This window comes from Coregonus clupeaformis, chromosome 25, assembly GCF_020615455.1.
Source record: "Coregonus clupeaformis isolate EN_2021a chromosome 25, ASM2061545v1, whole genome shotgun sequence".
Classification (NCBI taxonomy): domain Eukaryota; kingdom Metazoa; phylum Chordata; class Actinopteri; order Salmoniformes; family Salmonidae; genus Coregonus; species Coregonus clupeaformis.
The window spans coordinates 6,538,355-6,826,712 of NC_059216.1; the positions used below are offsets into that span (position 1 = coordinate 6,538,355).

General features: G+C 43.7%; 11 protein-coding genes and 3 long non-coding RNA genes across 25 annotated transcripts; 7 read left to right on the forward strand and 7 right to left on the reverse strand.

Annotated features, from left to right (window-relative positions):
- Positions 1-9,744: 9,744 nt before the first annotated feature.
- Positions 9,745-26,508, reverse strand: LOC121539322 (proline-rich membrane anchor 1-like). Of its 2 annotated transcripts, none has more exons than XM_041847728.2 (4): positions 26,009-26,508; positions 19,704-19,845; positions 16,292-16,418; positions 9,745-9,891 (listed from the first exon to the last, which is right to left on the reverse strand). In XM_041847728.2, the coding sequence occupies exons 1-4, from the start codon at positions 26,033-26,035 to the stop codon at positions 9,792-9,794; spliced, it is 396 nt and encodes a 131-aa protein (XP_041703662.1). In that variant the 5' UTR covers positions 26,036-26,508; the 3' UTR covers positions 9,745-9,791. The 2 variants fall into 2 exon arrangements, with proteins under 2 accessions (XP_041703662.1, XP_041703661.1); XM_041847727.1 differs by lacking the exon at positions 26,009-26,508 and adding an exon at positions 20,941-21,942.
- Positions 26,509-26,600: 92 nt separating this feature from the next.
- On the forward strand, positions 26,601-28,786 carry LOC121539325. Its single transcript, XR_005995352.1, has 2 exons — positions 26,601-26,983; positions 27,224-28,786. It is a non-coding gene; the product is annotated as an uncharacterized LOC121539325 (long non-coding RNA).
- A 119-nt stretch (positions 28,787-28,905) lies between these two features.
- On the reverse strand, positions 28,906-38,217 carry LOC121539320 (ankyrin repeat and SOCS box protein 2). Of its 4 annotated transcripts, none has more exons than XM_041847725.2 (9): positions 38,134-38,217; positions 33,006-33,231; positions 31,606-31,775; positions 31,253-31,408; positions 30,875-31,120; positions 30,520-30,691; positions 29,840-30,434; positions 29,566-29,719; positions 28,906-29,493 (listed from the first exon to the last, which is right to left on the reverse strand). In XM_041847725.2, exons 2-9 carry the CDS (start codon positions 33,137-33,139, stop codon positions 29,330-29,332), a joined length of 1,791 nt encoding a protein of 596 aa, XP_041703659.1. In that variant the 5' UTR covers positions 33,140-33,231; positions 38,134-38,217; the 3' UTR covers positions 28,906-29,329. The 4 variants fall into 4 exon arrangements, with proteins under 4 accessions (XP_041703659.1, XP_041703656.1, XP_041703657.1 ...); XM_041847722.2 differs by lacking the exon at positions 38,134-38,217 and adding an exon at positions 33,396-33,483; XM_041847723.2 differs by lacking the exons at positions 33,006-33,231; positions 38,134-38,217 and adding an exon at positions 32,102-32,448 and having other exon boundaries at positions 31,606-31,799.
- Positions 36,719-39,068, forward strand: LOC121539324. The gene is made up of 4 exons (XR_005995351.2): positions 36,719-36,929; positions 37,417-37,526; positions 38,129-38,301; positions 38,438-39,068. It is a non-coding gene; the product is annotated as an uncharacterized LOC121539324 (long non-coding RNA).
- A 281-nt stretch (positions 39,069-39,349) lies between these two features.
- Positions 39,350-42,731, forward strand: LOC121539321 (ubiquitin thioesterase OTUB2-like). The gene is made up of 6 exons (XM_041847726.2): positions 39,350-39,675; positions 39,797-39,874; positions 41,249-41,367; positions 41,512-41,596; positions 41,745-41,936; positions 42,244-42,731. The coding sequence occupies exons 1-6, from the start codon at positions 39,673-39,675 to the stop codon at positions 42,448-42,450; spliced, it is 684 nt and encodes a 227-aa protein (XP_041703660.1). The 5' UTR covers positions 39,350-39,672; the 3' UTR covers positions 42,451-42,731.
- LOC121539319 (ATP-dependent RNA helicase DDX24) lies at positions 42,595-47,500 on the reverse strand. Of its 2 annotated transcripts, XM_041847721.2 has the most exons (9): positions 47,388-47,476; positions 46,596-46,842; positions 44,824-46,358; positions 44,516-44,669; positions 43,877-44,389; positions 43,650-43,725; positions 43,372-43,560; positions 43,111-43,240; positions 42,595-42,993 (listed from the first exon to the last, which is right to left on the reverse strand). In XM_041847721.2, the coding sequence occupies exons 2-9, from the start codon at positions 46,637-46,639 to the stop codon at positions 42,758-42,760; spliced, it is 2,877 nt and encodes a 958-aa protein (XP_041703655.2). In that variant the 5' UTR covers positions 46,640-46,842; positions 47,388-47,476; the 3' UTR covers positions 42,595-42,757. The 2 variants fall into 2 exon arrangements, with proteins under 2 accessions (XP_041703655.2, XP_041703653.2); XM_041847719.2 differs by lacking the exon at positions 46,596-46,842 and having other exon boundaries at positions 47,388-47,500.
- Positions 47,501-52,839: 5,339 nt separating this feature from the next.
- LOC121538815 (protein Z-dependent protease inhibitor) lies at positions 52,840-57,905 on the reverse strand. 2 transcript variants are annotated; one of them, XR_006657421.1, is made up of 5 exons: positions 57,807-57,905; positions 54,274-54,897; positions 53,506-53,782; positions 53,244-53,407; positions 52,840-53,119 (listed from the first exon to the last, which is right to left on the reverse strand). XR_006657421.1 is itself a non-coding variant. In XM_041846984.1 (5 exons), the coding sequence occupies exons 2-5, from the start codon at positions 54,866-54,868 to the stop codon at positions 52,922-52,924; spliced, it is 1,218 nt and encodes a 405-aa protein (XP_041702918.1). In that variant the 5' UTR covers positions 54,869-54,897; positions 57,807-57,903; the 3' UTR covers positions 52,840-52,921. The 2 variants fall into 2 exon arrangements, 1 of the variants encoding a protein (XP_041702918.1); XM_041846984.1 differs by having other exon boundaries at positions 53,244-53,391; positions 57,807-57,903.
- A 194-nt stretch (positions 57,906-58,099) lies between these two features.
- LOC121539318 (ataxin-3-like) lies at positions 58,100-67,628 on the reverse strand. 2 transcript variants are annotated; one of them, XM_041847718.2, is made up of 11 exons: positions 67,522-67,628; positions 66,820-66,984; positions 66,686-66,730; positions 61,027-61,112; positions 60,799-60,865; positions 60,615-60,702; positions 60,375-60,510; positions 60,012-60,181; positions 59,656-59,812; positions 59,468-59,523; positions 58,100-59,371 (listed from the first exon to the last, which is right to left on the reverse strand). In XM_041847718.2, exons 1-11 carry the CDS (start codon positions 67,543-67,545, stop codon positions 59,319-59,321), a joined length of 1,047 nt encoding a protein of 348 aa, XP_041703652.1. In that variant the 5' UTR covers positions 67,546-67,628; the 3' UTR covers positions 58,100-59,318. The 2 variants fall into 2 exon arrangements, with proteins under 2 accessions (XP_041703652.1, XP_041703651.1); XM_041847717.2 differs by having other exon boundaries at positions 59,997-60,181.
- Positions 67,629-68,010: 382 nt separating this feature from the next.
- Positions 68,011-93,631, forward strand: ubr1 (ubiquitin protein ligase E3 component n-recognin 1). Its single transcript, XM_041847716.2, has 45 exons — positions 68,011-68,347; positions 69,090-69,349; positions 69,876-69,954; positions 70,086-70,196; positions 74,412-74,539; positions 74,638-74,776; positions 74,944-75,006; positions 75,194-75,425; positions 75,530-75,618; positions 75,733-75,831; positions 75,928-76,085; positions 76,743-76,842; positions 76,956-77,084; positions 77,207-77,387; positions 77,825-77,886; positions 78,043-78,153; positions 78,289-78,354; positions 80,987-81,088; positions 81,180-81,243; positions 81,422-81,546; positions 82,888-82,940; positions 83,062-83,164; positions 84,931-84,979; positions 85,102-85,256; positions 85,352-85,451; positions 85,574-85,677; positions 85,792-85,872; positions 85,963-86,141; positions 88,376-88,578; positions 88,708-88,801; positions 88,929-89,081; positions 89,256-89,356; positions 89,445-89,541; positions 89,731-89,879; positions 89,995-90,050; positions 90,148-90,244; positions 90,371-90,438; positions 90,537-90,772; positions 90,941-91,077; positions 91,172-91,280; positions 91,452-91,508; positions 91,608-91,685; positions 91,799-91,969; positions 92,086-92,187; positions 92,328-93,631. The coding sequence occupies exons 1-45, from the start codon at positions 68,303-68,305 to the stop codon at positions 92,467-92,469; spliced, it is 5,217 nt and encodes a 1,738-aa protein (XP_041703650.2). The 5' UTR covers positions 68,011-68,302; the 3' UTR covers positions 92,470-93,631.
- A 4,883-nt stretch (positions 93,632-98,514) lies between these two features.
- LOC121538814 (photoreceptor outer segment membrane glycoprotein 2-like) lies at positions 98,515-102,377 on the reverse strand. Its single transcript, XM_041846983.1, has 3 exons — positions 102,279-102,377; positions 100,416-100,689; positions 98,515-99,311 (listed from the first exon to the last, which is right to left on the reverse strand). Exons 1-3 carry the CDS (start codon positions 102,353-102,355, stop codon positions 99,063-99,065), a joined length of 600 nt encoding a protein of 199 aa, XP_041702917.1. The 5' UTR covers positions 102,356-102,377; the 3' UTR covers positions 98,515-99,062.
- A 682-nt stretch (positions 102,378-103,059) lies between these two features.
- On the forward strand, positions 103,060-116,179 carry LOC121539315. Of its 4 annotated transcripts, none has more exons than XM_041847713.2 (21): positions 103,060-103,192; positions 103,611-103,690; positions 105,592-105,722; positions 105,945-106,037; positions 106,188-106,331; positions 106,528-106,686; positions 107,160-107,241; positions 107,368-107,557; positions 107,688-107,831; positions 107,945-108,135; positions 108,254-108,389; positions 108,502-108,613; positions 108,706-108,835; positions 108,911-109,091; positions 109,187-109,523; positions 109,645-109,744; positions 109,908-110,026; positions 110,156-110,334; positions 112,056-112,644; positions 113,756-113,859; positions 115,905-116,179. In XM_041847713.2, exons 3-21 carry the CDS (start codon positions 105,632-105,634, stop codon positions 116,028-116,030), a joined length of 3,207 nt encoding a protein of 1,068 aa, XP_041703647.2. In that variant the 5' UTR covers positions 103,060-103,192; positions 103,611-103,690; positions 105,592-105,631; the 3' UTR covers positions 116,031-116,179. The 4 variants fall into 4 exon arrangements, with proteins under 4 accessions (XP_041703647.2, XP_041703646.2, XP_041703648.2 ...); XM_041847712.2 differs by having other exon boundaries at positions 103,624-103,690; XM_041847714.2 differs by having other exon boundaries at positions 103,624-103,690; positions 105,605-105,722.
- A 13,514-nt stretch (positions 116,180-129,693) lies between these two features.
- LOC121539314 (transmembrane protein 179) lies at positions 129,694-134,663 on the forward strand. Its single transcript, XM_041847711.2, has 4 exons — positions 129,694-130,043; positions 131,751-131,888; positions 132,098-132,176; positions 132,317-134,663. The coding sequence occupies exons 1-4, from the start codon at positions 129,742-129,744 to the stop codon at positions 132,497-132,499; spliced, it is 702 nt and encodes a 233-aa protein (XP_041703645.1). The 5' UTR covers positions 129,694-129,741; the 3' UTR covers positions 132,500-134,663.
- Positions 134,664-134,936: 273 nt separating this feature from the next.
- c25h14orf180 (chromosome 25 C14orf180 homolog) lies at positions 134,937-152,059 on the reverse strand. Of its 2 annotated transcripts, XM_041847709.2 has the most exons (9): positions 151,562-152,059; positions 150,566-150,596; positions 145,986-146,072; positions 142,331-142,457; positions 139,675-139,814; positions 138,225-138,406; positions 137,991-138,117; positions 136,119-136,145; positions 134,937-135,680 (listed from the first exon to the last, which is right to left on the reverse strand). In XM_041847709.2, the coding sequence occupies exons 1-9, from the start codon at positions 151,712-151,714 to the stop codon at positions 135,475-135,477; spliced, it is 1,080 nt and encodes a 359-aa protein (XP_041703643.1). In that variant the 5' UTR covers positions 151,715-152,059; the 3' UTR covers positions 134,937-135,474. The 2 variants fall into 2 exon arrangements, with proteins under 2 accessions (XP_041703643.1, XP_041703644.1); XM_041847710.2 differs by lacking the exon at positions 136,119-136,145 and having other exon boundaries at positions 151,562-152,052.
- Positions 152,060-154,952: 2,893 nt separating this feature from the next.
- Positions 154,953-157,159, forward strand: LOC121539312. The gene is made up of 3 exons (XR_005995350.1): positions 154,953-155,034; positions 155,816-155,889; positions 156,163-157,159. It is a non-coding gene; the product is annotated as an uncharacterized LOC121539312 (long non-coding RNA).
- The last annotated feature ends 131,199 nt before the right edge of the window (positions 157,160-288,358 follow it).

The window sequence follows — 288,358 nt, forward strand, 5'->3', positions numbered from 1 at the left end:
CAAACACAGTTACCTCTGGTCTAATGTTGTTTGTCACGATAAAGCATTGTTATGGGATCTAATCACATTACGGAAAGGGCACTTCCCACTGGGCACAGACGTCAATTCAACGACTAATCTACGTTGGTTCAACGTTTCAGATTTCATTGAAATTACGTGGAGACAACGTTGATTCAACCAGTGTGTGCCCAGTGGGTTGTCTGGGAATACCACACCACATGATAGTTGGACTATACATTTTAATCCAAGCTTGGGGTTCTATTCAATCTGTATTGCGGAAGTTAACAGTGCCTCTTAACTGAAGACGATGTGGGCAATGTAACTACAGAAAGTCATACATTTCCAATGGAAGAGAAGCAAAGTGGGCGGGGGATGTTGATATCTAGAACTACCCAGCTTGCTTGTTAGCGTCCACATGAGGGTGAAGCTAGCGTGGCATATTTCATAACTTCTCTACGCCTGCACTTTGTAAAGGGATCCTCTATGAGAGGCGTGTGTCAAATGAGTCACTAGCTTTGCTGTCTAATAAAATCACACCATGTGGCAGAAACACACACACACACACTCACATCAGAAGTCCTCACAAGGATAGTAAAACAAGGAACATTTAGGACATTTGGCTGATCCCCACAAGGAAAAAGGCTATTTTAGGTTTAGGTTTAGGGGTAGAATTAGGGTTAGCGGTTAGGTTTAGGGTTAGGGTTAGGGTTAGGAGTTTGGGGTTTAGGGTTAAGGTTAGAGTTAGGGTTAGGTTAAGAGTTAGGGTTATGGATAAGGGATTAGGGAAAATAGGATTTTGAATGGGAATCAATTGTTTGGTCCCCACAAGGATAGTAGAACATTGTGTGTGTGTCTCAAAGCTGACCTTCACAGTCTAGGGCTGTTTGCTCTGAGGACCCACTCACACCCTCTCTGCCTGAGAGCCCTTAGTCAGAGTTCATTACCCACTGGATGTCCAGCTGCCTGCTCATCAGGTCAGTGCTCCCATATGGTCCTCCGGGAGGAGGCAGGCAAGGGAGAGTGCTGGGTACCTGTGGGATGTTGATTACATAAGCAGCTGCTAATGAGAGAGGTTCTTTAAAAAAAGGCTGCAAGTTCAAACGATCACGAAGGTGGCGTCGGCTGGCAGATGCAGCCCCGGTGCAGGGGGACTTCACTTGATTAAACACAAACACACACACTGACACCCAGAAAGTCACCCGCACATATGTTCAGACAAATACACACACACACACACACTCACACAGACACACACACATATACACACACACACACACTTACTTTACTTAAGGTAGTCCATCGTATCCGATGATGACTTCCACTACTGCTTGTGGGTTCGCTGATGACTGTATAATCTGATGCGGGATGCACACTGTCTGCCACAGACAGAGCACACAAAGGCCTGTCCCGTTGAGGCCGGTGCAGGCATGGTCATATGTCTTCCCTGTCGCTTCGCCAGGCTACGTTCAGTCCTTTTTTCCTCGGCCAACTGCATCGCTTGATAGCAGAGGCCGTGCCAGGTGGAATGGTCCGAAGCAACAGTCTGGAAGAAGACAGGGTTTACACCACATCACATATCTTCAGTGATGTCTTCAATTGGCCCTTTATCCATTTTTTCTGCCCACCTGCAGAGTGACGGCCCAGTTGTAGCTGTCCGTACAGCATCTTTCGCAGTAGGTGATCTTCTGGCATCCGGATGGTATGGCCAAGCCATCTAAACTGGTGGTGTGTGATCTCTGAGTGCGGAACAAAGTCCTGCTAGGTCACTTTCAAAATGCGTTGGAGGCATTTTATGTGAAAGTGTTGACTGTAATAATAATAATAATATGCCATTTAGCAGACGCTTTTATCCAAAGCGACTTACAGTCATGCGTGCATACATTTTTTTGTGTATGGGTGTTCCCGGGGTTCGAACCCACTACCTTGGCGTTACAAGCGCCGTGCTCTACCAGCTGAGCTACAGAGGACTGTAGACTGTCCATGTTTCACATCAATAAAGGAGAGTAGATAAACACACTGCCTGGTAGACTGCAACTTTGGTGTATAGGCGCAGGTTGCTGTTGTTAAAAACCCTCTACCTTAGCCATCCAAAGGAGGATGGGGCCTGTTTGATATCTGGATATCCTGGTCGATGTTGCAGTCTTCCGAGAGGAAGCTTCCAATATATTTAGTGTGGTACAATGGCAAGTGATGAGTCGGAGATAGAGAATGCTGGTGTTTCAGCATTACTAGAGGCCCACAAAGGCCATGAACAGGTCTTGTATCTGTTCACGGCACTTTTCCTGCAGTTGTCGTGCACTGAAGATCATGCCCACCGTGCTTCTGTTCTTTTTGAAGCCGCACTGGGACTCCGGTAGCAAGTCTTCAGTGATGGTATCGATTAGTCTGCAGAGCATGACGCTCGCCAGGACTTTGCCAGCAACTGGGAGGAGGGATATGCCCCTGCTGTTGTCGCAGATTGATTTGTCCCCCATGTTTCTGTATATGGTGACAATGTTTGCATCCCTCCATTGAAGGGGGATGCTCTCTTGTCTCCATATCTCAGAGATGAACAGCTGAACTAATCTGGTACAGAGATAGCCCCCCTGTTTTAGGATCTCAGCAGGGATGGAGTCAGGCCCAGGATTTTTGTTGTTCTTCAGTGACCTGATGGTGGTGCAGACCTCAGAAAAGGTGGGTGGGAGATCAAGGCTCTGGATGGTGAGCAGGATTGGGAGCTCCTCCAGGACTGAGTAGTCAACTGGGTTTGACTGGTTTAAGAGGGCTTCAAAGGGTTCACCCCACCTCTGGACTATCTTAGTTTGGTCCTTTATGAGAGTAGACCTATCTGCACTTCCAACCTGCACCTCTGAGGGGACAGAGAGAGCAACTTCTTGGGCCGTGGGTGGTCTTCAGGGCATCATAAAAGTTGTGCATGTCATTTCAGTACACACAAGATTGAATTTCTTCTGTTTTGGAGATCCCCCACTAATTTAGCAGATATCATAGAGCCCTCTGTGCCTCCCTTCGCTGCTCTTGCCATTGCTTTTTGAGGACCTCAGAAGTGAGGTTGTTGAGTGTGGCTTTTTGTACCTTGTGTATGCTGTCAAGTAGGGTGGAGATGTGCACCACCAGTCAAAAGTTTGGACACACCTACTCATTCAAGGGTACTATTTTTTACATTGTCAACTTTAGGAGACGGTCCTGGCGCTTGCTGGACTTTCTTGGGCGCCCTGACGCCTTCTTCACAACAATTTAACCTCTCTCCTTGAAGTTCTTTCTGATCCGATAAATGGTTGATTTAGGTGCAATCTTACTAGCAGCAATATCCTTGCCTGTGAAGCCCTTTTTGTTCAAAGCAATGATGACAGCGCGTGTTTCCTTGCAGGTAACCATGGTTAACAGAGGAAGAACAATGATTTCAAGCACCACCCTCCTTTTAAAGCTTCCAGTCTGTTATTCTAACTCCATCAGCATGACAGAGTGATCTCCAGCCTTGTCCTCGCCAACACTCTCACCTGTGTTAACGAGAGAATCACTGACATTATGGTAGCTGGTCCTTTTGTGGTAGGGCTGAAATGCAGTGGAAATGTTTTTTGGGGATTAAGTTCATTTTCATGGCAAAGAGGGACTTTGCAATTAATTGCAATTCATCTGATCACGCTTCATGACATTCTGGAGTATATGCAAATTGACATCATCCAAACTGAGGCAGGAGACTTTGTGAAAATTAGTATTTGTGTCATTCTCAAAACTTTTGACGACGACTGTACGTGGAGTTTTTGTCGAACCAGTCCGGATGTTTCTTGCTGCAGTAGCCAATAGAGTGGGCTGCTGACTCATACATAGAGTGATGTGCTTAGGGAGGACAATTTGTTGTCAATCGAACCCTCCGTACTCATGAGAATCTCAATGATCTCTAGTTTTTCTGCTAGAGAGCGACATAGGTTGTTACGTGCCTCTGTTTCCTGAAGTTGAGCACAGTGCAGCCTGTTTTTGGTGGACTTCTTGAGGTGGATGGCTGGGCGAACCTTCATTCTGAGCTTGGTTAAGGTCATCCGATGATCTTTCCAGCACTCCGCTTCTCTCATGGCTCGCGTAATGAGGACATCCCTGATATCAGAGTGCCTGACAATCATGTAGTCTATGAGGTGCCAGTGCTTTGATCGTGGGTGCATCCAGGAGGTTTTGTATTTGTTTTTAATTTGGAACATGGTGTTGGTGATGGTGAGTTCATGTTCAGCACAAAGGCTTAGCAATTTCAATCCGTTCCGTCCTATCACTCCACTCCATATCTCACAATCTCTCCACACTCTTGCTTTGAAGTCACCCAATAACAAGATTTTGTCATTTTTGGGTTCTCTGTGGAGGGTCCTGTCCAGCATCTCATAAAAGTGGTATTTTGCATCATCTTCTGATGGTAGAGTTGGTGCAAAAGCACTGAAGAGATTGGCATGCTGCTCTTCAATGAGGGGAATGCGGAGTGCCATTAGCCTTTTGCTTATGCCAATTGGTGTTTCTGTGAGATTTGGCAGGAGGCAGTTCTTCATGCCCACACCATGCAGATGTTGCCCTTCTGGGGGGTATTCCTTCCAGAAGAAGGTATAGCCCTCTCCTTCCTCCCTGAGCAACCCTTCACCCAGGAGTCTGGTCTCGCTGAGAGCAGTGATGTCGATGTTATATCGCTTCAGCTCTGCTGCGATGAGTGCAGTCCTTCATTCGGGCCTGTCGGCGCCATGGCTCCAGTCCAAGAGATTCCTTATGTTCCATGTTGCAAGTCATAAGGGGATATATTTATTCTTATTTAGTTTTTGACCAATGAAACAGAATGTCCTGATAGGTGCGGTAGTGTATCCAGGAGAGTTAGTGGGCAATGTTTAGGCCACATTTTCTAGGCCTTTCACCAGCCGGGGTGAGCAGTGTGGTTCCTAAAAACAGCTGCTCAGATGTACAGGGGTCTGCCGGCAACAGCTGCCACTCAAATCCCAGCTCCTGACGACCAATAGCCCTACTGTGCAGGGGCCTGGCTAGGAGCTTCCAGATCATTCAGTCCTGCCCCCGTTACCAAGCACCCCATCGCCAGTAGACTTTAATGGCGCAGGAAAACTAGGTGGAACTCACTGAAGAGCAGTAGCGGATACCTGCTCGCTGAAATTATTTAGAGTGACGTGGGGGATGCGCTTGGGTTCCGGTGGCAAGGAGAAAATCCAAGACAACCAGTACCTCCCCACAGCTGCAGGAGGCTGCCAGAGCTTCAGTCTGTCGGAGGACCACCTGTTGCGCGCCACCAGCATGTTGCTTTTCTCTCAGGGTGAGCTCCCCTAGCCTTTGTCTTCCCAGACTTACCCAAAAGGCAGCGGGACAGTGGTTGGCCAATGCCAGGGTGTGTCCACCTAACGTGGGCCTGCGCAGCGCATCTCTGGGGACCACTGCAGCGCCAACATCCCCTGAGTTAGCCTGGGGCCACGGGGATGCCCAGTTAACGTGCAGTGGTCCCCGAGGGGCCTGGCAGGAGTCTTGGTGAAGGAGAGGCTGTGTACTGGCAAGGGAAGGCTTACGCGCAGAGCTGCTTCCCGGTTTACCACTAGGGCTAGCCAGCGTCAGCAAGCTATAAGCGAGAGGGTTGCAAGCTGGTGGGAAGTAGGCATGCACCTTCCCTCTACCTACTGCACTACTGCACTATACGCATCACAACAACCTGTGTGCCACACACACACACACACACACAGTCTTGTACAGCTAACCTTGTGGGGACACACAACTCAGTACCAGTCAAAATCCTATTTTCCCTAACCCCTAACCCTAAACCTAACCCGTACTCTTACCCTTACCCTAACCTTAACCCTAACCCTAACCTTAACCCAAAAACCCTAACCCTAACTCTAACCCTAACCCTTAACGTAATTCTAACCCTAACACTAATTCTAACCTTAACCCTAAACCCCCTAGAAATAGCATTTGACCTTGTGGGGCCTAACAAAGTGTCCCCAGTTGGTCAAATTTTTGTTGCTTTACTATTCTTGTGGGAACTTCTGGTGTGTGTGTTTGGTTTCCTTGTGGGGCCCGGCGAAATGGCGAATTTTCCTTGTGAGGACTTTTGGTCCCCACAAGGATAGTAAAACCAAACACACACACACAGAGAGCAGCAAGGATATGCATGGGCTTTCCCAGATTTTTTACTGCTGGACAGCAAACAGTTCAGCCCTGCAGCTAACAGCCACAAACAAGAGACACACAGAAGCACTCATTGGATGTTTAATAACAAGTATATATTCATATAATCAATAGTGTGTCTTCTGATTGGCCATAATCAGTCAATAGCACACAAACAGCCTAAAATCTTGTAATGATATAAATAATCTAATTTATACCACAGTGGCTATATTACTGTAAAGAAAATATGTACTTTTTTGCTAAACAAATAAGGTGATTCTTTTCCCATTTACCCTAGTGAAATACCTTGTATTTTATCTGGGCAAGCCACACAGAGCTTTTTGAGATAGAGAGGATCCCTGGCCTTCCTGTTCAGGCCTGTCAGATCTTCTTTATTACAGAGCAACTCAGAGTGCCCTGACTGGACAATGCATGAATGTTTAAATTGCCCGGAGTGTCCAATGGCATTATCATCAAGTGGCACATCTAAAGCAGGGAAGGCAGACTACTGTATAGTCTCTCATTCACATTCCTCTGTCTCTGTGGTGCTCTCCCTCCCTCTCTACATGGCTCAGCTTAGACCCTGATGGATTTCTCCCCCTCTGAAGTGGTTGTGCTTCAAATGGTCTCCCCTTTAAAATGTCCTACAGAATGTGCAAGGAGAAAATGCTCAAGAATATTGACCAGTTGATTCCTTTATGACCTAGCTACCAGAGCCCATAGCTTTTTCCAATTCTATTATTATCTATTGAGGAGGGTGTTGTACATATTCCCAGATTGTTGTTCGATTTGGGTTTGTCAGCTGCTCTATTCAGTCACCCATGTGGGTCACAATGGTCAGAGCAGTAGCAGAGCAGAAGTGGTTGACCAGTCCTATGTACATACTGTAGTCTGTATGCACAGAGATTGTCCGTGCCAAGACCTGACATCAAAAGAACCCCAGTGGCCCACAAGTTGTCCTGTTAGCATGATCAAGCCCCAGGGGGATGGCTGTGTTTGATAAAAATTAACAGTGTGAGACAGACTGAGAACACGTCCTGTGCCCAGGGGGAGCCCAGGAGACGACCAGCACAGAACTCTCTGAGACACAGAGAGGAGAGGCACCATGGGTACAGGCTAAAAATAACACCTTTATCATTAACACACACCGGATTTATCAATGTTGTACCAAATGCCATTCAATTAAAACATGATCTCATTTTGTCTCTCCTTTTGTTGCTTATGTGATAAGACTATAGGCCTATCTTTCTGTAGACATATTTACAACTGAAAAAGTCAGCAACTAAATCAACTGAATGTACATTATCGATTTTATGTATCCTTTTGGTATATAATGAATCAATTGTGCAATAACTTTTCATTGCCAAATATACATGAATGGCTTGCACCATAAACATGACAACATTAATTTAATTCTAATTGGTAGCACATTGTTTAATTTTTACTATGTATAAACATATTTTCTGTTACACTGTACATGTAATTACAGTCCAGAAGGCAGATATTTTTTAAATATCAATATTTACATTCATGCATCCATGATCATTTCCCTCATAATGTACAGTATTAGTGACGCATCTTCAGTATCTGGGTACATTATAGGGTATATGGTAATACCTATGCATGCAGGGGTGGACTGGCCATCTGGCATTTCAGGCAAATGCCAGATGGGCTGCTCCATTTTCTGCCCAGTGATTCTTCAACAAAATTATCATTATCTGGCTAATAATGGGGGCCTCAGGGAAGAAAATGGGCTGGTGTGGGGGCCTCGCGGAAAGAAATGGGCTGGTGTGTTAGAAATGCCAGGGCCAATTTCTGGTCCCAGTCCACCCCTGTATGCATGTCACAATGCAAGGTCTGTGTTTACAAAATTCAACAGTAATGGAACATTTCAGAGATACTGCCAGACATCCATATATTGTGCTCTCTCTCTCTCTCTCTCTCACACACACACACACACACACACACACACACACACACATTATATACATATGAACTGCACCTATGCCAAAAAGTAGCTTAATAATTTATTGATGGTTTAAATCAACTGTGTACTGTTTATAGCACAAGGATGTTGAGGATGCCTGTGAGTGTGAGTCACATGTCCCTTTTGAGGCCATCCTCTCTGCAACTTAATATCCGGATTAGCCTCTGTTTAGAATCCTGTCCTCCACCAATCAGCACTTCAGCCCTGGGCTCATGTGCACTGTTTCTATAGTGATGGGTTCTCCCCTTGCTTGAAGGTGGAACAATTAAGACCTCAAAATCACATCACAACATGGCAAAGGGCTTCCCACTGTCCCCCACTGCCTCCCCTGGCTGTCTAACCATTGAGATGTGACAAAACAAAATGTAATACCCTGTTAGTATTGTAGGGGGCATTCACCTGTGATAAGGACTTGAGGGTAATACAGTACAAGCTGCTAAAAGCATGGTCAGAAAACACACATTCACAAACTCAAAACACATATTCACTGAAGTTGCAGGGTAGAGAGAAAGGCATGTCAAACAGCAAGAAATGAACAATTGATACCCAAAACTCATTGCAGAGCAAGCTGATGTGTTTACTGTGTCAGTGTCTGTAGCAAATGAAGTGGGCTTCAGTGGAGGCTGCTGAGGGGAGGATGGATCATAATAACGGCTAGAACGGAGCAACTGGAATGGCATCCAGAAAATGGAAACCATGTGTTTGATGTATTTGATTCCATTCCACTAATTCCGCTTCAGCCGTTACCGTGAGCCCGTCCTCCCCAATGAAGGTGCCACCAACCTCCTGTGGTGGGCTTAAAGCATCAAAACATTACAAATGAATGATATGATTACTAAAGAATTCATAAAAAATAACACATTTCAAATCATTAAATTGACTTAATAAACCAATAATGAAATACATACACAGACAAGAAATACATAAATGAACAAATAAATAAGATAGATAGGTAGATAGAGTTTGTCCTCAGGCTCAGTTCTCAGCTGTGTTGTTGGTATGGAACATAGGAACTGACTTCATCCCCTCGTTTTACTTCCCACTTGGTATGACCTGTATATATTTTATAATTGCATAGTCAGATGAACACTATAAATCCCAAACCACAGCAAGCACCTGCAACTGTGCCAGTGTTGTACAAATTCTGCTTTAAATATGAAAAAGGGTCAGAGGAGCACAGATGAGAGACAGCCCGAGGAGTAAAACCTGCATGCACATTTTCTTCATGATCTGGTCCTCGCAACCTCCTATCCCATTGCCATGCTTCAACGTCTGTTCCTACATTGCAGTTGCCTGTAAGAAGTGTGGAGCTGCATGGATTGGTAGCCTAGCAGTTAACCATCCTCCTGTCAATGACACTTCGTGTTGACAACATGATGTTCAGTCTGGTGAAGTCCTCAATTCACTTTATTACAAGTTCTCTGAATCCACTTCCATGTTTTGTTTTTATCTGCTTTTCACTACTTTCCTTTATCTGGAAGTTTCCTTTCATCCAGGCAACATGTTAAGAGAGAAGAAAAGGCGTTAATGTGTATTAAACAGGTCAACCCCTGTTGTGTGCTAGGTAAGAGGGAATTGTTGCATTTTGGGTAGGGTGGATGGTGTGTGTGTGTGTGTGTGGGGAGGGGGGGTGGTATGGTAATGTCACTTCCTCTTCCTGTCAGTGGACAGTCTACACCACAGTATTGTTGGGACCCATGGCCTTCTTGTTGCGTGCACTCATGGCATACTCCCCACGACTCATCCCGTTCTCCTCTTTCCGTAGTGGTTTCCTGCAAACAAACACAACTTATGTCATGACAGTAGAGGTGTTTTATTTAACTTCAGAAAAAACATAAATCATTCTACTCCTTAAGCCTGTGGCTGTTTACCTACAGAGAGATTGGATTTCATAGGCTGTTGTGGCTGGATGCACTGGTCAGTCATGCTCTCTAATAAGCTGAACATTAAAAAAGTTCACGTTGCTCTCAGAGGCACGAAAGGAACGAGGAGAAGATAAAAATCAAACAGAAGAGATGCTGGATGTCGCAATTAGACACTCCATTGATGGTCGATAACATTTTATTTTACCTCAGAGAAGAGCTTATGTATACATAGAACATAAAATAAATACTAACACGGTAATAGTCTATGTGAGTGAGATTCCCTCTCTTGGTTGTGCTGGTTATGCTGTAATGCTACCCTTTCTGTGAGCCACATTCTGGTGCAAAACAAGCAGACGCACATGATCCTCCGCTGTTATTGGTCTGTGAAAAGCAGTATCCTTCAATGCAAGCCATTTTCATGCATTCCTCAGTGCTTTTGTGGTTATTATATTTGTCCAGTGTACTGTGTCTTCTGTGCCGACCCCTTCAGCTGCTCTCCTCTGCACAGGCTTATATAACCCAGAGACAGATCTGAATACATTTAGTACAGTCATTGTCCCACTCAATACTGTACACTGCCTGCAGTGGCACAGGGGACCCTTACGCTACATCTTAGCTCAGTGTCTCCTTCCCTCTCCTCTTAAAGCCACTGCTGGCCAGTCTGACCTGCCGGACAGTCATTCTCAGTCTAATCCAGACCAAGCCTTTGCTCTGCTATGGGATCTTACTGGGAGGATATTTAAATGCTCGATAAAATATATTGGTCACTCTTAGGCATCATCCACAAATGCAATTTTTACTACTAATGCGATATCTTCTTGCATAAAATGAGTATTTACATCTCCATGGATGATACAAGCCTTAATGTATTGTATGAGTGATAGAAACTGTGTTAATATGTCTCTGAACCCATTCACTTTTTCCAGTACTAAACTTGGAGACACTGAACTTAGAGTCCACTCATTAGTATAACTGAATGGTCACTATGAGTACTCAGTAGCCTCCTTACTAGCTTCCTGTCTGGGGGTGACAGTTGACTTCTTAGGTCTCATGCAAGGATACCCATCACAGGAGACAGTGACAGTGATTCAATGCACTTCCTGTGTTGTGCTATCTATAAATGTAATCTGTAGGAGTGTGTCCTGTAGTGGGCCAGACAGTGGTGGTGGTAGTGATGATGTCTACCCACAGACAGTGGTGGTGGTAGTGGTGATGTCTACCCACAGACAGTGGTGGTGGTAGTGATGATGTCTACCCACAGACAGTGGTGGTGGTAGTGATGATGTCTACCCACAGACAGTGGTGGTGGTAGTGATGATGTCTACCCACAGACAGTGGTGGTGGTAGTGATTATGTCTACCCACAGACAGTGGTGGTGGTAGTGATGATGTCTACCCACAGACAGTGGTGGTGGTAGTGGTGATGTCTACCCACAGACAGTGGTGGTGGTAGTAATGATGTCTACCCACAGACAGTGGTGGTGGTAGTGATGATGTCTACCCACAGACAGTGGTGGTGGTAGTGATGATGGCTACCCATAGACAGTGACATCCCTGCTAATAAACAGATGCTGTGTTCTCCTTCTGGGATCTGGGACAACCTGCCTGGGAGAGGAAACTGCCAGGCCCAAGGGTACCAACACATCCTGCTGGGACATGATTGGCTAGTGCTGGTGTTTGTGTGTATTTGTTTTCCCAAAAACCTTGGTGGTGATGGCTACCCACAGACAGTGGCAGCCCTGCTAATAAACAGATGCTGTGTTCTCCCTCTGAGACCTGGGACAACCTGCCTGGAGAGGAAACTGCTGGGCCCAAGGGTACCATGGAACATTTTATTTTGCAACGTGACCCAAAGGAACTACCCTCCAGTGCATGCATTATAACATTGGCTGAAATAGTACTCACACGTAACTATTCCATGTTTCAAAACAATATATTTATCCAGACAAAGGGTACTGCTATGGGATCCCCTATGGCTCCTAACTATGCTAATTTGTATGTGGGTTACATGGAGAAACAGTCAATTCTCAATCCTCTCAAAAATTGTATTATTTGGAAATGGTACATTGATGATATTTTTTGTTTTATGGAGAGGTGATGCAAAACAGCTCAAGGCGTTCCATGCTTTTCGGAACTCTTGTTCTGAGCACCTGAGATTCCCTACGCAATCTGACACGTCAAATCAGTTTCCTTGATATTTTGATTTTGTGTGAGGATAATGTTCTATACACTGATCTTTACAGGAAACCCACTGATCATAACAGTTTGTTGAGGGCTGATAGCTGTCACCCGCTTCCCTTGAAAAACAGTTTGCCCTACAACCAATTCTATCGAATCAAAATAATTTGCAAAAAACAATCAGATTTCGACAGAAACATGGCTGAGATGCAAAGAAAATTCAAGGAAAGGGGGTACAAAAATGGTCAAATCAATACTGCCGTTGAGAAAATCCAAAACAAATCGAGACATGATCTCTTTCAAGGACAATCTCGTAAAAATAAGCATTCTTGCATTCTTACTACACGCAATTCAAAGTACTCTGAAGAAATGAAGGGAATCGTTCACAAACATTGGCAAATTTTAAGATCTGATGACAGTATAGGTAATGTGTTTTCAGACCCTCCTTTGGTCGTATTCTCGCGGGGCAGAAATCTCAGAGATCAATTGGTAAACTCTGATTTACCATCAAAATACCCCCGCACAACGTCTCCTTGCGCCTCTACCGGATGCAAACTACAAGTGTAATGGCTGCGCTCAATGCAATGGCACTTACAAATGTAGATCCTTCAAACACCCCCGGGGAAACAGATCCCAATCAAAGGTGTTATTACGTGCTCCACTAAGGCAGTTATTTATCTTATAACTTGTCCTTGTGGTAACAATGATGTGGGCAAAACAAAGCACGAACTAAAAGTAAGAATCTCTGAGCATCGTAGCACCATTAGATGCAAAAACTCGACGTACCCAGTTGAGGCCCACTTTTTGGAAGTGAACCACTCTATTTCGTCCCTTCGCTATATCGGCATCGAACACGTCACCCTCCCTAGGAGAGGGGGTGACCTTGACAATGTATTGTTAAAACGAGAGGCCACCTGGATCTTTAATTTAAAGACCCTTACTCCATTCTGGTTCAAAGTAGAGTTTGATCTGAAGCCATTCTTGTGATTATTGTGTTTTTGCTAGCCATTGTAAATCATGTTTGTAGGACTATGTAGCCAAATTGTATCTATGATCCTATGTTATCCATTCATGCTTTTTTATATGTTCTATTTATACCTCTAAAATCAACCAATGAAATCAAGCCACAGCTGGCCATGATTACAGACACCTGTGTGTGTCCTTTCAAACTATATAAACTAGTGACCCAGAGTGTTTGTCATTATACCCTGATGAAGACAGCTTGTCTGTCCAAATGTTGGTTATTCAATTATTGCATCTGAACTCCTAGAGTGTGCAGCTCTCCTTTTCTTTTTCAAGGGCCCAAGGGTGCGAACACATCCTGCTGGGACGATTGGCTAGTGCTGGTGTGTGTGTGTGTGTGTGTGCGCATGTTTGTGTGCATGCATTTAAGGTTTGGAGGTAGCTAGGGGAGTTGGGATACACCAGACTTCCCCACTGAAGTCTCCATGGACCACTGAAAATGTGTTTTAAGCCCCATAACTTTCTCCACTGGCACTGACCTAGTCTCTAGTCAATGATCATCAATATTTTTCCAGCAGGCCACCATTGAGGGCAGGGTGTTTGGGCCTCACAGCGACCTCTACCCAGGCCTTTAATAATAGATGTCGTGCTGTTGACACTTGGCAGGTGGCTACACAACACTTCACAGGTCAAATTAATATTTCATATCAAATCTGTGCAATCCCAGCACACGTCCGTTTGAAGTTTGGGGAAGGGATAATGTTGAGGTTGGGACATGCGTTGAGCTGTTTACATTTACTCTCATACCATATGGACACTAGAGGAACATGCTACTGTTTAAAGACTCATAAAGTGGTTTTCACTTTTCACTGTTTCGGAAGTGGTTGTGGTAATGAAATATCATAAAACCAGAATAGAATATAGACTGTAATAAATTCATTAAAGATACAGTATAGTTAGCTTTCTCATGAAATCTTTAACTGAATGGTTATGCTGGATTTACCCTTAACACAAACTGTCCTGATTTGTCCTCCTTGTTGGACAGAAATCCCAGAGGAGCGAGTAATTGAGAAAAACAGGCACAGTATGTTGTCTTGTTTTGTTGTGGTGTTTAGATTGCCTGCATTGCTGACAGCATGGACTGCAGCATCATGTCTGCGTTTTGGATAGCACAGCACTGTCATGCAGCATCTCCCATGATGCTATGAACTGAATTGAATTGGATGAAATGGGTCCAACCTCTTTGCCTCTGACAGATGACTGGCGGAATAAGATTATGAGACAAAAAAAACAAAAGGCCAAATGTGTGCAGCCCAGCTAAGGGACGGCCGGGGCTTGCAGAGATAGCTCCTCTAGTGTTTGTGCTGCTGGGGCCTTGGCCACACTCCAGCTGATTTTCATTGGGAAAGCCTTGAGCACTGAAGGGCTGGATGGGCTATATATAACTGTTTCTGTTTTTGTCACTGACAAAACCTCTCTCACATTGTTATTGACTAAGACCCAATTACTGCTGTTTCCAAGCTTTGGAAGACAACATTCATCTGTCTCTGTTTCTCTGTCTCTCACTCAGTCAGTCAGAGAGGATACATGACAATTTTCAAATAAATTTTTTCCTCAATCATTTCCTCAGACTGATTTGTTATTGGTTCAGGGCTAATGTGGGCAGTCAGACTGGACCTTAGCGTTTCTCCCTCCTCACTCAGTCACAGGGGATGGAGGCTTGGCGTGGCACAGAGTCTGCAGTCACAGGGGATGGAGGCTTGGCGTGGCACAGAGTCTGCAGTCACAGATCCCACCCCTGTAAGAACTTCAGGACACGACCCGCTTGCATGTATAAAAGATGTAGCCTGTGACTGAATGACTGCGCAAATTAATTCATAAATAATGACTTTGGTTTGGGGCTACAACGGCCCGTATTGCAACAACACTTTCATTCCATCGCTGCATTAAAAAAGGTACCCCTTGGCTACAGACGGGGCTGGTGAATTGCCATAATGAATTCCTGAGCCAACCTCCAATTACTTCCACTGCCTGACTTTGCCTGTTTGTTGTTTGGGAAAATGATAAATATAATCCTACTGAGGAAAGACATATGTAGCATCCACTCTTTATACAGTTTTATGAATAACAATTTAATGCATTCAAATAATGTGCAAAAACGTGTCTACAGCTGTGACTGTATGCATTCTTAGTGCACATTTATATCTTCTTCAGTCACACTGTGCCTGTTAGCGTGTGTGTGTGTGTTTATCATGTGTGTCTGTGTGCACGCACTGTGCACAGTATGTGGGTGTTTAAGTGTCTGAACATGTGTGTCTGAGTGCTTGTATGACACTGTGCTGCCTGAATGTCAGACAGGGAATTAGGTATTGGTTGTGCTGCAGGCTAAAGCCCCACATGGCCTTTCCTCCGATGAGCCAATCCAAACAGGGGGAAACAGTTCACATCATCACTACGGTGACAGGGTCATGGGCTTTCTCCGGTAACCCATCTTGCCTTTACTTTCACATCGATTCAGTTGCTAGTCTAAAAAGTTCTGTACAATTATGCAATTCAAAATCAGCCCACGCCAAGAAATAGAACAGGGAATGTCCAAAGTATTTCAATGTCTAGAACACTGGTGACAGGAACTGCTAACTATAGCACGGGTCTTTCAGATCATTGGGTTATTCCCTGTAAGATTATAGATATAATTTCCATCCAACTTGTTTTGCGGTGAAAGCTGCATTGTGTAACATTATGTATGATATACAGTATTGATGAGTGACAGTGTAAGGACTCTGCTGTAGGTAGATGGGTGGTGCTTTCTAAATGACACCTGTGACCTATTCCATTACCCTGACCTCTGAACTCCCACTGACCCATAAGACAGGCCACTTGTCCTTCTTTAGCGCAATAATAACATGACAATGACATAGCAACAACACCCAGAATAAAATATTTTTCACAGCCACTAATTATTGTTGTAACCTAAGCAATGTTTTAGGTTGTGTTGTAAGCAATGATGAGATATTGAAAGCTTAATAAAAATGCCTAATAATTGAATATGAAAGGAATATACATGTTTTTATGTTTAGATTGATATATTCTGAATGGATGTATGCTATAAGAATGACACCACACAGTCTTTTCCATGCCAATCTTGTTGACATAGCTAACTGACATACCTCTTTATGGCCTTGTAGCAGATGATCATGGCTGAAAGGAGGAAAACAGCTGAGGCACAGCCCACCGTTCCAAGCACTATGATCTCCATCCACCACGGCCTCAACAGCGGCAGAGGGGACTCAACCACTGGGAGTGATGAGGAGAGGGGGATGGATAAAGAGAGAAAAATACAGTTACATTTTCAAACATCATTATTATTCTAACACAGCACTAGCACTTGGCTGCTTATTGAGATTAGGTTATCATGCAAACTGCTTTAGCCTAGATACTGTTTTTGTCCTACAGTATGTATTACATCATAAATGCTTCATAGACAGCCATTCTGTCTTAGGATAGCATGATGAAAGCTCATCATTAATGCAGCCCCACCACAGCCCATGTTGTAATCAACTTGGCAGTGTTCTGATTAAAAATGTATTGATTCTCAACCTTATATTACTATACTATTACACCATAAAGCTCTGGGCCTGATTTGCTTCCTAACTCTGGATAGCAGGGTGGTGCTCACCTGTTCTTCCAGTTCTTAGGTTAAATGTTCAGAGATATCTAACCCTGCTCCATGAATCATTTAAAATGCAGTCAGCCTTTATTACACAAGCACTCTATGTCCAAACTGATTCCACCTACAGGAGCAGCATGTTATGGTCACATTATGTCTGACTGAGGGTTAGGACTATGTACAAGTACAAGGACACACACCAGGGAACTTATATTACACTCAGTGCAGCTTAGCAACGTACAGTATCTGAAGAGTGTACTCCATGCTCTCACCATCTCCCTAGACCTTCCTCTGTTCTCTCTCTCTCTCTCTCTCTCTCTCTACATCTCTCTGCTAACATGTTTTTTCTCTAGCCACGTGCTGTTTTCGCTCTCTCTCCCTTTCTGTCCCTCTTTTGTTTTTATTCCTTCCAACCCTCCCCTTTTTATGAAGGTGAATAGCCTACCATGGAGATAGTTAAAAGCTGTGGCACTGATAATACTGCTCAGTTTGACAGGAGGGAGGTCTTAGGGGTCCCCAGCAATAAGCATGTCTCACTCTGTCTGATGGGGAATCCATTTTATTATATCTAAGTATGAAAACATGAACTGAATATAGCTCCCCAACCCACTGCCAAGAGTGTAATGATGGCTGGGTTTAATAATCTAGGTTTATCATCCAGTAACAGAGAGAAATGCAATAATCACATCCCATGCATTCAGAGTATAGTTTTGTTGTGAATGAGGGGGAGGCATTGACTCCATGGTAACACATAACCCTTAGCAATGCTGTGGAATATTCCAACACTTTAGATTTATCCAGAGCAAATGACAAGGCACATTTCCCCCCAGTACACCACGTCATAAGTCACTATGAATGTAAAATCTCCTCTGAGCCCAACTTCAGTTTTAATCCTGTATTTTGGATTTAATTCAGTCAGGGGTACGGATCTACTTCATTGTGATAAAGCTCTCTCTTTTGAAGGGACTTCTGAGCCATTTCTAGAGCACATACTTTTATTCAACACTGCCAATTTGCCTCATTTGAAACTTTTTGTAGATAGAGTCTCTCTCATTGTCCCACTTTTTCATGCATATTCATTAATTATTTTGGGACCACTCTGAAAACTCCAATCAGCTCCCTTATGCATCTGGCACACACCAAAACAAACAGATTTTACAACAGCAATGATTACAGTTAAATCCTTTAAGTAGTATGCCACTGTTATTTATCCACAAAGCTCTCACTGAGGCCAGTTGAGAAATGTTTTGCCTCTCTCCCAATACATGAACAACATAAATACATGCTTTCTTCCTAACCTACCATAGACTATGATAGAAAAATGCTATTTTCACATTTTACTGAATGAATACTTTTTTGCCGTGGCCAAGAGGTTTTGCTTTGCCATTGTAATAGTTATCTTCTTTTCAAACCACATAATAAATACAGAACGACATGCTTAAATGTACAGTCAGAGAATTCAGAGAATCTCATAGAATCATTCAGGGAATCTTCCATGCAGTGGCCTTGACAGTAGTCACAGAAAGATCTATATCCATAGAAATAGAACATACATACATAAACATACATCCATATTGTGCATCTATGTGTATAACTCTTTAGATTCATAAACAGGGAATTACAATATGGTGAGACGATACACAGCCAACAGACTGTAGACCACATTTACAGAAAAGACCCGGTGGAAGAGTCCTGCATTCATGATGGACATTGTGGACTTATACATCAACAGATGGCAGATAGGTTAGGTAAGTTAGAGACACAGTGGTCAATGACAGCCCTATCGATCTATTCATAGATGCCTCACTTGGTAATTTAGGAGGAAAAAAGGCCCATCTGAATTGACCAGACAGAGGAAATAATTTAATCTGATTGATTGAACCATTTCCATGGCTGTCTGCTGAGCATTTGATGATGAAGTGCTCCTGCAGACTCTCAGTATGAAGTGTTTCGGCTGACTGATTTTCAACAGTCTCAGTTTTAACCTGGGCTGAGTGCACCATCAGCAATTCCTGTCTCATATTTCATAGCTCTGTTCATTACAGTATTCATGACAACATACAAATCATATCAACAGTCATATTGACAAACTATCCTCCTTCCACCATTGCGATGTCATACACTGATTAATATAGTTGATACAACTCATTTGTCAATGACAAGAATGTCCCAGTATCAGATCAGAAACACATCTGATCATTAGTAAAGCACTGAAGTATGGTGAAGGAGACATGGAAACCAGTAAGGCAAGAAACTCAGGAAAAATACAGAAAACTGTGTGGCAACACAGGCACGCGCACACACACACACACACACACACACAGTCAGTCAGTCAGTCAGTCAGTCAGTCAGTCAGTCAGTCAGTCAGTCAGTCAGTCAGTGGTCCCGGCTCGACTTACAAAACGCAGATGGGACTGCCGGGACAGTTCATTAGCCCTCTTATCTGTCTCAAAACATAATTTAATGAACTCATCTGTGTTATAACCAGGGGGTCCTCGAGGGGAAACCCAACCACTGAGCCTGGCAGGCCAGCAGGCAGAGATTTCACAAGCAACTGTGTACTCCCGAAGGTAAAGTCAAGCACAAATTCTCCCTCTGTTCTGCTATCAACATCCTGTCGGCTCTAGTATCACACACTCGTAGTCTTCTCAGAAAAAGCATTTCTCCGTCAACACACACCACTCTCTTCCACTACTCAGAAACCTCATGTTGAAACGATGCAAACACGTCATTCCACTACAGATCGTCTGGTGTAAGGCCAGAATAGCAAGACATTTAAAGTGAAAGGGTTTAGATAGATACAGGCACTGGAAGTGAAACAGTTGTGAGTGAAACAGGTGACTGTGAGACAGGAGAGTGAAACAGCAGAGGCTGGTTGGTGTGGTGTGAGACAGGTGTGAGTTGAACCTTACCTGTGGCCAACAGTAGCCGTGGGGGAGGTGGGGGAGGAGGCGGGGGAGGAAGGGGAGGGTAGCTTCTACACTGGCATGCCAGCTGGCAGTGTTCGCTCACTTTCTCAGCTACAGTCTGTGAGCATGACCTCTGGAGTTCACCCTGAGAGAGAGAGAGAGAGAGAGAGAGAGAGAGAGAGAGAGAGAGAGAGAGAGAGAGAGAGAGAGAGAGAGAGAGAGAGAGAGAGAGAGAGAGAGAGAGAGAGAGAGAGAGAGAGAGAGAGAGAGAGAGAGAGAGAGAGAGAGAGAGAGAGAGAGAGAGAGAGAGAGAGAGAGAGAGAGAGAGAGTTTCACTATTCATTATGCATTCAATAATATTTACTTTCATTATCCACCCCCAAAAGGCATATTTCAGAAAAAGTCATTAAAAATCATTAAAAAGGATTGCGAGATGAGAGCTTAGAATGTTAATATATGCCTACTGTAGCCTACCTACTGTAATTTAATCAGTGCATATAATGTCCTGTACCATTAGTGCTAGTGCATCAGCAAACTAAACCTTCAAGATCCTTTCCCTCTACTATATTGCTTCCCCAGAAGCTGCATTCATAGACATACATGATGGTATCATGTCTATGGCTGCAACCCTCTCCCTCAGAGAAACCACCCACCACCAGTGGGCAGTAGGCTGCCCTGAGGAGTGTGTGTGGGTGGACTTGGAAACTCGAGCAGATCACATTACACATGAACCCTGGCAACATACTGCGCCTGCACAGCCGCTCACTGCTCTCTGTAGGCAGCAACAAGGGCCAGGGGTTAGAATACTCATCCTCAACATCATATTCCAGATGGGAATCTATAGCTCACTATGTACTACTTTCCAGGAGTCTACCGCTATCTGCCTGCCTTCCCGTGTGTGTGTGTGTGTGTGTGTGTTCCAATCACTTAATAGTATACCTCACATGAAAACATTGCATCAACTGACTGGGAACTACAGCTGCTTACCACTCAAAACTTCTCAATAGTTGATGCAATAGTGTGAGGGTGCAAAAAGGCCCCAGGCACCTCAATAAACATTGCATGTGTTTTTAAAAAGTATATATTTGATATAACATAAAAAGGTGACAAGAGCAGTTCCATCAACCAGGATCAAAAGCATGTATTACCAAAAACACAATACAATAGAGCTCCACTTACGTTTGTGTAATAACTCGCCATGCGTAAAATTACAATAGACGCGCACGAACACAATACCTACCTGGCATGAGAGTAAAACCAACGAGAGAATGCAATGACCGAAGAGAAGAGGCCAAAAACTTAAAATAAATGGTATTAGATCTTGGACCAGCATTCCTCCTGAGCTCTTCTCGAAGACACTAGACAGCGTAGCGAGTAAACAAGCACGGTATGCATAGGATTGGACCGTTTGGGAAATTCTCATCCACCCTATCCAAGTCGGCGGCGATATCTGTGACTGGCGTCTCCAGAAATAGTTTATGCCATATTCATTTTGCTCTTGAATTTCCGTTGTCGGTGGCATATGACAGGCAAGGAAAGCAGGTGACCAGGCAATCCCAATATTTAATATATCTAAAGTTATGTATCTGGGTACTCAAACGCAATCCGAATAACGGCGTTATAGGTCGATGTCCAGCGCTGCGAATCCAACCGATGCTCTGCTACTCAGTGTGATGTGAGAGCGGTAGACCGGACATACGCTACCTTACATTCTTGCCTGTCAGCATGCATGCATGCAAATACTCAAGCCATGGAAGTTTAAGCAAATGATGAAAGAATATCCTTAGAATTCTTGTCCAACACAACTCCCCAAAATAGCTGCAGCCCCGTAACACATTTCCTCAACTTATTTACTAAATATTACTGTATTTACAAATATGTGCAACTCTGGAGAGCAGAGCAGGGTTAAACTGATCCATCCCTCTGCCTAAAGACTATAGATTAGGCGGAGAGCCTCACGGTACCATCGCGCATCCAGTGGAAGTGTAACTCGCACTTGACGTCCTCGCGGAGTGCGCTTCCTTTCAGCTCATACTTGACTGCGAGTAGGCTCCGACCTATTCTCGAATACCACGAATAGTAGGAAAAGTTGAGCAGACGAGAGAGGTTTACCGAGACACGTAGGTCGAAATGTCCAGTTTGCAAGAAAATAACGTATATGAATGGTAAGAATAATGTTCACACTGGTCTAGCCCGTTTAGCGGCTAGAAGACGATGAGAGCGGGTAGGAGGGATAAAGCCATCTGAGGAAACCACGCAGAAGACTGGATGGAAGTCAGGATTCAGATGTGGGCACATACTACACACAGTAATAACATATTGTGGAATATTGTATAACCCATATATTTATATACAAAACAATTAGAGTAAAATACAGAAACATGTTGCCTTTACAGTAGTCCAGGCTATATACTGCGGTGTGAAACGTGGACAGTAACAACCATCAAGACTCAAGCTTAGAAAGCAAAATATATTATTTCTTCAAAGTTTGTGTGAGAAAGTATAATAGGCTAAGTTATGTTTATTCCCCATATCTTCCTCTTTGGATGGGGCGCACTAATGTAGGGGCCAATTGCAGACCCTTTAGAGGGAACAGTAGAAGAGGAAAGTTGCATAACAATTTAGACGTGCATGCAGTCGTCTGTAAATAACAGGCACCGTTATCTATTGAGTATAGTCCATGTTTACAGTGTCTCTCTCATGACCTCAGTGGACAAGCCAATGTGGTGCTTTCATAACATGAAGCCTAAGCATCTCTCTCCATATAATTATTCTCTTCCTTTTCCTCCCTGATCAGCACAGAGTGGAGATGGTTTCTGCAGACTAAAGGTAAATTACTTCCTCTAACTAGAAAACTACTCTAAACACTGTGGAGGGGAAGAACTGGCTAGCCTGATTAACTCTTTAAAGGTCCAATGTAGCCGTTTTTATCTCAATATCAAATAATTTCTGGGTAACAATTAACTACTTACTGTGATTGCTTTTGATTGAAATGGTCAAAAAGAAACAAAAATAGCTTCTTAGCAAAGGGCGATTTCTCAAGCAATCATTTTTCTAGCACTGTCTGGGAGTGGTCTGAGTGGGGAGGGGAAAACGAAAAATTAGCCATTATTGGCAGAGAGGTTTGGAACTGTTTTTTCATTGGTCTATTAACTAATTTACAGCATGGTAGTCACCATTGAAGGCCAAAACTCCATCCCACCAAAACTCGTTAAAATTTCAGACAGTCTTTTTAAAACAGGTCTTACACTAAAAGGGCATTAGAATCATTTTCACAATTTCGCAGTATTATTCCAACCTCAGTGTGGAAATATATATAAAACACAGGAAAATCACGTTTTTGTGATTTCCTGTGTTTTATATCATATTGTAAAACACCTGATGAAACTAACACTGTAAAAGTGTGAAAAATGTGATCAGTGTTATTTCCTGATAGTTGCTGGTTGGAAATACAATCTACACAGGACCTTCTAATCAGCAGGTTTGCATGGGTGGGAGTTTTGGCTTCCCATGGTGACATCACCATGCAGTAAATTGGTTAATAGTTCCAAACCTCTCTGCCAATAACAGCAAGTTTTCAGTTTTCCCCTCCCCACTCAGAACACTCCCAGACAGTCCTAGCAAAATTCTTGCTTGAGAAATAGTTTTTTGCTAAAAAACTATTGTTGCCCATTATAATGGAAATCTATTACATTAAGGTACTTAATTATTGCCCAGAAATTATTTCATATAAAAACGGCTGTATTGGGCCTTTGATGATGTCTAATCTATTATCCTCACACCAGCATCCATTCCTGTGCCAACTAAACATTATGGGGAAAAAGACTACTTATGGTAATACAGGAATCTTGACTGTAATTTATGATCCATGAAGATATGACTATTTGCCCAGCACATCAAACTATTGACTTTTCTATTGCAGTGGCAAAGGGGAATTATTTTTGATACATTATTTAATTATTATTTCTAACATCCAATTTCAGGCTCAATATTTCCTTCATGGTATATAAAAACAATCCAATCAAGTCAAAGCACAGTTGTTATATGCCTATATGACAAGCAATCTGCTCATTATAAGGAGGTGGCCAGAGGGGAGGGTTGGCATTTCAAGCTCTACTGACTCGTGCAGTATAAATAACAGAGCTCGCAGCCCTTTCTGTCATGAGCGATAAGTTGGACACAAGACCTGGCATTTAAGAATGCTGTTGGCTTCATGAAATTTAACTGGCATCCAATCCAATTATCCAAGTTATATTTGATTTACTGCAGCAATGCAATGCATTCTGTCTTCTGGGAAACAACACTTTTATTTTTCACACTTTTACGTCTTTTATATAGCCTACAGTATGTAACTGTATTTTGCTACTATTAAGAGGGCATGTCCAGAGAGGATTACATATAAGATGAAGTCTTAAGTGTTGCCATAAACATGTCTTCTCTGGATGGTTACAGTTCTCCTGAGGGAGCCGTTTAGTAGTTTTGCTCCTCTATCCTCTCCTCCAGTCTATCCTATCCCTGTATCGATTAACTGACAAGAAGGAAGCTGTACATAATCCACTTCCTGTCCTGCTGACTCCACTTGATTCCAGCAACCACAGAACACCTGCCATAACACCACATCCACATGCTCCATAGAGACAAACATCACACAGAATTCAGGATAAGACCCTCTTGCAGTCTTTTGCTATTCAGGATAGATTGGTTATCTTTTAACAGTACCATACAATGTAGTCTACAGTGTAGACTATAGAATGAAGTACTCATACCCACTAAAGACTGGTCATCTTGTAAAAGGTCTTTCTTGTAAAATAGATTTTTAATCCCAATGGGATCACCTGTACATAACATAAACTAAGGATACATAAACTGAATAAAATAAAATAAACAGTTTCATGAGTTACTAGGTTTGCTCTTAAGTAATTATAACACTTTCAAAAGAAACGACTAATACTTAAGAGTTCATCAACATAAAAAGATGTTTCCCCAATGTGTTATTGTTTTAAACAAAGCTTTTTTACAGCCTTGACTTGTTTGTCCTCATTACTGTATTCTAGACTGTGTATAGATTTATTGCCATCTAGTGGCAAAGAGATGATAATGTAAGAATAAAATATATTAATACCTGTGCATCAACACATAAAACTTATGGGGTTAAGTGGTTAAAGCCTTGAATACTAAAAACACCATATTAATATGATACAATATGTGTTTGGATATGATATCATGAACATAAATAAGTGAATGCAATGTCAATACTAAAGTCATGAATTACTACACAAGTGTCATAATGTAAAGTGTTACCATAGTCTGTTAGTGATTTTGGGGTGTGGAAGTACCTCAGTCTGGAGTGTGTGACGTGGATGTGCCGTATGCTAATGGGGGTGCTGGTGGAAGTCCCAGAGAGACAGCTGCTGGGTCTAGGAGCAGAGCTGGTTGGGGGTCAGAGGGCAAGGGGGAGTATTGTGCTGTCAACACAGTGACCTATTGGCAACCAAGAACCAGGGAGGTTATAGTGGTTATGATGGTGTGTGTGTGTGTTTAATCTGATCTGTCTACTAACATCTAAAGTTACTAGAGTAATAACAGTGTTATTACACAAGGATAAGAGCAACAGTGTTTTACAGTGATTCAGACTTTGATTTGATTAGTGCTTCCTTTCCAGTTATATGTCTGATGAGGTTCAGAACTTTATTATTCTACAATCTACCCTTGCCTGTGTCCCATAACACATCACATACAATCTGAAAATAGAAACCTTGCCTTCATCTTTTTTTACTCAAACTGGCATGAATACTGGGACACAGTGGGATTTATTGGTGCCACTATACTTCCTCTTTCTCTCTCTTTCTCAGTCACTTCAAAAGCACAGGAGTAGGTCGACAGGGCAGGGGAGGGGTGCACCATTGTTAACTGGCCTTTGAGATGAACAGAAAGGTGAACGAAGAAGAAGAGAGAGGGAAAATAGGGCCGACAACGAGCAGATCAACCCTTCATACCAGGGGCTGGACTAGTCAATATATATGTAATTAAGACATAATGGAGTTTAGGCTACATATTCTCAGAGAAATAACACGTTAGTATATTATTAGTCATAAAACATGATACGCCTATAACATTTAATAGATACAAAGTGCATTTGTTTTAGCATGCAGGTGCATACATAGATACACAGGTGCATTTGACTCTGAGAAGTCAGTAAATATGAATATTATAGTCCTTTACAGGTGCGCTTAAACAACGTCTTGCCGTCAGGGCTGAGCGCAGCGAAGCGGTATCGTGGTTATAGGCATGTGGTGTAGGTTACTTACCAGACAAACGGTTTCCTCACATCTCATGCCACACTGCTGCCAAGAGGAGCTGGTTCAATGGAACGAAAGGTACTATTTTTTCTTCAATAGGGGGATGGAGCTCAATTAGCATTTCACAAGTCCCCTTTTCCTCCTCTATTGCAACCTTCCCCGCGGAGCCTGCTTTCTCCCGGGATTGTCCTGTTTTGGGCGCTTGTTGCCGTTGGCAGGGTGACAGTATTCGAGTGTGCAAACTTGTGCTATTGTCCGCCGGCCAGAAGGAGCTATGGAGACCCACTAATATGACACAGGAAAATGTTTGCTGATGGCAATTCTATGGGCTTTGTCCAACTCTTTCTCCTTCATGACGACTCGATTTAAGTCTCTAAATGTTTGACTACAAATGCAGGAGTGCTATCCAGCTCCTTTCCCTTTGTCCCGCGAGGTTTGAATGAGTAATTCAGCTTTTGTGTCGTTCGATTGAGGGGGGAAATAGAAAGACAAGATTCTTGAGCGCTCAAGCCCCCTTTCCATGGATATGTGCTCTTTAGATCCCCCCAACCAAATCCTACATCTGACATCACTCTGGAAGGGGGGAGTCTAGATCAAAACAGTTGAAAGTAACCAATGTTGTCTCGCAGTGATGAAGCATGTCCATTTCAGCCTCGTCAGAATAATAATGCTATGGGAAATATTTAGAGGTTTGGATAAACTATTGTATGGGTGTTCCATGAGCGCGCGGAAAACCGTGCAGAAATATTGCATCTATTAGCTGCTTTTCTTGGGGGATCTCCATGACAACAATTTGCGATGGCAAAGAATTCAATACTGGGGCGCTTGGAGGCTGATTGGGGAGCATTGTGAGGGGCCTGGGGTCGCTGATTGGTTCAAGGAAAGCACCATAACTACAAGCAGTTTATATTCATTCAACTTGTGGAAGCACTCAGACTGCGTCTGGGATAGAGACAGGAATGGGAATCCTCAACAGGGGACATGGTAAGTTTTATTTGTGGATATGAATGGATAACTTGCAAACGACGTTTTGTTAGGATATGCGCAATTGTGTAGGCTAATTATTGTTTTATTATGCGTAATTGTGTAATTATTGTGGGATTCTTCATGAACAACGAATAATGTAAGTAGGCTATATTGAGTTCTTAATATATTTTGCATTTAGCCTAACAAATTTGTTTGCGCATGCTTCTCAAGTCTTATGACATTCACTTTTTTTCTCAGATTTTTAAGATGAAGAATATCATTTGCATGGACTTTTTCGGTAGTATGGATTAAAAGATTTACACTTTGACATTGTTTAAAATGGCAAGTGCAGACAGTGAGGTGAAAACGTTACTGAACTTTGTAAACTTAGCATCCAGTGACATCAAAGCGGCTCTAGACAAATCAGCCCCTTGCAGGCGCTCTGTGGACCACAGGAAATACCTGCAGAAACAGCTCAAGCGTTTTTCTCAGAAATACTCTCGGATGCCCAGATGCCACACACACAGGACCACGGAGTCTGGCATCGCCAAAGCCCTGGTGGACAAGTCTAGCGCGTATTCTTTGGAGACAATTCACCAGAGCATGACGCCCATCAATGAAAAAGGGGGTTCGGATGCGCAAGACGAGGAGAACGTAAGGACGGGTCAGAACCCAACTGCAGACAGTGATAACACTAAGCAAGATCAGGTACCCATGAGGAAACGTCAACTCCCTGCATCGTTTTGGGAGGAACCCCGGTTAGTCCAAACCAACACAGAACCTTCACAGCATGGATGGAAAAAGAGCCAAGGTGTGACAGGAATCAACAGGGTTGAAAAAAGAAAAAAAACTCACCAGGAACCAAAACCGACCATGTTTCACTCCAATCGACTTGGCTCTGTCGAAAAAGAACCGCTCAAACTGGATGTGGCCACTCACAACGTCAGTGTATGCGGTTGCTGTCCGTTTCAGTACCATGGACACCACGTATTCCAGAGTCACATAGTCGTTCCCCACTCAGCTGTGGGACTCTGGGGAAAAGCCCCAGTGGCTGAAACTGAAACGCATGACATGGCACACGGACATAAGAACCATACGCATGTCGTGGTCAAACCCATACCGACTAAACCCACGGTCCCCTCATCGATTTTCAGCGTGTTTGGCTTCATTTAAACACAATTATGCACGTGTAAATATAATTTAAATAAGCAATTCTTCATTTCAATAAGCAATAACGAAGATGTAAATATGAATTAGTTTACTTTGCAATGCCATAAGTTTTTATTTAAAACTTGGCATTTCTCTTTTTTTTTTTAAGAGTAGTCAGTCATAAGCACTTAAGTAGTCTTTCAGACCAAATAGGCCACCTCTGCTTGGAACACCTGCACCTTTAGCCTACCTACCACCTGGCTTCCATAACATTCATGATAAAATCATAGCACCAAACAAAACTTGAAAATTTTAGACTATACTTCAACATATTTCTTTTTTTAAATCGAAGTAAACGTGTTGATATATGAATGGAGAGTGACATTCGAGGTTGTCCATTCTTTGATTCGTTGTGATCAGCTATGCTGAGGGAGAGGTCTGCGTGTGTGTTGATCACCTCATGGTGTTCGTGTAGGCTATATATTTCTTAAATACACTGATTTTAAAACTAATTTATCGAAATGACTTGTAGTTCACTGGTATTTTTCCAAAAAGTAAACAGACTGACAGTGACGTTTCCCCCCCAGAATTTCTTGATATTTTCTGTTTGTAAATAATACTTGTGAAATGGAGAATTTACATTTATTTTTAAATAAACTGCAGATGTTTCGATTTTTTTCTTTGGTTCCAGCACCTTTTCCAATACAGGATCATACATTTTGGCACTGACATTTACAGTAGAGTACAACAACAACTGGACTATTATATAGGCATACACTCATTGCACAAGGTCTGTTGAAAACACACTTTAAAAACACATTACATAATTAGTGCTGAATACACAAGTACATTCTATAAACCATCACATTGATTGTCTGCATTTGTTTGACTGGGCCTAAACATCTGAATGACACAGGTATTTTAAAAGGTTACCTTGAGTTTCATTTGAGCTCAGTTTCGCTGCACTTCTTCAGAGATTATCAACTACTGTGGCTTTAGGCTATCTGTTGTCATTTGTCAGCCAATCCACTCAGAACTGCAGCTCACTTCCACGGTATGTGCACACAACACACACATGCTATGTGCAAACAACACACATTTTCCCATTACACACATTTTACCCAATCAAGACATAATTACTAACCCATAAATACAGCCAAAACTCCTGTAAACAGGTAATATACTATAAGGCACAACACAGGACACTGATAAGCCTTATTTGCCATCAGGGCAGAAGTCATCAAAGCTGTGTCTGGTCAGGCTGAGGTACTGCAGCAGTCTGTCTGGGAGGGGTAGGTTATCCAGAGACCTGAGTCTGGACATACCCACCTGCTCACGGATCCTTACCCTACATAGGTGCATCAGTGGACGGGATGACACTGAGGAAACAACAGGGGACACTGTGTTAGATTGTCTCACCTGTGTGTGTGTATGTGTCTAGATGTACTCACATGACTTGGCCTTGATGCTGGGCCATTCCTTCCGGCCGCCCAGGATCTCGGTGAGTCTGGCACACAGTTGAACATTACCAACGTAGTCCAGCAGCAAGTCTACGATGGGCCCTTCCCAGTTACACATGGATGGTGATGAGATCAACTCACAAAACTAAGGGATATTAGGATGAACAGAAAGAAAAGATAATGAGCATCATGCCTTGTTTAAAAAATGTCTATCAAGTTCCCATAATAATTGTGATCACTGCAATATGAGCCTACTTTGCCTTACCTGTACTTTGCTGACAGCAGGTTCTGTGCAGGTTAGAAGAGACATGTCATTGGTGCATTTGTTGATGTCAATGCCTATGCTGCCCATGCTGTCCTGTGCTGGGTGTGGGCAGCAACCATAAGCACATCTGAAGCAGGCTTGGGCATCACAGCCCTTATCCAAAAGGCACTTGAGAAGTGGTAGGTTATTCATACAGAGTACAATAGCACCAGGGAAGGTGGTAGGACAGGATGGGATGCTGGTGTTAACATCGGCCCCATGCTCCAGCAGTAGAGAGACAGTCCTGGTACAACCGTGTCTTACAGCTGCTAGTAGAGGGTTGACTGGGTCCAGGCTCAGATTAGCACCAGCTTTCAGTAACATTTCTGCTGACTTCCTGCTCCCATTGGCAATGGCAAAGTAAAGTGGCGTGGTGCGGTGATCCGAATACTGCATGGAGCGATTGTGGGATAGTGTGGCATTGACGTCGGCTCCTGTCTTGAGCAGTATGGCTGTGACCATGTCCCTGTTGTGCTCTGCAGCCAGGTGGAGGGGGCTGATCCCACTGTGGCGAACTCTGGCCCGACTGGTGACCGGGACAAGCAGGGACACAATCCTGGAACAAGTGGACATTAGTACTGTACATAAGAGTAATACAACAGACAGACACGACAGGATAAATATAGTGCACTCTAACTTACTCATGGTGTCCATACTGAGCAGCAATGTGTAGAGGTAAGAGTCCTGTCTTGGTGGGTTTGTTGGCGTCTGTGTTGTGAGATAGTAGTAGCTCCACTATCTCCCTGTGGCCATCTTTACTGGCCTCATACAGGGCTGTAGCACCGTCACACGTCTGCATGTTGACGTCAGCACCTGGGGAAAAGAACACAACATCAGACACATCGCAAAGAACTGACTGAACACATCACTTAATTACTTTAAGATGCCATTGTCTGCGTGAATAAGGTGATAATTAACAGCCATATAGCAGGGATGCATTATGTGGCCATACATGTCATCTCAGACTCTTACAGAACTACACATAGTGAACCCTACCTTTCCTAATGAGGTACCGCAGGGCCTCTACACGTCCTTGCTGGACTGCTACTATTAGCGGTGTGATGCTGTAGGTATTAGGAGGGTTAATGGTGGCTCCTGCCCTAACCAGCATCTCACAGATCTCCATGTTGTCCCTGCACACTGCCTCATGGAGGGCTGTCCAGCCCCGGTTACACCTCTGGTTCACTGTGGCCCCGAATAACAGGATGAGGCTCACCATTTCCACGTTCTCCCGCTCACACGCTGGAAGGCATCAGAGGACATTGGGTTAGCCTGGCAGAAGACACCATGCTTCACCATAGGCCTACATCTATCTAAAAACAGAGGTACTATTATCTTCCACTCTCATGCTATAGCCTATTTGGAGAGATGTACCTTTGTTTAGGGGTGTCTCTTTGTTCTTGCTGCTGATGTCAGGGTCTGCCCCTGCCTGTAGAAGGCACTGCACACAGGACAAGTGCTGACCGGAAACTGACAGGAGAAGAGCAGTCTGTTCCTGGAGGGTGCGCTTGTCAACTGACCCTGGTTGGGCTGGAGAAGAAATATATGCATAGGCTACAATACACAAATGTAAACACACAATGCTTAAACATCATCCACAGCTTTCATAATATATAACAGTATGGTGTCTTCTTTCCACCATTTCATGATCCTCCAGTCTATTTCATTCAACCCCAATAATAAAGGCAAGGCTTTCCATTGACAGAAATTATGCTTCCAAAATGTACCTTTCATCAGTGCCTTTATGCATTCAGCTTGGCCATAATATGCAGCCTCATGCAAAGGTATCCATCCTTCTTTGTTCTCTTTCATCAGGCTGAGTGGTGCAGCCACTGACAGCTCTTTCACAGCTTGAGCATCTCCTCTCTGGATGGCAAACACTATTGGCTCTACATCCCTACAACAGAGGGAAGGCAAATGACTTGAAGAGACAAAACAGAATGTTGGTTAATAGATGCAGGTTTATGATACCAAGTTCTCTCATAAATCTAGTTTTTAATGTTTTTAAATAAAGAGTACAATCCCCGTGGACTAAATGAGTGTGGTCTGTTTCAGTGTATAAAAAAGACAACTAGGAAATATGTCTCTCTTATATCATCAATGATAATATATTTTGATTTACAAGGACACTACATTATGGCCCTTATATCTAACCACTGGCAACTAAAATAAAATCACTGATAGGCCGATTGCCCAGCGCTTCACAAGTAGCAAAATACTCACTCCGCTGACTCTGACGTAATGTCGTTCTGCCGTCGCCGCTCAGCACATCGTTTCTCATCGCTGGATAATTTACCTAAAGACGTATTGCCCTTGTTCCCACCATAACGAAATTGCGACAGATACTCAGAATAACTAAATCTCGTCATTCTTTTAGCGGCTCCACACGCGTAGTAGAGAACACATGGGGCAGAGCAGCGGTCGAGCAATGACAACAGCGGGGGGAGGATAGCCAGTGCTCAGCTGTGCTTTCAGAGATTATTTTAGGACTGCAATGACATGTGTGTGTGGGGGGTGGTGGCTACTATACCATATATGTCAAGGCACTCCAGCATAAGCCGCCCAAAGATAAAAGCAAATTGCATCAGGATACCTTGGGCATCTGTTCTCCACCCCATTCGTTTTTATTATGGCATTTGCTAACTGAACTGGCAGGTGTTTTTATATTATGATACATTTAAAATAGGTGTTATGTTAATGCTACTGGAATTGTCAATAACTTCAGAATGTAAAAAAATTGCAATGTTATTATAACAAAATTATAAACCCAACCCCATTTGGTGAAGAAGTCAAATTGTGGCTTCTTTACCTTATGCTTTTGTGCAAAAATGCTGACAGCATGGAAATCTTAACAATATGAGCATAAGTGCCTATTGTCTAAGCCTTGAACACTGCATCTTCAGAATACAACATAATGCCCTTCAGAGAGTTTGATGCCTACGGCTGCTGTATAACCCACCATATAGTGACAGGGGTTCAGAATTTAACTTCCTTTATCTTTGATGTAACTACGTGAAATAACATGTACCTGATCCTGCAGATTGTTACACATCTGATATAGTATAATGCACTCAATTATTTTGAACAAGAGAGTGATTATAAAGACATTTACATTTTCTGGGCTCACCTCAAAGAGTTGACGGATGAGTGGATTGTAGTGGGGTGAGTCCGAGAGTTAGAGGTATCTGTGTTATCAATATTTTGTCTTTGGCATAGTGTTCTGGACAGGCTGGCTGGGATGGTCCCATCGGTGGTCACCATGTTGCCCTCAACAACTAGGTTATGCAACACTTCCCTGTTGTCCTCATAGCCCAGTGATGAGCCTGTTGGTCCTGGAGTTGCAACAAAGGGACCTGGAAGGTAGTTAACAGCATGAATGAATTAATCATAAAACAAAATATTCCACTCAGTCTCAGTCATCAAACATAGAAGTGAAAATGTCCCTTTAAAATCCTGCAGTCACAAAATAAGATGGGAGAGACAGAGTGCACAACAAACTTAAGCAGCATCAACATACAGTAATACGTTTTCCGCATGTGGAGTAACCTCAGGGCCAGGCACTCCTGTGTTGATGTGAGAGAAAACAGCTATCTGTGCTGCCAGACTACAGAGAGCAAGCAGCCCCAGCAGTGGTGATGCCTTTTAAGGACATGTTTAGCTTTGTTTTGTCCTACTTGATTCTGCTGCACTAAAATCCTCTCTCTGGCTTGAAGGCTTGCATGGTTAAGGCAGAGGTTATGAAGGAGTATTACAATCACCCATACAACAGCTTGAATTACAGTCCCTGGTGATATACACAAACTTTTGTGACATAAGAGAATCACTCAATATTAAGAAAATAAACAGTCACCATCAAGAAATAACAAGATTAACTCTGCCAAAATGAAATGCAACATTTTATTAGACATTTTCCAAATCTATTTATGGGGAAGTAAAAAGCCTTCTCCAGTATATAAAAAAAAATGATATAGGCTAAAACATATTTACAGATTAACATGAGTATTATGCAGTGAATGTTGAATTTTTCCATCTATGTCATTCCCAAAGCTCTCTCTGACAGTCTCAGTATAACATTTCTACTCACCTCGGTTTCCAGAGCACCCCAAAGCATATTTCCAAGATCTGTTATTATTAGACAATAACACTGGTTGAGGCTGTGTTCATTTGGATTGATTGCTATTTTCTGTCCAACTTTACAATCAAGTAAATGTGTCTTGTTCTGTTTAAGATCCAATGTCATACCATTACCACTAGGCCTACAGTGGGGGGAAAAAAGTATTTAGTCAGCCACCAATTGTGCAAGTTCTCCCACTTAAAAAGATGAGAGGCCTGTAATTTTCATCATAGGTACACGTCAACTATGACAGACAAAATGAGATTTTCTTTTCCAGAAAATCACATTGTAGGATTTTTAATGAATTTATTTGCAAATTATGGTGGAAAATAAGTATTTGGTAAATAACAAAGGTTTCTCAATACTTTGTTATATACCCTTTGTTGGCAATGACACAGGTCAAACGTTTTCTGTAAGTCTTCACAAGGTTTTCACACACTGTTGCTGGTATTTTGGCCCATTCCTCCATGCAGATCTCCTCTAGAGCAGTGATGTTTTGGGGCTGTCGCTGGGCAACACGGACTTTCAACTCCCCTCCAAAGATTTTCTATGGGGTTGAGATCTGGAGACTGGCTAGGCCACTCCAGGACCTTGAAATGCTTCTTACGAAGCCACTCCTTCGTTGCCCGGGCGGTGTGTTTGGGATCATTGTCATGCTGAAAGACCCAGCCACGTTTCATCTTCAATGCCCTTGCTGATGGAAGGAGGTTTTCACTCAAAATCTCACGAAACATGGCCCCATTCATTCTTTCCTTTACACGGATCAGTCGTCCTGGTCCCTTTGCAGAAAAACAGCCCCAAAGCATGATGTTTCCACCCCCATGCTTCACAGTAGGTATGGTGTTCTTTGGATGCAACTCAGCATTCTTTGTCCTCCAAACACGACGAGTTGAGTTTTTACCAAAAAGTTCTATTTTGGTTTCATCTGACCATATGACATTCTCCCAATCCTCTTCTGGATCATCCAAATGCACTCTAGCAAACTTCAGACGGGCCTGGACATGTACTGGCTTAAGCAGGGGGACACGTCTGGCACTGCAGGATTTGAGTCCCTGGCAGCGTAGTGTGTTACTGATGGTAGGCTTTGTTACTTTGGTCCCAGCTCTCTGCAGGTCATTCACTAGGTCCCCCCGTGTGGTTCTGGGATTTTTGCTCACTGTTCTTGTGATCATTTTGACCCCATGGTTACGGCAGAGGGAGATTATCAGTGGTCTTGTATGTCTTCCATTTCCTAATAATTGCTCCCACAGTTGATTTCTTCAAACCAAGCTGCTTACCTATTGCATATTCAGTCTTCCCAGCCTGGTGCAGGTCTACAATTTTGTTTCTGGTGTCCTTTGACAGCTCTTTGGTCTTGGCCATAGTGGAGTTTGGAGTGTGACTGTTTGAGGTTGTGGACAGGTGTCTTTTATACTGATTACAAGTTCAAACAGGTGCCATTAATACAGGTAACGAGTGGAGGACAGAGGAGCCTCTTAAAGAAGAAGTTACAGGGCTGTGAGAGCCAGAAATCTTGCTTGTTTGTAGGTGACCAAATACTTATTTTCCACCATCATTTGCAAATAAATTCATTAAAAATCCTACAATGTGATTTTCTGGAGAAAAAAATCTCAATTTGTCTGTCATAGTTGACGTGTACCTATGATGAAAATGACAGGCCTCTCTCATCTTTTTAAGTGGGAGAACTTGCACAATTGGTGGCTGACTAAATACTTTTCCCCCCCACTGTACTTGAATGAAATACACTACCGGTCAAAAGTTTTAGAACACCTACTCATTCAAGGGTTTTTCTTTATTTTTACTATTTTCTACATTGTAGAATAATAGTGAAGACATCAAAACTATGAAATAACACATATGGAATCATGTAGTAACCAACAAAAGTGTTAAACAAATCAAAATATATTTTATATTTGAGATTCTTCAAATAGCCACCCTTTGCCTTGATGACAGCTTTGCACACTCTTGGCATTCTCTCAGCCACCTTCACTTGGAATGCTTTTCCAAAAGTCTTGAAGGAGTTCCCACATATGCTGAGCACTTGTTGGCTGCTTTTCCTTCACTCTGCCATCTGACTCATCCCAAACCATCTCAATTTGGTTGAGGTCGGGGGATTGTGGAGGCTAGGTCATCTGATGCAGCACTCCATCACTCTCCTTCTTGGTAATGAGTAGGTGTTCTAAAACGTTTGACCGGTAGTGTATGTCTCATTTTTTGGTGTCAAATGAACTAGACCCATGCCTACTGTAAGTCGCTCTGGATAAGAGCATCTGCTAAATGACTAAAAAAATAAAAATAAATACTGTATCTGGAAAATAATCTGAAGTCAAAACAGGATCAAGAAAAATGCTAGTGCCGATCAAGTTGGTTGCATACCTAACAATTATTGACCATGCATGCAGACATCTATATCTTCAAAATGAAATTTACAATAATTGTTCTATTTAAATTGAGACATAGTTCATGTGTTTGCAATATCAGTCAACAACCTATCAAGGCAAACTATGCTTTTTATGGAGTACGGCAGGTAGCTTAGTGGTTAAGCAGGTAGCTTAGTGGTTAAGAGCGTTGTGCCAGTAACCGAAAGGTCGCTGGTTCTAATCCCCGAGCCGACTAGGTAAAAAATCTGTCGATGTGCCCTTGAGCAAGGCATTTAACCCTAATTGCTCATGTAAGTCGCTCTGGATAAGAGCGTCTGCTAAATGACCAAAAAAAAAAAAAAAAAAGAGTACCTTTCACTTTATTTCCATCCCTGAAATAGAACGCCTCTCCGCAGTTGCTATGACAACGGAGAAACGATCCACTTGCATTCCCTCTTGCCTCCCCTCTGGTTCCTGGGAAACATGTAACACTTTTTCAGTAGTACACCCAATCCGGAAAGCCCTTTGTCGCTCACTTGTTCGTGTGCACGGAACCATTCTTTCAGGAACACAACGGGTGAGTTCGTAAATTCGCTCTGGCTATCTACTCCGATTTCAGAGCACTCTCGTCTGAGTGTGCCAGAGCGCATTATAACTTATGAATTTACGAACGCTCAACACTCGTTGAATATGGCTGGTGTTAGTAAACGTCGGCAAAAAAACAGTTGCAACGACTTCAAATATGGAGAATTTTCGTTTTATAAATACAGTTTGACCCACTGCATGGAAGAGTGGGTCAAAATTCTCCACAGCGACGTGAGACTGATTAACAACTACAGGAAGCATTTGGTTGGAGTCATTTCAGCTAAAGGTGGCACAACCAGTTATGCAAAAGAAGTAGAGAAAATTAGAAAGGGGGCAAATACTTTTTCACAGCACTGTACATTTGATGTGCATCATTTTTATGTCCAGTTATGGTGAAATGCAGCGGGATCCTCATCCTACTCATAAAAGTTTGAAAATATTAATTACACAGCTAATTTAACTACTAATTTCCCATTTAGGCCACTAGCAGAGTCCTGGAGACAGGAGTGAACACATTACAGAGGACCCTTGTCTTGAAGAAGCAGGTGGAAGTGGATTGTCAGCTGGCACAGAAACAGCAGGAATTCAGGTGAAATTATACAGATACTGTATAGGTTTAAAATAGAACCTACGGGGCCTCCTGAGTGGTGCAGCGGTCTAAGGCACTGCATCGCAGTGCTAGAGGCGTCATTACAGACCCGGGTTCGATCCCAGGCTGTGTCGCGAGCGGGAGACCCATGAGGCGGTGCACAATTTGTCCAGGTTAGGGGAGGGTTCCAATTGGTAGTTACAGTCTTGTCCCGTCGCTGCAACTACCCTATGGACTTGGGAGAGGCGAAGGTCGAGAGCCATGCGTCCTCCGAAACACGACCCGGCAAGCCGCACTGCTTCTTGACACACTGCTCGCTTAACCCGGAAGCCAGCCGCACCAATGTGTTGGAGGAAACACCGTACAGCTGGCGACCTGAAGTAAGCGTGCATGCGCCCGGCTGCCACAAGGAGTTGCTAGAGCGCGATGGGAGAAGGACATCCCAGCCGGCCAAACCTTCCCCTAACCCGGACGACGCTCGGCCAATTGTGCGCCGAACCCGGATCTGTAGTGAAGCCTCTAGCACTGCGATGCAATGCCTTAGACCGCTGCACCACTCGGCAGGCCACACAATACAATAAGTATGTTCGCTTTGAATGTAGATCACCTGGAGTATGGGGTAGACTCCCTGGTGATGCCCATCATACGGCGTCATGAGACCCTGTCCCTCACCCATCAGGATCCGGTGGAGCGCCTGGGCCAGCTGGTGGAGGAGCTGGAGCAGGGCCAGCGCAGCCTGGACAGTCTGAAGCAGGAGCACAACACAAACAAGCTGGTCAGACATACAAATACATGCTTAGAAATGCATGTACATTGTGCTCTATATGTGCTAATGATAAATAATTTCATTTCGGTTAATGAATTGTGTGGGGCCAGGTTAGACTGTGTTATCTTCTTTCCCTCTGAGGCAGATGACGAACAGGGAGCTGTCTGAACTGCATAACCAGTGGGATAGAGCCAAGGAGAAAAACAAACAGACTAAGATTAACCTGATGATGCACCAAGGCCAGTCCCGAGACTCCAGAATACATTCTGGAGAGGGCAGACATAGAGAAGAGAGCAACACAACTGATAGACAAGTGCCACAGAGAACATAGGATCACTGAAAAACATTAACAGTAAAACACAACTAAAGAGCACCAGCAAGACCAGTGGGAAGAGTGGACTGTATAGTTGAGCAATGCTGAATAGGCCTTTTACGAGTTTGTGGAGAAACATTTACACACATGAATACAACCATGCAGATGTATTGTACACACACATGGTAAAGGGAGTGAGTGCAATATAAGTTACTTTTAACTTTTCTTTAAGGTTGTTGTAATAGTGTTATAATATTATAGTGTGGTGATAAGTTGCTGAAGGAAATTGTTGTGGTTGTACCATGCAGTTGTACATGCATTTCTCATATAGCCTAATCAAAGATTGATGATAAAAAATTGATAGGATGAATTCAAATGTTCATTAGTTTGCTTTATTCATTTAAAAATATTACAAATGTTCATCTGACAAAATGTATTTGAACTGACCTCTTTGAAATGAATAAAAACAAATAAATATGATGAAATTGTGGTTCTGTGAAATTAAGACTACTGAATGGACTACATATGGTCGTTGTAATCAACACAAATGTAAAAATACTACACTGTAGTACACAGACAAATCTAGGCCTGTGCACTCATGGATACAATGAATGTACTGTCCCTTTAAACACAAAGCACGTGGCAGTTCTAAATATCCGGTTGTTGTTAATGTTGCTCGAAGATGTATTTATTATTTTTATATATATTTTAAAAGCAAAGTACAAGGGAGTAAGTAATACTCCAGTCTAGTAGGTGGCGGTAATGCAACATTTATTGGATGCCAACCGCCGTTAACCCTCATCGAAGAAGAATGTTGCTCGAAAATGAAAGAATTCTAGAATGTCTCTCGATGTTACTCATCATTCCACTGTTACTTTGTTGCGTACAACAGTCGTGTTCTGTCTTACCACGCGCTTAGCCCGCGAGACAGGATGACAAACGTGAAAACATTTAAATCGGTTTCTACTTAGCTAGCTACCTATCCATGTTTATCTTTGTAGCATGCTAACCTAGCCTCATCAAGGTTGAAAGAAAATAATTCGACTATTCTTTGAGACGCCTCAAGTATGGTAATGTTATCTTTAAGCAACAACAAAAAGATGTAAACGTAGGAATTAACAAAGCATGTTTTACTATTGTCATGCAACCATTTATTTTAGACTTAATTTAGCCAATGACTTTTCTTCACAGACGGACGCAGGCCAGTTTGTTTCAAGTAGAGAAGAAATATCTACATATCTGCTGGAGGTGGAAGATGCAAAGTATCGGGTAATAATGCCTATTTATATAGCTTTTGAAAAAGGCTCACAAGAGCATGTGAATTCAGGTTTGGCCTAAATTAGGCTATTAAAACATACATAAAGCTTACATGTCTGTTGTGGGATCTCTGACATCTTTGGATAGATATTCCTTGGGTATCTTAAAACAGATTGAACTATATTGAAGAAAAATATAAAACGTAACATGTAACCAGATTTTACTGAGTTACAGTTCATATAAGGAAATCAGTCAATTGAAATACATTAATTAGAACCCTAATCTATGGATTTCACAACTGGGAGTACAGACACGCATCTGTTGGTCACAGATACCTTAAAAAAAAGAAAGGTAGGGGCATGGATCAGAAAAGCAGTCATATCTGGTGTGACCACCATTTGCCTCATGCAGCGCGTTGATCAGGCTGTTGATTGTGGCCTGTGGAATGTTGTCCCACTCTTCAATGGCTGTGCAAAGTTGCTAGATATTGTCAGGAACTGGAGCACGCTGTCGTACACGTCAATCCAGAGCATCCCAAACATGCTCAGTGCGTGACGTGTGGTGAGTATGCAGGCCATGGAAGAACTGGACATTTTCAGCTTCCAGGAATTGTGTACAGATCCTTCCGACATGGGGCAGTGCATTATCATTCTGAAACATGAGGTGATGGTGGCGGATGAATGGCACAACAAGGGGCCTCAAGATCTCGTCCACGGTATCTCTGTGCATTCAAATAGCCATAGATAAAATGCAATTGTGTTCGTTGTCCGTAGCTTATGCCTGCCCATAACATAACCCCACCGCCACCATGGGGCACTCTGTTCACAACGTTGACATCAGCAAACTGCTCGCCCACACGACGCCATACACATGGTCTGCATTCTCTGGCAACAGATCTGTTGGACATTCCTGCAGTCAGCATGCCAATTGCACGCTCCCTCAAAACTTGAGAAATCTGTGGCATTGTGTTGTGTGACAAAACTTCACATTTTAGAGTGGCCTTTTATTGTCCCCAGCACAAGGTGCACCTGTGTAATGATCATGCTGTTTAATCAGCTTCTTGATATGCCACACCTGTCAGGTGGATGTATTATCTTGGTAAAGGAGAAATGCTCACTAACAGGGATGTAAACAAATTTGTGCACAACATTTGAGAGAAAAGCTTTTTGTGCATATGGAACATTTCTGGGATCAACACTTTACATGTTGCGTTTATATTTTTGTTCAGTGTAAATTACACTGTAAAAGGAAACTGTAAAGTAGTGTTAACAAATTACATAATGGACTAACTAGTTAATCAAATCAAATACATATTAAATGTAAGACAGGCTAGTGAAATTAAAGTACTTGAATTTGTCAAATTCACCGACATCTCTTGTTTTGAAGGAGATTTGCAGCCAGTATAAGTCCATGAGAAAAATCAGGGGAGATGGCAATTGCTTTTACAGAGCCCTTTGCTTTGGACACCTGGAATCATTGTTACAAAATGATAGAGCTTTGCAAAGGTAAATTCCTTCCTAGTATTCCTATATTTTGCCATGTGTAATGTGCATTCATAGAATGTTTTGGATTCCAAGAATGTGCCTTTACCTGTGTGGCTTTGCCACTTCAAAATAATGGAGGAAGATGTATAATTTTCTCTATCTCAGATTCAAAGAAACAGTGAAACAAAGTGGCAGAGAGTTATTGACTGCAGGCTTTGATGAGAGCTCTTTCAAAGACTTGCTCGACATGGTAAGTCTATATTTAACTACCTTTGTACTATTTTTTGTTAAATCGAATAATGCACCTTCTTCACAATAAAGATGACAAGTCACATTTTCTTTAACCGTCACACATGTAATTGAAGCCTGTTTTAATTAGCGGACAATTCATCTTTTAGTTTGTAGGTGTTTTGGAACAATGTGAAGCTGATGACCAGGGTGACGCGTTGCTCCAGCTCTTTAATGAGCAAACTACCTCTGACAGTATGGTGCAATACCTCAGGCTGCTCACCTCAGCCTACCTGCAAAACCATGCCGACTTCTTCAGCCACTTTGTGGAGGCACCCAGTCTCAAGGTTTACTGCACTCGGGTCAGTATGAGTTGCCCATAAGACCATATTGCGGTCAACTTCTGTTTTATTAATGTGCTATGGAAGTGTGCCGGGTGCTGCTGATACTGTTCTCCAAAGACAATCAGACCTCGTCAAGGAGTCTCTCACCACTCAAAACTAATGTCTGAAAGTGTTGTGCTGCTTTCTAGTGGTGGTGCAATAAATTGAAAAGAATTGGGGTGTTTTAGGGATAAATTTTTTTGTAGCTGTACTTTGATCAACCCATCAAAACAATTCTGTTTCTGCTTGGGTATATACTTACAATGTCCATTCTTGACTTATCCAGGAAGTGGAAACCATGGCGATGGAGTGTGACCACGTAGATATCCTGGCTCTGTCGGAGGCCTTAGGAGTTAGCATCCACATTGCTTCCGTGGAGGGAGGAGATGGACAGCGACTGGCCCACCACACGATCCCAGAGGGAGCGGAGCCCTCCCTACACCTCCTATACAAAACAGCCCACTATGACATTCTCTACCCACATTGCCATTGAGGGGCCTGATCAAGGCCTCCACTTATCTCAGGTTTACCGGTAGTTATGTGTTCAAATAAATGTACATTGTGATTAAGAAGTTTCTCAAACAAATGTTTGTCGCATTGTTTTGTAATATACAGTGAACGCATATGCGGTAGACTCCGCTAGACTTTCTTTAATGTCAAAAAAAAGTATTTATTCAAAAACACAAGACTGATATCTTTTAAAATCATTTGTGAAAATGTTACAATAATTGCACTGTATTTCCATTTATATAAATTCAATCTCAGACATTCTCATTGAGACTACACTCATTTCTAACATACTACTGCTGCTGCTTCTTTTGTTTCTGTCTTTTCTTCTGATTGGAGACACTGGTCAAGGCCGTTTCCAAACCATGTAGGGGCATGTTGGGCAGGGAGAGCTTACCCATCTGTGTGGGGTACTTGGTCTTCATCACATTCTTGAATACAGGCTGAGAAATCAGGTGTTTCAGGTGCTTCTTCATGCCCTTCACCATCTTCTGCTGCTGCCTGTCGTCATCCTCATCCTTCCTCCCCCCTAAAATAAACAAATGTCAGTTTACTCTGATCTATTTATGCAAGTCCCTCTTATTTCTGGGTTTCTCATGAGGCAACCTCCCACTCCTAGATAACTAATTTAATGATGTAGTCTTACCAAGCAAAACATCATCATCCAGGTCCACCTCCAGAGCTTCTGCTGCTTGCTTAAACCAAGAGTTGTGCTGCTTCTCTCTGCTGTTGTGGAACTCAATCTTCTCTATCTTCCTGGCCATGTTGACTCGCTCCTGTCAAGGCAGATACAAAACAACATTTTACCATATTTCATTTTCATGAAAGATAAGTACATCTGTGCAGCTCCTAGCTCAGATCGACCATCGTGATCAAATACAGGTGCCTGGCCTTGCTAGGTGCCTACCTTGATGGCAGCCATGCACTTGCTCTGTATGGGGAACATGGGGACCTCCTCGTCCTTTCCCAGAGCTCTGTAGATTTTCTTGAAGTTCATCATGTCATCTGGCCCAACCAGGAGCAAACTGAGACCCTCTTTGGTGGCTCGTGCAGTCCTACCACTGCGGTGGACATAAGTCTCTGACGTTCTGGGAACCTGAGACACACAAGAAAGTTATTAATTTGAGGAATAACTGTTAGAGACAAAGAATGACAGGAAGCCACAAAAGGTGTCAAAAGGCATACCTGGTAATGAATGACATGTTGAACATTTGGAATATCAAGGCCTCTTGCCGCCACGTCAGTTGTCAGGAGCACACAGCTGTAAAGATCAATGTTTATCGTAGTCAACATAGTTTATGGTACAGACAAAAAGTTGCTGATCCACTCAAGGCTAATCCAATGCATACCTCAAAACAGATATGGATAATAACTAGCCTGCAGCATATACATGTCCTTCTTCTATGACTCACCTCTCCCTCTCAGCGAACCTCTCAAGGTTCTTTAGGCGCTGCTTCTGGTGCATGTTGGCATGCAGTGGCAGTGGAGTACGGTCCAGGATGACCAGCAGAGAGTTAAGCCGCTTGATGCAGTCAATACTGTTGGCAAACACCATAGTCCGGCCTGGATACTGGAGCAGGAAGTAGTACAGGAAGAAATCCTTCTCTTCCTTTTCACAGTGTATCCGTGTCTCAGTCAGGGTCTCGACTGTAGCCTCCTTCCGGGTCAGATCAATTACTTTAGGTTTGGACCTGATCCCCACTTTCTCCATAAGGACCTCCAGCTTGCTCCGCTGGTCCACCTTCTTGCCCTTCTTCTGCAAGACGCGGGTGGGCAAGCTGTGGGCCATGGTCAGAGTGGCGGAAAACACAAATGTCTGCCTCTTTGGGTTAAACTGGACAGTGTTCAGCATCTCCAGCAGACTTTCCAGCTCAGCAAAATGGCCTCTTTCCACCATGCGGTCTGCTTCGTCAATGACTAGGCACCTATGGGAAAAAAAATTGTTTTACTGATTTACAATCATGAAGCAAAAATTAAACTTTTCAGGCCAGATATGGACAAACACCTGCATTGAACATGCATTATACCAAATTAAACCCACTACTGATTACCTGAGCTGCCTTAGGTTCACCAGATGTGGATGCCTCTCTTTGATCATCTCCCACAGGCGTCCTGGAGTGGCAATGACAATCTCAGGTCTGCGTTTCAGCATCCTGATCTGTTTCTGCTGAGCCATTCCACCCACCACAATCGCTGTTTTTATACCTGCACACAGGGAAACAAATCTATTAAATCTATTCATTTAAATAGCTTTGTGAAATCCCATTCAAATCCGATTCTTGAAAACCCACATCTACATCACAAAAAGGGTAATCAATAAATAAGAACAATCAGTGGCTTCAATGCCTTTAGCACTCACCAGTAAACTTGGCCACAGCATCAATGTGATGTTTCACTTGTACAGCCAGCTCCCTGGTCGGGCAGAGAACCAATCCTAACAATGGCTGTTTCTCACTGACTTTCAGAGTCTCTTCTGCTGAGTTGTCAAAGTCAAACTCCATATTCTCAATGACTTTGACGCACCCAATCTTTTCAGAGTCACTCTCATCCTCATGATATATTTCTTCATCCTCCTTAATTATTTCTTTGTCCTCCTCATCAGCAGCAGCATCTTTGTCTTCCTCTGCCACATCTTCAGTACCCTGCTCTTGTGGATCTCCCTGCTCTCTGGTTTCCTCAGTGCAGGCCTCAGACTTAGCAGGGGTCTCTGGAGCTGCCTCAGCGACCTCTGTGCTGGTGTCCATGGAAATACTTTTCTCAGTGTCTACAGATTCCTCCACCGTCAGCAGGTACAGGCTTTCCACCTGTGTTCCTGGCTCAGTCTGGCCATCTGTCGCCCCCTCACTTTCATCTGCTCTCTTCTTCCACTCCAGGATATGATGGATCATGGGGATGCCGAAAGACAGTGTCTTACCACTACCCGTCTCGGCGGCCCCAACAATGTCCATATGGTCTCTGATAGCAGGTGGCAATGCCAGAGCTTGAATGGCCGTGGGTGATCCGAATCCTAGACTGCTCAGTGCCTTCAACACTTGGTCAGGGACAAACAGATCCTTCCACGCTGTCACATCTGAGTTTTGGTCAGAACCAGAGCGTGCCGCATTGGTCCAATTCTTTGCTTTCTTTTTGGAGAGTTTAGCCACTTTGCATTGAGGGGGTAACTCTGTCTGTTGCTCCTGCTCGGTCTGTTGCTCATGTTCTATCTGGGACTCTGGGACTTTTTGCTTTTCTACCTCTCTTTTCTTTTTCCTCTTTTTGCCATCAGTCTTCGTATTGTTTGATTGTGGCTGAGCATCCTCTGGACACATTACAGCATTTTGTGACACAGTTTCTTCAGGGGCTTCTTCCTCCTTAACCACAACCTTTTCTTCCTCCTTGACAACTTTCTCTGAACCATTTCCAAGGTTTTGGACCTCGTTACTCACCTCCTCACTTTTCACTTCACTGTCCGCAGAGATGTCATCCTGTGTGGTTGGGTCATTTTGTTGGGCTGTTTTCTTTTTATTATTCTTCCTCTTCTTTTTAGCTGCTTTTTCAGATGTTTCATTTTTGTCGCTACCTCCCTCACATACCTCTTCCTGTTTCCCTCCATCCTTATCTCCCTCACTTGCTTTTCTTTTCTTAGCTTTTTTCTTCTCTTTTCTTTCTTCTCGCTTCTTTTTGTCTTTTTCTGCTTTATCTTTAGCTTTAGTTTCTTCCTTGGCAGAATCTATCAGTCGGTAGTCTGTCAGCTCCTCAAAACAGACCAGTCCCCCCATACCCTCTTCAGAGAAGAGACTGGGGTCCAGCTCTACTGCTTTCCAGCTGCCCTTCACATGGATCCCCCGTTTGGCTGACTTTGGACGGGTGAAAGAGCGTACATTTTTAATCTGACTCCTGTTGGACTTCATTTTCCTATGAATAGATAAGAACAGTTCCACTGTTGACATGATGAAGACTACATTCATGATAAACAGTAGAATTTAAAAAATGGTGGTGTATTCCAATTAGATATTTTGATCTTAGTACAGTACTTGGAGCAGGCTAGATTGTTACAAAAAGTGTCTATACATTTCAGTCATTTAGCACACTCCATTCCCGGGAGTTACAAGTTTGCCTATGCAAAACGTCACCAGAGATTTTTTTACTAACCTGGTATTGGCAATACTATCTTCGTTCTCGATTCGTCCAAACATGTATCTTCTAAAATGTCTGTGTCCAGTTGCAGGTGGTCCGTTTTAATTTAGAAAATGTTCCTTTAAAATAAAGAATTGTTTTGCTCCATGTAGTAATCCAACAATGTGTATGCCGCCATCTTGTCTATTTCAAATATTCTCTCATTGATTGAGACAGGTGGGTCCACCACAAAGGGCCGCATGTCATGATGAAACTCACCTGTCTAGATAAATGAGAGAAGATTTGAAATAGATAAGATGGCGGCGTACACATTGTTGGATTACTTCACGGAGCAAAACATTTATTTTATTTTAATAACTGAACATTTTCTAAATTTAAATGCACCACCTGCAACTAGACAGACATTTTAGATACTATATTCATTCTCGATTTGGCCAAACATGTATCACCAATACCAGGTTAGTTAAAATCTCTGGCGACGTTTTGAATAGGCAAATCATCTAGTTATGATTTTTTTAAACGCATGAATTGGTACGTACTCTATTTGATGAAAACAAATTGAATAAAATGGAACTATTCATTATCTAAACGCTGACAGGTGTAATCTAACTAGCAAGAATGACAGATAAGAAAAACACATCAGCATGGTAACGTTAGCTAGCTACTAATTTACAGTAGCTATGTTAGCTACTGTATAGCTGTCCACATGACACTTTTCTCGCAGCCAGCACCACAAATTAATACATATTCAATACAGTGCCATGAAATATAGCGGCATAAAAAAATGTACAAATAAATATAAACTACCTTTGACTGCTTACAGGACTTTCATCTGATAAATCACACGACTTGACTGGACTCATGCATGACACGAGGACGCAGCCATTGCAGTTGTGATCGCGTTCTTCTTCGGTGTGGTTTTTTCGGCGGTTGGCAACCAAAGTTATTGGTGCATTACCGCCACCTACTGTGCTGAATGGCGTGTGGACCAGAGACAGGGAGGACCTAAATCCTACCTGCAAGCCCCGTTCCTCTAAGAAAACAAAACAAAATATTGGATACTGTATCTGTTGATGTTCTACTCAATAAACTCTTTACACTCAAATCCTGTATACCATTTTCTCTCAAACATATTCTCAATCACTCTCTCCCTCTCATACTGCCCACACTGTATCAACAAATTGTTTCCTCTTTCTATTTACTGGCAATAATCACTCCTGTTGGATGATTCCTATCAGATGTACATTATGATGAAACATGGTGACGCCCCAAAATTGCCTACCCTGGAAGCGTGTGTTTCAGACATAAGGAAGAGGATGGCCGCAAATGTTTTACTTTTAAACTCTGACAAAACAGAGATGCTAGTTCTAGGTCCCAAGAAACAAAGAGATCTTCTATTTAATCTGACAATTAATCTTGATGGTTGTACAGTCGTCTCAAATGAAACTGTGAAGGACCTCGGCGTTACTCTGGACCCTGATCTCTCTTTTGACGAACATATCAAGAATATTTCAAGGGCAGCTTTTTTCCATTATCGTAACATTGCAAAAATTATAAAACGTTTCTCCAAAAATTATGCAGAAAAGCTGATCCATGCTTTTGTCACTTGTAGATTAGACTACTGCAATGCTGTACTCTCCGGCTACCTGGATAAAGCACTAAATAAACTTCAGTTAGTGCTAAATACGGCTGCTAGAATCTTGACTAGAACCCCAAAATGCGATCATTTTACTCCAGTGCTAGCCTCTCTACACTGGCTTCCTGTTAAGGCTAGAGCTGATTTTAAGGTTTTACTGCTAACCTACAAAGCATTACATGGACTTGCTCCTACTTATCTCTCCGATTTGGTCCTGCCATACATACCTTCACATATACGGTCACAAGACGCAGGCCTCCTTATTGTCCAGCAAACAGCTGGAGGAAGGGCTTCTCCTATAGAGATCAATTTGTATAGACTGGTCTGCCTATCCATGTGAGAGACGCAGACTCGGTCTCGACCTTTAAGTCTTTACTGAAGACTCATCTCTTCAGTAGGTCCTATGATTGTGTGTAGTCTGGCCCAGGGGTTCGAAGGTGAACGGCAAGGCACTGGAGTGACGAACCACCCTTGCTGTCTCTGGCTGGCTCCCCTCTCTCCACTGGGATTCTCTGCCTCTGACCCTATTAGTTGGACTGAGTCACTGGCTTACTAGTGCTCTTCCATGCCGTCCCTAGGAGGGGTGAGTCACGCCATGACAGGCTTTTGTCGCTATACTCGACTTGAGTGGGTTGAGTCACTGAAGTGTTCTTCCTGTTCGGTTTTGCGCCCCCTCGGGCTCATGCGGTGGAGGAGATCTTCGTGGGCTACACTCAGCCTTGTCTCAGGGTAGTAAGTTGGTGGTCTGTTGATATCCCTTTAGTGGTGTGGGAGCTGTGCTTTGACAAAGTGGGTGGGGTTATATCCTGCCTGGTTGGCCCTGTCTGGGGGTATCGTCAGACAGGGCCACAGTGTCCCCCGACCCCCCTGTCTCAGCTCCAGTATCTATGCTGCAATAGTTTAGGGTCGGTCTGTCCTATCTGGTGACATTTTCCGGTCTTGTCTTGTGTCCTGTGTGAACGTAAGTATGCTCCCTCTAATTCTCCCATCTCTCTCTCTCCATCTCTCCCCTCCCAGAGGACCTGAGTCCTAGGACCATGCCTCAGGACTACCTGGCCTGATGACTCCTGGATGTCCCCATCCCCAGTCCACCAGGTCGTGCTACTGCTGTTTTGCCTGTGTCTATGGAACCCTGACCTGTTCACCAGACATGCTACCTTGTCGTGCTGCTGCTCCAGTTTCAACTGTTCTCTCTGCGGCTATGGAACCCTGTCCTGTTCACCGGACGTGCTACCTAGTCCCGGACCTGCTGTTTTCAACCCCCTCTCTCCCTCTCTCTCTCTCTCTCTACCGCACCTGCTGTCTCGACCTCTGAACACTCAGCTATGAAAAACCAACTGACATTTACTCCTGAGGTGCTGACCTGTTGCACCCTCTACAACCACTGTGATTATTATTTTACCCTGCTGGTCATCTATGAACGTTTGAACATTTAAACATTTAAGTCATTTAGCAGACGCTCTTATCCAGAGCGACTTACAAATTGGTGCATTCAACTTAGGATAGCCAGTGGGATAACCACCCTTAAAAAAAAAAATTAATGGGGGGTGGGGAGAGAAGGATTACTGTTATACTATTCCAGGTATTCCTTAAAGAGGTAGAGTTTCAAGTGTCTCTGGAAGGTGGTCAGTGACTCCGCTGTCCTGGCGTCGTGGGGGAGCTTGTTCCACCATTGGGGTGCCAGAGCAGCGAATAGCTTTGACTGGGCTGAGCGGGAACTGTGCTTCCGTAGAGGTAGGGGGGCTAGCAGGCCAGAGGTGGATGAACGTAGTGCCCTCGTTTGGGTGTAGGGTCTGATCAGAGCCTGAAGGTAAGGAGGTGCCATTCCCCTCACAGCTCCGTAGGCAAGCACCATGGTTTTGTAGTAGATGCGAGCTTCAACTGGAAGCCAGTGGAGTGTGCAGAGGAGCAGTGTGACATGAGAGAACTTGGGAAGGTTGAACACCAGACGGGCTGCGGCGTTCTGGATAAGTTGTAGGGGTTTAATGGCACAGGCAGGGAGCCCAGCCAACAGCAAGTTGCAGTAATCCAGACGGGAGATGACAAGTGCCTGGATTAGGACCTGTGCCGCTTTCTGTGTAAGGTAGGGTCGTACTCTACGAATGTTGTAGAGCATGAACCTGCAGGATCGGGTCACCGCTTTGATGTTAGCGGAGAACGACAGGGTGTTGTCCAGGGTCACGCCAAGGTTCTTTGCACTCTGGGAGGAGGACACAATGGAGTTGTCAACCGTGATGGCGAGATCATGGAGCGGGCAGTCCTTACCCGGGAGGAAGAGCAGCTCCGTCTTGCCGAGGTTCAGCTTGAGGTGGTGATCCGTCATCCACACTGATATGTCTGCCAGACATGCAGAGATGCGATTCGCCACCTGGTTATCAGAAGAAAGAAAATTAATTGTGTGTCATCTGCGTAGCAATGATAGGAGAGACCATGTGAGGATATGACAGAGCCAAGTGACTTGGTGTATAGAGAGAATAGGAGAGGGCCTAGAACTGAGCCCTGGGGGACACCAGTGGTGAGAGCGCGTGGTGCGGAGACCGATTCTCGCCACGCCACCTGGTAGGAGCGACCTGTCAGGTAGGACGCAATCCAAGAGTGAGCAGCGCCGGAGATGTCCAACTCGGAGAGGGTGGAGAGGAGGATCTGATGGTTCACAGTATCAAAGGCAGCAGATAGGTCTAGAAGGATAAGAGCAGAGGAGAGAGAGTTAGCTTTAGCAGTGCGTAGAGCCTCCGTGACACAGAGAAGAGCAGTCTCAGTTGAATGACCAGTCTTGAAACCTGACTGGTTTGGATCAAAAAGGTCATTCTGAGAGAGATAACAGGAGAGTTGGCTAGAGACGGCACGCTCAAGAGTTTTGGAGAGAAAAGAAAGAAGGGATACTGGTCTGTAGTTGTTGACATCTTGAAGAACGATCTGGCCTTAATGGCCATGTACTCTTATAATCTCCACCCGGCACAGGAAAGGACTGGCCACCCCTTAGAGCCTGGTTCCTCTCTAGGTTACTTCCTTCGTTCCTGCTTTTTCTATGGAGTTTTTCCTAGCCACCGTGCTTCTATATCTGCATTGCTTGCTGTTTGGGGTTTTAGGCTGGGTTTCTGTAAAAGCACTTTGTGACATCTGCTGATGTCACATTTGATTGATTGATTGATTGAGATGTAATGACTTATTCAGCCGGCTGTGTCCCACCCTAAGTCTAGTAAAGGCATCCTCCTCTCTTCTGTCTTGTGCTGTCTTCCTCCCATCACTGACTTTTCTCTGTATTTGGAAGAGCAACCTTGACTCAGGGGTAGACGTAACATAGTAAAAGTAAATCCGGGACACTCTAATCAGGTGGTCCTCTGTAGCTCAATTGGTAGAGCATGGCGCTTGTAATGCCAGGGTAGTGGGTTCGATCCCTGGGACCTCCCATACGTAAAAATGTATGCACACATGACTGTAAGTCGCTTTGGATAAAAGCGTCTGCTAAATGGCATATTATTTATTATATATTATAATCAGTATGATATGTTACGTTTCGTATAGTATGTATTAGTTTGTGGATGTCCATCATCCATTTTGTATGAAATTGTACGAATTGCAATTGGTACAATATGTTACAAATTTGCTAAACATATGGTATGGTACGTATTCCAATTTGTTGTTGCTAACATTAGCTAATGGCTAATGCTAACGTTAGCTAGGTGGCTAACGTTAGCTGAGGTTAAGGGTTAAGGTTAGGAGATAGGTTAAAGGGTTAAGGTTAGCGTTAGGGGAAGGGTTAGCTAACAAGTAGTAAGTAGTTGCAAAGTTGCTAATTAGCTAAATTGCTAAAGTTGTCCGTGATTAGATTCGAACACGCAACCTTTAGGTTGCTAGACGTTCACGTTAGGTAACCTTCTATCTTATGTAACCATACCAAACATAACATATCATACTAATTTGAGTGTCTCGGATGTACGTTTACTATGTTACGTCTAGTTTATGAGACCAGGCAGGGAAGAGATGCCTGCCCTTAATGTCTCTATTCCACTGCTCCTGCCATCTCTGCACCACCACTGTCCATATCAGGCCTTTTGCCTCTGCCTTGCTCATTGAAAATTCAACGTCCACCTCCTCTGCTAAGAGGCTGTTTAGCCAGCACATCAGCTGCCTCGTTCCCCTCCACCCCCACATGGGCTGGGACCCAAGTACATCTCATCTGTATACCCATCTGTCTCACCCAGCCATGGGTTTGTAGTACCTCATACAGCAGGTCTTGTCTGCTACATGAGCTAAAGGACTGCAGACTCATCAATACTGCACGAGTCAGAGCAAATAACTACTCTGTCCAGCTTGATTTCCTCCACCGACTGCAAGGCCAACAGTACAGCCAGCCATCAGCTCTGCCGTGTATACAGCCAGGTAGTCTGTAATACATTTCCTGCCACGTTATTAGTAACCACCAGGGTCATATACAGTCATTGTTAACCACTCAGCTTGAGCAGAGATTCTTGCTGGAATGTGAGTTTGAGTTATGGAATGTTGGTCATATTTGCTTAATTTTAGGATAATATGTGATTCATGCCTTTAATCCAAGGACTCAGGATTGAAATGTTACTGTTACTGTTAGTCTGTATCAGGAAGATCACCAAACCAGTTGAATGAATATCTGTTCACCTTTAATACATACAAATGAAACATATTACATGTAACACCTCTCCACGCACCAAATGCACTGTATTCATTAGACTCCGTTTTTGGTGGGGTCAATCACTCGGCCCATGAACAACAAGCTGTTAGTGACCTCATGGTAGATAAAAAAGAAGAAGGGTCGGTTGACGATGAAGGAAGAGGGTAAGGCGTATCCAATAATGCCGCTGTCTGTGGCAGCGGCTGCAGTGGTGCCTCTCTCATCCACCTCGATCACTGCCTTGTGCAACACCTGTAACCACATTATTATTGCAATAATGTTATTTGTTATTGTGAGTAATACAATTGCAAATTTCTCAATTGATACAGATGGAAATTGGTTAAGGCAATTTTGGTCTGTTAATCCAAGAACTGACCTCTGACACCTTCAGGCCTGGGTCTTTGCTCAATTTAGTGAGGTTAGCGGTGTCATGGAAGATTCTGGATATACCCAAATCTGGTAGGATTTTGTGCATGGCGTAGGATTGCTCCATCTTGAACTTGGGCAGTTGAACTTCTAGTTTCCTTTAAAAAAAAGGAACTTTCATACATAGAAGAACTGGTATTCAATACAAAACACCTCTTAGAAAACCTATGGAATTTTGCAGTGTTTCGTCACAAAATATACTTTCTATTTACCTTTCTTTCAGGTTTTTAATCCATCTGAGGAATCTCTCAGCTGTGATTTCGTCATCTATTGTGGTATAATCCAGGCCTTTGTTGGGTAGCAGGATAAGCATTGAAACACCATTTCGGTATGGCAGCTTCAGCACCTTGGCATTCAGGGGAAAGTCTTCCATTGTGTAGAACTTATCCTCCATTCTTAACATCATAGGCACCTGGACAATGTTGTAGTTGTCAATATAGAAGCGTTGAATTTCTGTGTGATTGGGGTTGAAGGGCATCTGCCATTCACCTAAGTTCCAAATATGACAAAGCATATTTATTGGAAAGCAAAACCCACTGGGCACAGACGTCAGTTCAATGTCTAGTTTTGATTTACATTTGGTTGAGTTGTCAACTAACGTGAATTCAATGTGAAATCAACAAAAAAATTCACCATGCCAATAGATTTAAGTTTTAAAAAAGGGCCTTTTTCGAAATCCAATCAGTGTTCCACGTTGATTCACCGTCATCACATTGCTTTTTATTTTTTATTACATGGAAACAACATTGATTCAACCAGTTTTTGCCCAGTGGGAAGTGTTATTGTTGCATTTTAGGCAATGTAATTTAACTTTGAAAGTGAAATGTATTAAAACACAACATCTTGAAATAAGATATACTGATGGGACGCAATTATGGTAGACACAAGTGAAAACTAAACGTAAACAAGTCAAATGTAAAAAAAAATAAGTTATACAGTGGAACTGCTCAAATCAGAGAATGCATGACATAGCTGCTCACCCTGAAAGAAAATGGTGTTGATGAGGATAAGTTGGGTAAGTGGATCCAAGTCAGAGACCATCTCCTTGACTTTGTTATCAGTCTTTCTCATTATGTAATCATTGATCATGCCAACGCTAGCTTTTGTATTTGCAAAGTCCACATTTTTTATATCAGCGTTGAAGAATTTCTTGATCTGGTCAAGGTAGTCACTCTCTACCTCACACTTTAGGCAAACAAAGAAGGCAGTGCTCTGGTCCAGTTTCAATGATTCATCTTGTGTGATGTTCCCTTGGAGGTGTTGGAAGAGCTCTGGAATTATGTCTGGCTGGTTGTCCCGATCTAGGTAGGCCAGGTTGAGCCCCTTCAGTATCTGGTCTCGTGTGGGACCCTGTGCTGCCATGGAGAGGGTAGCAAAAGCTGTGGATATGCTCAGGGGTGAGAAAAATATGTTATTATCATGGTAACCAGCAATCTTCCTGTAGAGATTCATGGCAAAGTCCATGTTCTTGAAGGTCAGGTCTGTGATGTTGGGGCTCTGCTCTTGAGTTTGGTAGACAGGGGTGAGGGTGCAGACATGGGTCAGGAGGAAAAGGAGTCCCACCTTCATCATCATAGTTCTTTGGTGAGTTATGCGATCCCAACCTGCAATAGTATTTACAGTGAGGTCCAAAAGTATTAGGACTGTGACATTTTTTTTTGCTCTGTACTCCAGCACATTGAAATGATATGAATGAACCATTTAGAAATTACAGCACTTTTTGTACATTGTCCCCCCATTTTAGGGAACCAAACGTATTTGAACAATGTGTATTAAAGTAATCAAAGATGTAGTATTTGGTCTCATATTCCTAGCGCACAATGACATCATCAAGATTTTGACTCTACAAACTTGTTGGATGCATTTGCAGTTTGTTTTGGTTGTGTTTCAGATTATTTTGTGCCCAATAGAAATGAATGGTAAATAGGGGCGAGTGGGGTAAGTTGAGCCTTGTTTAACATTCAGCATCACCCCATTAAGGGAAATATAGCATATATATATATATATATATAGTATTCTTTATAACAAATATATTTACATATATTTCAGGATGTTTTGTATCCCTTGAAATAATCAGAATTCATGTAAACATGTATTTGATCCCCTGCTGATTTTGTATGTTTGCCCACTGACAAATTAATTATCAGTCTATAATTTTAATGGTAGGTTTATTTGAACAGTGAGAGACAGAATAACAACAACAAAAATCCAGAAAAACGCATGTCAAAAATGTTATAAATTGATTTGCATTTTAATGAGGGAAATAAGTATTTGACCCCTCTGCAAAACATGCCTTAGTACTTGGTGGCAAAACCCTTGTTGGCAATCACAGAGGTCAGACGTTTCTTGTAGTTGGCCACCAGGTTTGCACACATCTCAGGTCTCATCTGACCACAACACTTTCACCCAGTTCTCCTCTGAATCATTCAGATGTTCATTGGCAAACTTCAGACGGGCCTGTATATGTGCGTTCTTGAGCAGGGGGACCTTGCGGGCGCTGCAGGATTTCAGTCCTTCACGGCGTAGTGTGTTACCAATTGCTTTCTTGGTGACTATGGTCCCAGCTGCCTTGAGATCATTGACAAGATCCTCCCGTGTAGTTCTGGGCTGATTCCTCACCGTTCTCATGATCATTGCAACTCCACGAGGTGAGATCTTGCATGGAGCCCCAGGCTGAGGGAGACTGACAGTTATTTTGTGTTTCTCCCATTTTCGAATAATCACGCCAACTATTGTCACCTTCTCACCAAGCTGCTTGGCGATGGTCTTGTAGCCCATTCCAGCCTTGTGTAGGTCTACAATCTTGTCCCTGACATCCTTGGAGAGCTCTTTGGTCTTGGCCATGGTGGAGAGTTTGGAATCTGATTGATTGATTGCTTCTGTGGACAGGTGTCTTTTATACAGGTAACAAACTGAGATTAGGAGCACTCCCTTTATGAGCGTGCTCCTAATCTCAGCTCGTCACCTGTATAAAAGACACCTGGATTTCTGGATTTTGTTGTTGTTATTCTGTCTCTCACTATTCAAATAAACCTACCATTAAAATTATAGACTGATCATTTCTTTGTCAATGGGCAAACGTACAAAATCAGCAGGGGATCAAATACTTTTTTCCCCTCACTGTATTAGCCCACAGCTTCAAGGATGCACTTTCATGCTAGGTTTAGGACCTCATATTGAAGCTTATAGAGACCCCAACTGATGTATAGAACAATCTTAAAATGATCTACTTTGGTTTAGATACCAGCATCATGAAATGTATTTGAATTACCTAACTTTTTACCTAACTTGCTTTCTTCCACAGACTCCATAAAATGACCTCTTCCTAAATATTTGGGCAAATTATTAATTTTGTGTATGGTGTCCTAGAAACAAGGGTGGCTCGAATGTATTGTCATTTTGGAGTCACTTTCATTGTAAATAAGAATAGAATATGTTTATAAACACTTCTACTTTAATGTGGATGCTACCGTGATTACAGATAATCATGAATGAATCGTGAATAACGTTGAGTGACAGAAGCCCTACTGATAATGGTGAGAGGTTAGCATGTCTTGGGGATAGGATCTTTGTGCCTCTGTAACTTTCTCACTCATCATTATTCACAATTATTTCAGGATTAAGTGTTCAGAAACATATTATATTCTTATTTACAATAGAATTGACTCTAAAATGACATATTATTTACCATTAATTTCCATTGGGCACAAAATAATCTGAAACACAACCAAAACACACTGCAAATGCATCCAACAAGTTTGTAGTCACAAACTTGATGTAGTCATTGCGTGCTAGGAATATGGAACCAAATACTAAACCTTTGACTACTTTAATACACAATTTGTCCAAATACTTTTGGTTCCCTAAAATGGGGGGACTATGTACAAAAAGTGCTGTAATTTCTAAACGGTACACCCAATATGGATGAAAATACCCTCAAATTAAAGCTGACAGTCTGCACTTTAACCTCATAGTCTTAAATGCTGGAGTACAGAGCCAAAACAACAACAAATGTGTCACTGTTCAAATACTTTTGGACTTTACAGTATGTCATGTTTACAAGTCTTCTGGACAAATGGCAAGAGATTGGTTATGTGATCAATGACTTAAATCAATGCATTGTATCAGAGCGCATACAAAAAGTACACAGACAGAAAAATGAAAAACTTCAATTTAGTAATTTCAGAACGATTGTCAGCTAATTTGGTTAGCTATTTGGGGGACTTCAACATCACAACTCCAAATAAGTAAGATTATCACATGTCAACAATGAAAGCAACACTGTATATCTTACATAATACTGTATATACATATATTATTTGTTACTTTTATTTCATATTGTATTTTTTTGTGATTTCTTTTGGTATTCTTTCTTAAAACTGCATTGTTGGTTAAGGGCTTGTAAGTAAGCATTTCACTGTAAGGTCTACACCGGTTGTATTCGGCGCATGTGACAAATAAAAATGTGATTTATTCTTACAAATAGTTGCATACTTCTCAAAAACAGACCTACCTTTCAGCTTGGGTATCAGCAAGGTATTTTGTCAAAACCTTCCATCTACTATTTGGGGATACAAAGTGCAAGTGTGCCTTTAGGGTTAACTATTAACCATGGGTTAGGTTTACTCAAACTGGTAAAGTCTTATTTTAGTTTATTTCCAAATGAAAGTAAATTTGGTACTGACAATTCATGTACCCACTTTGAAAGGTGGAAATTATTAAACTTAAACAATTTAGGATAAGGATTTAATTAAACAATTCAGCCATGGTTATAGATCAATGAAGCAAGATTCCTGAAGACTTCAGTTGGAGCAAATATCATTTTATTCCTGGAAAGAAACGTTTTAGATACAGCAAATGAAAGAGAATGATGTAATAAAATTGTGTTGTGGAGTATAAGAAACAGATTGTTTAGTGCCTATTGAAGAATGTCAAGAAGTGAAAATGATGCAATCATTAAAAAACCTAAAAGCATTGTGGCACCGCAACTCTAGTTCAAATTGTTCTCGAATAAAAAAAGAACAATTTCAAGAAAAAGGGAATGAAATCAGGGAATTACCAGAGAAGTCAACTTGAGCACAGCTCAAACTCTACATGGGATGTAGAGGGATTTGGTGCATCCAAACCGGAAAATTCCATGTAAATACGATAATTGTAAACACCCTTGATCATTTTATCACTGTATTAAAAGTGTTTGTCTATACTACTTCAAAAAGACCAAATACAATTTAAAAAAAATGTATGACTAAGGAATTTAGAACCAGGGTGGTGGTTAATTAAGTCGCTAGGGCAAGTCGGATCAGGCCTGTAAAATGCTGGTTTATTAATATGTTTATTTTGATGATGCAGTAATACAGCAAAAAATGAATTCACCTCACTACTAAATATAAATCTATTATTTTATGATTTTTTTTTTTTGGGGGGGAATGGTGACCTCTTACAAGACCCAAGTGAAAGAAGGCAAGAGACTATCATGGTCTCTATCAAACCTCTACCTCTATTGAACTAGTGGTTCCATGTAGCACTCCCATACTGAAGGCTAGAGGATTATCCTATGTAATTCTTGATTTCCTCTCTGGTAACACACCTCACCATTTTGCCCATCCAACCCCTCACACCACCAAACACACCTCGGCACGGTAGGCTCCATTAAGACCCCTCCCAGTGGAAAACAACAAGCGTAGGAATAAAAAACAAACCACAAAAATTAGAAATAGAAGGCGCTGTGGTAGAAAAGCCATCACAGACTTGGAATAACTGCATTTTAATTATTTATCGTCCCTCTTCCCGGCCTCAGCGTCACTTCTGTGTTAGAGTAGACTAGCACCTTTTCTTTATTGTTTGTTGTTATTCTCTTCTCTACAACCTGTCAGTGAACTAGCCAAGGGAGGCGTGTCAGCCTTCTGGCCGGCTATACCTTCGCTTATGGGAAGGGTTAGAGGAGGGGGTGAGGCTGCCCCATGATGGGGGTACCAGTCGAGGCAGGTAGTAGTCAACGTAGGCTTTTGCTGGAGCGCCCTCCACCTCACTGGCTGCATTTGGCTTGTGCATCCTCCTCTTTGCCACTCTTCCCAGATCCTGGAAAAGGTGAGGGAAGGGAGAATGCTCTTTGAATCTCAACCTATTATTATTCAGCAATGCAAGTATTACTGTATGAGCTAATTTCCCCCTTACCTGTGCTTTCTGTTGGTTGCTGAGGTGAAGTGGGCTGAGCCAGCTGTTGGGACTGTCTGTATGGTAAACAGTGGATCTACAGGTTAGCGTTGTCTAGTCTGGTTATTTTTTTGTAACCACACAAACACACAGCCATGCACGCATGAACACGCACAGAAGAAGAATATTCCAGATGGTGCAGCGCTTACCTGTCAAAGTAGGCTTGTCTCCTCCTTCGCAGTTCCTCAGCTGAGAGTTTCTCACTCGGAGGTGCTCCTCCTGTAGTACTCCCTGGTGCCTGGCCGGACGATGTCGTTTTAGCAACAAGTCCCCCTTTTGGCTTTGACGTATTGCTCATTACTGCCCCTAGGCAGAGACAGACAAATTACTAATTTTAGTGTTAGTTTGGGGATACTTTTATCACATTGCCATACATGGTGCAAATTGCATAATGAATATGTTAGCAGTCTGTTTATATACACAGGTCTAAACCAGGATATGTATCATAAAGCGGTTGTGTGTGATGTGTGATTTTATTACTGTTGCTTACCCAATAAAGCCTTACCCTGCATGCTGAGCTGTATGGCCCTGCGAAGGTCAGCCTCTTCATCCTCCACCTCCATGCCCTGTCTACTCAGGGCCAGGGCCTTCCTCAGCTCCTCCTCATCCTCATCCACCACCCCCTCTACCACACCAGGGCCTGTCTCCAGCACACTACCCTGCCCTGATGATCTGCTGCTCAGAGTGAAAAGCATTGTCAGTGTCACAAAGGGATTCATCATAGGGGTTAATTCTCTCCCCTTACCAACTACAAATAACTCTAGAGGTTTAAGTTCAAGATGATACATGAATCTGACAGTATGAGGGAATGGTGGTAATTTGTGGTTTGGCGAAACCTACTCTCTCTCTGTAGGCATCTTCCTCTTACCCCATGCCACTACTCGACTGAGCCTCGTCCTCTCCAATCAGCTTGGGTCTCTGTTGCTGCTGCACCTTCATGATCCCCAGAATCTGCTCTGCGTCACACTCCGGGAGATTTCCTCGGATCACAAATATGGAATACCCTGCAAGAAGACAGGCCTTTGACCAACTAGCTAACTCTGAGAAATCAACAGCACAAAAAGGTAAACAATCAAATAAAAGAATCACATATGTCAGGTTGTTTTACCTTCTTGTTGTAACTGTGCAAGGAAGAGGGCTAGGTATGTGTCTGATATCAGCTCTGGTCCAGTCAACAATGAATTCAAATTAAACCACTGCATTGACAAATAGGGTTAAATCAGCAGGCTATATCAACTGGGCCAAAATGTCTGAAGGGAAATCATTATAAATAGTAAAATCTCAACTTATACCTGTTGCCCAAGTTTTCGTATTGTAAACCAGTGCTCCTTGTAGTTGCATATGAATGCCTTTTCATTTCTGAAACAGGAGAGGACATTATTTCAAATTTTAAGGGATGTGCCAAGAAGATATAGATAGACCATATGAAAAATTTGTGAAAAGTGAAATTTCAAGGTAGAAAACAAAACAACATCATACACAGATTATGAAGATTTGTATCACATCCACATGGTTCTTACATTGGGTTTATCATAAGGCTCTGGTACTCCCGGCTGTTGAAGAGGATCAGCTCCAAACCCCACACTGATAATGCATTGCTGATAACCTAATGGAGACATCACAGAATAGAGTTGTCAGTGTTATGAGGTAATCTTGACATATTGTAAACTGTTTTTTTAACAGTTCATTTTTTATTTTCCATCCCTCACTACCCCAATTACTATGACACACCCCTCACAATGTTCATTGGGAGGAGGTCAGAGACCCGGCAGTGTGGTGCCAGGATAACAACCTCTCCCTCAACGTGAGCAAGACCAAGGAGCTGATCGTGGATTACAGGAAAAGGAAGGCCAAACACGCCCCCATTCACATTGACAGGGATGTAGTGGAGCAGGTTGAGCGTTTCAAGTTCCTTGGTTTCCACATCACCAACAAACTACCATGGTCCAAACACACCAAGAAAGTCGTGAAGAGGGCATGACAACACCTTTTCCCCCTCAGGAGACTGAAAAGATTTGGCATTGGTCCCCAGATCCTCAAAAAGTTTTACAGCTGCACCATCAAGAGCATTCTGACCGGTGTCATCACTGACTGGTATGGCAACTGCTCGGCATCTGAGCGTAAGGCACTACAGAGGGTAGTGCGTATGGCCCGGTACATCACTGGGGCCAAGCTTCCTGCCATCCAGGACCTATATACTAGGCGGTGTCAGAGGAAGGGCCAAAAACTAGTCAAAGACTCCAGTCACCTAAGTCATAGTCTGTTCTCTCTGTTATCGCACGGCAAGCGGTACCGGAGCGCCAAGTCTAGGTCCAAAAGGCTCCTTAACAGCTTCTACCCCCAAGCCATAAGACTGCTGAACAATTAATCAAATGGCCACCTGGACTATTTACATTGCACTGTTTTTACACTGCTGCTACACGCTGTTTATTATGTATGCATAGTCACTTTACCCCTACCTACATGTACAAACTACCTCGTCTAACCCGTACCCCCACACATTGACTTGGTACCGGTACCCCCAGTATATAGCCTCATTATTGTTATTTTATTGTGTTACTTTTAATTTTTTACTTTAGTTTATTTAGTAAATATTTTCTTAACTCCATTTCTTGAACTGCATTGTTGGTTAAGGGCTTGTAAGTAAGCATTTCACGGTAAGATATACCCCTATTGTATTTGGCGCATGTGACAAATAAGATTTGATTTGTTGCACTAATTGCACTAACCTGGTTCAAGCATTCATTATGTAACCCTGAAGAAGGCACTGCGTGCCGAAACGTTGGTTAGATTTACCCATTAAATTGTTGGGAGCATATTTAGAGTGCGATTTTTATATATATACACACACACGAAGGTCAGTCAATACGGACATTTTCAAGAACTTTTGAAGTTTCTTCAAGTGCAGTCGCAAAAAACATCAAGCGCTATGATGAAACTGGCTCTCATGAGGACCGTCACAGGAATGGAAGACCCAGAGTTACCTCTGCTGTAGAGGATAAGTTCATTAGAGTTACCAGCCTCAGAAATTGCTTCACAGAGTTCAAGTAACAGACACATCTCAACATCAACTGTTCAGAGGAGACTGTGTGAATCAGGCCTTCATGGTCGAATTGCTGCAAAGAAACCACTACTTAAGGACACCAATAAGAAGAAGAGACTTGCTTGCGCCAAGAAACACGAGCAATGGACATTAGACCAGTGGAAATGTGTCCTTTGGTCTGGAGTCCAAATTGGAGATTTTTGGTTCCAACTGCTGTGTCTTTGTGAGACGCGGTGTGGGTGAACGGATGATCTCTGCATGTGTATTTCCCACTGTAAAGCATGGAGGAGGTGGTATTATGGTGTGGGGGTGCTTTGCTGGTGACACTGTCTGTGATTTATTTAGAATTCAAGGCACACTTAACCAGCATGGCTACCACAGCATTCTGCAGCGATACGCCATCCCATCTGGTTTGGGCTTAGTGGGACTATAATTTGTTTCAACAGGACAGTGACCCAACACACCTCCAGGCTGTGTAAGGACTATTTTACCAAGAAGGAGAGTGATGGAGTGCTGCATCAGATGACCTGGCCTCCACAACCAAATTGAGATAGTTTGGGATGAGTCAGACCGCAGAGTGAAGGAAAAGCAGCCAACAAGTGCTCAGCATATGTGGGAACTCCTTCAAGACTTTTGGAAAAGCATTCCAGGTGAAGCTGGTTGAGAGAATGCCAAGAGTGTGCAAAGCTGTAATCAAGGAGAAGGTTGGCTATTTGAAGAATCTCAAATATAAAATGTATTTTGATTTGTTTAACACTTTTTTGGTTACTATGTGTTATTTCATAGTTTTGATGTCTTCACTACTATTCTACAATGTAGAAAATAGTAAAAGTAAAGAAAAACCCTTGAATGAGTAGGCGTTCTAAAACTTGACCGGTAGTGTGTGCGTGTATATACACACACACACAGTGTTATCATGAGGATCACAATACATTATTTCATTTATTTCACCTTATAATGCATGACAGTTCGCCATCTGAACCAAGATGGCGTAGCAGTGCGGTCGTGTACTCTGTGTGTGTCCGTGTAAATAGCCTGTTTTTCGTACATATTTCCCTATCACACTTTTCATCCTTCTACTAAATATACTTTCCTGCAACCCGCCTCACTCAATGTGGAACGGATTCTATTATTTACTTACCTTTTATCTAGAATCTCCAGTTGAAACTAGCTAGCCAGCTAACTAGCTACTTGCTATTAGCCACCGTTAGCGGTTTTCACCCAGAACATCGGATTTTCTGCCGTTATAACTGAATCACTGGACAATAACACTGGATCGCAACTAGCTAGCTGCCAACGAATGGATGTTGCTGTTGGCTAATCACCACTGCCCCCGAAGCAAGCATCAGTTAGCCTTGAGCTAGCCTCGAGCCAGGCTCATATCCCGGCTATCTACCTCTCTGTCTACCGGACGGGAGTAGCCAGCTAACTAGCTACTTGCTATTAGCCACCGTTAGCGGTTTTTCACCATTGTCCGTGGCCTGCACTACCTACCAGCCAGCTCTAGCCTGGACTATTATCGGCCAGTCTGCACTGTCTGCACAGCGCATTATCGACCCAGAACATATCCGTTTTTCTGTCGGAATCACTGAATCAGTGGACCTTTAACACCGGATCATCGCAACTAGCTAGCTGCAACCAAATGGATGTTGTTGTTGGCTAATCAGCCTTGAGCTAGCCTCGAGTCAGGCCCATCTACCTCTCTGTCAATCGGACGAGACCTCCTAGAGTCGACACGGAGCCCCGCCGATCCATCACGACTGGTCTGCTGACGTAATCGTCTGTGGTTTCAACAGGCTTCCTGTTGCGATGACCACGAAGATCCATCTGCTAGCCCCGGCCCGCTAGCACACGCAAACAACAGCCGTGCTTCCTGCTAGCCTGTGCTGTAGCACCAATTCGAACTGCTCTCGGACTCACATATTGCTGTTCACTGGACCCTATGATCACTCAGCTGCACAGCTGATGCCTGCTGGACTGTTCCTTTACACAGTACCCTGTCCTGTTTATCTGTTTAGCCTCAACCCAAACTTTCATCGCCATTACCAGTTGTTGTCTTAGCGCTCTCGAATAACACCTGTGATTGCTTTATGCCTCTCTCCCATGTCAATATGCCTTGCCTATTGCTGTTCCAGTTAGTTCTTATTATACAATTTCACTGTAGAGCCCCAAGTCCCTCTCAAACTGCCTCAAATAGTTCCTTTGTTCCACCCCCCATACACACGGAGACCGGCTCAATCGGTGCCTCCAGTGATGCTCTCTCTTTCATTGTTACCCAACGCTTAGGTTTACCTCCACTGTACTCATATCCTTCCATATCCTTGTCTGCACATAATGCCCTGAATCTATTCTACAACACCCGGAAATCTGCCCCCTTTATTCTCTGTACCCAACGCACTAGAAGACCAGTTCTTAAAGCCTTTAGCCATATCCTTATTCTAGTCCTCCTCTGTTCCTCTGGTGATGTAGAGGTTAACCCAGGCCCTGCAGCCCCCAGTATCACTCCTACTCCCCAGGAGCTATCATTTGTTGACTTCTGTAACCGTAAAAGCATTGTTTTTTGCATGTTAATATCAGAAGTCTACTTCCTAAGTTTGAGTTATTCACTGCGTTAGCACACTCCGCCAACCCTGATGTTCTTGCAGTGTCTGAATCCTGGCTTAGGAAGGCCACCAAAAATTCAGACATTTCCATCCCCAACTACAACATTTTCCATCTAGATAGAACTGCCAAAGGGGGTGGAGTTGCAATCTACTGTAGAGCTCTATCATACTATCCAGGTCTGTGCCCAAACAGTTTGAGCTCCTACTTCTAAAAATTAAACTTTCCAGAAATAAGTCTCTCACTGTTGCCGCTTGCTACAGACCCCCCTCAGCCCCCAGCTGTGCCCTGGACACCATATGTGAATTGTTGCCCCCCATCTATCCTCAGAGTTCGTACTGCTTGGTGACCTAAACTGGGATATGCTTAACACCCCGACCATCCTACAATCCAAACTAGATGCCCTCAATCTCACACAAATTGTCAAGGAACCTACCAGGTACAACCCTAAATCCGTAAACATGGGCACCCTTATAGATATCATCCTGACTAACTTACCCTCTAAATACACCTCTGCTGTCTTCAACCAGGATCTCAGTGATCACTGCCTTATTGCCTGCGTCCGTAACGGGTCCGCGGTCAAACGACCACCCCTCATCACTGTCAAACGCTCCCTAAAACACTTTAGCGAGCAGGCCTTCCTAATTGACCTGGCCCAGGTATCCTGGATGGATATCGATCTCATTCCGTCAGTAGAGGATGCCTGGTTGTTCTTTAAAAGTGCTTTCCTCTCAATCTTAAATAAGCATGCCCCATTCAAATTATTCAGAACTAAGAACAGATATAGCCCCTGGTTCTCCTCAGACATGACTGCCCTTGACCAGCACAAAAACATCCTGTGGTGTACTGCATTAGCATCGAATAACCCCCGCGATATGCAACTTTTCAGGGAAGTTAGGAACCAATATACACAAGCAAAGGCTAGCTTTTTCAAACAGAAATGTGCATCCTGTAGCACTAACTCCAAAAAGTTTTGGGACACTAAAGTCCATGGAGAATAAGAGCACCTCCTCCCAGCTGCCCACTGCACTGAGGCAAGGAAACACTATCACCACCGATAAATCTACAATAATCGAGAATTTCAACAAGCATTTTGCTACGGCTGGCCATGCTTTCCACCTGGCTACCACTACCCCGGTCACCAGCTCTGCACCCTCCGCTGCAACTTGCCCATGCCCCCCCATACCTCATCCCTATATTGTTATTTATTTTGGTCATTTGCACCCCAGTATCTCTATTTGCACATAATCTCTTGCACATCTATCATTCCAGTGTTACTACTAATTGTAATTATTTTGCACTATGGCCTATTTATTGCCTTACCTCCATAACTTGCTACATTTGAACACACTGTATATATATTTTCTGTTGTATTTTTGACTTTGTTTTGTTTTACCCCATATGTAACTCTGTGTTGTTGTTTTTATCGCACTGCTTTGCTTTATCTTGGCCAGGTCGCAGTTGTAAATGAGAACTTGTTCTCAACTGGCTTACCTGGTTAAATAAAGGTGAAATTAAAATAAATTGTTACTCACTTGTATAGAAAAGAAACCACTATCATCCATGTTACCAGATGGTTGCTGCAAATACATACAAATAAAGAGCATTAACATTCTAACAGCTACTAATAAACAACTACTGTATAACAAACCCCAGACCCTTCCCATACCTGTAAAAAGGTTCTGTACTCCTCACTCCCCATACCACCCTCCGCCATCCTCATCCTTTCCTCTTCATCCAGTTGATGGGCGATAGACGATAGGTCCACGGGTGTGAAATACTCGCCTTGCAGAAGGTTGTTAAGGCAATGCTGAGCACATAGGGAGCCCTCTTGCTGTAAATGAGAATGAATGAATAAATCAAACTTGTACCACAGACTGATAGAACATGTGTCAACAGCAGCTACTGTAACTAGATAGGTAACCTAGTTTATTAACTAACTAGGTAACTTAGCTAGTTTATTAACTAGCTAGCCAGCTAATTTACAGAAGTTACGCCAGTGAAACGACGCAAACTATAGCTAGCTAGCTATAAATAGGCCATGTAACTAGCTAGCTAATTCACACACTTATAGCAGTTCAAAGCACTGAGGGCGCATTTTGTAATTAGCTAACTTACATTTAACGTTATCAAGTTACCTAGCCAGCTCTAGTAAAAGTTGAGACAAGTTGGAAACTGGGACAAAAAGATAACTCAGCTAACTAGCTAGCTAGCTATAATTTATAAAGCTGGCTAGCAAGAAGGCAAATCCCTCAAGATACTTGAGCTGTAAATTAGTGCAATTTAGCTAGCTAGCAAACATAGTTATTTTAAAACGGTCGGAATGCACATAAGGTGAACTTAATAATCGAAAGAAAACAGCCAAGCTTACTTTCTCATGAAAGATGGACTCCATGTTTAATTGTCCTGCTAAACGTCATACTCTGACCAAAGAATGTGCTCTGACCTTCGACCCTGCTGGGTTCAGGACGAAACAACCAATCAACTCGCAGTATTCGTTTGTTATTGTTGACACTTGTCAAATTAGCTAGCTGGCTAGAGTTTTGCAATACAGATAGCTATGAAGTAACAATAATATAAACGTCTTAGTGTAAAATCAGATTCATGAATACTATCTGTGTATTATATCTAGTTAGCATTTATTTTCATTGCAAAGTTTAAGAGCCGATGGGTTGTCACTAAGTTAGTTACCACAGACACAAAGTCAAAATGGCTAAAGATATAGTAACATTTCATGAAAGCAAAAAATGTGTTTTTTGGTCTTAATTTAAGGTTAAGGTTAAGTTTAAAATCTGATTTTAAGAAGACAATTGTTTTTAAATAGGCGGGGTTTAGCCATAATTATGACTTTGTGGCTGTGGTAAGTAGTGACGACAGCGGCGAGGTGGTCATGGCTAGAAGGAATACAGCGTTTGTCAAATTAACGTCAAACGTTGAAAGGTTTTGCATTTTAGCTAACCCTAACCCGCTACGTTAATTTTCCTAACCTGCAGCGTAAGTTCTCCTAACCTGCTACGAAAAGTCAAATTGGACGTTAATTTCACAAAAGCTGGATCCCTTCTAGCCATGACTAGGCGAGGTCGAGGACAGTCGCAAAAATAACTCCAGAACGTCTCACTCCCTGGCATCAACAGTTTTACGGCAAATGGAATATGGCGGAAGGTGAAAAATCGTTAAACGGGCTGGAGCTCAGTAAGGTATGCTTTAAATGTAATTTGTATAGATTGCACGCGTATTTTCTTATCTTGATCTAACTTATATTTTACTGTTGATATGGTTTTACACGATATTTGAGTTCCCGTTTTACTTGGTGGACGCTCTTCTACGCACCCCTAGCCAGTTTGCTAACCTGCTAGCAACATTTACTAGCTACTGTAGCTAGCTAATGTTGCAAGAATACTATTTTGGTGGGCATCACATTATCTAGCTAGCTAGCTAGTTAGTTAAGATATATCTGGTAATTGAATTATACTGTGTTCACACAGCTAGGATGTTCTTGGTGCTAGTTAGTTAGCTAGCTACGTTGTCACACAGCAACGGATAATCTTGGTTGTCAGGATCTGTGACTTTAACGTTAGCTTAGCAAACGTTAATTAGCTAACGTTTTAGCTCGCTAGTTATCTATTTGACAAGCTGTATCCCTTCAAGCCCTGACCATCTCGCCGCTGTCGTCACTAGTTACCACAGCCACAAAGTCATAATTATGGCTTAACCCTGCCTATTTAAAAAAAGTGTTTGTTTTAATTTGAGCTTGCTAGGGTAAATGCTTTTAGTCAGAACACTATAAAAAACATATTCTGATCATTTAAGAAGAAAGCGGTTCAAGACCTCCTTTTGATGTACTATCATCTATATATATATTATGCTGCCTCATGTAGAGAGTCTTGTGTGGTGTGTATTTAACCCGGATGTTGCTCTTCTCCCTCCCATGTCTTGCAGAGATGGTGGGATGCTGCGGACTGCGGGGCAGAGATGCTCCGCTTCGTGGTGGAGCAGGTGCCACAGATCTACTGCCTGGAGGTGGAGTCCAACTCTCAGGAGGAGGAGGAGGTGGTGCAGAGCCGTCTCCTCCAGCCACTGGAGTGTTTCCTGTTCGGGGAGGACCCTCAGGCCGGCCTGGAGAAGCTCCAGCAGGGCAGTGCCGCCTCACAGCTCTGTGGACGTGTCTTCAAGGAGGGGGAGACTGTCTACTCCTGCAGGTCAGAACCAGCTTACTGATTGTCATGCATTAATGCTAATTAAGACACCTGCTAATCAGACAGAGGTTTCATAACTCCTGAACCAACTCAGTCAGTAGTTGTAAGGCGATGGAATGTCAAGAAACAGAAATATGAAGAATCTGTTGACCGAATGAATGTACTGTAAGGCGATGACCTTTTTAGCAACCCGATTAGATATAAGCTCTGAAGGTGATTATTCTTATTTTTTTCCTTCTCTTAACTCGACTAATAATGTGGTTCAAAGATCTATGTAAATACATCAAAATAGTTATTTAGGCTTGATTTGCCAAAACTGCAGTTTTAGAATTAGCTAATAGGCCTACCTTTTGGTCACCTCACACACTACAACACTACAGTACTTAGCCTAACTGGCTGTAATGAATAATTAAGTGAACTCTGTATCAGGTTTTAGTGTGTGACTGTGCATGTGTGCATGTTTTCAAGCCAACTGTAGAGATGAGTGTGATCAAATTACGACTCTAACCTCCTGTGGGCCTGATTGCAGGGACTGTGCGATAGATCCCACATGCGTACTGTGCATGGACTGCTTCCAGGACAGTGTGCACAAGGGCCATCGTTATAAAGTAGGTTCCCATTTAAAACGTATGTTGTTTTGGAAGGGTTTAGTGTTAATATAAGTGTTGATAACATCTCATGAAATCTCTCCTGCTGTCCCTGTCCATTACTGATCCTCGATGTTGTGTGATTCTTATAGATGCACGCTTCATCAGGAGGGGGGTTCTGTGACTGTGGGGATCTGGAGGCCTGGAAGACTGGGCCCTGCTGCTCCAAACATGACCCAGGGGCTGCCACTGCCATGGAAACGGTGCGTTTCATAACAGCCGGAAGAGGGGGCGGGGGGTTCACATTTTATTTTCTTTTCCCATTCTGTGTTGATGACGTCAGTGTGCTCCTTTTCCTGTCTTGAGTTGGAGAATGCGCTTTTGGCCTTCAACAAGAAAGTGTCTGGGAAAATTACACTTGGGCAGCCTGCATCACAAAACGAATTAGAGCTGGAATGACAGAGACAGAGGGTGGGTGGTTGCAGCGAGGCCTTATGGAAAATAAGGGCAGGAGATAAAGGCTGGCTAGTGACGTTCTTTTTAATTTGGTCCAATTATGTTATGTTATATCATCCATCAACAATGTTTCCATATCAACGTGGAATGGTTTTTGCTGATAACCTTGATAAGAAACAATTATGAATAGGCCTAAATGGAGGGGCATTCAAGTCATTGAACAGTGTGGTGAACAGTCATGCAACAAAAGTGGTTGAGTACTGATTACTTAGGACCTGCAGTCTTGAATGCAGCCCAGCCCAGGTGTGGGCCTTCCTCTGATAATATCAAGTTCAGGAGTGGTGAGCAAACACATAAGGCCCATGTGTTTCATTGCCTCTTTCCATAAACAGCAGGTGCCTCTATTGAAGGCTGGCCGCTGCCCTGTAGGCTGCTTTTTAGTGACTCATCACATGACAACACCGTCTGGGTTTCAAACAAGAAAGCTTTAAGGCCTAATGTCTAGTGATAGATTCTATCCCCTGTTTTGACATGGTAGTATGACATGGTGTCTAGAATGGATAAACAGACCCACTGACTGTAGCTCTGCCTATGTGTTATTTTGCCTATGTGTTGAATATCTAACGTTTGTGTTCTTTTTGATAGTCTGTACACTGCTTATTGTGGTCTTACAGTACATTCAGAAAGTATTCAGACCCCTTTACTTTTTCCACAATTTGTTATGTTACAGCCTTATTCTAAAAGTGGATTAAATCGTTTTTTCCCTTCATCAATCTACACAAAATACTCCATAATAACAAAGCAAATGTATATAAAAAAAAAAATCTATAAACACTACCGGTCAAAAGTTTTAGAACAAGCTGGTTGAGAGAATGCCAAGAGTGTGCAAAGTTGTAATCAAGGCAAAGGGTGGCTATTTGAAGAATATAAACTATATATTTTGATTTGTTTAACACTTTTTTTTGGTTACTACATGATTCCATATGTGTTATTTCATAGTTGTGATGTCTTCACTATTATTCTACAATGTAGAAAATAGTAAAAATATAGAAAAACCCTTGAATGAGTAGGTGTTCTAAAACTTTTGACAGGTAGTGTATATTTAAATATGACATTTACATAAGTATTCAGACCCTTTACTCAGTACTTTGTTGAAGCACCTTTGCCAGTGATTACAGCCTTGAGTCTTCTTGGGTGTCAGGGTAGAGAACATCACTTCTAAAATGAGATCATATGAATTATTACATACTGTGCTAACTGAATACAAAACCAAATGAAACAAATATACATTGTTATACATATGATAATAGATAGGATTATTACACCTACATATGAACAAGCATTCATTTTTAACTTGATCATCAAAATATATTGTGCTATAAGCGCAGCACTTATAAATTAATTAATTAATTACATTCGTTCCGATTTCCTATTTGACCATTGAGTTATTAAATAACCTAAAGTGAATTATTTATTCAGGCAGCCATAGACTGCAGATGGAATAGGAAGGAATAGCCTTGAAAACATGTAACACGTAGCCTACCGTCGGATTACGGATAGTCCTGAATGAATCGTGAATAATGATGAGAGAAAGTTACAGAAGCACAAATGTCATACCGCCAAGACATGCTAACCTCTCACCATCACAAAACATATTATATTCTTATTTACAATAAAAGTGACTCGAATGACACTATATTATTTACCATTGATTTATATTGGGCACAAAATAATCTGGAACACTACCAAAACAAACACCAAATGCATCCAACAAGTTTGTAGAGTCACAAGCTTGATGTAATCATTGCGTGCTAGGATTATGGAACTAAAAATAAATCTTGGTCGACCGAAAGTCGTCTGTTCTTTCGACCAATCGATTAGTCAACATTTTTAAACGTGTCTTTTTCCATATATAGATACACCCTATGTGTTTTAATAAAATCAACTATTTGCATTGAGCTTGTCTGATGCTTTAAGCTTACGGTTTGATGAAATAATACAAATGCCTCGAGGGCACCAGAGATCTAGATAACCAGAAGAATAAAACCTTCACCTGACCCAACTATTCTCCTCCCGCTCCTGCTGACTTTTGCAGATTCTGCCATTACTCTCCTGAAGTTTCCGGTAATAGGCTACACGAGGAGTCGGCAACCTTTCTCATGTTGAATGCCAATTTATCTTACCATTTCTACGGATCTGCGTGCCAGTTATGGTTTTCATATGCACATTTTCGTGAAACCGTTTAATTTATTTTAAAATAACGTCTTCATATCTCAAAATCATTGTCATGTGGTTAATCCAAATTCTATCCAAATCTAAATGAAAATGATAACTTTAAAAAGTAACTTCCATTGCCAACTACGTAAAAATAGCCTATATATAAAATATTCTGGGTCCTCAGAGTTTCCTGCGCCAATGAGCTCGGGACAGACACAGCTGTAGGCTATTTGCTCAATGGATAAGATGCAGTGCTTGACTTGGGCAGGAGCTCACTGAAGCTGCGTAGTGGCTGAGCCACTCAAGGACATTCAGAGACTTGTCCCGAAGCCAGTCCCTGACCAAGGCCCTTCTCCCCTGGTTGCTCAGTTTGGCCGGCTCTAGGAAGAGTCTTGGTGGTTCCAAACTTCTTCCATTTAAGAATGATGGAGCCCATTGTGTTCTTGGGGACCTTCAATGCTGCAGAAGTGTTTTGGTACCCTTCCCCAGATCTGTGCCTTGACACAATCCTGTCTCGGAGCTCTACGGACAATTCCTTCGACCTCATGGCTTGGTTTTTGCTCTGACATGCACTGTCAACTGTGGGACCTTTTATATAGACAGGTGTGTGCCTTTCCAAATCATGTCCAATCAATTGAATTTACCACAGGTGGACTCCAATCAAGTTGTAGAAACATCTCAAGGATGATCAATGAAAACAGGATGCACCTGAGCTCAATTCGAGTCTCATAGGAAAGGGTCTGAATACTTATAAGCTATTTCTGTGTTTTATTTTTAATACATTGCAAAAATTTATAAAAACCTGTTTTCGCTTTGTCATTATGAGGTATTGTGTGTAAATTCATTTAATCCATTGTAGAATAAGGCTGTAACGCAACAAAATGTGGAGAAAGTCAAGGGGTCTGAATACTTTCCGAATGCACTGTATATGGCGACATTTGCACGCAGGCCAGGTAGCCTATAGGCCTACTTCTATGCGTGCGCGTCCTTACTCAACATTGCTCGAAACAAAAGACAATTACTAAATTGACAAAACTCATAAATGGAATTAAATAAACCAAAACGTGTTTCTCACAAGTGTAGCTTAGTTTGTGCACTCTACAGTATGAAAAATAAAAAATGTATGCACTCACTAACTGTAAGTCGCTCTGGATAAGAGCGTCTGCTAAATGACTAAAATGTAAAAATGTACAAACAATGTGTCCACTCCGACAATGATAACGGAAGACTGGAATAATATTGAATGCATTAACAGAAATTACTGTAACCAAAGTAACAAACTTTGTAGATTAGAAATGATAGGAATTAACGGTAAATGTGCTACTGGTAATATATGTAAAGGGGAATTGATATACACTAACAATCAAACGCAAACAATTCACACAATGAAGTTATGAAACAATGAATGTGCACAAATTGGTGGGGGAGACCAATTTTGTTGTTTTTCTATTTAAAACTGATTTTGAGAGTGAAAATAATGAAATCTGAAACCTGGAGAAAAGTCGGGAAAGAATAACAGATTTTATAGGGTCGTACATGTGCAAGACGTAATTGTGTGTATCAGATGGCACCATACCATAGGTCGGCAGCTAGCCTAGCAGTTAAGAGCGTTGGGCCGGTAACCGAAAGGATGCTGGTTTGAATCCCAGAGCCGACTAGGTGAAAAATCTGTCTGTTCCCTTGAGCAAGGCACTTAACCCTAATTTCTCCTGTAAGTCACTCTGGTTAAGAGCATCTCCTAAATGACTCAAATGTAAATGTACAAAATTCGTGTGACTGATAATGCATACTTTTTGTCTCTGTAGGATGAGTGTGTGTTAGAGCCTGGTTTACGTGAGCGTGCCCAGAAGCTCTTCCAGGTTCTCCTGCGCTACGCTACAGATCTGCTGGTGTGGGAGGAGAGCTATGAGCTAGCAGCAGAACTGCAGCCCAGGTACTAGCCTACTTCTATTGATAACCATAGCACTAAACGTATCCACACTACACCAGTAGTTTTAAATCCAGAATGACATTCAATGTGATTTCTCATAGGGTGAAGGAGGACACATACTACTGTGTACTGTACAACGATGAGCACCACTCATATGATCACGTGATCTACACCCTTCAGCGCTCTGTTCAGTGTGACCACAGTGAGGCACATACTCACACAGCCCTCATTGACAAAGAGGTACTGTCTGCAGTCATTCTCCGGCATTCTTCATTACTTTCATTTAAAGCATCTAGATTTGTCAATAAAGGGAAAAAACTGAAAACAAATGTATTCTGCTGCAACGTTGAACTCTGGTTGTTGTTATAGCTTTGCACTTGAAATTGATCATTCTGTTTTGAATGCAGGGTCGCCGGGCAGTGAAGCGAGGGAAGCTCCGGTCTTGCCAACAAGCCAAGGACCTCATCAGGGTAAATTATAGCCTTTTATAAAACTACAATATGCAAATGTTGCCATAGAACTTAATCACCTCCAGTGTTTTGAGTCAGACCTCTTACCCCTGCTAAACGCTGTGTTGTGTTGTAGTCCCACTTTGGACTACATCTCCCTGCAGCCTCTGACCTCTAACCCCTGCAGTATTCTGTGTTGTGCTTTTAGTCCCACTCAGAACACATCTCCCTGCAGCCCCTGCGTGTGGAGATCCTCCACTCAGCGGTCATGGCCCACCAGAGCTTCGCCATGCGACTGGGCACCTGGTTTCCGCAGATCATCGGCTACTCAGTGGGCTTCAGGCAGGTGTTCTGCCAGGTGGCTCTGGAGCCCAGCTCAGAGGGGGACCAGCCCAGCCTCATCAGCCGACTCATGCTGCACGACGCCAGGCTGTACAAAGGCAAGTAGACCTGGGAGTATGGATCAATCTTTCTCTACTTTAAGATGCACCGCTGTTTTGCCTCCAGTCCATCACATTCAAGCCCATTCTCTTCTTTCCACCAGGAGCCCGTAAGATCATCCATGAGTTGATCTTCTGTAGCCTGCTGATGGAGACAGAGTACAAGAGGCTCTTTGCCATTGAGTTCACCAAGGTATGTCAAGTCAGTAGTACACTGATATGTTTAAAATAAATGCAACCTTTACATTACATTTATGTGGCTAACATATGCTGTACGTCCCACCCTTCTGCCGTCACTGTCTTTCAGCATTACAAACAACTGCAGAAAGACTACATCCTTGATGACCATGAGAGGAGCATATCCATCACAGCTCTATCTGTGCAGATCTTCACCGTACCCACTCTGGTGAGAGCTATGGCGATTTATGTAATGTGAAGATTTAAAAAATAAAATCTGCCAGGCTTAGCTCACATACCACTGTATCCTTCTCCCTCTGTTCAGGCCAGGCAGCTGATTGAGGAAGGGAATGTGATCAAGGTGATCGTTGACACCGTCATGGAGCTGCTCTGGGAGCACCTGGATCCCAACCATCGCTTCCACTTCCAGGGATACAACTCAGACAAGTTCTTCCGGATCCAGGTGATCTTCCACGACCTCAGGTGGGTGTGACATACTACTCAGCTTAATCTCTGACCAGTGGCGTAAGGTACTTAAGTAATAAATACTTGAATGTTTTTTGGGGTATCTGTACTTTACTTTACTATTTATTTTTTTGACAACTTTTACTTTTACTTCACTACATTCCTAAAGAAAATGATGTACTTGTTACATTTTGAATGCTTTAGCAGGACAGGAAAATTGTCTAATTCACACACTTATCAAGAGAACATCCCTGGTCATCCCTACTGCCTCTTATCTGGCGGACTCACTAAACACATGCTTCGTTTGTAAATTATGTCTGAGTGTTGGAGCGTGCCCCTGGCTATCCGTACATTTAAAAAAAACAAGATAATTATGCCTTTGGTTTGCTTTATATAAGGAATTTAAAATTATTTTTACTTTTAATTCTTAAGTATATTTTAGCAATTACATTTACTTTTGATACTTAAGTATATTTAAAACAAAATACTTTTAGACTTTTACTCAAGTAGTATTTTACTGGGTGACTTTCACTTTTACTTGAGTCGTTTTCTATTACTTTTACTCAAGTATGAAAATTGGGAACTTTTTCCACCGCTGTCTCTGACATTAGGAATATGTATCTTGCTATAGCTGCCTGATGCTTATCTGTAATATGAATGTGTTCTACTCCACAGGTACATTCTGATCAGCAAGCCCTCGGTGTGGACTGAGGAGCTGAGGACCCAGTTCCTGGAGGGGTTCAGGGTCTTCCTGGGGCTCCTCAACTGCATGCAGGTACACTCAGTCGCTTTACACTCTGGGCTAACTGTCCGGCATTAGGGATTTTGAAATTACTTGCAGTCTTTGCCTCCATCATGAAATACATCAGATGGTTGTTCTCTTGGTAGGGTATGGAGGAGGTGAAGCGGCAGTTTGGTCAGCACATCGAGGTGGAGCCTGAATGGGAGGCTGGGTTTTCTATCCAGAGACAGCTACGACACATCCTCGTCATGTTCCAGGAATGGTGTTCCTCTGATGTAAGTCCTTACGCGATGGTTTTAAAAATCCCCAAATCCCTCATAATCTCTGATAAATGAATGGCTGAATATTTTTAAGAGTGTATGTTCCTGTGTACTTGACCGGTATCTCTGCCCCCCAGGAGACTGTTCTCCTCCTGTCCTTCAAGGAGTGCCACAGGGCGCTGATGCGCTGCAATAACCAACCCTTTCAAAGCGAGGCCACAGACTACTACATGTGTAAACACATCCTCCATGTCAGCCCCTACAAGGTGTCCCAGGAGCCTGTCAGCATACACCTGCCCATCTCCAGAGCGCTCGCTGGTGAGAAGAACCATACTCTCCATCTGTCTGCCCCTATGGGCCTTGGGGAATTGCTCTATGTGTTGGGACAGTAGTTGGGGTTGTGGAAATGAAGATGACACAGCATACCTATTGGTTATTAGGGCCAGGACGAGACCACTATCGCAATTTTTTCTGCATGGCAAAAATGAAAACACAAAGCAGACTCTCTTTAAAAACCTGTTGTATGAAAAATATTGTGTGCTATAGCTTGGAGAAAAAATAAATAAATGTGACTCTTGATGACAACATAATGATGTTTGTTTCCAACATTAGGGCTGCTTTCCTAAAGAGGTTATCGCGATACTGGTATCATCCCAGCCCTATTGGTTATGCTGTCATTCCACCTTCACTCTTGTGTTCTTTGGTGCATCTTGAGATTTGCGGAACCTCTAATACCTGTTCCTTATGATCCCCAGGCCTGTATGTACAGCTGTGTTGTACAGGGGCAGTCAAACGCCTCCATGAATTTGTGGATCCAGTAAGTATCTGTGACAAGTTTTCATGTGTTTTTATCTGTCGTAAGTCTGTAAGAATCAGCTTTGTATCATCAGTCAGCCTGCCAGCTTGTTGTGCACTGCAGACAATCTTCTTCCCACTGCTGTTGCTAAAAGACAGAGCCGTTTATGTGTTACAGGAGAGCTGTGACTTCACCTGGTTTGCGGAGCACCCTCTGCGCTGTGTGGTGCTGGCTGCCCAAGTCTCAGCTGAGATGTGGCGCAGGAACGGGCTCTCGCTCGTCAGCCAGGTGAGAGGTGGGATGTGATAGCTTGGATGGACTGATGGTGTCAACTGTTGCTAAAACCTGAACTTTTCACGGATTGATTTCACATTTTGTGATTGCTTTAATGTGTTTCAAAGTATGATTATTTGTCATTTCCAGGTGTATTATTATCACGATGTAAAATGCAGGGATGAGATGTTTGACAAGGATGTCATCATGCTACAGGTTAGTGTTTAACAGCAGCAACATTGTTCTGCACTCACCTCCTTTTTATTCTATGGCAGGGGTGTCAAACTCATTTTAGCTCAGGGGCCACACGAAGGAAAATCTATTCCCAAGTGGGCCGGACCGGAAAAATCATGGTATATATATAACTTAAAAACAACAACTTCAGATGATTTTCTTTGTTTTAATACGATCAACATACAACATAAAGCTGGAGCCTGAGGACAGTGTGTCCAAAATAGTACAAGCACAACATCACTATTAATCATAAAACACGTCAAGTTTATTTGAAAATTCTAAAGAAAAAGAACACACAAACACACAATGCCTCAGTGATTAACAGAACTGTTTCACAGATCACAGAACTATATCTGGGTGTCATTTCTCAGGCAGAAATGTAGATAAAAATAATGAAATCCTGTTCCCCAAACAAGTGCAAGAACCACAGAGTCAAGAATAGGTTAAATATACAAATAAAATAAAATCAATTAAAAACAATAGCACATCAACATAAAAACATATAAACATAAAGCTGGAGCCTGAGGACAGTGTCCAAAAGCACAACATCACTATTAATCATAAAACACCTCAAGTTATTTGAAAGTTCTGAGGACAAAGAACACACAAACACACAATGCCTCAGTGATTCACAGAAGTATATCACAGATCACAGAACTATATCAGGGTGTCATTTCTCAGGCAGAAATGTAGATAAAAATAATGAAATCCTGTTCCCCAAACAAGTGCAAGAACCACAGAGTCAAGAATAGGTTAAATATACAAATAAAATAAAATCAATTAAAAACAATAGCACATCAACATAAAAACATATAAACATAAATCTGAAAGCGTTGCTCAAACTCCCGTAACAGTCCCGTTATTTTATCTTTGAACCGCTTCATGTCTGCCACATGTTGGGTCGCGCACACATTTTTCAGACCGGGGAAGTGAGCTGCATCACCACTGGCAAGTTGCGTCTCCCACAATGACAGCTTCAACTTGAAAGAACGTATGCTGTCATAATACTGCGTGACAACTTTGTTGCGCCCTTGCAGCTGTTTGTTCAAGTTATTCAGGTGCTTTGTAACATCCACCATAAATGCAAGGTCCTGCATCCATTCTGCGGAATGAAATTCTAACACTGGTTTGCCCTTTTCTTCCATGAACTGTTCAATTTCTTCTCGTAAATCAAAGAAACGCCTCAGCACAGCACCTCGGCTTAACCATCTTACCTCAGTGTGGTATGGCAGGCCATAGATGTGGTCTTTCTCTCTGAGAAGGCTGTCAAACTGACGGTGATTCAGGCTTCTGGATCGTATGAAATTAACAGTTTGGATGACCACCTTCATGACGTTATCCATCTTTAATGACTTGCAACACAAAGCCTCCTGGTGCAAAATACAGTGAAAAGTCAAAAATCACGTCCTCCATTTGCAGATTGCACTTTCTCTCTGAACTTTGTCACAACGCCTGCTTTTTTCCCGATCATTGAGGGCGCACCATCTGTAGCCAGGCTGACAGCGCGGGACCAGTCCACTCCGACCCTGTCCAGCGCGCCGACGAGTGCGGTAAAAATATCAGCTGCTGTCGTTGTATCTGTCATCGGCACCAACTCCACGAACTCCTCGGTGACGGTCAATGTGTCATCAACTCCGCGGATGAAAATGGCCAGTTGTGCAACATCTGTAATGTCCGTGCTTTCATCAATTGCAACCGAAAACGCAATAAATGACTTTACTTTTTGCTTCAACTGGCTGTCCAAATCCACTGAAAGATCGGAAATCCTGTCTGCAACTGTGTTTCTTGTCAGGCTGATATTTGCAAAAGCCTGCCGCTTTTCAGGGCACACAATCTCCGCTGCCTTCATCATGCATGTTTTTACAAATTCACCCTCACTAAATGGTTTTGAAGCCACTGCGATTTCATTAGCAATGAGGTAGCTAGCTTTCACTGCAGCGTCACTGATGTCTCGGCTGTGAGTAAACACAGACTGCTGTTTCTTCAGACCCGCCAACAGTTCATTCACCTTCTCTCATCTCCGCTGTCCTTGAAAGTTGTCATATTTGTCGGCATGAAGACTCACATAGTGGCGACGAAGGTTATATTCTTTCAGCACTGCAACATGCTCTGAACACACCAAACATACAGCTTTCCCATTCAATTCCGTGAATAAATAGGATGACCATTTTTCTTGGAACACTCTGCACTCTGCGTCCACTTTTCTCTTTTTTTGACAGAGACATATTGGGGCAATGAGGGTGCCAAAGCACATAATGTTAAAAGTAGAAGCCGTAATAAATATCGCGGGCAAAACAAAGTAGCTCATTGGCTGCACGTGCTTGACCTACTTGCTCTGCCCCGGTATAAACAGTTTGCTTGCTTAACACAATTGCTATTGCGCCATCCAGTGGACGCAATTGGAACAGCAGTTTATTTTATTAGAAAAATTGCAGCGCATTTTTATACTTGACAAATATATATATATTTTTTTTTCAAAATCATCTCGCGGGCCGGATTAAACCCGTTTGCGGGCCTGATCCGGCCCGCGGGCCGGGCGTTTGACACCCCTGTTCTATGGAGTCTCCTGACTACCACTACATAATTGGAAGTCTCCTCTCAAAACTTTGTACAGATTGCTGCTTCCAAAATGGACCCCAACCACTTCATCATGCTGATCTTGCAGAGATTTGAGCTCTTTGATGTGTTCAATGGAAGTCTCTCAAGCAAAGACCAAGTAAGAGCGACTAATGACTATTGGTTCAAATAAATAAGTATTACATTTTGGCAAAATGGTCAATTAATAAAATACCAATCCTCCTGTGCAGGAACTGCTGAAACAGTGGAACCGGTTAACAGAAGAGATGCTCTACCTCCTCATCATCATTGTTGGTACGTCCCTAAGCTGTTTTCTAAATAACATATCTACTAAAGTAAATGTCTGGCGAAATCCTAATGTGTAGTTAGTAAGTTGACTGTATAGTGACATCTTGTTGGCTAGATGATATAGCAGTTATTGTTTATGTTGAGGGGTGTCTCATTCTGTATGTCATGCCCCATGTGTCCCCAGGGGAGCGGTATGTCCCAGGGATCAGTCAGGTGACCAAAGAGGATGTGACGATGAGGGAGGTGATCCACCTGCTGTGCATCCAGCCCATGGCTCACAGCAGCCTGGTCAAGGGCCTGCCAGAGAACGTGAGAACGTGGACCTATACTACACTTTTAAAGGCCCACACAGACTACGATTTTAGCCGTCTTATACCAGGATTTTGCCGTCCCAGACGGAATGTCCATGTCACAAGCAAATTCTTAGGTCGTAAACGATTGTTAGACATCTTGGCCGGTTCTGTGTGACACGGTCTAGGTCTGCCGATTTTAAGTACCACTACGTGTGGCGTAGGCTCCGACAAAGTTCTGGCAATGTCAGAAATGTTTAGCTTTTATTGTGTATTGTGGCTGCTGTTGCGAGCCTTTCTCGGTGACTGACCAATAGGAACACGGCTTACACTGAGTATGCACAGAATAATACGATTGAATAGTCAGATTAATGTAATAGCTCAATTTAAACGTTTACATGCTTTGCAAGAAGAACGATTTCCCAAATAATATTTTACATGACACATGAAATCAAGCTATTTGATGGAATTTTGATAAATGCGCTAAATCGGCAATCAAAATAAACTTTCTTCCACAGCGACCATGTTATTTTTGGGAAGCATAGTTTTGAGTTCGGACATGCAATATTTGCATGTGAACTATTTCTAAGATGCGTACTTTCAGTTTTTCTGAACTCACTTCACTCGCGCATAAGAGGTTCCCACTAGATAATACAGCTTTGAGGTCTTAATTTAAGGTTAGGGTTAGACATAATGTTAGCAGTGTGATTAAGGTTAGGATTAGGATTAAAATCAGATTTTAAGAAGATATCTTGTATAGGCAGGGTTTATGACTTTGTGGCGGTGTTAACTAGTGGCGACCACAATAAGAGGAAGGCTAGCGCTGCTGGTGCTGGCACATGCACAGATCAAATACACCACTGCAGTTGATGTAACCTACGTCGGCTGACGTAACCTCGCAAACCAATCGCTGAATGTGACGACTACACTGAAGCAAATGGTACAATCTGGCCAGTTTGATATCAAGATTTTAATTTGGTAACATCGAACAGTGTTACATGTAATAATCCTGAGACAAAAGAAGAAACGCGCACACTGCTCTTGCTAGTATCATTGCTCTTTATTAAGCTTTATGTATCGGCCTGAAGGCCTTCGTCAGAGCTCTTATAAAGCTTAATAAAGATCAGTGATACTACCAAGAGCAGTGTGCAGGTTTCTTCTTTTTTTTCATGTTATTCAATTGTTACCATGCAACAAAGATAGCTCAGATGTGCGAGTGCCTTTTTGCATTTTGAATCACATGTTATAATCCTAAAAGACTGAATTCAACGTACAGTGTGAGAAGGCCTTAAAGCACTAATACTGGTACCACTTCTTCATCCCCTTTTATACTGCAACAATGTACTGTCTTTGTTTGTAGGAGAGCCATGAAACTGGCCTGGAAACTGTCATCCCAAAAGTTGCCACCTTCAAGTAAGTGTAACACTTAAGGTCATCTTGACCATAATGATACAAATCAAAATAATAAATAACGTCTTCAGCAGAGACTAACGTTTGAGGAGCTTTTTCACTGACCCTTTATTCTCCTATTTAGGAAGCCAGGTGTTTCTGGACACGGCTTGTATGAAGTGAAAAAGGAGTGCCTGCCGGAATTCAATCCCTTCTTCTTTCACTATTCTAAATCTCAGCATAGCAAGGTACAGTGCCTTGCAAAAGTATTCATCCCCCTTGGCGTTTTTCCTATTTTGTTGCTTTACAACCTGTAATTTAAATGGATTTTTATTTGGATTTAATGTAATGGACATACACAAAATAGTCGAAATTGGTGAAATGAAATGGAAAAAAAAAAAGTGTAAAAAAAAAGTATACAAAATAAATAACGGAAAAGTGGTGCGTGCATATGTATTCACCCCCTTTGCTATGAAGCCCCTAAATAAGATCTGGTGCAACCAATTACCTTCAGAAGTCACATAATTAGTTAAATAAAGTCCACTTGTGTGCAATCTAAGTGTCACATGATCTGTCACATGATCTCAGTATATTTACACCTGTTCTGAAAGGCCCCAGAGTCTGCAACACCATTAAGCAAGGGGCACCACCAAGCAAGCAGCACTGCGAAGATCAAGGAGCTCTCCAAACAGGTCAGGGACAAAGTTGTGGAGAAGTACAGATCAGGGTTGGGTTATAAAAAAATATCAGAAACTTTGAACATCCCACGGAGCACCATTAAATCCATAATTTAAAAAAATTGAAAGAATATGGCACCACAACAAACCTGCCAAGAGAGGGCTGCCCACCAAAACTCACGTACCAGGCAAAGTTGGCATTAATCAGAGAGGCAACAAAGAGACCAACAATAACCCTGAAGGAGCTGCAAAGCTCCACAGCGGAGATTGGAGTATCTGTCCATAGGACCACTTTAAGCCGTACACTCCACAGAGCTGGGCTTTACAGAAGAGTGGCCAGAAAAAAGCCATTGCTTAAAGAAAAAAATAAGCAAACACGTTTAGTGTTCGCCAAAAGGCATGTGGGAGACTCCCCAAACATATGGAAGAAGGTACTCTGTTCAGATGAGACTAAAATTGAGCTTTTTGGCCATCAAGGAAAACGCTATGTCTGGCGCAAACCCAACACCTCTCATCACCCCGAGAACACCATCCCCACAGTGAAGCATGGTGGTGGCAGCATCATGCTGTGGGGATGTTTTTCATCAGCAGGGACTGGGAAACTGGTCAGAATTGAAGGAATGATGGATGGTGCTAAATACAGGGTAATTGTTGAGGGAAACCTGTCTTCCAGAGATTTGAGACTGGGACGGAGGTTCACCTTCCAGCAGGACAATGACCCTAAGCATACTGCTAAAGCAACACTTGAGTGGTTTAAGGGGAAACATTTAAATGTATTGGAATGGCCTAGTCAAAGCCCAGACATCAATCCAATTGAGAATCTGTGGTATGAATTAAAGATTGCTGTACACCAGCGGAAACCATCTAGCTTGAAAGAGCTGGAGCAGTTTTGCCTTGAAGAATGGGCAAAAATCCCAGTGGCTAGATATGCCAAGCTTATAGAGACACCCCAATTGACTTGCAGCTGTAATTGCAGCAAAAGGTGGCTCTACAAAGTATTGACTTTGGGTGGGTGAATAGTTATGCACGGTCAAGTTTTCTGTTTTTTTGTCTTATTTCTTTTTTGTTTCACAAGAGAAAATATTTTGGATCTTCAAAGTGGTAAGCATGTTGTGTAAATCAAATGATACAAACCCCCCAAAAATCAATTTTTATTCCAGGTTGTAAGGAAACAAAATAGGAAAAATGCCCAGGGGGGTGAATACTTTCGCAAGTCACTGTATATGTTGGTACAGAGGCTACATGCATATTATATATTTTTTTCCAAAGCCGTTTTTCCCTTGGCTGCTGCCATTTGCTAATGTGTAATCTTGTGACCCCTGCACTCTGTGCTCCAGGCGGAAGATGCTCAGAAGAAGAGAAGAACTCAGGAGGGTTGTGACAAAGGTGAGATGGAACTTATCGTCATACTTACATAGAAAGGAACACAGTGTTATTATGAGCCAATCCCTGTAGGTAATTCACTATTTGCTTATGATTCATCACTGTCTGTCTCTGTCCATGCCCAGCCCTGCGTCCCCCTGTCCCCCCTCCCTTTTGCCCAGCTTTCTCCAGCATAGTGGGTCTGCTGTGCTGTGACATCCTCATCCACATCCTCAGACGAGTCCTGCAGAGAGCTGTGGAGGACCGGGCCACCTACTGGACAGAGGCCATGATCCAGAGGGTACCTTTCGCATTTATTTCTATCCCACTCGCTCTCTCTTTCTCTTTCCTTTTTATATGAACCATATAAACTGTAACTGTGTGTGCCCCCCACAGGCCCTGCACCTTATAGGCCAGGGTCTGTTGGAGGAGAAGACCCAGTTGGGAGCCAGCACTGTGGAGCAGGTCACCTTTGACTTCAGCCTCAAGGCTCGCAGTGAGTGTACTAGAGATACTACTTTTTGTCTTTAAATGTTTGTCTCTTGGATTATTCTTGGTTTAGGGTACACTTCATATACATTTGTTCTTGAGACATTTTCTGTTTCTCTACTCTCTCAGAGATCGGCTCAGAGCATGGCAAATCTGTGTTCCACCTCCTGTCCAAGATGACGGCTCTTCCTTCCCTGGAAGCCCAGAAGGATATGATTAAGTGGACACTGCAGGTGGGTTAACTTCATTGTCCTGTTAAGAGATTTGATCATCTCGTTTCAACTGAGATTTTAGACAGTTTACAGTACAGCTTTTTGTTTAAATGATCATATTTCTCTTTCTGGTAGATGTTTGAGATGGTGAAGTGCCTTAGGGAGAAATCCAGTCCAGCAGCCTCTATGAGCGTGGAGCAGACCAAGCCAGAGGAGGTAAAAACAGAACATGGGTCATTTTTACACCTTTTTGTCATGTAACATTTCTGCAGTGAAGAATCCTCACCTTCTGTCTGATTTACTCAGATCATCCCTGACAAAGACAAAGCCGAGCGGAAGAGGAAGGCAGAGGCAGCCAAGCTCCATCGCCAGAAGATCATGGCCCAGATGTCGGCCATGCAGAAGAACTTCATTGAGTCACACAAGATGCTGTATGACAACATGCCAGAGAGTTCCCAGGGGGAACCTGTGGCCTCCAGAGAGAGGTGAGGAGGGGGTAGGGAGAGCTGTTGGCCATGAGGGAGACTACAGAGTGTTGCCCTTCCTTTAAAGACATGCTCCGGAACTTTGGCGTCTACTAAGTATTTTTTAAACCTCTCGCTTTGGGCTGGATATGTCAATGTGTAGTTCATACATGCATAATCTATGAGCAGAATTACCGTCTTACCTCAATTAGCCATGAAACCCCTAGTTTGTAAGCTACAGTTTTTCTGAAAGCTGTGCTGTGCCATTTTCCCTACATTTTCTCCCATGTGGGCCAGCCCCCTAGCAATTTGAGTTTTAGCCAATGACCTTCAGCCCCTCGCCATTTGAGTGACTGCTAGCAAGATGCATAAGCAGCAGAGAGAAAGGGCAATGACATGGTGCACATATCTGCACATATATGACGTAGTACACCATTTTTGGTTCGTGAGCGCTACTTTCAGAACTACTGGCTGAAAAGTATACAAAAGTACTGGAAAATCTATTTAATAATATACTCTAGCTTGCCTAGTAGTATCTCAAGTTTACTGCAGGAAGGAGAGTGAATTCAAATTTGAATTGGGTTGATTCCTTGAGTGAAGGTTAGTGATTAGGAGGATATCTACAGTTGAAGTCGGAAGTTTACATACACTTAGGTTGGAGTCATTAAAACTTGTTTTTCAACCACTCCACACATTTCTTGTTAACAAACTATAGTTTTGGCAAGTCGGTTAGGACATCTACTTTGTGCATGACACAAGTAATTTCCAAACGCCTGAAGGTACCACGTTCATCTGTACAAACAATAGTACGCAAGTATAAACACCATGGGACCACGCAGCCGTCATACCGCTCAGGAAGGAGACGCGTTCTGTCTCCTAGAGATGAACGTACTTTGGTGCGAAAAGTGCAAATCAATCCCAGAACAACAGCCAAGGACCTTGTGAAGATGCTGGAGGAAACAGGTACAAAACTATCTATATCCACAGTAAAACGAGTCCTATATCGACATAACCTGAAAGGCCACTCAGCAAGGAAGAAGCCACTGCTCCAAAACCACCATAAAAAAGCCAGACTACGGTTTGCAACTGCACATGGGGACAAAGATCATACTTTTTGGAGAAATGTCCTCTGGTCTGATGAAACAAAAATAGAACTGTTTGGCCATAATGACCATTGTTATATTTGGAGGAAAAAGGGGGATGCTTGCAAGCCGAAGAACACCATCCCAACCGTGAAGCACGGCGGTGGCAGCATCATGCTGTGGGGGTGCTTTGCTGCAGGAGGGACTGGTGCACTTCACAAAATAGATTGCATCATGAGGAAGGAAAATGATGTGGATATATTGAAGTAACATCTCAAGACATCAGTCAGGAAGTTAAATCTTGGTCGCAAATGGGTCTTCCAAATGGACAATGACCCCAAGCATACTTCCAAAGTTGGCTTAAGGACAACAAAGTCAAGGTATTGGAGTGGCCATCACAAAGACCTGACCTCAATCCTATAGAAAATGTGTGGGCAGAACTGAAAAAGCGTGTGCGAGCAAGGAGGCCTAAAAACCTGACTCAGTTACACCAGCTCTGTCTGGAGGAATGGGCCAAAATTCACATTTACATTACATTTACATTTTAGTCATTTAGCAGAAGCTCTTATCCAGAGCGACTTACAGTTAGTGAATACATATTTTTTTTATACTGGCCCCCCGTGGGAATCGAACCCACAACCCTGGCGTTGCAAACGCCATGCTCTATCAACTGAGCTACATCCCTGCCGGCCATTCCCTCCCCTACCCTGGACAACGCTGGGCCAATTGTGCGCCGCCCATGAGTCTCCCGGTCGCGGCCGGCTGCGACAGAGCCTGGATTCGAACCAGGATCTCTAGTGGCACTGCGATGCAGTGCCTTAGACCACTGCGCCACTCAGGAGTTCACCCAACTTATTGTGGGAAGCTTGTGGAAGGCTACCTGAAACGTTTGACCCAAGTTAAACAATTTGAAGGCAATGCTACCAAATACTAATTGAGTGTATGTAAACTTCCCAGTGGGTCAGAAGTATTTGGTAGGATTCTGACATTTCACATTCTTAAAATAAAGTGTTGATCCTAACTGACCTAAGACAGGGAATTTTTACTAGGATTAAATGTCAGTTATTGTGAAAAACTGAGTTTAAATATATTTTGCTAAGGTGTATGTAAACTTCCGACTTCAACTGTATAACTGATAAGTGTGTTGTCATGTTTCTTCCTCCTATCCTGTAGCTGTGCCATGGAGCTGGGAGAGTTGTGCGTGGCTGTGGGGCCTCAACGGGGCTCCACCCCGGCTGAGCGGGAGGTGCTGACCTGCATCCTATGTCAGGAGGAGCAGGAGGTCCAGGCCCGCTCCCCAGCCATGGTGCTGACCGCCTGTGTCCAGAGGTCCACCGTGCTTACACAGTGCCGGGGGAAGACTCTGGCCAACAAGGGTTAGTGCCCTTTTCACACTCTCCTCCTTTTGATGTCCTGTGGTACACAATACTCTCTGACCACTGTCATCTCTTTTTGCATTACTGTTGAAATGATTAAAGATGTTAATGTGTTGTTCTGTGTGACAGAGACCTTGTACCCCCTCTTCATGCCACCTGACCTGGCTGTGGGGACTCACACTGGCAGCTGTGGCCACGTCATGCACGCCATCTGCTGGCAGAAGTGAGTCACTGCAGTAACGTGTCTATCAATGAATCATAGGGATGATGATTCCAACATACTATCTTGGGCCTGAAGACCTAAAGAAAGATTATACCTACATCTCTGTTTTTTTGTCTGTGTGTTCTAGGTACTTTGAGGCAGTCCAGAACACCACTCGGAACCGGCTCCATGCTGAGCTCATCATTGACCTGGAGAACGGGGAGTACATGTGCCCGCTCTGCAAGTCCCTGTGCAACACTGTGGTTCCTCTCATCCCCTTGGAACCACTCACACTCAACTAGTATGTCTTCCTTTTAGCCATGCTGTTTCGCCATGCCGTACTTTATTGCCACTTCCTAAATGACTAACTGAGTTTAGATATGTTTTTGGAGTATCCATAAAACTAAATTTGATTTATGGCCAAATAGTGAACATATCAGTTTTAACCGGCCTGTCCCTTATGTCCTGTCTGCAGTGAGAATGCAGAGCTGGTGGGACAGCTCCTCACCCTCCCTCGCTGGATCCAGATCCTCTCTGCCAGGATCAAAGGACTCCGGTCTGTCACTCAGGGACCAGGTAAAGACAGCTGTGTGATCTCACAGTCATTTTAGTGGAGCGAGCCCAGTGCTGTTGCAGGTGTGACTCCATTGTGTTTGTGGTCCAGAAAGCAGCAGTCAGACTAGCAGTGATGGAGACACTGCCCTCTGTGGGGAAGGCCAGCCAGACTTCCGCTCCATCCTCAGCTTTGGAGTGAAAGAGCCGTGAGTCACACACACACAACCATCAGCTCTCAATGGCTTATTCAAATGTTTCTGTAGCGCACGACACACACTAACATCATTTCCATGTTATTGACAGTGTACTATATTATGTATCCACTCACCACATGCTCTGTAATGTAATAAGTACTTGAGATATTCTAAAGATGTCCCCCTGTTGATCTTCCTCAGGAGGAAGTACTCTGACAGCATAGCAGAGATGCTGGTGGTGTGTGCCACCACGGTGCACAGGGTGGGGCTGCAGACGGCCCCTAACGAGCTGTGTCCCGGCGTGCCCGTCATGTCCTGGAACACCTGTGCCTTCACCATCCAGGCCATTGGTCAGTCCCACGTCTTTCTTCTTTACTCTTTCTATCTGTTTCTTTTTCAATCCTTTTTCTAGCTGAACTAATTGTGCCACTACTCAGGATGTTTTTTGTTTTTGTTTTCCTACAGAGAACTTGCTGCAGGAAGAGGATAAGACACTGTTTGGCTCTTTACAAAACAGACAGGTAGGTCAGATATATTACAGAGGAGGGACTGTGTTTGACCGGTTTTCACCTATTCCCTCGGGGGGGTTTATCACAGTAACTCTGCTTTCCTTTTCAGCTTGCGGGCCTGAAGGCTGTGGTTCAGTTTTCTGCAACCCAACGCCTCAAGAGCTCCCAGGCTGTCATTCAGAAGCATTTCACAGACATGTTAGGAGGTACGTGTTCAAACACCACCCAGCACACAATATCCATCCACCTTACATTGTCATCTCATTTTGTGTGATTTGGTATTTTATGTAATAGTTAATTTGGTTGCCTCCTCTGGCTCTCTCTCCCTACAGCCTTGTTACCCACCATGAGTTCAGAGAGCACACCTTCTATTCTAGAAGTAGACTTCTTCCACCTTCTGGTAAGTCACCAATGAAGGAAATTAATGTTCTGTTGGCTGCATACAGTAGGTCTTCCACACGCTCTGGGTATAACCAACCTTTCTCTGTGTGTTGTCAGGTGGGGCTGGTGCTTGCCATTCCAGCGCTCTACCAGGAGGAGGCGGTGGACCTGCAGCCCTCTGCTGTCAGCTCTGCCTACAACCACCTCCACATCCTCCATCTTGTCACCATGGCCCACGTGGTGCAGGTCCTCCTCTCCTCCACAGATTACACAGCAGTGTCTGGGGGAGAGGAGGGAGAGGAGGCGAGGGCAGCAGCAGAGCTCTATGCCACTGTGTCACAATGTACCGGCGGGTAAGAAGGAATGCTGCCTGCCTTTTCTCTGTATTTTTTTATGTAATATACTGTATGTGTGTGAATTGTGCATTGGGTCGTTTTTGGACATTTTCCATTCATGTTCATCCAGTCAAAGGTCCATTGTTTTCCAAAGCAGATTATGTGACTGTGTGTTTTATTGTCCAGGCTGAGGTCAGACGTGTCTGGGTGCTCAGTGGCAGACAGAGTGAGGAGAGGGGTCACGCCCTTCCTGCGCTGCGCTGCCCTCTTCTTCAATTGCCTTACAGGGGTGCCCCCTCCAGAGGAGCTCGCCAGTACTACAGGTAGGTATCTCAGGCTCAGACTATTGTGGTGTATAAGGGGATTGAATGGGTTAGGGTTTCACTGACTGAACCATTCATGCTGTTTCGGCTGCAGTTACCTCTCAAGGCCAGGTGGAGGCGCTGTGCAGTTATCTGGCATTGCCCTCCAATGTGTTCCAGCTCTTCCAGGAGCACCGTGGGACTGTCTCTCCCTTAATACAGAGGTAATATCAATAACCTGTTAGTCACAGCCAAAATACATTGAAATGAATAGAACATTTATACATCTTTAACTGATGTTCTTATTATCAGATTTGTGATGGTAGCTATGTTTCTAAGGTAATTGTTTGATGTAATGTAAGAAATATTTTTTACTGATGGCCTCTGTCTCTCAGATGGTGTGGGCACCCAGCTGTAACCAATGCACTAAAAGGGGAAATGCAGACAATCAGGTAAGCTCAAATTCACTTTGTAACTGAATGAAATATTTAAGATTTGTTTTCCTTTCTGCCCTATGAATAACTGAATCTTTGATAAAATGATTATTGCAGTTATCCCAGGAAAAGGAATCGGTTAATTGAGCTTCCTGAGGATTACAGCGCGCTCCTCAATCAAGCCAGTCACTTTCAGTAAGTAGGCACCACTTTCTTACTTGGATTCTCATAAACGTTGGTTAAATTATGGGAGAACTGTTGAGTTCCAGTGGAGACAGTCCTCTTTCTCTCTCTGCCCTCCTGTGCAGTTGTCCTAACTCCACAGATGATGAAAGGAAGCACCCCACCCTGTGCCTCTTCTGTGGGACCATCTTGTGCTCCCAGAGCACCTGCTGTCATAGCCAGCTTGACGGGGAGGAGGTGGGCGCCTGCACCGCACACGCTGCCACCTGTGGGGCTGGAGTGGGCATGTTCCTCAGGTGGGTCGGGGACAAGGGTTCCTTGTAGGGACAGGGTGGGCATGTGGTTAAATATGTTCAAATGTTCTATAAAGCTTATGCTGATTGCTTTGTTTCCCCCTCCCCCCACTGATTAGGATAAGAGAGTGTGAGATGGTCCTGATGGCCAGTAAGACACGAGGAAGCACTTACCCAGCCCCTTATCTTGATGACTACGGAGAGACTGACCCACAGCTGGGGTAAGCTGGCCACATCTCCTCTCTTTTGAAACATTCATTACATGTATCTCTGATGTCGTTCTGTAGAAGAATAGCATATTCTAAAGCAATGTTATGTGAGACCTGTGTCACTGACGGACTGTATGTGAATGTGAGATTAGGAGGGGGAACCCCCTGCACCTGTGCCCTGAGCGGTACCGGAAGCTCCACCAGCTGTGGCAGCAGCACTGTATCCTGGAGGAGATCGCCCGCAGCCTGGAGGTGGTCAACGTCATGTTTGCTTTCGAATGGCAGATGCTGTGAGCCCAAGACCAGGTTATGTGTGCTGCTGGGTAGGGCCAAGGTCTGGAGGCCACAGCCAGGGGGCACAGCCCACACACACACACACACACACACTCTCACACACACGCCCACCTACATATGTCCTGGTTGGGAGCGGTACGCCCCTGTGCAGCCATTCCTCCCCAGGATCCCAAAGGGAGTGCAGATAGGACAGAGAGCGATGAGGAGGTGGTGGTTGGAAACTGAAGTCGCCTTGTTTGAATTTGTCTGCTGTGAGAGGGCTATGAGTAATGCTAGGAATAACGTCTCCCTTCTCCATAGAGAAGCTTATTAAAGGAAAATACATCTATCAAACACCCCAATATCTTTATGCCATCAGCTTGTGTATATAAAATCTCTCTCAAGTGGTGCTGTGAATTATCTGCCATCTCCTTTTGTTTTAAGACTTTATAGAGATGATAAAACATGGGTTTTAGCGAGTCTTGCAGTGTGGGAGTTGAGTTTACTCTTTTGCAAATGGCTTTGGGATCATGTTTCCTGTTCTATATTATTTGCTTTCTGTCACAGTAGACTGTTTGCATGGCACCTAGCCCATGTTACTGACCATCACCCTTCTTTAATTATATAAATAGATGGGTCTTTCCACGAATAGAGTACATTTTGGGTAGTGTAACTTGATAAAACATTTTTACTTTCACCTAATTTTAACATTGACATAAAGAACATGTTCAACTTAATAAAAAAAAAAACATGTTTTCCCATCTCAAGGAGTTAAATAAAAAAAGGACTACAGTAAGTGCCAATAAAGTGCCATCAGAGTAACAGGGTTGAGGTTTTCATCTTAAATCAGCCATAAATCCCCTTGTGACAGGGGGAATGGAAGCTTGTTGTGTGCAACATGGAGGGGCACAAAAAATGTTGAGCTGTTAAAGTATTTCAAGCCTATCTATCTACGGATAACAGGTTTGACGTGGTATGCTCAAAGGGCTCAGTTTTCCACCACGAAACACCAGAAAATGGCCAAAAAGAGTAGAACCAGCTCACCTGGTTTTACACTATAATTTGACTATTCAATGTTTATTTCGGGGAAAAAATTTAAGGAATTACTTCACCATATTAAAACGAGAGTTCTGTTCACTCACCGGGGTTGACCTTAAAATGAGGGACGTGATTAATCACTTATCACATTAAATAAATAATAATCTTCAGAAATGACTTTGTCAAAGCAAAAACATAACTATGGCTTTACAATGATGGTGAGAACCTGGAGACATTTTGTGGTTAAGTGGGTTAAAACCTTCCTAGAAGTCGGAAAAACATGAAGAGGGACATGTCAAAACTGTGACTTCTGGCACTTTAGCAAGTCTTTATTCATATAAAAACCGGATTTATTGAATTTTCTATGTGGTCTATATTAAATGGCACATTTAATATAACATGCTTTTAAAATTCAATATTGGTGCACAGTTTGTTTAAATATTAAAGGGACGCAAAAGGCACTCTATTCGTGGAACGACCTAGATAATGTACAGTGCCTTCAGAAAGTATTCATACCCCTTGACTTATTCCACATTTGGTTGTGTTACGGCCTGAATTCAAAATGGATTAAATTGTTTTTTCTCACCCATCTACACACAATACCCCATAATGACAAAGTTAAAACATGTTTAAAAATTTTTTGTTCATTTATTGTAAATGTAATACAGAAATGTATAATTTACATAAGTATTCACGCCCCTGAGTCAATACATGTTAGAATCACCTTTGGCAGCAATTACAGCTTTGAGTCTTTCTGGTTAAGTCTCTAAGAGCTTTGCACACCTGGATTGTAGAATATTTTCACATTCTTTTTAAAAGTCTTCAAGTTCTGTCAAGTTGTTTGTTGATCATTGCTAAACAGCCATTTTCAAGTCTTGCCATAGATTTTCAAGCAGATTAAAGTCAAAACTTGTAACCAAGCTACTCAGGAACATTCAGTGTCGTCTTGGTAAGCAACTCCAGTGTATATTTGGCCTTGTTTTAGGTTATTGTCCTGCTGAAAGGTGAATTAATCTCCTAGTGTCTGGTGAAAAGCAGACAACCAGGTTTTCCTCTAGGTTTTCCAATTTGTTTGCAGTATTACTTTAGTGCCTTGTCGCAAACAGGATGCATGTTTTGGAATACTTTTTTTCTGTACAGGCTTCCTTCTTTTCACTCTGTCAATTAGGTTAGTATTGTGGAGTAACTACAATGTTGTTGATCCATCCTTAGTTTTCTCCTATCACAGCCATTAAACTCGTAACTGTTTGAAAGTCACCATTGGCCTCCGGCAATTGAGTTAGGAAGGACGCCTGTATCTTTGTAGTGACGGGGTGTATTGATACACCATCCAAAGTGTAATGAATAACTTCACCATGCTCACAGTGATATATCTGCTTTTTTTTTTACCCATCTACCAATAGGTGCCCTTCTTTGCGAGGCATTGGAAAACCTCCCTGGTCTTTGTGGTTGAATCTGTGTCTGAAATTCACTGCTCGAGTGAGGGGACCTTACAGATAATTGTATGTGTGGGGTACAGAGATGAGGTAGCAATAAAAATAAAACAAGCCAAACACTATTATTGCACACAGAGTGAATCCATGCAAATGATTGTGACTTAAGCAAATTTTTACTCCTGAACTTATTTAGGCTTGCCATAACAAAGGGGTTGAATACTTATTGACTCAAGACATTTCAGCTTTTCATTTTTAATGAAAGAACAATTCTAATAACATAATTCCACTTTGACATTAAGGGGTATTGTATGTAGGCCAGTGACAAAAAAAATCTACATTTAGTCCATTTTAAATTTCAGGCTGTAATAATATAATAAGCCATTTAGCAGACGCTTTTATCCAAAGCGACTTACATTCATGTGTGCATACATTTTTACTTATGGGTGGTCCCGGGGATCGAACCCACTACCCTGGCATTACAAGCGCCATGCTCTTCCAATTGAGCTACAGAGGACCACAAAATGTAGAAAAAGTCAAGGGGTGTGAATACTTTATGAAGGCACTGTATGAATAGATATACAAGCAATTACTATACTTGTCAAATGCAAAAGTATATGAAGAGAAACTTTTACTGTACAAACATTGCTGCTTGTAATCTGAATGAATTAGATGGCAATTAAATGTTAATCTAAAAGCACTTTTGAAATAAAATGACTTAAGTTTCCAATATATGTACATGTAAAAGAGTCGGTCTTCTGTAAGTCTTCACTGAAATTCCCTATTTTGCCAACCTGATACTCATTAAATGCTTCTTTTGTCGTAACTCCTTCAAATAATTGTGTATGGGAACATTGTCAACTGTTTTAGAAATTATTATTTTTGCTGTGAAAATGACATTCAAATAGATCATATTGTAGCTAACGAGGACAAAAAGGTTCATACCAGCAACACGAAATATATTCTGTACACATGACTAATCTAACAAGTAAATAATAGCACATCACTACTACATTAGTGTATTTAAGACTACAATTATGTACATTTTATGGGGGAGTAGCTACATGAAAAATAATAATCGCTATAAAAATACACTTGATATTACATCAGACTTTTCAGGAAAATGAAGTTTTGTGCATATACTGTATGGGTTTTGTTTTTCCTCGTTTGCGTTGCTTGACAGTGCTGTATGATAACCAGGCTGTCTGAATAAATACATTTATCTAGACAATGAGTTTTTGTGCCCTCTGTGTCTGACTGGGAATAACAACACAAATGTCATATTTGTCTGAAAGGAGAGTAAATAAAAAAAATATATGTAAAGAAGAAAAGATACTGTATGACTTGAAAGTATTTCTCATCACCCTCATCGCATCATATGTCAGTTCATTGACTTGCACATTGACATCAAATCCCATTTCCTTATTATTCAGTGCCCTTAGCAGCTCATATTTCCTACAATAATTACCATAATTTATATTACGCACTATACTACTTAGCTTTAATAACTACTACTTCCTGGCAGCACTCGAGGCTGTTGTAAGGATTTATTCTGCAAGAATAATACTGTTGATTGTTGCTTAGCAGCACCTGTGTTGAATAATAAATCAGACTTGCTAATATTAATTTCCCTGTTTAATTCCACGGCGAATCAAGGCTGACAGAGAACCTACATAGTTTTGTTTATAGTCTGAAATAAGAGCATATCGTGTTGATTTGTAGTATCTGTAGTCCTCAGTAGTTTAAACAGGGCCTTAAGTAGTCTCTCTATCCTTTGTCTGCTGTGTCTGGCCATAATAGGATGTGTCATCAAATTGATTGGATGCGAGATTTCATTAGGACACAGATTAGGGGTAATTCGAGGCAGTGGGGGTCCTTGCAATTCTGCTATTGTTTAGAAATCTCAATCTTGGTCGTCACACACTTAGCTTTATGCATACAGACTTGCTGCAGAGGATTAGGGTAGCAGGTAGCCTAGTGGTTAAGAGCACTGGGCCAGTAACCGAAAGGTTACTGGTTTAATGAGCCGACTAGGTGAAAAATCTATGTGTCATTGAGCAAGGCACTGAACACCAATTGCTCTACAGTACAAAAATAGCAACAGTGATACTTATTTTAAGTGCCATCACTTGTCTGTGCTTGGTCTTCACTTTTCTCCTACAGAATGTGTCTTACTAGGCGTAAACATTCTGACAGAGAAACAATATTCTACTGAACAAACCCAACGAGCGACTATCAGCAAAACCTTGGAAATTGTCTAAGCTCCTAAATGATTTAGCATTTACAAGCTTCTGACTCTTTCCCTTAGGATCTTCATCTGTATGTTTTGTCTATCCCACAACCCTCTCTAACTCACATGCATCCTTCCACTATATGTAAGATTTCTTTAAGTAAGACACATACTCAGTTGCATTGGTCTATAGCTTCAGCAAAACTAGAGAGAATATTTATAAAAGCCTAAATAGGTATGTTATTAAGACCGCACACACTTAATTGGCATTACTGTGGGAAAAGGTCTGGACCAATGCCATTACATTCGGCTAATTTCGATTAGCTCAGAACGAAAGTCTTGTGTAATTGGTCAGCTGCTCGATTAAGTTCTGGGTAAATACATGTATAGCCGCGGGAAGTAGGGGTGATAATAATAAAAAAAGGAAAAATGTATTTCCCTCAAAAGTAGTGCACTGGGCCTGTATTAGCGGACCGATATAGCCGTCTGTAGCGCATGCCAAACATGTTTTTTTACTCACCCTACTTGTAGCGAAATGCCAATGCCATCCTCTCTTTCATGTTGACGAAACATCTATGACTCTTTCATACAGTAGTCTACACGCTTTTAGTTTTTGTTGTGCTAGGCTACCTGGCTAAAATGCTTGCTCGCTAGCCTAACTTCCTTTCACGGTCAACAATGAGGCAGCTAGTTAACATTAGCCTACTACATCTAGCTACATATTGCACTTCCATCCTCTCAGGCAAGGGGCACAATGTATGAATTTATGGTTGGATCAGAATCGCCATTACAATAACTGGCCAGTACGGAGAATTAAGTAAAATCACTAGCCCAAATCCCTATCTCCATCCATGGCTAATTTAGGAAAGGGACAATTTTAGCTAGCTAGCTAGCCACCAGAGGACTACACACAATGAGATGCAACAATTCACGTTTCTTTCTGTCAATAATGTTTGGCTTTTGATGTGATGTGAAGCCAAATCCAAACTGGCTTCCCTTGACACATTTTTTGGTGCACCACATGACCGTTCACAGTTGAGCTCACTCAGTTTAGCTCATCGCTGATTGGCTATTATTTTATCCAAAAAATTATCAATGGAGGCCAAATGCTCGCTGGCTTCCCTTGCATTCAATGCTACGGGCGGCAACAATGTCATACTCCTTATGACCAGACAGCATCAGATAGATGGGCTACACATACAGAGACAGAGGGGCGCTGTTTCGCTCTCTCTAATGCGTTCTTCGGTGAGATACATTCAGCCTCTTACGAATTGAAGGAAAATGATGAAACACAGAGAGACGAAAGATACATTATTATTATTTTATTTTTTATTTTTTTGTTAAATGTTTTTGGGAAGCCTGGCTTTCCTTGGCATCCATGAATATACCCCACTGTTAAGGGGTGAGTAAAGGTAAAGGCGGCATAAGCACAGTTTGGCTTTCACTCTTAAATTAATTTGTTGATATGAGTATATGAAAAGAGGTAACAAGGCATTACATCATGGCATAGAATCAATGGCACATGGATTTTGTTTGTATGTTCTTGCTAAACAATCTCTACTATACATTTCCATGTTATCTATTACGATATTCTGTTCTGTACCAATCTGCTATTGGATGTCTCCTTTTGCAAACACATTTGCAGACTGTCATATCACCAAATCCCTCTTACAATGGCAATGTTCCCTCTTACCAACATTGCTTGGTTTGCAAAGTAGTGTTAGCAAGTCATATGCCGCCACAATGTTTCTTTCAGGCAAGCTTTTATGTCGCTTTTATTGCTCGTGGCACTTCCTGTCCTTTGGACAAACTGACTGTTGATGTGTATTGCATGGTCCTTCACCTTTTTATGACCCTGTGGAGTGGACTCTTCAACGTAAGTGTTAGAGCAGGGGTCAACTGGCCACAGGTATCTACTTTGGGGGCACATTGTCTGGTCCATAGTGGGCTGCGGAGGGGACATCGATGTTGGGATCGCCATTGTTGGCTGTGTCAATCTGGTTGCACTTTCCCAGGCTCTTTATGATATTGAAGTTGGAACGGGCTGTCTCCAGAAAGCTGTTTTCCAGAAGCCAGCCGTCTGACTCTGAGTCTGGGTCCCCCTGTCTCAGCACGTTCTCCAGGGATGTCTGCAGGTAACGCACCCCCGTCAGCACCGTCAGCTACAACACGAAACAAACATTACTGAGGTAATCCCTACACCATGTAATATACTGTACATAAATATAACTTTTGTTTATCATGTATAGTGGACCAGAGTAAAATATGTGGGTCCAAATGTAGCTGCAGGTTTGGGATGTGTATTTTGGGACAGTTCCATGTGAACCAGTAGACGACAAGGGGTGTGCCACACACAAAACTGAGCATGGATAACCCAGAGATAATGTCACAACAGAGATTTAGTGTGGGATTAGGTAGCATGCAAAGTGAATGAACAATACTACTAATCAAACTGAAGAGAAAGGGCATGGGAGATGGACCAGAAGCCCAGATAACTTCCCTGCAAAGAGGTGTCATAAGCAGAATACTGCAATGTTGATTAAGTTCTTTATAATTAGTGGTTTGCTGAGTCTAAATAAACCCACTTGGCAAAAAACTGGTTGAATCAACGTTGTTTCCATGTCATTTCAACCCAAAAAATTCTATGTGATAGGATTTGCAAAAAATCATCAATGTAAGGGAATTTGGTATTTTTTTCATCCAACTTTTAACCTAAATCCAATGACAGGGTGACATTTTTGGTTGATTTCACGTTGAATTTACATTAGTCGACAACTCAACCAAATGTAAATCAAAACTAGACGTTGAGTGTTAGTTACTATTTTATTTTGTATTATTAAGTTTTAAACTGCATCGTTAGGAAAGGTTCGTAAGCAAGCATTTTACTGTAAAGTCTACACCAGTTGTGTTTGGCGCATATGATAAATAAAATGTGATTTGATTTTGACTTGTGTATGTCAGCTACGAGTCTCTTGCAGATACGATATACTTCTATGGAAACCACATCACAGTTTATAAGGACACCGCTGTGCTCACTTCAAACAGCCAGATGATGAGGACGGTAAGGCCGATGGACTGCATGATGTAGGTGTAGTACTCAAGCAGGGCCAGGTGGCAACCCTTCCTCAACAGGTTAAGCTCCTCTGTCTGGTATTCGTAGTTGAAGTGGGTTGAGCTGTTGGTGATTTGGTGCTGGATGGGGCCCAGGGCTGGGCTCTCTGTCTGACGTGTCATGTAAGGTATCAAGAGGCCTACTCTTTACTTACTCCACCACCTCCCTGCGATATCTGGAACCAGTCTCTGAAGCCTGCGGTATCTGGAACCAGTCTCTGAAGCCGGCGATATCTGGAACCAGTCTCTGAAGCCTGCGGTATCTGGAACCAGTCTCTGAAGCCGGCGGTATCTGGAACCAGTCTCTGAAGCCGGCGGTATCTGGAACCAGTCTCTGAAGCCAGCGATATCTGGAACCAGTCTCTGAAGCTGGCGTTGCCGCAGCACTGGAACTGGATCTGCAGCAGGTCCACGGTGTGCTTCAGGAAGCTTTTAAACAAATAAAAAAATGACCAGATATTGCACACCTCTGCTGAACCATCAACACATAAGTGTGCATTACCACAATAATTTGCAAAGCATTTATTTAGAAGAAATATAATAAAATAAACTACAAATATAATAGACTATACTTTTCTTTATTTTTATGGAAGACCATAGACCAAAGCATCTGATGTCTCAATCATTTTGTTTACCACCTCAGAGCTTTCACATAACAGTGTGGTTCCCCATGCCGCTTTATCAATACGGAGTTCAAAAAGAGAAACCCCATGCTTCACCTGTCTGTCCTGAACACAGCCACAGGTCATCCCTACAGACTGGGAATATCAGGAGAGAGCACCATACAGAAGGACCTACATTTGAAGTCGGAAGTTTGCATACAGATGAAGTCAGAAGTTTACACTTAGGTTGGAGTCATTAAAACTCGTTTTTCAACCACTCCACAAATGTCTTGTTAACAAACTATAGTTTGGGCAAGTTGGTTTGGACATCTACTTTGTGCATGACACAAGTAATATTTCCAACAATTGTTTACAGACAGATTATTTCACTTATAATTCACTGTATCACAATTCCAGTGGGTCAGAAGTTTACATACACTAAGTTGACTGTGCCTTTAAACAGCTTGGAAAATTCCAGAAAATGATGTAATGGCTTTAGAAGCTTCTGATAGGCTAATTGACATAATTTGAGTCAATTGAAGGTGTACCTGTGGATGTATTTCAAGGAATACCTTCAAACGCAGTGCCTCTTTGCTTGACATCATGGGACAATCAAAAGAAATCAGCCAAGACCACAGAAAAAACAATTGTAGACCTCCACAAGTCTGGCTCATCCTTGGGAGCAATTTCCAAACGCCTGAAGGTACCACGTTCATCTATACAAACAATAGTACGCATGTATAAACACCATGGGACCACGCAGCCGTCACACTGCTCAGGAAGGAGACGTGTTCTGTCTCCTAGAAATGCAAATCAATCCCAGAAGGGACCTTGTGAAGATGCTGGAGGAAACAGGTACAAAAGTATCTATATCCACAGTATAACGAGTCCTATATCGACATAACCTGAAAGGCTGCTCAGCAAGGAAGAAGCCAATGCTCCAAAACCGCCATAAAAAAGCCAGACTACGGTTTGCAACTGCACATGGGGACAAAGATCGTACGTTTTGGAGAAATGTCCTCCGGTCTGATGGAACAAAAATGGAACTGTTTGCCCATAATGACCATCGTTATGTTTGGAGGAAAAAGGGGATTGATTGCAAGCCGAAGAACACCATCCCAACCGTGAAGCACGGGGGTAGCAGCATCATGCTGTGGGGGTGCTTTGCTGCAGGAGGGTCTGGTGCACTTCACAAAATAGATGGCATCATGAGGAAGGAAAATGATGTGGATATATTGAAGTAACATCTCAAGACATCAGTCAGGAAGTTAAAGCTTGGTCGCAAAGTCACAAAGTAGATGTCCTAACCGACTTGCCAAAACTATAGTTTGTTAACAAGAAATTTGTGGAGTGGTTGAAAAACAAATTTTAATGACTCCAACCTAAGTATATGTAAACTTCCGACTTCAACTATACCTTATTTCTGCAGCATTCGTGTTGTCTGTCTGATCTGGCTCCCATCCCTGTTTGTTTTTCTCTTCAGTGACAGACATCTTAAGGCTTGGCCTGGAGATAGTTTAGCCGTAGTGAATCAGGTGGAACAGACAGACACCCGCCGGTGGCAGCATCAGGGTGAGTCCGCTGGCCAAGCCCCCTGACCCTCCTAATAATCCCCTCTAATCACTAATCTGCCCTGTAGGATTTGGATGTACCTTCTGCCACCTGCGCAAATCTGACTGCAGCACCACAAAGAGTTATAATGGTCATGTGTGTGTTTGTGTGTGTGTTTGTATGTTTGTGTCCAGTGAGCCCTTCTCTGATTCTGTAAATTTAGAAGTCAATAGGCAATACATCAAGTAAGGCAATACATCAAGACTAAATCCGTTTTGTGATGAGGACAATATTATGCTCATAAGCAAATACTGAAAATGTGTGAGATTGTTTGATAATGTTTCAGAGCGTTTGATAATGTCCTTTAATGTGATCAAATTAACAAAGTTTGTGCTTCCCTCCAGTGCTTTGATGACACTATGCATATAAATGGCCCAAGAAATAGTCAACACTGAGGATTGAAAGCTCCAAATACCTTAATACAGTCTCGATTATCCTCATGGTGTTATTGTATTTGAAACAAACAACTTTCACCTACTACCCCTCCCTCCCTCCCTCCCTCCCTCCCTCCACTCACTCTTTCCTATTCCCGAGCTCTTTTTTTCTCTCTCCGTCTCTCACGCACACATCCATACACATCCACACAGTCAATCAGCCAATGACTACTGGATTACCATGTCCCAAAGGAGCTTGTGTAAGAGGAGAGTTCCACTGTGGACACACACTTGCCCAGTCAGCACATCCACAGCGATCCCAGGAGCACCGGACCAACGTGGCAGGTAAATTCTGGAGTTCACAGTTTAGTCAATCATGGTTCTTCGGTAAAATGGCTATCACTTGTAGTATACTCTAATACTGTGATTCGATCTGATCGTGAATATCATGGATAGCAGGCCTCTAGGCTTTACGGCACTGTAAGTTCATTACATTCTTAAAGCCATATACATAACATTGGTCTTCAATTCTGTAAAGGATGTTATATTCTATGCAGTATTGTACTTTATCTAAAAACCAATTATCCTCTCTGATGCCTGTGGTTTGTGGTTCCAGTGTTAATACAGCAACATGACTTAATGTTAATTTATTTAATGCATTTCCTTTGGAATGGGATTATAACTAACTATGGATATGAGGGATTATGTTCAGTAATGGCCTATTGAAAAAGAGATGTGTAGCCACTGTGTGAATGAATTACAGTTGCTCCCAACAGAGAAGAATCCCCTGACTGCATAATACTGTCTGCTTGACTTCACCCCCAGAACATTGAACAGAAGCTGGTAATTGCATTTGTACATAAAGTTTTTTATCCAGAACTTTAATTTGACCAGATTTTGAGGGATTTGAGAACATGTTCTCTTTTACAACAATGACTTACAGTACAGTCGGAAAGTATTCAGACCCCTTTAATTTTTCCACATTTTGTTACGTTACAGCCTTATTCTAAAATTGATAGTTTTTTCTTATTTTCATCAATCTACACACAATACCCCATAATGACAAAGCGAAAACAGGTTTTAAGAATTTTTGGCAAATTTATAAAAAATATAAAACAGAAATACCTTTATTTACATAAGTATTCAGACCTTATGCTATGAGACTTGAAATTGAGCTCAGGTGCATCCTGTTTCCATTGATCATCCTTGAGATGTTTCTACAACTTGATTGGAGTCCACCTGTGGTAAATTTAATTGATTGAACATGATTTGGAAAGGCACACACCTGTCTATATAAGGTCCCACAGTTGACAGTGCATGTCAGAGCAAAAACCAAGCCATGAGGTTGAAGAAATTGTCCGTAGAGATCCGAGACAGGATTGTGTCGAGGCACAGATCTGGGGAAGGGTACCAAAACATTTCTGCAGCATTGAAGATCCCCAAGAACATAGTGGCCTCCATCATTCTTAAATGGAAGAAGTTTGGAACCACCAAGACTCTTCCTAGAGCTGGCCGCCCCGCCAAACTGAGCAATCGGGGGAGAAGGGCCTTGGTCAGGGAGGTGACCAAGAACCCGATGGTCACTCTGACAAAGCTCCAGAGTTCCTCTGTAGAGATGGGAGAACCTTCCAGAAGGACAACCATCTCTGCAGCACTCCACCAATCAGGGATTTATGGTAGTGGCCAGACAGAAGCCACTCCTCAGTAAAAGGCACATGACAGCGCGCTTGGAATTTGCTAAAAGGCACCTAAAGGACTCTGACTATGAGAAACAAGATTCTCTGGTCTGATGAAACCAAGATTGAACTCTTTGGCCTGAATGCCAAGCGTCACGTCTGGAGGAAACCTGGCACCATCCCTATGGTGAAGCATGGTGGTGACAGCATCATGCTGTGGGGATGTTTTCCAGCGGCAGGGACTGGGAGACTAGTCAGGATCGAGGGGAAGATGAACGGAGCAAAGTACAGAGCGATCCTTGATGAAAATCTGCTCCAGAGCGCTCAGGACCTCAGATTGGGGTGAAGGTTCACCTTCCAATAAGACAACAACCCTAACCACACAGCCAATACAACGCATGAGTGGCTTCGGGACAAGTCTTTGAATGTCCTTGAGTGGCCCAGACAGAGCCCGGACTTGAACCCGATCGAACATCTCTGGAGAGACCTGAAAATAGCTGTGCAGTGACGCTCCCCATACAACCTGACAGAGCTTGAGAGGATCTGCAGAGAAGAATGGGAGAAACTCCCCAAATACAGGTGTGCCATGCTTGTAGCATCATAAATAATAATAATAATAATAATAATAAAATGCCATTTAGCAGACGCTTTTATCCAAAGCAACTTACAGTCATGTGTGCATGCATTTTTACGTATGGGTGGTCCCAGGGATCGAACCCACTACCCTGGCGTTTCAAGCGCCATGCTCTACCAATTGAGCTACAGAGGACCACAATCATACCCAAGAAGATTCAAGGCTGTAATCGCTGCCAATGGTGCTTCAACAAAGTACTGAGTAAAGGGTCTGAATACTTATGTTAATGTTATATTTAAGTTTTTTATAAATTTGCAAAAATGTCTAAAAACCTGTTTTTGCTTTGTCATTATGGGGTATTGTGTGTAGCTTGATGAGGGGGAAAAAACAATTTAGTCCATTTTAGAATAAGGCTGTAACGTCACAGAATATGGAAAAAGTCAAGGGGTCTGAATACTTTCCGAATGCACTGTATGTGTTTGGTACATTCACAGTTAACATCCTCAGGGTGTGAGAGGCCTCAACAGCAGGACTATGATGGACACAGAGGACCAGTGGACACATGCCTTGGCTAGCAACAACGTGAGGGCCATCCTCCGCTGGCTACGCAGCCTCTCAGCTGAAGGTCAGATCACTGGCTGGCAATATAAAACCACATGCAGCATACAGTACTTACAGCCACTTACTGTGTCTAAGAATGGTTGGCTACTTTAACATACTGTAATGCTTCGATGATTATGATATGGGATCATCATTAGTAACATTTCATCTCAGTTCATGCTGCTTTTGATTATGACCCATTATGTAATTACATGAATTTGTCTCATTCCATTCATCTGTCTCTCAGTGGGAAATGCTGATGTGGAGGACAGCCTCGCTACTTTCAGCTGCTGGGTCCAGAGGATGGCTGTAGTTTCAAAGAAGGAGTTACTCACCCTTTGTAAGCAGATATGCACCACAGCACCAGCTATCCCAAACAGAGCCAAAGGCTATCGATCCCAGCTCTTTCCACGGCTTTATTACATAGGTCTTCTCCTGTCCCCTCTCTCTGGGTCCCCCTCTCCTCTCCCGTCCCCTCCCCTGTCTCAAGGCTTCAGCCGTTGCCAGGGCCTGTGGATGTTCCTGGACCACAGCTGCTTTACCAGGGTGCACCTGCTCTTGCAGCGGCTGAGGAACCTGCTGACCCTGGCCCAGTGGGGGAGGAGGCAGAGCGGCCTGACACACTTCTGGCATGGTACAGTACTATTCCAACCCTGGCCCCCCTCTCACAAGGATCAGATTGTTGTATGAATGATATCAACTGGCTAGTTTGTTTAATACAATGACCTTATCTAGATGCCTAGTGCTAGCATTTGGTATGGTTGTAACAATATAGGTGAAAACATTGTAGTTTCTATCAAGAGAGCTGTCTCTCCTCTGTGTGTATGTAGGTTTGGGGATCCCGTGTGTGGTCTGCAGGGCCGGGTGTGGGTCCTCAGTTGTGAGGCAGGACTGCTGGAATCGGGAACACAGAGCTCTGAAGCAACACATCTGGCTGGGTCGGCTTGTACAGTGGTGGGGCACCACCGGACTCCTGCCCAAGTACCCTGGTAAGGATGCATACGTTAACATTATAGAAGGACAAACAGTCAAACTGTACAAACCGTTCACACTTTGCATCACAGAGTTGTTATTACTGTTTAACTATTCTTATAAGTACAGTGTAACAAGTGTTGTATGTTGTAGTATTATTGTAGTGTTAGGGTTGAGGTTAGGGTTAGTCTAGTACAGGGTTCCCCAACTGGCGGCCTGGAAATCAGCTCTAAGAAATCTGTTCCCAAGTATTTCCATGCATAATAGAAGCGTGATCGTATACAAATGTAAGCAAGGTTTTAAATGGTTTGCTTTAATCAAACATTCTATCTGTTTTGGCTTCTCGTGGTCAATTTGTAGTCTACAAATTATTCGTAATTTTGTTCTAGCCACCATCCGCTCCAGAAAAAATCGGCCCGCGTCTGAATCTAGTTGATGATCCCTGGTCTAGTATTTATAAGCACACTGACTCTTCCTCTCCTCCTCGCAGAGGCTCAAGAAATGAAGCGGATCTCTCAGATGTGGAGAGAGATGGATCAGAACCACCGCAGGGCTTCCCTCCACACTCCTGGGTAACTCTTAAATCACTGATAGGCAGTCTCTCTTGCTCTCTTTCTGTCTTCCTCCTTTACTCCCTAATCATTATTTGTTTAATCTATTCTCCACATCTTCTTTCTCCTTTCTCTTTATTTGATTAGATGGGAGGAGGAGGGAAGGGAAAGGTGGAATTCACTGATCCAGGGTATGGTGGCTCAGATGGACAAACAACATGGGCCCATATGGACTTCTGAGGACTGCACAGACCAGGGCTACCCGCCCCCTAACCTGCAGGCTCTGCTGAAACTGGTGCTGGTGCCTCGCATAGACAACATGTCTGTTCAGGCCATTGTATCCGACCATGGAGAATCCATTAAGTGTCCTCAAAGATATGACTGTGTTAATATGACTGTCATGTGAACTGAACTGAATATACAGTATTCTTGATATGTACACTACACTTAACACAGCCTGTGCACAGCTCATGTACTTCATCCTGGACATGGCAAACTTCCTGCAGTGCAAAGATAACCTCCTGCAGTCTTTTTGCCACGCCTTCATCATCCCTCCCAGCTTCTCCCAGCAGATCCGGGCCTTCTGGCTCCTCGACCATGGACACTTATCGGTACCTTTGATCTCACAGTAACGTTTAGTCTATCGATGTCTATGTTTTCCTGGATTTAGCAGGGTTCAACAGAGCCAACAGATTGTCCTATGGCTGTCATTGCCTCTGTATAGGGCTCCATGGAGCTGCTGCTGAGCCCCAGGTCTGAACCACCCTGGTTCTCCTGGCAGCACCGCTGCATCATCCACAGCCTGCTGAGGAGAAAGCAGCTCCGCTTGGCGCTGAAGTACGTCTACTGGACCAGACTAGCCACAGACACCCCCCAAGACCTCAAAGTCTGTGTGGACGTACTCCTACAGAACAGGTACGGTCAGGTACACAAGCATGTGCTATACCAAATGGACTACTGTATACCATATATACTCTCTCTCTCTGTATAGCTCACGGTTTTCATATTAAATCTTGTTTTCTCTGCCCCTAAGCCATGTCTCAGACGCCTGGGCCCTCCTGAAGAAAGGACACACAGGAAGTAATGACATGGTCAGATACTTCCTCCATGGATGTGAGAGGCTTGGCCTATGTATGGCGGCTTTAGACTGCATGGAAGCAGTATGGAAGGTGAACCCCTTTGTAACACTATCATAAAATATATCTAAATACTTAGGCATATACATGCAGTTTGTTTATGTCAGTATTCACATTTTCTATTGAAAAATGGTACCTTTATTAGGATGTGGGCCATTGTACTAATCAGTCGGAAGAGGCTGAGAGTCAGTGTGGAGTAGAGGGGCTTCCTCAGCGTAAGAGGACCACAGGGATCTCTATGGCAGTGAAAGAGCCAGGTTGGATCACTGATTGTGACTGATACTAATTTGAGAAATATCATCATCACTATCAAGTATTCTGAAAGTCAGTGAAATGTTGTGAATTGCAGGGGGTCCCATTCATCCGTTCTCTGCCCTGCTGTATCAGTCTCAGAACATCAACACTCTCTCTTCAGAGGATTTGATCAGACTCCTCAGGGAATATATGATTGAACTGAGACAACCCCAGCCAACAGTGAGGTACATTATTCAATACAAAATACCCAATGTCAGTGTGTGTTTGGTATAATCTGTTTTTTCTTGTCCCTGGCCCAGCGAGGTGGTGACATGGCCAGGGGAGTACCAAGAGAGGAGAGGGAGCTGTCAGAACCTGAGTCTGACCATCCAGGACCTTAGGCACCTCCTCCCTAGCCCCTCCCCAGCGGGTATGATGACTGACAGGCTGGGAGAGCAGGGAGACACCGAGCCACCTGATGACCTGCCTCTTATAGCTGAGGTACTTTACTACTGTGGCTTTGTCTGAGAGTGAGTGTGCTGAGGAATAATACTTTGGCAATGAGTAAAATAATGAATTTCGTTGTATCATTGCAGGAGAAACCCTGGACCCCGGCACACCTCTCCTCTCAATCCCTGTCCAAGGAGAGCTCTGAATCTATGTTCTCTTTTACATCTGCCCCCACGCTGCACCGTCTGAGACGGGGCATCCCATATGTGTATGGGAGCACAGTGATGCTGCAGCGAATCTCATCCCTGCTCAGAGGACAGTGCCAGAACAGGCAGGGTGACAGCCCTTCCCCCCCAGCAGACATACTCCTCCCAGACTGCCCTGACCGGACTCTGACACTAGAGGGTGCCACAGACCCTGTCTCCTTCAACAGCCTTAGTAAAGACAGCATGGAGGTGGAGGAGCTGGCGTTCTCCACTGAGTGTGAGTTCAGATGCACAGGCTAGAGCTGTTTTATAGTCAACATTTAAGTTGTCGGCTCCTTTTGAAATAATGTTCTTGAGTGTTAACCCAACAGAAATCCATGTTCTGGTCATCTGTTTAGGGGGAGTGGAGGAGATCATGACCTGTGATACACCAGGAGACGACGTCTTCATTGTGGAAGAGGAGGCCGTTCCTCCTGTAGATGTAACATTAGACAGAAGGTGACCCCTCTCAAACCTTACATTTACACAATGGCTATGTTTACTTTATCATTTCATTAACAGACTGATGATTCCATAATTCCACTCTTTTCTGTGGCCAGCATTGTGTTATGCAGAACAATAAATAAAGGACATGTTCTTTATGTGATTATTTGTTTGTCAGGCATAGTCTGAGCAGACTGAACCTCCATCCTCAGTTCTACAGTAATGAGGACAACCAATCAGTGCCCTCTGTATCTGAGATCCAAGTGGAGAGTCATAACTTCCTGACACCTGACTATGGTGTGTTTCAACTGTTAATACAATCTCAGTGTTGTGGCTGTGTTTTCACTATATCTACTGTATGATTTGACTGAGAGATTATTAAATAATTTTCCCTTTAACTAAGTACTTTTGTTCATGTTAATCCAGAGAAAACTGACTACTACAAGGAGGTTACTGACAAAATCATGCATGTACCAAGTGTGATTGACGTGTGGAGCATCATGCCTGGAGGGGACAAATCCGAGAACATCCTCCCCCAGACCTCCACATTCTCTGGGGCTGCTGCTGCCTCATCTCTCTGCTTCCTGGAGCTGGAGCCCTTACAGGTGACAGACCTCTCTACTGTCCAATTACATACAGTTGAAGTCGGAAGTTTGCATACACCTTAGCCAAATACATTTAAACTCAGTTTTTCACAATTCCTGACATTTAATCCAATAAAAATTCCCTGTCTTAGGTCAGTTAGGATCAACACTTTATTTTAAGAATGTGAAATGTCAGAAAAATAGTAGAGAGAATTATTTATTTCAACTTTTATTCTTTCATCACATTCCCAGTGGGTCAGAAGTTTACATACACTCAATTAGTATTTGGTAGCATTGCCTTTGAATTGTTTAACTTGGGTCAAACGTTTCGGGTAGCCTTCCACAAACTTCCCACAATAAGTTGCGTGAATTTTGGCCCATTCCTCCTGACAGAGCTGGTGTAACTGAGTCAGGTTTGAAGGCCTCCTTGCTCGCACACGCTTTTTCAGTTCTGCCCACAAATTTTCAATAGGATTGAGGTCAGTGCTTTGTGATGGCCACTCCAATACCTTGACTTTGTTGTCCTTAAGCCATTTTGCCACCACTTTGGAAGTATGTTTGGGGTCATTGTCCATTTGGAAGACCCATTTGCGACCAAGCTTTAACATCCTGACTGATGTCTTGAGATGTTGCTTCAATATATCCACATAATTTTCCTTCCTCATGATGCCATCTATTTTGTGAAGTGCACCAGTCCCTCCTGCAGCAAAGCACCCCCACAGCATGATGCTGCCACCCCTGTGCTTCACGGTTGGGATTGTGTTCTACGGCATGCAAGCGTCCCCCCTTTTCCTCCAAACACAACGATGGTCATTATGGCCAAACAGTTCTATTTTTGTTTCAACAGACCAGAAGACATCTCTCCAAATAGTACAATCTTTGTCCCCATGTGCAGTTGCAAACCATAGTCTGGCTTTTTTATGGCGGTTTTGGAGCAGTGGCTTCTTCCTTGCAGGTTATGTCGATATAGGACTCGTTTTATTGTGGATATAGATACTTTTGTACATCTTCACAAGGTCATTTGCTGTTGTTGTGGGATTGATTTGCACATTTCGCACCAAAGTACGTTCATCTCTAGGAGACAGAACACGTCTCCTTCCTGAGCGGTATGACAGCTGCGTGGTCCCATGGTGTTTATACTTGCGTACTATTGTTTGTACAGATGAATGTGGTACCTTCAGGCATTTGGAAATTGCTCCCAAGGATGAACCAGACTTGTGGAGGTCTACAATTTATTTTCTGAGGTCTTGGCTGATTTCTTTTGATTTTCCCATGATGTCAAGCAAAGAGGCACTGAGTTTTAAGGTAGGCCTTGAAATACATCCACAGGTACACCTCCAATTGACTCAAATTATGTCAATTAGCTTATCAGAAGCTTCTAAAGCCATGACATCATTTTCTGGAATTTTCCAAGCTGTTTAAAGGCACAGTGAACTTAGTGTATGTAAACTTCTGACCCTTCTAGAATTGTGATACAGTGAATTATAAGTGAAATAATCTGTCTGTAAACAATTGTTGGAAAAATTACTTGTGTCATGCACAAAGTAGATGTCCAAACCGACTTGCCAAAACTATAGTTTGTTAACAAGAAATTTGTGGAGTGGTTGAAAAACGAGTTTTAATGACTCGAATCTAAGTGTATGTAAACTTCCGACTTCAACTGTACATACTGTACATACTATGCTGACAACCTACAGTATTCGTCAACTCAACTGGGTTTCTGTATGTCTGTGTTTGTTCAGAGGGCGTTCGACCCTCCACTGCTTGAGGAGGCAGTGGAATGTTTCCGCCGGGACTCCCAGGATGCAGTGGACCAACCGGAGATCCTGACCTCCTGTGCCCTCACTGAGACCACCCAGGATCTGCTCTCTGAGCTCCACCAGACCTTCTGCTTCCTGGAGGAGCTGGGAGATGCAGGGCCCAGTGGCCCAGAGACAGAGAGAGGCTCTACCCTGGAGGGGGAGCAAGACAGTGGGGCTTCCGGGAGGTACATCAGGCCCTTCTCTCTCCAGGACTCCTCCCTGCTCATCCCCCTGCGGAGGTCCATACGCTCCAGACAGCTGAAGGTTCCTGGAGTGTCTCTGTCCCCTAGGACTAGCCCCAGCCGCACACCCCAGCTCAGCCCCTCCTCAGCCCCAGAGACATCCAGGGACAGGTTACCTGGAGGGGGGAAGGCCTCGCACAAGGAGGACGCAGCATGCTTCAGAAGCACCCCAGAGGTTAGGCTAGGCCACTGTAAGCTGGGCAGCTGGTGGAAACAAGCCCTGGAGACCCGGAGGGCATCCACTGGCCTACTGCCTGCCATAGAGCAGGTGTCCACCATCTCACGAGGTAGTGTGTTTGTGTGTGTTTTTGTACTGTATGTTTATATGCAAATCAATCGTTTTGTGTGCTTGATAGTGCCGCATTCTGCAGACTCCCCATGTGATATGCACAATTTTATCTTACTTGTTGATGATATTAAAATGGATAGAAATGACAAGCTACTCTATCTTGCATTTAGAAACCCATTTAGTGTCACAGCTACCAAAGTTGGAAATTCTGCACCGATTTGCCCGTATATTAATATTATTACTTGATATACATGCAGATAGTGTGTGTTTGTCTGTATTGAAGATTAGAAATGCCTCTAGTATCATCTTCCTTTGTCATTGTGACGGGGAACGTTGAGAGAGCCCTTTCTTTGGAACATTACATTGATGGAGCATTAGAAACAGCAGCAGCAGCAGTGTTGTTTGTCACGTCTGGCTGGAGACTGTAGTGTGTGCCTCTGTTGAGTGTGAATGTGTGTGTGTGGGGCCATAGTTGGCCTGTTGCGGTCACTCAGTGGGGAGTCTATATCCAGAGTGGGACCCAGGTACTGCTGGGAGAGGGGTGATGAAGGATGAAGTACAGAGAGGAGGGGGTGTACTGTAGTGTCAGACCAGGACTCTCTCAACCTTGCTACAGTTACTCATCCGTGGCCCCCACCTCCTGCTCTCCGTGGTAGGGGCCTTCCACTGATGTTACCCAAAGCAGATGGAGCTCTGCTGGGCCTTGCTGATCACCGCTGGACCTGGGGAACTCATAGCCCCACACACCACACTAATGCCCTGCCTCATCGCTGGGACCAGGGCTTAGGAGACCAACACACAGCAGGGGCCAAATGTGACATTTAATTAAAGCTCAGTTTGTTAAATTAAATCAATAGTTTCAGAAAGCAGGTGACCCTGATATCTGCTACAGTTATAATGTTTTGCTTCTCAGGAAGTTATGTGCGTTTGTTAGCCTGCCAGCGAGGATGTGGCAGAGAGTGTTTAAGTGGCTGGCCATATTGGCATAGGAGGTCTCTGTGAGGTTATAATGTACAGCATGACAGTTGTAGCTACTGTGCTGTACACCTCTGAGTGATCTAATTTGAATCATTTCCTGTCCTCCCTGTCCCCTCTCTCTTCATCCACAGAAAAGAGGGCCTCTCTCGTCCCAGGTCAACCCTACTCCCACAGTGTGGTCAACTTCCTGGAGTCTCCAGCCAAGCAGAGAGCAGACAAGAGGGAGGTCAAACAGGTACAGGTCATTTCTCTCTCTGTGGTCCCTGGCCTTACATGGAGGCTGTCAGTATAGGGGGAAATATGCCATGGTTGGCCAATGGGGGGGAAATATGCTACGGTTGGCCAATGGGGGGCAGTGTTGTCCCAGCTTGGAAGTTTTTATTTTGGTCTCTGATTTGAATGATCTCATACCAACCTCCCATGAGCCAGCCCATCCCAGCCCAGCAGGTACACTCTCCCCTCCTTTCCCTTCCCCCTGTCACAACCTACACATCTTTCCTCACCAGACTCAGTAATGTCATCTAATAACATGGTGAAATCATATTCAGGCTTTGATAATACATGTTAAATACTTTTTTGTTACATTTAATTGGAATAATTAAAAAAAAAAATCTGAAGTCAACCTCACTACTTTGATGCTACATGCACGCTATAGGTACTACATTCACTTTGTGTTTCTCTGACAAAAGTTGTAGACTGCTTTCTTGGCTCCTTCTAATCTCTCTTGCCACGAGGGCGGCAGGTAGCTTAGTGGGTAAGAGCGTTGTGCCAGTAACCGAAAGGTCGCTGGTTCTAATCCCCGAGCCGACTAGGTGAAAAGTCTGTCGATGTGCCCTTAAGCAAGGCACTTAACCCTAAATGCTCCTGTAAGTCGCTCTGGATAAGAGCGTCTGCTAAATGACTGAAATGTAAATGTAAATGTTTACACCTGCCGCTTACATGGGTCATTCGTCCTGATCTTGCCAGTTTACACTTATAAGATCTGATCAAAATCAGTTCACAATGCCTCTTTTAATCATCTACACCCGTCTAAAAATGTGGGCACAATCAGAATGAGGACAAGATCAGGACAAAGGGTGTATGTTAAAACAAGGTATAAAAGTGGCTTTTGTCTAATGCATTGACGGATCTCACAGTTGGTGTGTTTGACCCCATGACATCATGATGTCAGCAGTGGATGTACAGCATGTGTACTGTAATGTTGCTGCACTGATACGATTAGGCAGTTGTTCAATTGAGATGTAATTGTTTAATTGGGATGTAATTATCTTATTGTTTGGTTGGAGTCAAGGGAACCACATGGAGCCTGGCAGGTGAAATGTAATTACACAAAGTTAATTCATGATGACGTAGTTGATAATTATACCTTTGGGATGCTGACTGGTGTATGGACCGTTTGTGTGAATGGTTGATGTTTTTTGGCGTATTGAATGCTGATATTGCACAATTCTAAATTAGTACCCATCATAAAAGATACTGATTTTATTCCAATACATTAACTTGTTAAAACACTGCTTAGATTGATGTTATAAAGATAAGATTACCTGGATGATTTATTCCATGTTTTATTCAATTTTCCCACTTTGTATGGCCACCACAAATCTGTATTCCAGTCTGGTATGGTGATCAGATTATCCATCTAGGCCTGGCTCCACCTGTTGGCAGACAAAGAGAACAAAGGGGATGGGATTTGATAAATTGGCAGATTGGGAGATATTGATGACAAATGTGTGAAGATAAAAGTCATACTAAGCAGCATATTATCGAACCATCTCCAATTAAAACACAGCAGCAGCTATGGTAATCAGAGTGCAGGATATTAGGTTGACAATTATACATTTTTACTGTTAATGTCTCGTGTGACCTCATGATCAGATTGGTTATGGTGAAGCAAGGTTATGATGTTCATGAAAGGGATGCTCATCAAACAATGTGCATGACACTGGTACTGCTGACAGATGTAAAGACATTACTGGAAGGTTTTAGCTTGTTGGTCAACTTGTGTGGATCCTACTGAAAATCTTTGTATGGAGAGAGGCAGGCTGAATGAAGATAGCTCATTGGGTTGTGGTGACACATGGAGGAGATTCACATGAAGATGAATGGCCTCTATTAGGAACATTTCATCAGTGCCTGGGCCCTGTGGTTTCAGTCTCCCTCAACCCCCGGGGAACGATAAATGACCACAGGATATTTCATCACCCCCTCCATTTCCCAACTCAGGATATGAGGGCCTAATTGTGTCTGTTTTCTGGTGTTCTGTTGTCCCATGTGTTCCAGGCAGAGAAAGAGGAGCTGCTGGGTCGGAGGGGCTCTGGGAAGTTGCCCCACCAGCGGGCGGAGCAGGGCGTGGTGAGCCATAGGGGAGCCAGAGTGAAGAAGGGCAAACGGGTGAAGAGGGCATGAGGACATCATGTTACACATCTATACTTTAGTTCTGTGTGTGAGATCTAAATTGACCAAATCCTGTATAGTCCTACTGTTGTGCTACACTTCAAACCACTGTAAATCTACTCAGGTGCAGACTGTTATTAAATGTTTTTTACTTGGCAGATACAAATAAATATTTCTCACAGAAATGATTCGTTGATTTGTCACAGTAATGGCTTCACAGTATGCATGGACAGATCATCCAAAAGGTGTGGTTGCATCTAAACACATGACATTTCTTTTTTATCTAAAAAAAGATTCCATTCTGAGCACAGTGGTGATCGTCACCATGGCTGTCATGGATGACCTTTGGTCCAGTGACCTTACTACACCACATCACCTCTCCTGTCACCTCTCATCTGAGCTCTCCATCTGACTGGTCAGATTTGTTGTGACAGGTCCTGATTCCTTTGGCGACCTCTCCCCTCCAACAGGCTGCTGGAATGTTCTCAGGACACATCCTCCTCCTTATACAATTATACTACACACACACACACACCAGAAACGGCTCATCAATATTAATCTCTCAGTAATTATTGATAAGGGTTAAATTATTTAATACTTCACGAACCCAGTCGAAATTAAGAATAGTGGATTCTGTGTCATTTACGTATAGTCTCAATGATCTGAATAGATGCAAGGTCGTTTGGATTTACTAAGGATAAAGATAAAATCTGGACTAACTCATTCTAAAAGCACCATATGATGTCCTTGGATATCTGTTGGATATCTATCTGTCAGTTTTCCCCCTTTTTAAAAAGGATTTGCCTTGCTGCTATTCCAACTCATGAAAAATGGATGACCTCCCATGCTAGCTGCTGTTGCCCATATCTCCTCACATTTGCACAGTGCCCTGGGATTGCATTTAGGTTAGCATCCTTCCCCCTCTCTCGATTTGGGAGGTGGAGGGGGTTGAATAACTTAAAACACATTTCAGCTTGACACGCTTCTGCCTGGGGTCTCCCTTGGGTCTCCCGTCCACGAGCCGGGCCCACACACACACTGCATTATTACGAAATATGTGTGTGTCACCTTCTGGAGTTGTTAGGTGTCCCAGCATGACCTCACCAGGTGTGACAACACCTCTGATACCCAGTTGGTGCATGGTCTTGGAGGCACAGGGCCAGCCGGTGTTTTGGATGCTTTAGTTTACACCTCAGCAATCATGACTAGGATTGGCTGCACAGTTGAATGTTTTTCGAATCCAAAGAACCTTTCATACAGTATAATATCTTCATCCCCAACTTACAGTGCAGTATAGTAATTCATGATTTGAGCACAAATAAAGATCTTCCAAATGGAAATATTCAAAGGACAAAAACCTGTCTTGAAATAATGATGCTCAAAAACCTATCAGGACACGCGGTCTGGAAAATAAATAATTGTTCGGACCACACACATCCAATAACTCATACTAATTTGAATACTGATAACAATCGTGGAAACCTGGGCTCTGCACTGCAACAAAATGACACATAAATCATGTGCAGAGCAGACGAGGTTAAAAAGCCCAACCAAACATGATGGATACAAATTGCTGCCTGATGTTTGTAAATCATTCTTATAAATAATTGTCTGTGTGCGAATGGAGGCACGCTCTGGAAAATGCAAGGTGATTAATACTTGCTATTGAAAAACTCTCCATGTGAGTACCCTTTCTGACCCCTATAATGTACTTTTTATTGCTATTTCATCTATTTCTTCATCTTCAAAACGAGCGTCCTTAACCTTCCCAAGTGTAGACTCATATAGGCCACAGTAAGCCCCATCTTTGTAGGGGGTTGATATAGAATATTCCACCGATTTAGCACAATAAAACAAAATACCTTCACATGCAGATATAATGGCAGCTACTTTCCATAATATGGAAATTATTTGCAACTTATTTTCAAAACACTATATCCACCAATTTTGGTGTTTTTTCATCAAAAATTATTTCTTATGGGTACCTTCATGTGTGTGTAAAATGTTACTGTTCACAGATTTTTTTTATTCATCGATTTTATATGTGTATGAAAATGAGATTGTTTTACAAAACGCTATATATCCATCCATATATCCTGTATATTTGACTGTGAAATGTAGTTGTCTCACCTAGCTATCTTAAGATGAATGCACTTACTGTAAGTTGCTCTGGATAAGAGCATCTGCTAAATGACTAAAATGTCAAACGTAAATGTTTTACATACAGATCTCACATTACTGTATTGAATTACTTTAAAAAATATTTTTTTAATATTCATGTCACAAATATATTATTTGTACATTTCTTAATTAAAAATGTAGTTATTTGTTACATTTGACTGTGTGAAACCTAGCAGGACTACTTATTTCTCTGAGTGAGGCGGATATATAGCATTTAGCAAAAAACATGATTATTTTTCAAATACATGTCTGTCATTGAACAACCCCATGCCATGGTTAGATAGTGAAAAAAACAGCAAACAATAAAAGCTAATTTACCAACATTTCTGGAATGAAACTCTCCATATGTCATCTGCATTCAAGGGCTTGAAATCATCATCAACAGTAGCCTAGGTAGAGTGGGAAGTAAACAGTGCAGTTTCATGGGCATCCTACCTGATGTTAAGTGGAGTACCATAAAGGGAAAGGGAAGGCAGTGGTTAGGGCCAGAGAGGAGGCAGATCATCAGGTACACTCCTAGAAAAAATTGTGCTATCTAGAACCTAAAACGGTTCTTCAGCTGTCCCCATAGGAGAACCCTTTGAATAACCCTTTTTGGTTCCATGTAAAACTCTTGCCACAGAGGGTTCTATATGGAACCCAAAAGAGTTTTACCTGGAACCAAAAAGGGTTTTACCTGGAACCAAAAAGGGTTCTCCTATGGGGACAGCTGAAGAACCCTTTTGGAACCCTTTTATCTAAGACTGTACCATGCCCACTGGAGGGCAGTGTCTGGGCAGGGACATGGAGCTGGGTTGGTGGCTGACAAGGAGATGAGGACGGAGATTAGGATGGAGCGGAGGGGAGGGAGCAGTACCTGGGTTTCGCTGGGCTGGCTGTGGGTTTACTGTTTACCAGATGGCTTCACTGTTTTATGACCAATGAGTCAGACAGTTACCTGCGCCTCCTTGAGAGCTGTCACCATGTATCAGGAAACTATTGTGTGTGTGTGTTATTAGAGGTACAGTCATTTAGGAAACCATGCATGCCACATGAATGCAAATGGTAGGTATGATTTTGAATTTTCGTAGGCTACTTCAGTCCAATGGAAAACAATGGTATTATTAAAGCGATAATTATCAAGTGAATTCACATTGATGATTGGGTCCTTCCACCAAACCGGTACGATTTGGACTTTGACATTTTTAGATTTATTTACCTTAATAAAGAAAAACAATCTGAACACCCCACGACATGAACTACATATTTAACCTCCAAGAAAACATATTCTCCCATCTCAGGCATCAAAGCCCTATTATTATTGCCCATTGTCTTCTGATATGGACACCATTTGTCTTCAACCCCGTTATGGACACTATGGAGATTGTCTGAATATGATTATAAAAGATACTTGTAATAAAATCAACATTTCCCTATTAATCATATGTCCCTCAAACTAATTCAATAATTGCTAATATTAAATGTGTAAAAATCGCACACTTTTCTAGTACAGCATGAAATGGACACTGTGTGTCAGCGGCCTCATCATTTTTGATCAAAAAGATGGTTTCGCTTCAGAATTTGAACAAAGATCCATATTCTCATGATTGCTCTAAATATTTCAGACTGAGCTCAACAAACATAAAATTCATATTTCATAACTTTCCCCCCCATAATTCACAAAATTGTCATGTAACAGGTTTGAGACTAGGGTAACGGGGTTGAAGATGGTAACGGGGTTGAAGAGACATAGGGCTTCCATATAAATTGGTTTTGTTTACTCAAATTCACTCCAAGATTTTCTATAAACATTGTATTTCATAGATATAACCATGTAATGAGGACAATAGACATCAAGTTGAATTAGAGTTTTATTAACCCAACTGCAGTTAAAGAAAAAATATATATACATAGCAGACATGAATAACATTGAAGAGAGCTGGGCCTGCCTGTAGAAACACCACAGGCTGGGTTCCCACTGGGTACACTTCCTATTGGCATTCTGAGGTTTTAGGGTATGTTGTGTGTGTGTGTGTGCATGTGTGTGAGGACATGGAGACACTCAGGAACACCATGGAGCAGGTCTCACAGGTATGTAGATACTTTTTGTGGTGTGTGTGTGTTTGTTTGTGTGTGTGTGTGTGTGTACATGGAGACTCTCAGGGGCACCATGGAGCAGGTCTCACAGGTAGGTAGATACTTTTGGTGTGTGCTTGTGTGTGTGTGTGCCTCTTACTTCATGGCATTCATCTTGAAAGTCTGGCCCACACCTCTTTCAACATATCTACGTGGCGAGATGTCAAGACTGTGGTGGTGGAATGATTTCAAGGACATCCTCAAACAGGTACCAGTGGATGTCATCACGAGCAGGCCAGAAGAATCTGTTTGATCCAACGCAATCCACTTTAATTCGAAATGCGTTTCATCTGTGTTAAGGATGATGCCTGGATATAGGTCTTCGTTGAATCTGAGCCTACACCACTGCTCAAGCAGCCCTGGACTTCCCCAATGATATTATTGACCATAACCTGTTATTGAAAAAACGTACACTACTGTTCAAAAGTTTGGGTCACTTAGAAATGTCCTTGTTTTCGAAAGAAAAGCAATTTTTTTGTCCATTGAAATAACATAAAATGGATCAGAAATACAGTGTAGACATTGTTAATGTTGTAAATGGCTATTGTAGCTGGAAACGGCTGATTTTTAATGGAATATCTACATAGGCGTACAGAGGCCCATTATCAGCAACCATCAGTCCTGTGTTCCAATGGCACGTTGTGTTTTCTAATCCAAGTTTATCATTTTAAAAGGCTAATTGATCATTAGAAAACCCTTTTGCAATTATGTTAGCACAGCTGAAAACTGTTGTGCTGATTAAAGAAGCAATAAAACTGGCCTTCTTGAGACAAGTTGAGTATCTGGAGCATCAGCAATTGTGGGTTCGATTACAGGCTCAAAATGGCCAGAAACAAATAACTTTCTTCTGAAAGTCATCAGTCTATTCTTGCTCTGAGAAATGAAGGCTATTCCATGCGAGAAATTGCCAAGAAACTGAAGATCTCGTACAACGCTGTGTACTACTCCCTTCACAGAACAGCGCAAACTGGCCCTAACCAGAATAGAAAGAGGAGTGGGAGGCCCCGGTGCACAACTGAGCAAGAGGACAAATACATTATAGTGTCTAGTTTGAGAAACAGGCGCCTCAAAGGTCCTCAACTGGCAGCTTCATTAAATAGTACCCGCAAAACATCTCAACGTCAACAGTGAAGAGGCGACTCCGGGATGCTGACCTTCTAGGCAGAGTTGCAAAGAAAAAGCCATATCTCAGACTGGCCAATAAAAAGAAAAGATTAAGATGGGCAGTCTGAGATATGGCTTTTTCTTTGCAATATAGATTTAAAAGAATGTGATAAATTGCCTGTCTGCACCATGTTGTTCAGAAGACTTGTATGATATCACTTCCAGTTGATGATGTCACATAAGGATAAGTTCACAATTTTTATGGGAGGGGTACAATATGTACAATATGCTCCTCAATCAGCATATTGTACATGGATCATGTCACGCCCTGACTCTGGGGACTGGTATTTGTTGAGTCAGGGTGTGTATTTTCTGTGTGGTTATGTTCTAGGTTGTATTTTCTAGGTTTAGATCTAGATCGTCTAGATCTATGTTGGCCGGTTTGGTTCCCAATCAGAGGCAGCTTTCGCTCGTTGTCTTTGATTGGGGACCATACTTAGGTAGCCTATTGGCACTTATGGGTTGTGGGATCTTGTTCTGTGTGAGGTATGTTGTTGTGTCTACAATGGACTTCACGTTTCGTTTCGTTTATTGTTTTGTCGTGGTGTTTATTCAGTATAAATAAACATGTATGCATATCACGCTGCGCCTTGGTCCGTCCCGTCTGTAAGCGAACGTGACAGAAGATCCCACCAAACGAAGACCAAGCAGCGTGTTCAAGAGCAAACGCTGGGAATTCAACAGGAGGTTACATTAGTAGATGTCCTCCTCGGTTGGGGGAGAATTACGGAGGAGGAGGCCGTCCGTTACCGGAAGGCGATGAAGGAGGATGCCCAGGTAGGAGAGGAGAAACGGCGCCAACAGTGCCGACAACGGAGACCTGAGAGGGAACCCCAAGAAAACAATTTTTGGGGGGGGCACACGGTGTGGACGACGAGGCAGCAGGAGGCCGCGACAGGGCGGATCTGCAGGTTAGGAGAGGAGGCCACCATGTTATGGGGGCTATTGGTTCAGAGGGAGCAGGAGTTATTCGGTCAGAGGGAGGCGCTACAGGAGGCTATAAGGGAGAAGGAAAGTGTAGAGGCACGGCGAGAGGAGCTGGTTAGGCAGCAGAAGGAGCGGGGGTTAATAAAGGAACCCAGACCCGCTCCTCGCACCAAGCAAGTGGTGCGTGTTCCCAGTACGGCCCGACCCGTTCCTTCCCCTCGCACCAAGCCAGTGGTGCGCGTCGCCAGCCCGGCCCGGCCTGTTCCTGCCCCTCGCACCAAGCAAGTGGTGCGTGTTCCCAGTACGGCCCGACCCGTTCCTTCCCCTCGCACCAAGCCAGTGGTGCGCGTCGCCAGCCCGGCCCGGCCTGTTCCTGCCCCTCGCACCAAGCCAGTGGTGCGCGTCGCCAGCCCGGCCTGGCCTGTTCCCTGCCCTCGCACCAAGCCAGTGGTGCGCGTCGCCAGCCCGGCCCGGCCTGTTCCTGCTCCTCGCACCAAGCCAGTGGTGCGCGTCGCCAGCCTGGTCCGGCCTGTTCCTGCCCCTCGCACCAAGCCAGTGGTGCGTGTCGCCAGCCCGGCCCGGCCTGTTCCTGCCCCTCGCACCAAGCCAGTGGTGCGCGTCGCCAGCCCGGCCCGGCCTGTTCCTTCCCTCGCACCAAGCCTGTGGTGCGCGTCGCCAGCCCGGTCCGGCCTGTTCCTGCCCCTCGCACCAAGCTAGTGGTGCGCGTTGCCAGCCCGGCCTGTTCCTGCCCCTCGCACCAAGCCAGTGGTGCGCGTCGCCAGCCCGGTCCGGCCTGTTCCTGCCCCTCGCACCAAGCTAGTGGTGCGGGTTGCCAGCAACGCCTGTTCCTGCCCCTCGCACCAAGCCAGTGGTGCGCGTCGCCAGCCCGGTCCGGCCTGTTCCTGCCCCTCGCACCAGGCCAGTGGTGCGCGTCGCCAGTCCGGTACGGCCCGTCCCTGCTCCCCGCACCGAGCCAGTGGTGCGCGTCGCCAGCCCGGTCCAGCCTGTTCCTGCCCCTCGCACCAAGCCAGTGGTGCGCGTCGCCAGCCCGGCCCGGCCTGATCCTGCTCCCCGCACCAGGCCAGTGGTGCGCGTCGCCAGTCCGGTACGGCCCGTTCCTGCTCCCTGCACCAAGCCAGTGGTGCGCGTTGCTAGCCCGGTCCGGCCCGTTCCTGCTCCCCGCACCAAGCCAGTGGTGCGTGTGTCCAGTCCGCACGGCCCGTGCATGTTCCACCGGTGCCTGGATACGGCAACCGGTCAGCTGCTCCACTCCGGAGCCAGAGCAGTCCGCTCCACCGGTGCCCAGTTCAGCTCCGGTCAGCTGCTCCACTCCGGAGCCAGAGCAATCCGCTTCACCGGGGTCCAGTCCAGCTCCGGTCAGCGGCTCCACTCCGGAGCCAGAGCAGTCCGCTCCACCGCTGCCTGATCCAGCTCCGGTCAGCTGCTCCACTCCGGAGCCAGAGTAGTCCGCTCCACCGGTGCCCGGTCCAGCTCCGGTCAGCGGCTCCAGTCCAGACCCAGACGTCAGCCCCTCTCCAGGTTCGGGGTCTCCTACACCAGGGTCCAGACAGGGCTTGGTACTTCGTGGGAGGAAGGAGAGGGGGAAGCAGCGCGCCGAGGTCCAGACCAGACCAGGGGCGCAACAGGGAGGCGGCGAGTAAGAGGTCGTCACGCCCTGAGCCGGATCCGCCTCCGAGGCAGAATGCCCACCCGGCCCCTACCCTGTTATGGTTATGATGTGCGGTCGGAGTCCGCACCTTTGGGGGGGTACTGTCACGCCCTGACTCTGGGGACTGGTATTTGTTGAGTCAGGGTGTGTATTTTCTGTGTGGTTATGTTCTAGGTTGTATTTTCTAGGTTTAGATCTAGATCGTCTAGATCTATGTTGGCCGGTTTGGTTCCCAATCAGAGGCAGCTTTCGCTCGTTGTCTTTGATTGGGGACCATACTTAGGTAGCCTATTGGCACTTATGGGTTGTGGGATCTTGTTCTGTGTGAGGTATGTTGTTGTGTCTACCTTGGACTTCACGTTTCGTTTCGTTTATTGTTTTGTCGTGGTGTTTATTCAGTATAAATAAACATGTATGCATATCACGCTGCGCCTTGGTCCGTCCCGTCTGTAAGCGAACGTGACAGAATATCAAACTTTTCTATGTATTTATGATTAATATTCAATTTTGTCAATAACAGCTTCTATACATCATGGCAACATGCTGGACTGAAAATATTTTAAACATGTCTATAGATTATATGGGGGTGATGCTGTTGCCTATCAGATTTCATATATTATGTAAAGGTTCTCAATTAGGAAGATGGTGCTGTTCAGAAGGACATGTTCCTGACTGTTCATGTTCACAGGACTCTCCAAATCTTATATTGAACGAGCACCACCGATGAAGGAAGGGGAGGAAAACAGACAGCTTCTCTCTACCACACCTTCACCAAGTCATCCAATGTTTGCTACATGAACAATTGTTGCATCTTCTAAAATAAATACAGAATCCATTTTGTTTCTAATATTTTTTATGCTAGATGGAGTCATTTAGCAGGTCTATAATGTATTGTTTTGGAATGTTTATGAAATATATATACAGTCACAAGTCACTTGGACATATTTATGTAGCCTTTTTAAATGTTTGCTAAAATTATGTATTGTTACTTTGTAGATTCTGAAACATTAATTTTGGGCTAGACTATGATCTGTAAATGTCTACTACCCTTTTTAAAAAGTTGTTGAGTGAAATTACCAGTCAGTATCTGGTGTGACCACCATTTGCCTCATGCAGCGTAACACATCTCCTTTGCATAGAGTTGATCAGACTGTTGATTGTGGCCTGTGGAATGTTGTCCCACTCCTCTTCAATGGCTGTGATAAGTTGCTGGATATTGGCGGGAACTGGAACACGCTGTCGTACACTTCGACCCAGAGCATCCCAAACATGCTCCTATGGTGTCTGTTGAGTATGCAGGCCATGGAAGAACTGGAACATTTTCAGCTTCCAGGAATTGTGTACAGATCCTTGTGACATGGGGCCGTGCATTATCATGCTGAAACATGAGGTGATGGCGGCAGATGAATGGCTTGACAATGGGCCTCAAGATCTCATCAAGGTATCTCTGTGCATTCAAATTGCCATCGATAAAATGCAATTGTGTTCGTTATTAAAATGACTAGTGTTCCATTATTAAAGTGACCAATGATTCCATGTCTATGTATATGGGGCAGCAGCCTCTAAGGTGCAGGGTTGAGTAACCGGGTGGTAGCTGGCTAGTGATGGCTATTTAACAGTCTGATGGCCTTGAGATAGAAGCTGTATTTCAGTCTCTCGGTCCCAGCTTTGAAGCACCTGTACTGACCTCACCTTCTGGATGGTAGCGGGGTGAACAGGCCGTGGCTCGGGTGGTTGATATCCTTGATGATCTTTTTGGCCTTCCTGTGACATCGGGTACTGTAGGTGTCCTGGAGGGCAGGCAGTGTGCCCCCGGTGATGCGTTGGGCAGACCGCACCACCCTCTGGAGAGCTCTGTGGTTGCGGGCGGTTCAGTTGCCGTACCAGGCAGTGATACAGCCCGACAGGATGCTCTCAATTGTGCATCTGTAAAAGTTTGTGAAGGTCTTAGGGGCCAAGCCGAATTTCTTCAGCCTCCTGAGGTTGAAGAGGTGCTGTTGCGCCTTCTTCACCACACTGTCTGTGTGGGTGGACCATTTCAGATTGTCAGTGATGTGTACACAGAGGAACTTGAAGCTATTCACCTGCTCCACTGCGGTCCCGTCGATGTGGATAGGGGCGTGTTCCCTCTGCTGTTTCCTGAAGTCCACGATCAGCTCCTTCGTTTTGTTGACATTGTGGGAGAGGTTATTTTCCTGGCACCACTCCACCAGGGCCCTCACCTCCTCCCTGTAGGCTGTCTTGTCATTGTTGGTAATCAGGGCTACTACTGTTGTGTCGTCTGCAAACTTGATGATTGAGTTGGAGGCGTGCGTGGCCACGCAATCATGGGTGAACCGGGAGTACAGGAGGGTGATGAGCATGCACCCTTGTGGGGCCCCTGTGTTGAAGATCAGCGAAGTGGAGGTGTTTCCTACCTTCACCACCTGGGGGTGGCCCGTCAGGAAGTCCAGGACCCAGTTGCACAGGGCGGGGTTCAGACCTAGGGCCCCGAGTTTAATGATGAGGTTGGAGGATACTATGGTGTTGAAGGCTGAGCTATAATCAATGAACAGCATTCTTACGTAGGTATTCCTCTTGTCCAGATGGGCTAGGGCAGTGTGCAGTGGGATGGCGATTGTATCGTCTGTGGATCTATTGGGGCGGTCTGCATATTGAAGTGGGTCTAGGGTGTCAGGTAAGGTAGAGGTGATATGATCCTTAACTAGCCTCTCAAAGCACTTCATAATGACAGATCTGAGTGTTACGGGGCGATAGTCATTTAGTTCAGTTACCTTTGCTTTCTTGGGTAAAGGAACAATGTTGGACATCTTGAAGCAAGTGGGGACAGCAGACTGGGATAGGGAGAGATTGAATATGTCCGTAGTAAACACTCCAGCCAGCTGGTTTGTGCATGCTCTGAAGACGTGGCTAGGTCTGATGCCGTCTGGGCCAGCAGCCTTGCAAGGGTTAACACACTTAAACGTCTTACTCACTTTGGCCCCGGAGAACGAGAGCCCACAGTCCTTGGGAGCAGGCCGCGTCGGTGGCACTGTGTTATCCTCAAAGCGGGCGAAGAAGGTGTTTAGCTTGTCCGGGCGCAAGATGTCGGTGTCCGCAAGACTTGAGACATCTGTGGCATTGTGTTGTGTGACAAAACTGCCCATTTTAGAGTGGCCTTTTATTGTCCCCAGCACAAGGTAAACCTGTGTAAGGATTATTCTGTTTAATCAGCTTCTTGATATGCGGAGAAATGCTCGCTAATAAGGATGTAAACAAATGTGTGTGCAAAATCTGAGAGAAATAAGCGTTTTGTGCGTATGGAACATTTCTAGGATATTTTATTTCAGCTCATAAAACATGGGACCAACACTTTATATGTTACATTTATATTTTTGTTCAGTGTAGATACAGTTGCAGTCTGAAGTTTACATACACTTAGGTTGGAGTCATTAAAACTCGTTTTTCAACCACTCCACATTTCTTGTTAACAAACTATAGTTTTGGCAAGTAGGTTAGTACATTATTATTACATCTACTTTGTGCATGACACAATTAATTTTTCCAACAATTGTTTAAAGACAGATTATTTCACTTAGAATTCACTGTATCACAATTCCATTGGGTCAGAAGTTTACATACACTAAGTTCACTGTGCCTTTAAACAGCTTGGAAAATTCCAGAAAATGATGTCATGGCTTTAGAAGCTTCTGATAGGCTAATTGTCATCATTTGAGTCAATTGGAGGTGTACCTGTGGATGTATTTCGAGGCCTATCTTCAAACTCAGTGCCTCTTTGCTTGACATCATGGGAAAATCAAAAGAAATCAGCCAAGACCTCAGAAAAATAATTGTAGACCTCCACAAGTCTGGTTCATCCTTGGGAGCAATTTCCAAACGCCTGAAGGTACCACGTTAATCTGTACAAACAATAGTATGCAAGTATAAACACCATGGGACCACGCAGCTGTCATACCGCTCAGGAAGCAGACGCATTCTGTCTCCTAGAGATGAACATCCTTTGGTGCGAAAAGTGCAAATCAATCCCAGAATAACAGCAAAGGACCTTGTGAAGATGCTGTAGGAAACAGGTACAAAAGTATCTACATCCACAGTAAAACGAGTCCTATATCGACATAACCTGAAAGGCCGCTCAGCAAGGAAGAAAGCCACTGCTCCAAAACCGCCATAAATAAGCAAGACTATGATTTGCAACTGTACATGGGGACCACATTTTTTTGTCTGATGAAACAAAAATAGAACTGTTTGGCCATAATGACCATATGTTTGGAGGAAAAAGGGGGAACTTGCAAGCCGAAGAACACCATCCCAACCGTAAAGCACGGGGGTGGCAGCATCATGCTTTGCTGCAGGAGGGTCTGGTGCATTTCACAAAATAGATGGCATCATGAGGAAGGAAAATGATGTGGATATATTGAAGTAACATCTCAAGACATCAGTCAGGAAGTTAAAGCTTGGTCGCAAATGGGTCTTCCAAATGGACAATGACCCCAAGCATACTTCCAAAGTTGTGGCAAAATGGCTTAAGGACAACAAAGTCAAGGTATTGGCGTGGCCATCACAAAGCCCTGACCTCAATCCTATAGAAAATTACACCTTAGCAAACAATCATTTTGTAAACTAATGTTAGCTTCAACTAACATGACAAGTACATAGACCTTCTCTGTGAAACAAAGATAGATCCAGTCTATGATATTAGCCAAAAGATATTAGCCAGAAGGCTCTGATGCTAGCTAGCTGCAGTCAAGTCTATGGAAGAGGCTAGCTAGCATCAGCTTTGTAGTGGTTATATTATGTTGAATCACTGGTTTTCAAATGTTCTTACATTTTTCGCACAACTGCATTGCTGTAGCTTTTAAATTATGAGAATGTAATTTAGTAATTTTAACGAATTTGATCAAAATTTAAGGAGATCTCCTCCCTGTTGGCAATGCCCACGAAACTGCTCCTGGATAAAGAGAGTTTGGAACGTTCGAGCATGGAATGTGCATTGAGGGTATTGGTTGGTGTAATGTGGTAGACTGAGGTACCCAACAATATTTTGTGATTTTAATCAATAATCCATCATTTATTTGGAAAAAATACATTCTTAGCAGAAGAGCACATGTAGATGTTTATATCAATGGCAAAATGTATGCATTATATGTCAATTTTAATAGTCATATCCGCAATACAAATTCAGTGAAGGACATGACAAAATGCTTGGTGTCAGTTGTAAACTAGCTATTTTCTGACATTAAAGATGAAATTAATGTAATGTTTACAGCGTACATTTACAGCGTAGCTCAGTTGGTAGAGCATGGCGCTTGCAACGCCAGGGTTGTGGGTTCGTTTCCCAAGGGGGCCAGAATGAAAATGTATGCACTCACTAACTGTAAGTCGCTCTGGATAAGAGCGTCTGCTAAATGACTAAAATGTAAATGTACATTTCAATATATATGAAATTGGATTTTGGTGACCCAATACTAAATATACTTAAAAAGGTCAGAGGGACTCAAATCGTACCGGTTTCATGGAATGACCCGATTAGTAGGCTATTAGATCATTTAGGCTAATTGAGACTGCTGCCTGCTCCAGCGTGAATGGTGCTGATGCTGCGCCCACGCTCAAGTGTCTACTGCGCAGTCGCGGATGCAACGGACGCAGTGAGAGAAAAGAAATGGGAAAATGGCCCTCGATAATTTAATCTTCGCGCAATGCATCCTCTATTTTTTGGCGTTTGTGTTTGGCTTTATTGCCGTAGTGCCTCTCTCCGAAAACACGGAGGATTTTCATGGAAAATGCTTGCTTTTCACGCGTGGTATGTGGCAGAATGAGAACATCACGGTCTCAAAGCAGCGCTTCATCGTTGAGGAGTGGGGACCGGAGTCTTCCTGCAGTTTCATCACTTTTGTCGGGATAGCATCGCTCATCCTATCCGCAGTGCAGGCATGGAGACTGCTGTTCTTTCTTTGCAAAGGCCACGACGAGTGAGTGTCCTAATCATTTGTGGTTGTTCTGCCTTACTTTGCATGTTTTCTGCGTGTTTATTCTATCTTAATTATTTTTAAAGAGAGAAAAAGAGATTGGGTGTGTTTCAAGCAGCCCGTCCACTCCCACGCCCAAATTATCAGTGATGCTGCTTGAATAAATACAGGAAAAACAAAATCCGCTAGCCATTAATTTAATAGATTTATCTGAGTCTATTCTACAGCTCTAGGCCCCACAGAATAAGAAAAATTATGTTTTTGCTATTGCACAATTTGCCCATCACCGTGCGTAGCTCCATAATCAATATGTTTAATCAGGAAATGCAATTTTCTGCCTTTTCAACAGAGTTGCAATCACAGAAACTGCATTTATGGATTAGGCTACTGCAATCTTTATAATAACATTGTCACGATCGTCGTGAACAGAGGACCAATGCGCAGCGTTGAATGCAAACATATTTATTAAATCTGAAGGATAACACGAACAAAAACAACAAAACGATAACGTGACGTCCTTAGCTCAAACAAAACCTACTAGTAACACGGAACAAGATCCCACAAACACTGAGGGAAAACAGACTGTTTAAATATGGTTCCCAATCAGAGACAACCAGCAACAGCTGACACTCGTTGCCTCTGATTGGGAACCACTCTGGCCAACATAGAAATACAAGACCTAGAATGTAAAACAAAGAACACAACACATAGACTCTACACACCCTGGCTCAACATAAAAGAGTCCCTAGAGCCAGGGCGTGACAAACATGTTTTACTACTGTGCAATGCAGACGTTTTCATTGGTCTGTCATTGTTTCATTCTGACATTGGGTGGATTGGTTATTCTACCCATCCACTTAAAAAACGTAGGCCTATCTAAAACTAAGAATTAATGAATTATTGTGATACAGCTACACCACAAATCTCTTTCTATTGGTCATATCATCCATTAAAAAACGCAACATAGCCACAATAAAACTAAAACCCATCACTCATGCATTTGACAAGATGGTTGGATTAAGTAAAAAAAAAAAACACCACAATCTCCACAGACATCTTCTAATCAAATCCAATTTAACACTAAGGAAACGTGACAAGGATGGTATTAAAGAAATCACATTTTTCACCCTGTCTTACACTGAGTATACAAAACATTAGGAACACCTTCCTAATGAGTTGCACCCTGTTTTGCCCTCAGAACAGCCTCAATTCGTCGGGCATGGACTCTACAAGGTGTCAAGCATTGCACAGGGATGCTGGCCCATGTTGACTCCAATGCTTCCCACAGTTGTGTCAAGTTGGCTGGATGTCCTTTGGGTGGTGGATCATTCTTGATACACACGGGAAACTGTTGAGCGTGAAAAACCCAGCAGCATTGCAATTCTTGACACACTCAAACCGGTGCGCCTGGCACCTACTACTATACCCTGTTCAAAGGCACTTAAATATTTTGTCTTGCCCATTCACCCTCTGAATGGCACACATACACAATCCATGTCTCAATTGTCTCAAGGCTTAAAAATCCTTCTTTAACCTGTCTCCTCCCCTTCATCTACACTGATTGAAGTGGATTTAACATGTGATATCAATAAGGGATCATAGCTTTCACTTGGATTCACCTGGTCAGTCTATGTCATGGTCAGTCTAATGTTTTGCACACTCAGTGTATATTCTCTGTCTCGCTGTCTCTCACTCTCTCTTTGAGTGTAGTTCCCTGTTCAATGCCTTCCTGAATCTGGTGATCAGCTCCCTGGTGGTGTTCACAGTGTTCCTCTCCAGCACCATTGTCAGTGTGGGCTTCAACCTGTGGTGTGATGCCATCACAGAGGGAGGGAGCATGTCCAGCAGGTGAGACTTAAAACACCCTCTGTCCCTCACACTGTCTTACATGTCTCACAAGCTCTTCGATTGTCTGTGGCAAGATTTAGAAATACTATTGAGTTCCGACCATATACCTATGATCATGTGGCTAATCATGTCCCCTAACCTCAGTGACCAAAGTAACATTATGAGCAGATCTTCTCCTAAGCTCACCTTACTCTTTACTTGTATTTCAGCTGTGAGGACCTGCAGGACACTGATCTGGAGTTAGGCCTGGACAACTCCTCGTTCTATGACCAGTTTGCCATTGCCCAGGTAAGGGTCAGACGAATGTGTAGAGTCATACACTGTGTTGATACTTGAGACTGTACCAGAGTCTTCTGTCCAAATTTGACCCAGCTCTGGTTGAACCCTGTGGCTATATTATATCTGTTAAACCTGTCTCCTACCTGCAGTTTGGTCTGTGGTCAGCGTGGCTGACGTGGCTGGGTATCACGATCATGGCCTTCCTCAAGGTCTACCACAACTACCGCCAGGAGGACCTTCTGGACAGTCTGATCCACGAGAAGGAGCTGCTGCTGGGACGTTCGTCCCGCCGGGGTTCTAATGTCAACCAGATGAATTGTGGCATGGTCTAACACCCAGTGGACACGTGCACATCACTGACACATATCCTCCTATCCTACCCTAACTGCCATCATAGATAGGCCCAGCCCCTGACGACCTATAAACAATCAACTGAAATTCCATTAACTGTGATTAGAGTGCATTGTTATGCCATGCTTGCATATACTCCTCCTTAGATATATGCTGCCTGATTTACCAGTTGAAAAATGCTGCTGTTGACAGCAAAGCGCTGTAGGGTAAAGAGTTTCCGGCTGTATTGTGGAGCTGATTCAATCCACTTGTCCACTTGCTATATTTATATTTGTTAATGAGTTACTGCTGAAATGTCTTTCCCTTCAAGGCACACACTGGAGCGTAAATGAGCTCAGAGAATCAAGGCCATTTAATGAGGATAGAGATGGTACATTGAGACTTTTTTACATCACTCCCTATTTAGCTGCACATAGATGATGACTCACATAGGGTGGTTAAAGGACGGTGAAAATCTTTTTTATTTAATTTTTTACTGTGTGCATGTAGACGGTGTGAGCAGGATGTAGTTGTAGTTGTTGATGTTGGGCAATATCTTTTTTGTAACAATCCAATACATTCAGATTGTGCAGGCTTTCAGTAATGTGTGACTTCCTTGACTACATGCAGCAACAGAGTATGATGTGTGCTTTTGCTGTGTATTATAGAGTATCTACTATTACCAAACAGTATTTTGTAAAAATTAAAACTGTACTATGTAAGAGACATGTATGGTCAATGAACTTTCCCTAAATTGACTGGGACAGAACTCAGGATGAAATGCCAGAGTCACATAACTAAATAAATCAGTCTACCTGATCATCTTGAAAATCCTAAAAGTTCAGGCGGGCCTTTTTTACTTTACATGTCATGAGGCACAGGGTCCATCTTCCTCAAACCTCTCGCCCCAAAAAAACATTGACAGTGGGTGAACAAATAGTCAAATAGACGGGATGACCTATTATCCAAGGCCAGTTCTGTGCTGTTGTGTGTGAGGAAATGTAGTCCGCAGTGTGGAAAGAAGGATCATCACTTTTTTGCACACACACACTACTCACCACTCACCATCCTCACTGACTTTGGTATGCAATGACAGTTTTATTTAAAATAATTCAAATAAATAACAAAACCATAGAAACTATGAAATCCTTCTAAAAGGCACTTCTTTCAAAGTGACCACATACATATTGTCAGCAGTGAAATGCAGCTACTAACCAAAATGTGCAGAAACAGGCCATGTTGACTTGCTGGGTATTTGTATTGCTAATGACAGTAGTTCCGTTTGATTGTGCAAAGGGAACCTTCAGTCTCAGTAGCTCCTCCATTCAGACTTTGGTTGCATCGTATTGCTCAGATTTTTCCAACACCAACTCTTTCTTATAGTTGTGTTCCCTGAAACCTGTTATACTGTATAAAGAATATGTATTAATGGAAACAATGTCTTGTGTTTTATTGCTCGGATTGAGAGGTATATGATAAGCATCACATTGTCCTTTAAAGCTCGACCCATTTATAGAAGAGACTTTAATTTCTATATTTGAATGGTTCCAATTACTGAAGGTCCCACAGTGAAGATTCAATTAGTGTCATAATGTTGCTGCATCTTACCACAGACCATTGGACCGTAAATGTAATGTAGATTCCTTTCTTTACTTTGCATCATTAACATTTGCTCTAATTTGAAGTACTTTTCAATTCCCAAATAATCCTAAACTTTAAAACCATTTGACATCAAGATTAAAACCTGAATATCGGCGCAATCAAAAAATAGAAATGTAACAAAAGCCCTTACAAAATGTATTCTAAAGAAAATAAAAGTACTTGATATTTGAGTAGATGTAGATACGCAGTATGGAAGAATAAATAACATTTAGAGGATAGAGGATATTACTTGAGGCATTTTAGCATTTACCAAGAGGTACACTGTCAATATCATAAGCACTCATTGAATTTGAGTACATTCCCAGGAAAGAGACTATTCATATTATTGTGTTGAAGGTTTTCTCATCTTTGTCCAACTGGGAACCCAACATTGATCTGACCTAAAAATGGTCAGACTACAGCAGGGTTTTCCAAACTCGGTCATCGGGATCCCAAGGGGTGCACATTTTGGTTTTTGCCCAAGCGCTACACAGCTGATTCAAATAATCAACTAATCATCAAGCTTTGATCATTTGAATAATCTGTGTAGTGTTAGGGCAAAAACCAAAACGTGCACCCCTTGGGGTCCCGAGGACTGAGATTGGGAAATGCTGGACTGCAGTATTTATGCTGTAAAAGAAAGATGGTGTTGTCAATTTGCTAGTTCAACCTGGCACTGTGAAGTGAAGCAGTCCCGTGCCTGTTTCAGCAATCCTTTTCAAAAGGTGGTCACATTGTGCTGGACTCAATCCATAATCCTTATCTTAGACGGTAAGGGTGTTTTGTGCCAACTCAAAGCAGTTTTTCACACTTTATACATTCAATTATGTGCAATAACAAGGCGTAATATTGTGATAGTCCTTAGTATACGGTATATACACATTCATATCTGTAGTTAGCTTTTAAGTACACAAATGACGTAGTATTGTAATTAAATAAATACAATTAATTTGGCATTCCATGAAACATACAGTCACAATAGATTGTGTCAAGAATGGAAAATGTAAATTATTGTAGCGATTAAGTGATCATAACCAGTGAGCGTCGACATTGCTGATGTGCAAAACGTCTTATCAACAAAACGAACATGGCAGCAAACCCACCACCTAAGTACATACAGTATGCAGGCATGGAGGCTAAATATCTCTGGGATTACACATTTCTCCATATATGGGTGTGAGCATAGCAGTAGGGGTGCACATCTCAACACCATAGATAGATAGTCAGTGTGTATGACTGAGGTGCTCGTGGACCAGGCAAGGTAGGGCACCTCAAGGGACATGTAATGAAGAGAGTGAATGCAGTCCTCCACGTCTCCCCCTCTGGTGGGTCCCAGTCACTGCATGGTTATCCAGATCCAGCAGCCCCACAGCAGCTGTTTTATGTGTATCAGGTAGACAGCCAGCAAGGCCTCCAGCTCCTCACAAACACGCTGTGGGCGCCGGCGCTCTGTGCAGAACATGGCCACGCCCAGCAGTGACATCAGCAGGAACAGGCAGGTGAACAGGGCCAGGTGGGGGCGGGGCGGTGATGTGTCATAGGCTGTGAACCAAAAGAGACCAACAACAAACTGTTGAATGATTTATGATTTGTAAAGGCTCATCCAGTCTGCACGTTCAGGAGGGAGGGGCATGTCGTCTTCCTGATGCCAAAATGACCTTTCTCCACCCCATTGTAGCTAAAGGCCTGATTTTCAGTTTTTTGGTTGTCTCTTTATTACCAGTATAAAAAGTGCCATACACCAGATACTGAACTGGAATATGCAATATCAAAAGTGGGTACAATTGAGGGAGGAATACCCATGCATCACAGTGCAATATTAAAATGTCTATGATTGCATATTCTCATATTAAGCACCACACAACAGTCTTCCCTACACAGATTTAGTATAACAAGTCACTAATGACCAGTCAATGAGGGTGACACTTGCTCCATGCTCTTAGTGAGTTAATAATTGGGACCACTGTCAGACAGACTTACCAACTAAACGGTCATAGTATGGAATGTCTGCGAAACCGATAGACAAGAAGCAAGTAAATAAATAAATAAAAGGCTGCCTCATTTGCATGCATAATTAATCATGAAGTGTAAATAGCTTGCTCATGTTTGTTATTTTTGTAAATTCAGCGTTACATTAAATACTACAGTATCCTCAAGGGACAGTGTTTCACGATCTAATCACAGGATTCAACTGTATCTTGTTCATTTTCTTTTACAGCTAAGCCATAACAACGCAGATCCCTTTGTGAGGTTCAATAGTAGTGCCCCATAGAGAATTAGGAGAACAGTAGATTTAGCAGTATATCTCACCAATGTATTACTAAGCATTGTTTTATACATTTTGATATAGTGAGTGTTTATTTCTCTAAAACCCAGTGGAATAGAGCTGAGTCAGTCCAATGATACAGTTGAAGTCGGAAGTTTACATACACCTCAGCTACAGTTAAACTCAGTTTTTCACAATTCCTGACATTTAATCCTAGTAAAAATTCCCTGTCTTAGGTCAGTTAGGATCACCACTTTATTTTAAGAATCTGAAATGTCAGAATAATAGTAGAGAGAATTATTTATTTCAGCTTTTATTTATTTCATCACATTCCCAGTGGGTCAGAAGTTTACATTCACTCAATTAGTATTTGGTAGCATTGCCTTTAAATTGTTTAACTTGTGTCAAGCCTTCCACAAGCTTCCCACAATAAGTTGGGTGAATTTTGGCCCATTCCTCCTGACAGAGCTGGTGTAACTGATTCAGGTTTGTAGGCCTCCTTGCTCGCACACGCTTTTTCAGTTCTGCTCCTAAATGTTCTATATGATTGAGGTCAGGGCTTTGTGATGGCCACTCCAATACCTTGACTTTGTTGTCCTTAAGCCATTTTGCCACAACTTTGGAAGTATGCTTGGGGTCATTGTCCATATGGCGGTTTTGGAGTAGTGGCTTCTTCCTTGCTGAGCGTCCTTTCAGGTTATGTCGATATAGGACTCGTTTTACTGTGGATATAGATACTTTTGTACCTGTTTCCTCCAGCATCTTCACAAGGTCCTTTCCTGTTGTTCTGGGATTTATTTGCACTTTTCGCACCAAAGTACGTTCATCTCTAGGAGACAGAACGCGTCTCCTTCCTGAGCAGTATGACGGCTGCGTGGTCCCATGGTGTTTATACTTGCATACTATTGTTTGTACAGATTAACGTGGTACCTTCAGGCGTTTGGAAATTGCTCCCAAGGATGAACCAGACTTGTGGAGGTCTATATGATGTCAAGCAAAGAGGCACTGAGTTTGAAGGTAGGCCTTGAAATACATCCACAGGTACACTTCCAATTGACTCAAATGATGTCAATTAGCCTATCAGAAGCTTCTAAAGCCATGACATCATTTTCTGGAATTTTCCAAGCTGTTTAAAGTCACAGTCAACTTAGTGTATGTAAATTCATTTTCTGACCCACTGGAATTGGGATACAGTGAATTATAAGTGAAATAATCTGTCTGTAAACAATTGTTGGAAAAATTACTTGTGTCATGCACAAAGTAGATGTCCTAACCAACTTGCCAAAACTATAGTTTGTTAACAAGAAATTTGTGGAGTGGTTGAAAAATTAGTTTTAATGACTCCAACCTAAGTGTATGTAGACTTCCGACTTCAACTGTTAATGTGTTTCCGCAGACCAGGGCCTTCCAGTGCAGTAGAGAGGAGTGAGAGTGACTGGGTAGAGGTGAGAATGCACCAGAGGGCAACACGTCATCTCTCCTCGGATCGTTACATGCACTGAATGGGCTCAAACTTTTAAAGTTCGGAAAGATCTAGTCCTCATGGCCTCCATATGTTTGATCTCTTATCCTGATGTCTCTCTCACCATGCACAGTGGTTTCAGGCTCCCTGAACCGGACCCGCCGCTCGCCTTTCCGTCTATGGCTGGGCTCTGAGTCTGATCCTGAGCCAGACCTCTTCAGTATGGACATGGGGATTTTAGCGTTAGTGACCTGAGGAGAGGGTGAGATATCTTTAGAAGTGAGGACACAATGGACATCAGTTTTGAGGACATTTCAGTCATTAAAAAAAAGTATTCTTCTTGAAAATAGAGTGTCACCTTGGGTTTTGGTGTGTCCTCCAGTGGGCGGGGGTCTTTCCTGTGCCGGACCTCGGAGCGTTTATCCCGGTGGGAATGGGAATGGGAGTGGGAATGGGGAAGACCGTTGTTGAGTGTGTCTCTGAAGGACTCGGCAGCAGCAAACCTCTTGGAAAGCGCTGACACACACTGGCCCAGGGAGTCTAAGGGGTTAACCATGAGTAAACATTAGTCTCTGACTACCGATGGAACCTGGATCCAAGGTACCAGTAAACATGCAGACAGCTACTGTGTAGATAGAGCTGAAGATTAAAGTTCAAAATACAAAAACAAACATTTCTGTGAAAAACATCAGTGTTGGCTCCATCATGGCCATTTACTATATGCACAGTTACAGTGCAATGGGTACTTACAACACACACATTTCCAGATCACAAAAGCACTGCACTGGCTTTGTATTATGATAGATGTGCAATAGACTGAATATGCAACATGTAGACTGTCCAACTATCAATAAATGTTGTGCAGCACACACCCACAATGACAACTCTATGACAGCCATTTTAGGTCACAAAGAAATCATGCTTTGCATACAAAAGAAAGTTGAGGTTACACAGAGAGCAAACAGAAACACATTAATTAAATGTGTACCCTGACAGTGACCTGGCTTACATTGCAAGGACAAACTGTGTCCATGCTTCAGCTGTTTTCTGTACTTATTGACATTCATTTTACCAAGGATATGGCCAAGAAGGTCAACTGGCATGAATAGGAACGTACAATGTGAACCGTTGTCTTCGCACCCCAGGTCCTACACATATCCTGCTCTACTGAGCACCCCTGTCTGTGAGCGCTGACTCAACAACTGATCTCAACATCTAGGGCACATTTTACCCTGTGCCTTCTTCAGCAGACCTCTCTACCCTAAAAACGGCAACTTTGGAAAACAATAGAAAATGCATCTTCCTTTTCACACAAGTGACGCATGAGCACACCAATACAGTGGCCTCAAACTGTCAATTTCACAAGAAGTATTTTCTGTTCAGCTCTATATAAAACTCCTCTAAGTGTGTGTGTTTCTTAATTTAACATTTCCTTGAGCAGACATCATACAGTAGGAGGGCTAACTGGAATTCTGTAAGCCACTTACAGTGCAATGTGTGCGCTGAAGCAAAGCAGTTAAGTTGTTATTGGGCTTAACAGCTGTTTTCCGGTTTGTCATGCCACAAGATAGTGCTTTATGTCAACCTGGTGACAAGGTCTACACTAAATTCCCTCTCAGGGTCCAGTTTAACTACAAGCTGTCAACTATAAACTCTCCACGGCCTGTGCTCGCCTGTCACACTGAGAAGAACATGCTGACACACTAAGCCATGGTGGAACACTCAGGACTATTGAGTTAACCTACTGTAAGTATTCATCTATGTTTATTTCAGCATGACAATGGCCTTTAAAGTGTTATGGGTTTTACCTGAGTATTCTGTCTTGCCGATCTCTGCGTAGACGGTGGCCAGCAGCTCCAGACTCCTGTCTGTGATGGGGTGGTTGTTGCCAAAGGCCCTCTGATGGATCTTAGTGGCTTTCCCACTGTACTCTAAAGCGAGATGAGGTCTAAAATAAAGGACAGGAACACAAGATAATTAACATTTTATGGATTATTACTCCCACTGGGCACAGACGTCATTTCAATGTCTAGTTTTGATTTACATTTGGTTGAGATTTCAACTATCGTGAATTCAATGTGAAATCATCAAAACATTTCACCATGTCATTGGATTTAGGTTAAAGGGGGGCGAAAAAAATATGAAATTCCCTTATGTTGATGACTTTTTGCAAATCAAATCCGTTTTCCATGTTGATTCAACGTCATCAGATTGAATTTTGTTGTTGAAATGACGTGGAAACAACATTGATGCAACAAGTTTTTTCCCAGTGGGCTGTGTCAATAGTTCACAGTCCTTCCTGTTACAAGCAGCCCATGAGACATTTTATGTGACCACTAACGGTTGATAAATAAACTAAAACCAACAATAGAAATTCCAGACAAACAACCAACACCAATTAAAACAACAACCTCCATCCATAGAAAGCAACCTCAAACAAACATGTACTTTAGGGACATATAAAATACATTTTATTATCCATTTTGCCATGGCCCCCACAGGTTGGTTTACTGTGCACCCTTCCACAGCTATTCCGCTCTGGCACGGAGCTAGGTGGGCATAGCATGGCACGACAGATTCCGGCCCTTACGTGTGCCCATAGATGTAGAGCAAGCCCTGTGTAGTGTGGCAGATGTCACGATCGCTGTTCTAAAACCATGGTTCCCTTCCATTAGTAATGGCCAGGTGTCTGTTTGCACTGTTTTAGAATGTAATTTGAGGACATCTGATCGCCAAAGTACAGCGAAGCCCTTCAACGGCCGAAGTACTTCCTGCCACAGCGCTGAAAGATTCAGGAAGCACGATAACGTCCTGTCCAGGAGAGAAGACGGGGGCTGGCATTGACTTAGCACTGACTACTAAAGACAGTTATATGAGTCAAAAGAAAGTTCCTGTCCATCTCTTCCAGTTATCTCTTGGTAGTCCTCATTACTCCGTCAGTGTCCAAGGTTAATGTTAATCTCATAGACTTTTCATAAACACCTACAAAAATGACTATGACCCAGTAAGATGGAGAGGCTGACATCCTCCCAATTCCAAACTGCCCCCAAGCTCCAGTGATGTAGTAGGATGAGTTCACCTAAATGTTTTATTTTCATAGTCTTCTAAAACCCTGTAAATAAAATATTGCACCCAAACAAGTCCATTGGATTGGGAAGCCTCTAATGGGTGGATGAATTTGGGGCATTTTGTACATTTCATGTTTCTTTCAAACATTAGGGCTAAAAGCATAATACTAGAGAAACCCTAAACTAAAAGTATAGTACAAGAATGAGAGATCAAACAGCAGAAACCAAGAAAGCAGATGTTTCCGGTTTTCAGGGATACAGTATTTTCAACCTAACTTCCGTTTCCCCTGCAAAATGGATGTGGGGACTCCACTCAGCCGTCTTTTTATACCTGCTAGGTTAGGTTACCGAATGTGAACACATTCGGGGCCATCTGATTGGTCCAGAAACCGATTGTTTAGGCCAGAGCCAGAACACGGTAAAGCGGTGGTTTGAAAATGTGTCATTGGCTTTGATACTCTGATTGGTTAGAGACGATCTAATCGCTGATGACTTTGTTTTGAACAACACTCCTCGTGCCCCTCATCACCACAAACGACTTCAATGACGGCAGTCTCAGACTAAAATATGTAGCGAACGACAGAGCAGTGGAATAATTCAGCGTGAGTTGTCAGGATACCTGTTCCCCCCTTCCACCCTCTCAAGCAAATCAGGCTAAATACTCTAATCTTCCAACCAATGACAAGAGGGGCAAATACATGTGGATGTTCCTGTCTTTGTGGCCTAGGATCAAGGACATTGGATCAATGTGTTCTGGTAACACTTGAAACTCCCATTACGGATGGTGTCCCTTTTCTCCACCTACACAGGTAAATTCAACTCAGCGGTTTTTGCATGAGGGCCACAGATGCAAACACTACATTTTCACCCTGACTCCATATTTTCAAAGCACTATAAGCATATATAACCCGTCTTCCCCTAACAATCGGGGGAAACAATTTCAGAAATGTCCAATTTAAACTACAGAATGCAAACAATTCCTCAGTGAGATAGCCTCATGCCTGATTAATAATATCACTGTTTTTCATCTTGTAAAGATATTATACACTCATACATCCTTTCAAAAGCAATAACTGGGGAACAGAGCTAGCCAAAATATCAAAGTACAGCATCTAATAAATATAACTACAGCATTTTGGAGCCTTTAACAGCAAACAACAACACCTACAGTATCAGTCTATATATTATGCTATCTATATCAGGCATAATTCTCTTATCTACTTTCTCATCCCATCCTTACTTGAAACCCAGAAATTACCAACACAAGTTCAGAAAGGTCAGCAGAACAGAAACAGCAAAGACGTCTCATTTAATGAGAGGAAGACCAACAGTACTAAACAGCACTGCCCTTATTGAAAGAGAGGACATTTGCGTTATTCTTGTTAACTCTACGTACCTTTTACTCACGATGCAAAGTTGGGCCAGTCGCTCGAAATGCTGTGCCTGGTAGGTCTGATCCGATAGCTCCTCTGGGGATGCCCATCCTGTCCCAGACGAGCCCAGCAAAGCCTCCTCATGGGGGCCTGTTACACACACACAGGGCGTGTAATCAGCCGCCCGCTAATGTCTGTCTCTATCCTTCTCTCTCACGCTCTATCCTTCTCTCGCTCTTTATATCCCTTGAACCCCCTCTGTCTCTCTACACAGCAAGCAAACAGAATCAGAAAAAGGCTGGCGATGTGGTCTCTGGCAGGGCTGGCAGTGTGGAGATGAGAGTGGAGTCTGAACAGCAGGGTACAGTGGAGCCAACAGGATAGTGAGCAGGAGACGTCAGATAGAGAGCAGAGGGAAGAGGGAAGGGAGAGGATACTGTGAGTGCAAACAGCACACGCACCACACCCACAAGAGCAGTGGCACAGCTAGCTGTTCACACAGACACAAACACCTGAGCTGACCCTGGTGGGAGTGGAGATTAGCGTCCATAAAAGCTTTTCCAGCCTAATGTTGGAGAGAGGTAAACAGAAAAGTAAAGTAGTTCAGAAATGGCAATAAGGGGACAGACACTTTGAACAGGATGTGGGAAAAGAATAGAAAGCATAGAAAACAGGGTAGGTCCAATATCTGTCAGGTAATCAAAATGAGATCTTGTGGAAACGGGACGAGCTTTGAACAGGAGATTGAAGAGAGAGAAAAGGCTGGTGGAGTGATTGTGATGCCAGCATTGCCCCAGGAGAGAGAAGCAGAGCAGCTGGCACAGTGCTGAATCAGGGGCCTCAGTATTCAATGGCGCCACACAACTCCTTATGAGATAATGCCTAGCATGGCCATTTGTCTTCCTTGTCCATCCCATAACTCTTGCTACCTCCTGCCCATGCGACACTGAGCTGCTGCTGAATCAGTAGCCTCCAAACAGACAGAGAGAGAGAAAGAGAGAGAGAGAGACAGAGATGAAGGCAGATGTCTGGAGAGGAGAGGCAGCAGGTGATAGATGACTGGCCTCTGCGGAGAACAAATCAAATCAAATCAAATGTCTCAGAGCTGCACCATGTTTACAGCAAATAAAGATGGACCTAGGTTAAACAAATCACATGGTCCCTGTTGGGTTGTAAGGGATACACCAGGCTCTCTGGCTGAGGTTTGTTTCTCTATTGTACAGTCGTGGTCAAAAGTTTTGAGAATGTTAATATTAATTTTCACAAAGTCTGCTGGCTCAGTTTTTATTATGGCAATTTGCATATCCTCCAGAATGTTATGAAGAGTGATCAGATTATTGCAAAGTCCCTCTTTTCCATGAAAATGAACTTAATCCCCAAAAGACATTTCCACTGCATTTCAGCCCTGCCACTAAACGACCAGCTGACATCATGTCAGTGATTCTCTCATTAACACAGGTGAGAGTGTTGACGAGGACAAGGCTGGAGATCACTCTGTCATGCTGATTGAGTTAGAATAACAGACTGGAAGCTTTAAAAGGAGGGTGGTGCTTGAAATCATTGTTTTTCCTCTGTTAACCATGGTTACCAGCAAGGAAACACGTGCCGTCATCATTGCTTTGCACCAAAAGGGCTTCACAGGCAAGGATATTGCTGCTAGTAAGAGTGCACCTAAATCAACCATTTATCGGAACATCAAGAACTTCAAGGAGAGAGGTTCAATTGTTGTGAAGAAGGATTCAGGGCGCTCAAGAAAGTCCAGCAAGCGCCAAGACCGTCTCCTAAAGTTGATTCAGCTGCGGGATCGGGGCACCACCAGTGCAGAGCTTGCTCAGGAATGGCAGCAGGCAGGTGTGAGTGCATCTGCACGCACAGTGAGGTGAAGACTTTTGGAGGATGGCCTGGTGTCAAGAAGGTCAGTGAGGAAGCCACTTCTCTCCAGGAAAAACATCAGGGACAGACTGACATTCTAAAGGTACAGGGATTGGACTGCTGAGGACTGGGGTAAAGTCATTTTCTGTGATGAATCCCCTTTCCGATTGTTTGGGGCATCAGGAAAAAAGCTTGTCCGGAGAAGACAAGGTGAGTGCTACCATCAGTCCTGTGTCATGCCAACAGAAAAGCATCCTGAGACCATTCATGTGTGGGGTTGCTTCTCAGCCAAGGGAGTGGGCTCACTCACAATTTTGCCTAAGAACACAGCCATGAATAAAGAATGGTACCAACACATCCTCCGAGAGCAACTTCTCCCAACCATCCAAGAACAGTTTGGTGACGAACAATGCCTTTTCCAGCATGATGGAGCACCTTGCCATTAGGCAAAAGTGATAACTAAGTGGCTCGGGGAACAAAACATTGAAATTTGGGTCCATGGCCAGGAAACTCCCCAGACCCTAATTTTTTTTGGACATTTTACTCATCCAGAGCGACGTACAGTTAGTGAGTGCTTACATTTTTATTTTTTTCATACTGGCCCCCTATGGGAATCGAACCCACAACCCTGGCGTTGCAAGCGCCATACTCTACCAACTGAGCTACACGGGACCACTTAATCGCATTGAGAATTTGTGGTCAATCCTCAAGAGGCAGGTGGACAGACAAAACCCCACAAATTCTGACAAACTCCAAGCATTGATTTTGCAAGAATGGGCTGCCATCAGTCAGGATGTGGCCCAGAAGTTAATTGACAGCATGCCAGGGCGGATTGCAGAGGTCTTGAAAAAGAAGGGTCGACACTGCAAATATTGACTCTTTGCATAAACTTAATGTAATTGTCAATAAAAGCCTTTGACACTTATGGAATGCTTGTAATTATACTTCAGTATACCATAGTAACATCTGACAAAAATATCTAAAAACACTGAAGCAGCAAACTTTGTGAAGACCAATACTTGTGTCATTCTCAAAACTTTTGACCACGACTGTACAGAATCGCACATTGCACTGGTATCATTTCAGATTGGTATATTGCAATAACAAAGGTCCTACAAATACACTGCATACCATATTGTATACCACAATTGGTAGCTTACAGCAATGGCATTTCATTAGTGCACCCCCTAATCACCCAGTTAGAGTGCTAAGTGTAGTTCATAACACAGTTTTGGGAGGAGAGCTTTAAGCTTCAGATGACACGCCTATTCCACAACAGGAACTACCATATATGGGCTTGTTCTTCTGCATTGGAACGCAGCCTTAGAGCAGGAACTCCATATATGGACTCAGACTTCCATATTGGAATGAGGAACTCCATACATTGGTAACGACATTCATATTGGAATGCGGCCCTGTAGCAGGAACTCCATATATGTGCCCAGACACCCATAATGGAAGGCTGCAGTGCAGCAAGATACTCCATATATGGACATAGAGCAGTAACCATGCCAATTTGCTCACCTGCATCCAATCTTCATTAGCCACAAGCCCGCCTCACTCACCTGAATCAAATTGCTTCATCAACCACCCTCATAGTATTTCAGCGGCATCCTTCGTCACTCCTTGTACTTCTGCACAATGGTCCATGACTGGGGGCTGGTGTGCTGGCCCAGCTCTACGACTACCGTCCATGCCTAAACTCTACCAACTATTACGCCTTCTGATATGTTTGTTAGATGGCGAGAAGCTGAACTTGTGGATGCATCCTTAATGCCCCCTTTTTATAGATGCAAATGTACTTGCCTGTGCTCCCCTGAACAGCAGTGAGCTCGATCAGAGCAACCTCGTAGAACATCTTCTCAGCCTGAATGAACTGCAGGGCCTTGCTGTCTGTTTATATAGGTGAAGGATCAGGCTCAGTTGTCACAGGGATTAAGTCAGTTGTAGCAGTCAGAAACATTGTTCTTGCCAGGCTCAACTGCAATGTGTTGTTTTTTTATAGCTCCTGAACGTGACCTCCGCAATTAACAGGCTCATAACCAACATTCTAAACAGACAGCTCAAATCATAGTCTCTGTGAAGGCCTGGACTATAATAATCTGGGCATTCCAGTGCAGTCTTTTGTTTGTAAATGTTGATGTGCCAGAGTTATTTTGGGTACCTGATTCCGTAATGGACAGATCAAAATTTACTGGGGGGAGGGGCTGTTCCAACTCAAGGTGTCCACCGACAGGTTTCTGTGCCAATGCACTACACAACCAATAAACAAAGCATACCGACTTCGGGCACTTCAATATCATGGTTTGCGTTTTCAACACCACAATAAATAGACATCCCTCCCTACCTTGTAGGTTTACCCAGTATCGAAGGCTTGGCTTGACAATCTCCGAATGTTGAACTTTTTGGTGTTTTGTAACAGATGTCGCTTTCCATTCATCAATTGGCCACTGCACAGTTTGTATTAATTTATTGATTGATTTTTTTTGTCCGTTTAAAAAAAACATTTATACACAAATATTTTTTTAAGTGACCGGGATTGCACAATAAAGTCAGGGACATACAGTATCATAGGCCTGCACTAGCTAAAGCTTAATAATAGCCACACCAAACCTTCACAGCCATTGTTTATAGTGAAAATACGAGCAGAAGAGCGAATGTAAACCAGGGGGAAAATGCACTACCCTCCCCTGGGCCCAATAAAAACACACTACCCTCCCCAAAGCAACAAATAAAAAGTTTGACAACCCATTAAATTTAGATCTGTCCCTAAGACACTAAATATGTGTCCCTAAAAATAGACTCAGGAGCCGAGTTGGTTCACTTTGTCAAAGTCATTCTTCATACTGAAATAAATGCATCCTTTTGTATGTTGACACCGTTAACACTTTACAGGTGAATTTAAAGAGCATTGCTTGACAAGGAAAATGTGCTTAAAATAAACACTGACATACAGCCTGGCGTAAATGGCCTTCTCAAAAGTAGGAACTCTCTGTAGCATGTGAGACCAGACTTTGCTTAGTTCTATTTCTGAATGCTTGTGTGTGACCGATTGATTGCCGTTAAAGTAGCACAGTTTGAAAGCTTTACAAAAGTATGTATTATATACAGTGAATAAAGGCTATGCCCGTTATTTCCATGCTTCCCGTTCTTAAGTTCCGTTTTTGTGTCTTTTACTTTTGGTTTTATACACCAGCTTCAAACAGCTGAAAATACAATATTTTTGTTTATGGAAATGATCATTCACAGCGGTTTAGATGGTACAATGATTCTCTACACTATACTTGCTTGTTTTGTCACATAAACTGAAATTAGGCGAACCATTCGAATTTTAGCAACCAGGAAATGGCGGAGCGATTTCTGCATAGTGCATCTTTAAATGACAGTAGCCTATAAACCCTGTCATAACTGTCCATGTGAAAGGAAAGAGGCTACCTTTTATGACTAGTAAAATACACGAGAAGCACATTAACACACACTCCTAATAGACTACACTAGCCAGAAGGAAACACAGTGTATGCAGTGCCATGCATACTTTATGACTCCAGTAGACATCCATTTTTTTATTTTATTTTATTTACTATGGTTCTCTTCTAAGCATCCTGCATATCCTGCAATGTGCCTCATTCCTATTTGTTGACAGTATATAATAGCCAGCTGAGGTAGAGATATTGGGCTACTGACATACAGTTGTGGGTTAACTCCAGGGTTGACTGTTCAAATCAAATCACATTTTATTTGTCACATGTGCCAAATACAATGGGTGTAGACTTAACCGAGTAAAAAAAAATTATAATAAAAAGAAAAATAGTAATGCGGAATAAAATACATAAGAATGGAGCTATATACAGGGAGTACCGGTACCAGTATTGATGGCCATTACAGACACAACACTTTTCACATGCCAATAAGATGGCTGGAGAGGCGTTCACAACTGATACATTCGGATATTCTGGCATATAAACAGTACCCACTCGATCCATCAAAATGCTTTTTCATGAAAAAACTGTCAATACCACTTAATGCCTCAAAAATGTTTTTACAAAATCATCCCAAAGAGAAATGTCTAATGTGTTTTGAAATCTGGAGATCATTCCACTATGATCAGAGGCCCATTAAGTCCATATCACTACCATAGAAAGCCCCATGCTGCCTGCCAACAGTGAGGTGAGTATGACGAGGACCATCTGGGATAGAAGGTTACTTCACAGGCAGACCACAGAGGTCAAAGCACTACATCTGCTGGTCTGGGGTATTTATAACCTGGCAGGACAACAACAACAATGCAGCGAACCCACACTGAGAAGGTACTAAGTCTTCCACCCTCAGTTGGTGATTGAACCATGTTCCAACAAGTTCCATTAAAGCAGACAGAGACCCCCTTTCAACAGCAGGGTGAACTCAGTTTAGAGCACATGCAGCACACGTGATGTGGAGAATGTCAAGGTTGAGATGACCTTCTAAAGGAAGCGCTCTGAAGCATATGTGGTTTGTGACACTATTCTCATGCAGTCAGCACTATACCACAAAACAGACTATAAATGTTTTTGATTGTGTTGATTAATGTCTATACAAACATCAAACTGTAACAGAAAACATGTTGAGACTGATAGTTCAGTTTGATTGGCTTATTTACTGCTCTAATTTACATTTTAGTCATTTAGCAGACGCTATTATCCAGAGCGACTTACAGTTAGTGAGTGCATACATTTTTCATACTGCCCCCCCCGTGGGAATCGAACCCACAACCCTGGCGTTGCAAGCGCCATGCTCTACCAACTGAGCTACAGGAGGCCCAATTTGAGCGACAAATTGAATGGATAGATTAATACACTTTCCATGAAAGAAATGTCAATAAACAAATGCGAGCCAAGAGGCCAGAGGTCACTTCTGAATTCTGGCAGCTCTGAGAAGAATTCCAGCAACTGGGAGTTATTATTATGGCATTTGATGCTGAGAGTTGATGCTTTTTAGTCTGTGCGTGTGAAACTATGAGTTCCCATCAGAGTCAGTTAGATTAGGCTGACTCTTCACCTCCCTCACTCCCCAGGGAACCTTCCCAAATACAACCCAGAGAGCACTTTAATAGCCTGTTCAACTCTGGCTCTGCCCAGTAACATAAATATCCTGTTTTAACCTGTCCTCAGGGACCACCCACTGGGCACAGATGTCAGTTCAACGTCTAGTTTTGACTTACATTTGGTAACTCATGTGAAGTAAATGTGAAATCAACAAAATAATTCACCATGTCATTGGATTTAGGTTAAAAGTTAGGTGAAAGAAATACAACATTCCCTTACATTGATGACTTTTTTCATATCCAATCAGTTTTCTACGTTGATTCAACGTCATCACATTGAATTTTTCGGTTGAAATGACGTGGAAACAATGTTGATTTTGCCCAATGGGCAGTGACTTTAACTGGGACAATCAGACTCTGTCATGTATCCCATTGTTCTGGCCTAATCTCTGTGTTGACAAAAATACATGTCTGGATCATACAACTGTATGAGTTCCACGTAACAAGTTCCATGATAAAAACTCAAATTACTTTGTGAATAGTTTAAAACTATCTACTTCAAATCCTTATGGTGGTAATGACCTGTGCCTATAAAGCTTATATGTTACTATTAACATGACATGACACCATTCTTCCATAATTATTCATGATGCTATGTGTCTGTTTCATGTCCAAAGACTTAATTAACCCTCTCATGACCGATGAGCCTCTTAACTAAATGACTTCTGAGAAGATGAGGAGACTATGGATATCTATTGATGAAGTGAGCCCAGTAAATCAACCTATATTGGGAGATGGGTTGTGAAGAGCTGGGTCTTGCTGAGGCAGATAACTTGAGCTGGCGTGAAAAGTGTTTCAATGTCTCAGTAACAGAGAAGAGTGCAATGGGAAGAGGTTATATATCCTGCAACACTACACCCCTCTTATCTGAGCCCTATACTGCTCTGGCCTGTAGTGGATAATGGTGGTGGTGGTGGTGACACACACAGCCACTGCAGAATACAGGTTCATTAGCTTTCTCATACTCTGTGTTATGGGGAGATAAGCACTTACAAATCCTCTTAAGATAAAGGCTTGAGCCCCATTCAAAACCTTGAGCATTTTGGGACAAAGCTGTGATTATATTCTGTCCCATGGACACAAATTCCCTCTTTCTACAGAGCTTTCTCTGTACAGCCAAATTACATTTTGTACTGGAATTCACCATGCCCGCAGGCCACTGCCACCAAAAAAGGAAACAATCTTTGCCACCCTAGCATAGTCACAGGTTTCATGCAAAGATAGTACTAATAGTTCTCTGGAAGTGGGGTCAGATAAGGGATAGGGGTTTGGTCTCACAAGGCCTCTGTTTGTGTGTAAAGGATACAATTATTTTCGGAGATGAAGAGTTCAGCTATCTGTAATCACAAAGGAGAACACATATTAGGATTGTGTGATATGAATATGCTACAAAATGAATTGACTGTCTGCATTCTACTCATATTACCATGTATGATCATTCACATTCCACTATTCTCGTATAAGCTACTGTATTGTGGAGGGGAATGAACAACTCCACCCTCTCTCTCTCTCTCTCTCTCTCTCTCTCTTTCTCGCCGTTGGTCTGTTCAACATCATGCCACATTCCTGGGATATTGGGTAAGGGGCTATGTTTGTACATTTAAGACATTTTCCGTAGGTCACTTGATACATATTGTTATCCAGGGGCCTTAGGTATGTAATCTGGTCCAACAAAACATGATCAAAACAACAATATTCTGTCCTGGGAGACAGGCATGCACATGAAATGACTCCCAGTAATCTGAGGCTATTTGCATCCATCAGATACAGTAGAGTTTCTGGTAATAGGCTACTGACATACTGTATTATGTTATGCACTATACATGGACCACTTCCACCACTCATATTGAGGTACAGTAGCTAACATATTCACAGGTTTGCAATATGGCATATTACTGAGACAGACAGACTCCCTCTCATCACCATGCAACATGCACTGTCAACAGGAAACATGCTGATCCTGTGCTGTGAGTGGCAACATGATGTTTGACATTGGTATTGGTGATGGCAAGGTTGTATTGGTATGTGTAGTGTGTGGCTTGTGTGTGTATATTATATGCTAATGTATGAGTAACAGGCATACACAGTGTCAGTACTGTAGGTATGGTATCAGTATTGTGGTGAATGGGTTTTGTGTCTGTGCTCATGTTTATGTACACCACAACTGTGTGCATGTGCCTGTAGAATGGACATGTGTGTGTGCAAACATATGTCTATAGTATGCGTGTGCATGTTTGTTCCTGCATGTATACATATGGGTGTGAGAGTGAGTGATCGTCTGGCCATCAGGTCGTTGGCTCACCTGGTGCAGGCAGTTGGGCAGCGAGGTGAAGCTCTGCACGTGCCTCAACCCCAGCAGAGAGCTGAGGAAGCAGTGGAGGGCGGCCTGGTACTCCCCCTGCTGCTGGAGCTGCTGTCCCAGCTGAAACAGGCCCTCCCTTCCCCCGTTCAGCATCCCCAGTCCCAGCCAGAGGCAGCACTGCCTCCCATCGGAGCTCCGCTAGCCAGGGACAAACGCTCCACTCCACCCCACTCCACTACAGCCCCAGAGCAGAGAGGGAAAAAATCTAAACAACCCAGGGATAAAAACACAGCAGAGATATAGTTTAGAAGAGCCAGACTACAGAACGACTTCCTCTCTGTCTCGTCTATCCACAGTAACTCAAGGGCAGGTGGCGAGCTGAGGCAGGCTGAGAGAGGCTCAGTGGCTGAGAGAAGACAGATCAACTCCCCTCCCTCTCCTCCCACGCTGCATCAGGAAAGGAGGAGAGGAAGCCAGAGGGGATTTGTTCACTCACTGGCAGAGCCCTGGTCCAATCACTGCTCTACTCACGTACAGTAGTCCAGCCCCCGTGTGTGAGCAGTCACAGCATGTAGGAAACGGAACTGTCGACTGAGCACTGTGGCTCTCTCACTGAGCAGTCTGGCTCTCTCACTGTGGTTGGCTCTCCTTATGAAACCAAACTGCAGAGCTTTATGCTTCTGCAAGGTTTCACTACTGTAAATGCAGCACATGTTTAATGTATTAGATTTGTGCATTTGATTTAATTTCAGGATACACTCTGACCTAATTTGTCTAGTGCACTGGTACAGCAATTTTTCCCTTACATAGATATAAACAAGTGCTTGACTAAAAATGCAGTGTCTACATGTTTCCCTGTGAGTAACATAAGCACATGGAACCCATTATGGTCTCCATACACTTTAGTAATGCGTGACAAACAGTAAGTGTAAACACAGAGTCATTAGTAACACCCACTGTATGTGTAGACAGAGAGTACTCCACTGTCCAAACAAGGACAACTAATATTTATTTATCCACCGGCCCGGCTGCCTCAGATGTTTGCTCTTCCTTCAACATTAAACCAAGGACAATCTGTGCCCAGGGAGAGGGTGTGATATTGATTTTGTTAGTCACTCTCACTCAGATATGATATTTACATGGCATAAGTCAGGGCAAAATGTGTAGAAATGCAGGAAATTAGCTTTAAAACTGCAAAACTGTCTATCCACCAGAGGAGGCTGGTGGGGGGAGCTATAGGAGGATGGGCTCATTGTTATGGCTGGAATGGAATAAAAGTCAAACAAGTGGTTTCCATATGTTGATGTGTTTGATACTGTTCCATTTATTCAATTCCAGCCATTACAATGAGCATATCCTCCTATAACTCCTCCCACCAGCCTCCTCTGCTCTCCACCCTATGACAAAATTAGTAAAATTGCATGAAATGTGTTATAAAATTGCACACAAAAATGAGCACGGGTGGAGAGAGTTGAGAGTTGAGATAAAAAATATTGAGGGCGCAGAGGATCATGTTGAGGAGCTAAAAGAAAGTGTAAAGCGCGCCGTTTTTTTTTGTTGCGTTCCAAGAGTGGAATTGAGCGCAATAAATTAAGTGTCGAGCTCAGCATCTCCCTGCTCACAGCATACAGTGGGGAAAAAAAGTATTTAGTCAGCCACCAATTGTGCAAGTTCTCCCACTTAAAAAGATGAGAGAGGCCTGTAATTTTCATCATAGGTACACGTCAACTATGACAGACAAAATGAGATTTTTTTTCCCCAGAAATCCACATTGTAGGATTTTTTATGAATTTATTTGCAAATTATGGTGGAAAATAAGTATTTGGTCAATAACAAAAGTTTCTCAATACTTTGTTATATACCCTTTGTTGGCAATGACACAGGTCAAACGTTTTCTGTAAGTCTTCACAAGGTTTTCACACACTGTTGCTGGTATTTTGGCCCATTCCTCCATGCAGATCTCCTCTAGAGCAGTGATGTTTTGGGGGCTGTCGCTGGGCAACACGGACTTTCAACTCCCTCCAAAGATTTTCTATGGTGTTGTGATCTGGAGACTGGCTAGGCCACTCCAGGACCTTGAAATGCTTCTTACGAAGCCACTCCTTCGTTGCCCGGGCGGTGTGTTTGGGATCATTGTCATGCTGAAAGACCCAGCCACGTTTCATCTTCAATGCCCTTGCTGATGGAAGGAGGTTTTCACTCAAAATCTCACGATACATGGCCCCATTCATTCTTTCCTTTACACGGATCAGTCGTCCTGGTCCATTTGCAGAAAAACAGCCCCAAAGCATGATGTTTCCACCCCCATGCTTCACAGTAGGTATGGTGTTCTTTGGATGCAACTCAGCATTCTTTGTCCTCCAAACACGACGAGTTGAGTTTTTACCAAAAAGTTATATTTTGGTTTCATCTGACCATATGACATTCTCCCAATCCTCTTCTGGATCATCCAAATGCACTCTAGCAAACTTCAGACGGGCCTGGACATGTACTGGCTTAAGCAGGGGGACACGTCTGGCACTGCAAGATTTGAGTCCCTGGCGGCGTAGTGTGTTACTGATGGTAGGCTTTGTTATTTTGGTCCCAGCTCTCTGCAGGTCATTCACTAGGTCCCCCCATGTGGTTCTGGGATATTTGCTCACCGTTCTTGTGATCATTTTGACCCCACGGGGTGAGATCTTGCGTGGAGCCCCAGATCGAGGGAGATTATCAGTGGTCTTGTATGTCTTCCATTTCCTAATAATTGTTCCCACAGTTGATTTCTTCAAACCAAGCTGCTTACCTATTGCAGATTCAGTCTTCCCAGCCTGGTGCAGGTCTACAATTTTCTTTCTGGTGTCCTTTGACAGCTCTTTGGTCTTGGCCATAGTGGAGTTTGGAGTGTGACTGTTTGAGGTTGTGGACAGGTGTCTTTTATACTGATAACAAGTTCAAACAGGTGCCATTAATACAGGTAACGAGTGGAGGACAGAGGAGCCTCTTAAAGAAGAAGTTACAGGTCTGTGAGAGCCAGAAATCTTGCTTGTTTGTAGGTGACCAAATACTTATTTTCCACCATAATTTGCAAATAAATTCATTAAAAATCCTACAATGTGATTTTCTGGATTTTTTTCCCTCAATTTGTCTGTCATAGTTGACGTGTACCTATGATGAAAATTACAGGCCTCTCTCATCTTTTTAAGTGGGAGAACATGCACAATTGGTGGCTGACTAAATACTTTTTTCCCCACTGTACTTGCCTGCGCTCTCTCGAAATGCACTTGTGTGGTCGCAAATCTACAATAACGTGTTACTCAAATATGATTGCCAGCCCTATTGACCAATCACAGCACTGAGTTTTGTTACAATGCCAGTGATTGGTTAGCTAGCTAAATGAAAGGTGGGACCAACGTGATGTTTACATCCCAGGTAGCTAGCTAACCAGTAGCCACATTGCAACATGGAGGACTTCACACAGCACACACTTATTTTTGGTAAGAAAGCTAGCTAGCTAATTCATCCTAATGCTATTTCAACGTGTTTTTGATTATCTCATTTATGTAAAGATTTGCCAGTGGATATCTGTAATGGTAGACTCAATAATTCCAGCTAAAAATATTTTTCGGATGTGATGTCATTCCTTCGGATTTCATCTCACTCATTTATCTAACGTCGCCCATATAGCAACTAATGTCACACATTGTATGCATCTTAGCTACCGGACTGGCTTGCTATTAGGCAGCTCTAGATGCGAGGGGAAAACAAATATTTATATTATCTATAAAGATGATAAAAAGGCCATTAGGTAGTTAACGTTAGCTAGTTTAAACGCAATAGGATCATGGTCAGGCTGTCTGGTCTGGTATTGTCTTTGTTTCACTGCAGCTTAAGCCTGTTGGATGAGCCTAGCTAAATTGAAACTGCTTGGGAAGAGCTAACTTCCACCATTACCTGAGTTCATCAATGTAGCTAGCTAGTTATTTTAGAAAATAAAAACTATATATTTGCTAACTATATTTTAATGACCTGCTACTGACTATAGAACACTCTTTGCCAAACGAGTTTGTTACTGTTTATTGATGAATTGGTAACTGAAAAAGTAGCAAAGAGGCTGTTTTGGTACAATTTGGCTAATAAAGAATAGGCTTGTATATGTACACATTAATTATTATTTATTATTTATTTATTTATTTTTATTAATGATTCATTAGTTAGCTAAGTTACTGACTGAGTAGGTACATTGTTATTCATGTTTTTGTTGTTATTGCATTCCAGGTGGAGAGGGAGTAAGATTACTACAAAGGAGCATGCTGACAGACCAGGAAGAAAGCTGTTGTTGCACGGCAGAGGTATTACAGTCAATGCTTATGAACTGAATATTGTGTGTGAATTGCCCATTTATATCATTGGGTTGGATTGTTCAGCAACATGAACAGTAAATGCTAACAGGGCTTTGGTGATGAAAGGTATGTCATGGAGGTGACTATGTATCTATTAAAAGCTGCCCCCATACGTTGCATTATATGCCCAGAACCCAATTCACCTGGTACGGGTTTCACCCAGACAAATATAAGGTGCGTACCTCTTTTGCCCCTTGTAACTCTTCCTCCTGTTGATCACAGGAGTAATTAATTGACACGTCACTGATTGGGACCTGGGAGTTGCTTGCACCTGTTCTTTATTTAAAGTCAATGCCAGAAGCAGCACGCCATCGACGTGAGCTGGGAGCAGCGAGGCTGCAGAGCCGGAGCTGAGGTGACTGAGGAGAACGTGTGCTGTTGCTGGAGCAGACCGGGACCAGTGTTGAAACTGAGCAAGAAGGCCTTTCTGGGAATTGGGAGGGTGAACGCTTCACCCTTCCCAAAAGCTAAGTACTGCTCCATATTCCATTTCCAACATTTCACCTGCTAGCACTTCCTGCCAACATTCTCTACTGCTTTGTGTGCTACACACAGCCAGTACAGTAGTGCGCCTACTGTGAACCAGAGAGGAGGTATTTTGGGATACTGGAAGGGTGAAGCACAATTCGGGGCGAATTCCTTTCGATCGCACTCGACAAGTCATTATCGATTATAGTGACTTTTCTTCCTGAACACTCACTGCTCACATCTGAACTATTTGAGTCACTAGTGTCCCCCCAACGACAATAGAAAACCTTAACTTTCGTGACTAGATAACATTACTTGAGCCACTATCCCCTGCCTCCATTTAGTTTGGTTTAAATTACTGTATCAAGCCTTTTTGATTTCCCATTTAAGTTTGTTTAAATCTATTTACTATTTCCCCATGACCTTTATACTCCTTTCATTAGTTCTATTGTGGCTTATTGTAATTTTGTTTAATAATTTTTGGAGAGTTATTGTGGAGTTTTATTGTAATTGGCCCTACAGCATTTCAGCACAATCTGCTGACAGAATCTTTCTTTCACTCAGTACAACACAACCCAGGAGAGGACTGCTGCGAACACTGGCTTGGATCCCTCAGCGAGCCTGCAGTGGTGTGACCATGGAACAGTCCTCAAAGACTTTTTAAAATAGGACTTTTCCCATTTGATCTTTTTGGACTTGTCCACTTGGGACTTTTAGCTATTGTTAAATAAATAATGTATTTCAATGGCCATTGAAAGCCTTGAACGTTCCTTCCTCAGGGAACGGCTTGCTGACAACAGGGTGGCATGATTTATTTTTATGTGCTGCTCTAGAGTTCAATTGCCCAGCAGACTCACCTGGGGACAGGGGGAAAGATATTTGTTTTTTAGAGGGAGGAGAGAGCATTATTTATACGTTTTGAAGTGAGTACAGTAAATCCAACCAGTGATCCTGATTAATAATATAATAATAATATGCCATTTAGCAGACGCTTTTATCCAAAGCGACTTGCAGGCATACATTTTTGTGTATGGGTGGTCCCAGGGATCGAACCCACTACCCTGGCGTTACAAGCGCCGTGCTCTACCAGCTGAGCTACAGAGGACCATTATATGCTATATCACACAGATACACGGACAGCAATAGTGAAGGTGCCATAAGTATACTATTACGAGCGGAGCCTACTTCTCTGTGCTCTGGAGAGATCGCAGGTAGTTGTTCAGAAGGCTCTGGAGGTCCTTGGCATATTCTGTCTCTGTAGCGCCTGGAGAGGGATGGATAGAAGTACTGAGTGTGCTTGAAAGAGCAAGAGTTAACATCTAACAAGTATATTGTTGATTATTGCGGACTAAGGGGGCCTTCAAATCAGACATGGATGTGTAAAAGACGCAGCAACTCAATGAGGAGTGTGTTGGGGAGGCCCTAGCATTGTGTTGCGCTGTCTGTCAGAAAAGTTGCAAAGATGCATCCATTAACTTAAAGCAGTGTTTCTCCTCACCACACTGCTGCGTTGGACATGCATTTTGATTTGAAGGCAAACTTACTAAGTGCTTCAAGTTGTATTTTAATGTCAAACGTCCCCTCTTACTGGGCGAGTTTGTTTTGCATGGCCCGGTGCCCTGCAGGGGTGGAGATTTCACTTAAGGACCAATGGAATGGTCTAAAATGTACAAACTCCACCCACCCGGGGCACTGGGCCATGTTAAATGAACTGGCCCACTCTCTGACCCCTAAGCCCTCACCTGTGACCTCCCTTTGGCCCAGGGCCTCCGGTCTAACCCTCTAATCACAGTCTCTCTGACAGGAAGTTAATCCAGTAGGCAGGTTTATGGTGCATAAGGCTTCTCCACTCCTCATATGAGTGGAGTATTAGTTCTTCAAATAGGATCGGTAGGGAGCACCTTTAGGAGTAGGACCTATAACTGAAAGGTGGCTGCTTCGAATCCCGGGCCAGGTGCTGGAAAAAAGGAGGGAATTGATCTGGCAACTGAAGGGCTGCTGGGTTCACATCCTAAAGATAATTCCCTACTGTCAGGCCCTTGAGCAAGGCCATTAACAGCACAACATGCTCTCCATCCAGGGGCGCTGCACTGCAGCTTGACCCTGTGCTTGCCTTAACTGTGAGTGATGTGTGCCGTCATGACTTACTGACACTGAAATGGGGTGCTCCATGTTCCTGCTGGTAGCAGGCCTTAACCTGTATGTGGGGAAATGACCTGCCTTGGCGTATGGTTACATCTATCTCCACCAGGCTCCTTGAAAGTCAGATGACAAACCATAATGGATTAGCAAAATATAATTGTACCTGTATTTAGACAATTGTAGTCAAGACAGCCACATTTTTTTAAACAGGAGTGTACAGGTTTTTGTTCTAGCACTCTACAAACACTTCACTCAACTAATTGTGGTCTAAGTTTAAGACCATGATTAGTTTAATGAGATGTTTGCGCTAGGCAGGAATAAAAGCGTACACACAGTTCTGTCCCCTGGGACTAGGATTGCGAAAATCCCCAGATTTTCCAGAAATCCTGGTTGGAGGATCCAGATTTCCTGCTTATTCCCTCATGATTCTGTAAATATTCCAACCAGGTTTTCTGGAAAACCAGGGAATTTTGAGAAAGGCACCAGGTTTTTGCAGCTACCTGGGACAGAAATCACCCACGTCTGATGAGATGACAATTCTGCATGATAGACAACGTGTGGATCTACAGGTAATTGCCAAAATAAAAACACCAACATAAAGTGTCTTAGTAGGGTCACCACAAGCCAGAACAGCTTCAATGATGCATAGATTCTACAAGTGTCTTAACTCTATTGGAGGGATGCGACACCATTATTCCACGTGAAATTCCATCCGTTTGTGTTGATGGTGGTGGAAAATGTCTCAGGCGCCACTCCAGAATCTCCCATAAGTGTTCAATTGGTTGATCTGGTGATAGACGGACATGGCATATGGTTTACATCGTTTTCATGCTCATCAAACCGTTCAGGCACTCGTGCCCTGTGGATGGGGGCATTGTCATCCTATGGGGGCATAGCCATGGTAGCCAAAATAATGTCCTGCCCAGCATTTTTATACATGACCCTAAGCATGCTGGGATGTTAATTGCTTCATTAACTCAGGAACCACTCCGGTGTAGAAGCTCATGCTTTCAATATACTTTGTTTCCCTCATTTACCCATGTGTTTCCATTATTTTGGCAGTTACCTGTATTTGTATCTAACATATTGCACCTTCCTGAATAAACTCCATAATAAACCTCAATACACCCCCCTCATAAAAAAAGGGTGGTTGGCCCACTGGCTATCCTAAGTTGAATGCACCAATTTGTAAGTCGCTCTGGATAAGAGTGTCTGCTAAATGACTTAAATGTAAATGTAAAACAAGGACATTTTCCTGGTGCTCGGGAGGTCCCTAAAGTTTTACATCTGTTTGGGTGTGATGTGCTTAAGTCTTTAAAATATAACTAGCAAATATATAGTTTATTTTTTTTAGAAACCTATCATTAGCTACATTGATGAACTCAGCTGATAGCTAGCTAGATAACTAATTCGTACTATCTCTTCCCCCGGAGTTTCAACCTAGCTAGCTGCCTAATGGCCTTTTTATCATCTTTATAGATAATATAAAAATATTAATTTCCCCCTCACATCTAGAGCTGGCTAATATAGCAAGCCAGTTGATACTACAGTAGCAATCATGAATGCAATGTGTGAAAGTAGCTATATGGGCGACATTAGCTAGATAATTGAGTGATGGCACTATAACAAAAAGCAGTGCTATGATTGGTCAATAAGGCTGCAAATCATATTTGAGTAACATGTCAAGCGCACAGAGTTCATATCGCGCAAGCACAGGTTAATTTCGAGAGAGCGCAGGCAAGTATACCATGAGCAGGGAGATGCTGTCACGATTTAAACTGAATATGAACCCAAATGCAGACAACTACACCGAGCCAGAGAAGGTTTAACAGGTTTATTTCAAAGTTAAATTGTCCAGGTTTCCAAAAATACGGGAAGAGCAAGTCCAGGTCTACAGGGAGGGTAACAGATCCAGGGTTCTGAGCAGGAGTGGTACCGTAACGTCCTAGTGTCCGTGGTGAGTCCAAAAATGAGGTCCAGTAGTGGAAAGCAGGATGGTGGTGGCAGGAGTGAAGCGGAGGCAGGAGTCAGGTTCCAATAATCTGTGGCACAGGAGAAATATAAATAGAACAGGCCAAAAACACAGAGCGAAAACAAGCAGGTTGAGTCAGCAGCGAGACTAACATGGTCGTCTTGACTATGATCTGACGATGAGTGGCAAGTTTGACCGGGTCTTTAAGGCTGAGGTGATTATGGTGAATGAGCTGCAGCTGGAACCCTGACTCCCGCACACCAGACTTCACTCCTGCAATTAAGAACATACAGAGGGGAGGGGGAGAGCAGAGAGAGAGAGCTACCTAGCAGCAGTAGGCCTAACAGTACCCCCCCCTCTACGGACGCCACCCGGCGGCCGACAGGGTTTATCAGGATGTAACCGATGAAAATCACGGACCAGAGCAGGATCCACAATGAAGCTCCTGGGAACCCAGGAACGTTCCTCAGGACCATAACCCTCCCAATTCACCAGGTACTGGAAACCACGACCCCGGCGGCGAACATCCAGAAGTCGCCGGACAGTGTAGACAGGACCCCCACCCACGACCCTGGGCGGAGGAGGGGGACGAGAGGGCGGGCACAGAGGGCTAACAGACACAGGCTTAATTTGGGACACATGAAAAGTGGAATGAACCCGTAGGGAGGCAGGAAGCTGTAGTTTAACCGCGCAGGGGTTAACAATAGACAGTATTTTAAACGGTCCTATAAAACGCGGCGCCATCTTCTTAGATTCCACTTTTAATGGAAGATCACGTGACTTAAGCCATACCTCTTGACCAGGAGAGTAACCGGGAGCCTGGGACCGGTGACGGTTGGCTTGCCTCTGCATGTACGACGAAGCTCGGGACAGAGCTACCCTGGCCTTCCTCCAGACCTTGAAGCAGCGGCGCATGTGGGACTGCACCGAGGGTACCGCCAGTTCCCTCTCTTGAAAAGGGAACAGGGGAGGTTGATAACCAAGAGCACACAGAAAGGGAGACAAACCAGAGGAAGCGTTAGTCAAGGTGTTATGAGCATATTCCACCCAGGGGAGCATGGAGCTCCATGACCCAGGGTTAGACCCTGTGACACAGCAGAGAGCGGTCTCCATCTCCTGGTTCGCTCTCTCGGCTTGCCCGTTGGTCTGGGGGTGATATCCAGAGGACAGGCTGGATGTGATGCCCAAAGCTTTACAGAAAGCTTTCCATACCTGGGAGACAAACTGGGGACCCCTGTCAGAGACAATATCAGTGGGTAGACCATGAGAGCGGAACACATATTAAACCAAAATATCATCAGTTTCTCTGGCAGTAGGCAGTTTAGGTAGGGCCAAAAAATGAGCAAACTTAGAAAAACGATCAATTACAGTAAGAATGACAGTCTTTCCAGACGAGGGGGGAAGTCCAGTGACAAAATCCAATGCAATGTGGGACCAGGGCGGCTGGGTATTGGGTAGAGGTCGTAGATGACCAGCGCTGGCCTGGGTGGAGTTCTTACTTCGTGCACATACCGTACAAGCAGCAATGAAGGCTCGAGTGTCCGCCTCCATCCTGGGCCACCAGAACTTCCGTCGCAAAAAGTCAAGGATCCAAGTAATAATAATAATAATAATAATAATAATAATAAGCCATTTAGCAGACACTTTTATCCAAAGCGACTTACAGTCATGCGTGCATACACATTTTGTGTATGGGTGGTCCCGGGGATCGAACCCACTACCTTGGCGTTACAAGCGCCGTGCTCTACCAGCTGAGCTACAGAGGACCACAAAGGGTGACAGGTAAGGGGATACGAGTGAGCCCACTGAAGTACCTGGGAGCGAACAGACTCAGGGACAAACAACCGGTTAGGAGGACCGCTCCTAGGGTCAGCTTGTAGATGTTGAGCCTGTCTAACAATTCCTTCGATGTCACATGTAATGGCAGCAATACTGCAGGTAGGAGGCAAGATGGTTTCAGGGTTACTACCAGTATCAACAGCAGAATGAACACGAGACAGGGCGTCAGGCTTGACGTTGCGTGACCCAGGACGGTAAGACAGGGAAAAATTGAATCTACCAAAAAATAGTGCCCACCTGGCTTGACGGGGATTGAGCTGCTTCGCTGACTGGATGTATGCAAGATTTTTATGATCCGTCCAAACGATGAAGGGTTGTTCCGCCCCTCCAACCAATGCCGCCACTCCTCGAGAGCCAGCTTAACGGCGAGCAGTTCACGTATTGCCAACATCATAATTCCTCTCTGCCTGAGAAAGTTTTCGTGAAAGAAAAGCACAGGGATGCAGTTTGTTATCTTCAGGTGAACGTTGTGACAACACCGCACCTACCCCAGTGTCGGATGCGTCCACCTCCACGACAAACTGGCGGTCGGGGTCAGGCTGCATCAGAATGGGAGCCGAGGCAAAGCGATGTTTCAGCTCTTTGAACGCTGATTCGGCCCCTTCATTCCAAGCGAACGGTAGTGAGATGGAGGTGAGAGCGGTGAGTGGCGCAGCAATGCGGCTGTAGTCTTTGATGAACCTCCTGTAGAAGTTCGCAAAACCCCAGGAATCATTGAAGTTGTTTGCGGGTGGAGGGGGGCTGGCCAGTCCGTGACAGCAGAGATCTTAGCTGGGTCCATCCGCAACTCCCCCTGAGCTATTATGTAACCCAAAAAGAGGTTTCAGACACATGAAATTCACATTTCTCCATCTTCACAAATAGTTTGTTTTCCAACAACCTTTGCAACACCTGGCGCACATGCAGTTCATGTTCCTGGGAGGACTTTGAGTAAATCAGGAGATCATCCAGATAGACAAAAACAAAACGATTCAACATGTCCCGAAGGACATCATTCACTAGTGCCTGAAAAACAGCAGGGGCATTAGACAAACCAAAAGGCATAACCAGATACTCAAAATGTCCCAAGGGTGTGTTGAAGGAAGTCTTCCATTCATCGCCTTTACGAATACGCACCAGGTGATACGCATTTCGTAGATCCAGTTTCGTAAAGATAGTTGCACCATGAAGGAGCGGAAAAGCATAATTAATTAAAGGCAGAGAATATTTGTTCTTAATGGTGATGTTGTTAAGTCCACGGAAATCAATACAGGGTCTGAGGGTCTTATCCTTTTTCCCAACAAAAAAGAATCGCGCTCCTACAGGTGACGAGGAAGGACGAATAATACCTGCCGCCAAGGAGTCCCGAATGTAGTTCTCCATAGCCTCCGTCTCCAGGCGGGAGAGATTGTACAGGCGACTGTTAGGGAGAGGGGCTCCTGGCTGGAGGTCAATGGCGCAGTCGTATGGCCGGTGAGGAGGAAGAGAAGTAGCTCTGTGTTTGCAGAAAACGGATGCCAGGTCATGATACACGTCAGGGACAGCAGAGAGATCCATGGACTCCAGTGGAGGTTGAGGAACAGTGTTGGCAGGGGTCTGAGCAGAACACAAACAGTTAACATGACAAAATGTGCTCCATGAAACAATTCTACCTGTCACCCAATCAATGTGTGGATTGTGTCTTATGAGCCAGGCGATACCAAGGACCAGGGGGGTCTGTGGGCAGTCAATTCTGTGAAATTGAATGTTCTCCTGATGATTACCCGACACTCTGAGACAAACAGGGACAGTCTGATGAGTAATACGGGTCAACAATTGTCCATTTAGACCCTTAGCCTGCAGCGGACGGTCCATAGGAACAGTCTCTAAATCCATTTGTTGAGCCAACTCTCGATCTAAAAAGCTTTCATCGGCACCAGAGTCAACCAGCGCACTAACAGGGAAATTCTGGGACTGCCACTGGAGGGATGCCTGGAGCAGAATGCGGGGAGAAGAGGAAGAATCCGCTGCTCGGCTCACCAAAACTTCTCCCATTAATGATGAGCCGGCCCTTTTCCCGGACGAACTGGGCAGGAAGGAACGAAATGACCAGCTTCTCCACAATACAGGCAGACACGAGCCTGAATTCGACGTGCACGCTCCTCTGAGGACAACCGTGCACGACCCACCTCCATGGCTTCGGGTTCAGTGCTCCTAGTATTGACTCGGGAAGACTCGGCCTTCTCCGTAGGGAAGAGGCGGGGAGGAGTTGGTTGACGACAGACAGGTTGCTTGGAACTAACACTCCTCTCACGGCGGCGCTCCCGAATCCGATTATCCAACCTGATGGTGAGTGAAATAAGATTATCCAGCGTAGGCGATTCATCATATGACACCAATTCATCTTTCAAAGTCTCAGACAAAGCATTAATGAACACTCCTTGTAATGCCTCGTCATTCCAACCACTCACTGCCGCTAAAGTCCGAAACTCCACTGCCATCTCCACACTGCGAGACCCCTGCCGAAGAGAAAAGAACCGTTTAGCAGTCTCCTTGTCCCGTACGGGGTGGTCGAAAACCTTCCTCATCTCAGTGGTGAAGGCAACGTAAGAGTTGCAAACGTCCGACTGACTCTCCCAGACCGCTGATCCCCAAGAACGAGCGGAACCGCTAGTAGAGTTGATAAGGTAGGCAATACGGGATCTTTCTGAGGCGTAGGTGAGTGGCTGTTGTTCAAACACTAACGAGCATTGAGTCAAAAAATCACCACAGGTTCCCATGTTCCCGTCATAGCGCTCTGGAGCAGGAACAAAAGGCTCTCTGATCTGGGCTGGAGGAGCAGGAAAAACAGGCGGAGCGGGAGAAGGAGCAGTTTGTATGCCATGAACGAGGGGTGCAGTATTAACTTGGGTAGTAAGGGCAGAGACTTGATTGGTGAGTAATTGAACCTGATTAAGCAGCATCTGACTGTTCTCAGAAATAGTCTTAAACAAAGTATCATGTTGGCCAAGTAAAATGCCCTGATTGGCTATGGCAGTCTGAATTTGAGTGAACTCTGGGGTGGTATCTGAGCTACTGTCTGCTGGGTTCATGTTTGGTCAGATCATACTGTCACGATTTAAACTGAATATTAACCCAAATGCAGACAACTACACCGAGCCAGAGAAGGTTTAACAGGTTTATTTCAAAGTTAAATTGTCCAGGTTTCCAAAAATAGGGGAAGAGCAAGTCCAGGTCTACAGGGAGGGTAACAGATCCAGGGTTCTGAGCAGGAGTGGTACCGTAACGTCCTAGTGTCCGTGGTGAGTCCAAATGTGATGTCCAGTAGTGGAAAGCAGGATGGTGGTGGCAGGAGTGAAGCGGAGGCAGGTTCCAATAATCTGTGGCACAGGAGAAATATAAATAGAACAGGCCAAAAACACAAAGAACGAAAACAAGCAGGTTGAGTCAGCAGCGAGACTAACATGGTCGTCTTGACTATGATCTGACGATGAGTGGCAAGTTTGACCGGGTCTTTAAGGCTGAGGTGATTATGGTGAATGAGCTGCAGCTGGAACCCTGACTCCCGCACACCAGACTTCACTCCTGCAATTAAGAACAGACAGAGGGGAGGGGGAGAGCAGAGAGAGAGAGCTACCTAGCAGCAGTAGGCCTAACAGATGCTGAGCTCGACACTTAATTTCTTGCTCTCAATTCCACTTTCTGGGCACGCAACATTTTTCTCTGAACTCTCAACTATCTCTCAGCTCCTCAACATGATCCTCCGCATTCTCAACATTCCATCTGCTTCTTTGAATTATGAGACGGAATGACGCCATATATCATCTTCACTGAGTTAAGTAGATTAACTGCACAAATCAGTTGACTCCATGTGTGGGTATAGATGTCAGTGCGCAGACCTGCGAGCCACTGCGACCCCTCATGATGAGTTCAGATTTCTTGTGGCCCCAACTCCCATCAAAATTGCTCATCCCTGATCTAGTTGAATATGAATGGGTCCTGACATCCAGACCTGGCCTGTCCTCTTCTATGACTGCAGAGCCACGGTGGCTTGGGAACCGAATTAATGGGGAAACACAAACCAAATGGCCAGTCAGTCTCCATTTACCTCAGATCCATCTTGCTGCACAGGATGGGATTTTAATGGCTGTGAATGGATCAGAGAGCATTAAAGCTGCATGGGCAGGTCAGACTGAGGGAGGGAGCGCCACGCGGGACGATTCAGTAAGCTGGCAGAGCAGGAGCCTCTGATGTGATGGAGATGGAGAGCAGCTCTCGGACTCTCAATGTTGAGGCCATTGTGTCCAAATTCAAACAGAACAGGGTTAATCTGCTAATTAGAGTCCAACCAAACTGAAAAGACACCTGCCTGATCTGATGAGTCCTTGGATGTTCCTCTCTCTATGAAAAATGTATGCACTCACTAACTGTAAGTTGCTCTGGATAAGAGCGTCTGCTAAATGACTAAAATGTTTTTGTTTTTTATGTAACAACAGGCTGAAAGCCATGCCATGGGAAACCCAACCAGCATTACATGCTTTCGGCTACCATTAACATTCCATGTATCAGAACAACAAGACCCTACTGTATTTATCCCACAGAAAAGGTTCAAAGTAATTCTAGGTGACTACATGCCATTGTCATCTGATAAGGTTACAGCAGGATGCTATCATAGCAAAAGAGAAAGCTGCAAGCCTAAATAATTAATTGTATTATTGCAACCTCATTTATACTGTAATTCTAGTCACGTTTTGAGAGGTTGGGTTGGCAATATCGCTCTTGATGGAAATGGCTACGGCTCCATTTTACAATAAAGGCGCCAGATGCCTTTTCCAATGTCCCTAGGGTGACCACTCCTTGTTGACTGCATGGGCTTATAATGAAGAGAGAAAAAAGAAAGCCTTTACATTAACACATCTGTGTGGTCTCATACTATTTAGTTAATATTTCTTATGCAGTATAACAGTCATTTTAAATACAATGCTTTAGATTTGTAAGTCTTGCAGTGTCCCAGACCCTATTTTGTACGTATGGTGCAACTTGTTTTGATGACCGTATTAAGGTGTTGATACCTTTATACAACATCTAGTATGAGGGTCTTTAAAGGTGTTGATCTGAATACAACCTCTAGTATGAGGGTCTTTAATTGATGTTCAACTGTTCAATGGCCCTACAATGGGAATCTACCTGTAAATGGAATATTGACTGTCTGTCTTGCAAGGTTCCTGGACAAATACATCAGTGTGATCAGTAGACACTGTCCAATGCTTCCCACAGTTGTGTCAAGTTGGCTGGATGTTCTTTGGGTGGTGGACCAGTCGTGTCTATACTTAACACTTACATGCGACTTCTATCAGAATATGAAGATCGCATTGAAAAGATGGGTCTAGACGCACAAAAGTCGCTATGTGGTCTGATTGTGTTCAGATCCGGCTGACCACTTCAGGATACACACGGGAAACTGCTGAGCATGAAAAACCCAGCAGCGTTGCAGTTCTTGACACAGTCAAACTGGTGCACCTGGCATCTACAACCATACCCCGTTCAAAGGCACTTCAATCTTTTGTCTTGCCCATTCACCCTCTGAATAGCACACATACACAATCCATATCTCAATTGTCTCTAGGCTTAAACATCCTTCTTTAACCTGTCTCCTCCCTTCATCTACACTGATTTGAAGTGGATTTAACAAGTGACATCAATAACGGATCATAGCTTTCACCTGGATTCACCTGGTCAGTCTATGTCATGGAAAGAGAAGTTCCTAATGTTTTGTACACTCATTTCTCAGATGCAACCTTACGAAAAGTTTCTGCACAGTATCGGAGGGCAAGGTGTTGAGCCTTTATGAATTCAGTCCTCAGTGATCAGTGTGTGTAGTGTTAGCTATATAGTGCAATAAGTACTGACTTAAACACTAGTAATAGTAAAATAAAATGTATGCACACATGACTGTAAGTCGCTTTGGATAAAAGCGTCTGCTAAATGGCTTATTATTATTATTATTATTAATCCAAGCGAACATTTGCCATCTGTGGACCCAGGGTCTGATCAATCCTGAGGATATAAACCAAAGCTAATTCATACAGAACAACATTTGTTGGAGAATTCCAATTTGTATAGTCCAGTGAGTTCAGAGAAGGAATCTGCTCCTCTAGTGTCCTTGTGTTGTTGGACATCACTGCGCATGTCCCTACATCAGCACATACTGTTCATATTTACTGCACCATACAGATATACACTACAGTATGCAGTCCTCTCTCAACCAATGGTTTTGTGCTGTGGAAAATGTTACATTCAGCAAATGACAGTGGATATGTCCCAAGTTACAATATGTCAAGTTAACTGACATGAAGAGGATGTATAAGATACACTCAACCCTGCCTAGAGATGATCTAGAATGTACTTTTCCTGTTGCCTCCTCTACTTTCCCCATTGATCAAAGACATGAGGAGGTACAAGGAAAGAGGATGCTATTAAATCATGAAGAATAATATTTGCTCTAATTCCATCAAGAAATGCAGAGGTAGACATTCCTGTCTCCCCTACTGTGGTGCAGCAGCCTTACAAGCCCTGGGCTGGGCAGCAGAAGAATTCCCTTCAGGATTCAAGCTGGGGGAGTTTTATAGGCTTGGCCCGGACATCCCCTTCCTATTGAAGGGGTTTTTATGACCTCTATGTAATCAGCAGTAAATGCTGCCACCATCTGTCTCTTTTTACTTAATTATCTAACCCAATGACTTTTACTGACAAACACTGGCCTGGTAAGTACTGTAAAACAAATCCCAGCTATGTCTATGACACATTCATAAATCATCCATTCACTTTTTGGTCAATTTTGAGAGCCAGTCAGCTTTTCTAGTAAACCCCGTCCTTGGGCACAGTGGAGCAAGCCCTTTACTATTGTTCTTCATAGATCATGTTCAGTTTTGGCTTCAGGCTAATTGTTCCTTTCACACTCATTTCATTTGTCTCATTATAATGGCTAGTACACATCCGAGGTCTGCCCCAATGTCTCTGTAAATGTTCACATTGAGTACAACAAAATTATTGTGTTTCTAATGATGATCATTGTCATTACACTGCAAATACCAATCCCATTAATTTGCTAGGCATTGAAGTGAGCGTTTAATATTTTGCTCCACTCTAGTGCCCCCCAGTGGATTATTGAGGAACATCTTCCAGCTTCAGTGGGACTCAATCGTCTACCACACATAACCGACCCTCTAGTACCTACACACAGAGGCAGTGTTTAGAGCAACTGCAAATGTGTCCTACTTTTGGAGATTTCATAATGGTTATTTCCATGTTGTAGAATAATATCTGCTCCTCTCAGCTCTTTATTTCTAATGACAAGCCATGTACACAGCCAGGAGAATGGTGCAGACTGGCATTAGAAGAGCGTACTGCGTGGGCTTAATGTTGCTGTGTGGAGAGCTAATTGGGAGACAATATGAAGTGTTCTGGGATGCCATTTCCCTCCCACTGTGGAATTAATCAGTCTCACACAATTACATAATACACTAGTGAAAGCCTATCTGATCTGCTTGCTGGGTGCTTCTGACAGCATCAGGCTCGGGGCAATTAACTGTACTTCTCCTCTCTCCCACTCATTCTCTGATGCTTCCCCTCAGTGGTATCTATTAGCCTCTCCTCTCTGCCAATCATATCCTGCTCTCTATTCTCCGACCCTCAGCTGTGTTGTGACAGCAGCTCCTATTGGCCTGCTATGAAAGCCTGGTAGGGAACAGTGGACAAAGACTGCCACAGGTGTTCTTCAGCCTGTTGGGACCGATGGTGAATCACGTCAGAATCATCATCCCCACAGGGTTAGAGATCTGATTGATCATATTGCACACAGCATCATTAACAGCAAGCACCTGTGCCTTTTGTTTGCCATTTGTCCTGCGGCGCTTCACACACACTAATTCATGACCATGATTATGTGAGCTCTTCGACTCAAGTGGAGAAAATGATGTGAGAACCAGGGGGAAATGTAATCCTTTTATGGTAGAATCGCACCATTCCAGTGCCAGCTAAGCTGTATGTACAACACAACTTAACTAAGGGATAAATGCATCTCAGTATAGTCCCATGACATGCAAACCAATCAATTATACCTTGTAGAATAAGGCAATACAGAATGGGGCAACCATGCTCCACGTAAGATTAACCAAAGATGGACATATTTTATCTGTCATTATGCTCATCTTTGACTGGACCTCTTAGCTCATGTATTAGCCATTAGCTGAGAGTGGGTTAATGGCTCTCTCTCACGGGTCCACCTCATATCTGAGACTGGGTGGGCTCATGTTGACTTTAGAACTTTCTATCTAAAGGAGGGGAGTGAAGGTCGTCACCTGATGGCATTTGTGGTGTGACAGGCCACTGCTTTTCCCTCTGGGAGATGAGCAAAATGGACCACACTCCACCAGCCAATCACAGCCAAGCACTAACAAGACACCTGCAGGTTCTGGATGTCTTCATCCTTTGATGGTCCTCCTCCCTCCCTCCCTCATTCCCCCTCTCTCTGCGTCATGGTGCAGGTGTGGGCCACCCGGCCATCCCATTCAAGCTGGTGGATTTGGCCTATTTCTCTCAGTTAGTGTGACCGAGTGGAAAAATAATGACTCTGGGAGTCTTTCATTGGGAAAGCGAAGGCCCCTGGTTTGTGCAATGTGAGCTGATCAGGGCTAAATAGAATGGATGCAGTCAGCAGAGCTTGCCAGGACTGACAGGTGTCCACCCCTGGGAACGTACCAGGGAGAATCTCAATCACAACTCAAATCAAATAGCCATCGAATCCCAACACTGTGGCCTCATCAACTCCAATTCATCTCACAGAAAGCGGCACAGGTCCTAATCCAGGCACTTGTCATCTCCCGTCTGGATTACTGCAACTCGCTGTTGGCTGGGCTCCCTGCCTGTGCCATTAAACCCCTTCAACTTATCCAGAACGCTGCAGCCCGTCTGGTGTTCAACCTTCCCAAGTTCTCTCATGTCACCCCGCTCCTCCGCACACTCCACTGGCTTCCAGTTGAGGCTTGCATCTACTACAAGACCATGGTGCTTGCCTACAGAGCTGTGAGGGGAATGGCACCTCCTTACCTCCAGGCTCTGATCAGACCCTACACCCAACCGAGGGCACTACGTTCATCCACCACTGGCCTGCTAGCTCCCCTACCTCTACGGAAGCACAGTTCCCGCTCAGCCCAGTCAAAGCTATTCGCTGCTCTGGCACCCCAATGGTGGAACAAGCTCCCCCACGACGCCAGGACAGCGGAGTCACTGACCACCTTCCGGAGACACTTGAAACCCTACCTCTTTAAGGAATACCTGGAATAGTACACTGCTCAAAAAAATAAAGGGAACACTTAAACAACACATCCTAGATCTGAATGAATGAAATAATCTTATTAAATACTTTTTTCTTTACATAGTTGAATGTGCTGACAACAAAATCACACAAAAGTTATCAATGGAAATCAAATTTATCAACCCATGGAGGTCTGGATTTGGAGTCACCCTCAAAATTAAAGTGGTAAACCACACTACAGGCTGATCCAACTTTTATGTAATGTCCTTAAAACAAGTCAAAATTAGGCTCAATAGTGTGTGTGCCTCCACGTGCCTGTATGACCTCCCTACAATGCCTGGGCATGCTCCTGATGAGGTGGCGGATGGTCTCGTGAGGGATCTCCTCCCAGACCTGGACTAAAGCATCCGCCAACTCCTGGACAGTCTGTGGTGCAACGTGGCGTTGGTGGATGGAGTGAGACATGATGTCCCAGATGTGCTCAATTGGATTCAGGTCTGGGGAATGGGCGGACCAGTCCATAGCATCAATGCCTTCCTCTTGCAGGAACTGCTGACACACTCCAGCCACATGAGGTCTAGCATTGTCTTGCATTAGGAGGAACCCAGGGCCAACCGCACCAGCATATGGTCTCACAAGGGGTCTGAGGATCTCATCTCGGTACCTAATGGCAGTCAGGCTACCTCTGGCGAGCACATGGAGGGCTGTGCGGCCCCCAAAGAAATGCCACCCCACACCATGACTGACCCACCGCCAAACCGGGTCATGCTGGAGGATGTTGCAGGCAGCAGAACGTTCTCCACAGCGTCTCCAGACTCTCACGTCTGTCACGTGCTCAGTGTGAACCTGCTTTCATCTGTGAAGAGCACAGGGCGCCAGTGGCGAATTTGCCAATCTTGGTGTTCTCTGGCAAATGCCAAACGTCCTGCACGGTGTTGGGCTGTAAGCACAACCCCCCACCTGTGGACGTCGGGCCCTCATACCACCCTCATGGAGTCTGTTTCTGACCGTTTGAGCAGACACATGCACATTTGTGGCCTGCTGGAGGTCATTTTGCAGGGCTCTGGCAGTGCTCCTCCTGCTCCTTCTTGCACAAAGGCGGAGGTAGCGGTCCTGCTGCTGGGTTGTTGCCCTCCTACGGCCTCCTCCACGTCTCCTGATGTACTGGCCTGTCTCCTGGTAGCGCCTCCATGCTCTGGACACTACGCTGACAGACACAGCAAACCTTCTTGCCACAGCTCGCATTGATGTGCCATCCTGGATGAGCTGCACTACCTGAGCCACTTGTGTGGGTTGTAGACTCCGTCTCATGCTACCACTAGAGTGAAAGCACCGCCAGCATTCAAAAGTGACCAAAACATCAGCCAGGAAGCATAGGAACTGAGAAGTGGTCTGTGGTCACCACCTGCAGAACCACTTCTTTATTGGGGGTGTCTTGCTAATTGCCTATAATTTCCACCTGTTGTCTATTCCATTTGCACAACAGCATGTGAAATGTATTGTCAATCAGTGTTGCTTCCTAGGTGGACAGTTTGATTTCACAGAAGTGTGATTGACTTGGAGTTACATTGTGTTGTTTAAGTGTTCCCTTTATTTTTTTGAGCAGTGTATAAAGTAATCCTTCTTCCCTCACCCCCCATAAAAAAAAATACAATAAAATTGGGGGTTGTCCCACTGGCTATCATAAGTTGAATGCACCAATTTGTAAGTCGCTCTGGATAAGAGCGTCTGCTAAATGATGTAAATGTAAAATCTCCCCTCAATGAGTCTAAACTGTGGTACAGAACCTGTGTGATACCTTGAACGCCAAACATTTGGTCCAATGTCAACATCCTGTGCCAGGGGTACAATGTTGGATATAACAGTCTCTGTTTTTGCTCATCAGAGTAGTCTGCAGAACACCTGCTCTTTCCATGACATAGACCAGGTGAATCCAGGTGAAAGCTATGTCCCTTATTGATGTCACCTGTTAAATCCACTTCAATCAGTGTAGATGAAGGGGAGGAGACAGGTTAAAGGAAGGATTTCTAAGCCTTGAAACAATTGAGACATGGATTGCAGTGGAGGCTGGTATGAGGAGCTATAGGAGGACGGGCTCATTGTAATGGCTGGAATGGAATTAATGGAACGATATCAAACACATCAAATATATGGGAACCACATGTTTGACTCCGTTCCATTTATTTAATTACAACCATTACAATGAGCCCATCCTCCTACAGCTCCTTCCACCAGCCTCCTCTGATGGATTGTGTATGTGTGCCATTCAGAGCGTGAATGGCCAAGACAAAATATTTAAGTGCCTTTGAACGGTGTATGGTAGTAGGTGCCAGGCGCACCGGTTTGAGTGTGTCAAGAACTGCAACGCTGCTGGGTTTTTCCCGCTCAACAGTTTCCCGTGTGTATCAAGAATGGTCCACCACCCAAAGGACATCCAGACAACTTGACTTGGAAGCATTGGAGTCAACATGGGCCAGCATCCCTGTGGAACACTTTCGAAACCTTGTAGAGTACATGCCCAGACGAATTGAGGCTGTTCTGAGGGCAAAAGGGGATACAACTCAATATTAGGAAGGTGTTACTAATGTTTTGTACACTCAGTGTATATCTCTTAACTGCAACCATTCTCCCACGGAAGTACTGCATTTTAATTTGTCAAACTGATTATCTCAAACCCTCTTTTCCACCTATGTGCATATTGTTTGTTAAATGACTTAATAAGGAGTTGTCAAATAAAAAAATATGTTTAGGATTAATCTGTTTCGACAGCTTTTATGCATATTAGAGGATTTCGATTGCAGTGGGAATTACGCCTCAGAGCAATCGCTCTCAAATACATGGCTCTGTTTAACGAGATAATCCCTGTGCTCCAGCACAGAGATGTGCTAATTCAATATATCTGTAATCTAAAACGTAGGCTGCACAATTCTCTGTTAAATCAACCAAAATATCTTGTCCTCATTATTATTTTCCACATTGCACTGAATCCATGAAATGTGTGAATACACAGAGCACATTATCTACTTCACTTTACTGCTGCTAATTTACTTAAAGCTGTTTTCATATATTTCAAATCCCTTTAGTGTTTGTTGTAAGATATTGGTAGCTGACTTTAACTGAACTAAAGAGTGATACTGTTAATTTCAGCTGAGAGTTAAAATCAGGTGGTAACAATAGCACTCATACAGTTGGTCAGCCAGAGTCACTGTGACTGTACTTGACACATAGATAACAGACAATGCTTGGTGCACTGCTGATTGGGCAGTACTGTTGCAGATACTACATTACTCACATCACTATATGTATAAGTGGCCTAATATACTGGCTATGACATTGAGGAAGGTACACCTCCTCTTCATTGGGGCAAGTCAAACATAAACTTCTCATAAGAGCTCCTGTAGCCTGAGCCCAAACAGGTACAGCCACCCTGCCAGATACAGAGAAGAAGACACGTGATAGAAAGGTTAAGTGTTGCCTCACCTCCAGCTCAGTGAACCATAGACATGACCGTGACCCTGCATTGCTGTTGCATCAGGAGCTATATGGTCAGCGTTACGGTCAATCAACCACTGATACAGGATTTACAGAGAAACACGCCTGGCTTTATGGTAACTCAATAAAGAGGAGATTATCGAAGGCTAGTGGCTACCCGAGACCCCACGCAGTAAATGTTTATGTGTTACTCATCCTCTAAGCTCTCCTCTTTCCCCAAATCCCTCTTTCTCCAAATCCATCATAACAAGTTTTGATCCTCCTCCTCAACCCTGGGATGAGGGGCAGTTAAATTCAATCAGCTAGAACATTTGGTCAGTTTCTTTTTTAATGCAACTGTAACCTACTTAACACTCCATGAAACTTGCTGCTATTCTATATGTGAGTGGTTTAGAGAGTAAGCGATATTGGCTCATCGTTCGATAGAGCTGTGAGGATTCTGCTGAGGACATTTCCATTAACAACCACACATAATATGTTTATTGATCCCGTTTGCTTGGGCCTTTAATTTCTCCCTTCTAACATGGGTTCTTACAGGCTTGGAGGCATGGGGGGAAGGGGTTATAGAGTGCCCATACTGTGGATGTATTGGGGCAGTAAGTTGTGCTGACAGAGCATGGGATGGTGGCAGATCTGAACAGCAACATGACATCTCACAGGGAATAAAAAAGACAATACTTTGGGTCATTACTTTGTGATAATACAGCATGTTGTACAGCATCATCATAAAGAAGAGGGCTATACAGTTGAAGTGTTATAAAATAGGCTAATACTCCTATTGCTCTGCTGTACATTCTCTATCTGTTGTAGATGGATGCATGGATATAAAGACCTTCACTGTTGTACCCGTCCAGTCATTGAGCTTGCATGCGATGAGTCCATTGCATCAACCAGATTACATTAAAAATCGATCATCATGAACCCAGACATGAATGAATCCAAGAACAATGCAAGAGCAGCTTCCACATTTCCTGTGACTGTGGTCATTCAGCTGGTCTGGTGTTAACAGACAGGCAGCTAATGTCTGTTAATTGATGGAAAATCTGATCAAAATTGTGAAATTGTGTATGACCAGGTCTGCTAATGAACTCTAATCAGATTAGCATGGCCCTGGTGAAACAGACGTCTCAAACCTAGGATATGGTTTGTGAAAGGCTCCTATCTGTGCAGCAAGTGGCCTAGCTCCAGAAAGGGGGGTTGGTTGCATTAGCACAGGGGGAACAGAGATGTCCAGGAAACCCATGCAGCCAAGGTTCTGGTCCAATAAAGCTCAGTCTCTCTGTCTCTAGACCAGAGAGACCATGGACCATGGACAAGGTCATCCAGCACCAGAGGACCAGGATGTTTAACTCTGTCCACCAGGTCAGTAGATCTTCCAACTGAGACATACTTGAGGCTATGTCAAAGAGCAGGTTAGCGTTTTCTTTCATGAACTTGTTCTGGAGGCAGCTCTGCAGAGTGGTCCCTAGCTGGCACAGTCACAAAGTCATACAATCTGATTCTAACCTGAACCTTAACCCTAACCTTAACCACACTGTTAACTCTAATGCCTAACCCTAACCTTAAATGAATGTTTTTATGCATTTTTACAATATTTTACTTTGCAGCTGGCCCATCTAGCAGAAATCGCTCAGTTCAGCCCTGAAGGACAAGACTCATCCTAATAAATGTCAACCTGTTGTCAAAGATGCAGTTAGTTAGGAAAACATCTGAGTGTTAATGCATTTTCACTTGGCAAATAGACAATAGAGCAAGTCCTATCCCATTGCTGTACCATTTGACTGCACATTTGGCAGTTAATGATCTTTCCTTCAGTACCTGCTGACTGCAGGGCAGACCTTTGATTACACAGTAATAATTACAATGGTCACCAGAGGGTGGGTGCTGCTGCTGCTGGTGGCTCCATGGACGGGTTATTTACGAAGGTGTCAAACTCTGGACAATTTCATCATGGGAAATAAACAACCAGGGTCACGTCCTTCACTGGTGAAATATGTCATGTTGTCTGTGAGCCACCAAGTTAGTAAAACACTCGGACAGAAAGACATAAAAATCAAGCAGGAGCTGCAGAGTAAACAACTTGATTTAACTTGGAGCTTGGATGCTAAAGTTCTGACCAATAATTATGCATGTTTTCCTTCCAAATTAGTATCTTTTAAGATAAAATCCCAAATAAATGTCAAGATTTAATCTTACATAATTTAAGAAGGTTATATAAATAAAACAAAAATGTTTGAAGGATTTTCATTAAATGCTCTTGTGAGCTACAAAATGGACTGTGGTGAGGCCTGGTTTGGATTTAAAATAGGAGCTATTGAAATCAGCTCATAGATTCAAAACCAGTCCATTTGATATAAACACAATGCTGCATTTGTCACTGTGTACTCATGGGCTCAAGTAGAGTTGGAACCTATTTAATAGTGCTGAGCGATTAACTGAAATTACAGTTTTTAAACAACTAATTTAACAACATTGGTTCAAGTATTTGAATTCTATTTCGTTCAGTTTCTCTAGAAAGCCTGAACTGTGCGATGTAGTAGGGAGTTGTAGTTTCCAACAGCCCAATATTCGACATAGTTTAACGCAGACAACATGGTAATTAACTACAATGACCATAATCCATTGCACCTACATGTCCGGTCTGTGTTTCTTTTACGCCTGCTATGTAAAAGAGACAGAAGAATGCAAGATGGAGAGGGGATGGTGAGGGATAGAGAGCAGTTACTTCGCGAGGTATCTCTACCTGAAAATACAAGATCTAAGTGATTGATGGTATTCAGCAGTCATAAAAGGATGCCTTATTTACTTTGAAGAACTAGAAATAGTGATTTTGTCAGACAGCATAGGCAGCAGCTCTAAAGAGATGCGATGACTTGTAATTAAATAATAAAGTCATCAAATAAAACAAATGTAATATACACAACAACTGAAATATTTTGTTAAAGTAAAGTAATGTGAATAAATTATGATTCATAAGTGATAAGCAGTAATGGGCAGTCACTACCATCATGGGACTTTTATTAATTGTTTTATTCAGTGTTGTTGCAGCATTCAACCCACACAATGCATAGTGCATTTAATGTCGAAACTGACCTCAAAAAGCACTAATCGCTCAGCACTACTATTTACACTCACATTCCCAGCAGCTATTCTGTGGATGGGACTCCACTCTGCCACATCAGATTCACACACATGATTGGCTAAATGACTAAATGTAAATGTAATTAATTCATGATCAATCACAGCATTTAGATGCTGCTTTGAAAAACAGATTCCTCTCCCCTGTACTTGCTGATGCAGGGTTTGATGAATGAATCAGGAGACAGATTAAAGTAAAATTTGAGCGTAATAGTTTGCCTGTGAAATGAATCACACCAGGTTATTCAACAGAATGAATGGCATGATCGGCATTGGCGATTTATGGGATGTCCTCTCGTTCAGTGCTACTAATTTAGCTGTGTCTGAGTCCCAACCACCTCTTCCCAAACACACACCCACCTTTTTAAAAATTGTGTTTTAACTGTTATCATCTGGCATAGCCGCCCGTAAAGCATGTCCACGGAGGACGCGGCGTGGGGGCCAGGAGCTCTCCTGGGAAATCTAGGAGTTTATTTGGCGGGAAACAGGTGGTGTAAACAAATGGAAGCCCAGGCTGGATTTACTGCTTCCTGATCCATACATCTCTCTGGTCGAACAATCCCCCACTCCCAGCCATGGCTCATGCTGACAGGACACACACCACACTGGGAATCAGAGAGACTATCCTGGAGGATCACCACCACCTCTGCTGGGATTGCTCTATTTGTGATGGAGAATGGAGATATAATATGGCTTCCAATTGGCTCATTCATCCCCTCTCCTCTCCCCTGTAACTATTCCCCAGGTCGTTGCTGTAAATGAGAATGTGTTCTCAGTCAAATTACCTGGTAAAATAATATTTTAAAAAATGGTTACACTAACTGTATTTTTATTTACACAATCTGCAATATCGTCATTATGTCCACTACAGTGCTTTGGTCCTCTGTCTCTCAGTTGGTAGAGCATGGCGCTTGCAACGCTAGGATAGTGGGTTCGATTCCCAGGACCACCCATACGTAAAATATGTATGCACACGTGATTGTAAATCGCTTTGGATAAAAGTGTCTGCTAAATGGCATATATTATTATAATGATATCTGATGAATGTGCAATAATCAGAAACAGTATAAAGGCAATAGATCACATATGTAATACAATAACAGGCCAAAAGACAAACAAGGATTGTACAGTCTCTCTGTGGTTAAATCCCGTATCCCCCCATCTCTCGGCTCATCTGTTGTTGTTTTGGGAACGAGAGATGTTTGATTACCGTCCCACAAGGCTGTTCCTCCATACCTCGTCCTCTTCTGGGAGGACCACTACACCCCCGAAGCGGTTTAAAAACACACAGAGATTTATTGATCTACGCTTTTATTTCCTACACCTCCCATCTGGATCTACTAAGATGTGGACTCTCTACCACAGGACTCTTGGTATCATGTCACAATCTGAGATATAGTTCAGCTTGGGGAGCCAGTCCCAACCCTTCCCCAAAGACCCAACAAGGAAGTCCTATCCAATGGGGTGGCTGTGGTTTTCGCCGGTCCAGTAATGAATAATGAAACACAATTATGTCATTATGAAAAAACATTGGACAACATCTACATAAGGTTTTAGCAAAAAGTCAGCCTCATGGCTTTCTCAGCCTGATATAAACCTAAAGGGAAAACGTGCAAAGCTTAAAATATTTTTTTTAAAGCAGCAGTAGACTTAAATCCATGGCTTCAAATAAAACAAAATATATCCACTACCTCTATTTTCCCCCATATTGTGCATTAGTATGCCACCACTCAAGCGTTCATTTTTATATTACAGATTCCTTTGACTATAAAGCTGGGCTATTGCTTTAATTCCCCAGTTGGAAGCATTTATTTTACTGTGTGCTAATAAAAGCCCAAATTCATCTGCAAACGGTTGACAGTTTCCCCTCCAGGAGAAATGTGCTCAGCATATTGTAAAAATCCATGACAATTATCCTGCAATATTAGTTTTATCACTGGCGGATGTATCCCAACAATATGCTGCTTTCTGTTCCATTTTCATCGCTCCAGTGCTGTAAGGTAAGGGGGGAAATACAACCAAGAAGCAATCACACAAAACAAACATCCAGCATTAGCGTGTGCACTCTGAGCTTTCCACTCACACCACCTCAAGCATATCTAACTCCTCTCAGTGTGTTGTCTTGAATTTACCATTCAAAGTCAATTCAATGGAATCTTCAATAGTGTCAATGGCCCTTTTTTGCTTGATGATACCCAACTCTACAGTGGCCAGTTATAGGGCCACACAGCCAGGTCCCCACAACCATCTCTACTACAGTATGGATTTACACTAGGACTGTAGAAAGGTCCTTTTCCTGTTTTTTAAGTGACAGACAGTTTGGACAACCATTAATCTTTCCAAACACAGTGATCCCGTTTAGGGTGTATATCTGTAGATTGGATTGGAGTGACATTTACTCTGGAGAATGCTGCTTGATTCATTCTTTACCAAGGACTCCTTCAATGGCATTATGGACTTAACTAAACCCAAGCATTCATCGTCCCAGCTACTACTACCACTACCACACAGCTCCACACATGGATTGGATAGATGTCGCTTGAATAATTCTTTGTGAAGGGGAATAGACCATCACAGGCGCGAAAGCACCCTCTATAGCACCATGGACATCACTAAACCATTGATCCTTCCTCTCCAGTGCTCTGCTTCTTCACAGTAGATTGATTGGGATGAGAGGACTCGGTGCACAATGCTCAGGCTATCTCGCTTGATTGATTCTTTGTCAGAAGAGCCTAGACCATCACAGGAAGACCCCTCTCCATTCCAAGACAACATGGAGTTGACTAAACCCAAGCATCCATCTTCCCAAGCCACTTCACATTCATTGCGCCAAACCAACCATTTGGGGTTTGGATGGATCTGGCTTGATTAACTCCTTGTCAGAAGGGACTGGTGCATCAGATGGGATAAACCCTTCATAATGTTACTAGGGAATGAAATAAGAGTCCCTCTCTAATCCTCCTGGTCCATTCTATTCTATGGAGGTCCTCTATATAGTTACACAGATTACTGTATGAAGTCATAACTCACAACCAGACATTGGTACTCTGGGCCCGTCCATATATTAAGTACTCCATATTGGGGCCCTAGCTGTGTGTAATCCTGAATCAGATGGGTGTATCTCTGATATTACCACCCTCACATTCCCCCTAACTCTCATTGAACCCCAGAGTCAATCTGATTCAGAAGGCAATTATTTGTGTTTGGCATGATGGGGGTCTCTGACTGTATGCCTGTGAGAGGAACATTTGAGGGGAGCAGTGCTTGTGTCAGTTTATTCTGTGAGAAACAATCTCTCTCTGATTTGATAGCCATTAACCGTCCCTTTTTATACTCTGATGTCACTCTGTAAATACAATCATGAAGGGATGTGTGTTCAGTGCTGCATATGCAGGGCTGCTCTCCGGCTGACTGAAACAGGCCCACAGTACAGTGCTGTTCAGTAAGGCATTAGGTTTGCCATAATTGCATCCGTTCTCTGAGGTCACTTGAGGCCACTGAATATTAGGTTAGATGTGTATTACGGGTAAAACCTAATATAGTGAACCATTAATGCAAGTCCCAGACAAGATGACGTAGATGCTAAGCTATAGGACTGTTTTGCTAGCACAGACTGGAATATGTTCTGGGACTCATCCGATGGCATTGAGAAGTATACCACATCAGTCACCGGCTTCAACACTGAAGCATGCATGAGAGCACCAGCTGTTCCGGACGACTGTGTGATCACGCTCGCCGTAGCCGACGTGAGTAAGACCTTTAAACAGGTCAACATTCACAAGGCCGCAGGGCCAGACGGATTACCAGGACGTGTACTCCGAGCATGCGCTGACCAACTGGCAAGTGTCTTCACTGACATTTTCAACCTGTCCCTGGCCGAGTCTGTAATACCTACATGTTTCAAGCAGACCACCATAGTCCCTGTGCCCAAGAACACCAAAGTAACCTGCCTAAATGACTACCAACCCGTAGCACTCACGTCTGTAGCCATGAAGTGCTTTTTTTTTTGAAAGGCTGGTCATGGCTCACATCAACACCATCATCCCAGAAACCCTAGACCCACTCCAATTTGCATACTGCCCCAACAGATCCACTGATGACGCAATCTCTATTGCACTCAACACTGCCCTTTCCCACCTGGACAAAAGGAACACCTACGTGAGAATGCTGTTCATTGACTTCAGCTCAGCGTTCAACCCCATAGTGCCCTCAAAGCTCATCACTAAGCTAAGGATCCTGGGACTAAACACCTCCCTCTGCAACTGGATCCTGGACTTCCTGACAGGCCCCCCCCCAGGTGGTAAGGGTAGGCAACAACACATCTGCCATGCTGATCCTCAACACGGGGGCCCCTCAGGGGTGCGGGCTCAGTCCCCTCCTGTACTCACTGTTCATTGCCAAGCACGAATCCAACACCATCATTAAGTTTGCCGACGACACAACGGTGATAGGCCTGATCACCGACAACGATGAGACAGCCTATAGGGAGGAGGTCAGAGACCTGGCCGTGTGGTGCCAGGACAACAACCTCTCCCTCAAAGTGATCAAGACAAAGGAGATGATTGTGGACTACAGGAAAAGGAGGGCCGAGCATGCCCCCATTCCCATCGACGGGGCTGTAGTGGAGCAGGGTGAGAGCTTCAAGTTCCTTGGTGTCCACATCACCAACAAACTATCATGGTCCAAACACACCAAGACAGTCGTGAAGAGGGCACGACAACGCCTATTCCCCCTCAGGAGACTGAAAAGATTTGGCATTGGTCCCCAGATCCTCAAAAACAGCTGCACCATCGAGAGCATCCTGACTGGTTTCATCATCGCCTGGTATGGCAACTGCTCGGCCTCCAACCACAAGGCGCTACAGAGGGTAGTGCGTACGGCCCAGTACATCACTGGGGCCAAGCTTCCTGCCATCCAGGACCTCTATACCAGGCAGTGTCAGTGGAAGGCCCTAAAAATTGCCAAAGACTCCAGCCACCCTAGTCATAGACTGTTCTCTCTGCTACCGCACGGCAAGTGGTACCGGAGCACCAAGTCTAGGTCCAAAAGGCTTCTGAACAGCTTCTACCCCCAAGCCATAAGACTGCTGAACAGCTAATGAAATGGCTACCCGAACTATTTACATTGACCCCCCCGTCCCCCCCCCCGTCCCCTTTTTACGCTGCTGCTACTCGCTGTTTATTATCTATTATCTATGCATAGTCACTTTACCCCTATCTACATGTACATATTACCTCAATTACCTCGACTAACATGTACCCCCGCACATTGACTGTATATAGCCTCGTTATTGTTATTTTATTGTTGCTCTTTAATTTTTTACTTTCGTTTTTTTAGAAAATATCATTTTTCTTAGCTCTTATTTTTCTTAAAACTGCATTGTTGGTTAAGGGCTTGTAAGTTAGCATTTCACGATAAGGTTTACACCTGTTGTATTCGGCGCATGTGACAAATAAAATGTGATTTTAGTGGCTGTGCTGCTCTGGTAGTATAGCAGTGCAGTAGCTGTACAGTATTGTGTCAGTTGCAGAGTTTGCGATAGACACCACAGTGGTGGAGTAATGGGGCAGTGCTAAAGGCTCACGGCAGATGTAATGATATGGAGGAAAGGTGTCATTTTCTGGGAGTCCCCAGAGTATCAAACCCCCTGGATGGGAATTGCCATGTCGGAAATGCAGATGATGGCATCCACAGACACAGCTGTAAGGCTAAATAATATTTTACAATCTACATGCAATACATCTGACTATCTGACTCCATTTAATATTATAGTTAAACAATGTGCAAGTATTTTGAGTTTAGCTGACTAAGATCAAGAAATGGTAATGCAAGTATTTAATTAACATTGTAGGATGAACGAGTTCCATAATACAAGGCAAAACCATAAGTTACAGGGCATTACTGGCATTAACAAAGCATTAGCAATCTCGGTTACAAGACAAACATGAGCAAATCTGGCCTACTCAGGCCAAGAGCCAAGCAGCCCTCATGAGAAACATTTGAATACGGATAACAATATGGATAACAGAACAAGAGAGAAAATAATGACTTTTTCATTCCCTTTATATCCATCCGAACGTGTGACTTTTTCCAAACCAAAACAGACCACCACTGACCAATCAAACGATACCAAGTTACAGTAACCTCAAACTAAGCCAACCTCCACACTGGACCACGGTTAGAGCTTTGGGCAAGTAACCGAAAGGTTGCTAGTTCAAATCCCTGCACCGACAAGGTGAAAAATCTGTCGATGTGACCTTGAGCAAGGCACTTACCCCTAATTGCTCCAGGGTCACCACTGACAATGGCAGACCCTAGCCATGACCCCACTCTTAGGGGGAGTTGGGATATGCAAAAAACGTGTGTAATACACACTTGTACATCTTTGAAATAGGACAAATATAACCACCCACCAAATGATTATTATTACTACTACACAGGATGTGAGCACAACACCCCATCTTCCCAAAGGTGTGAGGGAGATGGGAACAATGCAGATAAGGGAAAATTCCTGAGAAAGACAATAACATATTGCATACAGTAGTTAAGAGTTCACTCTGAACCAATACAAATGACCACAGAGATCATACATCCATATAATGTAGAAAGTATCAGAGATCTCATTTTAGTCATTTAGCAGACGCTCTTATCCAGAGCGACTTACATAACTATTTTTATTTTTTCATATTTTTTTTTTTTATACCCCCCGTGGGAAACGAACCCACAACCCTGGCGTTGCAAACGCCATGCTCTACGAACTGAGCTACATCCCCTGCCGGCCATTTCCTCCCCTACCCTAGAAGACGCTGGGCCAATTGTGCGCCGCCCCATGGGTCTCCCAGTTGCGGCCGGCTGCGACAGAGCCTGGATTCGAACCACGATCTCTAGTGGCACAGCTAGCACTGCGATGCAGTGCCTTAGACCACTGCGCCACTCGGGGACAAGCTTTAGATAGATACCAAACATGGATGTGGTAGTATTACTCTAACACATGTTTCATTCTGTATAAGACACATTTCAGCCCCTCAAAGGGGGAAGGGCGGACTGGCCCTTGATCAGGGCAACAGCCTCAGGTGACAGAGATTACAGAAGTTGAGGCGAGTTCCTTACTAATTAGTGACCTTAATTCATCAATGAAGTACAAGGGTGGTGTGAAAACCCGCAAACACTCGGCCCTCCGTGGAATGAGTTTGACACATGCGCCCTGGGAGAAGGTTTGAGTTCAGGAGAGTAGTCTCCTTGAGGATCTGCATAACGTTTTACTGTACTGATATTTCTGTTCTCATTCATTGACTAGACCTGAAGAGGGCAGACGAGACTTCATTTGAACACGGTCACAGTCAGAGGGCTCCGGAACAAATCTATATTGCAGGCTGTAATATATACAGAGCAGTGATGAATCATTTGGTTAATGATCTGGGAAAAAAAGTGTATACATTTGGAGTTTATTTACAGCAGTACTGATTTCATTTACTGGAACATTCCTAAGAAATGATCATCAACTATTATGCATATGTCAACACTGTATTGTTTTCTAACACACAATCTTGAAAATGGAAGATTCTTTATTGTGTTAACAGCCAACATTGTACATTTCTATACTTGAACTATTGAACTACAAAAGCCTGCTATTTTACATGTCCACCTGACATGTGCAGGGCTTTGGCAGAAGCCCTCTTACCAGATCCATTCGTTACACCAATAAAACAATGACAATAGCATGATAAGCATGCCCAGCAGGCAACAGCAATCAGTGAGAATAGGAGTGTATTTCTCCATGACATGGGCTATAAAAAGCATCCATCCACAGTTGTGTATGTATTCAGACAAAAGACTCTGCAGGAGGCCAGAGAATGGAGAACAGAGAGAACACCAGTCTTATCTTGATGCTGCTGCCGCCTCTGCTTCACATGGCCCAGGCTTTTACTACATCTGGAGGTCCTCTTCCTTTAGTTTACAGCTAATGTATACCCTCCCATTGTTTCCTATCCAGCACAGTTTATGTCTGCTATTGGTATTGTTTATTGTGGCGTCAATGTGGAAATGGGAAGGCTGACTGCTTTATTTGAGCAGACACTACAGTCTGACCAAATGTGATCTAAAGATATTAATATCAATGTGATTATGCACTGTAATGAATACTCGGACAGAGTGGTAAGATCCAATCGCAGAATTGCGATGCTTTATTAGAGTACAGACAAGGGAATAGCTTAATCGTAGTCGGGCGGGCTGTGGTCAAAACCGGGCCAGGCAGAGACAGGCAGAGGTACCAAGGGAGCGGGCTTAGTCGTAGTCGAGGTCACAGACACAGGATCAGAGGACGGTAATCACTGGGGTAGACAAGCAGAGGATTAAGCAATACGGGGAGTCGAACAACAAGGCACAGGTCGGATACACGGGTAATCAAAAACAACAAACTCTCTCTCTCTCTCTCTCTCTCGGAACAAAACGCTTAGCAAGTCACAATGGAACAATACCTCGCACCGACTGAGCTTCTGAGCACACCTTATATCCTACACTAATTACTGACAGGTGTGCTCAGAACTCAGGTGAACCAGATCGAGTCTGATGACTCCCCCTCTCTGTAGATCGGGGAAGTGTCAGACTCTGTCTAGACCCAGCCAACCCCCGATCCCTTACAGTATCCCCCTCCCCAGGGCCGGCTCCTGACGGCCTTCTACCTCTACCGGGTGGTCTTCCTCTGGGTCGGGGTCCTGGATGATCTGGGTGTTCAGCGTGGAAGGTGGCCTTGAGAGCGGGGTCCAGTATGTCCTTAGCAGGGATCCAGGACCGTTCCTCAGGTCCATATCCCTCTCAGTCCACGAGATATTCGATGCCCCCTCGTCTCCGTCTTGACTCCAGTATCTCGTGGACTGTATAGGTGGTGTCCTGTTCATCCTCCAAAGGTGGTGTAGTAGGTTGTTGAGCAATTGGGGGTACATCGGGCTATAGTGGACAGCTTTCAACAGGGAGACGTGGAACGTAGGGGTTTATCCTGTAGTGTCGAGGGAGTAACAGACGGTAGGTGACAGGGTTAATACGTCTCAGTACCTTGAAAGGCCCGATGTACCTGGGTTGGAGCTTCTTGCAGCTCCGTCGGAACCGCAGGTCTCGGGTAGACAGCCACACTCGTTGCCGGGTTGATAAGTGGGAGTAGGTCTCCGGCATCGGTCGGCGTAGGTCTTTTGCTGTTGTGAGGCCTGACTGAGATGTTGATGGGCCGTCTCCCAGACCTGCGCACTCCGACGGAACCACTCGTCCACCGCCGGTACCATCCCGGGTGCGGTATCCCATGGGAACAGGGGTGGTTGATACCCTAGAACACACTGGAAGGGCGTTAGACGTAGGGAGGTGTGAATGAGTGAGTTCTGAGCATACTCTACCCAAGGAAGGAATCGGCTCCACTCTTGCGGCTGCCGCGAACATTGTTGCCGTAGATACTTCCCAATTTCCTGGTTGAGCCGTTCTGTCTGCCCATTGGCCTGGGGATGATATCCGGAGGTGAGGCTCACCGAGATGCCCAAGCGTTCGCAGAAGGCCTTCCATACCCGGGATACGAACTGGGGTCCCCGGTCGGAAACAATATCCTCCGAACACCAAACTGCCGGAACACCTGGTTAAACATAGTCTCAGCCATCTGAGTGGCGTTAGGTAAACGGGTCATGGGTACTAACCGGCACATCTTGGAGAATCGATCGATGACCACGAGAATTACAGTATGGCCCTCTGATTCTGGTAGATCGGTAACAAAGTCCATAGCAATGTGCGACCAGGGTCGTTGAGGAGTTGGCAATGGCATCAGCTTACCCTCCGGTAGTGCTCGAGGCGCCTTGGACTGCGCACATACTGGGCAGGATAATACGTAGTCTCTGACGTCATCTGTGAGGGAATCCCACCAGTATTTTCGACTGATGAGTCGTGTAGTTCGAGTGATTCCGGGATGACCAGATCCTAGCGACGTGTGGCACCATTCCATCAGTTGAGGTCGAAGCGGAGCTGGTACAAACACCTTCGACACCGGGGTTTCTGGAGGGGCTGGTTCCGCTTGGAGGCTCTCCTGAATAGTGTCATCGATAGCCCACCTCACAGGACCAGCACGGCAACTCATGGGGAGGATAGGTTCTGGTTCCACTGGTCTTTCCGCGCGCTCGAACCGTCGGGAAAGCGCGTCCGCCTTACAATTCTTGGACCCGGGAATATAAGAGACAGTGAATTGGAAACGGTTGAAGAATAAAGACCACCTTGCCTGTCGGGAGTTCAGTCGTTTAGCACTGTGAAGATACTCCAGATTGCGGTGGTCCGTGAACACTTGGAACGGATGATCTGCTCCTCCAGCCAATGTCTCCACTCCTCCAGTGCTAACTTCACCGCCAGTAATTCACGATTTCCCACGTCGTAGTTCTGCTCGGCCGGATTCAGCTTCTTAGAAAAAAAAGCACAGGGTCGTGATTTGGGCGGCTCACCTTGGCGCTGGGATAGCACGGCTCCAACTCCAACCTCCGAGGCGTCCACCTCCACGATAAACGGCAAGGTAGGATCCGGCTGACATAAAATGGGAGCGGTGGTAAAGCGTTGTTTCAATGTCTCAAAAGCCCGCCCTGCCCCCTCCGTCCATTTCAGACCACGACCCTTGTAGCTGGTCATCGCCGACAGGGGAGCTGCGGTTGTGCTGAAATTACGCACGAACCGTCTATAGTAATTGGCAAACCCTAAGAATCTCTGGAGCTCTTTCACCGTCTGGGGTTGAGGCCAGTCTCGTACAGCTTGCACCTTGGATTCATCCAGTTTTACCCCGTCGGGAGTGAGTATGGCCCCAAGGAAGGAAATCGTAGTGACATGGAATTCACTCTTTTCGGCCTTCACGAACAGAGAGTGTTGTCGGAGTCGGTCCAGAACCTGTCGTACATGGGACACATGTTCACTCAGAGAGTTAGAGTAGATTAGGATGTCATCAATGTACACTATAACAAAGCGATCAATCAAGTCCCTGAAAATGTCATTCATGAATGCCTGGAACACAGAGGGCGCATTAGTAAGTCCCATAGGGCATGACACAATATTCATAATGTCCTCGATGGGTGATGAAGGCGGTCTTCCATTCATCCCCTTCTCTAATGCGCACCAGATTGTACGCACTCCTGAGGTCCAGTTTACTGTAGATGGAGGCCTGCCCCACCTGCTCGAGGGCTGCTGGAATCAAAGGAAGAGGGTAACGATTTTTAATGGTAATATCGTTCAAACCTCGATAGTCTATACAAGGACGCAGTCCGCCATCCTTTTTCTTAACAAAGAAAAAACTGAATGCGGCGGGAGACGTAGATGGGCGAATGGCCCCTTGCTGTAGTGCCTCATCAATATACTTGCTCATAGATTCTCGTTCCGGCTGTGACAAAGGGTAGATTCTTCCGCGAGGAGGTGTAGCCCCGGATAGCAGATCAATTGCACAGTCCCAGGCCCGATGCGGTGGTAACACGGTAGCCCTCTCCTTGGAGAACACCTGCGCGTAATCTTGGTACTCTGTAGGAACAACAGTAGACACCGCACCCTGCGCATCCTCCACAGTAGACGTTTTGCAAGGTAACTTGAGGCACTCTGCCCTACATACCTCACTCCAAGCCGTGATATCGCCAGATCTCCAGGAGATGACCGGATCATGGGTAACGAGCCAGGGGTGGCCGAGGACTAGCGGCTCCCGTGGAGCGGAGATGACGAACAGAATGATGTTCTCATGGTGCAGGGAGCCCACTTGTAACTTTATTTCCTCGGTACGGTGCGTAATGAACCCAGTGCCCATGGGCTCACCGTCTAGCGCGTTGACTCGCAGGGGAGGTTGAATTGGGATAAGTTGAACTCCCAATTCCTCAGCGAGACCCACATCCATAAAACTGGCAGCCGCCCCGGAATCAATAAGACCTTCCAATCTGCGCACTCTCTCTCCAACAGATAAGGTAACTGGCACATACATTTGTCTAGATGTGATGTTGAAAACGTGAGTCTCACTCACCGGTTTGGCAGTTCCGAGGCGATATTCTGGGGTACGGTTTGGTCGTACCGGACATTGCCGAATGAAATGACCCGACTGACCACAATACAGGCATAGTCCGTCTTGCCGACGTTGTTGTCTCACCGAACCCTGTAGGGGTGACCGTCCCAGTTGCATAGGTTCCTCCTCAGATTCTCTCCTCCGCTCTGACGATTGCGTAGGACCAGTGACCGAGGGCTCCCGGACTGTGGATACCTTGTGTTGCACTATCAGATTATCAATAGAGATGGCGATGTTGATAAACTCATGTAGCGCAGTGATATCTCCCCGACAAGCCAACTCAGTCTGTACTTCTTTGCGCAGCCCTCTTCGGAAAACGGTGAGCAAAGCAGTCTCGCTCCATCCGCTACCGGCTGCTATAGTACGGAACTCTAAAGCGTAGTCGGCTACTGTGCGACGGCCCTGCTGAAGTTCGCATAGTTGGTCTCCCACGCTACGCCCAGATACTGGGTGGTCGAACACCTCCTGGAACAGTCTCTTAAACTGAACTTCCGCATTCAACTCGGGGACCTCAGCTGCCCAAAGCGCAGTAGCCCAATCCAGGGCTCTACCCGTTAGCAGAGAAATCATGAAATCCACCCTGCTACGGTCATCGGAAAACATATTACGATTATACGACATATACAGGGACGTCTGGAGTAGAAACCCCTGACATTTGCCAGGTTCCTCGTCGTACCTTGTCGGTAGAGAAATCGGAGGTGCATGACGAGGACTGACCGTGCTCGGGGTGGTGCCTTCAGCCGCACCAGCGTTGAGTAGCTGCAGGAGTTCATCCATCCGTTTCTCCTGTATCTCCCATCGCCTCTGTAATTCCGCTGGCTCCATGGTAATGGCGAGGTATTCTGTAATGAATACTCGGACAGAGTGGTAAGATCCAATCGCAGAATTGCGATGCTTTATTAGAGTACAGACAAGGGAATAGCTTAATCGTAGTCGGGCGGGCTGTGGTCAAAACCGGGCCAGGCAGAGACAGGCAGAGGTACCAAGGGAGCGGGCTTAGTCGTAGTCGAGGTCACAGACACAGGATCAGAGGACGGTAATCACTGGGGTAGACAAGCAGAGGATTAAGCAATACGGGGAGTCGAACAACAAGGCACAGGTCGGATACACGGGTAATCAAAAACAACAAACTCTCTCTCTCTCTCTCTCTCTCTCTCTCTCTCTCTCTCTCTCTCTCTCTCTCTCTCTCTCTCTCTCTCTCTCTCTCTCTCTCTCTCTCTCTCTCTCTCTCTCTCGGAACAAAACGCTTAGCAAGTCACAATGGAACAATACCGCGCACCGACTGAGCTTCTGAGCACACCTTATATCCTACACTAATTACTGACAGGTGTGCTCAGAACTCAGGTGAACCAGATCGAGTCTGATGACTCCCCCTCTCTGTAGATCGGGGAAGTGTCAGACTCTGTCTAGACCCAGCCAACCCCCGATCCCTTACACATACTATGAACTTTCTCCAGAATACAGTTGGATAAAATGTACAAAGAGTATCCACATTGTCAGAGTTACTGTTTGAAATTAGTAGTAAATTTGTGGTTACATATCACAGAGAAATCAATAATTCCATGAAACTATTTGTAAAAGAGTGACCTATAAGTGATCCTGAGACAGGACGAAGGAGGGGAATAATGAACTTGAAGCTGCTGCTAGGCATACAGTCCAGTCTGATTATGATGGCAATGCACAATATAATATAGCAAGTTAATATTTCCAGATATCTGACTGGGTCTGTCATTAGGAACATGTTGAAACCGGCAAAACACAAATGTCCCTCTCTAACATAGAGAGCTCTTAATCGTACCACTTAACTTATGAAATGGGCCCTTCATGGAAAATGGGGCTATCATAGAGAACAATATTATGTGTTTTCAGAAGTGGTAATAAAAGAGAAATAAACAAAATTCCCTCCTTAATCACATTTATGTAACATGAAACCAGCGCTAAAGTGTTGTGGGATAGATGGATGTCACCATGGCATCGTTTGGCTGTATGAAGAGAGCGTGTTCACCTGATGCCATAGCTTCTACTGTAATAGCCCATAAACCCTAATGCAATCATTTCTCTTGGTACAGTAATGTCTCTGGGAAGGTATGGGATGACCCTCATATGATGATACATCTATTTTGCCTCCTCTCCTCTCTGGTGATGGTTAGATCTGTTTGTCTCAGATGGAATAATGACAAGAGACACTGGTTATACCTCTCCCTGAAAATGAATCAGGGAAAAAGATAACAGTCAGACAACCTGTACAGTCAATAATTCATTTTAACAGCCAGAGACTTCACCACTGAACAAATGAAGGTGGGCTGCATGTGAAGAGAGGAATCTCATTATAGTGAGGGAGGGCACTGCTTGGTGGTAAGAGAGTTGGGTTGGGGATCTACAGTGTGTGTGTGTGTGTGTGTGTGTGTGTTTGTGTGTTTGTGTGTTGAAGGGGAGGAGGGTTGTAAATACCCTGCTAGTGAATACTTCAGATAAATAAAAGAGAGAAGAGGGAGTATTTTACCAAGCCAACTATGCGCTGATTCCATGAAATCTGCTTCCTTCCTCTCTGAGGGGACTCTGGCCTTTTATTCATGGAGGCCCTCTGACTTTTTGGAGCTCTGCTTAGCATTGATGCAGTGACATAATCGGTGAGTAAGTCTAGCATCAGCATTTCGCAGCAGACGTTTTTTTCTGTCTCCTGGGCCGGTGACCTAATCACTGGAGCTAGCAATGAGAGCACTAATCCATCAAAGTTACACGAGCAATCCCCCATGCCCACCACCTTCAGCTAGGGCAGGCTTCCACACACAACCACCAGGCTCCACACTAATCCAACAGCCTCCACACACACCAACCAGTCTCCACACACACCCAACAGCCGCGTCGCCACGATTCCCAAAGCAATCACATTCGCTTAGCAGGCAGGCACACAGGAACACAGACGCAGAGTCGCCAGAGAGATACGAGAGCTAAAGTTAGGGTAGAGTCAGGGTCTGAAGGCTCAAGAAAAAACAGTAGGCCTACTGCACTTGGCTTGTGTTGTTACAGTACCCTGAGAGAGGGTGGCCAATCCAGAGGAGATCCATTCCTCTCAGACAGACAGACAGACAGGGATGAAGTTACAGTGTCCTTTTCCTTAATCTGATCACTGTGTCTGCTGTGTGGGGTCCTGCAGGCCGGGGTAATATCATTACCGTCTCCCATGTAGAGGAGTTGCCGCCCGCGGGGCCGGGCCCAATGCCCCACACACCTGGTCTCTCACAACATGCCCGTGCACGCACACACACACACATACACACACACACACACACACACACACACACACACAGCAATCTAATCAGGTGATATGCAAGCCATTGATTTCCAGCTTTTCTTCTGTATGGTTTTGAATAGGATTTCTATTGATGCCATCAGGCCGACTGGGCCGTGGAGAAAGGAGAGAAGACAGGCTGGAGAGATTGAGACAAGGTGAGGCAGAACTGCGTGACGGAGCAGATTCTCCATGTCTCGCCATCCTCATCCCTATATGCCCCAGGGCTCCAACAACACCAGGAATGGTCATTGAGGAGTGTTGAAATTCAACCATATTATGGAAGTTAACCACCCAAAACATAGAAAACATTTGCCCATTGTCTCCTTAATTGAAGAACAAATAAATCCATTTATACATATTTTTTCAATCTTTCCTACTAACAGACTTGCTGGCCACTCCTACCCTCCAGTCATCACTTTCTCCGACCTCCACATCCCAGAAGTGTGTCCCTTTAGTGAACCCCTCTGAACCCAGGATGACACAATATGTATCAAACCTCTCTGGGTTGTCTGGGAGACTCTGTCCTTCATCTTCAAGTCTTAGGCTGGTGAGATCTTCAGATAGATAGAGACTGGGATGTGCAGTGTTTGGGTCTAGAACCACAGGTGTGTTTCACTGCCTTCTGCATCTCCCAGACCTGGAAACTGAGGTTGGCCAGGTGTTTGGCCAAGTTGATCAGCGCTCCTGCGCCCAGCAGTGGGTCCTCAGGCACACTCTGCGTTCTCTCCATTGTAGTTTTGTAGCTCTGCAGGAACGACACATCATCATCCGCTGCCAGTTTCTCCTCCACAGCCCTAATTGTGTTTGACAGAGATGACATCATCTCATCCACTCTCTCCTTCATCCTTTTATTCTTCTCCTCCTCTTCCTCCTTCAGCGCAGCTAGCCTCTCCACCTCCTCCTCCCTCAGGAAACAGTGTAGCTTCTCAAACTCCTCCTTTATCTGCCTTTCTGCTCTCTGGGTCTGCACCCTGATGTGAGCAGCCATTTTGTCACAGGTGAGCTCAGCTTTGCTAAAGGCAGCCATTTTCTCCTGCAGGGCCTCCAGTTGGGGTCTGAGCCATCTAAATATGCGGCATCTAAATGTATGCATATTCGTCTCCGTATTGATGATACATCACTGCCTCTTGTGCCTTATTGCTTAAATAGGATCGGGTCAGAAGCATGGTGTCATAAAGCGCATCTCTCGTTCCATGTGCACAAGGCAATGTGTGCACACATAGGCCTAAGGCATCTTCGACAGGAGGCATGGATGTTTGTCCTATCAATTGAATATATAATTTATTGAATAGTATACACTTACCCTACAATAGGCCTAGTCTACACACATTGTATTCACATTTCAAAATATACTGCATGTTCGAACCATGGACAATTGGACATTGCCTAAACGTTATAATAAGGTTAGCCTACCATCTCTGTTAATATGGCCTGTTAGTGACTTTGCCACGTGAAAGGTAAACAAACGAACAGGCAAATAGCCTAGGCTACAAGCGGATTCAGAACACAGGACAGCGATCAGAATTCTGGGCGATTTGACAGTTAGGTCCAACAGATGAAAGTGGAAGATGCAATTTTTAAAACAAAATGATAAAGGAAAAACAACAAGCAGTCTATTGTAATAACTTTATGTTTCTAAACTGACTTCCTACAGTCATTGACACCTTTCATTCAATGGGCATCGCATACAGGCCTAATGAGCCCAACATTTTCACAGAAGCTGCATGGACAAAATTAATGACCAATACAAAGAAAAAACGGGAATGTCTGTTGACTGTTTTACTGCTTGTGATATTTAATACAACTTTAAAAAAATAATAATTGTAATTTAGCAGACGCCTTTATCCAGAGCGACATACAGTAGTGAGTGCATACATGTTAATACTTTTTTTCATTGGTTATATGGTATGGACTACCCACTGGGCACACACTGGTTGAATCAACGTTGTTTGAACCAATGTGGAATAGATGTTGAATTAAGGTCTGTGCTCAGTGGGTAGGCTACTATGTGCCTCTGCTGGCAAAATCAATGCCATAACCAATTGCGTTACAGCTAAGACCGGCTTCTGGTGATTCTTAAATATCACCAGTAGCGCTGCTTGAAATTGGCACATTGGCGCACCTTTTTAAGGACACACCTCAAATATTTCCACCCCTCCCACCTCAGCGCAAGCAAGCTGATATAAGATCGGTCAATTGCCAACCCTGGTGCCCGGGATGAAAAATAGAAGAGCGCTGGCTTTTACAAGTCGAAATTGCCAAAGAGCGTGCGTTTGATACTAACGCCGCCTTAACGCCAGCTGAAAATAGAGCCAGAAGAGTGGTATTCTTGACATTCATAACGTTTTTTATACAACTGTTTGGATTAGCAGAAACTGCCTAATACAGTGACTGCATCCTGCGTTCTGTCTCCTGTTCCCAGCTCATTAATGCCCAGTCACTATCCCAGGCTGTGTGGTCTGATGTGGTCTGATGTGGTGTGAATGGCAGCCAGGCAGATAGCAGGAATAAGGGAACAGAGGAAGGTTAATGGAAAGGCAGCACGGCTGATGATCTAAGGCCCAAACAGGGAAGACTGCTGCTGCAACACTCCTCCAAAGGAAGGCTTAATGACTGACATTAAAAACAGTCCTGCTCCAAATTAACCCCTCTCACCCCAGTCCCCTCCCTCTGCAGGCTCCCAAAACTCCTAATTTATGATAATCATGATTGCAATGGTTATTAGTCAGTGGGGCCACTGTTCTGGTGTGTTTGGTGTGGGCAACAACCCTTGTATGTCCCTAAAATATGAAAATACATCCGTCAGACTTGAAGACTCCACATGAGACGTACTGTATGTTCATACCATGGAATAATTCCTTTATTCAATTCTAGGATACATTTTCATGACATTCATTAGTCATGGAATGCATGTAGGTCATGCTGAAAGGTTCCTCTGGGATGGTTTTAGACAGAACGTCTTGTTTACTTAATGTTTGTGAATGTAAGCAGCCAATCAGAGAGATAAGGAATGGTTCCATCAGCAATACAACCACACACATCTGACTCACTTTTAGTTCTTTCCCATGTGGGTTTAGAAACAACAGTATTTACAGATCCTTTGTGATCCTTTGACTTTGGTTTTCCCCATTGATTATGTGAAGGAGAGAGGATGTTGAGGAGGTGGGAGTAATGTCGCTGCTCAGCCTCCAAGGGACCATGAATCGTCTCCTGCTCATTTTATAATGCAAATCTCATTATCAAGATTTAATGGCCTTCGAGGTTCTCAGCAGCAATAAACTAACCCTTAAATTGAAATTACATGACGATTAAACTATAAATCACAGACATGATTTTCAAAATGATAAAGCTGGCCACTTGTTGAACTGCGAACCCATCCCGTTAGGGATAACGCCTAAGATAAAAGTCAGGAATATCAAATCCATATTCAACTGGGATTTTTATTTTGGGATATTTGTCAAAACATTGTATAAACAACTACAAAAGTCTTATTATTGGCCTAATTCAAGAGCTGCCAGTGTAGTTCTACAGCAGAGGAGATAGAAGGGAGAAACTAGAGAAGATATGCTGAGGCAGTGATTTGTGTGGCCCTGACAACAGTCTAATTTATAGGTCACCAGGGAGTGTTAGACTTCCACGCCCAGTAGACCATGGCTTCATATTTCCATTAGAAATCCTCAGATCCCATCCAGATCCCATACCAGGTATACATTTCAGACACATCCATCTGGCCTGGTCCACTGAGGCCTGCTGAAACTCCAGGAGGCAGGGCAGACCCCCGTCTCTGCCTCAGACCACAGGGGCTGGTGGTGGAGGGAAACCAAAGAGGGCTCCATCTACCCTCCCTGTCCCAAAAGCAGGGGATGTACCTGCTGGCACAGGCTCTAGTTCCCCTCAGATAATTAAAAGTGAGTTATAAATCAGTGTGTAAGCAGTAATCACACAAGCCCCTGTCAACTCCCCCCCAATGACCGTAATTCTCCAGGAAAACAAAGTCCCCGCCCTAACAAAGACCCTGCAACTTCATCTGATCTGAGGATGGATATGTGTTTCATGAGAAGCACCTCTCCACTCCCATGTTGAAATAATACAGCTCTAATATCCTGAGTCTCGGTTTAATGTTTAAATCGATTTCAACGGCTAGAGAAGCGGTGAGAGGCTAGTGATGACATCATACTTGTTCCTTTTCAGCAAACCTTTTGTGCTGCACTGCTCTGGTTTCACATACAATCAGTGATTTATTCCTTACATTTGACCTGGGTAAACAATGTACTGCCTATGTTTATATTAAACAAATACCTAATTTAGTGGAAGCTTTTGATCAAGCAGAAAAAGGTTGCATAAAAGTCCATAAGATTAATGGAATAAAAGCTGAGCACCACCACCTAGCCTAACAAGCAGCATGTTGGGAGGATGGGGTGGGGGTTTCAGGTGGGGGAGGAGGTGATGCAACACATCAATGACTGTATTGATTTGCGAAAAATAATATTTGCGAAAAGTGTGAGACGTGAAAATAACTTATTGATCTGCTTAGAAAACATGATTATTAAAATAGGGACAGAGAGGGAATTGACAAGCTGGATAATGGCTCTGAAATGGCCCATGTGAACAAATAGGGCACTGAGAAAAGGTTATGTTAATGCACTATAGGAAACCCATCAGCAGTAACGCACAATACAGAAGCCATTTTTACCAAACCATACCTTGCTGTGTCTTCATTGACTTGTATAGAGCTTTGTCATTGCCACTTGTTCAGACACACTCCTACACGCTTAGAAAAAAGGGTTTCAAAAGGGTTCTTCGGCTGTCCCCATAGGATAACCCTTTTTGGTTCCAGGTAGAACCCTTTTTGGTTCCAGGTAGAATCCTTTTGAGTTCCATCAAACCCCCCTATGGAAAGGGTTCTACATGGAACCCAAAAGAGTTCTACCTGGAACCAAAAGGGTTCTTCAAAAGGGTTCTCCTATGGGGACAGCTGAAGAACCCTTTTAGTTTCTAGATAGCACCTTTTTTTCTAAGAGTGTACTCCTCTCTCATTGATCAAGGCTAAATCCTTCTCTGATGGCAGAAGGCCCAAAGACATAATTTCAGACCATATCATCATACAAGAACCACTGAGTAAGTTACCTTTTATATACTCCCTGATTCAATCCTACCCTGAGCACTCCTGTTGCTCAGGCAGAGTCAAGGACAATGACCCTAAAGATGGGGATGCTGCTTGCCTTTGGCACTGGAAGGTTAGCTATAAAACACAAAGGATCAGAACTCATCCAGGCTTATCTGGAAGAGGTGATTCCCTCATCTGTGCTGCTGTATAGAGGAGAGGAGATTAGAGAGAGCCCAGTAGTGCAATTAGGGTTTAAATGAGGGATATAGCCAGATTATAAATGATATCTGGAGAGTGCAGTGGCTAAGTTAATGGAAATCAAGAGGATCCCCATTAACTACAAAACACATTTCTTATCATTCAGCAAACAATTACCATTAATAAGAAACACTTTTCCTAATTCACAAGATGTTGTGATCCTGCAATGTTATTCAATTGTATGAGTTACAAAATGCCAGAGGGACAACTACTAAATCAGGTAGGCAAACAAAAGTGAGTGGTGGCAGAAGAAATGCTGTGTTGGCCAATGCACGTGAAAATATCAAGCATCAAAGACCAGACAGCAACACAGCCAAGGCAGATTGGACCTGGTTTAAGGTGTTAAACAACACAGTTTACTTAACCATTTACTTATCCACCTGAATCACAGGTCATTACTGAGATTACCTGCTAATCAGTACACAAAGGGCCTGTGGATCCTCTGTTCTTCACACCTGTGTGTGTGTGTGTGTGTGTGTGTGTGTGTGTGTGTGTGTGTGTGTGTGTGTGTGTGTGTGTGTGAGTACGTGTGTGCGTGTGTGTGTCAGTGAAAAGCCCCCCTGTAATCAACAAGGTTGTAAGATGTGTGTTTAAATCACTTTGCCCTCTGTTCTTAGGTAAACATCCATGAGAATGACAAAGACGGCTATTGTTTTATAGTCAGTGTTTTCTCGGCCCAGATTCTAAACAATAATGACTTTTTAATGTGGACTTGTGATTACATTGTCATGGTGAAATATGGGGGCCCTTGACTGCTTAGGAAATGAAGGGGCCAACATGAATTACTACAACAGCATAGATTACACCAGTGAGCCAGGTGAGGCAATCTTCATAAATTCTAATCTAATCTTAACAGACCTGGCAGACTCAACCAGTAGCAGGAGACACTCCGGATGTTGCAGGCGGTTACAGGAGCTGTCAAGACAGTGGTTGTAACATGCTGAGAATCGCTTTATCTGACTGATCGAAAACAGATGATGATGCCTTTTCATGACGGTTAAAGGAGAGAGAGAAAGTTGAGGAAGTGTGTGAATGTTGAGTGGGTATCTAATTTAAAACAAATTGTTTGTACTTCGCCAGGACAGGTGTCCAGTTTTCTTTATTCCCTCACGTCGGCATGACACTGAGGCGTCAGTGAGGTCACAAATCAGAGCGGAGCCTCCCAGCGTGGTGCAGAGAGGAGAGGAGAGGAGAGGAGAGGAGAGGAGAGGAGAGGAGAGGAGAGGAGAGGAGAGGAGAGGAGAGGAGAGGTGAGGAGTGGAGAGGAGAGGTGGTGTATGTCACAGACCTGTCAGGGGGTCATACAATCCTAGTTTATTATCTGCCATGGACCACAAGTGATCACAGTTTGATGGTTCAAATCCTGGTCTCCTCACAGGACATTTGTTATTCGTGTCACAAAGCTGTCACCCAGGATTCAGGGCCTGTGGGAGGCTAAAACCATGATAGCACACATCCTATTAGCAGCATGTTGATCTCCTCACAGTTCCTATCAGAGCTTCTATACCAGCAATACTCTCCACCTCCCAGTACAAATATGTGCCAAAGCCTCATTTAACATGAGAAGAATATATTAGAGAGAGCATACTGTGGGTGTGCTTCTGTAGGTTCCATTCTGATTACCCAAAGCACATCTCTAGTATGAGGGAAATTCTAAGCTCACATACTGTACAAATCACACCGGTTATGGTTGGCTGCTGCTGCTAATCGAATATGAAAATCTAAATGTGCATCTTTTCCCCAAGAAGATATATACATTATACATTAACCTTTGCACAGCTGATACATCATACATTAACCTTTGCACAGCTGACAAGTCATTACGTATGCTTGTTAAGTTAGACGGATGCATCGGAGGTTGGAGGTGGATTCACCACAAGTAAATTTCTGCCTCAACCTTTCCACCTCGCAATAATAAGAAAATTATCTTTTTCCTTAAAAAGGTATTTTTCAGAGCGTCTCACTTGGGACTGGACACATAAGAAGCGTGAAATATTGGGGGATTTTTGAGTAGCGTCATCAGTGGCCCACAGTCTGAGTAAGGTCAGTATTTTGGCGCCCTCTCACCCCAGGACAGTGACACGGTAGAAGGTCAAAGCCCCTGGGCGTCCCCTCCTGCTGTGTCGTGCTGGCTGAGGAATTAAATCCCTGCTGAAACCCTGCACCAACCAACCACCCAGCTTTCATGCTCCGACGCGTCCATTGCTCTGTCCAAGCAAACAAATACATTAACACAGATGGGTCCTGCTCTACACACAGAGAAATCATACAGCAAAAGAGATTAAAGAAGGGTGAAATACAGCTGTGTGTGTGTGTGTGTGTGTGTGTGTGTGTGTACACAACAATGTGTGAGAGTGTATTTAAATGAGCATACTACATGCAAAGAAATCATAGACAAAGAAAAACTGAAACTTCCTAGGATCATGCAAATCAGAAAACGTGATCATAATCCTTTCTGTCCATTTGGGAGTGAATCAGAAGGAAACATTTTCTGATTAGAGCTCGAGTAGAAATGCATCCCTGTTGAATCCCAAATCTCATGAGCAACAATTATCTATCATATCCTCTGTCTGATTGAAAGTGCCCCTCTCATTAAAAAACAATGGGAGATATCATTTTTCTAATTAATTATCTCATAGACGGGTGAAGTGTAATATGGCCTCCAAACAGCTTATGAAAAGGACTTTATCACAGACGGTTCGTACAGTAATAAGGTTTATGCTGATCTCACCGGTGCCTCCTCTGTGAATTGATACTGGGGGATAAAGCTTGGTTATTACAGTGGTAATGTATCTGGGAAGAAGGGAATGTTTCACAAGTATATTGGTAATTTGAAGAGTGTTATTGGGCTAGAGATAACATCCAGTCTGGCTTGAGGAAACCAAATGAAAAAGTAAATGTGAGTCTTTGATTTCATCCTAATGCTTTCTTCGTTCCTTGAGAATGTTACTCATCATAGAGCAGAGCACATTATTGAAACTGAACTCATATTTCATCCTCAGTTGAGACAGAAAAATCACCTGTCACTTTGAGTCAGTGGAAGGTAATGCCAAAATGGCCAACAGCGAGGGGGGCAACATTAGGATATAGACCAAACAGACCAACCAAAAGAAGAGGATAAAATAAAGCTATTCTCCTAGCAAAAAGAAACCTCTACCACCATGGTCTTACTGGTATTGGAATCTATCTCTCCTTCTCTGTGATACCTGTCAATCAGTCAGTCCACACAATGGATTAATGAGGGGTCAATGGCTGCTTCCTCTCCATCTTATTCTAATCTCTTATCTATTATTGACCTGATGCTGTGTGTTTGTTTGTGTGTGTGTGTGTGTGTGTGTGTGTGTGTGTGTGTGTGTGCATGCATGCATGCATGTGTGTGTCTACACTACCAGTCAAAAGCTTTAGAACACCTACTCATTCAAGGGTTTTTCTTAGTTTTTTACTATTTTCTACATTGTATAATAATAGTGAAGACATCAAAACTATGAAATAACACATATGGAATCATGTAGTTACCAAAAAAGTGTTAAACAAATCAAAATATATTTTATATTTGAGATTCTTCAAATAGCCACCCTTTGCCTTGATGACAGCTTTGGACACTCTTGGCATTCTCTCAACCAGCTTCACCTGGAATGCTTTTCCAACAGTCTTGAAGGAGTTCCCACATATGCTGAGCACTTGTTGGCTGCCTTTCCTTTACTCTGCGGTCCAACTCATCCCAAACCATCTCAATTTGGTTGAGGTCGGGGGATTGTGGAGGCCAGGTCATCTGATGCAGCACTCCATCACTCTCCTTCTTGGTAAAATAGCCCTTACACAGCCTGGAGGTGTGTTGGGTCATTGTCCTGTTGAAAAACAAATGATAGTCCCACTAAGCCCAAACCAGATGGGATGGCGTATCGCTGCAGAATGCTGTGGTAGCCATGCTGGTTAAGTGTGCCTTGAATTCTAAATAAATCACAGACAGTGTCACCAGCAAAGCACCCCCACACCATAACACCTCCTCCTCCATGCTTTACGGTGGGAAATACACATGCGAACCACAAATCTCCAATTTGGACAAAAGACACATTTCCACAATTGACAGGGGCTTGTGTTTCTTGGCCCAAGCAAGTCTCTTCTTCTTATTGGTGTCCTTTAGTAGTGGTTTCTTTACAGCAATTCGACCATGAAGGCCTGATTCACACAGTCTCCTCTGAACAGTTGATGTTGAGATGTGTCTGTTACTTGAACTCTGTGAAGGATTTATTTGGGCTGCAATTTCTGAGGCTGGTAACTCTAATGAACTTATCCTCTGCAGCAGAGGTAACTCTGGGTCTTCCATTCCTGTGGCGGTCCTCATGAGAGCCAGTTTCATCATAGTGCTTGATGTTTTTTTGAAGAAACTTTAAAAGTTATTGAAATGTTCCAGATTGACTGACCTTCATGTCTTCAAGGAATGATGGACTGTTGTTTCTCTTTGCTTATTTGAGCTGTTCTTGCCATAATATGGACTTGGTCTTTTACCAAATAGGGCTATCTTCTGTATACCCCCTACCTTGTCACAACACAACTGATTGGCTCAAACGCATTAAGAAGGAAAGAAATTCCACAAATTAACTTTTAAGAATGCACACCTGTTAATTGAAATGCATTCCAGGTGACTACCTCATGAAGCTGGTTGAGCGAATGCCAGGAGTGTGCAAAGCTGTCATCAAGGCAAAGGGTGGCTATTTGAAGAATCTCAAATCTCAAATATATTTTGATTTGTTTAACACTTGTTTGGTTACTACATGATTCCATATGTGTAATTTCATTGTTTTGATGTCTTCACTATTATTCTACAATGTAGAACATCGTAAAAATAAAGAAAAACCCTTGAATGAGTAGGTGTTCTAAAACTTTTGACCGGTAGTGTACATCAGGAACTAGATGATGTCATCCTTTCCAGCTGCACAACCTGCTGCATCTTGGGAGCAGACACACGTGTTGTCTTCTCTTTCCGGGACAGTGCCCTAATGTGGAGTGTAAGGACCATCCTTTTGTCACTTGGCCCAGGTTCTGCTAATCTACTGGTAATGGCTCATTGGCCTGAATATTCCAGCATACAGTAGGTGTTCCAGTGTCAACGCACATCACATGCACCAATAGTGATGAGTGCTCTGTGTGTGTGTGTGTGTGTGTGTGTGTGTGTATTTCTGCTTGTATCTACAGTGGGTGGGGGCAGGGGGGCTAAAACACATCTGAAATCCCCTATCAGGGCAGATGGAGGCTGTATTAAAAATGCAGGGCAGAGTAGTAAGATGTCTCTGTTACCGTGTATAATGCCTCCCTCGAATACCATACACAAACACCAGCACTCAGACAGGAGTGGTTTCTCTGTAACTGAATTGCATTTAGAATTATTGACTGACCCAAACTACTATGAAAGGTTAATGCTTTACCCTTGACACAAACACTTACATCATGTTTATGTTCTCTGTATGGATACTGAGGGCAGTGTACATCACTACATAGATGTAGCTAAAAGTCGTAGCTTATGACCCCATCTCTACAAAGCCACTTATACCACAGCATTGTTCAATACTGGTTTCTGATTGGCTGGAAGGGCATTCTAGAATGCACATTAAAACCAGATAACAGGTGTGGTGTCGAGAAAATATTGCTAATTATGCTGTGAAAACAAGGAAATCCGCTGACGCTGTACTTTGATTATAAAGGTTTATTTATATCAAAGGGTTACAGCTTCAATTTACAGATATCTGCAGACATCTGGAGAATAACCGCCCAATCTCAAATATGATTATTCTGTCCTCCTTTGTTTTAACCAAGTATTTATATCCTATGCCCTATGTAACATAATATGGGTGTTTTCCTACCGACCAATCCCAGGAGGCCACCTAACAGACTTCCTCGGCTTTAGGGTGCCCCTATAGAACTACTCCCCAGATGCTCCCTTTAAGCTTAGTCAACATCCTCTAAAACCATTTGAAACCAATAGCAAAGTCATAAATTCCTCAGATACCACACAGGACAGTTGAAAAAGATATCGGGACAGTTGGAAAATATATTGGGACACCTTGCAATCATGACGAAATATGCAGACCGTACTTGCTACAAAGTTACAGAAAGCTAAACCAACAACCACACAAACTGAAATTGTATACATTGTAAACGCAGGTCCAACGAAGAAAAAACATAGCTAGCTAGATTGATTTGTTTTTGCAGAGACATATTTTTTGGGAGCATCTGATGACCTAACATGGTGAGTGATTAATTAATTTATCCTGTCCCCTCCGCCGCTAAAGCTGCCAAATCCTCCCACATGTTTTTTTAGTTTGACTAGCTGTTTTCAGCAATGGATATGTTTGAATTCGGTTGTCATGTTGGCAGGTTTGCTAGCAACAAACTATTTAGCTAGCTTCTAGCCTACACTCTTAGAAAAAGGGTTCCAAAAGGGTTCTTCAGCTGTTCCCATAGGATAACCTTTTTTGGTTCCAGGTAGAACCACTTTTGGTTCCAGGTAGAACTGTTTTGGGTTCCATTTAGAACCCTCTGTGGAAAGGGTTCTACATTGAACTCAATAGGGTTCTACCTGGGACCAAAAGGGGTTCTACCTGGAACCAAAAAAGGTTATCCTATGGGAACAGCTGAACAACCCTTTTGGAACCCTTTTTCTAAGAGTGTAGGCTAGATGCTAGCTAAATAGTTTGTTGCTAGTAAACCTGCCAACATGACAACCGAATTCGAATTCAAAAAGCCGAAGAACCCTTTTAGGTTCTAGATACCACCTTTTTTTCTAAGAGTGTACTGTTTGATATGCAATGCGATCTCTTCTTAATTAACAGAAGTGTTGAAAAGTGTCCTGACAAGAAGGCAAACTTTTCTAGCTATGCCAGGCAAAATTGGGCATTATCAGCTCATTGTTATGGATGTATCCAAATGAATGTCAATGCAGAGGTAGTGACTGTGTTAGCCATAGCTAGCTGGCTAGCAAGCAAGCAAGGGATAGGAACGTTGCCAGCGAGCATGTCAACGGAACATAAAGAACTAACGACTGGGTCGCGTCCATAAATATCGAACTAATCGAATGAACGTCTGGGTCGCGTCTCTAGCAACCAAAAGATGGGAAAGTATGAATTTGCTTATAAAAATGAAAATAGCAGCGAAAATGTTTTATTTCTACCAGTAAATGTGTGATAGTATTGTTTTCTTTGGCAACTGTGGTATAAGTGGGATAAACAGCTTAAACAAACGCAACGGAATAAACTTTGCTGTTATTCTGGCTGCAGAGGTAGTGACTGTGTAGCCGTAGCTAGTTGGCTAGCTAGCAGCAAGCAAGGGATAAGAATGTTGCCTCTGAGCATGGCAACGGAACATAAAGAACGAATGATTGGGCCGCGTCTGTAAATATCAAACTAATCGAACGAATGACTGGGTCGCGCCTCTAGCAACCAAATGATGAGAAAGTATGAGTTTGCTTATAAAAATGAAAATAGCATCGAAAAATAAGTATTTCTACCGGTAAATGTGTGCTTTCATATTGTTTTTTTCTTTGGCAACTGTGGTATAAGCGGTATAAATGTCTCCATTCTGTACATTTCCTTTGGAAAAATTAACTCTGCCTTGTCCTGCTGCGTCGTCCATTATTTCCAATGTGATGTACAGAACATTGACGTTTATTTCCTTACATATAACAGTCCCAGAAAATGGAAAAATGCTGCTTTCATCAGCCTTACATGAAAATCTCACAACGAGGAAAGGGGAAAAGTAACAGTAGTGTATCTGCCAATACCATCCCTGGCGGGTTTTGTGCGGTATAAAGATCGTAAGTTCCCTGAAAGGCACCTTGTCTCTCTCTGTGCCACTGGGCCCTCCGTGCTGGCATGGCACTTTCTGGCCCTGCCATTCAGGAGCAGTGACAAGGACAGAGAGAGCAGAGCTGTTCTGTAGCAGCGCCTGGCTGCCTCAGCCTGATAAAGACACATAATTACACCCAGTCATTTATCTCTGCCTGGCGACAAACCCCATCTCCACCTGATGACATTAGCCACATTCAGTGACCAAACTCCCCCCTACACCCAGACTTCCTAGTTCAATTTCAGATAACATTGTCTCCCACATTCCATTCAGCAGTTTCCTTAAAAGTGTTTTTATCATCTCTGACTGAACCTGCACAAATTCAGACTGATGATAATGACCTAGTATCATCAGTGGGATGACAGATAGCTCAGGGGAACGCAGCAGAGATCAAGAGGAGAATTATGTTGTCTACTCGGTGAGTGACATCATTTCCTCCCTGCGGCCGCCCCATCACCACCAACACTGGTGTGCTCTCACTCCTTGTGTCATCTTTCATTTATGCCTGGCCTGCTGGTTTGGGAGAGACAACGAAACAAAAGAGGACAAAGATTTGGAACAAAACCCAGCAAAGGCATGCTGCAATGTAACTTGTCAGTGAGGTAGTTTTAGGCATGATGTTGGACTCCACAGTATAAATTACAGAACCTGTTTAGTGAAACGGGTCCCTCCTTAGTTCAAATGGCCGCCTGCTGTCAGTTGGCAGTGTAACACTAATGAGAGCCCATCATAAGTCAACTCTGAATAATTGAGCGAGGCTAATTCAGTATTGATCCAGTCCTGGAGTGGAGGAAGTAGCATGGACAGGTCTTTACACACCACCAAATCAAATCAAAGTTTATTGGTCGATTACACAGATTTGCAGGAGTTATAGCAGGTGCAGCGAAATGCTTATGTTACTAGCTCCAACAGTGCAGTAGAATGTCTCGCAAATACAAGACAAATACACAATGAATCCAAAATCTAAAAAAGAAATGACAGAACAAGTCCAATTAACAATCCAGAGTAGATATATTAGAGTGATCATGAACAGAGCAAGAACAGATGCGGTAATAATGTCACAGCTTGAACTATTCCCAATTATGCCTCTACTTCTGCTATGAACCATGAACAATCAGATTCCCTTCAATTCCCCAAATGTCCAGTGGCATTTCACTCCCCAGGGACATTATAGGGTTCTTCAGGGGAGTCATTGAGGAGAGCCAGGATATATGCCTTGCCATGCAGGCCTCTGTTGCTCTCTAAATGTCATGGAAGTAGATGGAAAAACTGTAAACCTGCAGAGACACAGCTAATTCTCCTAGCTGTGTAAATCAGTCTGAGAGGTTGTTATATTGCAGGGATGCTCAGCTGCTGCAGTCCTTGAGAGCAGCAGTCTCTGCTACTGCTTTCCATGGTTACATTTCAATCAGCAGTGGATTTAAGCCTCGCCTCGGAAGTGAGGTGTCTCTCTGGCCAATCACTTCACTTTCAGTAGTTACTGAAACACTGAAGAGTTATAAAATCAACAGTAGTTGTACAACCCTGCAATAGAGATCCACATAAAATAACTGCTTTGTGTAGTTTCAGTATGGAACTGCATGACAATCTATCTTAAACCTCCATTAGTATTCATAGATCTTTAAAGAACCTATCATACCGCAGGAGTCAGGCATTTGAGGGATAGATTTTTCTCCTCCAAACATCTAGGTAAAGCTCATATCTAATAAACTTGCCATGCTCAAGATTCAGAAAGGGATGTTGGTAGTAGAGATATGTTATAGAAATGACAGGTACTCAGATCAAATTTAACAAACACATACAAATGTGTCAGACTGCCTGACTCTCATCTTACTGGTCTGGTATGGTACTGTATGTGTATAGATCAATGGCAATCGTCACAGTTTCTCTAGAGTTGATTTACATGTGATATGTTTTGACACTGTTAGAGATGTACAGTGGGTTCATAGGATGTCAACCAAACAAGCATAAAATGAGAAGCAATGACAGCATACCCAGTGGATCTGGATCTGGGAAACTCACAGCTTAGTTTGTGTTAGACTTTTTGAAGTTGAGCTCTCTTAATCAGTTGAACCAGGGGGCACCACCAGCTGAGAGGAACAGGATGTTAGTCTGATACCATGAATTATGCAACAAAGATGGCCTCATGCTTCTCACTTCAATCACCGGAATTTACACAAGGATCAGCACAGTTTATGCACCTCGAGACTCTGTGTGTGTTTTTGTGTGTGTACTTGCGTAAGTGCATAAGTGTGTTTGCGTGCGTCTAAACACAGCTATTTGTTGCCATCTCAATTATGCATGGCTGTGGATTAGGTGTTTATATTCTTCATTAACCAACACACACATACAATTCCCAGTTGGATATTAGCATTCTTTGTTAATTCAACAGAACTGCACATTTCTAGATCTTGCCACAACACTGAGTGAATTTCAACCAAGCCACAAGTCATTGTTAAAGAATATTCATATCCTGCTCCCAAAGGCAACTGGCAGAGTGCAGCAGAGGGGCTGGGTTGTTATACAGTTGTAAAGAGACACAGAGCAGCTGTAAATGGTGGCAGTTCACCTGCGGGGTACAAAGTTGGAAGATATAACAGGCACTGCAGGGAAACCATGGGGAGGCTCTCCTCATTCTCATTCTACTGCTGACAGTACTGTATATCACTACAATTGGCCCCTTCTTTAACTCACGTTTAAACCCTCCAAACTTATACTGCAGTAACCCACACACGCACACACTCACTCGCAGGCATGTACGCAATCACACACACACACTCACACACATACGCACGCACACCCACAAGCACACACGTCTTAGCTGCAGCACTGACTAACAGGTACAGTACTGTAGGCTACAGTAGTGGATGAATGAGAGTGGGAAAACAGAATCTGCTATCTAAATGTAGATAATAGAGTTGGATAATATTGCTGTATTTGGTAGATAATTGAAGGTAGAGGTGATAGTAGTGCTAGATTAACTGAAGGTAGAGGTGATAGTAGTGCTAGATTAACTGAAGGTAGAGGTGATAGTAGTGCTAGATTAACTGAAGGTAGAGGTGATAGTAGTGCTAGATTAACTGAAGGTAGAGGTGATAGTAGTGCTAGATTAATTGAAGGTAGAGGTGATAGTAGTGCTAGATTAATTGAAGGTAGAGGTGATAGTAGTGCTAGATTAATTGAAGGTAGAGTTGTATAGTAGTGCTAGATTAATTGAAGGTAGAGTTGTATAGTAGTGCTAGATTAACTGAAGGTAGAGGTGATAGTAGTGCTAGATTAACTGAAGGTAGAGGTGATAGTAGTGCTAGATTAACTGAAGGTAGAGGTGATAGTAGTGCTAGATTAACTGAAGGTAGAGGTGATAGTAGTGCTAGATTAATTGAAGGTAGAGGTGATAGTAGTGCTAGATTAATTGAAGGTAGAGGTGATAGTAGTGCTAGATTAATTGAAGGTAGAGTTGTATAGTAGTGCTAGATTAATTGAAGGTAGAGTTGTATAGTAGTGCTAGATTAATTGAAGGTAGAGTTGTATAGTAGTGCTAGATTAATTGAAGGTAGAGTTGTATAGTAGTGCTAGATTAACTGAAGGTAGAGGTGATAGTAGTGCTAGATTAACTGAAGGTAGAGGTGATAGTAGTGCTAGATTAACTGAAGGTAGAGGTGATAGTAGTGCTAGATTAATTGAAGGTAGAGGTGATAGTAGTGCTAGATTAACTGAAGGTAGAGGTGATAGTAGTGCTAGATTAACTGAGGGTAGAGATTTGCCCACTTCTATATCTAATACAGGACTAGTAAAGGCACATTGCACTACTTTTGTGGAAAAAATTCAACTAAACCCTTTTGCAAGTATGTTAGCACAGCTGAAAACTGTTGTGCTGATTAAAGAAGCAGTTTTCAGCTGTGCTAACATACTTGCAAAAGGGTTTTCTAATGATCAATTAGCCTTTTAAAATGATAAACTTGGATTAGCAAACACAACGTGCCATTGGAACACAGAACTGATGGTTGCTGATAATGGGCCTCTGTACGCCTATGTAGATATTCCATAAAAAATCAGCCGTTTCCAGCTACAATAGCCATTTACAACATTAACAATGTCTACACTGTATTTCTGATCAATTTGATGTTATTTTAATGGTCAAAAAATTTGCTTTTCTTTCGAAAACAATTACATTTTTAAGTGACCCCAAACTTTTGAACGGTAGTGTATATGGATATGAAGTGATTATTATGATGATTATGGACCCATTAAAACATCATAATATATATTTAAGGAGCTTTTCAGGTTAATGTTTCCCCATCGTGGTAAAACTTTACACTGATAAAGGTTTTCACACGGGGAAGAGAAGTGTAACACGGGCTAATTAGTTTGTCCGTGGGAAAATGAAAAGTGATCTGAGGGCTTCAACAATAGGGCTGGCACTCTCAATGAGCTCCTTTCATCGTAAAGTAACACTGGCCTTCTCTGGCCTTCTCTTACGGCCTAATTGATATTTCATTTGAACATTTCTATTTATTATTTTAATGGCTGTTCATTCCACAGTGCTCGGCAGAGTCGTTAGGAGTCAGGACTAACCAGAGGTTCCTACTGGGTTTATAAATTATATAGCTGAGCTAATGTGCTTCAGTTGTGCTGTGCTCTATTAAAGAGTGGGGATTTATGCTTTTACCCTTTAGTTACACGTTTACTGGAACAAGCACTCATTAAAAACAGAGATGTTCACCATACAGTAGACGCAGATCCCCTAATCTCTACTCTAATACACAGAATCACAGTACAAACTCACAAGGATGCACACACAGGTACAGTATTCATGTCCTCCAAGGGATTTATCTGTGAGGTCCCCATCTCCTCAGTCAGAATAAAAGCCTGGTCAATTACACCCCAACCTGCCTCACTGGCTTTGTGCAACGCAGCAGAAGGACTGGAGTAGAGCTATTCTCATACACACATGTCTCTTTCCCACTATCTTCTCTCTCCCCCTTTCCCCTTTCTCTCCCCCTTTCTCCATCTCTTATGTCAAAAAGATGGTGATCCATAGCCAGCCTTGCCTCATCACTGTCCCATTAGCTGTGGCGGTGTATCCCGTCCCTCATTAGGATGGAGATGGAGGGGTTCTGATGGCGCCGACGAGCAATCGCTGCGCGGGCCAAACATGACACCGGCCCCAGCTGCAAACGGACCATAATTTCCTCTTTACAGCCTGATGAATGCTAATAGTCGGACCAGAGCTTGTACACTGGCAGTCGTGGTGGTACTGGTGGGTGTAGGTATGTAGCGAAGGAAATCTGTAAGACTTGTTAATATATTTATCCTGCCAACGAGCATCCTCTTCCTCCTCCCCCTGCACCTGTCCCGAGCCCTGGTCCACATAACCATTTGTCACACACCTCTTTTCTTTCATTCTCTCTCTTGCTCACTCTCTCATTCTCTCAACCGACACACAGGAGCTGCTTAATGACTCTGCAACCGTTTGGAGAGAATGGGGGCGTCACAGGCTCATCGAGATGGTTGAGCTCATTCACTGATGGCTATGGATGGCTAATGCCTGTCCCTCTTTGTTGGGTCTCTGTGTACTGTAACTGAATCAAAACCGTTCTCGCTAAATCAACACATCGGAAATGCCATTCTCAATACCTGAGCACCACTACTGTAAGAATCAACTCAATAGCTATGTTCCCATTAACTTGCCAGTGATTTTTTTGTCGACATTTAGAAAGTTCGCATAGAAAATAGATGCGACAAGTGCCTGCTAGGTTTAAAAAATTTTTTTCCGCAAACCTAGTGTCGAATAAAAATGTAGTGATTGAAGTGTTTGTTTCCATTACCCATTTAGGCAAATTGCGCATGAATAAATTGTTAACAGGCTGTATGCCCTTACACCTATCTGTTTCAGGTCATGAGTATGTAGCCCGCGAAAGCCAGTATGGTTAGAATGCAATAGTTTACTAATATCTGCCATATTCTAATCATTCTCATGTGCACTATCGGCTGCCTAGGCTAGTCCGTGCCATGATGAAACTTGCATCTGAAATAACTGGATGGTGAAACTTGCCAGCCAACTAGAAAAACAAGGCGAAACAATTCAGGCATTCTTGGAAGTCAGGACAATCCTTGTCCTGCAAAGAAACATTGTTTTTATAGTTGAACAATGTATTTTGCAAGCAGTAGGCATTTAGAATTGAATGTTGAGTGGAGCTTAGTTAGTTAAGCTAGGTGATGACATCAAGTTCCCCGTGTACCTTTAAAAGTATTCGGCAATCATCATTGATTAAAAAACACAGTTTCCATCATCATTTGTCGCAATAAAGAAAGTTAGACTAAAAAAAAATGTTGTCGAACATTATAATTGTTTTCCTATATCTGCAGTTTCCATTACATATGCCCCAAATATGTTTTTGTCACATTGCTTTTGTCGAATAATGGAAACCTGCTTAGTGTCTTCATATTCATTTTCTATGATGTATGGAGGGTTGTCGGGTGTACAATGGCATCATCCTGAAAAAACTAGATAATTTATCTTACATACATCACACAATAACAAACTCAGTGTTGGAAAAAATAATGTCATCATGGCTGGATCATGCAGAAGAGTAGGGAGAGGACAGTCCTATAATGACATTATGCATATAGGAGTGCATGGTGTTGTGCTTTTACATGAAGAGTTATGACTGTATAGGGAGGGGCTGCAGAAGAACATTATGGGGAGCACAGCACTGACTAGGCAAGGCAGAGTGGATTTGCTCTGATCAAAGGGATAGGACTTTGATGAATGCTGTTCATTAGGCACACTACAGTGGGTTTACTAGAAAGAACTTAGGGACAAAGAGACAGGGAGGGAGAGAGAGAGAGAGAGAGAGAGAGAGAGAGAGAGAGAGAGAGAGAGAGAGAGAGAGAGGGGGGGGAGGGAGGGAGGGAGTGCAATGGAGGGAGACAGAGCGTGAACAACATTTTCCTCCTACAACCCCACACTAAAAAACAGCATACGAGGATGGAAGGGTCAGATACCAATACAATACAACACATTGCATCAGCTTTGAGCATTTTTCCATTATTGACCACATCACATGGAAATATGAGGTCATTATGATCACCTTAATTTTCTCTGAATGGTGCAACACATAACCAGTACCTTTCACTTCCCACAGCCACCACTGAGGGGAGACAACCCTCTGGTATGAAAACCCTCAGCCTGTTCATGACCGTCTCAGACTGCGTCCTCCTCTTCTCTGGCTATATGGCCTGTAGCCGTTTTGAGTGTTAATCTTAAATAAACTGGTAGTTTGTCAATGCGAGAAAGTAGAGCGTCTTAATCTGGGGGCATGAATCATGTGTGGTCATTAAACACAATCACTTGGTGGGCATACACAGCAGCCCTGCCTGGTCTCGCAGCCTGGCTGACTGATGGATGGCCACCTGCATGAGGCTGACAGACACAGAGTGGGAAATGACAGATGAATTTACCCTCCCCTCATTAATATCACAGCCTGGATTAGAAGGGTCAACTACCAATGCCGTTCCTTTATGTGAGAGCCTCTGCACATTCCCCCCTCAGGAGTCTACACACGCATACAGTGTATTCAACATGTTGTACGCATATGGCATGGGAAACTAACTCTCCATGCTTTATTGCTATGACTTAACAGAGTCCAAAAGCATATTTTCTGTGATTGTAAGGAATGCCAAACAACAATCTGTTTCCTGTGTCTGCGGCAGAAGTGTGCGAATTGATCTGGTATGCCGGCCGCCTACACCTTTGCTGAGGAATAAGGTATGTGGAAGGAGAACCAGATGTCAGCAGCAGTTTTCTGAAATACCTACGATTACATTTCAGAGATTCAGAGAATCGGCTCTGGTTTATAAAGCGGAGATATTACAGTCCACACAAATGGAGAATCTACAGTTGAGGGTGTTTTTCCTTATCATTCATACAGCAGGCCTCTCACAGAATAGCAATTAGTCTGAGGGCTTTAATGTGATGAGGAACTTTCTGTTAAAGAACATATAACCACTCTGTTGACTGGCTCTGACGGAACTCTATGTTCAATAAGCAGACAAAGCATTCTGCATACATATCTACTGTATATGATTGTGAGGGGAAATGGTTTTGTTTGTGAGAGACATGATAGACATGTATGAGATGTGAACATAGTCGCTTCACTAAACCAAGGCTGGTGCTAACTTTTGAGGCAGCAGAGATGCTGAGAAGACTCTAGTTGTATCAGTGAGGAGCGTAGACAAGATTTTGTCTTTCCCTGGGTTTTGTTAATGAACGTCAGAGGAACGCTATGAAAGCAGAGCGACAGGCAATTGATGTTCCCAGGATTGATAATAAATGAAATATTAATTAGGTGATAATGAGTCATTAGCCAATTTCAGATGAGCTTGAAGCTCCAGATGAATTGACATCGTACCCCGTGTCACATTTCATTGCATGTCTTCAAGACATGGCATTAGTGTCTTGAGACATGTCTTGAAGACATACATAAAATCACAAGACACAGCACTATTTTACATTAGTGTCTTGAGACATGTCTTGAAGACACAAGTAAAATGTCTCAAGACATGGCATTGAGTGTCTCAAGACATGTCTTCAAAATGTGTCTTAAGAAGTCTTGAAACATCTCAATTGCATGTCTCAAGACATCTCAAGACGTCTCAAGACAAAGGTGATGGCTGGGTATGATGAAGCAAAGGTCATAGGGAAGGCTATGTGTAATGTTAGGAAGACTTGTTCTCAAGAGCAAGCTTAGCATCAAAGCAATGCAAAGTAGAGTTGAATTGGGCATACTCATAACACACATAATGTGACATTGAAATATGAAGACCTTATTCCAGTTGGCTGTATAGTTTGATAAACATGGATTCCAAGGCTTCAACAACACTACATGTTGATATGCAAGTCTTTAAAGGGGCAATCTGCAGTTCAAACAATAGCAAAGCGGGTACCATACCACTGTTTCGGTAAACAGCTGAGGGATGGGGCTGGAGAAATGTAACCACTCTCAAATTCATAGACAGAGCTTCATAGACCATCCATGATATCACAATTATAGTTTTAACCATGTTTGTATTTTTGGGGGCTATACAGCAGTGGTATTCAAAGTCAGATGGAATTGCAGTGAGGTCGCAAAATGTACAGTACAGATTATTTTATGGGACAATATATATATATTTTTAAAGATAATTTGGAGAAAAAAATTTGATTGAGTAAATTTATTTATTGATTCTCTTAATTTTGATAAGAGAGATGAACATGTAATGAATTTAAGGTTATTTGTTGATGTGAAAATCAACATTTACCGATTTTTAAGGTTGTGTCATTAGATTTGGGGTGGGGTGTGTTCGCCAGAAGTTCTGGAAAAAAATGTGTCCCCAGAAAGTCTGGTGAAATAAATGGGGTCCCAGCTGAAAATGTTTGAATACCACTGCTATACAGTGTTTGTTTACAATTACATTGTTTACAAACAAAGGAGTAAAACAAGCTTATATTTTGAGTTCTGATGGGGTTAGACATTTGAACTAAGCTCATGAGGTATTTATAACTTATGTTATTCAAGATTCAATGGCTATGTCATGATAGTCCAAAAATGTATGTAGCAATCCCAGGTTACCCTTTTCAACCATGCTTTTCAAAGTATGCTGCTTTGTGTTGAGGCAGACTACAGGTATTCCCCTTTCAACACATTCTCATCCTTTTAAACATGAAAGACACACAACACGCCTGCCCTGCTCTCACTGGACGTAGATGCCCTGAGAGAGAACTGAGACAGCACAGGGAGTAAGAAAGAGAGACATAAAGAGCCAAAGTCAAAATCCCCCTGTATGGCCCCCTGGGATGAGGCCAGTCTTAGAGGTGCTGTGATTTACACCATAAAGGCTTCCCTGTTCCTTTGACTATAACTCAGTATACTTCTCTATTCTTCTTTATACACGCAATTAAGGGATGCTCTCATTTCTCCCTTTCTTCTTAAGGGGCATCTCTTGAGTGAACTCCAGATAGAGTGGTTTTGAAACCTGCTCAAGTGATTTGAGAGATGGAAGGGGATCGTATAGGGGGGAATAATCACATCGAGATGAGGAAGACAGAGAGAGAAAAATTGTCTCTTTTGAACATCCTCACCCAGTTTAGATCCTCTCTAATAATCAGAATTCCACTTCTACTGGCAGATAGAAGGAAAAGCTTGATGGTGATTGAGACTATTCATTCTTTGACTGGTGCTTCTCAAAAGAGTGGGCTGAGGTCTCTAGAATGTCATAGATTCAACATGCCGTGCTATTCAACAGCACTCTCCAGTGTCTCACAATGAATTGCATAATTTTGGTCAAACAATAAAATGACTGACATGACCTTCCTGTCTCATCACACCTGCATACTCCCTTAACTTTCCTTCTTTTCTTTTTCATGAAAAACAAATATTGATATCATGCAGTAGTGCCTACTACAGTAAGCCAAGTGCCCGACTCATGCCCTCTACCATGTTAATGCACACCAATAAACTGGGTAGTTTGGGTCCTGGATGCTGATTGGCTGAAAGCCGTGGTATATCAGACAATAATACCACAGGTTACTGTTCTAATTGTATTGGTAAACAGTTTATAATAGCAATAAGGCACCTCTGGGATTTGTGGTATATGGCCCTTAGCCGTGGTACTGTGCCTTCGAAAAATATTCAGACCCCTTGACTTTTTCCACATTCACATTAGGTTACAGCCTTATTCTAAAATTGATTACATTGTTTTTTTTCGTCATCAATCTAGACACAATACCCCATAATGACAAAGCAAAAACTGTTTTTTTATACATTTTTGCTAATAATAATAAAAAAAGAAGGAAATATCACATTTACATAAGTATTCAGACCCTTTACTCAGTACTTTGTTGAAGCACCTTTGGCAGCGATTACAGCCTTGAGTCTTCTTGGGTATGACGCTAGCTACAAGCTTGGCACACCTGTATTTGGGGAGTTTCTCCCATTCTTCTCTGCAGATCCTCTCAAGCTCTGTCAGGTTGGATGGGGAGCGTTGCTGCACAGCTATTTTCAGGTCTCTCCAGAGATGTTCGATGTATAAAAAAAACAAAAAACAGAAATACCTTATTTACATTTGCAAACATTTCTCAAAACCTCTTTTCGCTTTGTCATTATGGGGTATTGTGTGTAGATTGCTAAGGACTTTTATTTATTTAATCCATTTTAGAATAAGTAATAATTATTACTAATAAATAATAAGGCTGTAACGTAACAAAATGTGGAAAAAGTCAAGGGGTCTGAATACTTTCCGAAGGCACTGTACCACGGCTAAGGGCTGTATCCTGAGTGGCGCAGTGGTCTAAGGCACTGCATCGCAGTGCTAACTGTGCCACTAGAGATCCTGGTTCGAATCCAGGCTCTGTCGCAGCCGGCTGCGACCGGGAGACTCATGGGCGGCGCACAATTGGCCCAGCGTCGTCCAGGGTAGGGGAGGGAATGGCCGGCAGGGATGTAGCTCAGTTGATAGAGCATGGCGTTTGCAACGCCAGGGTTGTGGGTTCGATTCCCACGGGGGGCCAGTATAAAAAAAACAAGAAAAAAAAGGAAAAAAAAAACATAATAATAAAAGGATTCACTAACTGTAAGTCGCTCTGGATAAGAGCGTCTGCTAAATGACTAAAATGTAATGTAAATGTATCCAGGCACTCCGCATTGCGCCATGCATAAGAACAGCCCTTAGCCGTGGTATATTGGCCATATACCACACCTCCTTGGGCCTTATTGATTAATTATAAAATGGGTTGTTTGGATCCTGGATGCTGATTGGTTGATAGCAGGGAGTTATTCACCACAATCCCCGGGTAATGCCTGTTAACAGTTCCATTTGAATTTTCAGGCAATTTATAAACTTAATCTCCCCTGGAAAAAAAGTGTTTAGACATTATTTCCCCATGCTACCAGGCTAGCATTTGGTTTGCAACAGTTGAGGTTTGTCTAAACCTTGCTGCCTGTCTCTCCGACCTGTGCAACAATGTTGCAGGGTTTCTTTGCAATCTCCACTGTGCCATAGAGAGAATGAACTTGATGAGACTGACAGCTTCTCTGAGCCAGGTGAATTATTTTATCAGGATCATTATAATGGATATATCAAAAGAAATGGCAATAGAAACAAAGGTAAAACAAACACAAATGCACATAGTTTGTTTAATTTCAGCTGCTTGTTATGATTGTGAGTTAGCTTTAGTTGGCTAGCTATCAAAGGAGAAGTAGCTAGCCTGCATGGCAACCTTTTTTGATTAGAACGTTTGGAATGGAGGACCAGCTCGTTTGGCTAGCAACTTCAGAATCTCAGAACTAACAACTGGCTTTTGCCCGGACAATATTGTCTGGTGGAAGGATGAAATAAAACAAATGTACTCATTCATCTTTAAAAAAATATGTTGGTAACCATTTTATAAAAACAATAAGGCCCTCGAACCAGGGAATTATCGTGAATAACACCGCTCCACGTTGGGCCTTAGAACTGCCCTTAGTCGGGAGTTATTCACACAATAACCCCATGAGTTGTCATGCCTGATTGCTTAATTGAATGCTCTCTCAGACTAGCACTGAAAAACCTATTTGAATTTCCCTCTACAAAGGCAGGCTACCTTGATTTACACCTCCTGTACCCAAACTAGTGTCAGCTGGCTCTGCTACTGTAGAAAGCCTTTGCCTCTTGTTGGACAGCTTAGGAAGCTGCTGTCTTTCTTCTGTGTGTCTTAGCCACGGCACACACAGTGAACACACAGTGATCACGCGCCAGTTTAATTAAGAGAACAATATGGGGAGACTGGCGTCCTGGCAGGGCAGGGGGAGGGCTGTTGGTGAGGACACGGTCGGGGCGGAGGTGGCCTGCTGTGTTGGGTCTACGCCGGGCCTGCTGCTCCTGGCTGATATCTCCAAAACAGAACCCAGGGAACTGGGTCTGCAGCACCAACATCACCAGGACCTCAGCACACACTATGGTACACACTGAGAACCTTGTGTGAAGCGGAGATCACCCCTGCTCGACTACAGAGCCCTGAGTGACAGTTCTGCGACAATGACAAACCCATTGGACATTTTACTGTTTGAATCCGAAACTGAATCTAGCATACATTCTTGACGACATTGTGTGTAGTGTAGGCATTTTGCAGCAGACACAGTGATCTTCAAACAGACTAAGGTGACATATAAAACCTGTTATTCAGGCATTCTTGTTCATCCTGTCTAGAACTATAGCTAAGACTTCCAGACATATCATCGCATTAAGATTATAGTGTGTCACATCTTGAGATATGTATCCAGGATGAAGGAGTATTGCAGTTTGACAACGACACAAGACAGTAGCAATCTACTGTAACCGATAGAGAGCAGAAGACATTCCCGTTCAGTTCTCCCTCTAAATCTCTGTTGTATAGCTCCGTGAGCTGAGCTGCAGTATTGTGTCTCCGTTCATTCATTGGGCTGTAATCCCATATTGAGGAGTAATCCACAGGCTGAGCAGTCATATTGAGCGTTGCTCGATTACCCAGCCAAGCCTATCAGAGGAGGTTTGAGAGCTTTAGCTCTGCTCTATATGGTCTGCCTACAGGGTCAGAAAGGGGTGAGTAGAAGACTCAGGCATTCATGATGTTCAGACGAGGCACAATGTCACAATCCACAGGGTGACAGAAGGGTGAGGATGAATCTGTGGGGAATTCTGATTAGCTGCCAGTTGTTGTTCACTCAGCAGAATAAAACAGCAGGGGCCACACACAGTACTGTAGATGCAGGACTGTACACTACACACACACACACACACACACACATGCATGTACGCATGTACAGACACAGACACGCACACACACAGGCACCCCCACATTTTGGTGCATAAGGCAGACTGATTGACTTGTTCTGCATGCATCATTCATAATTCTGGCTGTCAGAGAAATATATATTCTACTGTGGAAATTCCACACATCAGCACTCCATGGTAATTTCCTGCCATGCTCAGGGCATGCTACAGTAGGATGGCAGCAGGCTAAATTGCAGTGGGGACCATTACCTCAGAAAGGTGCCTGGCTGGCTCTCAGACAGGGGCTATTAGCACTGGAGTGTGCCCAATGATACGGAGACCCCCAGGGAACCCAGGGAGAGAGAGAGGTTGGAATGATGACAGCCACCACTCTCCATCTACGTGCGCTTCTGCTCAACTGAGCCGGGAAATGTAAGACACTGAATACAGTGACACGTTTGCATTTCCATCGATATTCCTAATTTGAACATTAGGTTTCATGGGTAATATCTGAGACCTATCTGGGATTTTGCTATAATTTAAGAACCAGAGTAGTTACATGAGCACAAACAATATCCAACCTGAACAGAATATATCATATATAAACAGGTTTGGTCATGCATACATATTACCATGAATAAAATTACCAGTTGAATGCCTTTTAAATTTGGTTTATCAGCGCAGGCTGTTTTACCCATTCAAATTCATTGACAATGATTACCCTTAAAGGCCCAATGCAGCTGTTTTTATATCCATATCAAATTATTTCTGGGTAACAATGAAGTACCTTACTGTAATAGATTTCCATTAAAATGGCAAAAATTACTTTTTAGCAAAAAACAATTTCTCAAGCAATAATTTTGCTAGGACTGTCTGGGAGGGGGGGAACTGAAAGCTAGCTGTTATTGACAGATTGGTTTGGAACTCTCTTTATTATTGGTCAATTAACCAATTTACCGCATGGTGATATCACCATGGAAAGCCGAAACTCCCGCCCATGCAAACCTGTGTAGACTGGGCCTTTAAAAAAAGATAGTTCCAAGAGAATAAAAAAAAAGAATGTAAATATGACAAAAAAGAAAGAAACCTGTTGAGGTCACAGCCCGTTAGGAAAATTAGTTTCCCAAAACTTCAGGAACTTTGGGGGGGAAAACCTGTGGTGCAATGTGACATTTGTGCTGGTCCCCAGCTGCACCGGTACAGATGCACCACATTCACCCTGCGTTATCTCCATCAACCAGCCCAGCACTGCAACAAACAACCTGTAATCCTCTTAACTTAATATACAACACCACGCAGACACAACAGAACTCACATTAACACTAACAATAGTCAGTTAGTCAAATACCCTCATACATTATCATATTCATTTTTTTATTTTTTTAAACACACTAGCATTGTCTTTCCATCCGTTTCCCAAGACAGATGCAAAGGAAATGAAATCCTGGGCTTTTGGGAATATTCAGGGATGCAGTGGTGTCGTACGCACATGTTTGGTGTGGATTTGGGAACACAATGTCATATTGTGGGTCAGTGTTCCTCTCCATTTCTCACACACACACACTCATGAGACACAGGGGTGTGTGGTGTGTGTGTGTGGGGGGGCACTGATGACCTTGACTGTCTCGTGGCTGTCGGCTGCTGTCACCAGGCTGGCGCCGACTTTGATTAGAAGTAATTAATGCTCTCACATTTGGTGGTACTCCCATCTCCCCCTTTCTCTATCATCCTTCTCTCATTCTACCTCTCCTTCTTGTCTTCTACCTCAATGCTTATTCTCTCTTTCTCCTTCTCACCTCTTTCATCTCTCTGTCTTTCCATCTCTCCTTTCCTAACCAAGTGGTATATCATTGATTATCTGACGTGTCCACTTCTCTACGTTGAAGGTACTCTCCATCCCTTCCCTAGTTTAACTTCACCCCATTTTCCCAGCCATTTGTCTGTCAGGGTTGATACGGGCGCGTCTCTGTCATTGTCACCTTCAGTTTTACCTCCTTTTGATCTGGTTTCCATGCTAAGCTGCGCCGTTTGAGTGCGCTGGAGATGAAACGGCTGTTTTCTTGGAACCTGAGCAAAGGAAGTCCCCCAGCAGTGATCCCTAACCAGCCCGGGCTCTCCCAGGAATCACACATCACATGCTCTGGAAACAACACAGGAAGAGAGAAAAATAAACAGTTGGCGAGAAAAGGGCTCTCTTCAATTACCAACGACAGATGTGCACAGGGGGAGACAGACAGAGACACGCAGGGAGGGAGATGGAGGTGTGGGAGTTCTAGCATGATTATATTTCAAGAACATCTCAGAGTTGGGGACAAGAGGATAAAACTCATTACCTACTGTAACACTTAATAGCCTAATGTATCATAATTTATGTATACGTAATTGATTTATGAACTGTATATGTATGTACATAAAAAATGAGTTGGTTTATGACTATACTCATGCAGTGACCTCTATCCTTACACATACCCACCCTCTCTCCCTCCATCCATGTGTGGACCAGTAAAAAAATAAAAAAAGATAAAAAGATGTATGCACTCACTAACTGTTAGTCGCTCTGGATAAGAGCGTCTGCTAAATGACGTAAATGTAAAAATCCCTCCCTCCCTCCCTCCCTCCCTCCCTCCCCTACGAAGCCAGCCTGCCTGCCTGATACCGCTGGGCCCAGAACACTGGCCTGGCTCTGGGTTAGGTTACCCAGACTGAACCATGATGACCAGCCAGTACTCACTGTCCTGTTCCCAGCCAGGGCCACCAGGGGCTGCCAAGCCACCTGCCCCCTCCCTCCTCTAGTTTCCCTGGCCAAGGACAGAGAGCAGCTGCTTGCCAGGGAGAGGGCCATGTCCAGCCATTATCACTCCGAGCATGGGGCAGTGCAGCAGGGCAGGGCAGGGCGGGGGATCATTCAGGCTACTCTCTGCACAACACTTTTATTTCTGGACCCACATTACACCATCTCCTCTCCCCATCTCTCTGCCCATCTTAAACCACACAGAGAACAACGTCACACAAAGGGATGTCACCTCTTTGTCTGATTCTGAGGTGATGTCATATTTATATTTTTAAGTATATTTTTATTTATCTGGAAATATATCCTATGGGATGTATACTGTCAAATATGTGTCTGTGCATGGGTGAATGTGCAGTATGTGTTGGGTATGTGTGCATGTTGGTGCCTGTTGTTTGAAAATGCATTTATCACCCTTTTTTCAGTAGTGACAATCTGTAATCCGACCAGCTTGCCTTGAAAATGATACATCTTTTCCATATCTGATACAGACATGGCTTGGTGCAGACGGTAATATGGGAGAGTGTGTGAATTTGAAGAAAGGGATATGGTGTGTGTTTTGTGGTGTATGTGTATGTGTAAACTAGTCTAGGGGGATGGGGCTTGTGTGTATTTGTGTCTGTATGTAAAATTGAGGTGGCAGGGGGTCTGGGGGAAGTACGTGTGTGTGTGTGTGTGTGTGTGTGTGTGTGTGTGTGTGTGTGTGTGTGTCGTATCTGGGGAGTAGAGGATGAACACAGATAAATATTCAACAGAGATGCACACAGGTGAAAGGCCAATAACGCATGACTGCATGAATAAACATTGTCTCCTGTCCTGCTACAATTATGCCCAGCAAGCAAGTGGTCTATCTAAGTGATTCAGGCCCCAAACGCTCTCAGCTCAGCGCCACTGGACCAAACTGCAAATTGGGTTTCCACCAAGGTCATAACCAGGGATGGCTCCATCACCCCCACTTGTATGCTCTTTTGTAGTTGTGTTTTCATCCATTACTAGAACGCGTATGTGTGTCAGTCCCTGCCTGTATGCATCAGTGTGTTTGCATGTGTGTGTGGGGAGGTGGGGGGTGTGATGTGTTTTTCTAGCCCAACACAGAAGCAGTGAACTCTGCCACAGTGCGCCAGCCACAAGGCAGCCAGCAGGATAACAGGTCCTGCTCTGGGTTTCTGTACAATACCCCAGGCCCAGTGTGGCTCTTCAGCCCTTGAAGAGGCTTGCTGGGGCTGATATTCACACATCTGTCGGGCCCCTGGGGGACCAGAGAGCCTAGTGGAGAGGCCAGGACTACTGGTCATTCCCTTCAGCAGGACACAGCTCCCCTATTAACCCTCTTTCAACACTACAACCTCTGTCCAACAACCATGTGCTCTTCCACCCCAAAACAGTTTCAATTCTGAGTTAGAGTGGAGATTGAATGATCCAAATTTCACAATAATTCTAAAAGTGCTAACCGACTTGACTAAAATAAGATATGTGATTGCAATTCCATGCACAACAATCCAGCCCATTTTTTATTCTTTGATATACAGTACCAGTCAAAAGCTTGGACACACGTACTCAGTCAAGGGTTTTTCTTTATTTTTACAATTTTTTACATTGTAGAATAATAGTGAAGACATCAAAACTATGAAATAACACATATGGAATCGTGTAGTAACCAAAAAAGTGTTAAACAAACCAAAATATATTGTATATTCTTCAAAGTAGCCACCCTTTGCCTTGATGACAGCTTTGCACACTCTTGGCATTCCCTCAACCAGCTTCACCTGGAATGCTTTTCCAACAGTCTTGAAGGAGTTCCCACATATGCGGAGCACTTGTTGGCTGCTTTTCTTTCACTCTGTGGTCCGACTCATCCCAAACCATCTCAATTGGGTTGAGGTCTGGTGATTGTGGAGGCCAGGTCATCTGATGCAGCACTCCATCACTCTCCTTCTTGGTCATGCTTTTCTGCAAAGGGGACAGGACGCCTGCACCGTATTGAGGGGAGGATGGATGGGGCCATGTATCGCGAGATCTTGGCCAACAACCTCCTTCCCTCAGTAAGAGCATTGAAGATGGGTCGTGGCTGGATCTTTCAGCATGACAACGACCCGAAACACACAGCCAGGGCAACTAAGGCGTGGCTCCGTAAGAAGCATCTCAAGGTCCTGGAGTGGCCTATCCAGTCTCCAGACCTGAACCCAATAGAAAATCTTTGGAGGGAGCTGAAAGTCCGTATTGCCCAGCGACAGCCCCGAAACCTGAAGGATCTGGAGAAGATCTGTATGGAGGAGTGGGCCAAAATCCTTGCTGCAGTGTGTGCTAACCTGGTCAAGACCTACAGGAAACATATTATCTCTGTAATTGCAAACAAAGGTTTCTGTACCAAATATTAAGTTCTGCTTTTCTGATGTATCAAATACTTATGTCATGCAATAAAATGCAAATTAATTACTTAAAAATCATACAGACACTGGATTTTTGTTTTAGATTCCGTCTCTCACAGTTGAAGTGTACCTATGATAAAAATTACAGACCTCTACATGCTTTGTAAGTAAGTGTCACGCCCTGGCTCGGGGGACTCTTAAATGTTGAGCCAGGGTGTGGAATTTCTGTTACATTTTCTATGTTTTCGTTCTAGATCGTTTAGATCTATGTTGGCCAGGGTGGTTCCCAATCAGAGGCAGCTGTAGCTCGTTGTCTCTGATTGGGGTCCATACTTAGGCAGCCTGTTTTCACTAGTTTAGTGTGGGATCTTGTTCCGTAGGGTTTTGTGTATAACCTAGGACTTCACGTATCGTTTGGTTTATTGTTTTGGTTCGTGTCTGTACACAAATAAAGTATGTATGCTTATCACGCTGCGCCTTGGTCCGCTTCATCTGTCGACGATCTTGACAGTAGGAAAACCTGCAAAATCGGCAGTGTATCAAATACTTGTTCTCCCCACTGTATAACTATGTGCAAGTGAGTCCTATACAATCCCACAATTTATGCATACTCTCAACACTGTATAAATTATACATATTTCAGTATTGTAATCATAATGATTGTGCTTCACAATAGTGACCACTCCATGTCTATTTCTGATATTGTCATGTGTGTTTCAGAGAGTCCTTGAGCTAGAGGTGGCTGCAGTGGAGCACCAGTTCATCTTCATTGATGAGGTTGGATTCAACCTCACAAAAAGACGAAAGAGGGGAAGGAATATCATCGGCCAGCGTGCCATTGTTCAAGTCCCTGGCTAGCGCGGAGGGAACATCACAATGTGTGCAGCGATTACCCACCACGGCGTCATCCATCACCATGCTACCCTTGGCCCCTACAACAGCGCCCATCTGATCACATTCCTGGACATCCTACACAACACACTCATTCCACCAGATCAGGTAGATGGCCCAGAGCAGCTCAGGTACGTTGTCATTTGGGACAACGCAAGTTTCCACAGGGCTGCTCTGGTTCGTAACTGGTTCACTGCCCACCCACGCTTTTTAGTTGTTTATCTCCCTCCATATTCTCCATTCCTCAATCCTATTGAGGAATTTTTTTCTGCCTGGAGATGGAAAGTGTATGACCGAAATCCACAAACGCGTATACCTCTTCTCCAAGCTATGGAAGACGCATGTGGAGATATAGCAGCTGATGCTTTTCATGGCTGGAATCGCCATGCTAGGCGATATTTCCCCCGCTGCTTGGCCAGGGAAAACATTGCTTGTGATGTGGATGAGGTGCTGTTGGCAGACCGCAACAGAAGAGAGGATGCATTTTTTATTTTTTTACTGTAATTGTATACATTAAATTCTTCTGTTTTGTATGTAGACCACTGTATGTGCAACTTTGTGTTGGTTGGGAATGGGATGTACACTGTGTACATTGTTTTTGTGGGAAAAATGAAATATATTTGTTACCGTGTATTTGTGTGTTCTGAGTATAAAAACAATATTCTCAAATATTTTACAACACACTTATGTATGTACTGTCTGTAGTAATGGCAACACTGAACCAAAAAAATGCCTAAGTCATTATGATGAATGGAGAATAAGTGTTTTCCATTCATCATAGTGTTTTACATTGAGCACATCAGTGTTCAACTGGTTCTTATAAATGTATATTCATATGATGGTTTGTGTGTGTCATTTGAAAACAAAATACCATTTTGATAAGAAATAACATTGTTTTGAATGTAAAGTTTCATTTTGCTGGAGAATTGAGGGGTTTTGCCCATTGTGTGTGTGTTTTTTGATTTGTGTGTAGAGTTCTGAGAATATGAGGCATGCTTTCAGAAAATGTGTGTAAACAATCGAGAAAAACTGTATTATTGGTGTCCTTTAGTAGTGGTTTCTTTGCAGCAATTCATCCATGAAGGCCTGATTCCCGCAGTCTGAGGCTGGTAACTCTAATGAACTTATCCTCTGCAGCAGAGGTAACTCTGGGTCTTCCTTTCCTGTGGCTGTCCTCATGAGAGCCAGTTTAATCATAGCTCTTGATGGTTTTTGCGACTGCACTTGAAGAAACTTTAAAAGTTCTTGAAATTTTCCAGATTGACTGACCTTCATGTCTAAAATTAATGATGGACTGTCGTTTCTCTAAGCTTATTTGAGCTGTTCTTGCCACAGTATGGACTTGGTCTTTTACCAAATAGGGCTATATTCTGTATACCACCCCTACCTTGTCACAACACAACTGATTGGCTCAAACGCATTAAGAAGGAAAGAAATTCCACAAATTAACTTTTAACAAGGCACACCTGTTAATTGAAATGCATTGCATGAAGCTGGTTGAGAGAATGACAAGAGTGTGCAAAGCTGTCATCAAGGCAAAGGGTGGCTACTTTGAAGAATCTCAAATGTCAAATATATTTTGATTTGTTTAACACTTTTTTGGTTACTACATGATTCCATATCTGTTATTTCATAGTTTTGATGTCTTCACTATTATTCTACAATGTAGAAAATGGTAAAAATAAAGAAAAACCCTGGTATGAGTAGGTGTGTCCAAACTTTTGACTGGTACTGTACACTCAAATTGGAGTGAATCATTTGTTGTTCTTTCCCAAATATAAAATAATCAACACAGTAGCTTATGCAAGCAAAACAATTAGATAGAATTCAAATAGCATAATTGTAATCATAAGACAAATGAGAGCTGAAAGGAGTAATCTTGAGACGGTTCCAACAAACACTCAAATGAGCATAGCAAAGAGCTTCAATTTGCTTACCCATGTTGCCACTGATTTCACACCCCATTTAAATGGAATCAATAAATCTGGAAAATGTGAAACTAATCAAGGCTGTTAAATTATGCAGGAAGGTGTGCTGTGTGTCTGACAGGCCCATCCCCTGGAAGAAAGGAGGGGGAGGAGGGGGGAGATTTTAATTCCCTATCCGTGATTTATATGATGATATAAAATGGAGGACAAAAGACCAAGCATGGTCGACTGGCTGCTCCATGTTAGCCCCACATGTAAAGCACTGATGGTCCCCTAGGGAAGGGTTTCCCAAACTTGGTCCAGGGGCCCCTCCTGGGTGCACATTTTGGTTTCTGTCCTAGCACTACACAACTGATTCAAATAACCATCTCATCATCAAGCTTTGATTTTTTTGAATCAGCTGTGTAGTGCTAGGGCAAAACATGCACCCAGGGACGGCCAGGACCAAGTTTGGGAAACCCTGCCCTATGGAGACACAGATAAAAACACAGCTCGGATCAGAATACAAAATTATTCATGTGATTTTCAGCATGTGGGAGACATGAAATAGATAGAAGCCTGAGTTTATTTACTCTCACCACTAGCTCATGGGCTGCAGGAGCCGACCCCTCTGTACTAGCAGGTGAATTTCTGTGGCATTTTACGGTGAACCCATAACCTGGATGGCTGCTCACTCAGATTCATGATCTGACTCTTCAATGCTTTATTTCCGTAAATGTTTGGCATCTATGTACAAGTTGGGGATTTGTTGGGTCATCTGACTGGGGTTATAGTTGTCTTCACAACTGTTGAGTTGAGGCACCAGTGCCACCAACATGCATTAAATGAGCATTCATATTCTTGGAGGAAACCGAGAGGGGTCCTTCTATTTTGAAAGGCTAATGTGTACCTTTGGATGTACACATCCTACTGACCACAGCACAATGCATGCTACTATCCAAACTAGGATGAATACACGCAATCACGCACACACACAATTGCAGCATGGGTCTTATCCAACAAGAGAACACTCCCCCCTGGAGAGTCCAATTCCAATCCCTAGAATAGGATTCTGCTCAGGGAGTATAAGTATGAAAATCCTAACCAGAGAGTCCACTAAATGATCCCTTATTTCTGTCCACAATTATAGAAATCATACACTTACAGTAAGGGAAAAAAGTATTTGATCCCCTGCTGATTTTGTACGTTTGCCCACTGACAAAGACATGATCAGTCTCTAATTTTAATGGTAGGTTTATTTGAACAGTGAGAGACAGAATAACAACAAAAACATCCAGAAAAACGCATGTCAAAAATGTTATAAATTGATTAGCATTTTAATGAGGGAAATAAGTATTTGACCCGTCTGCAAAACATGACTTAGTACTTGGTGGCAAAACCCTTGTTGGCAATCACAGAGGTCAGACGTTTCTTGTAGTTTGCCAACAGGTTTGCACACATCTCAGGAGGGATTTTGTTCCACTCCTCTTTGCAGATCTTCTCCAACTCATTAAGGTTTCGAGGCTGACGTTTGGCATCTCAAACCTTCAGCTCCCTCCACAGATTTTCTATGGGATTAAGGTCTGGAGACTGGCTAGGCCACTCCAGGACCTTAATGTGCTTCTTCTTGAGCCACTCCTTTGTTGCCTTGGCCGTGTGTTTTGGGTCATTGTCATGCTGGAATACCCATCCACGACCCATTTTCAATGCCCTGGCTGAGGGAAGAAGGTTCTCACCCAAGATTTGACGGTACATGGCCCCGTCCATCTTCCCTTTGATGTGGTGAAGTTGTCCTGTCCCCTTAGCAGAAAAACACCCCCAAAGCATAATGTTTCCACCTCCATGTTTGACGGTGGGGATGGTGTATTTGGGGTCATAGGCAGCATTCCTCCTCCTCCAAACACGGCGAGTTGAGTTGATGCCAAAGAGCTCGATTTTGGTCTCATCTGACCACAACACTTTCACCCAGTTCTCCTCTGAATCAATCAGATGTTAATTGGCAAACTTCAGACGGCCCTGTATATGTGCTTTTCTTGAGCAGGGGGACCTTGCGGGCGCTTCAGTCCTTCACGGCGTAGTGTGTTACCAATTGTTTTCTTGGTGACTATGGTCCCATCTGCCTTGAGATCATTGACAAGATCCTCCCGTGTAGTTCTGGGCTGATTCCTCACCGTTCTCATGATCATTGCAACTCCACAAGGTGAGATCTTGCATGGAGCCCCAGGCCGAGGGAGATTTACAGTTATTTTGTGTTTCTTCCATTTGCGAATAATCGTACCAACTGTTGTCACCTTCTCATCAAGCTGCTTGGCGATGGTCTTGTAGCCCATTCCAGCCTTGTGTAGGTCTACAATCTTGTCCCTGACATCCTTGGAGAGCTCTTTGGTCTTGGCCATGGTGGAGAGTTTGGAATCTGATTGATTGATTGCTTCTGTGGACAGGTGTCTTTTATACAGGTAACAAGCTGAGATTAGGAGCACTCCCTTTAAGAGTGTGCTCCTAATCTCAGCTCATTACCTGTATAAAAGACACCTGGGAGCCAGAAATCTTTCTGATTGAGAGGGGGTCAAATACTTATTTCCCTCATTAAAATGCAAATCAATTTATAAAATTTTTGTCATGCATTTTTCTGGATTTCTTTGTTGTTATTCTGTCTCTCAATGTTCAAATAAACCTACCATTCAAATTATAGACTGATCATTTCTTTGTCAGTGGGCAAACGTACAAAATCAGCAGGGGATCAAATACTTTTTTCCCTCACTGTATACTAGTGGAGGTGTACAGAAATAGCCAGTTGGATTGTTTAACACCCATGTATGAAAGCCTATCAAGGAATTCCTAGGTGTTGATTGAGTGCAATGTAATATATCATGAAAGTATTCATGTAAAATAGTTTACACTGTATGCAGTGCCATCTGTTTAGCTTAGCCTATGTCCCACAGTGTTGTCATGGCCTGTGTTCGTCTTTGCTCAGTAACTGTGTAGGCCCGCCCAATTGATGTGCTGTCTGTCACCTGGGGCTGCATGGCAAATAACCCAGGAACACGAGGACAAAATTCAAGGGCCTATCAGCCCTTCCCTCGTCAAGAGGACAACATCTCTCTCTCCAATTCAAAGGGGCTTTATTAGCATGGTAAACATACACAGAGTGTGCAAAACTTTAACAACATCTGCTCTTTCCATGACAAAGACTGACCAGGTGAATCCAGGTGAAAGCTATGATCCTTTATTGATGTCACTTGTTAAATCTACTTAAATCAGTGTATATGCAGGGGAGAAGACAGGTTAAAGAAGAAGAAAAAATTAAGGAAAAAAATTGTGCTTTTACCCTTTTTTTGTGATATCCAATCGGTAGTTACAGTCTTGTCCCATCGCTGCAACTGCCCTACGGACTCGGGAGAGGCGTCCTCCGAAACCCGACCCTGTCAAGCCGCACTGCTTCTTGACACACTGCTCGCTTAACCCGGATGCCAGCCGCACCAATGTGTCAGAGGAAACACAGTCCAACTGGTGACCGAAGTCAGCTTACAGGCGCCCGGGCCGCCACAAGGAGTTGAAAGAGTGCAATGGGACAAGGACATCCCGGCAGCCCAAACCCTCACCTAACCCGGAGGACGCTGGGCCAATTGTGCGCCGCCTCATGGGTCTCCCGGTCACGGCCGGCTGTGACACAGTCTGGGATCGAACCCGGGGCTGTAGTGACACCACAAGCACTGCGATGCACAACATTTGAGAGAAATAATATTTTTGTGCGTATGGACAAATTCTGGGATCTTTTATTTCAGCTCATGAAACATGGGTTCAACACTTTACATGTTGCCTATATATTTTTGTTCATTATAGTTAACATTTATTTAACAATCACGTGAAAACGCAGTTGTTAATGGTTTTAGGGAGCTGTGGGTCTCCTTGCCCCCCAGCAGGCAAATTGAATGCTCTACACATTATTGTGAAATTTTATTGAAAACGACCTATAGTTGGAATCCATGAAGTGTTATGCAAATTTATGCTGATCATTTTTGAAATACACTACATGACCAAAAGTGTGTGGACACCTGCTCGTCGAACATCTAATTCCAAAATCATGGGAATGAATATGGAGTTGGTCCCCCTTTGCTGCTATAACAGCCTCCACTCTTCTGGGAAGGCTTTCCACTAGATGTTGGAACATTGCTTCCATTCAGCCAGAAGAGCATTAGTGAGGTCGGGCACGGCCTGGCTCACAGTCAGCGTTTCAATTCATCCCAAAGGTGTTCAATAGGGTTGAGATCAGGGCTCTGTGCAGGCCAGTCAAGTTCTTCCACACTGATCTCAACAAACAATTTCTGTGTGGACCTCGCTTTGTGCACGGGGGCATTGTCATGCTGAAACAGGAAAGGTTCTTCCCCAAACGGTTGCCACAAAGTTGGAAGCACAGAATCATCTAGAATGTCATTGTATGCAGTAGCGTTAATATTTCCCTTCACTAAGGGGCCTAGCCCGAACCATGAACAACAGCCCCCGACCATTATTCCTCCTACACCAAACTTTACAGTTGGCACTATGCATTCGGGCAGGTAGTGTTCTCCTGTTATCCGCCAAACCCAGATTCATCCGTCGGACTGCCAGATGGTAAAGCATGATTCATCACTCCAGAGAAGGCATTTCCACTGCTCCAGAGTCCAATGGCGGCGAGCTTTACACCACTCCAGCCGACGCTTGGCATTGCACATGGTGATCTTAGCCTTGTATATGGCTGCTCGGCCATGGAAACCATCTCCTGAAGCTCCCGACGAACAGTTATTGTGCTGATGTTGCTTCCAGAGGCAGTTTGGAACTCGGTAGGGAGTGTTGCAACCGAGGACAGACAGGTTTTACACGCTACGCGCTTCAGCACTCGGCGGTCCCATTCTGTGAGCTTGTGTGGCCTACCACTTTGCGGCTGAGCCGTTGTTGCTCCTAGACGTTTCCACTTCACAATAACAGCACTTAAAGTTGACCAGGGCACCTCTAGCAGTAGAGACATTTGACGAACTGACTTGTTGGAAAGGTGGCATCCTATGACACTGCCCATGTTGAGCTCTTCAGTAAGACCATTCTACTGCCCATGTTTGTCCATGGAGATTGCATGGCTGTGTGCTCAATTTTATACACCTGTCAGCAAATGGTGTGGCTGAAATAGCCTAATCTACTCATTTGAAGGGGTGTCCACATACTTTTGTATATATAGTGTAGTTTATAAAAGTGTTAGAGAATTTGAAGTTATGATAGCCTGAACGTTTTAAAGTTAGTCTTGTAGCTTAATTGGCCAAGGAGCAGGACCATTTTGAATAGCAACCACTGTATTCCTATTGTTCTCATTCAAACCCATGTTAATTCATGCACATTTTAAATGATTATATTTCTAAATGTATGCATAGTATCAAAAAGCCTTTGACAAGCAATCTAAGTTGGGCCAATATTTAACATTCTACAACTGTCCACTGGCTGTCTGACAAGCACCAAGTTGGCTACTCACTTCATGTGTGGGTGCTGGGTGTTGGTCTGAGCTAATGCCAATCTGCTCTGAACAAATGGTGTAAACTACTGTACTGATGCAGTTAAGATCACCATGTAGACTGATGCCGCTCACTCCTGGAGCCCAGGACACGCTGGTTACTGGTGCTTCCACACGCCAAATATCATTTTGATCAAATACAGACAAACAGAGCAAAGGAATAGAGACAGAAAAAAGCAAAGCGAGAGATAATGAGATGGAGAGAAAGACGCTGCTTACATTGCTGTGATGGACCGTATGGATTTTTCTAACGCCATATCCCCAGGCAGGTTTAATAAAACTCATAACAAACTACTGTGGTTTGAGGGCAATGGGATTTTTCCTCATGTCTGTATTTATGACTTTCTCTGACCATGGAGAAGAAGCACAGTGTGATGGAATCTGTTAGATAGAAATCGTGACATTTTTTGTTTGTGTGATATTTGTGTAGAAGTAGAACAGACGAGAGCATTGATTTACTTGATATTCTCAAGTTTCTCTGCATTTCAGTGGCCTGGGAGGAAAACAGCATCTTGAATTAGACAAGATAAGATGCTTTTGCGTTCCTTACCAACAAGAGCTGAATCTGAGAAAGAATATACTAACTCTGGCTGAAAAGTTTTATGTCCAACATTTTTACTCCTGAACGTATTTAGGCTTGCCATAACAATGCAGTTGAATACTTATTGACTCAACATTTCAGCTTTTCAAATGTAATTAATTTGTAAATATTTAAACAACAAAAAAATCAACTTTGACATTATGGGGTACCGTGTATAGGCCAGTGACACAAAATCTCAATTTAAACCATTTTAAATTCAGGCTGTAACATAACAAAATGCGGAAAAAGTCAAGAGTTGTGAATACTTTCTGAAGGCACTGTATATTTACATCAATGGATAGGTAGACACTTCAGCTTTCTCCTCATATGTACGTACAGTTGAAGTCGGAAGTTTACATACACCTTAGCCAAATACATTTAAACACAGTTTTTCACAATTCCTGACATTTAATCCTAGTAAGAATTCCCTGTCTTAGGTCAGTTAGGATCTCGCTTTTTTATTTTAAGAATGTGAAATGTCAGAATAATAGTAGAGAGAATGATTTATTTGAGCTTTTATTTCTTTTATCACATTCCCAGTGGGTCAGACGTTTACATACACTCAATTCGTATTTGGTAGCATTGCATTTAAATTGTTTAACTTGGGTCAAACGTTTCGGGTAGCCTTTCACAAGCTTCCCACAATAGGTTGGGTGAATTTTGGCCCATTCCTCCTGACAGAGCTGGTGTAACTGAGTCAGGTCTGTAGGCCTCCTTGCTCGCACACGCTTTTTCAGTTCTGCCCACATATTTTCTATAGGATTGAGGTCAGGGCTTTGTGATGGCCACGCCAATACCTTGACTTTGTTGTCCTTAAGCCATTTTGCCACAACTTTGGAAGTATGCTTGGGGTCATTGTCCATTTGGAAGACCCATTTGCGACCAAGCTTTAACTTCCTGACTGATCTCTTGATGTTGCTTCAATATATCCACATAATTTTCCTTCCTCATGATGCCATCCATTTTGTGAAGTGCACCAGTCCCTCCTGCAGCAAAGCACCCCAACAGCCTGATGCTGCCACCCCCGTTGGTATGGTGTTCTTCGGCTTGCAATCAACCCCCTTTTTCCTCCAAACATAACGATGGTCAATATGGCCAAACAGTTCTATTTTTGTTTCATCAGACCAGAGGACATTTCTCCAAAAAGTATGATATTTGTCCCCATGTGCAGTTGCAAACCATAGTCTGGCTTTTTTATGGCGGTTTTGGAGCAGTGGCTTCTTCCTTGCTGAGCGGCCTTTCAGGTTATGTCGATATAGGACTCGTTTTACTGTGGATATAGATACTTTTGTACCTGTTTCCTCCAGCATCTTCACAAGGTCCTTTGCTGTTGATCTGGGATTGATTTGCACTTTTCGCACCAAAGTACGTTCATCTCTAGGAGACAGAACACGTCTCCTTCCTGAGCGGTATGATGGCTGCATGGTTCCATGGTGTTTATACTTGCGTACTATTGTTTGTACAGATGAACGTGGTACCTTCAGGCATTTGGAAATTGCTCCCAAGGATGACCCAGACTTGTGGGGGTCTACAATTTGTTTTCTGAGGTCTTGGCTGATTTCTTTTGATTTCCCCATGATGTCAAGCAAAAAGGCACTGAGTTTGAAGGTAGGCCTTGAAATACATCCACAGGTACACCTCCAATTGACTCAAATGGTGTCAATTAGCCTATCAGAAGCTCCTAAAGCCAGAACATCATTTTCTGGAATTTTCCAAGCTGTTTAAAGGCACAGTCAATTTAGTGTATGTAAACTTCTGACCCACTGGAATTGTGATACAGTGAATTATAAGTGAAATAATCTGTCTGTAAACAATTGTTGGAAAAATTACTTGTGTCATGCACAAAGTAGATGTCCTAAACAACTTGCCAAAACTATAGTTTGTTAACAAGAAATTTGTGGAGTGGTTGAAAAACGAGTTTTAATGACTCCAACCTAAGTGTATGTAAACTTCCGACTTCAACTGTATATCATTCCTGTAAGATGAACAATTAAGGTATGGCACGTTGCACAAGCCCTGCACTTTGAAAATGTCTGTGTTCCAATGGGAATGTGTGCATGTTTAGAGCGCCACCATTAGGTAAAAGAACAAAACAAAACAAAAATTACAATGAATTCCTTTGGAACTGTAATTGGTGACATATTTTATCTAAAACCTAGACCTTCAAAACTCTTATTTCCCAAAATGGGAAAAAGAAGAAAAATAAAAATAAATTTACATTTCAGTTTCTTTTGGTCTGCTGTATCTCAGGCTCTGTAGTAGTCATATTGTTTTTTACACTTGTATCTGAATCCACAAGTCTTACCTTTCTAGCAGTACTAAGCATGTTTGTAGGACATACAGTTTTGAAACTGAAATGTACTGTATGAGGGTAGTATACAATATTATGCGTCGTTTAGAAAATGCCACCAGAGGGGGTCAGTGTTTAACAGGTTTTAAGTAAATACCTGCAGTCAACTTGTACAATACATTAGGAGATAAAGCAGATTACGTTCTTCATTTCACCTGTCACATTATTTTTCATTATGAAGCTTACCGGTAGTCCCCAGACACATGGTGTTTGTTTACAAGCACACAACAATGAGAGACAGGAGCCTTGTGAGTCACTCACTGTTGTGCTGCACGTGCCAGGTGATCTAGTTACAGTATGGAATTCACAACTAAATGTTTGCCAGCTAGATATCTTATAACTATTAAGTTAACTGTCTAAAATGTGCTAAATGCTCTGCAGTTGTGCATGTGGTTTGTTAATTTAGTAGCTAGTTGTGGTTAGCTTCTTGCAAAATCAAGCTTATCTTTATTAACAGCAGATAATCACCCTCTGGTTCGAGCCTTGCTGTCTAATATTTGTTTTGTGCGTGCAGCAAACTGTGAGTAGCATGTTTTAGTTACTTGATAACTCTATGAGCTGGAATGTATGTCCTGCAAATAGTTTACATCAGAGACTGTATAAAATGATCGCAATGCGCTTGTTAGCATTTAGCGAGCATTCGCTCGGTGGGGTTTGAAAATAGCGCCTCTGTTCACTGCCAATATTACTGAATATCCCGGGATAGCACAAGGTCGGTATGAAGGTATGCCAATCTGGATACCGCCCAAGCATATGTAACACACTGTTACATATGCACACACGCACACATAACGTACACACACACATACACACATGTACACACACACGCAGACACACACATCCTTGGTCTAGTGGGAGAGAAAAGTTATAGCTCAATTAGGTGCCAAATGGCTTTCTGGGGGCTAGTATTTAATCTCCAATGCAGCAGGAAGCAAAGTAGATAGAGGCAATACATTCTGAATGTAAGGGGAGACATAAACCCCCTATTACAATGATTTTATAGCCTTTAAAACATACAGGCTTGATCAAGTCTGGCGATGTGGGCTTAAGATACCTTGATAACCTGCATTCTGCAAGTAGGTCATGTCCTCTGCCAAGGTAATCATTTGGTATGAGCGCAAAATTGCACTTTCATCGACATGCAAGACTATGCAACTGATTAGGAATGTAACAACCGACTAAGGACTAAATCAGTGGTCAAGGAAAGTCACAACATCCTCTCGTTGCTCTTTATCACTGACGAAGCACTGGTTTTCTATAGCTACTGGAAGCAGTCACACTCCTAAAACACTGCTGCAGAGTCTGCAGTCAGAGCACTACACACACTGTAGAGAAAGATTAGGGAGACGTTATCAGAGCCATTATTTCATCGCCTTCTCCTGTATGCATGCATCCAAGTCCATTGGCATTGTGTATAATTGACAGTTGCATCTGAATATTGAGTGTGCAGCACTGTGTCAATTACCTCTTTTAGCAGGGAGGAATATTCAAAATGCAAACACTTAGAGCATAATCAAACAAATCACTCTAGGTAAAATGAGGACCGCTGGACCAAGCTTCGGTGACAGTGGCCAATATATTTTGCATTGCTGTCAAGTAGTGCTTGACCCAGACCGAACCTTGTCTTTGACCGCTTAAATTCAGTGCAGTCAGTTTGGTGAGATTAGGTTATAGACATTATGACTGATACATTAAATACAGTTTAATCGGTCATAATGAGAAACAGTTATGACCTCAAAGCTAACCTTGTTCAGCGCAAACAGAACAAATGCATTACAAGGGAATCCTAACTTTACAAGTGCTGGCTGCTAGCTACTGTATATGCACTGTTAGCTTTTATCCTACCACACTATAACACACATAATCTGGCACACATTCCAGTCCCTTCACATGACGGATCATGAGACTGTTTGATTAAAACATCTTCACTTAACTTATTTATACAGATCACTGTGTTTTTTAATGCTATCAAACAATTGATGCTAGTTGCTTTGCATCTGTCAGGTTAATAAGTTCTCTTTACGATTCAGGATGGATATTTCTCCTTGCATTAGACATCAAAGAAACAACCTTAAACTTTTTAAAATAGTTTTTATTGTTTTTTTAACAATACAAAACATACACATACAAAAGACAAGATACAGACGCACATAAACATCAACGACATCACACCTGCCCAGACACATCTGTTCTCACCCCTATCTCCAGTTCCTGCACTACTCTCCGCCACATGTCCTCAAATTGCACCATTTTGTTCCTCTCCATCGCCCACACTCTTTCAATATTTAGATAATGAAGCATATGATTTTTCCATTGTCTTAACGATGGAGGATTGGTTGATTTCCAGTTTTTACGTTTTGAACAAACAACATTTCTGAAACACCCCTTAGATGTGTCTATTGCAAATCAAATGTTGATGTTTGCCAACCTTATAAACAAACCTAGAGAGGAGCAAACAGCAACAGCTAAACATGAGCTATTCCTGGGCTGCTTCAGCAGCAACACATCTAGATCAATAACACTGAGACATGTTTGTTAGACCCCACAGACCCTCCAAACTTGGATTTCTTTATCTCCAGGCTCTAAACTGGGGTATTTCACCCAATGTGTGTTTTATTTGAAGTATAACTAATTTAGTATGGTCTTGTTATCTAGGCCCTCCAGTGGACTGTTCCTCCAGGGATGTTGTGGCCTAATTGTGTTCACCGGATCAGGGGTCTGGAGTAGTGAAATCCCTGACCGGAGCAGAAATGAGAATATCAATAAAAAGTGCCCTGGATGATCTTTGCTTGTGGCAAAACTGTAGCCTGCTATATGACTGGATGCTGGGCTTTGTAATTACATGCCTCTAAATAACTGAAATCACTGTCCTCTGGCTACTAGTTAATTTATCGCTAATGTTCAATATTACATTGTTTTATATCATATAATATATTTTAGATGTGTCATAAAAACTCTCTCTAGACATTCCATGATGGTTGTTTTTCCAGTAGGGAACATTAAAAACCCATAAAAAGAAACCATATCCAGATCAGCAACAAGGACTGAACCATACTGTACACAGCTGATGATGACACTTCAGTCCAATGTGTAGTTGGTATGAGGACCCTATTTGCATGATATAGTGAATTTCACACAACATGTTTCAACCATGCCGTCAGATATTATCTTTACATCATTTGACACCATGGACTTACTGTAAGCTCAAAGCAGTCTTTAATGCAGTGACTGGAACAGTAGGCAATACTGAATGGGGCCGATCGCGACTTAGGAATTTATGCCTTACCTACGCACACCTTTCATATGCACTTCACAGTATTTGGTATTCAGACTTGCGTAACGCGCTCTGCAGGTATGGTTACCTTGCACGCTCTGAATAAATTTCATTAAACAGCTGAAAAACCCTCCCACTTGCTGATCAACAGATTTTCTCTACCCTAATTCTCACTAATCATGGAATTGTATGACAATGGTCCAGTCATTGTGAACCGTGCGCCAGGCTCCAGGTTTAACTTGCTACATGTGGTCTGAGTTCCATAATGATTCAAATAGGCTACATGTTGTAAATTATTGCACAACGTTAGCCTAATATGTTCCACTAATGCTAGCGACTCTCAAGAACAATTTACAAGGACTTGACAGAGGAAAGAAAGGTAAGGGTCTGTATGTTATTTATAATGAGGGATACCTGGAGAAAATCATACCTCTCTGAAATGAAAATGGATGGCCCTCCCTTCAGTAAAATATATTTTTACCCTACCCTCCCTGAAGGCTTGAAAAAAAACAAGTGACCATCCCCTATACCCAAAATAATATTTAAAATATAAAGTGGATAGCAGAGGACATGCCTACCATTTACCCTCACTACTAGGACAGACCAGAGCCTTAGATATGCAGTTTTAGAAACTGTTATTAATTTTGTAAGCATTACATGGCAAAGTAGCCAGAAGGTTGTGCATTCGCAGACCACCGTGGACAAGGGTAGGGGTGAAAAGTTATCCTTTATAATAAAAGCAGTTTTTTAATATAGCATATTATCAGGTAGGCCTATATGCACTTGTAACTTCATTTGGGGAAATGTAATGTTGTAATTGATTCTATTTTATTCCATGATATTGTTGTTACAAAATAGATTTGTGTTGACTGTGATTAGGGCCTGGGAATATAAGAGCATCTGCTAGGTTAAATTAACAAACTAGGCATGCATAGCTCACCGCATGATCCTCAAACCAAAGAGTGGCCAAACTCGTGTTTCTAAAAGTACATTCAAAGGTGAATTCAAATGACTGTATAGCCTACTAAGGCATTTTTCATTTCATTATTATTTAATTCTAAGCAATCCTTTTTTAAATTATTATTTTATACAGCCCAAATATGAAATGTATAGGCATGTTGTTGAAGTGCTGTTGTTGATGTGTTGTTGAAATGATGAGCACTCCTGCCTGCCTGTAGTGTATCACAAATGCTTCACAATTTAAATCAGTCAGGAGCAAGCCAGGTAGCCTAAGAGGCACAACAATTAATTATTTAGGCTACAGTATGTTATTATTATTTCAAGGCTATAGCCTGCCATTTAAGAAATAGAGTTAATATGTTGTTTAATAGCCTGTTGAAATGTTAAACGTCAATTGATAGTGACAGAATCACACATTACTTGTTTTGTCTCCTCAGCTATAGAAGGTTGTAGTGCAGCCTTTGAATGTCAGAGACAAACCAAAGATATCCCATATGCATTGGAGTCACGTCATTCTCCGGCATTTTACAGCTTGTTTCTAGCATAAAGCATTGCGGAATAAAGCGTTGTTATAGATTGCTTTATATAATCAGGTCCATAATTGTTTTAATGTATCTTAAGCTAACAAGGGGTAGGCCTGTTTTTAGCCAATTTTATTTAACAAAAGCCACAATACCCTCACATACCCTCACATACCCTCACAAACCCTCACATGCCCCCTCAATTCGAGCCCTGGTTTTAACTTAACACACCAAGCCCTTCACTGACACTGAGATATTTAAGGAGTGCATGGTGACTGAAGAAATTGGCTGACAAAATCTATGGATAGTAGACTACAATTTCATCTGTCAAACAGGTAGGTCTACCTTTTATTTCTTGAATAGGAAGAAATAGACTCCATCACAAAGCCCTCTTGTTGTTTGTAGCCTAAAGTCAAATTCCAATGAAGACTGTTTAAATTAATTAGGCCTTCTTGAATTAGTTTACTTTCAGCACCCATGCACTGTCCATCTCCGCGGTTGCCGCTTCATAGTAATGTAAGTTATGTATATAAATTACTAGAATATGGCTTATTGTCAATAACTCTGAGAAATAGCATCATTATGGGCAACGAAACATATTGTTTTTATTAAAATCAATTATAGCAGTAGCAAGCTTACCCCCGGTCCTCCTTCTCATCTTCGCGCTCTCCCTGTCAAACTGAACTGGACATCAGTAAACCTAATCTGCACGCACATATATTGCATTTGTTCCGGAAGGATCCATATAGATCCGAATATGGCTGCTACTTTAAATTCTGAATGGAGTTGTTGTTGTTTGTAACTGTGTAGAACGAGAAAGCACATGCAGCCTCAATTAGCCTAGCTAGCTAGCTAGCTTAACTAGCTTCTCCCAGTTTGATGCAGTCAAGACAGGTACTATGTAATCATATTGGATGATAAATAACCTATGGCAACTGTTCGCCTACCATAGCGTGAGTCAGCTTGGTTGGTTGCGGTCACTCGTCTCGCCCTCCCTACTCCCTGTTCTCATGTCACTCATTTACACTCACAGTAGCCTACACACAGCACGTCCCCTGCTAGAGTGTCACCTCTCTCTACCTCCTCTCCCTAGCGCTTTTTCAGCTCTGGCTAATAAAGTAGCTTAAAAACAGACTTTTCTGCTGCCTCCTTCACTCGGTTTGGACCGGGTCTGGAGCCGACCAGGTCTATACAGAATGGGTCTAGTTGTCCTCGGGTCCGTTCGTAACGGGTCTCTATATTTTAAAATTGTATTTATGCATATTGGGTCCTGATGGGAAAGCCACAGGTCCATTTCGGAACGGGTCCAACTTTCTGGACCCGTGAAGGCCTCTAGGCCAGGGATCATGATTGGTATAGCCTATCCATTGCAGTATGTAATGCAGTGTAGCCTAGTTTAATATACACCATCCCAGCAACGTAAACACTCGGGAAGGAAGTACATTTTCTTTGCCCAGTGCTTTTCCGAGCCTATGGCCTATAGTATAGGCTATGGATCATTTGACTGAGACCACACTAGGCGCACTTGATATTGCTCGCCCAGCAGAGAATCAGGAATGAGGGTCATCATCAGGCACACATCGAGATATAATAACCAACAAATTCTCAAACCCTGAGCAATATGACATTTAATCGATTACAAATTACATGACCCTCCCCTCGACTAAATAAAAAAATACAAAAACCCTTCCCCTGACTGAAATTGAAAAAGCATGACCCTCCCCCATTTTCCTCCAGGTAACAATTGCACACATTTCAGATTACTCATTTACCTAGCTTTAATTAATCAAGTTGTAAATTACAGTGCATAGAGAATGGTGTAGATACTTTTTCCACTTATTTATGGTTTCCTCGTGCGTAAAGGTGATGGAATTATTACGGAATTAAGTCAGAATATGGCGTGTCTGTAGACACACCTCTGCCACACCTTCATTTATTCGAGCTCCACCTCAAACAAATAGTGAGTGGGTGAATAGGCAGAATATTATGAATAGCACGCTATTCTCATGCTTAAATTCAAGGTCAGAATATGCATAGAGAGAAAAGCGCATAAAAAGGGAATTATGTTCCATTTACACGCGCTTAACTCGGGTCGGAATCTGGGCCAATCTGAATACACAGTGCAGATGTAGAGGGGATGTCTCTTGGTTACTCTGCCCTTATAAATTGCCGCTGGGTTTATGGCAGTAGAGCACGAGTGCAGGACTTGTCATTTCATTATCACTATACTCCTCTGTTTTCATGATGTCTTCTCACTCCGCTAGAATTTATCTCCACGAGTGTGTGTCCACGCGCGCGTGTGTGTGTCACTGTGTGTGTATGACAGTCATAGTGGAATATTCACTTTCGGGAAACAAAATGGTAATACAAACAGGATGTCAAACGTGGTTATCACTTAAAAGTTGTTTTATGTAGCATGACACACATAAGTATTTAAAACATTTAGAAATGACAGAATACTGAAGGTCACAACAAGAAAATAATGGACACTATCTCCCTAGCTTACATACAGTACCAAACATAGCTAATATAGCGAAATATAGCTTAAGTCAAGTACACTATACACTATATGCAAAAGTATGTGGACACCCCTTCAAATTAGTGGACCCGTTACTGACAGGTGTATAAAATTGAGCACACAGCCATGCAATCTCCATAGACAAACATTGGCAGTAGAATGGCCTTACTGAAAACCTCAGTGACTTTCAACGTGGCACCGTCATAGGATGCCACCTTTCCAACATATCAGTTCGTCAAAGTTCTGCCCTGCTAGAGCTGCCTTGGTCAACTGTAAGTGCTGTTATTGTGAAGTGGAAACAGGAGCAACAACGGCACAGCCGCGGAGTGGTAGGCCACACAAGCTCAAAGAACGGGACCGCCGAGTGCTGAAGCGCGTAGCGTGTAAAACTTGTCTGTCCTCGGTTGCAACACTCCCTACCGAGTTCCAAACTGCCTCTGGAAGCAACGTCAGCACAATAACTGTTCTTCGGGAGCTTCATGAAATGGGTTTCCATGGCCAAGCAGCCGCACACAAGCCTAAGATCACCATGCGCAATGCCAAGCGTCAGCTGGAGTGGTGTAAAGCTCGCCGCCATTGGAATCTGGAGCATCGGAAACGCGTTCTCTGGAGTGATGAATCACGCTTCACCATCTGGCAGTCCACAGGATGAATCTGGGTTTAGCTGATGCCAGGAGAACGCTACCTGCCCCAATGCGTAGTGCCAACTATAAAGTTTGGTGGACGAGGAATAATGGTCTGGGCCTGTTTTTCATGGTTCGGGCTAGGCCCCTTATTTCAATTGATGGGAAATATTAACGTTACCGCATACAATGACATTCTAGACGATTCTGTGCTTCCAACTTTGTGGCAATCGTTTGGGGAAGGCCCTTTCCTGTTTAAAATCAAATCAAATCAAATTGTATTAGTCACATACACATATTTAGCAGCTGTTATTGCGGGTGTAGTGAAATGCTTGTGTTCCTAGCTCCAACAGTGCAGTAGTGTCTAACAATTCACAACAATACACACAAATCTAAAAGTAAATGAATGGAATTAAGAAAGTGGCATTGACTAAAATACAGTAGAATAGAATACAGTATATACATATGAAATGAGTAAAGCAGTATGTAAACATTATTAAAGTGACTAGTGTTCCGTTACTAAAGTGATCAGTGATTCCATGTCTATGTATATAGGGGAGCAGCCTCTAAGGTGCAGGGTTGAGTAACTGGGTGGTAGCCGGCTAGAGATGGCTATTTAACAGTCTGATGGCCTTGAGATAAAAGCTGTTTTTCAGTCTCTCAGTCCCAGCTTTGATGCACCTGTACTGAACTCGCCTTCTGGATGGTAGTGGAGTGAACAGGCCGTGGCTCAGGTGGTTGATGTCCTTGATTATCTTTTTGGCCTTCCTGTGACATCGGGTGCTGTAGGTGTCCTGGAGGGCAAGCAGTGTGCCCACTCTGATGCGTTGGGCAGACCGCACCACCCTCTGGAAAGCCCTGCTGTTGCGGGCGGTGCAGTTGCCGTACCAGGCGGTGATACAGCCCGACAGGATGCTCTCCATTTTGCATCTGTAAAAGTTTGTGAGGGTTTTTGGGGCCAAGCCAAATTTCTTAATTCTCCTGAAGTTGAAGAGGCGCTGTTGCGCCTTCTTCACCACACTGTCTGTGTGGGTGGACCATTTCAGATTGCCAGTGATGTGTATGCCGTCGATGTGGATAGGGGCGTGCTCCCTCTGCTGTTTCCTAAAGTCCACGATCAGCTCCTTCGTTTTGTTGACGTTGAGGGAGAGGTTATTTTCCTGGCACCACTCCACCAGCACGACAATGCCCCCATACACAAAGCGAGGTCCATACAGAAATGGTTTGTCGAGATCGGTATGAAAGAACTTGACTGGCCTGCACTGAGCCCTGAACTCAACCCCATCGAACACCTTTGGGATGAATTGGAACGCCGACTGCGAGCCAGGCCTAATCGCCCAACATCAGTGCCCGACCTCACTAATGCTCTTGTGGCTGAATGGAAGCAAGTCCCCGCAGCAATGTTCCAACATCTAGTGGAAAGCCCTCCCAGAAGAGTGGAGGCTGTTATAGCAGCAAAGGGGGGACCAACTCCATATTAATACCCATGATTTTGGAATGACATGGTCGACGAGCATTCCATTGCAAGATACAGCTTTTGACTGCCGATAGATAGGCCTAGTACATGGTTCTGACTCTGTCTGCCTGGTAGCCGACCTGCCTATACTGTGCCCCTCTCCTCTCTCTCCGTCCCTCACAAGCTTGCTATGAAAGATGCAAGTGTTTGTGTTCTCGGAAGTATGGCAACTAATCAGTCACCTCCGATCCTAAAATACTGAATTTTAGGAGTCGATTCCTAGCGGAATCGAATATTGACCAATCAGAAATGGGAGTTGACACCTGGAGGAATCAATTATTTTGGAGTCATCTCTACACCACTACATCATCGTTGTTAACAGTTGAAAAAATGGCATAGAAAGGCAAGGGACAGCAGCGAAGTCCTGTATGGCAGTACTTTGAGAAGTTAAATCTGTAGGAAATGCTAACTATGCGAGGTAGAATTGAGGTACAGTAATGGTAGTACAGGTGCAATGCTTAACCATGTGAAAGAGAAGCACCTTGAGACCCAAACCGTTGCTGGCAGTAGTGCAGCTGCATTGTCAATTCACATGGAATTTTATGAATGTTCTTATCGTTTTAACGGAAAACCAATCAGTGGCGTGTATTCATGGGGCCAAGGCTTCCCCAAACAATTTACCAATAAAAATAGAAAAAGAAAACAGCCTATAAAATCATCTATCTTTCATCTCTCTGTGTTTCATCATTTTCGTTCAATTCGTAAGAGGCTGAATGTATCTCACCGAAGAATGCATCAGAGCGAGCGAAACAGCGCCCCTCTGTCTCTGTATGTGTAGCCCATTTATCTGATGCTGTCTGGTCATAAGGAGTATGACATTGTTGCTGCCCGTTTCATTGAATGCAAGGGAAGCCAGCGAGCATTTGGCCTCCCTTGATAAAAAAAAGTATACAATAATAGCCAATCAGCGTTGAGATAAACTGAGTGATCAAGGCTAGGCAAGGCATATGAACTAACAGTTTATAGAGCAAACAATGCAATTATCACTATACATAGGTTGTAATATGGCTTTTTTCCATGGCTTGGCTTCCCCAGTGATTTTACCTACGCACCGCTACAGAAAGCAATTTTTTTGGTTGCAATTTAAACGTTAAGAAGAAATGTCAATTTGTCAGTTCCCTAGTTATTATTATTATTATTAACATCCAAACACAGCGGATGAACAAGACTGTTGGGCGATAAGAGCTACAATGTAATTCAAAATGAATCATCCATGTCATTAAAGAGATGACCTTGGGCCTTGTTTGGATAATCCATAGTAGAGGAACCAATTGAAACAATGTGATGAAGCACTGTTGATTTTCTGTCCTCTCCACAATGCAAACAGCACAGTCATTCAGTCAGCAGCACATGCTGACCTTTCACAGTCAATACTGTATAAGTGGCTCTTATCTGGCTCCTGCTTAATTAGCTATTCATATCCCTACACCTTAGATGACTATAAATATCCCTGCTTTATTGTTATCACTTATTCCATGGGGTTATTAATATCTTTCTGAATTCTCATTAGCTGCCGATACAGCCCTTGTACCACTGAGATAGTGGGACTGACTGTGGCCTGAGCACATAAGGATTTGACTAAAGCGGTCCCAACTCCGGTCCTTGAGTACCCCCAACAGCACACATATTTGTTGTAGCCCCGGACAAAAACACCTGATTCAACTTGTCATAGGCTTGATAATTAGTTGACAAGTAGAATCAGGTATGTACTGTTGGGGGTACTGGAAGACTGGAATTTAGAAACACTGGGCTAGAGGGTCCATGTATAAACCAGAATGGAAATGGAAGACAACCGATATACTTGAATAGCTCTAGCGATGTTGTCTACATGTTCGTTTCGATACTGTAAATGGATAACACCTATACAAATGAGAGTTATATTTCAGCTGAGAGGAAACAGCAGCAAAAAGCTTTTCTCCACACCGCACTGGTACAACAGAATGTCAATCCCATCCCAGGCCCACATTAAACAGGAGTATTCTTTATGCGTCATCTCCATAATGGAGATATGCCTCTAACCCCAGACGTCTGCAACACTCCGGAACAGACAGGTACTGTATTTATCACTCCCACATCACACACTGCAAACACACACACATACAAAAAAAAAAAAAAAGGAAAATCACTATTGCTCCATCCATCCCTCTGCCAACCTCCCAAGACTTTATCTAATAAGTGACATTTATTAATATGCGTATTCTAAAGTTTACAAATGTAATTATGAAAGAGCAAAGTTCCCTGGCTGTTATTGCTGATTGTGATTGATGGAGTGTGGTGCGTTGGTGAGGAAACATAAAAGTGTCGCTGGATTTGAGGAGCGGCTAAATCATTTGAGGCAGTAAATCTGATTAAGCATACAGGGAAACAGTGGAGGGGGAGCAGTGTTCTAACTCAGATTCACCCAACCCCCCTCTGCCCCTCTAGGTTTCTTATAAGCACCTTATCAAGTATTTATGAATTACCCTCATGTCTCAGGTATGGAATCCACACTGTTTCTGCTAGTAAGTGTCAACACCATATATCTCAGCTCCAGGGACGGCTTGTTCAATAGGGCGATATGGGCGACGCACTGCCAAACGGGAAAAGGAAGGGATTTTTTTTCTAATCAATTATATCACGGCAACAGCAGTTATCAGTGTTCACGTCTGATCTGCCAGCCACTAAATGTCAAATCAGGCTAAAGTCGTGCTTCAAATGGCCCCGCCCGTTTTTGGGGCGATTTCAGTCAAGTTGAAAATCGCCCAGAAGTCTCTCATAGCCTGTCATGTAAAATCTATTTTTTTCACATTTCAAAGCTTTCAATACATTCTCTATGGGTGTCTGTGGGCTTGCACTTACGCGCTTTCGTCATACGTGACGTAACGTTGAACGTAACTAAGACAATGGCGGCTATCAGCGTCTATGTTGCGACCTGCAGTGCGGCGTTATTTTATGTTTTTAATTTGTAGACTTAGTTTACAAACATTCTGCCAACCATGGATTTCCAGTGGTTGGTTTTGGACTGATCTTGTTGATCGTGTACATACCCGCTACGAACGGACTAAATAATGAAAACGCTGCTGGCAGCTGAATCCCAATACAGCTGGGAGACTTGGCTGGATGAGTCCCGGACAGAGAAGTGGAGCCGGCCACCTTCACCCTGGTCAGAGCGGACCGCGATCCTGGTAAGAGAGCGACTCTGTACCCCGACATTGAACTGCTTTCTGTGTCATTGCGACCTTACTATCAATTCAATTCAATTTAAGGGCTTTATTGGCATGGGAAACGTGTGTTAACATTGCCAAAGCAAGGGAAGTAGATAGTAAACAAAAGTGAAATAAACAATAAATATTAACAGTAAACATTACACTCAGAAGTTTCAAAAGAATAAAGACATTTCAAATGTCATATTATGTATATATACAGTGTTGTTACAATGTGCAAATAGTTAAAGTACAAATGGGAAAATAAATAAACATAAATATGGGTTGTATTTACAATGGTGTTTGTTCTTCACTGGTTGCCCTTTTCTTGTGGCAACAGGTCACAAATCTTGCAGCTGTGATGGCACACTGTGGTTTTTCACCCAGTAGATAAGGGAGTTTATCAAAATTGGGTTTGTTTCGAATTCTTTGTGGATCGCTGTAATCTGAGGGAAATATGTGTCTCTAATATGGTCATACATTTGGCAGGAGGTTAGGAAGTGCAGCTCAGTTTCCACCTCATTTTGTGGGCAGTGTGCACATAGCCTGTCTTCTCTTGAGAGCCAGGTCTGCCTACGGCGGCCTTTCTCAATAGCAAGGCTATGGTCACTGAGTCTGTACATAGTCAAAGCTTTCATTAAGTTTGGGTCAGTCACAGTGGTCAGGTATTCTGCCACTGTGTACTCTCTGTTTAGGGCCAAATAGCATTCTAGTTTGCTCTGTTTTTGTGTTTGTTCTTTCCAATGTGTCAAGTAATTCTCTTTTTGTTTTCTCATGATTTGGTTGGGTCTAATTGTGTTGTTGTTGTTGTTGTTGTTTCCTGGGGCTGTGTGGGGTCTGTTTGTGTTTGTGAACAGAGGCCCAGGACAAGCTTACTTAGGGGACTCTTCTCCAAGTTCATCTCTCTGTAGGTGATGGCTTTGTTATGGAAGGTTTGGGAATCGCTTCCTTTTAAGTGGTTACTATCTGCCCCGTGAGTTCCCCCAATTGTTTGTTACCGTTGTGTACTGTTGATAATCACAAGTTTACTGGAGAACTGAGACCAAGTAGAGACTTTGGACAGGGTGGATATGGTATAATAAAGGCAGTTTATTCAGAGGTAAAGATATCTGGAATCGCGTGCACGGACTCGTGCACGTGTGTAGGTCACCTAAATCATCAGAAAAATTGCCCCTCCTGAGAATTTTTTCAGGAGCCGCCACTGCTCAGCTCAAATGGCTAGCTGGCAGCCCCCTGTATGACTGAAACACTCTTACTTAAGCTCTGATGAATGGGACGGTACAATACTTGGTAAACACCACACGTCTAAAAGACAGACGTACTGTAATACATGTAGGAATAGGAATACAATGAAGGTGTACTAAAACAGGCCTATAGAATGCAGCCAATGTGTTCATATTTTAGGTGTGATCATACTGTATATTCAGGTCTGAGATCATCCTCAATATCTCCTCTTCCTCATTCATAGATTAAATTGAAATCAAATGTATATTTGCGCCGAATACAACAGGTGGAGACTTTACTGTGAAATGTTTGCTTACAAGCCCTTTCCCAACTATGTGGAGTTGAAAAGCATGACAAATTTGCCAAAAATTTAATACTAAATAGTAACACAATAAAATAACAATAACAAGACTATAATAATATGTACATGTATGTAGGGGTAAAAGTGACTAGGCAATCATGATAGATAATAAACAGAGTAGCAGCAGGGTATGTGAAGAGTTTGAAAGAGTGTCTGTGTGAGTGTGTGTGAGCGTATGTAGTGTGTGTGTGTGTAAGGTTCTGTATTTATTTTCTTAGTCAACCTTGTGTTCTTGAACGTAGCCCTGTTTCTTTGTGTTCTTGAACGTAGCCCTGTTTCTTTGTGTTCTTGAACGTAGCCCTGTCTTTCATTTTTGTTCATTGATTTCACCTGTGTTTGTTACTCACCTGGTCTCATCAGCTCCTTATTTAGTTCAGTTCTTTCTGTTTGTGCCTTGTGAGGTATTGTTCGTTTTGACTCTACTAAGCCTTTTCCTAGCTCGTTTGTGAGAACCAGTTATAGCCTTCAGTCCTAGTTTTGTTTCACCTGCCTGTTTGCCTACCTGTGTATGACCATTGCCTGCCTGTCACCACGATTCCTGCCTTTTGCGAAGGTGAAATAAACACCTGCCGCGCTCTGCGCGTGAATCTACACCTTTTTCTCCCTGAGTATTCATTACAGTGTGTGTGTTAGTGTCAGTGTAGTATGTGTGAGTGTGCATAGAGCCAGTGCAAGAGAGTCAGTGCAAATAGTCCAGGTAGCCATTTGATGAACTGTTCAGCAGTCTTATAGCTTGGGGGTAGAAGCTTTCTGGACAATGCCCCTGTGCACAAAGCGAAGTCCATACAGAAATGGATGGTTGAGATCGGTGTGGAAGAACTTGAATGGCCTGCACAGAGCCCTGACCTAAACCCCATCGAATACCTTTGGGATGAATTGGAACGCCGACTGCGAACCAGGCATAATCGCCCAACATCAGTGTCCGACCTCACTAATACTGTTGTGGCTGAATGGAAGCAAGTCCCCGCAGCAATGTTCCAACATCTAGTGTAATGCCCTCCCAGAAGAGTGGAGGCTGTTATAGCAGCAAAGGGGGGACCAACTCCATATTAATGCCCATGATCTTGGAATGAGATGTTCAGCAGGCGTCCACGTACTTTTGGTAATTTAGTGTAGGTCCTTAGTGATGTGGACACCGAGGAACTTGAAGCTCTCGACCCGCTCCACTACAGCCCCCTCGATGTGAATGGGGCATCCTCGGCCCGCCGTTTCCTGTAGTCCACGATCAGCTCCTTTGTCTTGCTGATGTTGAGGGAGAGGTTGTTGTCCTGGCACCACACTGCCAGGTCTATGACCTCCTCCCTATAGGCTGTCTCATCGTCATTGGTGATCAGGCCTACCACCGTCTTGCCGTCTGCAAACTTAATGATGGTGTTGGAGTCGTGCACGGCCATGCAGTTGTGGGTGAACAGGGAGTACAGGAGGGGACTAAGCACACACCCCTGAGGGGCCCCAGTTTTGAGGGTCAGCGTGGCGGATGTGTTGTTGCCTACCTTCACCACCTGGGGGCGGCCCATCAGGAAGTCCAGGTTCGAGTTGCAGAGGGAGGTGTTCAGTCCCAGGGTCCTTAGCTTTGTGATGAGCTTGGAGAGCACTATGGCGTTGAACGCTGAGCTGCAGTCAATGAACAGCATTCTCACGTAGGTGTTCATTTTGTCCAGGTGGAAAGTATGGAGTGAAATAGAGATTGCGTCATCTGTAGATCTGTTGGGGTGGTATGCGAATAAAGGTGGGTCCAGGGTGTCTGGGATGATGGTGTTGATGTGAGCCATGACCAGCCTTTCAAAGCATTTCATGGCTACAGATGTGTGCTACAGGGTGATAGTCATTTAGACAGGTTACCCTGTTTTCGACTCTCTCTCTCTCTCTACCGCACCTGCTGTCTCGACCTCTGAATGCTCAGCTATGAAAAGCCAACTGACATTTACTCCTGAGGTACTGACCTGTTGCACCCTCTACAACCACTGATTATTATTTGACCCTGCTGGTCATCTATGAACGTTTGAACATCTTGAAGAACAATCTGGCCTTAATGGCCATGTACTCTTATAATTTCCACCCGGCACAGCCAGAAGAGGACTGGCCACCCCTCAGAGACTGGTTCCTCTCTAGGTTTCTTCCTAGGTTCCTGCCTTTCTAGGGAGTTTTTCCTAGCCACCGTGCTTCTACATCTGTATTGCTTGCTGTTTGGGGTTTTAGGCTGGGTTTATGTATAGCACTTTGTGACATCTGTTGATGTAAAAAGGGCTTTATAAATCAATTTGATTGATTGATTGATTGACTATGGTGGTCTGCTTGAAACATATAGGTATTACAGAATGGGTCAGGGAGAGGTTGAAAATGTCAGTGAAGACACTTGCCAGCTGGTCAGCGCATGCTCCACCATCATGTATGGACATTGTACCCTATTTTAACTGTCTCACCTAACTACATTTTCTGAAATAATAATCCAATTAAACAACAGTTCAGGGATGTCCTGACTCCCTCTGGCTGAAACCTGTGAATGCATTAATGCATGCAGCGTGTGTGTAACCTTGGGTAATATTCTCTCATAGTCTCACACACGTATGGCCTTTTCAATCATGTAAAGGATTGACTCCATACTGCATCCTAGGGTTCAAAGGAGGGTATGATTGCTGTATATCTCATTATATAGAGAGGAGGAGGGTAATTTGCTCTGATGGCCAACCCCAAGAGGTGATTCATTTTTACTGTCCCATCACTCATCTGGTTGGGTGGAGACAAATGTGTCTGACGTGTGATTGGTGGGAGGAAGTGGAACCCCAAGGTCTGTGATGATGAGGTAATTATTTATTAATATACTGACCAGAATGGCTTGAATAGCATTCCGGGACATTTAAAATGTCTACAATGGAAATGTTATACTTGGGACAGAGGAGAATAGAGCTTGGCCCACGTTGATGGCCATAAAGAGCACTCCAACATGTCAACAGTCCCATGGCTTGGCAGGCAGCCACTGTGAATAAATGGTCTGCTTGGTCAAGTATCAGAGGCACAGAGCCTGAGCTTTACAGATGAATACTCCAGAGACAGGGAGGCAGATGTACACATACAGAGTAGAAACACTATATCAGATAACAAATGGGATGTCACATGTGCATACAGCATGTGATCTTTAGGTTTCTTTCCAGTCAAAGCACACACTTGCACACAAGCAGACAAAGACGGGCTTAAAACCGTCTAGAAACCTTTTCCGAGGAAAGGGGGGGATCTAAGTTACATCATGCAATACAAAAAAGGCAACTCATACATATTTCATTTCTCAACAATGGTTTTAGAAAAATACCCTTATTTTGTTATCCATGCAGAGGGATAAAAGCAGCCAGTTTCTTGCATCCAGCTCACGCGTCCTCTCCTCTGCCTTTCCATGTCTACTGGTTCTCCCTCTGCTGATCAGTGGATCATCGGCCCTATTGCTGGCCACAAAGCCTTGAGATAAAAGAGAGAGAAGAAGGAGAGGAATAGGGACTTCCTCCTTCAGGTGACCTTCCACAAGGAGAAAGAGAGAGGGAGGAGAGGGAAGAGAAAGGGCTCTAACAGGGTGAATAGTATAATCCCACTGTCTCTTATTGTGAGAGCAGGACCATGACCATCCATGCATGGATATCACTTCTGACAGCATGTGCTCATGCTATAGAACTAAACCCGTTATCTCTACTCAGAGATACTGTAGGGGTGGATTCTGCCAGATTCAATCAGGTGAGGATACAAGATTCCCCACTTCCAGCTTTCCTGTGAGACATACAGGAAAAATACAAGCCCTCAGGTGTAACAACACAGGTATAGTATATCACAGCAAAAGGACAGGAGGATTTCATCAGGAGGGGGATTCTGACACTAACAAACACACTGTTCAACAATAGATTGCCACACCTGGACAAGGACAATGTTCTCCACTGAATGACATGATTACACAGAAAAACAAATCAAGTCATATGAATGCACAAGACATATACATGGGACAATATAACCAAGAGTAATTTACTACATAGATGACAGTGTCAGCTTTACAGGGGTTCGGTGTGCTTAGCTGTTTTAGCAGGAGGAAATCTGACTATTACTGGGATGTGTTATACCTCTCAGAGATTCAGATGGATTTCCAGCCCTGGCCAAACACTGACTTCATTACCCAGGCCCAGCACTCCTGTCCTCTAACTCTCAATCCAATAAATATGGATATGAGAAGAGATTTACTGGCGAAAGTTGTTGAATGAAGCAAACACACCGCAAATTGGCTATGGAATATTGCCACTTGGATGAGCCGTGACGCCATATTGCGAATGACACGATGAAATGATTTGTTCTGACAAGACAGGTCTGGAGACTAATTTGCCCCACTAATGTTGTCTTTATTACCTGTCTTTGTTTCTGGGAAACAATCGCCATCTCTGTCCCTCTCTCCACAGGAAAGGTAAAACAGTCTTTGAACTGAACTAGAAAACAATCATTTACAACAGTATGTAGAGTAAGAAAAAAGTATATTAAATGTTTTCACATAGTTCTGATGCATTTACATACATTATGGCCAGACGGGCAACAACAGTGTTTGTATATCCAGCCAGAAGATCAGGTTGGTGATCTCAGGAATTGGACGGGGGCCAAGGCTTCATCCATCCAGCCGTCTGGCTAGCTGGCTGGCTGCGACCCAGTGGAGCAAGTCTCCTAACCCCATTCATCAGAGCCATGGATGTCTACATTAAAGGCAACCGCACAGGGTTCAAGATGAAGGCCGTCGGACCAACCAGTGACTGGACTTCTAATCTGACTCCAACATCACCATCCATCACCAGTGTGTGGAGAGAACTAAAGATGGGCCCTGTGCGGTATGCTCTGAGAATGGGTTGGACAGAACTCTGCCACAGTCTTTAGTCAACTTTCTGCAGCTGCACCCTATAAATTTCCAGGCCTGACAACACAGTAAAGCCACTTATTTCTCATTGGTTTCTCCAGGTATGTACACATACTGCACAGTACCAGACTTAGCATGTTACCCTGGTCTAAAGGGACACCGCATTATGAACAGAGGGCCTTCAACATCTTTGTTGATCATGTATGTTCAGCAAACTAGAAGAAAGGTACATGCCACAATGTCTTCTCTTTTTCTCAGCATTGAATTTGCCCTCACCCAGTGGCGGCTGGTGAAAAATATTCTCGGTGGGGCTGTGCCATACTTTTTTTTCCCTGTAACCATCGCGATATATTTTAACACAAACTGCAGGACAGCAGTGCTCAGTGAAACATTCAGTAATTATTTAATGCCAATATTAAAAAGTTGAGGCATTCTTACACAAAAACATATTACACAAACCCAAGCCTTTCATTTGCATTTAAAGTGAACTTTTCACCATTGGTACTAAACAGGCAACGCAACAGGCATGCTGTCAGAACAGAGTGGAAAGTGGACAATAACATGAAATTATTATAAAGTTTATAGGAAATCTTACACTGTATAAAAGGATGTATAATATAGAAATGGATATCAAGTGGATGAACTCAAACCTTTGACTGGAAGAATAGCATACAGTATTTTATGATCATACTAAATGTGACTAATTGTTAATGTGCTCCAGAACTGCAACAATTAATTGATACAAAACTGCCTGTTCTGCCTGCGGTTATGGAACCCCTACCTGTCCCAGACCTGCTGTTTTCAACTCTTAATGATCGGCTATGAAAAGCCAACTGAGATTTATTCCTGATTATTATTTGACCATGCTTGTCACTTATGAACATTTTTGAACATCTTGGCATGGTTCTGTTATAATCTTCACCCGGCACAGCCAGAAGAGGACTGGCCACCCCTCATAGCCTGGTTCCTCTCTAGGTTTCTTCCTAGGTTTTCGCCTTTCTAGGGAGTTTTTCCTAGCCACCGTGCTTCTACACCTGCATTACTAGCTGTTTGGGGTTTTAGGCTGGGTTTCTGTACAGCACTTCGAGATATTAGCTGATGTAAGAAGGGCTATATAAAATAAAATTGATTGATTGATTGATACAGTAATATTAGCAAAGACACTATTAAGACTTTCTAGAGTACCATATATAACTGGATTTTTTATGCTAAGGTCAACTATATACAAAGAAACATGCGGCCAGAGCTGCTCTGTGTGTGTGTGTCTGTCATCTTATTTGTACAGGAATTTTGCCCGTCTGTCCTTCTGAGTGGCAAACCTCTCAATGACCCTTTGATTAAAGTCAGGAATGTCCCTGACAAGTTTCTTCTCCATGGAGAGCATGGCCAGAGCGTTCAGGCGATCCTGTGTCATGCTGTTTCTCAGGAAGGTCTTGATCCTTTTCAGTGTAGAGAAGCACCTTTCTGACTCAGCAGTTGTCATGGGTGTGGTGATGAGGATCTTGAGGAGACTGGCAGTCTCTGTGAAAGTGCTCTGAAGGTTGTTCTCCATGAAGAACTGGTACAGGGGCACTGCACCACTACAAGCCTTGAACTCACTGTTCTCATAGATGAGGGACAGTTCGGTTTTGAGCTTGGCCTTGTTCAACATGGGGTACGCCTCCACGGTTGTTTCAAGCGCTGTATCGGGGAACTTCACACTGTGTTGTGGGAACAACTCTCCGTGCAATAGTGTTGCGCTGATGAGGTGCTGGGTGAAGGAGAACCTCTCTTTGGCATGACTCAGGATGGTATCACATACCTGTAAAAGATACATCATCAGCTTTAATTTGCAATTAAGCTATTTTGATGCAAGTGATCCTGACTGACACATGCCTATGTCCAACTCAAGTATATGATTACCAAGGTGCTGATTGTTCAGGGTTTTGGCTACATACTACCAGGCCTGAAAAAAAGTTCTAGGGGGAAACACTGACAATTACATCACAACTTACCTCTATAGCCAACCTCTGTTGTTCTCCTGGTCCCAGCATCCTCCGTCGCTTGATGGGCTGTTGCTGCTCGTCAGATGCGCTGTCCCCACACAAAGAGGGAATTGAGGCCCTGGGTCCAAAAATAAAGTTTAATTTGATAACTTGCAATCAGACTTCTTAACTCACTGTAATTCCCCCTCAACACACAACCAGTGACTTTTATATATATATATATATATATATATATATATATATATATATATATATATATATATATATATATATATATAGACAGACAGACAGACAGATAGTGTGTATATACACACAAACTATGTCTAGTAACTGCTTTTAACCTGTGATGTACATAATTAACTGATGTTATTACGTTTTAAAGCCTTTTTCTATTACATTGGTGAGAGGGATGCAACATCATTTTGTTCTGCTGTGCACTTAGCAATAAAGTTAATCTTCAATAACAACTAGGCCTCTTCTAGAAATTGACCTGGTGGACACCTGAATAATTATTACAAACTGTGTAGTACTTTCCTGCATTATTATCAACGTCTGATTGTGTCTTCTCTTTCCTTTTAAAATACTAAAACAAATATAATTGTGACGGCTCTATGATAATCAATCACTTTGATGACCAGACACATTTAGGCTTTTAAACTGTTGTAAGTGAACTATTCATCTTTCTAACAACATCTTTATCAGCCAATAGTAAATATAGTTATTCACCTGATTGTTAGCATGCTGTCTGTGAACCTCTGGACAAGTGCTTTAATGAAGACAGGGTTGATGTTCCTCTTCTGCAGCTGGCTGAAAAGCATGTCCACATTTGGCATGATCTTGTGGAACAGTGCCAGGAAAAAACAGAAAGCCTCGTCTTCGAGCATCCTCACAAAGCCCCCCGCCTCTCTGACAGTCGGGGCATCAAAGTTCCCAGAGTCTCTGATGGTCTGGAAACACGTTAGGAGGTCATCCCTGTACTCGTACACAGTGTTTACAGCGCGACTGTGGAAGTTCCACCGTGTTGTAGAGGCTCTGGGAGTCTATGCGCAACCACTTCGTCAAGCACGGTGGTTCGCTTGGGAGACCTGGAGAAGAAAGCAGAAAATCCTGCAAGGTCGGAAAAGAAAGTGCCGATCCTGGGGATGCGTGAAGTAGCCTGCCGCATGATGAGGTTCAGCTGATGTGCATAGCAGTGGACGTAGTGCGCATTTTCGTACACATCCACTATTTTACGCTGCACTCCGCCGGTGGCTCCCCTCATCACACTTGCTCCGTCGTAAGCCTGGGCAATAAGTTTGGCCTTTTGTCCATGTGAGAGTATGGTGCTGAGCCTCTCCAGCAGCGCTGTAGCGATGGTGTCGGGCGGTTGCGTTCTCGATCAAAATGAACTCAAAAACGCTCTTGGGACGTTACTTTTAGCATCGATGTAGCGTATCACAAGCACCAACTGGCAGTGGGTGGAAACGTCAGTCGTCTCGTCAGCTTGAATGGCGATAAAATCAGCACTCTTTACTTCCTCCAGGATGTAATCCTTAAGCACTGACAGCATACAGTCCAACAGCTCGTTCTGTATCGTCTTTGACGTGCCCTTAAAAACGGTAGCTGTCTTCAGGTGCTCCTCCAGCACACTGTCGAGGGAGGCAACAAAATCCACTAAGCCCCGGAAAATGCCGGGGTTGTCCGAGGAGTCAGTCTCCTCGTGCCCACGCAAGGCCAACTCAAAAGCCCCACAGAACTTCACACAATCGATAATTTTGGATAGAATGTGCCTGTTTTTATCCACCTCCTCATTGTGTTTCCTCACCGCAATCCTGTGGCCGTCATCCAGCTGCGTAGCAATGTTCACCCTTCCTAATACAGCTAGCTTTACAGAGTTGTCCATGTGTGCCCTGGTGTTCTCATGTTTCTTTACCTTCTCTGACAGGTGCTTCATATCCCTCACTCCGGTACCTGTCCATGCTGAATCTGACCCCGTCGTTTTAAAAAGCAAGCACGGAAAGCAAAATAAAGCATTAGCATCAGTGCACCCAGCTAGCCAAGCCTTCCTGGTGTACCAGCCATGGGAGAAGCCGCGCATATACTGTTTCCCTTTCTCGCTAGCCTGCTGTCTGATTGAGAGGTCAGGTTGATCTGGGCCCAGCTCTTTCACCCGAACTTTCTCTGACAAAGTTCTCCTCTCAAACGGATCTTGGAGGAGAGATTTCACCGAGTTAGGGTTGGGTCTTGGAGGAGTAACGTTTGCGCTCGCCATTGTCGTCTAGTAAAAATGGCGCCACTGGAGCCCGGTCCTTATTTTATCAGGGGCGAGCTTGGGGCGATAAAATAATCGCCCTCCTTGGATTCGCAATTAAAATCGCTGATTAGCTACATTTTATGTCATACATTCATATCTTAAATTAGCAATTGGCTTAACTGCTACGTAGACCCGCCTCCTCGGGGCACTTTCTGTATCGCCCAGAACTGACGAGGCGTTTGACAGGCAGAGGAAAGGTTGCGAATATGATTTTCTATCATATCTTACACATATTACTGTGTGCATTCCATATTTCAAACACACAAATATTGACATACTGATGTTTTTATTATTATTATTATTATTTTTATTTATTTTTTATTTTATTTTTTAAAATAATTTTATTTAAGGGGGCGGCGCCCTAGCGCCCTCTATCGGCCAGCCGCCACTGCCCTCACCCCATTAATATCAATCTAACCCTACTGCCCCTTGCCATTCTAAACAGCATTCCCAAATGTGTGTCCCAATGTCCCTTCTCAAATGCCATTCCTCAATCCCCTCTGCACACCTCAGACTGAAGGCTCGCCTGTCAACTCTGGCTCACAGGTTGACTCACCAGACCACAGCCCTCCCTCCCCTTCACATGTCTCTTCTGCCTTCCTATTCTCGTCATGCCCTGTACCAGTGACCTCTTACCATGTTTTTTTCCACAATCTCCTCACCACATCCTGGGCAGTGAAGCACACTCCCGCCCCTGGTCGCCTGGAGCCTCTGATGAGTCTTTCATTAAGGCTAGTGTCAGGGTTGAGCCCCCTCCTCTTCTCCTCCGTTCTCAGCCACTGAGGGCACTGCCAAATTGTTTCAGGATGGATGACCTGTCAGGAGGATCCAGAGGAAATAAAAACATCCTCATCCATCACAAGGAGCCCCCGACCCACACACGCAAGCATATACACACATGCACACACAGAGACACCCACCCCATTTACGGCTACAGTGACGTGCCTGCTGACTTTCTCAGACCCTGCCAGGGCCTGTCTCTGTATTCAGGGGTCTTACCAAGAGGGCCTGTCTCCGTATTCAGGGGTCTGCAGTGTAGAAGCTAGAAGCACAAGCATTTCGCTACACCCACAATGACATCTACTAAACACGGGTATGTGACCAATAAAATTGGATTTCATTTCATTTGATTTACCAACGGGTCTTCCTCTGGCAGAGCACTCCATAGGAGCAGCCCGGGTCTTTGTGCTAGGGCATTACCAACGGGCCTTCCTCTGGCAGAGCACTCCATAGGAGCAGCCCGGGTCTTTGTGCTAGGGCATTACCAACGGGCCTTCCTCTGGCAGAGCACTCCATAGGAGCAGTCCGGGTCTTTGTGCTAGGGCACTGCCACTCCTCATGCAGTAATTTGCAAGATGTCCCATTCAGGCAATAATGAATGACTCTCAAATGAATCATGACCAAAAAAAGACATGGAAGAAAAACACACAGTAAGGGACTTGTTCTACTTAGTGTGTGTTGTAATGTTTCAATGGGTAATCTGTGGTGAATTAATCGCAAATAAAGCACCATTTATTTTACTATATCCTAACCATCTAAGACCAACTGACACAACTACTAGAATACTTGAGGGTAGAAACAACAACTGTAACCAAGCAACACCCTCTGTAACAGATACCTCTCTGCCACAGGGTCTTTCTGTTATGGTCTTGTGAGTGTGTATGAGTGTGTGAATGTATGTATGTGTGTGTGCGTGCGTGTTTGTGTGTGTGTTGTGCGTGCGTGTTTGTGTATGTGTGGGCGGATGTCAGGATCGATCAGGAGGATTCTGGGGGGTCTAGCGGGAGATCAGCTTTGATCTCCCCTTCCTCTCCCAGGGCCATGCCCTTCTAGAACAGGGGTTCTCAAAGTGAGGGGTCTGCGAAGGTACTGCAGGGCCAGATCTCCATATACACTGCTCAAAAAAATAAAGGGAACGCTTAAACAACACAATGTAACTCTAAGTCAATCACACTTCTGTGAAATCAAACTGTCCACTTAGGAAGCAACACTGATTGACAATAAATTTCACATGCTGTTGTGCAAATAGAATAGACAACAGGTGGAAATTATAGGCAATTAGCAAGACACCCCCAATAAAGGACTGGTTTTGCAGGTGGTGACCACAGACCACTTCTCAGTTCCTATGCTTCCTGGCTGATGTTTTGGTCACTTTTGAATGCTGGCGGTGCTTTCACTCTAGTGGTAGCATGAGACGGAGTCTACAACCCACACAAGTGGCTCAGGTAGTGCAGCTCATCCAGGATGGCACATCAATGCGAGCTGTGGCAAGAAGGTTTGCTGTGTCTGTCAGCGTAGTGTCCAGAGCATGGAGGCGCTACCAGGAGACAGGCCAGTACATCAGGAGACGTGGAGGAGGCCGTAGGAGGGCAACAACCCAGCAGCAGGACTGCTACCTCCGCCTTTGTGCAAGGAGGAGCAGGAGGAGCACTACCAGAGCCCTGCAAAATGACCTCCAGCAGGCCACAAATGTGCATGTGTCTGTTCATACGGTCAGAAACAGACTCCATGAGGGTGGTATGAGGGCCCGACGTCCACAGGTGGGGGTTGTGCTTACAGCCCAACACCGTGCAGGACATTTGGCATTTGCCAGAGAACACCAAGATTGGCAAATTCGCCACTGGCGCCCTGTGCTCTTCACAGATGAAAGCAGGTTCACACTGAGCACGTGACAGACGTGACAGAGTCTGGAGACGCCGTGGAGAACGTTCTGCTGCCTGCAACATCCTCCAGCATGACCGGTTTGGCGGTGGGTCAGTCATGGTGTGGGGTGGCATTTCTTTGGGGGGCCGCACAGCCCTCCATGTGCTCGCCAGAGCTAGCCTGACTGCCATTAGGTACCGAGATGAGATCCTCAGACCCCTTGTGAGACCATAGGCTGGTGCGGTTGGCCCTGGGTTCCTCCTAATGCTAGACAATGCTAGATCTCATGTGGCTGGAGTGTGTCAGCAGTTCCTGCAAGAGGAAGGCATTGATGCTATGGACTGGCCCGCCCATTCCCCAGACCTGAATCCAATTGAGCACATCTGGGACATCATGTCTCGCTCCATCCACCAACGCCACGTTGCACCACAGACCAGGAGTTGGCGGATGCTTTAGTCCAGGTCTGGGAGGAGATCCCTCAGGAGACCATCCGCCACCTCATCAGGAGCATGCCCAGGCGTTGTAGGGAGGTCATACAGGCACGTGGAGGCCACACACACTACTGAGCCTCATTTTGACTTGTTTTAAGGACATTACATCAAAGTTGGATCAGCCCGTAGTATGGTTTTCCACTTTAATTTTGAGGGTGACTCCAAATCCAGACCTCCATGGGTTGATACATTTGATTTCCATTGATACTTTTTGTGTGATTTTGTTGTCAGCACACTCAACTATGTAAAGAAAAAAGTGTTTAATAAGATTATTTCATTCATTCAGATCTAGGATGTGTTATTTTAGTGTTCTCTTTATTTTTTTGAGCAGTGTATATTTTTTTGCTTATGAATATTACTAAAAACAACAGATTTTGCTATCACAAAAGGGGTCCCCGGCCCCAAAAAGTTTGAGAACCCCCATTCTAGAACACAGGGCATCTCCATAATTGATTTGCCTTTAACAGATATTCCACCCTTAATGCAGCAGGTTTCAATGGGCCACCATGCCTCTACAGTGGAGACTGGAGACACAGAAAGCTCTGTTTCAACCTTCACTGTCACGATCGTCGGTGAGAGAGGAGGACCAAGGCGCAGCGTTGAATGAGAACATATTTATTATATTAATGATCACACGATCAAAACAACAAAACGATGACGTGACAGTCAATGGTCATACACAAACCAAATACGAACAAGAAACCACACCAAATGAATGCCTAACGGCTACCTAAGTATGACTCCCAATCAGAGACAACGAGCTACAGCCGTCTCTGATTGGGAGCCACCCTGGCCAACATAGATATACCAAACCAGAAAGTGAAACCTAGAACACACATAGACTATACACACCCTGGCTCAACATATTAGAGTCCCCAGAGCCAGGGCGTGACAGTACCCCCCCCTAAAGGCGCGGACTCCGACCGCGCCCACCAAATACCACAGGGGAGGGACCGGGTGGGCACTCCGCTTAGGCGGCGGATCCTGCTCCGGGCCTGATCCCCGCTCCCTCTCCAACCCCCCAAAGTACCCCTGGTCCGGTCTGGCCCCGCTGGCCGGAGCTGGACTGCACACTGGTGGAGCGGATTGCTCTAGCTCCGGCGTGAATCATCTGACCGGTGCCGGACCAGCCACCGGTGGAACAGGCACGGGCCGTGCCGGACTGACGACGCACACCACTGGCTTGGTGTGGGGAGCAGGAGCGGGCCGAGCCGGGCTGTCGAAGCGCACCCCTGACTTGGTGCGGGGAGCAGGAGCGGGCCAAACCGGGCTGACGAAACGCACCACTGACTTGGTGCGGGGAGCAGGAACGGGCCGAGCCGGGCTGGCGAAGCGCACCACTGACTTGGTGCGGGGAGCAGGAACGGGCCGAGCCGGGCTGACGGGCGCACCACTGACTTGGTGCGGGGAGCAGGAACGGGCCGAGCCGGGCTGATGAAGCGCACCACTGACTTGGTGCGGGAGCAGGAACGGGCCGAGCCGGGCTGACGGGCGCACCACTGACTTGGTGCGGGAGCAGGAACGGGCCGAGCCGGGCTGACGAGCGCACCACTGACTTGGTGCGGGGAGCAGGAACGGGCCGAGCCGGGCTGACGAAGCGCACCACTGACTTGGTGCGGGGAGCAGGAACAGGCCGGACCGTACTGGGGACACACACACCACTGGTCCTACGCAGGGATCTGGAATGGGCCGGACCGGACTGGTAACACACCCCAGTACCTCTCGCCGTGCCTCTACACCTTCCACCCCCTCTTCGACCAGTGGCCCCCGTAACCTGGCGGCCTCCTCTGCCAACCCGCTGGGCCGCTCTGCCGCGGTCTCCTGCTGGCCCGTTGTCCACGGCGTTAGCCCCCCCCTAAAAATTTTCTGGCCGTCTCTCTTACCCGTGGACAAGGTCTCCATGTCCCTCGCCAGCCTTTCGCCCTTCTGCCTCAATGTCAAGCCCTTCTCTTCCTCACTCGGCTTGACCCAGTCGAGGAGGCGAAGGAGATCTGCTAGAGATCTCCCTGGCGATGGCTCCTGGACACGCTGCTTGGTCAAATCTTGGTGGTTTCTTCTGTCACGATCGTCGGTGAGAGAGGAGGACCAAGGCGCAGCGTTGAATGAGAACATATTTATTATATTAATGATCACACGATCAAAACAACAAAACGATGACGTGACAGTCAATGGTCATACACAAACCAAATACGAACAAGAAACCACACCAAATGAATGCCTAACGGCTACCTAAGTATGACTCCCAATCAGAGACAACGAGCTACAGCCGTCTCTGATTGGGAGCCACCCTGGCCAACATAGATATACCAAACCAGAAAGTGAAACCTAGAACACACATAGACTATACACACCCTGGCTCAACATATTAGAGTCCCCAGAGCCAGGGCGTGACATTCACATAACCCCTGCAACAAACACACAGTGCAGTTTCACACAGAGGACTCCACAATCACTCGACTACACTACTATATGTCCATGCTACACATGTCAACCTGTGTACCAACATCAATATTCATTTTGTCATAAATAACTGAAAATAGAGTTTATCTGGAATTCCGATTACATACAAGAGCACCCCATACAGTTGCTCTTCACACACAGCCTTAGTGATTTGACTTGAGCCTTGCTGGTGGAGGGACGGCCCCAGCCTGGTCCCCACTGAGCCCTGTTATGTCTGAGGCCCAACCCACCCTGAAAACGCAGGCATGACCTTTCAACCCTCCAAACATTACTGGAGCATCTGAGCATGTCAGGCAAGAGACGGGAGGTTAGAGGGAGGGTCTTGACGGGAGGTTAGAGGGAGGGGACCCACCCACTTCTCCAGGCTCTGACCACAAAACCAAACTACATGAACCTGTGAAATGGATGCACACAGTCAATCAGTCGCACTAAAAGACACCAACTGTCCTTTCTGCCTAGAGCATACAGACTGACCCTGTAGTCTACCTATGGTTATTTCTTAAATTCTTAACTGTGATGTGCCCAGTGGTCGAATCTGAACTTTAACCAAAAAATAAATCACTTTTTAGATTACTGTTGTCTTTTTATGTACATGTATGTTCATATTTCATATTTCATATTGTTATGCAATTATGTTTTATATAATAAACTTGAACTTGAAACTTGTCCAACCATCACAAAGGATGTGTTAGGAAATCAAACCCTGAGCCAGTTGAGTTGTTGTTTCTCCTCCACTGTATAAATACATGCATCTATCTAAATGCATCTATCCATCTGTCAAAGGCCTGTTATCCAAGAACAGCAATCCTTCATGGTCACTGGAAACAGGGGGTTTGGGAAAGTCCCTGAGAGAAGTCTGTGGAACGGAACATAAGCCCTCTATTCTGGAAGGCTGAAGGTGCAGCAGTCACTAGAGAAATATTATTATATGTCTGTACTGTACCTGGCACCTGGTAGAGTACATAGAAAATGGCCAAAAGTGGATGTGATAACACAGAAAGCATAGTGTCAGACTTGAATTTCCTTTGGAAATACTGAACATTTGCTTTAGATACTGATGTTAAGGCACACGGCCAGAAAGTTGGCCTACTTTCACACTCCTCAACTCACAAACTGTTAGCAATGTGAAGAAGAACAGCAGATATGTAACCAGAGAAGGAGAACATAGCTGAAGGCTTGGCTCATGTCAGTCTATGTACCTGACAAGGCTTGATTTCAGCTTAGGAAAAAGAGAAAGTAATATTCAACGGAGCTGTTATGAGGTCATGATGGATAGCGATAAAGGGAGAGGGAGAGAGGAAGATAGAGAAAGGATTGACAGCGATTAATTAATGGATGTGATCCTATAATTGAATGAGCGTGCTCATAATGTTAATCATGCAATACTCTTAAATAGGCTAGTATGCCATGCTCCCTACTCCTTCATTTCATTTCATTTTATTTCCTTTAGCCAGGATAGTCCACTCTGTAACAATTACCACTGTTTTCCAGGGAGTCCTGGGTTCCATAGAATCAATAAAAGCATACCTATCACATAACAGTTGTCTAGATAAAAACCCAGCATACACACTCCTCATAGTGCCTGCGGGTACATTTGGCTTGTGTAGCTGTTTGTCTTGTATCGACACACCTATAGCCTTTTCACATCGAGAGTGCTTTCTCTTTTTTTCTGCCAGTAAGACATAAACAGTCAGCATCAGGGAGTGCAGTAGTGGAATGTCACATCCTGTATCAGAGCCAGGCTGTCGGTGTGTGATGAAGTGTGAATGACAGAGTCAGGCGCAGGAGGTAAAACACCGAAATCAAGAGTTTCTTCAGTGTACAATAATGTTGCACATATAGCGACAGAACGTAACTAGCACAAGGGAAAATCAACCTTGGCTGCATACAAGTAAAGAGTAGCTCAACCGAGCTACTCTTTACTCACTCTCACAACGAACAATCACTCACAAAGGACAAGGGGGCAGAGGGAACACTTATACACAGACTAATGAGGGAATGAGTACCAGGTGTGTGTGATTGACAAGACAAGACAAGACAAGACAAAGTAGTAGTAGTAGTGGCTAGTAAGCCGGTGACGACGAATGCCAAAACTTGCCCGAGCAAGGAGGGGGGCAGCCTCGGCTGAATTCGTGACACGGTGGCACTGTGTGTTGGTAGGCATGGCTCTCTCCTGGAGGTGAAGGGCAGTTGGAGGACACAGATATTCCCCAGATCAGATGAAGGCTATAAATACAGAGAAAGCAAACAGAAGCTCAGACTGTTTCCATCTCTGGAGAGGGATGGATGGAACACATGTGTACAAGCACTTAGGACAGAGCATATGGGCCAAACAACCAACACATTATCTTTTGACTGTCTATTAGGCTACACTTCTTTAAAGTGCTGAGATACCCTATACAATAGAGAGTCTGCGTCACATACACTTACTAGCTGCAGCACTTGAAATAAAACTCTGAAAAGCGCTGCTTACTTCCTGAAGCTTCAAATCAAATCAAATCAAATTTTATTTGTCACATACATGTGTTTAGCAGATGTTATAGCGGGTGTACCGAAATGCTTATGCTTCTAGCTCTGACAGTGCAGTAATATCTAACAATTACACAACATACACACAAAAAAGTCAGGAATGGGATTTAAGAATATATACATATATGGACAAGCAATGACAGTGTCACGGTTTCGGCCGAGGCTGCTCCTCCTCCTTGCTCGGGCAGGCTTCGGCGGTCGTCGTCCCCGGAGTACTAGCTGCCACCGTTGTATGTTATCGATGTTTGTTTGGTTTTGTCTTCTTTGTACACCTGTTTCCTTTTAGTGTTAATTATGTCTCCTATAAGTTTCTCGTTTTGTTAGTTGTGTGTTGTGTGTAATTGTTCCGCCTGTCTTTTGGTGCTGCTCGTTTTTGCTATTTGTATGTTCAGGATAGTCGCACTGTATTTCGTGCGCTATAGTACTTAGGTGTTTTACGCACTGCTGCGTAATCGTTCGCCTCCTGATTAGTTGAGGCCCAGTGTTATTATTTTTTCGTTTAGTAAAGTCTGTTGGACGAAGCTTCTGTGTCCTGCGTTTGACTCCTACACCACATCCACATCAGCCGTTCTGACAGACAGAGCAGCATGGACTAAGATACAGAAGAATATTATAGAATAGAATGCAGTATATACATATGAGATGAGTAGTGCAAGATATGTAAACATTATTAAAGTGACTAGTGTTCCATTTCTTAAAGTGGCCAGTGATTTCAATAGGCAGCAGCAGCCTCTAATGTGCTAGTGATGGCTATTTAACAGTCTGATTGCCTTGAGATAGAAGCTGTTTTTCATTCTCTCGGGTCCCAGCTTTGATGCACCTGTACTGACCTCGCCTTCTGGATGATAGCGGGGTGAACAGGCAGTGGCTCAGGTGGTTGATGTCCTTGATGATCTTTTTGGCCTTCCTGTAACATCGGGTGCTGTAGGTGTCTTGGAGGGCGGGTAGTTTGCCCCCGGTAATGCGTTCGGCAGACCGCACCAAATCAAATCAAATTTTATTGGTCACATGCGCCGAATACAACAGGTGCAGACATTACAGTGAAATGCTTACTTACAGCCCTTAACCAACAGTGCATTTATTTTAAACAAAAAAAGTAAGAATAAAACAACAACAAAAAAAGTGTTGAGAAAAAAAGAGCAGAAGTAAAATAAAGTGACAGTAGGGAGGCTATATATACAGGGGGGTACCGTTGCAGAGTCAATGTGCGGGGGCACCGGCTAGTTGAGGTAGTTGAGGTAATATGGTCGTGGTCCTCTGTAGCTCAACTGGTAGAGCACGGCGCTTGTAACGCCAAGGTAGTGGGTTCGATCCCCGGGACCACCCATACACAAAAAAAAAATGTATGCACGCATGACTGTAAGTCGCTTTGGATAAAAGCGTCTGCTAAATGGCATATTATATTATATTATATATGTACATGTGGGTAGAGTTAAAGTGACTATGCATAAATACTTAACAGAGTAGCAGCAGCGTAAAAAGGATGGGGTGGGGGGGCAGTGCAAATAGTCCGGGTAGCCATGATTAGCTGTTCAGGAGTCTTATAGCTTGGGGGTAGAAGCTGTTGAGAAGTCTTTTGGACCTAGACTTGGCACTCCGGTACCGCTTGCCGTGCGGTAGCAGAGAGAACAGTCTATGACTAGGGTGGCTGGAGTCTTTGACAATTTTGAGGGCCTTCCTCTGACACCGCCTGGTATAGAGGTCCTGGATGGCAGGAAGCTTTGCCCCAGTGATGTACTGGGCCGTACGCACTACCCTCTGTAGTGCCTTGCGGTCGGAGGCCAAGCAGTTGCCATACCAGGCGGTGATGCAACCAGTCAGGATGCTCTCGATGGTGTAGCTGTAGAATTTTTTTGAGGATCTGAGGACCCATGCCAAATCTTTTTAGTCTCCTGAGGGGGAATAGGCTTTGTCGTGCCCTCTTCACGACTGTCTTGGTGTGTTTGGACCATGATAGTTCGTTGGTGATGTGGACACCAAGGAACTTGAAGCTCTCAACCTGTTCCACTACAGCCCCGTCGATGAGAATAGGGGCGTGCTCAGTCCTCTTTTTTTTTCCCTGTAGTCCACAATCATCTCCTTTGTCTTGGTCACGTTGAGGGAGAGGTTGTTGTCCTGGCACCACACGGCCAGATCTCTGACCTCCTCCCTATAGGCTGTCTCATCGTTGTCGGTGATCAGGCCTACCACTGTTGTGTCGTCGGCAAACTTAATGATGGTGTTGGAGTCGTGCCTGGCCATGCAGTCATGGGTGAACAGAGAGTACAGGAGGGGACTGAGCACGCACCCCTGAGGGGCCCCCCGTGTTGAGGATCAGTGTGGCAGATGTGTTGTTACCTACCCTTACCACCTGGGGGCAGCCCGTCAGGAAGTCCAGGATCCAGTTGCAGAGGGAGGTGTTTAGTCCCAGGATCCTTAGCTTAGTGATGAGCTTAGAGGGCACTATGGTGTTGAATGCTGAGCTGTAGTCAATGAATAGCATTCTCACGTAGGTGTTCCTCTTGTCCAGGTGGGAAAGGGCAGTGTGGAGTGCGATAGAGATTGCATCATCTGTGGATCTGTTGGGGCGGTATGCAAATTGGAGTGGGTCTAGGGTTTCTGGGATAATGCTGTTGATGTGAGCCATGACCAGTCTTTCAAAGCACTTCATGGCTACAGACGTCAGTGCTATGGGTCGGTAGTCATTTAGGCAGGTTATCTTAGAGTCCTTGGGCACGGGGACTATGGTGGTCTGCTTGAAACATGTTGGTATTACAGACTCAGTCAGGGACATGTTGAAAATGTCAGTGAAGACACTTGCCAGTTGGTCAGCACATGCTCGGAGTACACGTCCTGGTAATCCGTCTGGCCCTGCGGCCTTGTGAATGTTGACCTGCTTAAAAGTCTTACTCACATCGGCTACGGAGAGCGTGATCACATAGTCATCCGGAACAGCTGGTGCTCTCATGCATGCTTCAGTGTTGCTTGCCTCGAAGCGAGCATAGAAGTGGTTTAGCTCATCTGGTAGGCTTGTGTCACTGGGCAGCTCGCGGCTGTGCTTCCCTTTGTAGTCTGTAATAGTTTTCAAGCCCTGCCACATCCGACGAGCGTCAGAGCAAGTGTAGTATGATTCAATCTTAGACCTGTATTGACTCTTTGCCTGTTTGATGGTTCGTCGGAGGTCATAGCGGGATTTCTTATAAGCGTCCGGGTTAGTGTCCCGTTCCTTGAAAGCGGCAGCTCTACCCTTTAGCTCAGTGCGGATGTTTCCTGTAATCCATGGCTTCTGGTTGGGGTATGTACGTACGGTCACTGTGGGGACGACATCATCGATGCACTTATTGATGAAGCCAGTGACTGATGTGGTGTACTCCTCAATGCTGTCTGAAGAATCCCGGAACATGTTCCAGTCTGTGCTAGCAAAACAGTCCTGTAGCTTAGCATCTGCGTCATCTGACCACTTTTTTATTAACCGAGTCACTGGTGCTTCCTGCTTTAGTTTTTGCTTATAAGCAGGAATCAGGAGGATAGAGTTATGGTCAGATTTGCCAAATGGAGGGCGAGGGAGAGCTTTGTATGCGTCTCTGTGTGTGGAGTAAAGGTGGTCTAGAGTTTTTTTCCCTCTGGTTGCACATTTAACATGCTGGTAGAAATTAGGTAGAACGGATTTAAGTTTCCCTGCATTAAAGTCCCCGGCCACTAGGAGCGCTGCATCTGGATGAGCGTTTTCCTGTTGATTAATGGCCTTGTACAACTCATTCAGTGCAATCTTAATGCCAGCATTGGTTTGTGGTGGTAAATAGACAGCTATGAAAAATATAGATGAAAACTCTCTTGGTAAATAGTGTGGTCTACAGCTTATCATAAGATACTCTACCTCAGGCGAGCAAAACCTCGAGACTTCCTTAGTATTTGATTTTGTGCACCAGCTGTTGTTTACAAATATACACAGACCGCCTCCCCTTGTCTTACCGGAGTCAGCCGTTCTGTCCTGCCGATGTAGCGTATAGCCTGCTAGCTGAATGTTATCATTGTTGTCGTTCAGCCACGACTCCGTGAAACATAAGATATTACAGTTTTTAATGTCCCGTTGGTAGGATAACCGTAATCTTAAATCGTCTCTGGAGAGCCCTGCGGTTGTGGGCGGTGCAGTTGCCGTACCAGGCGGTGATACAGCCCGACAGGATGCTCTCAATTGTGCATCTGTAAAAGTTTGTGAGGGTTTTAGGTGATAAGCCAAATTTCTTCAGCCTCCTGAGGTTGAAGAGGCTCTGTTGCGCCTTCTTCACCACACTGTCTGCGTGGTGGACCATTTCAGTTTGTCGGTGATGTGTACGCCAAGGAACTTGAAGCTTTCCACCTTCTCCACTGCGGTCCCGTCGATGTGGATAGGGGGGTGAACCCTCTGCTGTTTCCTGAAGTCCACGATCAGCTCCTTTGTTTTGTTGACGTTGAGTGAGAGGTTATTTTCCTGGCACCACACTCCCAGAGCCCTCACCTCCTCCCTGTAGGCGGTCTCGTCATTGTTGGTAATCAAGCCTACTACTGTTGTGTCGTCTGCAAACTTGATGATTGAGTTGGAGGCGTGCTTGGCTGAGTAGCTACACTGTTTGTATTCTGCCATATTCCCAGTCACCTTGCCATGGTTGAATGTGGTGGTTCGCGCTTTCAGATTTGCTCGAATGCTGCTTTCAGTGGTTGCGAGGATAATAAGTAATGGCACAAACTTGTATGGTTCATTCTAAATCAATTCTGCACTAGAAGGGCATACGAGAATAAAAGTGTGAAAAATTCTAGATATTCTTTTACATTTGAGTCATTTAGCAGACGCTCTTATCCAGAGTGACTTACAGTTAGTGAGTGCATACGTTTTCATACTGGCCCCCCGTGGGAAACGAACCCACAACCCTGGCGTTGCAAGCGCCATGCTCTACCAACTGAGCTACACGGGGCCTCAATCAACCATATCCATCACCTAGAGTCTGGCAGTAGTGGCCATAGGGGACTAATGGCAACAGCACTGCCTCATGTAGGTTCTTACAACATGCCTTAGAAAATCATCATACAAGTGATCCGCTGGAGCTATTTGAATGATTATACATTTTGAATACCCCAAGGAGTGGTGTGGGGAGGCCTGTGGGTCGGTGAAAAGGAGGTAGTGGGATAGAGGGGGTCTGTTCTGTGACTGGCTGCTGAATTGACTTTTCACAACACGTCTTGAGAGGTAATCAGTCATGTTGAGTGGCAGGGGTGTTTGTGTTCCCCTCTGCGTCTCCATGTGCATGACCTCCGTCTGTCTGTCTCATGCATGTTCCTCCAGCGTGTTCCTTCCTGTCTGGAAATTTTGTGATCCCACGCTCCACCGATCACTAAAAAAGACAGCATTCAGGCATCATCACCACTGCTAAAATGATGTGTGTGTCCTCTATATCGCTGGGTGAAGGGAGCATAAACCTAACTGAATCCTCTCTCGTCTGCATGGGGGGGATGCTGTAGACTAACATGTATTTTACTCACACAGAATTGTTATGTCATTCCCCTTTACTGCATCCTGGCTCCAAATAAGATGGTAATAGCTCATTACAGGTAAGTGTCTGTTAGTGGTTTTAGGTTGGATGACAATTTCTGTTAATTTCTGCTTTCAACAAAGCTGTTTTTAATGTACAACAAATCATTCCAATTTAATGTACTCAATGAATGAATGCCTTACTTTTATGTTCTGTGGTCTCACTCTGGGTGTTGTCAGGATGAGGGTGGTGATGAGGGTGGGGTGTAATACTGAATATAACTACACCGTCATTGCTAATGTTCAAACTGTACATGATTGTCTATTGTAGGAAATAAAGAGAGGGGGAGATGGGGGACTGTTACAAAATGGTGCTAAAGATTTTTGTTCAGTTAATTGAACACTCTCCTTGAGATCAAGAGATTATATCTGTTTTGATCTAACAAGAATAGAGAATACCTTCCTAACTGCATCCGTCCAGGCCTCCTGCTGGCAGGTATATTGGGAATTTGTTTTCACCAGGATCCTCAACCCCCCCACTATGACCTCCCATGGAACAATCTGTGGTGGGGGAGAGGCAGTCAGCCCAACCCAGACCCAGACACACTCCCTGTGCCTAAGCCCTGGTAATGACATGGTAAAGAGAGAAATGGGCACATAAAGAAGATAAAGGACTGTATTCCAGGCCAGCACTGCTATATCAATAACGCTGTAAAAACAAGACATAACTTAAGCTCAATACAGGCATGGAATGGATGGTAAAGTGTAAAGGCAGGAGGATTGGGGTGGTAAAACACAGGAGGCCAGAGTAATGGAGTTTGAGAATTCTTGAATGTGATTTTTTATGATTCAATCTTCCTCCAAACAACCTTTTTACTTAAACTGCCCTCTGATGTCTTTGTGCATGCTGACCCTGTGCATCAAGATGAGTACCTAGCCTGAATAATCAATGGCTTTAAAGATAATTCACCTCACATAGGCCAAACATGTTCTAACTTTTATTGAGGAAATACAGAATTTCAATTGTGATGATCTGCGTTTTACTGTAGGCTCATCTTTTCAGACTTTCCAAACCTTCCCCCTAACCTTTCTTCCCTACCTCAAACTCAAGCCTAGCAGCGACCATAGGGGCAAATGTTCTTATTTGTCACAGTGCCACATCCAATCAGTCAAATGTCAGTGGTGGAAACCTTGCCAATTCAAGGCATGCAGGCTGTCACCTAGCAAATGCCATGGCGACAGGTCATTACAAAATCAACAGAACCATTTTATTCAGCCTGTGTTCATTGGCTGCTCTATCCCGGCTGAGCATGGTCCAGCCTACAGAGCAGATTGACATGGCCAACACAATGCAAGTCTCCATCTCTAGCAGCAGCACACTTTCACTCTGTCTGGGACAATTACAGTGCTGTACTGCTACCATCCACGGCCATCAGACAAGGCCTACATGTGTCCAATACAGATATAGCTGTGAAAAGAGAAACTATACACAGTTTGTTCAGACGAACTTGAGAGAAGCAGCTTGTGAGCCTTTCAATATACAACATTTCAAAGGCAAAATGTTGAGTAAAACTGAGTGTGGTTTTGGAAGATAGAGCATGAAATTAATGTTTTGGGAAAAGGCTGTCATTTGTTGTGTCTCTTTTAAGATTAAAATGATGAGACACCAAAGTAGCTGTCTTAGTATTCAGCTGATAACGTCTTTATATGTCTTAGTATTCAGCTGATAACGTCTTTATATGTCTTAGTATTCAGCTGATAACGTCTTTATATGTCTTAGTATTCAGCTGATAACGTATTTATATGTCTTAGTATTCAGCTGATAACGTCTTTATATGTCTTAGTATTCAGCTGATAATGTCTTTATATGCATCTTTCTATATTCAATATATGCAAGGGCTACAAATTACCTCATTCCGAGTTTCTCCCCAACCCAAGCAATCTGTTAGCGGTTATAAGATTAAAAGAAGACAAGCTGTTATGCTCGACAATTCATTCATCAGCAATGAGGTTGTCATGCAAGTGAAGTATTGAATATTCAGACACATAGCTGACATTCCCTTTCAACGGCAAAGCTAAACAAAAGTATGTGTTTATTAATGTGTTGACTGTCTGTTATGATTTCAGACAAAAGATAAGCCTGTGTACAGCCAGAGACAGCATATTTCCTGGTTAAACGGCCATAAACCTTGCATTGATTTTCAATTTGGAGCTCTCTCTATATGGTCACTTCAAAAGATATGATGCAGTTACCAACTGCCACCTCTACTCAAGTTTCCCATATGTCCAATGGCTGTGTGGTCGTGTGGTTTCTCAGCTGTGCCAAGCACTTAGTAAAACAGGTGCTTATGTTCTGCAAGCTGGAAATGTTTAACTGAAATTACTCTGTCAAGTATTCATAGAAACTTTCCATAGTCAGGCAGACATGACAGTTTGGAGAGGCAAATTAGGATAAGGAAAAACTTGACTAATTGGTGCATTAGTAGGATTAGATGAAATAATGAAACACGCAATGCAGAAATAACCAGTGAGGTTAGCAAGGGAAGCAAGTTCAACTACAGGACTGGCATGATGTTCTTCTATGCCCTTGAGGAAAACTTTACATGCCATTAGATCTATGCAACTATGCCATATAAATACCTGCTGAGTTACAGAATGTTTGTGACGACATGGATAAAAAGAGTCAGGTCATAGGATAGATAATAATAGCAATTAATGATAATTACAAATGTGCCACCTTGTTAAGTTGTCTTTGGCTCTGCAGCACCTCGTAACCTGGGGTGCTGTTCTGTCATGCAGAGGATCAGCCGCTCCCTTCCTCTCTCCTCGCTACAGCAGTCTACTGTGCAATGTAGGGGTGTTGGTGCCTGTCCTGGGTAATGACAGGACTCTCTTTTTCACACCGAGTCTTCACTCCATCCATCTCTTCCCAGGCAGCGCTCCTCAGCCCAGGCCCAGATAGCTCAGATTCGGGCGGTGCCGGCCCTGTAATTACACCGCCACTGAGACGTTTACGGCCCAGTGAATCAGGGCCAAGGACAGATTTACCATGGGCCTCTGTGGGACTGTTCCCGTCATTTCCCCGACAAGAACAGACAAAACCCCCTGCTAATGACAGCTGAACGTGCAGCATGGATGGCTTACTTAGCAGCACCAAGGACTTAGCTCATCTAATAGCTTGCTTGGCAAATCCCCATCTCAATTATCTCCATAATTAATGAAATGTTTAGATTGGGGGTGTATAGTTTCAATCTGGTTTTATAAACTACTAAAACATGCCACCTCTCCTCAGGATACAGAGGCTGTTTTGGCCACCTGTTATCTGAATTGTCCCCTATTGGCCAGTATGATTGTGTTGATGTTCACACCACTGATTGGTGAGTCTCTTCGCTTGGAAACGCCGGACATTAAAGGACACTTTTCCAGATCGATTCCCATCCTTTTTGCCATGGGGGAGTTAGAAACACTTTCCCCTTCCCTGTTCTTCCCTCATTTGTTCCCTACTCTCATTCACTGTGTCTCTCTGTGTCTCTCTGTGTCTCTGTGTCTCTGTGTCTCTCTGTCTCTGTCTCTCTCTCTCTCTCTCTCTCTGTCTCTCTCTCTCTCTATGTCTCTATGTCTCTATGTCTCTGTGTCTCTCTCTCTCTCTCTCTCTCTCTCTCTCTCTCTCTCTCTCTCTCTCTCTCTCTCTCTCTCTCTCTCTCTCTCTCTCTCTCTCTCTCTCTCTCTCTCTCTCTCTCTCTCTCTCTCTCCAATTTCAATTTAAGGGCTTTATTGGCATGGGAAACGTGTGTTAACATTGCCAAAGCAAGTGAAGTAGATAGTAAACAAAAGTGAAATAAACAATAAATATTAACAGTAAACATTACACTCAGAAGTTTCAAAAGAATAAAGACATTTCAAATGTCATATTATGTATATATACAGTGTTGTAACAATGTGCAAATAGTTAAAGTACAAATGGGAAAATAAATAAACATAAATATGGGTTGTATTTACAATGGTGTTTGTTCTTCACTGGTTGCCCTTTTCTTGTGGCAACAGGTCTCTCTCTCTCTCTCTCTCTCTCTCTCTCTCTCAGCCTTGTGTCTCCACAGGTTCTTCCCATTACCGCCTATACCTGGTTTCCAGTCTGGTGAAGTCTGTTTTTAAATCAGATTAGTAGTTAGTGTAGCTCAGGGGGCTGGGGGACCGCACGTAAAGCAGCATCCTCACCATATCCATCCTCCACCCTCCACCGGGAAAACGCCAACCCAAGCACCCAGGAAGAAACTCATTACTGCTCAATTCCTCAGTGGTGCTAAATGGGCTTGTTGAGTCCTTATCGGGTTTTCAACAGAGCACGAAGCCATGGAGAAAAACACAAGGCATCTCCTAGATTCATCTGGGCTTCTGGGCTCCCAACAGGTGACAGGAGAGTATCAGGGAAACTAGCACAGCTCCCCAGGACTGCTGATGACACTGATTCAGCATGCTGAGCTGAGACACTAAGCTGTGCTAACAGTGTTGCAGTGTTTTCACTTGCCTCAAGCAATGCAATATCTGTCCACAGTTATCATTTCTCTCCTGTTTGAAGTTTAATTGCAATCCTGTTGGAATACAAATTGTATCACCTGAGGAAATACTGATATAAGCGAAACAACAAACTATCTGACTATCAGGAAACATAAATGAGATTGCCAAATTGCATTTCTAAGGAGTTATCGATACTGAACATAAAAAAAGTATTAATCACTTCTTGCAGTCAGGGAATTGAGCAGAATGTAAATGAAAATCGAAATGTTTCCAGAGAGCAAAACAATTGAAAAAATAGAAACTACATAAGAATACAGATTCATGAATTAGATAAATGTCAAACATCTGGATATAATTTAAGATGAAGAACCACAGTAGCACGCAGTGTCTGTCTGTCTGTCTGTCTGTCTGTCTGTCTGTCTGTCTGTCTGTCTGTCTGTCTGTCTGTCTGTTTGTCTGTCTGTCTGTCTGTCTGTCTGTCTGTCTGTCTGTCTGTCTGTCTGTGTGTGTCTGTAATTAAATACACTCCAATGGCCCGTTAGATGTATCCCTTATGGATCAGGGGCAGGGTCACTTTCCTGCCATGCAGTCCCATCAGGAATCCTAATGACTCTCCTGTATAAACACACAACTGTGCACCCCCACCCCTACCCCAGCGTATCTGGGGTTCAACAGGGGGGGTCCCTGTTACCCCTCCTCGTTCCCTCTCTAGCCCAAACAGGCTTCCAGCTGGAGGTCATTTACTTGTCAATGCTTCTAATTATCCACAGGGTGCAGGGTCTTTTTTTAAATGGACAATCCTCTCCATTTCTCATTGTCTTTAAAATATTCTGGACTTTGAGCTATTTTCACTCTCCTTGACCCTTGGATGTCTTTAACCGCCTGTCATTGGCTGTCATCTGACAGCATGTCTCCAGAATTCAATTTTCAGTCAACAGCCCATCCTGAAATAGGTGTCCAGAAACCATGGGAGGTCATCCATTTCCCATTGTGGGGCAACATGAACAAGAATAAATGAATATCTCTTACCAGTTATTGGCCATGGTCTAGAAGGCCATTTTAAAGCTACACCATCATGGTAGTCCAACTAGCCAAATGCAGGCATGATTAGCACATTCTACCGATCTACTCCAGTTAGTGTACATTTACACACATCTTATACATATATCATACACACTTTTAAATACGTTTTAAAACAGCCACATTCTACACTTGTTTGGCTAATTTCTAATGGGAAATCAAAGAAAAGAAAGGTGTCAATCAATTGCATTTCCACCGTACTATTTATTAGCAACTATCCATCAACAGCTATTTTTTAGATAGGAGCTATCTCCTTAATTGGTCACAGCATCTAATCGATTACATTTCAAACTGATTGCCTATACATCATCTCGCAACAATGGAAACAGCTATCATAGATTTACACATATGCCAATATAATTTACATACATGATATATTTAGATCCATACTACGCTCTGTTAATACAGTATATAGCTAAATCACTGTGTGCTCTCTGGAATATTAATACCCTGGTTGTTGTTTCAGGTATAGTTTGCATAGTTGTACAGTTGCCAGTCATTCCTGAGCCTGATTACTGTATAACTATGGCTTTAGGATACTACGGTTACACATTCAGGGAAGGAATGATGACAACCACTCATTTTGAATCACCCCTTGAGATGTCACTATAGACTACCGTGCATGTCTCCATGCAGGATGCTCAGGTGTGGCTACACCATCATTAGTGGTCAGTGTTTCTGGGAAACCCGCAGCTGGGGAATGCAGTGGTGGTAGTGGCTGATGGGCTGGGGTGTGGATGGGCTCATGTTTTCCACCTCCTGGGTAATAGCTATGGATCGACATGCAATCACTGCTCTTTGTTCTGCTGTGCCAAACTGGCGGCTGTGGTATGATGGGGGTGTGGTGGTGGGGTGGTGGAAAGGTGCAGTCCAGGAGGGTTTGGTTGACTGGAGCTGAATGGAATTTGGCTGAATTTAATGGATACACCTAGGAATGGTAGCCTGAATCATATGTCTACGTTGGTTTGGGATTAATCAGGAATCCACCTTAAATGAACATAATCAAGATGTTTAGGTCTTTCCCTAGGCTCAAGGCTGTGTGCAGAAATCTCTGTCACACATTTTAGATTTGATACTGAACCAGGTCAAATATTACCAGTCATTCTTGACCCTGTAGCTACTTCATAGATAAGAAGGTTGCCACAGTCAAGGCCATGTTACTGTACCACAACCTCTTGCATTGCAACAAAAAACTCTGAGGTTGTTGCTCCCCAAGATTCTCAGACTAACAAGCTTGTATGTAGGTTGAAAAAGAAAAAGAAGAAAAACCCAGGTGACCCAGAAAGCAAAAGTGAATTCGAGCCAGATAACTAGGAATAAAACAGATCATTAAAATGGCAGAAAGCAGCAAGCATGTCAGGGCGCCTTATAAAACACTCTGCCAAAATATTATGATTATCATCTCAGTAGAGAGAAAAGAAAACTCTGCATGTAATGAAAAGGGGCACTGGGTGCACAGAGCCCTGCTTCCCCTCTGACAGATTGATTACTAACTGAACACAGAAAAGCTGCTTTAATTTACACTGTGATTTAGAATGCTGCCTGCTACAGCATAGCACGTTGACTGACACACATATTTTTTTTTTTTTATACAAGCTGGCCAAAGAACGAGATTGATGAATGGCAGACCCTTATTTAATGCATAGGCCTGTATGAAAAAAAGTTGAACCGTGAATCACCTACATTGTTAATTGTTGCCTAAGTATTAGGGTAATTTTTGACCTGTTGATCTTCCAGTAAAGGTACATTGTCTCCAGGTACATTGTCTTCAGGTACGTTTTCTCCAGGTTTCTCCTACAATGTATCCATTGTCTTTCTGTCTCCAGAGCAGTAGGAAATTGGAATGGCAGATTGGTAACACTGCCTGAGGCTGTACGGTTAAGCTAATAGCACTACAATGTCTTCTTGTGATTTAGATCATGATAAATTAGTGGACTGTAATTCAACATATACGTACAGTATGATTAAAGTCATCAGTCAAAAGAGCACTTCAAGAGTTTCAGACAGCTTAGATGTACAGTACGGCAGCCCACACAGTAGGTGAAGGGAGTTCAAGTCCATTAAGTCTAGCTTTAGCACATGGCCCATATCAAATGCAGGGTTCAGTGGTTGTGTTGCCCTGCAGAAATAAAAGCCTCCACCGATGGGAGTACCCTCTCTCTGACCTCTTAACGCTCAGGCACCTTCTCTCTCTCCTCGATCACTCTGTTCACTCACTCTGGAATAGGGGGTCAGAGAGAGGGTTAGGGGATAAAATGACAGTGGAAGGTGGGGATAGAGAGTAAAGTTGTAATGGATTGGGGGTAGGGACACGGGAGGATAGAGGGTATAAGTGTGATGAAGTATAAAGAAGGTAGGATAGAGCAAGTTGGAGATCTTTGTACACTGCCTTGCATCTCTCTGGGCTAATTTGTCATTGAGACCTGGGAATATACTGTACTGTATAATGATCCTCATTCACAGTGTTAGACTCATTCATAGGTTTGCTCCAGGACTTACCGATGGGGCCTCCAGCCATCTTGAGGGCAAAGACTGAACTGATTCTGCAGATAATAAGATCTCTCATTATCATAAAGCATAATACTCATCAAAAATATACACATTTATTCTGTCATTATTTCCTGCAAACAGCTGGAATTGCAGATCCCCATAGTCAACCTATAAATACTAATAGTGTTCCTACTGTAGCCACTCACATTATCCAGTTCTAGAGGACATACACAAATGTCACGAGCAAATAAAGAACCTTCAGCGAATGGCCCTCCAGGATTATAGAGAAGCCACTGCAAATATCTAAATGTCAACTGTGCATAACCATTTTCCAATTAGGCTGCATGCACACAGCAGCTGGGAGGTCACCAGTGCTTGTCAGCCCCTCCATCCCCAAAGGCCCTGGAGACTGGCTGAGTGACACATGGACGTGCGCAGACATGACACACACACACTCAGGGACCAGTCAGAACACAATGTCCAGACAAAGGAAAAAACTAAATCAATTGTTTTACTGGACTGGTAGCAGTGCTCTTCCTCCCTTTATGATAACTGATCATATACTGTATGTAGGCTTTGTTTAACTAGTTAATACGCTGGTTATAGGGATTGGGTGGAATTTCTTCAATTACATTTGTCAGTCCTGAATGAGGCTCAACACTATATAGAAAAGAACAGCAGGCGAGGTCCACTCCACACTAGCCCCAACAAGTCCCATCATCTCCTCATGAGTGTTGGTGATGATGACTGTTGTCTGTGTGTCATCACCACTCCACTGGCACTCCACTCATTATCCTGATGCCAGATGATGGGTCATTTGCAACTCACTAGTGCAACAGGCGTCTGTGGAAAAGCTCCTAATGACACCTCCAGGGCCTGGGCCTGGCCAATCAGACTGGGCCCTTTGCCTCCATGTGGTACAGTAGAGGAGATGCTGTCTGCATGCCAGTGTGCCATGTGGCCTGGAACTCCATTGTCCTTGAGTCTGAGAGAGAGATGCCCAGACCTTCAAACAGACAGACCAGGGGAACAGGTGAGGCTGTGTGAAATAGCCTTTTGCCCTGCCTCAGTGATTCTTCTCTCTTTAGCCCTCTGTCAGACTGAGGCTCTCCAACCACTGAAGAGGCTCCTCTGAATCGTAATACTGAGTGTCTTAAGTGGGGGAGGGATCCAGAGCAGAGGAGTGGGATGGTGGGATGAGAGAGAGAGGTCAGATGTGTGTAGGGCGGTCTGCTGAAATAATGCAGATGAGCTATTTCTATTCCATGTTTCCAGAGGCTAATTGCCCGATCTATTAGCATAAATACCACCCCCTGCGCCCTAGACTGGGAGGCTCAACTCCCTCCCCAATTATTGCAGGCACTGCTACTGTGGCGGGTACCCCGGCCATCCTTGGGCAGGGAAAGGAAAAGAGTTTAGCAGAGTTAGCTAGCGAGCCCAGTTGTAGCACAGTAGTTGCAACCCTATTTTGATTGGCTTCCTGGCGAGCAGTGAGACAGCGGTACGGTGCCGCTACCCGCTAACAGCTAATATCCCAGCAGCACTAAGGATGAGTGTTGGTTCGATTGGGAATGTGAATGACTCAAGCTCTTGGAAGGGCCTCAAAGCAGAAACAGTGAGCGTGCCTAGAGGCTATCCATGGCTTTTCCAGGGGTCTTCTAAGAGTCTGATGTATGCATGGATCAGATGCACCCACACTTTAACCCTGCCAAGTACCTGTGGGCATCCATCACAAACACCATCTCAAGAGCTGCTCCCCCCCAGTCCCCCTCACACAACCACACTGCAATACCAACACGCTCTGCTCTATCCTAACATCTCTCCCTTTCTATCTCGCTCTCTCCTTCTCCCTGCCTCAAGGACTAGTTTGCATCATTTATGTTATTCCTTCTGGATGTAGATCTTATAGATGTTTACACTTTCCCAGTCTTGTTCCCCAGCCTCTCTTTGTGTACTGGTGGAGGACATTATTCCAGCCCCATTTTTTTCTGTTAGACTTTGTATTAACACTCAAAACCACATTCTTCCTACAAAACCACAGTTTCAACTCAGCCAAGTACGAGACCAATGTAGCGGGTGTTATTTCTGTTATGGCACTCATCCATACAGAGAACTCACATAAAATGAAAAAAGACTGAAATGTATATTTGAGCAGATACATTTATATGGAAACCCAAAACACTTTATAAATCAATGTTCAAGGGCCTGTTTCCACTCAAACTTATATTTATTGCTCACGCTCTGCGCCCTTCATGGCTTTCACTTCATTAAGCCCAGCCTGGTCTCATAGACTAGACGTAACATAGTAAATGTAAATTTGGAAAAGTAAAATTAGTATGATGTGTTATGTTTGGTATGGTTACATAAGACAGATGGTTACTTAAGGCAAAAATGAAAGTAGGTGGTTGGTCGGGGTGGATGGGTAGGCGTTTAACGCAAACGTCTAGCAACCCAAAGGTTGTGAGTTTGAATCTCATCACGGACAACTTTAGCATTTTAGCTAATTAGCAACTTTTCAACTCCTTTCTACTTTTTAGTTACTTTGCAACTACAATACTTAGCATGTTAGCTAACCCTTCCCCTAACCCTAAACTTAAACCTTTTACCTAACCCTTCCCCTAACCCTAATCTTAACCCTTTAACCTAACTCCTAAGCTTAACCCTAACCTTAACCCTAACCCCTAACCATAACCCCTAGCCTAGCTAACATTAGCCAGCTAGCTAACGCTAGCCACCTAGCTACAATTCGTAATATATCATACGTTTTGAAAATTCGTAACATACAGTACATTTGGCAAATTCGTAACAAATTGTACTTTTTACAAATTCGTAGCATATAATACGAATTGTAGTTCGTAACATATCATATGAAATGGGTGATGGACATCCACAAATGAATACATACCATATGAAACGTAACATATCATACTAAATTGAGTGTCTCGGATCTATGTACAGAATAAAATAAATGTTCTGAGACAAGGTTGTTAAGCTGCACATACTGTAGATCCCAGATGACAGCCTACACAACCATCTACAGCATACAGCTCCCATAAGGAACTGTTAGGGTAATGGGATCGAGCATAAGTACATAGACATTTCACATACAGTATGGTATAGTGCTTACTATTGCTCTAGGAGACTGAGTGTGGCACACAGCCCATAAAGAGCATGCAGACAGAAAGCCATACAGTCTCTCACCACAGAAACCTGATACACAGACAGCCGCAGATAGATGTGAGTGCTGCAGTACTCCATAATACAGTCACTGTCTATTCTATTGGTTAAGTTACTTGTGTAGACAGAAAAAAGGCATCCAAAGTGATCCACAGAGGTGCACTAAAGTCTATTGAACAGTAGTACACATCTGAATGGTTTTGCTTAACATATGTACAGGTCAGCAATAGAACGCTGGTCATCAGGGCTAATGAATAGGAAACTGAAAGTAAATGTAAAAAATACTCCACGTTCTGTGGCCCAGAGGGATGAGAGGATGAGTGGATGACTCCTGTGAAGTGAACGGATGAAACACTCCTTTCAGCCTCCTCCTTAGGGTACTGGCCCCGTGCCAGATCAGATATGTATGAGTGCTTCTCCTCTTCCTCTTGAAGACATACTCAACAACCTACAAATGATTCAGCCCTCCCTCCCCACACTGAAAAGCCCTTTGTCAGGGGGTTCATTGAGCTGTGGGGCTCAGATAATAACACTGCTGTGCTGTGGATGAACACATTCTTCAGAGAAGAGCAGAGGCAACGCAGGGCCAAGAACAATAGGCCAGGCCTGTCTGGATGACTGCAGCATTGTAAACGAGCACCAGGAAATACGGATATTTGTATGCAGCGCAATTTGACATATTTATTAGCACTGCTCTGGAGAAAACAACAAAATAACCTGGTTAATTATTTACGCCATTGGGAAGGATGCTTTTCCACTGATTTGTGGTGATGAGACTGATTAGGTTTCTATTTAAGGTCAGTAACACACAGGATGTGACACGGGTGTTTGCTCCGTCTATTCTATACTAGGTATTACTGAATGTGCCTGATTTAGCTAACAGGCAGAGACAGTACAGACTTTCCTACCTCATATTTGACCTTTTGGTTTCATTATTTAAAATAAATGAAATAGTATTTCACATAATGCCTCCCTATTTAGTTTCTGGTGCCAGGCAGGGGCTGCAGTGCTAGCCAAAGGGTCTCATTTCATACTGGGAGGAAAAGTGGGGCAGCATAGATTAAAGTTGAAGTTCGAAAAAAATAATTAATTGGCGATGTGCCTGCTTCTCTCATAATTGCTGTCAGGTGATTATCCCGAATATTAACGACACAAATGGAGTCTATTGTCACATGTATTTTCTGGAGAATTTAATCTTGGCACAAGAATCCATGCCTCCAAAAGAGATGAGTTCTCTTATTACAAGACTACACCCCACAGCACATTAAACTGGAAACCATTGTCTACGTATGGTTAACACATAGGTATAATTTATTTATAATGTACGAGGTGACTAAGTCATTTGGCTACTGCAAAACAGTCAATACCAGAATTTACTGTAGAAAACCACCAGACAGTACTTCACTTACAGCACAAGCACAGGCCAAGTGAACATTTCTGAAAGAAAATGTTAACCCCCTAAATCACTTTGCCTACAAGCAGCATTATCACCTGAAGTGTCTCTCAGTCCTGCTGTGGCAGGGATAAGACAGGCAATTAGAAACCTCTGCATCCGATAAGAGGCTATTCTCTACCCTACAGAGTGAACACCCCCATAAGTCATAGTTACATTATCATGAGTCCTACTGGAATTATATTGTGTATGGTCCCAATTCCTGTGGCAATTCTAAACCAACACATCAGTATTTTATGGTTTGGCTGTCTTTTATTTATCGGTTTCAATATTCCGTCTCCTGATGAGTCCGGGCGAGGGGCGCTGACCTGAAGTTTAAATCCCTGGCGAGGCCATTATGGAGAGACAGCAGAGAGTGCGGATGGAGGAGAGAGATGGAGCACATTGTTAGGCCTACTGCTGCTAGGTAGCTCTCTCTCTGCTCTCCCCCTCCCCTCTGTCTGTCCTTGATTGCAGGAGTGAAGTCTGGTGTGCGGGAGTCAGGGTTCCAGCTGCAGCTCATTCACCATAATCACCTCAGCCTTTAAGACCCGGTCAAACTTTCCACTCATCGTCAGATCATAGTCAAGACAACCATGTTAGTCTCGCTGCCGACTCAACCTGTCTGTTTTCGCTCTTGTGTTTTTTGGACTGGTTATTTACTTTTTCTCCTGTGCCACAGATATTTGGAACCTGACTCCTGCCTCCGCTTCACTCCTGCCACCACCATCCTGCTCTCCACTATCGGGCCTCTCCTTTGGACTCACCACGGACACTAGGACATTACGGTACCACACCTGCCCTGACCTGGATCTGTACCCTCCCTGTAACCTGGACTTGCTCTTCCCCATTTATTGGAAACCTGGACTATTGAACATTATAATAAACCTGTTAAAACTTCTCTGGCTTGGTGTACTTGTCTGCATTTGGGTTCTATCCAGTTAAATCATAACAGTATGATCTGACCAACATGAACCCAGCAGACAGTAGCTCGGATACCACCCCAGAGTGCACTCAAATTTGGACTGCCATAGCCAATCAGGGCATTTTACTTGGCCAACATGATACCCTGTTTAAAACGATTGCTGAGGACAGTCAGGTGCTGCTTAATCAGGTTCAATTACTCTCCAATCAAGTATCTGCCCTTACTACCCCTTCAGCCCAGATCAGAGAGCCTTTTGTTCCTGCTCCAGAGCGCTATGACGGGAACATGGGAACCTGTGGCGATTTTTTGACTCAATGCTCGTTAGTGTTTGAACAACAGCCCCTCACCTACGCCTCAGAAAGAGCCCGTATTGCCTACCTTATCAACTCTACTAGCGGTTCCGCTCGTGCCTGTATTGTGGAGAAGCTGGTCATTTCGTTCCTTCCTGCCCAGTTCGTCCGGGAAAAGGGCCGGCTCATCATTTATGGGAGAAGTTTTGGTGAGCCGAGCAGCGGATTCTTCCTCTTCTCCCCGCATTCTGCTCCAGGCATCCCTCCAGTGGCAGTCCCAGAATTTCTCTGTTAGTGCGCTGATTGACTCTGGTGCCGACGAAAGCTTTTTGGATAGAGAGTGGGCTCAACAAATGGATTTGGAGACTGTTCCTATGGACTGTCCGCTGCAGGCTAAGGGTCTAAATGGACAATTGTTGACCCGCATTACCCATCAGACTGTTCCTGTTTGTCTTAGAGTGTCGGGAAATCATCAGGAGAACATTCAATTCCATATTATCGACTGCCCACAGA

Bases quoted from the DNA above. Each gene is read 5' to 3' on its own strand.
- LOC121539322 (XM_041847727.1), bottom strand. From the start codon at position 21,222: ATGCCACCGACAACGGAAATTCAAGAGCAAAATGAATATGGCATAAAC. The intron at 19,846-20,940 runs GTAGGTATTGTG...TCTCTCTCTCAG, and splicing joins TGGTTTTACTCTCATGCCAG to GGTGAACTCCAGAGGTCATG. The intron at 16,419-19,703 runs GTAAGGTTCAAC...CATCACTCCCAG, and splicing joins ACGGCTACTGTTGGCCACAG to TGGTTGAGTCCCCTCTGCCG.
- LOC121539320 (XM_041847722.2), bottom strand. The intron at 31,776-33,005 runs GTGAGCCCAGAA...CCTCTGTTGTAG, and splicing joins TCATCCGTCAACTCTTTGAG to GGATGTAGAGCCAATAGTGT. The intron at 29,494-29,565 runs GTGAGTACATCT...TTGTTTCCTCAG, and splicing joins CAGCATCAAGGCCAAGTCAT to TGTCATCCCGTCCACTGATG.
- LOC121539321 (XM_041847726.2), top strand. The intron at 39,875-41,248 runs GTAATAATGCCT...CTTGTTTTGAAG, and splicing joins TGGAAGATGCAAAGTATCGG to GAGATTTGCAGCCAGTATAA. The intron at 41,597-41,744 runs GTAAGTCTATAT...TTCATCTTTTAG, and splicing joins TCAAAGACTTGCTCGACATG to TTTGTAGGTGTTTTGGAACA.
- LOC121539319 (XM_041847719.2), bottom strand. From the start codon at position 47,443: ATGAGTCCAGTCAAGTCGTGTGATTTATCAGATGAAAGTCCTGTAAGC. The intron at 46,359-47,387 runs GTAGTTTATATT...ATCTATTCATAG, and splicing joins AGTCCTGTAAGCAGTCAAAG to GAAAATGAAGTCCAACAGGA. The intron at 44,670-44,823 runs GTGAGTGCTAAA...CCCTGTGTGCAG, and splicing joins TGCTGTGGCCAAGTTTACTG to GTATAAAAACAGCGATTGTG.
- LOC121538815 (XM_041846984.1), bottom strand. From the start codon at position 54,868: ATGATGATGAAGGTGGGACTCCTTTTCCTCCTGACCCATGTCTGCACC. The intron at 53,783-54,273 runs GTGAGCAGCTAT...TTTGGAACTTAG, and splicing joins CAACACCATTTTCTTTCAGG to GTGAATGGCAGATGCCCTTC. The intron at 53,120-53,243 runs GTCAGTTCTTGG...ATGTGGTTACAG, and splicing joins CAGGCCTGAAGGTGTCAGAG to GTGTTGCACAAGGCAGTGAT.
- LOC121539318 (XM_041847717.2), bottom strand. From the start codon at position 67,545: ATGGAGTCCATCTTTCATGAGAAA. The intron at 60,703-60,798 runs GTATAAGTTGAG...TTGTCAATGCAG, and splicing joins TACGAAAACTTGGGCAACAG to TGGTTTAATTTGAATTCATT. The intron at 59,813-59,996 runs GTAAGCAACAGT...GTCTCTGCCTAG, and splicing joins GCAGGGTAAGGCTTTATTGG to GGGCAGTAATGAGCAATACG.
- ubr1 (XM_041847716.2), top strand. From the start codon at position 68,303: ATGGCGGAAGGTGAAAAATCGTTAAACGGGCTGGAGCTCAGTAAG. The intron at 75,619-75,732 runs GTATGTCAAGTC...ACTGTCTTTCAG, and splicing joins TTGCCATTGAGTTCACCAAG to CATTACAAACAACTGCAGAA. The intron at 83,165-84,930 runs GTACAGTGCCTT...TCTGTGCTCCAG, and splicing joins CTAAATCTCAGCATAGCAAG to GCGGAAGATGCTCAGAAGAA.
- LOC121538814 (XM_041846983.1), bottom strand. From the start codon at position 102,355: ATGTCTGTCACTGAAGAGAAAAACAAACAGGGATGGGAGCCAGATCAG. The intron at 100,690-102,278 runs GTATAGTTGAAG...TTTGTTTAAAAG, and splicing joins ACGAATGCTGCAGAAATAAG to CTTCCTGAAGCACACCGTGG. The intron at 99,312-100,415 runs GTAAGTAAAGAG...TTCGTGTTGTAG, and splicing joins TATCGCAGGGAGGTGGTGGA to CTGACGGTGCTGACGGGGGT.
- LOC121539315 (XM_041847713.2), top strand. From the start codon at position 105,632: ATGATGGACACAGAGGACCAGTGGACACATGCCTTGGCTAGCAACAAC. The intron at 107,558-107,687 runs GTATCCGACCAT...GCCTGTGCACAG, and splicing joins ACATGTCTGTTCAGGCCATT to CTCATGTACTTCATCCTGGA. The intron at 108,614-108,705 runs GTTGGATCACTG...TGTGAATTGCAG, and splicing joins TATGGCAGTGAAAGAGCCAG to GGGGTCCCATTCATCCGTTC.
- LOC121539314 (XM_041847711.2), top strand. From the start codon at position 129,742: ATGGCCCTCGATAATTTAATCTTCGCGCAATGCATCCTCTATTTTTTG. The intron at 130,044-131,750 runs GTGAGTGTCCTA...CTTTGAGTGTAG, and splicing joins CTTTGCAAAGGCCACGACGA to TTCCCTGTTCAATGCCTTCC. The intron at 131,889-132,097 runs GTGAGACTTAAA...CTTGTATTTCAG, and splicing joins GGAGGGAGCATGTCCAGCAG to CTGTGAGGACCTGCAGGACA.
- c25h14orf180 (XM_041847709.2), bottom strand. From the start codon at position 151,714: ATGCTGAACGGGGGAAGGGAGGGCCTGTTTCAGCTGGGACAGCAGCTC. The intron at 139,815-142,330 runs GTACGTAGAGTT...CCTTTATTTTAG, and splicing joins CTTTGCATCGTGAGTAAAAG to ACCTCATCTCGCTTTAGAGT. The intron at 136,146-137,990 runs GTGAGAGAGACA...TCGGTTTCGCAG, and splicing joins GCCTGAAACCACTGTGCATG to ACATTCCATACTATGACCGT.